This window comes from Hyperoodon ampullatus (assembly GCF_949752795.1).
Source record: "Hyperoodon ampullatus genome assembly, chromosome: 2".
Classification (NCBI taxonomy): Eukaryota; Metazoa; Chordata; class Mammalia; order Artiodactyla; family Ziphiidae; genus Hyperoodon; species Hyperoodon ampullatus.
In genome coordinates this window covers 114,353,262-114,584,782 of record NC_136915.1, presented here as the reverse complement: position 1 = coordinate 114,584,782, position 231,521 = coordinate 114,353,262, and the positions used below count along the sequence as shown (strand labels likewise).

At 39.3% G+C, this 231,521-nt stretch overlaps 3 protein-coding genes across 8 annotated transcripts in view; 1 reads left to right on the top strand and 2 right to left on the bottom strand.

The window, feature by feature from the left end:
- Positions 1–24,529: 24,529 nt before the first annotated feature.
- On the top strand, positions 24,530–210,761 carry ASH1L (ASH1 like histone lysine methyltransferase; the record flags this gene model as incomplete). Of its 2 annotated transcripts, none has more annotated exons than XM_079698474.1 (27): positions 24,530–24,949; positions 58,209–62,772; positions 76,896–76,997; positions 85,968–86,709; positions 98,556–98,735; positions 143,792–143,885; positions 166,171–166,260; positions 167,765–167,810; positions 167,924–168,032; positions 174,714–174,920; positions 175,046–175,192; positions 191,855–191,963; positions 192,392–192,556; positions 192,719–192,813; positions 195,039–195,196; positions 198,920–199,072; positions 201,032–201,086; positions 201,169–201,301; positions 202,350–202,598; positions 203,576–203,662; positions 205,286–205,376; positions 205,857–205,995; positions 206,123–206,295; positions 207,343–207,509; positions 208,723–208,763; positions 209,739–210,040; positions 210,670–210,761. In XM_079698474.1, the coding sequence occupies 27 exons, from the start codon at positions 24,530–24,532 to the stop codon at positions 210,759–210,761; spliced, it is 8,910 nt and encodes a 2,969-aa protein (XP_079554600.1). The 2 variants fall into 2 exon arrangements, with proteins under 2 accessions (XP_079554600.1, XP_079554599.1); XM_079698473.1 differs by having other exon boundaries at positions 143,792–143,886; positions 166,187–166,260.
- A 4,916-nt stretch (positions 210,762–215,677) lies between these two features.
- Positions 215,678–224,161, bottom strand: RUSC1 (RUN and SH3 domain containing 1; the record flags this gene model as incomplete). Of its 5 annotated transcripts, none has more annotated exons than XM_079696366.1 (10): positions 215,678–216,409; positions 217,927–218,055; positions 218,769–219,318; positions 220,000–220,046; positions 220,239–220,344; positions 220,445–220,619; positions 220,738–220,820; positions 220,990–221,088; positions 222,108–222,518; positions 222,796–224,161. In XM_079696366.1, the coding sequence occupies 10 exons, from the start codon at positions 224,159–224,161 to the stop codon at positions 216,241–216,243; spliced, it is 3,135 nt and encodes a 1,044-aa protein (XP_079552492.1). In that variant the 3' UTR covers positions 215,678–216,240. The 5 variants fall into 5 exon arrangements, with proteins under 5 accessions (XP_079552492.1, XP_079552493.1, XP_079552494.1 ...); XM_079696367.1 differs by having other exon boundaries at positions 220,744–220,820; XM_079696368.1 differs by lacking the exon at positions 222,108–222,518 and having other exon boundaries at positions 220,744–220,820.
- A 1,150-nt stretch (positions 224,162–225,311) lies between these two features.
- Positions 225,312–231,521, bottom strand: part of FDPS (farnesyl diphosphate synthase) — a gene marked incomplete at its 5' end in the record, with an annotated part of 8,990 nt that continues 2,780 nt past the window's right edge. Inside the window, 7 exons of the mRNA XM_079696860.1 lie at positions 225,312–225,565; positions 226,069–226,203; positions 226,306–226,383; positions 227,083–227,155; positions 227,249–227,337; positions 227,690–227,812; positions 227,958–228,038. Coding sequence (XP_079552986.1) covers positions 225,365–225,565; positions 226,069–226,203; positions 226,306–226,383; positions 227,083–227,155; positions 227,249–227,337; positions 227,690–227,812; positions 227,958–228,038 — 780 coding nt within the window. The 3' untranslated portion in view covers positions 225,312–225,364. The remainder of the gene's footprint in view (positions 225,566–226,068; positions 226,204–226,305; positions 226,384–227,082; positions 227,156–227,248; positions 227,338–227,689; positions 227,813–227,957; positions 228,039–231,521) is intronic.

Genomic DNA, 231,521 nt, shown 5'->3' with positions numbered 1-231,521 from the left:
TCAGTGTGGAGTTGAAACTAGAAAACCTTCCTAAAAAGCCTATTCAGTTTGGAGGGAATTTAGATCTTCCAGACATTTTACTATGGAAGGATACAAGTGTATTTAAGCATCTAATAGGGTGGCCAGTTTATGGTACAGTGTGCCGCCTTTTGCATTTTCTTTTGGCATTTCCAAGTAAACTGTTTTTGGGATCTGGAATTGTTGATGTTTGTGCCTGTGGATATTGGAACTTTTTGGCTTGGCTGAAGAAATTCTTCCAGAGGCTAATTTTGTACTAAGGATCCCCTCTATGAATATGAGGGAAGAATACTTGAATTAAGCCAACTTAACTATTTCTTGGAAAATGGAATGTTTTTGATTTGCTAGATTAGCAGTTCTTAAAAGTTTTTTTCTGGTCACTTATTCTTCTGAGAATCTGATGAAAAAACCCTCACTGTAGAAAATGAGCATGAGCACAGTTGCACGAATTACGCATACAAATTTCAGAAACTTAAATTGTAGTGAAGTATTGATAGAACCAATTTATATTCAGGTCTCATTTAAAAGCCTTTTTTTTAAAAAAAATAGTTTTGTTTGGGGGTAGAGATGTTGGTACGAGTTTCAGGTGAAAGGTTCTTTGACAGTGTTTGAGCATGCTGACGATAAGGAGAACTTTAAGATCTTTGTTTTTTATTCTTTATTCTTTGCAGATTGATTTCTCCAGTGTTAATACATGATTCTGAATTAGGTGATAAGAGGATATAACACAAATGTTTATAGCTTTATTCTTTTTCATTATAATAATAATTTGTATTCTCAAACTCATCTCTCCAGTTTTGCATTGGGACTGAGGTGTTTTGAAGCTCATTTCCTGGCATTTATCTTAGTTATAACAAACGTTATTGAGTTATTTTTATGCAGGGGACACAAAGATGAATAATATATGGCTTCTTGAAGCTATTCTAATCCTGTTGAAGCTATGAGTTGTGTGATAGTGGGGGCTTTCTAAAGGGCAAGGTGGATTGAAGCATGTTCCTAGAAGTTGAGATTTCATGACTTAGTTGCCACAGAGGTTTTGCTATTATTCTTAGGAAGTTACAAAGTCTTCACATTCTGTATGCAACTTTGTAGCTTAAAAAGTGTGCTTTAATATCATTTGATATTTTGGGATGAAGAAACTGGTTTGAAAAGGAGGCAAATGTTGGTAGCATTCCTGATCTTGTCTTGGATGCATTTCTATAGCGAGTTTATGTAAAAAGGTCTTAATGTCATTTTGGATATGCATGTACCTAGACAACACTTCTGGGATGAAATCCAGTAGCTATTTGACAGACTACCCATGAATCTAGTACTGAAAATTAAAAGTAATTACTGAATTTTTAAAGAAAAGAAATTCAGAAAGGTGTTTTAATAGTACAGATTACAGGATTCAGTAAGATAATGGAGATATCTTAAGAAAAATGGTCTGATTGTCTCTTTATTGTCATGTCCTCTGTGTAAGAATGTCATGTAAATTTGTGAAAAGTTTAATACTTTCTGTAATTTTTAACTTGGGTAGTAGGTTCATGGTTTTGTTTTGTTTTTTTAATAACATGTCATGTGTGTGTAGTGTGTCTATATCTGTGCATATGGATAACATGTATATAGTCTCCTGTAACGTATGAGATACTTCACAATTTTAAAAAACAATGCTTGCAATAATTACAGAAAATACACAGGATCTTTAAGGATCGAGAATAGAAAGTGATTTTCATGAGTTGTATTCTAAAATATGGAGTATAACTTCCCTATGTCTTGCTAAGCACTGTGTCTTTATAGTATTAGCAATACCATTTGAGGCTTTATTCTAAGTCTTCCATGCCTTACAAATAAAGAATTTGGACACATTCAGTCCTGACTAAAATGATCTACCTGCACACAGTGGAAAAGTTTTACCATATGTGTAGGTGGTGCATCTCCATTAAATAATTTCATATTCTTGAGTTATGCATGTTGATCTGAGTCTTTTAAAGGTAACATAACACCTTATATTACCTTATATTATAATCCACTGTGAGGTCTGCTTTGTGCCAGCCTTTCCAGAAGCATGAGATATCTTAACCCTGGCTATCATAAGAGAGGGAAATGAAAGTAGTTTTTGTTTTGAGCTATATTGCTAGTCTTTTTAAAAAAATCATCCTTCTTTAAATTACTTGTAATTTATTTGGTTTATATTCTTTCGTTTGGAGAGGATAGATTTTCATACTTATGATTTGTCGTCTTAGTTAATGATAACTCATTTCATGGCTTAGAAATCACTTTCTTAAAAAAAAAAAAGAAATCACTTTCTTAGTGACTGTCTCATTGCGGGTGTTGATGGCAGTGTGATTTTTTTTTTTTCCCTTCTATTTTTCGGCCACGCCACCCAGCTTGAGGGATCTTAATTCCCCAACCAGGGATTGATCCCGTGCCCCCTGCAGTGGAAGCTCGGTGTCTTAACCACTGGACCATCAGGAAGTCCCAGCAGTGTTATGTTGACACAACATAATAAATTATGGCTTCAAGTAATGATGAAATTTAACTAATAATCTTATTGCTATTTCAGAGTTCTCTTTCCTTCATTGAGCATCTAACTTTTTTATGTTTGAAGAGTATATAGAATTTTATTTTTAGCATTAATAGTTTTTGCTTTCCATAGTTTTTAGTCATTTGCTCTCAGACATATGCAAGTTGATGACAGGAGTGTATACTTTTTTTTTTTTCATTTAATTTTGTTCCTTTTTTTAAGTGTGGAAAATTTCTAACATATACAGAAATGAAAAGAGTGGTATAGAGTTCTCATGTACTTAACATCCAGTTTCAATAGTTACTCACACCCAGTTATCACACTATATCCCACCTACTAGCCTCTCTTCCTCCTCCCTCGCTTTGCTTATTTTGAAGTGAATCTTCCAGATGTTATATTATTTCATCCATAAATTCAGTGTGTATATTCTTTTAACTCTTAAGTGGGGAATTATTTCCCTATAGTTAGGTTTATATAACTTTTTAAATAAACTATCCGATGATAGTTGGAACTACACTACTCATACCAAATACTTCCAATCTGTATTACCTGTCAATAGGAATTCCCTCTGCAAACTAAAAGAAATGAGCTGAGTAGAAATTTACCTCACTGCCTTTAGATGTTTGCATTGAAAAACACAGTTAGTTGCTATGTTTCCTAGAAAAGTTTATCAACTTTTTTCAAACACACGAGTGAGAAATAATGTCTCTTAGTTCTTTCGTTTGTTTTGTTTTTTTAGTCATAGTGACAAGATGCTAAAAACATTTCCTGGCTACTCTTGGTTCCTCTTGATTTTCTAACTGGATCTAGTTACCACAAAGAAATCAGATGATACTGGTGATGTTGAATAGGAGCTGAAATTGGTCTAAAATCAACTAGCTTTTTAAAGAGAATGAAATACACCTTGTTTTGAGTTTTGAAATTCTGTTTGTGGATGTTTGAAAATACGTATCAAAAAAAGCACAAAATACATTTCATTGCTTAAACTGCTAAATATGAACCATATTACAGAGCATGGTTATGATGAGTAGAAATACTGTAGAAAAAGAAAGTAAATATTCCTATTGAGTTATGAAGATGAAACAGAGTATAGAGATTTGAAGTGGTTGCTAGTAAGGTAGAATATAGATGTATATCCTTTCCTTCCAGAAAAGGCTGACAGATGAATGTGAATTCCATCACTAATGAAAGTTTGGTCAACTTATCTTTTGTTATTTCTTTTGTTATAGTCCCACGTAAATAAATCATGAATCTTTGACTTAATCTTCTTGTTTTACATTTTGTTCTATCTTTTCCACACTTGATACCAAATCACTCCTCTCATTCAGTTTTATTTGTCCTAAGACCACAGGTGGACAGTGTGTCAGATTATAAAGGAGCTATATCATGGCTTCTTGGTGTAAATGACATTGAGAATGTGGTAGAGACATTCCTTATGATAAGGTTTCTTAAATTCAGCACTGCTGAAAATGAAAGCCCTAGAGTTTAGATAGTAACATTTAAAGCTTAACAGGGCTTAATGGAAAGAATTTAAAAGATTGTCTTTGAAAGAAAAACTACTAATTCTGACATTTGAGAAAATGAGGGAGTGAATTGATCATGTATAATCATTATGGGTTGAACAATATTATATATATATATATATATATATATATGAGGATACAAAGATTGGAGAATAAGAATCTCAAACAAGTAGAGATTGCATGTATATGATTGATAACTAAATGGTAACACAAGTTGGAAAGTTAAAGTTTAGATGCAGAAGCGTATCAAAGAAAAAAGAGCAGTCACCTTAAAACTGCAATTAGTTAGAGATTTAAGTTAATTATAAAAATAATTCTGAGTGTGTGTTTAAGGGGAAAAAAACCCCTCAAATGTAGAACAAATCAGGGTTTAATTTCTTCTGAACAGTAATTGTTCTGTTTGTTCATTGATTCATTCATCATTTAACCAACTAACATTTTTTCAGTACTTACTCCATTCGCATTTCTGTGCTTAGGTGTTGGGAAAAAATTAGGATTTTTTTTTGATTTGTTTTTTGCCTGAAGCGAGTTGTGACTCTAGTAAGAGGAACATGGTGTTAACAAACTTAATATATGATGTAATACATTTTTCCCAGGTAGAGAGGGGAGAAAGTTATTAAGTCTGTGGGGAGAAAGGAAAGGTTAGGGATGGCTTCTGACCAGTGGGAAGAGACAGGTTTTAAAGGATAAATATGAGTTATTCAGTAAGGTATAGCAAGAGCATTCTAGGTAGAGGAAGATCATCTGCAAGGGTATGAAAGTGAATATAACATAGCAGAATGAGTTCAGGGGACTGTAATTTGAATCACTATAGAACTTTCCACCCACTCCCCTATGATTTCCTGTGTCTTCAGTGCTATATAAGGTTGGCCTTTGTGCTTAGAGATCATCAAAAAAATAAAGATGGAACTATGTTCAGTATACTTTACTTACACAAAATAGTATATTGTTACAGTTAAAGGTAATTTTAACAAAGATTCAAATCAAGAAAATAATTGGTTCTCTTTTAGTTACTCAGAAAATTTTGGCTAGAATACGTTCCTTCAGCATTTTAATTAATCGGGCCTTGTCTACAGTAGTTACCCAGCCAAATAAAATAATATATAATTGCTTTTCTTAATATTGAAAAATCTCCCAGCCTCCACATTGGTATATTTCTCCTCAATTTGTTGCAAATTTCAAATAGTGATTAAGACTGTGGACTCTAAAATCTGACTGAGGGATTTTCCTGGCGGTCCAGTGGTTAAGACTCTGCGCTTCCACTGCAGGGGGCACGGGTTCAATCCCTGGTTAGTGAACTAAGATCCAGCAAGCCACGCAGTGTGGACCAAAAAAAAATCAAATTGAGTAAGCTCAGATTCCAGTTTTGCTACTTACTATGTAACCTTTAGCAAAATACTAAAATACTTATGGTCTTTGGTTTCCTTGACTGTAAAATGATGATAATACTTATAGCAAAGGATTGTTGGAGGATTGTATGAGATAATATGTGTAAGTTCTTAGCATAATTTATGTCATGTAGCAAGTGCATAATACAGATTTGCTGTTATTTCATTTCCTGAAAAGAGAAATTTTTTAAAGAAAGCAAATGACCTCCCTTATATATATTTCCTATAGGAGGTAAGAATATGTAAAATACATTTGTGAAAGTGTGTATAAACAGCTTATTTACATGTATACGTGTTTTTTTCTGATTCTTGGTTTATCTTACTTTCCTCACATGTAAATTCTACTTTTGTTTTTTTCCACTTAACTCCATGTTAGGCGTTTGTGTTTGGCTTCATTTTACTTTCTTACCAAATCAAGGATTTGTCTCCAAAGTGAACAGGAATATATCTCACTGTGTGAATATTTTGGGGTGGAGAACCTTACGTCTTTGAACAGAGTTGGGTTTAGTTATGACAGATCTCTTTTTAAAGCTGATCACGGGACTTCCCTGGTGGCGCAGTGGTTAAGAATTCTCTTTTTAAAGCTGATCACGGGACTTCCCTGGTGGCGCAGTGGTTAAGAATTTGCCTGCCAGTGCAGGGGCCATGGGTTCTCGCCCTGCTCTGGGAAGATCCCAAATGCCACGGAGCAGCTGAGCCCACGTGCCACAACTACTGAGCCTGTGCTCTAGAGCCTGTGAACCACAACTACTGAGCCCGTGTGCCACAACTACTGAAGCCCACACGCCTAGAGCCGGTGCTCTGCAACAAGAGAAGCCACAGCAATAACCACGCGCACTGCAACGAAGACCCAACTCAGCCAAAAATAAATAAATAAATTTATTATTTTTTAAAAAAAGCTGATTAGTATTTCCTTTGATTTATAGGAGCTCAGTGTAGTCTTCTAAAGCAGAACCCATCTCTTTTATTAAACTACCTCATCTGATTGAGAAAAAAGACCAACATGTATTCAGAGTGATTATTATGTGCCAGGCACTAGGATACGGTCACGAACAAAATAAGGTCCTTGGACATTTTCCTTTTCCTTCTCCAGGACAAGATCTTTCAGTATTGATCTAACATATTGCTACCATCATATTACATGTGGTTCAAGCAAAACTCGTTCTTAAGGTATAGTAAATATTTCTTAGGATACGTTATTTTATGCCAGAGCAAATCAATTCTAGGAAAAAATCTCTAACTCTTGAGGAATCTTTATTGTGTGCCTGCGTTTTATCAAGGCAGTCCATTGGGCAGTTAGGCCTTTGGGGTATCAGTGGATTAAGTCCTCTGTTCAGAGTCAGATAAAAACCAGCATTCTGCCTCCTGTGCCTTCCAACAGAAGGCATTCAACAAGTATTGATTGTATACAGTTGGCCCTCCATATCCATGGGTTCTACATTTGCAGATTCAGCTGACCACAGATCAAAAATATTTGGGGGAAAAGAAATTCCAGAAAGTTCCAAAAAGCAAACATGATTTTGCCTCATGCCGTCAACTATATAGCATTTACGTTGTAGTATTTACAACTATTTATGTAGCATACACATTGCATTAGATATTATAAGTAATCTAGAGATGGTTTAAAACAGCAGTCTCCCACCTTTTTGGCACCAGGGGCTGGTTTCATGGAAGATGATTTTTCCGTGGACGGGCTGGGGATGGTTCAGGTGGTAATGTGAGCGATGGGGAGTGGCAGATTAAGCTTTGCTCACTCACCCGCTGCTCATCTCCTGCTGTGCGGCCCGGTTCCTAACAGGCTGCGGACCACTACGGGTCTGCAGCCTGGGGGTTGAGGACACTTGGTTTAAAGTATAGAGGAGGATGTGCTTAGGTTATATGGAAATACTATGCCATTTTGTATAAGGGACTTGAGCATCCCTTGGGTTTTGGTATCTGTAAGGGGTCTTGGAACCAACCACCTGCAGATACTGAGGGAGAACTGTACTTTATGCCAAGTACTGTGCTAAGCCCGGGGGATAGAGCAGTGAATAATGATAGTCAAGAATCACTGCCATCATGGTACTCACTTTCTAGTGAGTGGTAAGATAGATATTGTATACATGGATATGATATCATAGCATTCCAGTGATAAGTGTTCTGTTTTGTTTTTTTTTACTATTTATTTATTTGGCTGTGTCAGGTCTTACTTTCAGCAAGCAGGGTCTTCGTTGTGGCATGCAGGATCTTTTAGTTGTGGCATGTGGGCTTTTAGTTGTGGCATGTGGGATCTAGCTCCCTGACCAGGGATCGAACCCAGGCCCCCTGCGTTGGCAGCACGGAATCTTAACCACTGGACCACCAGGAACGTCCTTCAGTGATACGTGTTGTAAAGGAAATGTAAACAAGGGGCTATTAAGTAGTTAGGGAAGTCCTTTGAGGCAGTAGTATTTGAGCAGAAATCTGAATGATACGAAGGACCCCATGAATCTATCTGGGGCATAAGCATAAGTGCTGAGGCAGTAGTGTGGTGTATTTCAGAAATGGGAAAGAGCTGGAACAGAGTAAACACTGTGGGGAGGAATAATAGAAAATAGGGAGAAGAGGTAGCCAGGGCCTAGATAATGTAGGGACTTTTAAGACTTGACTAAGTGTCTAGGTTTTATTCTGGACTTGATAGGAAGCTATTGGGAGGTTTTGAGCAGGGAAATGACTTGGTCTAATATATACACTTTGGAAGGCAAGGGTAATGCAACCAGAGTGATCAGTTAGTAGGAGGTTGTGATATTTGAGGCAAGAGATGATTATGAGCTGAACCTAAAGTGTTATCAGGGAGATGGATTTGGGGATATATTTTGAAGGTAGTGGGGAGGATAACCTGGATTGGATGTGTGGTCTGAGTAAAAGAGTAAGTCAAGAATGATTCCAGTGATGGCCTTAACATTTGGATGCTATTTACTGAGATGACGAACACTGGGAGAAGCAGGTTGCGGGAATGCAGATATTAAGTTTGGTTTTGGTATACTGACTTTAAATTTTCTATTAAATGTTTCTGGTTGAGATATTGAGTAGGGCAGTTGGATATGTAAGTTTTGAGGTTGGGGCAAATGTAAATTTGGGAGTTGATCAGTGTAGAGATGCTGTTTAGAGCCATGGGACTTCATGAGATTACCTGGATAGTGAATGTAGAGAAGAGATGAAGTTCTTGGACTGAGTTGTGGAGTATTCTTGACACTTAATAAAAATGCCAGGGTCGAAAGAATCTTTTGATAATTTTAGGGATAATACTTTGCTGACTAAGAAAACCTAGCAAGTACCAACTAGTCAAGACATAGAGACAAAAATAAAATGTTGAGGAACAAATTGCTATTCTTTTATCTGTTAAATAGCTCTTTGTGTCGCAGAGCTCAGAACACTCATTTTATGTGAAATTAAGAACCAGAGTGCCTATTTCTACTTGGTTACTCTGAAAAGATGGCCAGAATGGTCATTAGCTTCTTCCTAGATATCCGTTGTGGAGGGCAACATAAGGTAAAACAAATAAATACAAGTTTATAAAGTAATGAATGAGGTGTCAAAAGACATGAAGCTTCTTACTCATTAACATGATAACCATTTCTAGCTTTGAAAATTTACAGAGTAAGAATGAGATCAAGCTGACTCCTAATTTCTTATGTAGCCTATCATTGGGCATTGTTATACCTTCCTTTTATTAAGCTGATTTTTCATCTGTGGACTTAATTAGTCAACATACCTAACCTCCTAGAATACATTTGTAAGATGTAACTAATACTTGTAACTCTTAGGGACTTAATATCGTTTAGGTTGACTTACTGTATTTTGCAGGACATGTTTTTCTGGATGTGGGTAAGGATCTATGTAAATACATTTGAGGTGTCAGAAATTGGAAGGAATAGGAATAACAGACAATAAAAGCAATCACAGTGTATAGGTTTTTTGTTTTGTTTTTGTTTTTGGCTGCATTGGGTCTTCGTTGCTGCGCGTGAGCTTTCTCTACTTGCGGTGAACGGGGGCTACTCTTCGTTGCGGTGCCCGGGCTTCTCATTGCCGTGGCTTCTCGTTGCGGAGCACGGCCTCTGGGCATGCAGGCTCAGTAGTTGTGGCGCATGGTCTTAGCTGCTCCACGGCATGTGGGATCTTCCCAGAGCAGGGCTCGAACCCATGTCCCCTGCATTGGCAGGGGGATTCTTAACCACTGCGCCGCCAGGGAAGTGCCTAGGTTTTTTGTTGTTGTTGATTTAAAAACCTATCAGGAACCCTCTTAGCTAATGCATGAAACATATCCTCTTGTTTGAGCACATGACTTCACACTTGCCGATCCACCTCTCCCATTAGGAAAATGTAGGGCCCATCTGTTGAATTGGCACTGTGCCTGAAAGGCTGGTAGTTTTGGACTTCGTCAGTCCAGGAAAAGGAATTAATTCCAGAACATTGAGAGGAAACTTTTCTAGTAACAACATATTCCCTGGAGTTTTTCTGATCTCTTGTTGCTGTTTTACAGAAATCACCAGAGAATTAAGGATCCATATCATGTATGATTTCTTTTTCCTAAGTCTAAGTCAGAATTATCATTCGTATGTAGTAGAGAGCCTGTTCTCTTCCATGTAAATGGTGTCCTTAAGAAAACATTAACAAAAATTTCCAGATAGTTAGAGGCAGTCTTCTTGAGTAGAATTGAGATGTTTAAGAAAGTAGTATGATTTGGGATTCAGATAAGCCTTGAAAAATATTTCTAGATGAATCTGTTCCACACAAATCTGGAAACTATTTACTGAGACTTATAACTAGGTGATTAAAAATGGCCACCTCCAAGTTTCTTGTTTCATAAGCATCTTAATTATGAATGTTATGGAATGACAGTTGCATTATTTACCTGTTCTTCAACAGGGATTGCATTTAAAAATGGACATAAACTCACATGGGATGGTGGTGGTTAGATGGTGGCTTAAGTAAATCTTTGCTGTACTGTCTGTTATCTGTCCACCTTCTTTTTCTCTTCACCATTTTGATAATGCAATAATTTCTGGAGAATCATTAGTTAAAGCAACATACCAATGTTAGAGTGGCAGACTGGGTATAAGAAAAGTAATTCTCCAGAATCAGTAAAATGGCAGCAAAGTGATAATCATCTATCTGTGACCCACCCTGACTGGCTTCCAGCATACAGTTACCAAGCCTCCCTAGCTATATCCCACACACATCTCTGAAATGCATGCGATTTCTGAATCCAAACCTGACCATGTGCCTTGGCAGGACACACTCTTTAGCACTCTTCAAGATCCTGCCTACATCTTTAGCTTTGTGTCTCACTGGGCTTCCTACCCTTGTGCTTCAGCTGTTTGGAACTGTCATCATTCCCATACACGGTTCGTTTATATCTCCATGACTTTCATGTTCCTCCCAGTGCCTGGCTGCTTAGAGAACACCCACCCAACTTCTGAGACAAAGTTCAAGTTGATGCTATGAAGCCTTACCTGGCCACCTCCCCTCTTTTGGTGAACAATATGCACTCATTTGTCTTTGGCATATACCTAGGAGTGGAATTGCTGGGCCACGGGGTAAGCATATTTTTATCTTTAGTAAATACTGTCAAACGGTTTTCCAAGTTGATTTTATGACTTTATAACTTTATCAGGCTCCACATCTTCCCCAGCTTTTGGTGTTGCCATTCCTTTTAATTTTAGCCGTTTTGGTGGGTAATAGTATTTCATTGGTATTGATTTGCATTTCACTGATGACTGGTGAGTTTAAGCAACTTTTCATGTGTGCGTTGGATGTTTGGACATCCTCTTGTGAAGTACCTGCTCTTAATATATATTCTGAATGCAATTCCTTTCTCAAATATATGCGTTGCAAATATCGTCATCCAATGTATGGCTTCCCTTTTCACTCTCTAGGTGGTGTCTTTTGATGAACAGAAGCTCTCATTTTTCATAAAGTCCCATTTGTCTTTTTTTTTTCCTGATCTAGTTTGAAGAGGCATGTAGTTGTGGGTAGGAGGAAATGGAGAATTACTTATTAATAGGCATAAAGTTTCTGTTAAGATGAATAAGCCCTAGAGATTTATTGTATAGCATCGTATGTATAGTCAACAATAGTGTATTGTACACTTAAAAATTTGGTAGATCTCATGTTAGGTGTTCTTACCACAATAAAACAAAATAATAAAAAGATAAAGAGGTATGCAGTAGGTGGCAGTCTATTGAATGGAAACAAAAAGGAGAGGAATATATTAAGGAAATAGCTAGTCAGTATTAAGATAATGGAGTTAGAAAGTACATCCAAAAGCTATTGGGTTAGTTTTCTCAATTTCATGTATATATGAACAAGACTTGAGAGGTGTGTGCATATGGTACCTATGTATATTTCAAATCTTTTAAAAATATGTTTCTATTGGATTTGTGTTTAATTATAAAACTCACACAAATTCTGTAACAGGTCAAGGAAAAAAATATTTATAAACAAGATTTTTCCCGTTTACTTCCAAACCGTTTCCCCTAAAGTAACCAGTGCTGTCAGTTGATGTATAATCATCCATATTTATTTCTATGTGCATACAAATATATATGTTTTTTCCTACTCTTTACAAATATGAGATCAGGCTTGCATTTTTACTTAAAAATAGCATACATGGCTGTATATTTGTGTGTGAGTATATATATATTTAACTGTTTTTGTGTATGTAGCACATCAAGGACTCCTATAATAAGTATCCTTTTATTGGTGCTTTTATTTTTCTATGATAGAAAAGATTACTTTCCAAAATGATGGTGGCCACTAGTGCCCTCTTTCCCACCTTGCCAGTATTAGTTGTTATCAGTCTTAAATTTCAACCAAAGTGATGAGTGAAAAATATCTTAATTCACACCTCCCTGACTACCAGTGAGGTAGATTATCTTTTTATGTTTCTAATTATTTCTGTCTCTTCTGTAATTGCCTGTGCATATCTCATGTATGTCTTTTCTTACATTCTAGTTTATAGAATAAGTTTGTATGTTAGATATATTAATCCTTTTTCATGTTCATTATATTTTCTCCCCATCTATTGTTTGTCCTTGATTTTGTTTACATCTTACATTACGGTATATAATGCTTTTATGTAATCAAATTGGTCACTTTTTTCCTTTATGGTTTCTAGTCTCCTGATTTGCTTAAGGTTTCTCAACCATAGGCTATAGAAATATTTACCAATACTCTTCAAGTGCTTTTATTTGTACATATAGCTCTTAAATCCATGAGGAAATTATTCAATTTTTAATTAATTAATTAATTAATTAATTAGGCTGCATTGGGTCTTCATTGCTGTGCCTGGGCTTTCTCTAGTTGCAGTGAGTGGGGGCTACTCTTCGCTGCAGTGCACAGGCTTCTAATTGTGGTGGCTTCTCTTGTTGCGGAGCATGGGCTCTAGGTGCACAGCTTCAGTAGTTGTGGCATGCGGGCTCAGTAGTTGTGGCACACGGGCTTAGTTGCTCCGCGGCATGTGGGATCTTCCCAGACCAGGGCTTGAACCCGTGTCCCCTGCATTGGCAGGCGGATTCTTAACCACTGTGCCACCAGGGAAGTCCATGAGAAAATTACTCTTGTGTTTAATGAGGAATGGTTCTAACTTTGTTTTCTCCAAATGGATAACCAGTTAGGTCAACATGCAACAAACATGTATCAAATAAATCAGTTTCTTGCCATATTGAAATCTGTTAATTGAAAAAGGTTTTATCAGGACTGCCACTAGTCTATAATCTGTTTTTATGTAAAGTAGGAAGGGAATCCCTTCCACAAGAAACTTTATTTTGATCTGCCAGAAAAATGTTAAATAGCTTTATTGAGGTATAATTCATGTGCTATACAATTCACTAATTTGAAGCATACAATTCAGTGTTGTTGTTGCTGTTGTTTTTGCGGTACGCGGGCCTCTCACTGTTGTGGCCTCTCCCGTTGCGGAGCACAGGCTCCGGACGCGCAGGCTCAGTGGCCATGGCTCCCGGGCCTAGCCACTCCGCGGCATGTGGGATCTTCCCGGACTGGAGCAAGAACCCGTGTCCCCTGCATCGGCAGGCGGACTCTCAACCACTGTGCCACCAGGGAAGCCCCAATTCAGTGGTTTTTAACATGTTCATATAGTTATGCAGCCATCTCCACTATCTGATATTAGAACATTGCATCTTGGTACCCATAGTCACTCCCCATCCCAGGTATTCCCCTTTTACCCTAGCCTTAGGTAACCACTAGTCTACTTTCTGTATGGGTTTGCTGGGTTTGGACATTTCATACAAACGGAATCTTACAGTGTTGTCTGTTGGAACTGGCTTCCTTCATTTAACATAATATTTTCAAAGTTCATATATGTTGTAGCATGTATCAGTACATCTGGCCCTCCATATCCATGGGTTTCAAATCCGCACATTCAACTAACCATGGATTGAAAATGTTTGGGGGGGGGTTCCCAGGTGGCGCAGTGGTTGAGAATCCACCTGCCAATGCAGGGGACATGGGTTCGAGCCCTGGTCCGGGAAGATCCCTCATGCCGTGGAGCAGCTAAGCCTGTGCGCCACAACTACTGAGCCCACGTGCCACAACTACTGACACCCGTGTGCCTAGAGCCCATGCTCCACAGCAAGGGAAGCCACTGCAACGAGAAGCCCGTGCACCGCAAAGAAGAGTAGCCCTACTCGTTGCAACTAGAGAAAGCCCGTGTGCAGCAACGAAGACCCAACACAGCCATAGATAGATAGATAGACAGATAGATAGAAAGAAAGAATGTTTGGGGGAAAGAATTCTGGAAAGTTCCAAGAAGCAAAATTTGAATTTGCTGCACGCAAATATTTATACAGCATTTACATCGTACTTGCAACTATTTATGTAGCATTTACGTTGTATTAGGAATTAGAAGCAATCTAGAGATGATTTAAATGCATGTAGGTTATACACAAATACTATGCCGTTTTATATAAGGGGCTTCAGTATTTTCGGATTTTGGTATTTGTAGGGGTTCTGGAACCAGTTCTCGGCGGATACTGAGGGATGACTCTACTTCATGCCTTTTCATTGTTGAATAACATTTCATTGTATGGATAATGTTCCTGTGAACATTTGTGTACAAGTTTTTGTGTAGATAAAATTTTTAAAAATCTTTTTATTTAACAAATTTATTTATTTATTTATTTATTTATGGCTGCATTGGGTCTTTGTTGCTGCACGCAGGCTTTCTCTAGTTGCGGCGACTAGGCGCTACGCTTCCTTGCTGTGTGCGGGCTTCTCGTGGTGGCTTCTCTTGTTGCAGAACATGGGCTCTAGGCGCGGTGGACTTCAGTAGTTGTGGCACGCGGGCTCAGTAGTCGTGGCTTGTGGGCTCTAGAGCGCAGGCTCAGTAGTTGTGGCGCACGGGCTTAGTTGCTCCGCGGCATGTGGGATCTTCCCAGACCAGGGCTCGAACCCATGTCGCCTGCATTGGCAGGTGGATTCTTAACCACTGCGCCACCAGGGAAGTCCAAGATAAATGTTTTCATTTCTCTTGGGTATATGCCTAGGAGTGAAATTGCAAGGTTATAGGCTTTTGAGTAACTGCCAGACTGTTTTCCAAAGCAGCTGCACCATTTTACATTCCGGCTCCAATTTTTTCACAGAAAAGTTTTATGAAAAATAAATATAATGTATTTACAATGTAAATGGTACCCTCTTGGAAGTGACTCTTTTGTTTAGTGTATAACCAAGTGGATTGGCCCTGAGTTGACAGCCCTTAATCCCAGTCAAAGTGTAATAATTCACTAATGAGAAAATCTTTCTGACGTTAACTTCTGCTTCCCTCCTGTTGCCATTTTAGAATTCTCTAGGGATAGAGTTCAATGTCCCTACATGTTACTTGCAACCATGGACCCATCCCTCCTTTTTAATTTAATTTTATTTATTAAAAAAGATATTTATTTGTTTGTTTTTTTGTTTGTTTATTTTGGCTGCTCCGGGTCTTAGTTGTGGCATGCATGCGGGATGTAGTTCCCTGACCGGGGATTGAACCTGGGCCTTCTGCATTGGGAGCGAGGACTCTTACCCACTGGACCACCAGGGAAGTCCCCATCCTTCCTTTTTTTTTTTTTTGCGGTACGCAGACCTCTCACTGTTGCGGCCTCTCCCGTTGCGGAGCACAGGCTCCGGACACGCAGGCTCAGCGGCCATGGCTCATGGGCCCAGCCGCTCCGCGGCATGTGGGATCCTCCCGGACCAGGGCATGAACCCGCATCCTCTGCATCGGCAGGTGGACTCTCAACCACTGTGCCACCAGGGAAGCCCCCCATCCTTCCTTTTTTTAAAAAACAATTGAAGTTATATATATTCGATTTGTATTAACTTTGCTTGTCAGGAAGAATTAAGTAAGCTTTGATTAGGTTATCTGTCTGACAGTCGATGAGTATAATTTTTTCCTCAGGATTAGCTTTGGGAATTCTTTCTGTGTATATTTTCCTCTTGTGGCTTACTAGTTATAATTTATGTCTGCTATTTCACTTTCCTGTTCTGAGTTTCTGAAGTAGTTTGTTGGTATAATAAGTATTTCTTTGGTCATGAGACACATTCTTTCCTCCCAGTTTAATGTTTCTGAAATCAGGAAATAATAAAACTGATAATTACATTTAATGTGGTAGTGGTTTATAAAAAAATTTCCCCCTGAAAATGCGGTCATTGATTTATGAAGCCTCTTAGAATCAGTGGCATCTTGGAATTTAAGAAATATATACAATACATAAATATAAAAATAACTAGATTTACTGGTGATTAGTACTTTGAAAGTTAGGAATTGTTGGTGATTGTCCCTGTCTTTTAAATGAAGGGTTGTTCTGTAGCTGAGTAAAAAAGCTTAATTTGTCCAGCTTTTTAAGTGTAGTTTATGTTGTATAAGTCATTTAGGGACATAGTTCAAATTTTTTTGGTATCTTCATGAAGATATTTTAGCTTTTTCTGATTTCAGTGACTTATGTAACATCAGTGATTCAGTGGTTTAATATAAAACATCTTAAACCAGTTAGGAAACTGCTTACTCTTTTACTGGTGATATACATAGAGCTTATTTTTTAAGTTATAAAAACAGTATAAGATTAAATAGTGTTTAAAGACAATTAAAATATCAGTTCTTCAATATTTCATTTTGTCTATTCTCTATATACGTGATTAAAAATATAGTAACGTGAATGTTGGCTTATTCAGTCAATAGATACTTATTGAATGCCTTTTATGGTCCAGGAACTTTACTAAGGATATAGCAGTGTTAAGGCAGATAGGATTCTTATTCTCATGAAACAAATGGTCTAGTGTAAAATATGGATATTAAGCATATAGCTTACTAGTATGATAAGTTTTAAGGGACTTACAGTATGCTATATGACCCCCTAACAGGGAGATCTCCCCTGGTCTAGGGGGTTAGGAAATGTCTCCCTGATAAAGTGACCTTTAAGCTGAGATGGAAAGGATGAGTAGAAGTCATCAAAGAAGCAGGTAGAAAAGAGTACTAGGCAGAGAGAAGTAACTATGTTCTCCTAGAGGGAGGAAGACAGAGACATTTGGGGAACTGAAAAGGACTTAGAACACTTGTATGTCACACATATGTTACTGCTTTTTTGGGGTTTTATTTGCCCCTGCTGGGCTTATAGAAGACTGGGAAATGATGTGGCTAGAGTTAGGTAGGGGCTGATAATAACAAAAAAGTAAACGTAAACACTGGTGTGTGTGTGAAGTACTTTTGTAAGTACTACTCATGTATTAGTTCATTGAACCCTAACAACAGTTTCTATTCGTGGATGAGGGAACAAGGCATAGAGTGCCTTGCCCAAAATTAATATACCAGAACTGGGATCTGAGCCTGTACATTCTGGATCCAGAGTTTGTGTCTTTAACTACTGTACCATACTGAAAATTTAAGTTATAAATTATGATTAGGATAGGGGACTTTTATATCCAAAGGTCAGTATGAAAGCATCCAAAGGTTTTAAGCAGAGAAATGACATAATTAGATTATTTTAAAAATCATCTTTCTGGCTGGAGGAAGGGACTGGAGGAGAGCAAGGTGGATATACAAAGGAGTTAGAAGACCACTACTATATTCTGGGTAAGAATTGTTTTTTTGTACAATTCAATGGCAGTGGAATAGGAACTATGTGTATCAAAAATTATTTACGTGGTTTTCACAGGTTTTGGTGTTAGGTTGAGAAGTCAAGGATGATCCCCACATCTGACTTAATCAACTGGTGGTACTGTGATTACTTAGCTAATATGATATATTCTAAGAAATATTATGGTCATTTATAAGAATTTTAAAGAGCATGAAACCCAGGACAAATTAAAATGCATAATGAGCTATGAGTTTTTTAAAGTTTTATATAGTTAATTTATATCTGGTTTTGAATGTTGAGAAATACAACAACGATTACAGTCTCTAACTATGTTTAATAAAGACCACAAAGGAAAATGAAAATTTATCATAGATGAGTCAAGCTAGATTTTACTTATTTTAAGCTAAAAATCTGCAAACATTGTTTAGTCTGCATTGTGGTAATTTTAGATATGTACTTATCCAAAAAGAAAAAAAAAATGTTATTTTTACGTATTAGGGAAAGTTAATAAGATAAATTACCTTTCTTACCAAGTTAAAACTAAAACTTATAAAACTTTTATTTTGTGTTCATATATTGTCATACTGCCTCCCTCTGTATATATCATGTGCCTATATTTCCATCTGTCTACTTGACCTTTCTACTTAAATGTTTCACAGGCATCTAAAATTAAACACGTTTATTACTGATGTCTTGATCTCCCCTTCTGTGTCATTCTGGAAAACAACTTATAGAATGCTAGCCCCATGAGGGCAGGATTTTTGTGTTTTTTTGCAGTGCTATGTAAGTTTCTGTTACATAATGGGCACTTAGTAAATATTTAAGGAGTGTCTGAATGGTACCACCATACAATTATATGATTGCTCAAGCCTTCATATTTTATTTCCCTCCCCTCCTACTTCTTATTGACAAATCATATCTATTATACCTCTAAAATATCTCTTAATCCATCCATTCTTAAAGAATTTCCAGTGCTACTACCCTAATCTGTCAATCTTATGACTTATTCCAGAATCAACTTTTACTATTTTTCTAATCATTCTTCCACAGCAACCAGAGAAATTTTCTTAAAATGTAAATTGTATCATTACTCTCCTTTTCAGAGCTTCTTTTTGAATTCCATATCTTTCATGTAGGCCAACAAGACCTTCTGCAAGCTATTTTCGTTTAACATTCCATTTTCGTATTGTGCTGTTCTTCATTTGGTTTACCTACTGTTAACCTTTATAGTCTCAGGGAGTTTTTACACCCACTGTTCCCTATTTTTGGATCATTTTCACCTCCACATTTTGCCTGGCTATTCCCTGCTCGTACTGGGTCTCAGCTTATAGTTACATGTTTTTCTAAGATATGTTCCCCATCCCTCCAAGTTTCCTTGATATACTACCTCACATAGTAGTACCTTCACATTTATTAGAAGTTATATATATTTGTATGATCAGTCATTCATTTGTCTCCCCTGCTAAATTTGAAGTTCATGACACCAAGGACTATATTTGTATTACTTATGACTATATCTACAGTGGGTATCACAATCCTCAAAACATATTTAGAGACTGTGAAAATATTTATTGAATGGATGAAGGGATAGATTAAGAATGATGAATCCATAAAGGAAATGGTGGACTGGTTAGAGAGGTAGTTGGAGAGCCAGTAGAATGTGTGATCATAGCAGCCAGGTGAGAGTTTCAAATATCAAATATGCCAAATGTAGCAGAGAGGAGTAATATGATCAGGACTAAAAATGATCTTTGGGAGGCAGAATAACATAGTGTTTAAGAGGAGCCAGGCAGACCTAGACTCTACCTTTTGTTGGCTGTTAACTTGCCTTTTCATCTCTAAAAAGAGAAGAATAATAGTAACTACCTCATATTGATTGTGAGGCTTAAAATGAGATAATCTGTATAAAACTTTTAGCATAGAGCTTTGCACATATTAAGAGCTCAGTAAAACTTTGGTATTTTTATTATTTTTAAATTGCTAATGATAAACCCACTGTAAGGACTCAATATTTGTAGTACTTAGAAAATATATACAGTTGACCCTTGAACAAAACGGGGGTTAGGGGCGCTGACCCTCCAAGCCATCGAAAATCCACATAGTCAGCCCTCTGTATATGCGGTTCCTCCACGTCTGTGGATTCAACCAACTGCAAATCATGTAGTACTGTAGTGTTTACTATTGAAGAAATCTTCATTTAAGTGGACCTGTGCAGTTCAAACCCTTGTTGTTCAAGGGTCAACTGTAATTAGCAATTTTCTAAAAAGTTTGTTCATAGCTAAAATGATCTGGGAAAAAGGGCTTCATGCTGTAGATTAACGTTAGTTTCCCTTGAATTTGGGCTAGACTGTTTTGGATTGTTTCAGTGGTTTGAAAATGTAAATCCCAAAGTTGCACGTCTTGAATTTGGGCTAGACTGTTTTGGATTGTTTCAATGGTTTGAAAATGTAAATCTCAAAGTTGCACGTGAGATGAATGTTGAATTTGCCTCTTTGAGCGTGAATGAAGAAATTCTAGCATTCTTAGTTCTGTGTTTCTCCTTGCAACTGTGTTTTAAATTGAATGTATTATAGTAGGAACCAGAATAAGTTGTGTAACAACATAGCATCCTTGCCCCTGGATGGAAAACCTAGATTGTATAGATACATCTTTCCAAAAGCTGAAAGAATATCATTCACAAAGAACATTGCTTTGAAAATTCAAAAACAACGTCTGGCAGCTGCTGTAGGGACTGCTTTTCAGGCAGTTTACACTTAGCAGATAAAAGCATTCTTTGTTGTGAAGTATCTTCAGAACTTGGATTTATCTTTACTAGAAACACTTAAATTTGGTATGTGGAGTTTGCCAATCATGATTTTCCAGTCTTACTGCCTAAGTGAATTCACAGAATATGCCCTAAGGATACTATTCTTTTTTCTCCTTGATCAAGTTAAGGAAACGTAATATTTCTCTATTCCTACATACATTTCTAGGGTAGTGATCAGTATTTTCAAATTAATTTCCTTTTCAGTTTATTGATACTCTGCTATTATTTAATAATCTGTGTCACTTGGTTTCAGTTTTTTCCATTTTTAAAATGAAGAGAGTCATGCTCTCCAAACCTTTCTCTGGAATGTTTTGAGAGTAAGTGCTGGTAAAAAATGCTTTGAGTTCTTTGGAAGAAATACGGAAATTCTACTTTGTATATTTATAAATATACATTAAGACTTCTGTAATTCTTTCATTATGAAAATCAAAAATTATAGGGAGGGCTTCCCTGGTGGCGCAGTGGTTGAGAGTCCTCCTGCCGATGCAGGGGACACAGGTTCATGCCCCGGTCCGGGAGGATCCCACATGCCGCGGAGCGGCTGGGCCCCTGAGCCATGGCCGCTGAGCCTGCGTGTCCGGAGCCTGTGTTCTGCAACGGAAAAGACCACAACAGTGGGAGGCCCGCGTACCACACACACACAAAAAAATTTATAGGGAAATTAAAAAATGTGTGTACTTGTGAGTAGTGTATGTAAAAGTAGTTGTTTTTGTATAAATTATTATTTGTTTTTATTTCAAAAAGGATTTCTTTTAATAACTAACCAATAAGATATTTGGCAGGTCCATCAGTTCACCATTAGTAACACGAAACCCTGGATGGGCATTTGAATTTAAGAAACAAGAAAGAGGAGGGAAAAAACTGGAAAAGGAACAAATTGAAGCCAATAACATGTAACCCACATAAGGCATGGAGTTAATTTAAATATTTATTGACTACCACCTATGTGCCAGGTACCGTTCTTGATGCTGGAATTGAATCAAATTGACAAAAATCCACTTCCATGTGGACTTTACATTCCAATGGAAGCGTGTAGACAATAAATAAATATATTGTACACCAGATGGTGAAAAGAGCACAGGAGAAATAAAACAGGATAGAGTGTGAGAAGAGGTGGGATGGGTGTTTTTCTATTTTGTAAAGGGAATGCCTCTTCTATAAGTTATATTTAGGCAAAGGCATGATGGAAGTGACAGAGCAAACCATGCAGTGATCTGGGGAAAGGGTGTTCTAGTCAGGTAGAATAATAAGTGCAAAGGCCCTTAGGTAGGAGTATTTTTGTTGAATTTGAAAAACAGAAGGAGAATACCTGTGCCCCTCCCCCCCTTCTTGGAACTAAGTGGGGAGACTGGTAGGAGATGGAAGAGAAGTAGAGTGGATTGTAGGGAATTTAGACCATTGTAAAGACTTTGGCTTTTACTTTGAGTGAGATGGGAAGCCATTGAAAGGGTTTTTGAGCAGAGGAATGACATGATATGATACAGGCTTTAAAAGGATTACCCTGCTGTTGAGTTGAGAAGACTATAAAGAGATACAAAGGCTGAAACAAGGAACCAGTCAGGAGGTTATTGAAATAAATAGTACAGGGCATATATTATCAGTTGGATCTGATTGGTAGCTGTCAAATTAGTGAGAAATAGGTTCCACATATATTTTGAAGGTAAAGACTTTTCTGACCGAGTGGACATATGGGGCATTAGAAAAAGAAAGGAATCACAGATGATTCAAAATTTTTGGTCTAAATATTTCTGGTTGGAGTTTCATTTATTGAGATGAGTAAGCCTGTGGGAAGAACAGATTTGGGGAGCTTGGCGAAGGTGAATTGACTTTGGACATGTTAAGCTGCCTAATTATTAACTATCTAGTCAGTGTGTCAAGTAGGCATTTAAATATATGAATCTGGAGTTCCAGGAGGGGTCTCAGCTGGTCTTTGTCTGGAGATAGAAAATTTTGAATCATCTGTGTTAGATGGCATTTAAATTCAAAAGACTGGATCTGGTCATTTAGGAAGTTAGTGTAGATAGAAAAGGAAAGAGCACGCCCTGGGGGCACTCCAGTGTTTATAGAGTTAGGGGAGAAAAAGAAGAACTGGCAAAGAAGATTCCTTAATCAAACACTTTAGTACTTCTGCACTGAAGTGTATGACTGTTGATAGAAATTGTGGTAATTAAGACCAAAATGGATCCAGATCAGGTCAGGTCACATTTTGTCACTAGAGTGTTAGGAGAAAACTTTTGATTTTCAGAGTTTTGAATTTCAGGATGTGAACACATTGTGGGGAAGATAGGACTTCGTACTTTTAAAAGGAAAGAAAGCACACGGTACAGAAGCAGAAATGAACATGATTTGTTAGGGACAGTAAAGAAAACAGAATTTAAAAAAAATATTTATTTCGCTGTGTGGGGTCTTAGTTGTGGCACGTGGGATCTTTGTTGAGGTATGCGAACTCTTAGTTGCAGCATGTGGGATCTAGTTCCCTGACCAGGGATCAAACCCAGGGCCCCTGCATTGGGGGCTTGGAGTCTTAGCCACTGGAGCACCAGGGAAGTTGAAGAAAACTGAATTGACTAAATCATAGCGGATGTGTGTTGGGAAGTAAGGAAAGATTAGTTTGAGAAGTTAGAGCCAGATTATGAAGAGCCTTGAATGCCATTGTGAAGTGTTAATATATGAAGTGGTAGACAGCAAGAATAATTGTCATATACAGTTGATTTGAAAGTTACTCTTTCAGCTGTTTGTGTGAATGAATAGAATAGGAATACACTTTAGTTTAGTCAGTTGGCCAGTATTTGTTGAGTAACTACTTAAAATGCTGCTAGCGCTGCTAATAAAATCGTCGGCACCTTCTGTTGAGCCTTGCTGTGTGCCAGTCATTGGAGTATGCATTCTACTTACATTTCTTGTAGGAGTTGTAAAAGTTGTATCATATGATCTCTGCCTTTGAAACTCTTATAATCTTGTTGGAAAGGAAAGTCTTAAGACACATAGTTTAAACTATAAAATATTCTACTGCATAAATGGAACTTTCTAAGTGATAGGATGTTCTTTTTTTTCCAGATACTGGTCCTGGATCTTGATTTGGATATATGCTTGAAATAAAGGCTAGTCTGTCAGTCCTCAAGAATAGTGAATTATTTTGTTTTGGTTTTATATTCTCTAGTCACTAGATTATATGCCAATCCTATATGGATTCCTGAGGATCTTTATTTATGAGAAGGGGGTTGCCCTGTGTGGATTATTCAGATTCTCTGTTAAGGTGTACCAACTATTGTAAAATAATAAATCTACGTTCTGGTTTTAAAATAATTTATAGATTTGGGAGATTGAAGCATGACAGCTGACTATTTGCTATTGGGAGAACGTGTGAAAATATATTTCTGGTTTTTAGAGTTTTTATAACAATTGTTCTAAATCATTTATATAATTATTTAATGTTTGTCTTTCTCACTAGAGTATAAGGCTTGTAAATTTAGGAACTGGATCTGTTTTGTTGAATACTGTATTTCCAGGGTGTTGCACAATGCCTGGCACATGATAGGTGTTTAGAAATATTTTTTAATGAATGAATGAGTAAATGAATTCAGAGTGGAATTGTAAACCAGCAATAGAGATAATTCCAGCCTAAGAGTCCTAACCTAAAAAGTCTACCACCTCTTATAAATAGTATTAGAGTGCTGAAACCAGCCCAAAACATGGTTCTTTACCTTCAATGAAATTGATTTTATTTAACTAAAATGTAAGAAATATATTCCTTTGAAACTGAGGAGTGTTAAAATATATGATATTTTTATCTTAGACTGTGTTTGCTTTACTGGCAGTTGCAGAAGCTTGTTGCTTGAGTTAGAACAGTGGATCTTAAACATTGATTTGCACCATACCACTACAGCTTATGATATCTGGAGAATAATAAACTTATTCTGAAATTTAAATTTATTTATAACTAAATGAATTTAAATCCATTTTGAACTGCATTTTGATCCATTTTAACTGATTTTCGGTTCTTCCTGATCTTCTTGTTCTCCTCCCCCCTACCCATTTCTCATGTTAATAATTGCCTCTGTTCTGATAAATTTTTTGTTATGGTCTATCCTGCAGAGAAAGAGATGCTGGTTGCCAGTTTTGGAGATCCCTGTTTTTTATGGAACACAGTTCTGTAAAATTTTCATAAGATTCCCTGGCAATAACATACACTTGTGATGGACCCTAGAAATACTGCTATGTTAGGATTGGGTTCTGATTCCGAAGGATTTTCAAGAAAGAGTCCCTCTGCCATCAGTACTGGTACACTGGTCAGCAAGAGAGAAGTAGAGCTAGAGAACAACACAAAGGAGGAAGAGGACCTTCGCAAGTGGAATCGGGAAAGAACCATCGAAGCAGGGAAAGATAATGGTTTGACTGATGCACAGCAACAGTTTTCAGTGAAAGAAACAAACTTTTCAGAGGGAAATTTAAAATTGAAGATTGGCCTTCAGGCTAAGAGAACTAAAAAACCTCCAAAGAACTTGGAGAACTATGTATGTCGACCTGCCATAAAAACAACCATCAAGCACCCAAGGAAAGCACTTAAAAGTGGGAAGATGACAGATGAAAAGAATGAGCACTGTCCTTCAAAGTGGGTAAGTAGAATTCCCAACAATATGTGATCATTAACAATATTTGGATTTCTCTATTAATTTTTATCGAACCTACGTACATATTTTAGGAATTTTGATTTTAATCTTTTTATGTTATTTCCAAATAGTCTGTTTTGTGAGCCAAAACAGGCTTTGAGGCTTGTCAGAGATGAGAGTGATGGTATAACCATGTATGTACTTGTAAAATTACGGCAAATATTTTAAATGGGGTATATCCAGATTGTTGCTCCTACATGGCCTAGTGGAAAGAATATCGATTGGATTTTTAGTTAGGAAACCTAGAGTTGAATCTTGCCCTCCTGTTTACTAACGATGTGACTATAGACAAATTAATAGAGAAGAAACTGAGGCTTAAAGATGTTAAATGATTACAAAACCACCTACCTTTCAGGATGGTTGTATTCCTGCTGACCTCAAGAATTTTCGAAAGGTGGATTAAAAAATTTTTATCTAGACCTTTTTACTTGAGACAGTGTTAGAGCTTGTCTTGCACAGCTAATTTTTATTTATTTATTTATTTTTATTTATTTATTTTTGTGGTACGCGGGCCTCTCACTGTTGTGGCCTCTCCCGTTGCGGAGCACAGGCTCTGGACGCGCAGGCTCAGCGGCCATGGCTCACGGGCCCAGGCGCTCCGCGGCATGTGGGATCTTCCCAGACTGGGGCACGAACTCGTATCCCCTGCATCGACAGGCGGACTCTCAACCACTGTGCCACCAGGGAAGCCCTGCACAGCTAATTTTTAAAGGGCTTTGAGATGATTGTCTTTAGCAATCTTTCTATAGTATTTTTTTAATAGTGCTAATAATGAGGTTTTGTACTGAAAGGATTTCACCCACAGTACATACTTATTCTTAATATATAAGTAGTTTATATCCCACTTTTATTATTTGTAGCAGAATATAGTTTGTGGTTCCTCAGGAAAGCTATCTGTATACTTACAAAACTGTTGGTAATGGGTTAGGTGTTTATTTTTCCAATAGTTACTTTAGCATAGGATGTTGACTGTATTTCTGCCCTCTAAATTAGTTCTTCATAAATGATGGAAAGAGTATGAATTAGAGTCAGAACCAAATTCACATCCTGGCTTAATAACTGTACATAGGCAATTTGGTTTATCTTAACTGAGCTGTGGTTTCCTCATTTATAACATGGGGCTATTAATGCCTGTATTAAATGGATATATAAAGAATTAAATTTCAGTAGCCAAGACATAACAACCCAAGTACCAATCAACAGGCGATTGGCCTAAGAAGATGTGGTGTGTACGTATGTATGTATGTAGATGTGTGTGTGTGTATATATATGCATATATACATATATGCTTATATATATATACACATACACATACAGGGGACTATTACTCAGCCATAAAAAATAAATATTGCCATTTGCAGCAACATGGATAGACCTAGAGAATATTTTACTTAGTGAAGTAAGTCAGAGAAAGACAAATATTATTTGGTATGACTTATATGTGGAATCTAAAAATAATATAAATGAATCTTTATATATAACAGAAACAGACTCATAGACATAGAAAACAAATTTATGGTTACCAAAGGGGAGAGAGAGGGACAGAGGGACAAATTAGGAGTATGGGATTAACAGATACAAACCACTATACATGAAGCAGATAAGCAATAAGGATTTACTATATAGAGCAGGGAATTATATTCAATATCTTGTAATAACCTATAATGGAATATAATCTGAAAAAAAAAACTGAATCAGTTTGCTGTATACCTGAAATGAACACAATATTGTAAGTCAACTGTACTTCAATTTAAAAAAAGAATTAAATTTATATATAGTAGTTAGCATGTGGTAGATTCTTGTGAATGTTCTTTTTACAGCCTGAGGTATTGCTTTACAAGGGATCTCTGGAAGGGTTTGGTTATCTGTACTTGCTGTTAGCATACGATGGTCTGTGAAGAATTTTGTGTTTGTTTGGATGCGTTTTTACATAGTTCTTACTAGCTTCTCTAAAGGGTTCATGACTCCAAAAAGATTAAGCATCAGTGGCTAAGGGGAGAAAGATGCACTGTTATGAGGCATGTTGGTAGTCTAAGAAAGCTTGGGAGTTTTGTTTTATTTATTTTAAAGCAACCAAAACATTTCCCCCCAATTCTTCAAAAAATAGTTGGGTTTTTGTCTGTGCATTCATTCATTCATTCATTCATTCATTTATGGCTGTGTTGGGTCTTCGTTGCTGTGTGCTGGCTTTCTCTAGTTGTGGTGAGCAAGGGCTACTCTTCTTGCGGTGCATGGGCTTCTCATTGCGGTGGCTTCTCGTTGCGGAGCACGGGCTCTAGGCACGCAGGCTTCAGTAGTTGTGGCTCACGGGCTCAGTTGCTCTGCAGCATGTGGGATCTTCCCAGACCAGGGCTTGAACCCATGTCCCCTGCATTGGCAGGCGGATTCTTAACCACTGCACCACCAGGGAAGTCCATCAGTGCTGCTTTTAAAGCAAATATTAAGCCTTAAATTTCTAGTAAAAACATAGAAATATAGATCATATGTTTTATTTCTTAATCGAACTTTTCTTTCAACAATGTTGAGAGGGCAAAAACAAGACCCTCTAAAAAAATAATTTGCTATCCTGGTTAGTACTAACTCATTGTTAACTGTTGATGTAATTTTTAATGACAAAACTCAAGTTCAGGTTCAAAAGTGAAATTTTCCGTTTCTTGAATTACGTGACAGATTGTTAAATTTATAGTAGTTTACTTATGGATTCTATTATTTATAGTGATTCAAATATGTCATCTATTTTTAAAAAATTTCAATCCACAGTTTAGTAACTGGCATGTTAATAACTAAAGTTTAAAGTTTAGTTTATTCTTTTGAGAAGTATTAGATGCTCTTCATGTCATATAAGTTATAGATTTTAAGGGTCCGATTTTTGTTTTTTTTAATGTATTTTCCCCTAGTTTTATTGCGATATAATTGACATACAGCACTGTTTAAGTTTAAGATGGTTTATTTTTAATTACTTTTGAGATTTATCTTTATTACATTTTGGCAAAACTAAAAAATTTCATAACATTCAGTGTTGGCAAGAATATAGGGGAAACAGCCACTCTCATGCCCTGTTGCTGGGGAGTATATTGATACTGTACTTAAAAAAAAAATTTATTCATTCATTCATTCACTCCACGCCTGGTCTTAGTTGCAGCACGTTGGGTCTTTTTTAGTTGCAGTATGTGGACCTCTTAGTTGTGCCATGCAGACTCTTAGTTGCGCCATGCATGTGGGATCTAGTTCCCCGACAAGGGATCGAACCCGGGGCCCCTGCTTTGGGAGCACGGAGTCTTACCCATTGGACCACCAGGGAAGTCCCGATACCATACTTTTTTTATTTTTTAATTTTTTTATTTGTGGCTGTGTTGGGTCTTCGTTGCTGTGCGCGAGCTTTCTCTAGTTGCAGTGAGCAAGGGCTACTCTTTGTTGCAGTGCATGGGCTTCTCATTGCGGTGGCTTGTCTTTGTTGTGGAGCATGGGCTCTAGGCACGTGGGCTTCAGTAGTTGTGGCTCGTGGGCTCTAGGCCTTAGTTGCTCCGTGGCATGTGGGATCTTCCCAGATCAGGGCTCGAACCCATGTCCCCTGCATTGGCAGGCGGATTCTTAACCACTGCGCCACCAGGGAAGTCCCGGATGCCCTACTTTTTGAGAGTAGTTTGCTTGTATCTGTCATAATTAAAAATGGACAATTCCTTGATTCCGCAGTGTCACTTCTAAGAAACTATCTTACAGAATACTTGCAAGTACATACCAAGATATATGTGTAAGATATTTATTAGAAGTATAGATTCCTGATACGTTCTTATTGGTTCTGACTCAGTATGTCTGGGTATTTTTTTAAATATCTTTATTGAGATATAACTCACATATCATACCATCCACCCATTTAAACTGTACAATTTAGTGGTTTTTGATATATTATATTACTAATTTTTTTAAAAAATAAATAAATTTATTTATTTATTTTTAGCCGTGTTGGGTCTTCGTTTTTGTGCGAGGGCTTTCTCTAGTTGTGGCAAGCGGGGGCCACTTTTCATTGCAGTACGCAGGCCTTTCACTGTTGTGGCCTCTCCCGTTGTGGAACACAGGCTCCGGACGCGCAGGCTCAGCAGCCATGGCTCACAGGCCTAGCCGCTCCGCGGCATGTGGGATCTTCCCGGACCAGGGCTCGAACCTGCATCCCCTGCATTTGCAGGCAGATTCTTAACCACTGTGCCACCAGGGAAGCCCTACATTATTAATTTTTTAAAAATTGTTGTAAAATATATTAATATGGAATTTGCCATTTTGGTCATTTTTAAGTGTCAATTCAGTGTCACTAATTCCATTCACAGTGTTGTGCAACCATCCCCACTATCTGTTTCCAAAACCTTCTCATCACCCCAAACAGAAATTCTGTAACCATTAAACAATAACTCTGTATTGCCCCTCCACTAAGCGTCTGGTAACCTATAATCTACTTTCTGTCTCTATGAAATTGTCTATTCTAGGTACCTCATATAAGTGGAATCATACAATATTTGTCCTTTTGTGTCTGGCTTATTTCACTTAGCATAATGTCTTCAAGTTCATCCATGTTGTAGCATGTACCAGAACTCCTTCCTTTTTAGGGCTGAATAATTTTCCATTGTACGTTTATACCACTTTGTGTTTATCCATTCATCATCTGTGGACACTTGGATTGCTTCCACATTTTGGCTATTGGAAAATACGCTGCAGTGAACATTGGTGTACAGACATCTGTTTGAATTCCTGCATTCTATTCCTTTGGGTAATATACTTAGGAGTAGTATTGCTGGATCCTATAATAAGTCTATATCTTTTTGAGGAACTGCCAAACTGTTTTCCATAGCAGCTATACCATTTCATATTCCCACCAGCAATGCATGGGGGTTTCAGTTACTCCAAATCCTCATTCATCACTGCTTTTTATTTTCTGTGTGTGTGTATGTGTGTATGTATGTGTATTTTAAATAATAGCCATCCTAAAGGGTATGAAGTTGTATCTCACTGTGGTTTTGCTTTGCATTTCCCTGATGACTAATGGTGTTGAGCATCTTTTCTTGAGCTTATTGATTATTTGTATATCTTCCTTGGAGAAATGTCTGTTTAAGTCTTTTGACTGCTTTTGAATTGTGGATTTTTTGTTGTTGTTGCTGAGTTTTCAGGGTTCTAGATATAGTCTAGATATATGAGTTGCTAATATTTTTTTCCCCTTCTGTGGGTTGTCTTTTTCCTCTCTCTTGATAGTGTCCTGATACATAGACGTTTTCAGTTTTGATGAACTCCAATTTGTCTGTTTTTTTTTCTATTGCCCGTGCTTTGGTGTCATACCCAAGATATCACTGCCAAATCTAACATCATGAAGAGTTTCCCCTATGTTGTCTTCTAAGGGTTTTACAGTCCTGGCTCTTACGTTTAGGTCTTTGAGAGATTTTCAGGTATCCCTCTCACCCTGAACTTGCTCTCTGAATTCAGAAACTGATTAAGATAGCAAGAGATACTTTGGACATGGGAAACTTATATAAAAAATTTAGTGTATAAGAGTATGGATATTGGACTAGCAACTATTATTTTGATTAGGTAATACACTCCTATGATTCAGAATTTAAAAGATAAAAAAGGAAACAATGAAACATTGTTACCATCATTACCCTTCTCTCCCCTCAAATCCATTTAGGAGTCTCCTTTTAGGCAATCATCTGACAGCCCCATGCTAACTATGATAACTAGCTAAGCAGGACAACCATTTCTCAACCAAAATGAAGAAAAACTGTTCTGTGTATTGAAATTGTCTTACTTGGAAAATAAATAAGAGCAAGTTGTTTGGAACCAAAATTGGTGCAAAGAAGCTTCCAGGAACAAAACTACAACATCAGTGCCTTTGATATCTCCCAGAAATATATTATATATATATATGTGTGTGTGTATATATATATATATATATATACACACACAAGAAAATGCAAGTAATCCCTCCCCCCCAATTAAAAAATATAAATGGTACTATACTGTACACACAGTTTTGTGTCATTGTTTTTTCCACTTAAATAGTGTGTTAGCGTATTGTGGAGGATTTTCCTGTACGAAACTAAGAGAGCTTCTTTAGCCCTTTGAAATATGGGTGACGAATATTTTTTTTTCCAGTTTGTCATTTGTTTTTAAGCCTTGCTTATTTGTTATTTTTCCATGCAGAAGTCTTTAGTTTTTTACTGAATTTAATTAATAAATCTTTCCTTTTATGGCTTCTAGAATTTGACATATAACTAGAAGGGCCTTCACTCTAAGTTTATAAAAGATCTCCTTATATTTTTTAATAGGAGTTTTTTAATGTTTCATTTTTTTATTACTATTACTTTTGGCCGTGGATCTTAGTTCCCTGGCCAGGGATTGAACCCAGGTCCACAGCAGTGAAAGCTCAAGTTGTAACCACTGGACTGCTAGGGAATTCCCTTATGTTTCATTTTAAATATATAAATATTTGATCCATTTGGAGTTTATCATGATGTGTAATATGAGTTGTGGATCCAAGTTTATCTTTTTCCAAATAGCTGCAAGTTGTCTCAACCCTTTTATTAAGAAGTTTTTTTTAGTCCTCAGATTTGAGACACTACCTTTACCATACACTGAATTTCCATGTGTACTTGAGTCTGGTCTGTTTTCCCACTTTGTGTCATTGGTCTCTATTTGCCAGTATAACAGTTTTAATTATTGTTTTATATCTGGTAGGGTTAATCCTTCCTCATTACTCATATTTAAGAGTGTTCCTTGGATTATTGCCTATTACTTTATAAGCTTTATGTGATTTTTAATAAAAATAGAACTTTTTTCTAGAACTTGTCCAATTGATTATAAAGTTCATATTTTGTTCATCTTTATCTGTGGTTGAACTTGGAACCTAATTGGTTCTCCTTCAGAAGCTCTGAATTTGCTTTGCCAGGAATTAGGGTGTGTTAGTAACACCTTTCCTGGGGGAGAGCCCCATTTTACCCCTAGGCCGTGGATTGGTACGTTTACCCTCTGGGCAACTACGCCTACTTAGATCACCCTTCTTTTTTCTTTTCTTTCGGGTACCCTTGGAGATTTTTCTTACTTCCTAAGAGGCCACAGTGCAACAAACTTGGCATCTTATGCTGGATTTATTTTATTGTAGTAGACGGACCTTTATGCTATTTAGCCTGTCTTATGGCTAGAGTAGAAATCACCTGATTGTTTTATAAGAAATACGTTCATTATTAATTTTAAAATAGATTTTCCTGTCTCATTTTTGTTTTGTCTATGGTGGAAAGGCATATTTTCTTTTAAATTTCCTGTAAAAATTTGGGTTTTGCTGTCTTGCAACTTCATGTTGTGTCTGTGTCATTTCATAAGTTGTCAGAATGGTGTAGTCATTCTTCTACCGCAGTATTTTAGAAAGTGAAAGTAGGGGTGGAAGTCATTATATTTACTTGTATTTATCACACACCAACTTAAAAGGAGAAGAGGCAGTGTTAAAATTTACAGCTGTAATTATAATTTCCCTGCCAAAAGATAGTTTTCTGTTTAGAAAAGAGATGAGTGTGCTGACTTAATAGATTATTTAAGAAACAGTCCTTTGGAGATGTAATTTTGAGTTTCAGTAAAGTGATTTTTATGGAGAATTATTAAAACCGTTAGTGAATCCAAGTATTCTAATTAAGGTCTGTTGGCCTAAGATTTCATTAAATTATAGAACTGATAGATTAATGTAGGTTCTTTAGTAAGAAAATATACAGATAATAACAGTTATCTCTGTTCTTGCTCAGTATGGTTAATTTGCCTAGCAGTCTTTAAATTGTTTCACACAAATTCCAATTGTTTTGAAATGAAATGTTGAGGAAAAAATTGGGTTTGATATTACTTAGGTTTTGGCTTTTCTTTCCTTGGCATATCTGTTAAACAGCAGTAATTTATTAGGCTTTCTACATATAGTAGTTCCTTTAAATTGTGCCCTGTATTAGATTAGCCTGGTTTTAGATAAAATGTATATAATTTTAATTGAGATACAATTCAAATACCATAAAATTCACTCTTTTAAAGTGTACAGTTGAGAGGTTTTTAGTATATTCAGTATATTAGCTATATACAGAGGTGTGCAACGATCACCACTGTCTAATTTCAGAACATTTTCATTACCTTAAATGTGTATTTTTATTTTGTCTATTACACTTTAGAAAACTAATCATAGGACTAATATTTTGTACTTTTCACAAAGGAGGGTCAAATTTTTTTTTTTTTCGCGGTACGCGGGCCTGTCACTGCTGTGGCCTCTCGCGTTGCGGAGCACAGGCTCCGGACGCGCAGGCACAGCGGCCATGGCTCACGGGCCCAGCCGCTCCACGGCATGTGGGATCTTCCCGGACCGGGGCACGAACCCGTGTCCCCTGCATCGGCAGGTGGACTCTCAACCACTGTGCCACCAGGGAAGCCCAGGAGGGTCAAATTTTGTATCACTTAATTTTGAACATAATCTCTTGTCTAGACTCATAACATTCTTTTATTTATTTATTCCTCCATAAAATATTTGAGTGCCTGTCATGTGCAGTAACGAGTGTTTATGGAGTCAGAATTGTTGGGAGAAGGTGATGAGCAGGAGAATATGCATGGAAAGCTTTACAGAGGAACTCATATTTAAAATTAGATGTTGAGATCTTTGTTAGAAATTGCTAGAAAGAGAAGGACTCTGGGGCAAAGTAAATAGTAAAGGGCAAAGGCGGTTTTAGCATGTCTCCTAGATGTTTGTCAGTTGTGCTGTAAAACAGGAATTTGACAGCCCTTTAGTGTAGGTGAGTACTAAGAAAATAATAAAGAATGGAAGACAGGTGGGGAACTTATCACCTCTTTGTATTGCACTCAAAAATTTAAACACTTCACTTTTTGTCTACTTTTTCTTTGTATCAGATCTTTGGTTGAGGTTTTTTCTCTGATCTGACTTACAAAGTAAGTTTTAATCTTAAAATCATAAAGTGTTGCTTTTAATGCTATAAGATCTTATCTATCTATCTATCTATCTATTTATTTATTTATGGCTGAGCTGGGTCTTTGTTGCAGGGCGCGGGCTTTCTCTGGTTGCGGAGAGTGGGGGCTACTCTTCCTTGCGGTGCGCAGGCTTCTCATGGCGGTGACTTCTCTTGTTGCGGAGCACGGGCTGTAGGCGTGCGGGCTCCGGCAGTTGTGGCTCACGGGCTCTAGAGCGCAGGCTCAGTAGCTGTAGCGCACAGGCTTAGTTGCTCTGCGGCATGTGGGATCTTCCTGGACCAGGGCTCAAACCCGTGTCCCTTGCATTGGCAGGTGGATTCTTAACCACTGCACCCAGGGAAGCCCAATGCTATCAGATTTTAAAGCAGAAATTTCATGACCATACCGATTTGTTCGTGGGATTTTTTCTTTGTTTTTAAAGTTTTGTGATCCTGTTTTATATTAGTATTCCTCTTAGAAAGAGGAAATATTTTAAAGTTAAAATTGATTTTTGGGAAAGTTTTTCTGTTTGAGGAATTTAGGATTACTTGTAGTAAGTAGGAACCCTATCATTTATAACTGTAATGTTAAATATTACCAAAGTTATAGTACCTGAATTTTATTTTATAAATCTGTTAATAGTGAACTACCTTGGTCTTCATACAGTAGTGAAAGTCAAGCAGGAATAATATTGGAGCAGATTGGTAGAGCTTTTTGAGGACACAGAACTGCAACAGCAGATGGCATTAGAGATCAGGTTTAAGGATGAGTTGCAGGGATTTAACTGTTAAGGGGGGAAGGGAAGTGAGGTACATTGAGGATTCAGGGTACAGCTGGCAAAGCTCAGAATGACCCTTGGGTGGTGTTGGTCTGTTTAAAGGTATATGTGTATTTTTTTTTTGAAACCCAACTATTTCAAAATCTAGCAGTTAAGAATTCTCTTCCAAGAAGAAAGGGAGGGGCTTCCCTGGTGGCGCAGTGGTTGAGAGTTCGCCTGCTGATGCAGGGGACACAGGTTCCTGCCCCCGTCCGGGAGGATCCCACATGCCGCGAAGCGGCTGGGCCCGTGAGCCATGGCCGCTGAGCTTGCGCGTCTGGAGCCTGTGTTCCGCAACGGGAGAGGCCACAAAAAAAAAGAAGAAGAAGAAGAAAGGGAAACTTTTGTTCTATGCCTGATAACTCCTTCTTCCCTCCCCTAACTAAAAGCTGGAAAAATATGAAGGTGTCCTACAAGATCTATTTAATATAGCCTTTGCTTCTTCATTATAAATAAGTATCACTTTGCACCAGCAAGTGCCTAATGTTAGATGTTAAGAGAGGTATATTTGATTGGGTAAAGACCTACCAGGGAAAGGGGCAATAGTTTGCATATTAACTGTGGCTTCCTTGGAACCCCTTAATATAAATATGAGTTTTTCTCCAAGCTGGATTTATGGTGTTCCTAAAGGCTTTGGTTTCTCCAAAATCTGTTAGCTAAATTGAGGAAATACCGATCAGTAAAAGAAGGTGATGTCTCAAAGCTGTCAGAAATAAGTAATGTTAATGTGAAATAGTGATGAGAACTCACTCTTTAAACAAAATAGGTTTTGAACTGTTAAAATTGGTCTTTTTCTACTCTTTATTTTTTAACAGCCAAGTCCTGATATGCTATGTGTATTTTACCTTCATTTTTGGAAAACATTTCAAAGTCAAGTATACATGCTTACAGTAAAGTTCTGCTAGTGTATTAGGAAGTCAGAGTTTAGGAGGTGCACAAAAGCATTTTGACAAAAATTCACAGATGGTAAATTTATATACTAGAATATTTTAGCTGTTTTTAGCCAAGCTACATAGAATTACTAACATCTGAGTATATATGTGAAGGCAAAAAGACGATCCTAATAACTGCAGTATTCAGTAGTAATATTCACAGTAAAAACAGTGAAACAAGATGGAACCTGCTTCTGAACCCCACCTTTTCATTTTTTTGGCAAAATTGCTGAGTGTGATTATCTTGCAGTTCCTTTTCTAGCCCTTGATTGCATGGGTAGGGAGTTACAGAAGACTGCTGAAGAAATCACAGGTAGATACTGAAAATTACAAGCCAAAGGCAGGGGAGCTTGGTAACTTCTCTTGTTTGGTAATTTTGACTGTTAGGAATTCTCAAACAAGTGGAAATTTTCCTAGGCATACTTGGTGACATTTTTTTCTTCTGTTTCAGCTTCGAAGATAAAGATGAGAAATTAGAAGAATAAATTTAAGGTTACTAAGTTTCTAAATACCAAGCAAGAAGAAAGAAGTTTCAGTATACAGTAGAGAGAGGAAGTAGGAGGAGGGAGTGGAAAGATTTAGCTCAGATGTCACCCAATTCTTTTTTTTTTTTTTTTTTTTTTGCGGTACACGGGCCTCTCACTGTTGCGGCCTCTCCCGTTGCGGAGCACAGGCTCTGGACGCGCAGGCTCAGCGGCCATGGCTCACGGGCCCAGCCGCTCCATGGCATGTGGGATCCTCCCAGACCAGGGCACGAACCCATGTCCCCTGCATCGGCAGGCGGACTCTCAACCACTGCGCCACCAGGGAAGCCCTCACCCAATTCTTTGAAATGTTTCCTGAATCCTCGCAGGCCGAGTTAGTTACTCTAACCTCTGTGCTTCCATTGCATATATTTCTCTGTTTTTAACACATATCACATTATATTATAATTATTAATTTGTCTTTCTTTGACTAGTGAATGCTCCTTAAGTGTCAAGGTGACCTTTTTAGTTTTTGCATTTCATGATCAACACGGAACATGCTTTAAAAATGGTTCAATAAGGGACTTCCTTGGTGGGGCAGTGGTTAAGAAGCCACCTGCCAATGGAGGGGACATCAGTTCAAGCCCTGGTCCGGGAAGATCCCACATGCTGCAGAGCAGCTAAGCTTGTGCACCACAACTACTGAGCCTGTGCGCTCTAGGGCCCACGTGCCACAACTGCTGAGCCCTCATGCTGCAACTACTGAAGCTTGCACGCCTAGAGCCCATGCTCTGCAACCAGAGAAGCCACTGCAATGAGAAGCCTGCGCACCGCAACGAAGAGTAGCCCCCACTTGCCGCAACTAGAGAAAGTCCGCGTGCCACAACGAAGACCCAGCGCAGCCAAAAAAAAAAAAAAAAAAAGTTCAGTGAGATTATGGACTGTGGGTTTATATCTGTAAGCATAAAACAAATACTAGCTGGGCTTCCCTGGTGGCGCAGTGGTTGAGAGTCCGCCTGCCGATGCAGGGGACACGGGTTCGTGCCCCAGTCCGGGAAGATCCCACATGCCGCGGAAAGGCTAGGCCCGTGAGCCATGGCCGCTGAGCCTGCGCGTCCGGAGCCTGTGCTCCGCAACGGGAGAGGCCACAACAGTGAGAGGCCCGCGTACGGCAAAAAAACCAAAAAAAAACAAGTACTACCACCACCACCAAAAATACTGCCCTTAAAATATAGCTTGGGGATAAGAGAATTTGTTTGCCTAGTCCTAAGATGGTGCTTGTACACATAACTTTCATAACTGAACTACTCATAAATATTTTCTCTTCTTTCATTTACTGAAAGTATATGTTAAAACTTTTAGGTCTTTTCAAAACAACCTATAGTTAGTTAATTTTAAGAAGTAAGTATTACTGGTAGTAATGCTATGACTTGTGGCTGTTTCATGAATTTCCTGGTAAGGCACAACTTTGGTTACTACCCTTATAATAGGTCAAACAAAAACTTTCCTTTAGGGCTTCCCTGGTGGCGCAGTGGTTGAGAGTCCGCCTGCCGATGCAGGGAATGTGGGTTCGTGCCCTGGTCCGGGAAGATCCCATGTGCCGCGGAGCGGCTGGGCCCGTGAGCCATGGCCGCTGAGCCTGCGCGTCCGGAGCTTGTGCTCCACCACGGGAGAGGCCACAGCAGTGAGAAGCCCGCGTACAGCAAAAAAAAAAAAAACACCCCAAAAAAACTTTCCTTTAAGTATTTTGTCACAACACAGAGTGGTGAACTAAGTTGTCTATGTTATCTTCATTTAAAAACAACCCCACATTAGGTTCTTAGTTTAAGAAAACATTTTTAGTAGTCAAATACCTTTTGAATGCATTTAGCACATCTTAGTGACTCATCCACTTAAAGGTGATACCAGATTGTTACCAAGCAAGGGCTCTTGTGCCCACCAGAAAGCCAAACTCTGACAGTGGGTGTTTGCAACAGAGTAAGGGTTTATTTGCAGGGCCCCAAGCAAGGAGAATGAGCAGCTCACGGACTTTCTTCTGATTGATTGGTGATAAGGTAACAGGGTGATGTTCCGGAATCCCAGCCTTCTTTTTCCAGCCAGTCTGGGGTCTGTAATGCTTGTGGTCAGCATGTAGTCACCATTTTCCACCTGGGTGGGGCGTCTTAGTTTCTAAAGAACAACTCAGAGATATACACCAGATTGTTATCTGTGTCCCTTCAGGAGGAACTAGGAATCCTGTGACCCTATTGCCCTAATTGTTAACTGCTTGAGCTTACTCTTTGGAACTACTGAAAGCCTAGGAGACTTGTTTTTTCCTACAAACAAGAAACAGGGACACGGAGGTGCTTTTGTACCTAGGAAGGCTCCACAGGGTCCTGCTTGGTTTCAGTACCCCCTTTTCTTTGGTACTCCTCAGTCCTGAGGGAAACAGGGGCGGGACAAGAAAGGGAATAAAGTTTTGGATAGAGAGATTAGTCATAAACTCAGTATGATTGGTTTTAGGGAGACTTTGTCTCCAGATGAGCCCACGTGAAACTGTTTATTCTTACTGCTATCTGGTTTATGTTTACCCAGTGCCTTTTATTTTTTTTAACCAGTTTTCTTTGTGTTTATGCCCCTTAGCTCTTATCAGTGAATTTGAGACTTGCTAAATAGAAGATGGTCACATTCTTCTTACCTGTAACTTTTGAGCTGAGTGCCATCTATGAGTGTAGTCTTATACCAACTTATGAAAAGGTCCAGAGTACAGGTCCACATTATCCCACTGGAAGTCTGTTGTCTTACCTTCATACTGATTGTTTGCTTTGGAAGCTGCTTGAGCTAGAATTATTTTGTAGTAAAGAAGAGAACGGTTGGCATAGAGCCCAGCTTCTGCAGGGCAGAGGCTATTATGCAAATTCTCCCAGATCTTCACATTTCAGTAAAGCCTTCTTTTCTGCCTTTAACACACACAAAACAGACTGCTAAAGGGGCAGCCACGATCTGCCCTAAGCCTTGGAGACAAAAACAAGGAAGGTGCCATTCTTTTCCCAAAATACCATCAATTGTAGAAGCATATGCTTCCATAAATGGAGGGGAAGAGTAGATCCCTTCTATTGCACTGTATGGCTTCTGTTATAAATGTACCAGGAAGATTAAAACTACCATAATTAGTTTCATCAGGTTCAGCCTCAATTCTTGCTTTCATTTTGTAGTAGAAACTTCTCTAATCAGTGCTGCTTCTGGCTGATTGAGCAGTTCACTTTCTTTTAAAGTGTAGCGTGTTAGGGATATGTGCTTGAGTCTGTATTATGGTTTGTTTTAATGGTGTACATAATGAGGTATGGTAAGTGTGAATGTTTCTCATTTCATTGCTCATCTTGCTAATGGAAAAAGTCATTATTGAAACAAATTGATAGAAGGCATAACTTCCTTAGTACCAGAGAATTAAGCCTAAGTATCATCATGTTGACTCACTAATTCACATGCTTCTTTTTATGGTTGTCTGTTCATATCTTTATTTCATTTTAATGACTGTAAATCATTCCAGAGATGCTCACATATAGACTGCTCCATACGTGCACATTGCTAATAAATTCTGAGGTACAGCTGCATAGAAATGAATGAAGAGTTTTGGGGAGACATCAGAATTAAAGGCCCTATATGATGAGATAACAAACCCGGAGCTTTTATGAAACTTCATGAATAGGGACAAAAGGTTGAACATATGATGAAAGAGACGTTTTTTCCTGCCTGACCTCACTTTGTGAGTCTAAACCACTGAAGACATTGTTCTGAATTGCCCCTCTTTCCCAATTAGTAGATAGGGATTTGTGGGGGAGAAATCCTGAGAGAAAGAGTATAGATTAATTTAGATATGTGCTATGGTGGTGATTTTACACTTTAGGAATAAACGAGGTGTAAAGAAGAATCTAAAGACTTTGTTTCCTCTGCTGTTGATACCTAGGACAGATTGGCATCTAATGTTCCTTAAATTATATTCAGTAGCAAGAAGAGCTACTCCATATTATTATTACTATTCTTTTACTATAATATTTTCTGAAGGAATTAAACTTCCTGTAGTAATACGTTCTGGTTGACTCTTGATTGTAATAGGGGCGATATAATAAGAATGAGCTTGATTTTGGGCTTCAGTCCAGAATATAGAGTTCAAGTGCAGCACCTAATTAATGGTTTTGTAATTTAAGAAAAGCCTGTAGTGGTCTGCTTTTGACAAGAAAAATTTTGTGATTTTATATTAAAATACTTGACTTAATTATCTATATGTTAAATTTTCTTTAATAATTTATTTTGGGACTCCTCCCCCAACCCCCATTCTCAGATGTTTTGGTTCTCTCTTTGATTGTATGTCACAAACTGAACCTTTGCACATTTCTTTTTTTTTTTTTTCCTTTGCGGTACGTGGGCCTCTCACTGTTGTGGTCTCTCCCGTTGCGGAGCACAGGCTCAGCGGCCATGGCTCACGGGCCTAGCCGCTCCGCGGCATGGGGGATCTTCCTGGACCGGGGCACAAACCCATGTCCCCTGCATTGGCAGGCAGACTCTCAACCACTGTGCCACCAGGGAAGCCCCTCTCTGCACATTTCTTGAAGATGTTTTCTGAATATTTTCATAAGTAGACTTAAGATTCTTGCCGTACTTATAGTTCTGATTTTTAACATAGTTTTGCAAGTAATTTATGTTCCATACAATCACTTGGGAAAAATTTGTCCATAAGCATTTTTCTTTACATTTTTTAGTGCTTGTCCTAGAGTTTGCAGTATACATTTACAACTAATCTAAGTCCACTTTAAAATAACACTGTATTGCTTCACAGATACCTTATAATAATAAAATAACACAAATTCCTCCCATTCATTCTTTGTCTCTTGTATCATTACTGTCATTCATTTCAGTTATACACAAGGATATACATACACATCATACATTATTGAATATGTTGTTGCTATTAAAATACACTGTTTTCTGTTAGATCAATTAAGAATAAGAAAAGTAGGGAATTCCCTGGTGGTCTAGTCTAGTGGTTAGGACTCTGTACTTCTACTGCAGGGTGCATGGGTTCAACCCCTGGTGGGGGAACTAAGATCCCACATGCCATGCGGTGCAGCCAAAAAAAAAGAGAGAATAAGAAAAAGAAAAGTTCTTATTTTACCTTCACTTTTTCTTCTCCAGTGGTCTTTTTTTCTTTATGTAGATCCAAGTTTCTGACCTATGTCATTTTCCTTTTCTCTAAAGAACTTCTTTTAATACCTTGCAAGACAAGTCTACTGGCAACAAATGCCCTCAATTTTTGTTTGTCAGAGAAAGTCTTTGTTTCTTCTTCACTTGTAAAGGATAATTTCACAGGTTACAGAATTCTAGGTTATTTTTTTTCTTCCAACACTTTAAATATTTCACTTCACTCTCTTCTTGCTTGCATGGTTTCCGAGGAGAAGTTGGATGTAATTCTTAGTTTTGCTCATTTGTAGCTAAGAGGACAGTCTTTAGTCCTATGATTAGGTCTCAGTCTTTTGGTTAGCCTGTACCTCTAGACTGTAAACTTCACAGATACTTCCCGGTGCCCCCTCCCCTCTTAGGTAGGACAGGATAGCTAGAGTGGGCTAGAGTTGGATCATTTCCTCCCCCCAGATCAGTTAGGCTTTGTTAAATCCCAGCAGGCTAGGCTCTGGTTAATAGTTTCTGAGGTTAATAGTTTTTCTAAGGGCAGACCTTGTTACGAACCAAATGGTGTGGCATATTTCAAAGTGGTTCGTTTTCCCCTCCCACAGCGGGAATTAAGAGGGGACTTTTCTCATCTTGTGAACCTCTTAGAGATCCAGGAGATAAAACTCATAAAACTGTGGGGGAATCACAATAACTGAGTCCTCCTGGAGTTTTCAACTCTCAAACTTGTCTATGTTGAGCCTCCAGCAATTTGTCAGAGTTCAGATTTCCCTACCCTAGCACTCACTCATTCCACCAGGGTCTCAGCTCATGGGTTTCTGCTCTGGTAAATGATGATTCTCTGTCAGTCACTGCAGTTTTGGGGGCAGTAGTTTGCCCTGTGACCTCACTTCTATTATGGATATAAATGGTTGATTTTTAAGTTTGTTTAACTTTTCACTTGTTGTTAGGACAGAATGGTAACCTCCAAGCTTCTCCATAAACCTGTAATCAACAAACGTTGCAATAGAATTGTGTATAATTGGTTTACAAGGGGACGGACGAAATTGTGAATTTCCATCTACATCTCAGCTTTCATTGCATGCAGACTAGTTTCAGAATCTTCCACGTAATAGTAGAATGATAGGAGGAACTTTCCAGCACATATCATGTAAAAACGAATATATAAGGCACATCGCTGTTTTAGTGGGTTCCAGTAAACAAACTACTTTGAACAAGTTTTCCTGTGTTGATATTGTTATCTATAGAGTGTAACTTTAAAGCTTTCCTGTGTTCAAGTGCTCTTTTTTAACATGTAATAAGGCTATCCCTTCCTGTTTCATTAATTTAAGTACATGACAAGTTAATTTCAAAATCTCTTAGTATGGCAAGAATGATGAAAATAGCCTACTGTATTTCTGTTTACAGACTAATTCTGTAACTGAAATTCTATGCTATAATTCTCTAAACACACAACTTGAGGACGTGAGCAAAACATCCTATTCTTAATTCCCAAATCATAAGTTAGGAGCTCATAAACTTCACTGTGATTGTTCTGTTATCAGTATCAAATAATAATTTAAATTATTTTTCCTTTTTTTAACTGATTTTCCTATTCTCTACAAATTTTTTTTCAGTCAGATTCATTCTGTTGTTATGGCGTGTGAGTTGCAGATATCTTTCAGCAAACGATCAAAACAATTTTAATTTTATCATCCTTTACTGTGAAGCATGCATGTCTGATGTGTGAGATACAGAAGTAGCATATTTAATTATATCATTAACATTTTGTTCACAGCAGAGTGAGATATTAGGAACAAGTTTTTCAATAAAATGTTTTCTCAGAAGAACTTTGCAACTTGAGCAAATCTCAAAATTTTTTTGTCATCAACTACAGAGGATGATTGGCGGTTTGTAGAAACACTTCAAAAAGCTTATTCAAATTTTATGCCTCATGAATCGTCATCATAAAGACATTTTAAGACATTTAATTTTTTTGTATGGAATGAGAATAACCCTCGTTTTAGATGTTTTGTTCTCCTTTAACATTTTCTTCTTTTTATACTATTTATTATGTCCAGATTAAAGTTGAATTATAATGGATAAAGATGATTTATTTTGGAGTTTCTCTTGTGAAATTTTGAGCCAAATTGACGTTTTGCTTTTATTTAATTTTCACACAATGTGAATAATTCCCAAATAGGAATTTTCTTGAAAGACTCAAGGATGGCTGAGAGTAAAATACTTCACTTAAAGTTTAATACGTTTAATGTTATTTAGCTTAATGTACTAAAATTTTAGGAAGATTAGAATTATGATATAGAGGACTTCCCTGGTGGTCCAGGGGTAAAGAATCTGCCTTCCAGTGCAGGGGACGCGGGTTCGATCCCTGGTCGGGGAACTAAGATCGCACACGCCATGGAGCAGCTAAGCCCTCGCAACCACAACTGCTGAGCTCTCGCACCTCAACGAAAGATCCCACGTGCCTCAATTAAAAGATCCCACGTGCTGCAACTAAGACCTGACACAGATTTTTAAAAAAATAATTAATAAATCATAAAAAATTATGATATAAATGCAGTTCTTATTATTCTGTCTTATATGATTATTTAAATTTTATTAGCATTTATTTACTTATTTAATATATTTATTTATTTTTGGCTGCGTTGGGTATTCGTTGCTGCATGTGAGCTTTCTCTAGTTGTAGCGAGCGGAGGCTACTCTTCGTTGTGGTACGTGGGCTTCTCACTGTGGTGGCTTCTCTTGTTGCAGAGTACGGGCTCTAGGTGCGTGGGATTCAGTAGTTGTGGTTCGCAGGCTCTAGAACGCAGGCTTAGTAGTTGTGGCACACGGGCTTAGTTGCTCCACGGCAGCATTTACTTACTTAATCTTAAGATAATGTTTATACACATCTAGATAACACACTCTTAATGTTTATATTGCCAGTCAGTTTCCTTGTTTATTTAATTATGTGATAGTTTTATTTTAGACCATGAAATTAACAGCTTTTATAATAAGTATTTCAGTACTAGTTATAGTTTTGCAGTAACCCCTGTACCTCAACTTCTTTATTAAATGTTACCACATGATAACCGTAAGGAAATTCTTCACTCCATGTTTCAAATAGAATGCTCACCTGTATTTGAAAGTGAAAATTCAAATAATACCATAAATCTGAGTGGCATGCCTTGTTTGTATTACTAACAATGTAAAACTAATTATAATTGGTAGTAATCTATTCTATCATGTTGATTGTTCACAAGGTTTGTGATGCCAGAAATAACATGGGAATAAGCATTTACTTATTTTTCTGGCCACGCCGCGTGGCCCTTGGCAGTGAAAGCATGGAGTTCTAACCACTGGACCGCCAGTGAATTCCCAGGAATAAGTATTTGGTGGTTTAGCTTTCCTGAGACTGAAGCCAAACTTGGTAAAAAATCTGCCTTCAAGTATTAATTCATAATATCTTTTATTTATTTATTTTTTTGAGATATTGGAGGGTTTTTTTGTTGTTATTTTTTTAAAAACTACATCTCAGTCTTTTCCTTTATATATTTCTTGTTACCTTTCTCCCGGAAAAATTACCCCTACCTAGAGAAGGACTAAAAATTTACCTCCAGTTTATTCTAAGCCTATTCAAGGTGGGCAGCCGGGACTAGGATTCTTCAGGGTCTGTACCCTCAGTGAGCCACCTCTCAAGAAGAACTCACAGTTCGAAATGAAAAAACAAGAAAGTTATCGAGGGACTTCCCCGATGGCACAGTGGTTAAGAATCTGCCTGCCAATGCAGGGGACACAGGTTCGAGCCCTGGTCTGGGAAGATCCCACATGCTGCGGAGCAACTAAGCCTGTGTGCCATAACTACTGAGCCTGCACTCTAGAGCCTGCAAGCCACAACTACTGAGCCTGTGTACCACAACTGCTGAAGCCCACGCACCTAGAGCCAAACCCGTGCTCCGCAACAAGAGAAGTCACTGCAATGGAAAGCCCGCAAACTGCAACGAAGAGTAGCTCCCACTCCTGCAACCAGAGAGAAGGCTGTGCATAGCACCACAGACCCAACATAGCCACACACACACACAAAAAATGTCCAGGCAGATTTTCAAAAAGAAGCCAATGATATATGTATTCTAGGTGTGAAAATTATATTTTCTTGATGAAAAATGCATTTATTGACATTTAAAAACAGTGAATAATTAGTTTAAGCATCCAGTTTAGACACAGCTGTGGAGAGAATAGTGAACTAGAAAATAGCATTGAGAAAATTACCTAGAATGTAGCCGATCCAGAGATGTCAAATATGATAGGAAGAATAAAGAGAAGATAAAGGATGATAATAGGAAGTCCAGTATGTTCTAATGGAGTCCTGAAGAATAATTGAGGAGATGTAATATTTGCCAGGTAATTTTCCAGAATTGATTATTTATGAAGGACAAGTTCTGAAAAGGATTAATAAAGCTATATGTACACTGAGACACATCTTAGTGAGTCTGTAGAGTATCAAAGACAAAAAATCCAAAAAAAAATGAGAATTAGATAAAGGAGTGACAGTTAAGCCAATATTAGGCCTTTAAACATCGATTAAAGTAGGAAATCAATTATATCTTCAAATACTGAGAGGAAATAACTGCCAATTCATAATAGAGCTTCCTCAACATGTTTTAGCAGAATAGGTTGCAGATTTAGTAAGATACTGTTTCCAGATATTTTGCTGGGAATTATAAAAACATAAAGTCACCTTCATGAAAAGGATGAAGGATAAAACAACAATACAAGAGCTTAGGAAACAGGAGAGACCTCTAAAGGCACCCAAGGAGACAAATAGAGGGAAAAAAATCAATTATATAAAAGTAAAATTAGAAGCAACACATGTGAAAACAGTGAGAAAGAAGGAACAAAATGGAAATGACCAAAGTTCAAAAGGATGGGAGAATTGTGATATATATGGGAAAAAAAAAGAAAATACAACATACGCATAATTGATATCTTTAAAGAAGAAGACAGAAATTTTGATTTAGATCAGTCTTAAAGCCATAATGTAAGGGCATTTTTCACAAATAACAGAAAATTCATGGAAACAATTATTGTATTATTAGACTTTATCAGTAAAGTTAAGAATCTGTTTGTGAGCCAGATCAAAGGATGAAATTACTTCATAAGGATAAAATTCAAGATGTTCTCAAACATCAAAATCCAGAACCAGAGAACAGTGGAGCAAAATCCATAATGTCCTCAAATTGGACAGTTCATCTATACCAAAATGATAGTGACAAACATTTCGGAACACTTGAAATCAGGCAATGTTTTTCTCATTCTTCAAGAAACTCTAGAAAACAACCTTTAATCTTTTTATTAGCCACAAAGGAATGGAAAGGCTAAACAAAGGGACTGCTGTTGGTTTGTAAATTAATAAACAATGTGGAAATGAGAGAGAATATGTCATTTAAGTATATGCTGATTTCTTAATTTATTATAGTAGGAGTCAGTGTCATTTGAAGTTGATAAAACTGATACAGTAAAAAACTGATACAGTAAAAAGAATATATCTAATTGGATAATGAGGCAGCCACAGGAAGAATATGGTAATTTAATCACTGCTGATAGTCGAGTCAGCAAATATTGAAGGCTAAGTATATTATAAGTTAGTCTTTTGAACTTCTCTAGAACAGAAATATACATGTTCCAGATTTTTTAATGCAACAAAAAAATAAGCACATTTCACCTAGTTAAAAAAAATGTTTAGGCTATGAAAGGTCAAAATAGCAAAATATGGTATAACTGATTCACTTTGCTATACAGCAGAAACTAACATAACATTGTAAATCAACTATACTGCAATAAAATTTTTTAAAAACGTAACAAAATATGATAGTGTACTATTAGTCTACAAGGGTTGTCCTAACAAAATATCACAGACCAGGTAGTTAAAAACAGGAAACAGAACTCACAGTTCTGGAGTCTTGGGAGTCCAAGATCAGTTTGCCATCAGCATTGGTTTCTGATGAGGGCTCTCTTCCTGGCTTAGAGACAGCCACTTTCTCACTGTTTCCTCCATGGCCAAGTGTAACAAACGAGATACCTGAGCGCTCTCGCTCTTCTTATAAGGACACCATTTTTATTGGAGTAGGGCCCCACTTTTATGACCTCATTTAACCTTAAGTAAAGGCCTCCTTAAAGGCCCTCTCTCCAAATACAGTCACATGGGCATTAGGGCTTCTACATTTGAATTTGGGGTTATGCAGTTCAGTCCATAACAGATGGACACTCACAAAAACTGAACATACGTACAGTAAGCTACCACAAGAAGTAAAAGTAATATTTTCTGATCACAATGCAGAAAAACTAGAAATTAATAAAAAACAGATAGTAAAAACTTGGTCTGGAAATTACCAGATCTCAGAATTTGTAGAAAATAAACAAAATAACTTTTGATTTTCATGGAAAGCTGTATTTAAAGGGAAGATACCTTTAAATATTAATTAAAAGGAAAATAATAAAAATAAATGGAATAAATCATTCAACTCAGTAGTTACCAAGAGAACAAAATAATCCTAAGAAAAGAAGACTGTCTGAGAAACCTGAAGGCAGAAGTGAACTAGAAAACAAAGGCAGTAACTCTCCAAATAGTGGTTCCTTTGCGGGGAAATGAAACATATTTAGCAAGTCTAACCTGGAAATAAAGAAAAATGAGGGAAAACAATATATAAATAAGTAGTGCTAAAGGGCAAATAATTCCAGATAAGTAGAAGTTAAAAGGAAACTATAAGAAATTTGTCTGCTTTTAATTATATGCAACTAAATGTGAAAAGTGAAAATGATTTTTAAAAAAAGATAATTTACTAAATCTGAGTTCAGAAATCAGAAAATTTTAACTGACCAATCACCATAAATATAATAGAGAAGTCCCTCAAAAAGCTACTACTGTTGTCAAAAAATGCTGGTCTTAGATGGCTTTAGTTTAATTCTGTAAAACTTCAGGGAAAGATAATTTCAAAATGATTTAAATGTTTCAGAGCATACGAAAGGAAGGAAAGTGAGTATAAAATTAATCCTAAAAACTTACAAAGATAGCACAAAAAGGGAAACTACAAAATAATCTTGCTTAAGCAAAAATTCAGTTTCTTGTGAATACGGGTAAAGTTCACTTTAGCTTATTTTTAAATACATATACAAGGAGGACTACACACAGTCCCTTTTATATTTGTTGAATTAATTGAAGGTATATTACTCTTATTTAATTATACCACTGCTTAAGAATATACATCGATAATTTTTAGTGATAAAAACTTATCTTTTATAGTAAATAGTCTGTATAGTTCTATAATGACTTCATTTTAGTCTCAAGGTTACAAATAATTCCTTGGAAATTTAAATCTTTAAATGTCAGAGCAAAGTCTTTTGCCTGTCTTACCAAAAAGGCTTAATTAAGCATATCTCAGTTTGGGAAGATTTTATAGAAACAAGTTCATAAATGTTCACTTATCTTTACTGAATGTTGTGATATCTCTGTGCTTGTCTTCTTAAGGCATTCGGTGTCATTAACAACTGACAGCTAAGGCTGACAATCTCTGACTTCAGTTATACTTTCCTGAGTTAAAGAATATGGGCTTAATATTCTCTTTTCCTCATACGTAGGCATAATGATGCAAAATGCTAAGTAAACTACCAGCATACTGTTTCAGCAGCACATTAAAAGAGATATGCATTATAAAGGGACAACACAAGCAATCCTTTTGGAATTGGGTAAAGGGTATACTGGACCTCTGTTTCATATAATTACATGTGAATCTACAATAGAGCTATATACCATTATGAACTGTGTTTTTTCCCCAGGAATCCAAAGGAGTACAATACTAGGAAATGTGTTACTATAATTAATTATACTAATAGTTAAAAAATAAAATAGGTATTTCCTTAATGTGTTAAATAGAAATATGTAAAAATATATAATGTATGTAAAAATATAAATGTATATATGTACACATATATATGGATACACATATGTATAATGCTTAATGAGGGGACACCAGGGCATTCTCATTAGACTGTCAATGAAGAGAATTCCCTTTTTCATCACTGGTATTTAATAATGTTAATGAGATACTAGTTAATAAAATTAGAAAATAGGAATTAGAAAGATAAAAATAGAAAAGGTAAAATTACTGTTACTTGTAAGTGATGTTATATACCTTGAAATCACAAGAGAATCAGTCAAAAAAAATGATAAGAGAATTCAGTGAGGTAATTGACTAATAGAGAAATAAATGAGAAATCAGTAGCCTTCATACGAATAAACAGAAGTTAGAAGAAGAGATTCCATTAGGAAAGAGATGAAATATCTAGGAATAAACTTAAGTATCAGGGTTTAATATTTAAAGGAAGAAAGCTTCAAAACACTAGTGAATTTTGAACAAATAGAAAAGCTTAAAATGTTGAATAAAAAAAATCATAAAGATGTCCATTGTCCCAAAATTTAATTGCACTTTTTTTTATTGTGGTAAAATATACATAACATCAAATTTACCTTTTTTACATGTACAGTTCTGTGAGCACTAAGTACATTCACACACCATCCATCTCCAGAACTTTTTCAGTCTTCCCCAACTGAAATTCTGTTAATTCCTGTTAAATAGTGACTCCCTATTCCCCCCATCCCATAGCCCTTGGTAACAGCCGTTTTAGTTCCTGACTCTTTGAATTTGACTTAATACTCTAGGTATCTCATACAAGTGGTATCATATAGTATTTGTATTTTTGTGACTGTCTTATTTCATTGAGCATAATGTCCTTGAGGTTCATCCTTGTTGTAACGTGTCAAAATTTCCTTACTTTTTAAAGTTGAATAATGTTCCATTGTACGTATATACCACATGTTATCATTCATCTGTCAATGGAGTTGCTTCCACCTTTTGGCTGTTTGTGAGTAATGCTGCTGTGAGCATCAGTGTACAAATATCTGTTCAAGTCCCTCCTTTCACTTCTTCAGGGTGTTTGCAAATTTAACAATCAAAATTAAAGTAATACATACTTTTTGGCACCAGGTACGTTGCTTAGAAAATTTATATGGAAAAATAAACAAGAGTAGTCAAGACACTTCTGAAAAGAACAGTAACATGTAGGAATAAGACTCATCAGATAATTCAAGTTAAAATGGTTAGAGCATTGTGGTATTGGTGCATGGACAAAGAGAAAATTAATGACCCAGAATGGAGTATCTAGCAATAGAACCAAGTATGTACGAGAATTTAGTACATGAGAAGTGTATTTTGTATCAGAGGATGAATGATGAAATGATTTCATGTATATACATACACACATATGTATTAAACTTAAAGGCTGTATGGCTTTTCATTTCTTTTTCACTGCTATATTTCATTTGAGAATAAAAAGATGCCATTATTTTCCACATTAAAAAAAAGAAATTACTTTGATTCCACTTTATTTTCTAGCTCTGCCTCCTTATTTCTCTGTTTCCTTGCTGTTCTTTAGATTTCTCTCTGCCCATTCTCTTTTAAACCCATTCCAATCATGTTATTGTGAGATCTTAGTTCCCCGACCAGGGATTGAACCCAGGTCCCCAGCAGTGGAAGTGTGGAGTCCTAACCACTGGACCGCCAGGGAATTCCCATGTTTTTGCTCTTGTACTTTATAGAAACTGCCTTTGCTTGGTTACCAGTGACCATCCCCACTCCACAATGCTAAATCCAACAAACAAATACATGTTTTCATTTGTTTGAACTGTCAGCAGCAGTTGGCAGTCATCACTCTTGGAAATAACTTTTTTTACTTCATCTCCAAGGTACCACACGTTCACTCACTCTGCCTTTTTTCCCCCCTCTTGTTGCTACCTTCTGGCCTCCTCAGTCTTTTGCTAGTTCTTCATCTTCTTGATCTTTTAATGTTGTAATGCCTCACTGTTAGTCTTTAATCCTCTACTCTTCTGTTTATATTCACCCTGTTGACTTAAAAATATATATATACACAACCTGAGAGTTAATATATACACAGCGTGAGAGTTAAGTTTTATTTGGGGCAAAACAAGGACTGCAGCATTTCAGATAACTGAGAAACTACTGCTCCGAGGAGGTATGGGGAGGGGCCAGGATATATAGGAGTTTTGCAACAAAGAGCAGGTAATTGGGAACGTCAAAAGATTATTGTTAAAACCAGATATCTCAAGTTAAGGAATTTAGCGCTTTTCTATATATGGGAAGATGCAAGAGTCTGGGCTCACTAAAATCATTCCTTTGATATGCACCTGAGCTATGTGGGGCCTGTATTTTCACATCCTGAGTTTCCTCAGGGCTCACCACAGGGAGTGGCTGCAGTCTGAGGGCTGCTAGATGGCAGGTATTCTTTTCAGCCCTGAGTTTCCTCTGGGCTCACCAGCTCACGTTGGAGGGCTGCAGTCATTGGTGACTGTGACATCCTTTGTTTATTGATATGGCAGGAAATACCCCATTTATAAATATTCCATTGATCAACCCTCACCTGGTTATGCGAACCAGGCTCAAGGTTTTAAATATCTATAAGCTGTTGTCTTTCAAATTTGAATCTTCCTGTTCAGACCTCTTTATTTGGATGTTTAGAACACATTTCAGTTTTAACATGTCCAAAACTGAACTCCTCATAGTCATTTTCAACTCTCCTCCAACTACAGTCTTTGTTACCTTTTCAGCACTTCCACTGTTTCTACGTCACTATCATCTCTTGTCTAGAAAACTGTAATAGATTGCTAACAAGACTCCATGCTATTACCCTTAAATCCTTACAGCTTTATGAAGAGAGCAGCTAGAGGGAGGGAATATTTGAAGATGTAAGTGAAATATCACTCTTCTGTTCAAAATCTTTTAGTGCTTTCCCATTTTATTCAGAGTAAAAGCTCAAGCCTTTATAATGGCCTAAATGCCCTCCATGATAATAATAGCTCTTTCTGATCACATATTCTGTTCTCCCTGAGTCAGTTGCTTAAGTCCTGCCACATTAGCATTCTTTATGTTCCTGTAGATAACTTACTTCATGTCCTTGCTCAGATGTTACCTGATCATTGAGGCCTAGTCCAGTCACCTAACTCAATTTTGCAAACTCTCACAGCACTCTCAATTTGCTTTTCTTTTTCCCATAGCAATTAACACCTTCCAACAAGTAATATTTTAAAAGTTTATTGTTTTTCTTTATTGTCTTTCCCACTAAAATGTAAGCTTTGTGAGAGTAGAGATTTTTGTCTTTATTCTTTGTTTTATTTCCAACAGTGAGTGGGCACCCAATAAATACTTGTTGAATGAAGAATTAGGTCACATACCTCCTCTACATAAAACCTTCCAATGGCTTCCCCTCTCTTGGATTAAAAAAAAAAGTCTGTCCCCCTACCTTCTGCCTGACCACTCTTCCCTTGATTACTCTGGCAAACCTGGATTCCTTGAATTTATCAATATGAGGTAAGTTCCTGCCTCAGGGCCTTTGCTCCTGCTGTTTCCTCTTTTTAGTATCGTTCTTTTCTCAGGCAGCTACATAGACTCCTCCTTCACCTCCTTTGGGGTTCTGCACAAATGTAACCTCAATCAGGACTTTCCTGACAACCTGTTTTTTTATTTATTTTATTTTATTTTTGGCTGCGTTGGGTCTTCGTTGCTGTGCACGGGCTTTCTCTAGTTGCGGTGAGCGGAGGTTACTCTTCGTTGCAGTGCGTGGGCTTCTCATTGCGGTGGCTTCTCTTGTTGCAGAGCACAGGCTCTAGGCACACGGGCTTCAGTAGTTCTGGCTTGCGGGCTCTAGAGCGCAGGCTCATTAGTTGTGGTGCACGGGCTCCGCGGCATGTGAGATCTTCCCGGACCAAGGCTCTAACCCGTGTCTCCTGCATTGGCCAGTGGATTCTTAACCACTACGCCACCAGGGAAGGCCCCTAGACCCAAATATGAATAAAAATATGTGAGAAATGTATTTCAAATCAGTGAATGTGAAATGAGAAATGGAAAAACTCTTAGAACAACAGACAAAACCTTTTCAGGTAAAAGCTGCTTCTCTACCCACAGATTATGTTTTAAAAATTCAAAATAGATAAATAATTAAAAGTAAGAATGAGACCTTAAAAACATTCGTTGAAAATGTGGTGAAGATTGTCATCTTTAGGAGGATGTGATCGCTCCAATTATGCTATGAAAACAACTATAAAACTAAAGAGATTATTTTATCTAGTATAATGGTTAAGAGCTTTAGCTATGAAATCAGACTATGTTTAAAGCATATTTTCAATCACTTAATGGTTAAGTGACCTTGACCAGGTAATCTAGTATCTAAGCTATTCCTATTTAAAAAAAAATAAATTTAACGAGGATAATTACATTAACCACATCATATGGTTGTTGTGAGGATCAAATGACAGAATATGTGTGGTACTTAGTACAGTTTTTCATATGTTTCTGAATACATTTAACTTCTTTTTAAGAAAAATAATAGGAAGTAGAAGGACAACCAGTAAATTGGGAGACAAATGTTCAACATGAGAGAAATAAATATTATTTCAAAAATATTAAGGGCTCTTCTAAATAAGAATTGATAAACTCCACAATTCAGAAAAAAGACATGGACCTCAAACAGCTATTACACTGCTGAAAAAAAAATAGAAGGCCTGCAAAATCATGTGACAGGATGTCTTGTTCATAACCAGGCAGTAAGTGAAATGTAAATAGAAATGCCCCAAAAGTGTATCTATAGGTTGTGAAATCTTAAACCCTGACAATGGGAATAAAAAATATTTTCTTCACATTTAGAACATTGACATTCACAAAAAGAAAACTCACATAGCATAATGAGAAAACATTACAAGCTGTATAAGAACACAAACCAACAATAGGGAAAGAGTCAACAGATGAACATAGCCTTCACTACCAAAGAGCTGGAAATATTGAAACCATCTGAAAGATTTTGAAATGGTTAAAATGGGCAAAAAGATAACCATTTGATAAAAACAGGACGATAACAAGTTGATTTGAAAATGAACCAAATAGTAATTAATCCTAGAAATAATGGTGTTTGAAATGAAAACTCAATGAGTTTATTAGAACAGTAAATGAGAGAGCGTATTTTCTGAAGATAACTATAACCAAATCACCCAATTGTCAAGGTTTGGGAACATTAAGATTGACATGAATACGGTTAGTCTGATGTTTAATTTCAAAATTGTCAGATGCAAGGTTGTCAGTTGTTACTGTTTCTGCCATAAGAATATCATTGCCTAAAAATGCAGAATATCAGAAGTCACAAGGTATTATCTTGGGTTACAGAAATGTAGTGTTTATAAACTCTGAATTTTTATAATAAACTTTTTTCCATTAAAAAAGCTTTTCTTGATGCAGAGCTGTCCTACACCTGTAACTATTTATTATATATACCCTTTCTAAAAAAAAACTTTATTTATTTATTTGGCTGCGTCAGGTCTTAGTTGTGGTGTATAGGCTCTTCGTTGTGGCATGTGGGCTCCAGAGCACGCAGGCTCAGTAGTTGCGGTGTGTGCACAGGCTCAGTAGTTGTGGCACATGGACTTAGTTGCGCCACAGCATGTGATATCTTAGTTCCCCAACCAGGGATCGAACCCACGTCCCCCACATTGGAAGGCGGATTCTTACCACTGGACCACCTGGGAAGTCCCTATTGTATATACCCTTTGATCAAGCAATTCCACTTTTAGAAGTTGATCTGAAGGAAACAATTGGGCAAATAGGCAAAGATTTATATAATTGGATGTTCATCATTATATTCCTTACAAGAAGAAATAGCCGAAAACTGGGACTTCCCTGGCTGTTAAGAATCCAGGCTTCCTCCACTGCAGGGGGCACAGGTTCAATCCCGGGTCAGAGAACTGGGATCCTGCATGCCTCACAGCGCTGTTTAAAAAGCAACCAGTTTGAGGTTGATTTTATGAATTTTGAACTATTTTTGAACTATTACGAAACCATTGAATTGATAAGTCTGACTCGATTTATTTGTGTAAAAAGGTGTCTTCCTCGTATTGTTTAAGTGGGCTGTGAAACAGCAAGCATTTTTGGCCCCATTTTTATGAAAGAATGTACATGTATTTGAGTATATGGTGAAGTATCTGAAATGTAAAATTGTTTATTTATGGATGGTAGTGTTTATACCTTCCCTCTTTTCTAATGAGCGTACTTCTATCTTTGTTTTCAAGTTGAAGAAAATTATATGCCTAAAATGATGTTTTGATACAATATCTTTTTCATTGACTAACATAATATACTCTTAAAAATGATACCTCTTACTCCTGGTTCTCATTTTAAGAGGTTCTTAGAAAGGTAAGAGAATAATATTACCAGTACCAATTGTAGCTTTCAACATCTTATTAATATTATCTCATTCACTCAGTTTATTCAGTGTCAGGATTTGGAAGAAAAAAATCTTTGAAACCAATATCAAATTATCTGCGTTTTTTTGTTTTGTTTTTATTTTTTCCTTCTTTAATCATAGACCATTTACTGTGGGATACTAACTATTTTAGGATGATTTTAATTAACCTGAGATATTCATTTCCATCAAAAGTGAAAAACCAGATTTCAGTACAGTCTTTTAAGCAGGTTAAGGGAGCTGGATGTTTCTACTTTTCTTTCAGACAGAATTTTTAAAATAACTTTTATTGAAGTATAACATAAATATAAATGTAACAACTCAGTGAATTTTCACAAACTCAACCACCCCATGTAGCCAGCATTCAGTTTAAGAAATGGAACATTACCAGCACCCACCAAGATCTTGTGCTCCTTTCTCATCACTGCCCCACACCAGGGGTAACCATTTTCCTGACTTTAAATATCATAATTAGTTGTGCCTCTTTGTGAACTTAATATAAATGGAGTTATATAGTACACACTTTTATTCTGTATCCTTTCACTTAGTCTTGTTTGTGAGCATTATCTATGCTATGGTACATAGTCATAGTTTGTTCAGACAGATTTTTAAAGGTAAGTTTTAAAATGGAAGTGTCACAATTTTCAGGTATAAATATATTTTAAAATACTTATAAAGCCTTTCATTTTTAACTTTTGAAAAGTAACTGTAAAAATACAAAATGGGAATATTGTTTCTTTAACAAGATGGGAAGAAAATGTGTTTCTTTAATCGCAAGCTTAATATATGTCAGTTGAATATGAGACTGTCAGAAAAGCCAGTTTCCTCTTGGGCAAAATTGTAAGGGTCCAGTCCAAAAGAAGAGATAGTCCCCTTAATTTTGAGTCAATCAAATATTGGTTGTATTGTGTTTCCTCCCTCATAGGTTACTATTTTCATTAATCTTCTGTTTATTCTTCCATTATTAATATAACCAGATATGTATATATATTCATATTCCTGTCTTCTTACACAGAAGATAGCATATTATAACCACTGTCCAAATTCTTGCTTTTTTCATTTAGTAATACATATTAAAGAGCATTCGAAAGCAATATATTGATATCTTCTCTTTTTTTTTTCCAGTTTTATGGGAGTCCGTTGTACAGATATACTTTGATATATTCAGCCAATCCCCTGTAGATAATCATTTAGACTGTTTTAGGGTTTTGCTACTAAAGTGGTGGTACATTTTTAGCTTTTTGCAGACATTAGATTTTTTGCCAGTGTGTCTTGGGGTAGATCCCCTAAAAGTGGTCAAAGGAATAAATGCATGTGGTATTTTTCTAGTTATTGCCAATTTCTATTTTGTAGGGATTATACCATTTTACACATAAAACTTTTCCATATGCATGAATTTGGTTTTGGGTTTTCTATCCTGGCCCGTTGGATCTTTTGTCTTTTCATGTGCTATACTGTTTTAGTGATAGAGGCTTTAAAAATTAATTTAATATTTGATAGTTATCCCCTTCTTTTTAGATTTTGCTAGGTATTCTTGCTTATATATTTTTCCCAATGAATGTTATAACTTTTCTTATTCCTGAGAGAATCTTGTTGGTATTTTTATTAGGATCACGTTAAATTTATAAATTTGCTTCGGGGAAATTGTCAGCTTCATGTCTTCCTATCCACAAACACAGTATGTCTTTACATTTGTTCAAGTCTTTCATTTGTATTTTATAGTTAAGAAAGACTCTTTATTTCAGTTATACCTCAATTAAAAAAAAAAAAAAAACTTTGCTGAAACGTGAAAAAGAAAAAAATCTTTGTTATCCAAAAAGTAAAACAGACTGTTGTGGGAAATGATAAATTCATTTGTAAAGTATATGATGAGGATTCATACATTAGATAGCAATTTATATTATGACTTAAAAGTTACTTCCAACTCTAAGATTTTATATAAAAACACATTCTAAAGAAAATATGAACATATTTTATTGTCTTTTCTATTCTCACATGAAGAGAGAACTTGACTGCTCATTCAAGATTATAATTAAGGATGTGTTAAAGGAGTAAAAGTTGGTCAGGAATTGTCCTGCATTGGTTTGAAATCATTGAAATTAAATAAGGAGGTAGGCAAAGAACCATTATTTTAAACGAGGACCATGGGTTATTGTAAATAACAATATCTTTTCAAAAACAGTACATTCATATGCTAATGTATATTTAGTCCATGTAAAGAGAAAGTAGACTATTAATTTGCCTTTTTAAAACAATGTCAAAAAATACCATAGGGATATTTCTAAATACTCAATAGTATGTATGTTCATATGGTTGAAAGTCAACAAAGATTACATCTTGATAGCCTCTGATATAGCAGTAGAGGAACTAACATACTGTGACAGTATAACATTAGTTAGGTTTTTTAAAAAAGCGCTATCGCCTATCTTCTATCTGATTTGTCATCATTTAGTTTGTTTGATTGTAATGCTAAACTGAAATGGTATATAAGCTTTACTCTCTCTGAAACCCTTTTCTTGTTCAAATTTTAGGATCCTTCAAAGTTGTACAAGAAATCAGGTGATGCTGCAGCCATTGAATGCCAGTCTGAGGAGAGCATCCATCTTCATTCACAGGGAGAAAACAATCCTTTGTCTAAGAAGCTTTCTCCAGTACACTCAGAAATGACAGATTACATTAATGCAGCATCATCTACTCTTGTTGGTAGCCAGGATCCTGATTTAAAGGACAGGGCATTACTTAATGGAGGAACGAGTGTAACGGAAAAGTTGGCACAGCTCATTGCAACTTGTCCTCCCTCCAAGTCTTCCAAGACAAAACCTAAGAAGTTAGGAACTGGCACTACTGCAGGATTGGTTAACAAGGATTTGATCAGGAAAGCAGGCGTTGGCTCTGTAGCTGGAATAATACATAAGGACTTAATAAAAAAACCAACTATCAGCACAGCGGTTGGATTGGTAACTAAAGATCCTGGGAAAAAGCCAGTGTTTAATGCAACAGTAGGATTGGTCAATAAGGACTCTGTGAAAAAACTAGGAACTGGCACTACAGCAGTATTCATTAATAAAGACTTAGGCAAAAAGCCAGGGAATATCACTACAGTAGGACTGCTGAGCAAAGATTCAGGAAAGAAGCTAGGAATTGGTATTGTTCCAGGTTTAGTGAATAAGGAACCTGGAAAGAAGCTAGGACTTGGCACTGTGGTTGGACTAGTGAATAAAGACTTGGGAAAGAAATTGGGTTCTACTGTTGGCCTAGTGGCCAAGGACTGTGCGAAGAAGATTGTAGCAAATTCAACAATGGGATTAGTTAATAAGGACATTGGAAAGAAACTAGTGAGTTGTCCTATGGCAGGACTGGTCAGTAAAGATGCCATAAACCTTAAAGCGGAAGCACTGCTCCCCACTCAGGAACCACTTAAGGCTTCTTGTAGTACAAACATCAATAGTCATGAAAGTCAGGAACTTTCTGAATCCCTGAAAGACAGTGCCACCAGCAAAACTTTTGAGAAGAATGTTATACGGCAGAGTAAAGAAAGCATATTGGAAAAGTTCTCAGTTCGAAAGGAAATCATTAATTTGGAGAAAGAAATGTTTAATGAAGGAACATGCATTCAGCAAGACAGTTTCTCATCCAGTGAAAGGGGGTCTTATGAAACCTCAAAGCATGAAAAGCAACCTCCTGTATATTGCACTTCTCCGGACTTTCAAATGGGAGTTGCTTCTGATGCATCTACAGCAAAATCCCCTTTTAGTGCAGTAGGAGAAAGCAATCTCCCTTCCCCATCACCTACTGTATCTGTTAATCCTTTAACCAGAAGTCCCCCTGAAACGTCTTCACAGATGGCTCCTAATCCGTTACTTTTAAGTCCTACCACAGAACTAATAGAAGAAATTTCTGAATCTGTCGGAAAGAACCAATTTACTTCTGAAAGTACCCACTTGAACATTGGTCATAGGTCTGTGGGTCATAGCATGAATATTGAATGCAAAGGGATTGATAAAGAGGTAAATGATTCCAAAACTACACATATAGATATTCCAAGAATAAGCTCTTCTCTGGGAAAAAAGCCAAGTTTGACTTCTGAATCCAGTATTCATACAATTACGCCTTCAGTTGTTAACTTCACTAGTTTATTTAGTAACAAGCCCTTTCTAAAACTTGGTGCAGTAACTGCATCTGACAAACACTGCCAAGTTACTGAAAGCCTAAGCACTACTTTGCAGTCCAAACCATTAAAAAAAAGGAAAGGAAGAAAACCTCGGTGGACTAAAGTGGTGGCAAGAAGCACATGCCGGTCCCCAAAAGGGCTAGAATTAGAAAGATCAGAGCTTTTTAAAAATGTTTCTTGTAGTTCACTATCAAATAGTAATTCCGAGCCAGCCAAGTTTATGAAAAACATTGGACCATCTTCATTTGTAGATCATGACTTCCTTAAACGCCGATTACCAAAGTTGAGCAAATCTACAACTCCATCTCTTGCTCTCTTAACTGATAGTGAAAAACCATCTCATAAGTCTTTTGCTACTCACAAACTATCCTCCAGTATGTGTGTGTCTAGTGATCTTTTGTCTGATATTTATAAACCCAAAAGAGGAAGACCTAAATCTAAGGAGATGCCTCAACTGGAAGGTCCACCTAAAAGAACTTTAAAAATTCCTGCTTCTAAAGTTTTTTCTTTGCAGTCTAAGGAAGAACAAGAACCCCCAATTTTACAGCCAGAAATTGAAATTCCTTCCTTCAAACAAAGTCTGTCTGTGTCTCCTTTTCCAAAAAAGAGAGGCAGACCTAAGAGGCAAATGAGGTCACCTGTCAAGATGAAGCCACCTGTACTATCGGTGGCTCCATTTGTTGCCACTGAAAGTCCAAGCAAGCTTGAGTCTGAAAGTGACAACCATAGAAGTAGCAGTGATTTCTTTGAGAGTGAGGATCAACTTCAGGATCCAGATGATCTAGATGACAGTCACAGGCCAACTGTCTGTAGTATGAGTGACCTTGAGATGGAACCAGATAAAAAAATTACAAAGAGAAACAATGGACAGTTAATGAAAACAATTATCCGCAAAATAAATAAAATGAAGACTTTAAAGAGAAAGAAACTGTTGAATCAGATTCTTTCAAGCTCTGTAGAATCAAGTAATAAAGGGAAAGTGCAATCCAAACTCCATAATACAGTGTCAAGTCTTGCCGCCACATTTGGCTCTAAGTTGGGCCAACAGATAAATGTCAGCAAGAAAGGAACCATTTACATAGGAAAGAGGAGGGGTCGAAAACCAAAAACTGTCTTAAATGGCATTCTTTCTGGTAGCCCTACCAGCCTTGCTGTTCTTGAACAAACAGCTCAGCAGGCAGCTGGGTCAGCATTAGGACAGATTCTTCCACCTTTACTGCCTTCATCTGCTAGTAGTTCTGAGATTCTGCCATCACCTATTTGCTCTCAGTCTTCTGGGACTAGTGGAGGTCAGAGCCCTGTAAGTAGTGATGCAGGCTTTGTTGAACCCAGTTCAGTGCCATATTTGCATTTACACTCCAGACAAGGCAGTATGATTCAGACTCTTGCAATGAAGAAGGCCTCAAAGGGGAGGAGGCGGTTATCTCCTCCTACTTTGTTGCCAAATTCTCCTTCTCACTTGAGTGAACTCACATCTCTGAAAGAAGCTACTCCTTCTCCTATTAGTGAGTCTCATAGTGATGAGACCATTCCCAGTGATAGTGGAATTGGAACAGATAATAACAGCACATCAGACAGGGCAGAGAAGTTTTGTGGGCAAAAAAAGAGGAGGCATTCTTTTGAGCATGTTTCTCTGATTCCCCCTGAAACCTCTACAGTCCTAAGCAGTCTTAAAGAAAAACATAAACATAAATGTAAGCGCAGGAATCATGATTACCTCAGCTACGACAAGATGAAAAGGCAAAAACGAAAACGGAAAAAGAAATACCCCCAACTCCGAAATAGACAGGATCCAGACTTTATTGCAGATCTGGAGGAATTAATAAGTCGCCTAAGTGAAATTCGAATCACTCATCGAAGTCATCATTTTATCCCCCGAGACCTTCTGCCAACTATTTTTCGAATCAACTTTAATAGTTTCTATACGCATCCTTCTTTCCCCTTAGACCCTTTGCACTACATTCGAAAACCTGACTTAAAAAAGAAGAGAGGAAGACCCCCTAAGATGAGGGAGGCAATGGCTGAAATGCCTTTTATGCACAGCCTTAGTTTTCCTCTTTCTAGTACTGGATTCTATCCTTCTTATGGCATGCCTTACTCTCCCTCACCCCTTACAGCTGCTCCCATAGGATTAGGTTACTATGGAAGATATCCCCCAACTCTTTATCCACCTCCTCCATCTCCATCTTTTACCACTCCACTTCCACCTCCTTCCTATATGCATGCTGGTCATTTACTTCTCAATCCCACCAAATACCATAAGAAAAAGCATAAGCTACTTCGACAGGAAGCCTTTCTTACAACCAGCAGGACTCCCCTTCTTTCTATGAGTACCTACCCTAGTGTCCCTCCCGAGATGGCCTATGGTTGGATGGTCGAGCACAAACACAGGCACCGTCACAAACACAGAGAACACCGTTCTTCTGAGCAACCACAGGTTTCCATGGACACTGGCTCTTCCAGATCCGTCCTAGAATCTTTGAAGCGCTATCGATTTGGAAAGGATACTGTTGGAGAGCGCTATAAACATAAGGAAAAGCACCGGTGTCATATGTCCTGCCCTCATCTCTCTCCTTCAAAAAGCTTAATAAACAGAGAAGAGCAGTGGGTCCACCGAGAGCCTTCAGAATCTAGTCCATTGGCCTTGGGATTGCAGACACCTTTACAGATTGACTGTTCAGAAAGTTCTCCAAGTTTATCTCTTGGGGGATTCACTCCCAACTCTGATCTGGCCAGCAGTGATGAACATACAAACCTTTTCACAAGTGCAATAGGGAGCTGCAGAGTTTCAAACCCTAACTCCAGTGGCCGAAAGAAATTAACTGACAGCCCTGGACTGTTTTCTGCACAGGACACTTCATTAAATCGGCCTCACAGAAAGGAGCCGCTGCCTTCCAGCGAAAGGGCAGTACAGACCTTGACAGGTAAGAGGGTTATTTTGTTGCCTGTTGTTTGTGTTAGAGAAATGGTGTATTTTGCCTACTGGTTGCCTGATACGTGTACATGAACTTTTAATAGCTCCAGTGTTTTTGTTTTTATAAATGTATTTTGAAATGTTATCTTCCAAGTTTTTATTTTCAGTAGATGTGAGAAGTAAGATAAGGCATGTCTTTGCATTAATTTTGAATTTTGAGAAGAGATATCATTATCAAAACAAATAATACTCAACTTTTTGGAAATCAGGAAAAATGATTTTCTTATGCAAAAAGGCTATTACACGGTTTCTTTAGTGAGAAATGGCTCATAGATATCTGGGTTTTTAAAAAATTATTTATTGAAGTATAGTTGATTTACAATGTTGTGAATATCTGTTAATAGCTATGCAGAATTTTTAATATATACTGATCCAGTTTATAAGTGTTTCTATGTTACAGGAAGAATATGTTGTTAACTCTGTGTGTCTCATAATAAAACTCTAAACAGTCAAAACTATCAACTTTTAGGAATTCCCTGGTGGTCCAGTGGTTAGGACTCTATGCCTTCACTGCTGCAGGCCCAGGTTCAATCCCTGGTTGGGAAACTAAGTTCCCACAAGCCATGTGGTGCAGCCAAAAACAAACAAAATTATCAACTTTGTAAAATTTAACTTAATATTTAGTGGGACTTCATTTTTCAGAGTACCTTTAGGTATCTTCATAAAAGCTGCTTAGGTTGAATAAAATGACATAAAGCAAATTTAGGTAATGCGTTTGTAATGTTTAGAAAGTGTCTTTTAAGAATTGAAAAGAAGATATGGGGCTTCCCTGGTGGCGCAGTGGTTGAGAGTCTGCCTGCCGATGCAGGGGACACGGGTTCGTGCCCCGGTCCGGGAATATCCCACATACCGCGGAGCGGCTAGGCCTGTGAGCCATGGCCGTTGAGCCTGCGCATCCGGAGCCTGTGCTCCGCAACGAGAGAGGCCACAACAGTGAGAGGCCTGCATACTGCAAAAAAAAAAAAAAAAAAAAAAAAAGAATTGAAAAGAAGATAGAAAACAAGAAAAAGGAAGCATTGCCTATTCATATATAAGATATCACTAAGTCAGAAGTTCTTTATCAGAGATCTCAACCCTACGGGTTTGTAAATTAACTCCAGAAAGTCCATAAAGCCTCTGATGTTGTAAGTAAAATTATGTGTATGTATGCTTGTGTGTATTTTTCAGGAGAAAATGCATATATTTTTTCAGATTCTCCAAGTAAACTCTGTAAGCCTCAATATCCCTTCCTATAAAATGGGATTAGTAGGGTTATTATAAACAGTAAATGAGATTATAGTGTTTATTAAAATGATTTGCACATAGTAAGCACAGAAATGTTAATTGATATTATTCCCCCCAAATACTAAAAACTTGTGCATTAGAGGAAATGATAAACCCCTCAAAGAGAAGAGGTTTTTTTTCTGATTTTAATTATTTGTGAACTTTTGAAAAATAAAAGCTATCTTGGTGGAGCTGAGCATTCTTTAGTTTTTAACAATGTAATAAAGAGGGAAAAAATCCTAAACTCTAATTAGGTTCATTCAACAAATTTTTTGACAAAAATTTAATCAACAGCAGTTATTGAATATCTGCTGTCAGCCAGACATTGTACTTTGTGGGCCTTTGTGATATAATAGGGAACAAGGCACACAGGTTCATTGTTCTCATGGATCTTAATACTGAAGGAGATGGGTAATAAAAAAAATTGCACATTAAATGTCATAAAAATTGTGACAAATGGTATATAAATATATATATTTTTTAAAAGTCCAGGGTTCTATGGGAGTATGAAATGGGGGCCTAACTCAGGAAGGCTTCCCTAAGAAAGTGACCCTAGACAGTTACTTGAATGAAGGATGAGCAGTAGTTAGCTAGGTGAACAGAATTCCACTTACTCATTTATTCATTCATTCACTCATTCATTTATTTATTGAATTCCAAAACATCTAGCATTTTTCTAGTCACTGGTATATAGTAGAGAGTAAAGACATGATATCTGGCCTCATTAACTTTCAGCTTGGTGAAGGAAGACAAACTATAGAGTGGTAAGCACATAAATAATGGCATAATTGATAAAAATGCTATCAAATTAATTAATATAGGTGTTAGGGTGCATAACTAACTATATTTAGATAGAGTTATTAGTTATGGCCCAAGGATAAAAAGTTGCAGTTTAAGGATGTGAAACCACCAAGCTTCTCAAGCTGAGGATTGGGTGAAGAGCACTTGAGGATCCTTAACTGGAAAGGAGCTTAGATGTTAGAAAAGTGGGAGAGCGCTCAGAAGGTTCATTGTGGTAGGAGAGGGAATACAAGAGAGAGAACGGTGAGAGAATTGTGGTGAAAGAAAGAAGCCAGACCACATGTTAAAGATTTTGGATTTTATACTAAGCAAAAAGACAGAAGTATTGATTTTAAATTTACATTTTTAAAAGATTGTTCTAGCTCATGTGTGAACATTGAATTGTAGAGGACAAAAATAGCTACAGAGGAACCAATTAGTAGACAATTGCAGTAGTCTAGATAAAACATGATACTTAAGGGTGTTGGCACACTCCTACATGAATATTTGAGAGGTTCATGGTGCAGTGTCCTGATACAGAGAAGACTGGAGGAGGAGAGATTTGGGGAGAGTACAAGTTTGCTTTTTAATATATATAAACCTTGAGATGCCTTTAGAAACTTCAGGTGGTGATGTTGAGCAGACATTTGGGTATCTAGTTCTGGAGCTCAAGAGAGATGTTTGGGCTAGAGATAAGGGCATTTCATTATGAGGTTTTGAAAAACTTTGGTGATGTTATTCACTAAAAATAAAAGGATGTCTGGAAAAGATAGAGTTGGGAACAGGCTCTCAAAACCTATGAAACTTTGTAACCAGAGCACCAAGAAAAACAGTATTTCTAGAAAATACCAGCAGCAGGTAAAAATACATGTTAAATTGTTTAATAAGTAAAGAAATACTACAATAAACATAAGACTCTTTAGGAGAAGATGAAGGTAGCCTGATAGAAACAGATATAAAGAAGGGTTGAAGCTGCTCAGTTGTAGACACAAAGCATATCATAAATATAAAGTGATGCCAGATATAGCTGGTTCTGGTTTATTGTCCTTATTTGTCTCTCATGAAGGTTGGGGGAACCACACAATAAGCACTTGTAGGAAAATCTGTGACCATTTGTAGCCAAGAGGGTGAATGGGCATTCTGAACAGAACTACATTGTTCAATGGTTTACTGCATTTAGTTTGTGTTAGAGTATTCTTTGTTTAGCTGCTAACTTGGTGCTTCAAAACACTAATGTACTCTGAAAAATCATGTATGAACTCCATGTCATTCTCGTATTCTATTTATCAATTGTATGTGAGCTGTTTCACTCTACAGAAACATTCTAACAAAATAGGCTATACATCTATGAATCCTCTGTTTATCTATCTACCTATCGTCGTGAGAGAGATGATATTTCCCTACAGAGAATATAGAGTGAGAAAAGAAAAGAGCCTTGGACAGCTTTGAGGAATTTCAGTATTTAAAGTAGTGATTAAAAACCATCAGCCTTTGGTTTATATATGACCCTTTGTGATGATTTCTACAGTTTGTTTTTTTAATTGCTAAAATTTTAAAATCTGGAGATTTCACATAAACATGCAGAATTCTGCTTTTCTTTGAAAAGAAATCAGAACATCTGACAACAGTTAATCCGTATTTCCTGGATGACATCAAGGTTGGGTCTCAATAGTGGCCGCCCCTCCCCCCTCCCCAAGTCTTTAGTTGGGACATACATTCTTCAGTTTTCCTCAGTCCTCACAGTGTCCTGTTGTGTGTTATATCTGGCCCAGTTCAACTATTTAAGAGATTTATCTGGCTCCAAGGAATATTGAGTCTGAGGCCCCTAATTTAAGAGTTGTGAGAAGGAGCTTATAAGAAGTGGGGGAATTGAGGTGAAGGTAAAGTGAAATGACAGCTTAGGTTGTTGAATGTATCATCTACATGGACATTAACGTCACCCAAGAGGCCATTTATAGGAGTCAGGGTGGAAAGGATGAATCTGAATCTGGTTTCAGGGACCTTGGAGAATGAGATATCAGGGAAAGCTAACATATGCAGAAATGCCTGCTTTATGAATAAGAACCTTTTTTTTTCCCTTCCTTAAAAATATAACATACAAAAACATTAAGACCTCTCTGAAGTCACTGTTCTGACACCGATCCTTTGTCACCAATGAGTTTCCTACAATTTAGATCAATTCTGATGCTAACCACCTGGAGTTAGAGAAGACCCTACAAGTTAAGAGCAAAGTTTTTTGAAGACTGCCCCCACTTAATATGCCAGCTGCAAGTTTCAGTGTCCCCAATCCACCCACACTTCTGCCCAGCCTGCTACAAGTTTAGGGCCTACCACAACCCCTCAGTTTTGATAATTTGGTAGAATGGCTCATAGAACTTACTGAAACCACTATAATTACAATTACAGTTTTATTATAAAGGATACAGATCAGGAATTGAAGAGATGCATAGGGCAATAGCTGGGGCGGGAAAGGGGACACAGAGCTTCCATACCCTCTCTGTGGAATCTGGGTGTGTCATGCTCCCAGCACATCATTGTGTTCACAAACCAAGAAGCTTCACCAGGCCTCTGTGTCCAGAATTTTGATTGGGGCTTTACTATATAGGTGTGATTGATTAAATCATTGGCCATGTGATTGAATTCAATCTCAGGTCCATCTCCACCCTCTGTAGATTGGGCTCACCCAAAGTTTCAACTCTCTAATCATGTGGTTGGTCTCTAGTGACCAGCCTGCATACTGAGGGAATCTTAGGGTTCACCTTAAGTCACCTCTTTGGCATTACAAAGACACTACTATCAGGAAATTTCAAGGTTTTTGAAGTTCTGTGCCAGGAATCAAAGATCAGGTATATTCTTCATTATATCACAAGTCTAATTTAACTTGTTTTGTTAATTGATCTGTACCTTGGAATCTGTCTTCACAGTTACTCTTTTGATAAGTAGGTAGAAATGTGTCTTGATTTTCTAATAGGAATTTTTTTCAGATAGACATGAAAATTGGCTTACCTATCCACATAAAACCAGTTGAGAAAAAGATTTTTAGTTAAGGAAAATAATAAGAAAATAGTGCTAAATCATCTTCTAATTTGGTCACTTTCAAGATCAGAATTTGTTTTGTTTAGGCAAAGCTTTATGAACTTGATTTTTTAATCTTAACTATTATGATGGTAGCTGTCCCTTTAGTTATTTTGTATCTTTTGTTTGCCAGGTACAAGGAATACAAACAAAAGGAGTAAGATATAATTTCTGCCTTCAAGGAATTTATAGTTCAGTGGAGTACATAAACATGTATCCAAATAGTTATTGATAGATAGCTCCTAAAATTGAGATACAATGTGTTTTGGGGAGCAGAGAAGAGAAGGACTCACTTAAAAGGAGCCAGGAAGATGTTTTGAGTTTAGTGTGCAAAGGATAAAGGGTGAAGATATTTCTTATAGAGAAATAAGCTTTTTAGGGTTTTGGAGACATGATACTATACTTAGGTAACTATAAATAGCCTGATATGGGACTAGGAGATGAGGTTGGAAAGATAGTTGGGGGACAGATCATAAAGCCTCTTGTTTATATAGGATACCAAGGAGTTTGGAGTTTACCCTATAGGCAGTGGGAAGTTAAGGGTTTTAAAGCAGAATGATTTGCTAAGATTATATGGATAGCACTATGATAGATGGATTAGAGAAAGATCAGATGGACCAGTTTGGATATTGTCTCAGCAAAATATTTTGGGGGCCTGAACTAAGGTAGTGATAGAGAAAACAATATTCCAAAGAAATAGATTTTTAAAAGAGGTAAAGAAAGAGGGAAGATTTTAGCATGTCTCCAAGATACCTCTCTTGGGCAGTTGGTTGAATGGTGATGTGATTAAGTGAAAGGTGGCGACTGGAGATGGAAAATGGAGTTTCATGCTGTTTAGTAGGATATGTGGATATATGGATCTGTAGCTCAAAAGAGAAATCAAACCTGAAGGTAAAAGTTTTAGATAAGTGGTTGTTTAAGCGAAGGAATTGAGAGAAGGAATGATAATATGTAGGGTAAACACACTGGGTTTCCTAAGAGAGTTTGTAGTCAAGAGTGTCAGGTGCTACAGAGGTCATTTAGATAAGGACTGAAAGTAGACAGTTTGCTTTAGCAGATTACCTTTTGTGATCTAAGAGTGATTTCCACAGTGGCAATTGTTAGATTTCTGGAGGTTAAGGAATGAATGGGAAATAATTAGGAAATGCAGGTGGTTAAAATTCTTAGAGCTTTAAATTTTGTAGCATTTCTGACTGGTTTATTATGTACTCTTTCCTTATAATTTTGTATTCTGTCAAGGAAATAACTGCATCTTCTCGATCGGTAATTGTTTCATTGTCACATAGTTTTCCTTCTTAAAGTATAAAAAGCATAACTAAACTTCATGTTATCTTAAATTGACCTTCTCAGTCTTCAGTTGATAATTTTTCCATACATAACTTGGAGATAGATTCATTATACATAAATTGCTTTTCTGTTAAAATGTCCAAAAAACTATTTAGTATACCATGTACTCCAAAACTGTCAGTTACCTTCGGGACATTATTATCATGAAACAGCTGGCCAGTGGCCAAAGCTGGAACAGTTTAAGCAACAAAATAAATAATGACAGTATTGGATTATAACCTAAAGAATAAGGTAAATATCCATGAGTCCATGCTGATATAAATGATTGATTAAATAAATAAATAGAAGAAAGGGACAAATCATCCTTACAGAAGAATTCCAAATAATGTATGTAGACTATCCTCTTCAAGGAAGTGGAACTTAATTCCCCTTTTCCTGAATATGGGCTGGACTTAGTGACCTAATTCCAAAGAACAGAGTATGGAACGGGAAAAGTACTAACTTTACAGTGAAGAGGCCTAGCAGACAGCACCTTAAACCAAATGAAAGTATAATTTCACCAGTGATGAATCACGATGGTAATATGTACCCTCTGATATAATGTGATTAGTAGGGAACTTCATTCCTGTGGTGTTCTTTCCAAAAACCCATAACCCCAGTGTAATCATAAGAAAACATCAAGAAAAGGGGAGTGGACAGAACATTGTATAAAATACCTAGCCAATGTGGACAGAACATTGTATAAAAAACCTGGCCAGTACTCCTCAAGAGTATCAAAGACATGGAAAAACAAGGAAAGCTTGAGAAACCATCACAGATCAGAGAAAATTAAGGAGACTTGACAACTAAATACAATGTGATATCCAGATTGTAACCTAGAACAGGAAAAGGACATGAGTAGAAAAATTATACTGATGTTAATTTCATAGTTTTGACAATGTACTATAGTTAAATAAGACATTAACATTAAGGAAAGTTGGGTAAGGGGTATATGAGGATTTTTGCTCTGTACTGTCTTTGCAACTTTTCTGTAAATTTAAAATTATTCCAAAACAGTCAGGTTAGTTTTTTTTAAAAAACAGAGTACTAATTGTCAAGTGAAACCAATCTCAAACTGATAACTGATTAAGGAAAAAATAAAAAATATTCTTTACTGTTTGCATTGAGTAGATTTATCATAAGTGTTAGTTGGAATAAAACAGGCATGTTTGATAAATTATGTTGATGTAAATTTGAGGTAGATAGATCAGGGGCACAGGCAGAAATGATAGATATGTTGTCCGGAACAAGGCATTTAACCTTTTCTCTCCTTGTTTCATAGGTGGGGAAATCAAACTGACTTAATCACTTCAGCAGTTTTGGATTAAATCTCATAAAGCTTTAAAAAGAAAACTGGTCTAGTCATTTTATAAGTAATTGTGCATTTTATCATTTTATAAGTGATAGATTATTTTTTAACTTATATACTCTTCTATACTGTTATATACTAACAGTCTAAAATCAGCTTGATGCAAATAAAATTATACTCTTAAATGAGGCCAGGTTTTCTGGTTTCACCCAATTCTGATAACTAATTCTATTTATTTAAGTATCTTTGTTAAATAGACATGTAATAGGACTGGTGAGGAAGAGTTTCTGACCTGGAGTGTCAGATTCTCCATCCCTGCTTTTCAGCATTTTCAATTCATGGCTAGCTGCATGTGCCAGAACCTGCAACCTGATTTCAAAAATGGGGAGAGCAGTCACATGGAGTATTTTGCATTTATAGCTTACAAATTATAGAATGAAAAAAAGTTATATCTATCTATCTATATAAACAGTTATCTTGTCCCCCAAGAATAAATTAGGGCTAAATCTTCTTTTTGTTTGGAAAAAGTTTATTCACTATAGTAGAAGCATAATGGTTGAAGCACAGTATACTGAGTCTTATTTTCTTTTTAACTGAAGAATGTAAGCATTGATCAGAATTCTGATTTCTGACAATTTCTCTAGGGTGGTGTATAAGATACACCCGTAAGTGAAGTGTGACCGTGTGGACATGAAATCAGAAAATTTATTGTGGTGGTTAGTACAGTTCTGGGAATTTCCAGAGGAATTCCATTTCAGCGAATTATCTGATTTGGGCAGTATGAGAAATACCCTGATTGGAAGGAGAAAAACACAGGCTTTTTAGCTTCAAAATCACCAGCACAGTCTCTGAATCATTCTTGTACTGCATTTAATTGGTGAGTCAGATGAAATGTATTGCTTTCAGTAAATATATTTCCCACAATTGGAAACAGCTGTTTTTATCGAGGAACCAGTTTTTATCTCAGCATTCAGCTCATTCAGAAGACGCTTCCAGAGCTCTTATGATCTGTGAACTATAGCAGAGGATTCAACTTAGATCTGGAAACAAAAAAACTTGATCAGAGATTTCCACATAGTTGATGTTTTACGTTCACATTATTTTACTATGGTATCCATTTTAATTATAACCAGTTTTGATTCAGTCACTGTTTAACAAACATTGCCAGTAGTCTTGACTTATAAATAATAAAAGAAGAGGAATTTCTTAAAATTTTGTAACCTGCTTTAGTTTTGGTGGGAAGGAGCAATTTAAATGTTAGAAACTAGTTGTAAATGTGTTATTTTAAAATAAATTTATATCATCTATGAACTGATTAACAGTGTCTTTCCAAGTCTAGCATACTTAATCTGTTTTTCCATAGCTTACCCAAAGATATTTATAGCATTAGAAACATCAGACAATTTGCTCATTCAAACCATTCCCTAGTTCCTTGGGTCTTCAGTGTTGAACTCCCAACAGGGTGTAACCAAAACTCATAACTATATTGTTATTAAAGTTTTAATAGTGGATTTAGACTAAAGAAATGCATGTTTTATCCAACCAGTTGTTGGTTTCATTCACTATGTTCTTTTGCTAATTTACATTTGGGAATTCCTCATTTTTTAGCCTAGGATACTCAGGGCTTCAGTGAAGTAGTTAGGTTGAATCTTTTCCAGTGTTTTCTTTGTGATGCCTTTCACCTCTCCCTCACACTATCATCAGTGGAAATTTTCTCTATTTATGCTGATATCTTTGCCCATATGACTGTCCTCACACCCAGGCATCTGTAAATGTACTATTTCTTTTTTATCTTAGATTTGTGTCAGTTCCTCCTCTATAGACATCAATCAACATCTCTTGTGACAAATCAACTTCAGAAGAGCTTTTTGGTTTCCACCCATTTTTGTGTATAATATAAAGATTTCCAGATTCTTATCCCTTTTAAACCTAGTTATGTTTTTTGTTTTCTCAACTTTCTGACATTCTTATCCATGGTTTCATCTTACAGTTTTGCTCTAAAATTACCATCTTTCCTCCTTTTTGTCTCATTTGACACAAATGTTTCCCTAAAACCTGTCTTTCTCTTTAAAAGCTCATCCAATAAATGGCCAAATAAAAACGCAGAGATCCTACAATCAAAACTACTTCCAAGGCTCCCTCACATTTCCAAGTTTTTTTTTTAAATTCTTAATTCCCTCTTTATTATCGCAATTAATGGTATTCTCTTTTTTCAGTTTCCCTCCTTAGTAGTAGTCTGCCTTCTATTTTACATGAAGGCCTCAACTGAAGAAAAAGAATTTACTTGTGGTAATCACCTTACATTTATGTTAAAGTCCAGTTTTATTTAGGTACTTCTTTTGTGAATTATCTTTAAGTTCTGTTTCCTTCATTTATATGTATAGAGTTTCTAAACATGTTTCTGAAGCTGTCATCTGTGTGATGAGACATTCAGTAGGATTTCTACCAAATATTGAATGGAGGGATTCCCATTAATATTCTCTGTTTATTCTGAAGTACTTAATTATTCAGCTTTAATACTGTACTGAAATGAGAAATGGGAACTCATTTCAATGGGAACCTCTCTGATACTTAGAATTGTATGTCTTCTCTGTGTATATTCTTTGAGGAAGTATCAGATTTTCTTGAATTGGAATACATAGCAAACTTCCTGTCTTATGAGGAGTGGAGAGTCTTCACATATCCCTCCAGGCAGATCTAAAATGACCACTGATGCTGCGGCCATACCACCCTGAACGTGCCCGATCTCGTCTCATCATAAAATGACCACTGATTACACATGAACAAACATTCATCACATGATGGAGACAGTAACAAAGCAGTAACTCCCTTAAGGAATCAACCATGATTTAGAAGAACCAAAGAGCCAAACAGTGGAAGCAGAAAACTACTTTTTCCCCTGGTACAGAGCTGAACAGAGAACTAAACACTTTCTGGTTCTGACTCATCATTTGGGCACATCTTATTTTATTGATATAATCTAGAGCATAATCCCAACCCTGGAGAAGCTATGATGAAGAGTCAGTGAATTAGAAGATTCACTTTAGAGGAGTTTTTTCCAACCTTTGCAGTTACCTACCAGCCTTGGAGGTACCTATCTTAATAGTACTTCTTAATTAGAGGTACTTATTTTACTAGTACTTCTTTATGTTTAAGATAAATGCTTGATATTCTAGATTAGTTCCAGTCCCTGTCCTTTTTTAATTTTTATTTTAATATTGAATGGTTGCCTATGCATGTCAGTGACATGATTAAGTATTTATGGTCTAAAAATTCTATGATAAACCTAAGGAGCCAATTTATGTATAATAGTATAACATTTATGAAAACCTTTTGAATTTTTTATATTACCTCATTTCGGAACTCACAACAACCATGTTAGTTAAGAGTCCTTTATTAAACCAACATTCGAATATGTTTACTTGTATACATTCGAATATGTTTCATAGCAGAGCTAGGAATCAAACTCAGGATACCTTACTCCATAGTTCATGTACCTAACATTACTACACTCAACTCTGCATTGCATTCTGTTTTAGGTTTTGAAGCATAAATATATTGGTCTCTTTTGAAATGGACATGCTAGTTCTCTGGGCAATATCTTGTTCTTCCCCATCCACCCAGTTGCATAATGGCACTTATAAAACAGTATGTTTCTGGTAGTATTAGAGAGTGTTTGCCAATTTCATATGATTTCTGCTATTAGGCCAGTTTTAACATGCTTTTGAACATCTTTAACAGATTATTACCTCTTGCATATGAGTTTATATCATCATTTTCCAGTCTTAAACTTGGTTGCTTTACATCAGTAGTTAATGTTTTTTTTTTTCAGGTATCCTTATCCTCTTACTGTTCCTATAAGCAATGTTTTTAAGTGAAATAAAGGTCTAGATCTGCTGATTATCAAGCCCTAGAGGTCTGTATCTTAGGGATACAACTTTATTCCCCCTTAAATATGGAAAATTGTTAAGAACAACTCCACTCTGTATGAACAGGGAATTCAAACAGACTTTTTGAAATGAAAAAGGAGAACCCTCCTGAATGAAGTTTTATTCCAGTTTCCTATTACATCCTAAGAATAGGCTGCTGGCCTCCATTACTTTCAGGAAATGAAAAATGGCTCAGAAGCTAAGTGAGCTAAGCCATCTCTCTCTCAATTGTTTCAGTTTCTCAGGAATTGCTGTACAAAGCTGCCAATAACGATCTCCGGGGATCTGACCCCCATTCCACCTCCCACTGCCTCCTCTGCAGCTCCAGATGCCACCAAAAGAAGGAGCTTTGAAGAAAGTGCCTGTACCCTCTTTTACCCTGAGGTGGGTGAGGCCAGGCAGGGTGATTTTCAGGATATCCTGATGATCAAAGGTATAGTTGAAGCCTTCATCAAGACTTTCTTGAAGATGACCAAGAAATTTGGGAAACGTTGCCAAATAGCCTAGAAACTGAAGACGGAGCTCAAGAATGGATGGCACAAATGCCACCTGAAGTGTAATACATGATAACATACAAGACCCTAAATAAGCTCCTTGAGGGCAGAAACTATTATACTGTTTTTATGTCTCTCCCTCCCCCCACCTCCACATTGTCTAGCATAGTGCCAAACATATAAACTGTAGTCAATAAATGTTAGTTTATGGCTGAGAGAGAAGACTTTATAAAAAGTGCTCTCCAACCCCTTCTTTCCCTAGTTCTTAATCTAAGATTGTCCATTCGTCAGGAGAGTAATGATAAAGGGAGTTCAGTGATGTCTCAAGCTTCTTGGCCACTGTTGTCTTCTGTCTTGGCTGTGTGTCTGAGTAGGAAATATTTATCTGTTCAGTATATGAATTTTTCAGTATTAATACGTAAAGTTATGTCTTCACTGATGCCTGGGCTTTTACTTCTTAGCTATTTTATTGTGGTATTTAGCTCTTTAATGGAAATCTTATCTGAACCACACTCTAGGGGGATTTATTTTACTGTTGGTTTTAAAAATCCCTTTTGTATCTGTTTTTAAGATTCAACAATAAACAGTCTTGCTTCTTAATTATATCTTACTGTAGTCATCACTGTGTTTCCAAAGTAGGAGGTACTATCACATCAATTTCCCCAAAATCTAATTTGTTACTCTTGAATGGCAACACATAGTCTTATATCTCACCTGATCAACGCTAAAAGAGCCTGCTAAAAGAGTATTTACAGTGATGTGATTTAAGATACTGTGTGATTAAAACAAAGCTCATGGTTTACTATCAAGGGAAATATTAGAAACTTAGCTCCATTGAGTTCTTCTGTCCCCAAGTTGTCCTTCAGTCAGTCCGTCCATTAAGGAGTTAACGCTCATTTAGAGGCAGAACTTTAAAAAATCTCTTCTTCAAGTATTTGATTTATGGTACCTTTTGGGCCTCCAGTTTATACGTAAGGCTTTTTATTTGTAATGTTTTTCAACTTAAGAGCGAACGAACATTTCAGAGTGCTACTAGTTTTTTGACAAACAGGTTGACATTCATTATGTATTCTCAACAGCTGGCTTTTTAGGTTATAAGGAGTCTAATATCAGAGCCAAGTATATTTTATTCAGGAAATAGTCTTTCCTGAACGACATACTTTTCCCTTGAATAAGAGTTGTGTTAAATTATGCTGCATTTGTTTGGGGTTTGGGTAAGAGTATGAGACTTTTTTTTTTTTTTAAGGAAATGGAGTTTCTTTGTCTTCATGAACTTCTATGTATACAACCAAGGAACTTTAAGTAAGCATTAAAGGAGGCTTATTCTATTCCATGTATAAATTAATAACAAATTCTTTCAGAGTGTTCTCTGGATTATATGGAATGTATGGATTTAAGGTTCACCTCTTTTAATTTTCATCTCTGATTCTATTAAATAAAATGCACAGGTTGGACCTGCTTTTCTCACATCAGTTGTTCCTGATTAATTGCATTGTAGGTTTTGTCAGTTTATATGATGAATTTGAGTCAATAATCAAGAACAGATTTGATTAGATTATTGCTAGTGATTTTTATCAATAAATATCTTAATAACATGTTTCATAGTGTAATACATAAAAACTAAATCATATATTTTTTTCATTCTTCCACTAAAACTAGTTTTTCCTCTATTAATATAACAGGAGAAATTATGTATGAGACCTGTGGAATTCTGTCCGCAACATCTAGTGTCATTTGTCCTTCGCTTAATGTCCTCTTATTGTCAGCTTGAAAGTCATATTATTACAGAGAATGGCAGTGGCAACAACTAAAATATTACAGTTCTAACACAGAATGGTTTAACTTTATTTTTAGACTTGGATTTTCCTATGATTTCGGTCTTTTCCTGTCTCTCCAGGTTCCCAGCCAACTTCAGATAAGTCTTCCCAGCGACCATCAGAGAGCACAAACTGTAGCCCTACGCGAAAGAGGTCTTCATCTGAGAGTACTTCTTCGACAGGCAAGTGCTATTTGTTTTAACAGACTTTGAAGATAACTTCCCAACTGTTACTTGTGAACAGACTTAAAATAGATTTTTTTCTTTGGCCGAGCCGGATGGCTTGCGAGATCTCAGTTCCCCGACTAGGGATTAAACCTGGGCCACGGCAGTGAAAATGCCAAATCCTAACCTCTAGACCACCAGGGAGCTCCCTTATAATAGCTTTACATTGTAGATTATAATTTATTAGCTTGCAGTATAATATTTAGAAAAAACAAACAAAAGTGGTCCTGGGATGTGAGAAGAATAATGTATATTGAAACAATAAAATAGTGTTCACCTTTTAACCCTTTCATGTCCAGTTAAGCATACTCTATGAGGTACAGTGATTTTGTTTTTTCTTCCAGTTTTATTGAGATATAATTGACATACAGCACTGTATAAGGTGTACAACATAATGATTTGACTGACTTATATCATGAAATGATTACCACAATAAGTTTACTGAACAACCATCATCTTATATAGATATAAAATAAAAGAAAAAGAAAAACATTTTTTCCTTGTGATGAGAACTCCTAGGATTTACTCTCTTAACAACTGTAGTATATAATATACAGCAGTGTTAATTTTACTTATCATGTTGTACTTAAATCCCTAGTACTCAATTTATCTTATAACTGAAAGTTTGTAGAGGTATAGTGATTTTAATATAGTTCAGAAGGGATAATTCAAAATGAATAGGTACAAGGGTAGGCGCACACAAAAATACAGATTTTGAAAGTCAAATTGAGGTAATGGGGTGTGTAGTGTAATAGGAGAGTGTAGATTAGAGCTATTTAATAAAGACTTAGATATATATAAAATTATTTAGTAAAGTAATAGCTTCCAGTAGCATTTACAAATCTTTGAGATATGTAAAACAATCTGAGGTTGTAAGAAGAACCTCTATTAATATTTATATCTAATCAACTTTTAAAATTTGTAATGTTTACATATTTTAAATATATATAACTTCTTCATACAGTATAACGTATCTGTATACTTTATACTTAGATTTAGGTTGTACTCTCAGTTTTCTTTTTACTGATAGTATGTGTGTTTACCAAAAAAAAAAAATAATAATAACGATATATATCTTCTGCCTTTACCAGGGATTGGAGAGTAGGAAATCATTTTTAATTTATCAGTATTATCAGGAGAAATGGGGAGTGGTAGTTTCATTCCCAGTAGTGGGAGTAATATATGTAAAGGGGAGAATACTGAGTTCAAGAAATTAAATAAAAGAGCCAGTGTGGTTGGAGTAAAGGCAGTGACTGAATATGAGGCTGGAAGGGCAGGTAGGGACCAGTCACATAGAGCCTTATTGATAACACTTAGAAGCCTTTGAAAGTTTTAGCAAGGAAGTCACATATCATTTCTTAGCTTTCTGTCCATGTAGTTTTAATTAGGAGATCACTTATGACTTATGGTCAGAAAATTTAATTTCTTCATCAGTACTCAAGGGCTCACTGTCAAATTGTATCAATATGGTAAATTTGTTTAATTTTTTTTTTAATTTTTTTTTTATTTTGCGGTACGCGGGCCTCTCACTGTTGTGGCCTCTCCCGTTGTGGAGCACAGTCTCCAGACGTGCAGGCTCAACGGCCATGGCTCACGGGCCCAGCCACTCCGCGGCATGTGGGATCTTCCCGGACCTGGGCACGAACCCGTGTCCCCTGCATTGGCAGGTGGACTCTCAACCACTGCGCCAACAGGGAAGCCCCAAATTTGTTTAATTTTTATTTGATGATTATCTTCACCATATTTGAAGCTTTTTATTAGTACCATTGTGCCAAAGGTACAGTGGAATTCAAACAGCAATGGTAGTTTTGTCTCTCATAGTACTTTGTCTTTACACTGACTAATGCAATGACTGACTAATTTTGATGGTGTCAGCCTAGACCAGGGTTCAGCAAACCATAGCCGGTGGACTAAATGTTGTCCAAGGCCTCTTTTTTGTGCAGCCTTCAAGCTAAGAATTGATTTTACATTTTTAAAGGGTTGTTTTTTGTTTCTTTTATTTTAAAGGAAAAGAAAAAATTATATGTGAGAAATTGTGTGTGTCCTCAAAAGCCTAAAATATTTACTATCTCTCTTCTTATAGAAGAAGTTTGCCAACCCCCGAAAAAAATGAGTGAGATTTCAATAAGAGACATATCTATGAAGAAAATCACCAAAATGTTTTACTTTAGTAAACTATTTATTTAGGGTTAATGTATATACAGAGTGCTGGGGATACAAATATGAATAAGATAAGGTTCCTGTCCTCAAGGATTTGGACATATTCACCAATTTAAAAGTGTGTTAAATTCTATAACAGGCCAGTATACAAAATGTTATGACACAGGAACTCAAGCACTAACCAATGACATACTGAAAATGTGACATATATACTACTATAATTTGAGTAGACAAGTGGGACAAGGACATGAAGTTGTAAAAGTAATAATGGACTATATCAGATACGGTGTATTTTTTTATTTGAGGGAATTGAAACTTTATTGTAGATGCAGTTGGGAGCTATTGAAGGATTTTGAACGGGGAAGATTAAAATTATTTCATATATTGTATCAATGAGAATAGGCTAGATTTTGCAGTGCTAAAAAAAAATCCCAAAACTTCAGTGACTGAAAACAACAAAGGCTTATTTTTTATTCATGCTATATGACCATGAAGCGTCTGCTCCATGTTGTCTTCCCTCTAGTATCCTGTCTGATGGAGCAGCCTCTGTCTATCTGGAATGTTGCTTGTCTTATGAAAGAGAGTAAAAGGTCACAGTAAAGCACTAACTAGCTCTTAAAATTTCTGCCCAGAAGTAACATATGTTACTTCACACATTTCAATGCCAAAGCAAGTCACATGGTTAAGTCTTATGTCAAGGAAGTGTGGGAAGTATAATCCTATCAAGGGAGGAGCAGCAAATATTTATGAATAATAATATAGTCTGCCACATAGGCACTTTAGAAAAATGCAGAACATTACAATATGGAGAATGGACTGTGGCAAGAGTAATGCGTGAAGACAGTAGATAATGGCTTCAGGTTTGGATATATTAAATTTGAGCTGTCTTTGGGCTATTGAGGTAGAGATGTTAGATAGCCATTTGGACTGTGTAGTTTATAGTTTATGACACCTATGGTAGAGATACAGATCTAGCAGTATGTAGATAAACTTGAATTTGGCAGTGAATGAGTTTGCCCAGGGAGAAAGTGTAATTTGAAAAGATGACAGAGTTGGAGATTTAAGATACGTTAGATTTGAGAGGGAAGTGGATGAAAAGATGTCAGTGAATGACATAAAATTTTTAAATAGTTTTTTAATTAAAAAAAGTAAAGAGTACATGTCATAGAAGTCTCTTAATGTCAGATGTCATAAAGAGGTCAAGAAAGATTTGGACAGAAAGTGTGAAAATGATTGGGGAAAAGTGGTTTTTGTTTTTTTTGGCTGCGTTGAGTCTTCGTTGCTGCACATGGGCTTTCTCTAGTTGTGGCAAGCAGGGGCTGTTCTTTGTTGTGGAGCATGGGCTTCTCATTGCGGTGGCTTCTCTTCTTGAGGAGCACGGGCTCTAGGCATGCGGGCTTCAGTAGTTGTGGCTCGTGGGCTCTAGAGCGCAGGCTTAGTAGTTGTGGCTCACAGGCTTAGTTGCTCCACAGCATGTGGGATCTTATCGGACCAGGGCTCAAACCCGTATCCCCTGCATTGGCAGGCAGATTCTTAACCACTGCGCCACCAGGGAAGTCCTGGGGAAAAGATTTTTTAAAACAGTTTGCAGATAGAGGTAAAGCTAGAGCAATTTGGAGGCTTGAGATGAGGAAAGGGGACTGTTAGAATTTAGGTAGCATTGGAGTAGATTAGACTTCTTTATTTCCAGCAGTGTGGTAGATTAGATGTGCAGAGGAAACAAACTTCTTGGTACCAAGAACTAAAAATACTAGACAAAATGTGGAAAACATTTGCTGAACTTTGAAATATGTAAATAGAAAACCAGAAACTTTCAGAAAGCTTGATTCAACACAGATAAAGAGCATTAGAGCTACTTGACATCTGCTTGAGTCCTGGTTGTATAGAGCCTGGTTATTGGAACACATCCAGGTATAAGAGACAAAGGACAAAGCCTAGAACTCCAGCAGACAGAAGTTCACATCAGATTTCCCTGCATAGATGTGTAACTCCTTAATGGTGACACCAGTGTAAGAGCAAATAGAAACAAATCTATCATAGAAGCTAGATCCTCGTTTCAGTGTTAGCTTTGGGTGGAGCAGAAAAAAGAGTTTCTGAACACAAGCTCATACTCACCTCCTGTCTCTCATGCAGATTTATATTGCCTGTGAGACAAAGAAAAAAATTAATTAAAATTTGTTATAGGTTGGTCGCGCCCCCAGTTGCCTTGCAGAGCCAAAGGCAAGCTTAATTTCCGTTCAGTATAAAGCTAATTTTTTTTGATCAGTGTATCCTCCATCTTGGTTGACGTAGCATTCTCATTTACTCCAGCAGCCCAGAAATGGCAGCCTTTATTTTGCAATTGAAAGGCAAATAAATCAACCAGAAACTATGTATATTCAGTTTCTCCAACTTAACATGTTAAAAAAAGGCAGACAGCAAAATCTGAGCATTTAACAGTATATCATTACAGTGTCCAGCATCCAATCAAAAATTAATAGACATGCCAAGAAGCAAGAAGGTATGACTTAGTGGAATAAAAATCAGTCAGTGGGAACTGCCACAGAAATAACATGTGATGGAATTAACAGACAAGTACATTAAAACAGCTATCTTTGAGAATTTGAAGGAAAACATGAATATAGCGAATAGTAAAAATGGAAGATATTTATAAAATCTAATGTTAACTTCTTTAGGTGATAAATATCTGCAATGAAAATTTCACTGAATGGGATAACAGCAGATTAGACACTACAGAAGAAAAGATCTTTGTACTTGCAGAAATACTAATAAAATCTATCTAAAATGAAGTGTAGAGGTGGGGAAAAAAGACTGATATAAAATGAATGGAATTTCAGTGACCTGTGATACAGTATCAGCAGGGCCAACATACATAGGATCTGAGTCTTATAAGGAGGAATAAAAAATATTTGAAGAAATAATCCTCAGAACTTTTTCACACTTAATGAAAGTTATCAGCCCATAGATCCATGAAGTCCCACAAATCCCAAGCAGGATACACAAACATACAGAAATCAAGGGACATCATTATCAAATTTCTTAAAACCGGTGGTTAAGAGAAAATCTTAAAATTAACCAGCAAAAGCAAAGAGACAAGAAAACACATAGTATACAGAGGAACTCTGGAACAAATCACAGCAGATGGATTGTCAGAGATGTTGTAAGACAGAAGACAATAAAAATAATGTCTTTAAAATGCTGGAAGGGGAAAAAAAACCTATTAATTTAATATTCTATAACCAGTGAAATACCCTTCGGAAATGAAGGCAAAATAAACATTATCAGAAAAACAAGCTTAAAGAATTGGTTGCCAGCAGGTTTATGGTAGTAGAAATGTTCTTCAAACAGAAAAATCATATTAGGTGGAAACATGGCTCTACCAAAGGAGTGAAGAGTTCCAGAAATTTTTAGTAAATAAATATAAAACACCCTTTTCTTATATTCTTTTGAAGTTCATGTGGAATTATATCAAGATAGCATCATATTCTGGACCATAAAACATCTTAATAAACTTTAAAAGTTTGAAATCATACAGACTGTATTTTAAGAACACAATGGAATTAGAATTCAGTAACACAAGATATCTTGACATTCCCCAAGTAAGTGAAAAGTTAACACACTTCTAAATAGCCCATAAGTCAAAGAGGAAATCACAGACAAAATTAGAAAATCTTTTCAATTGAATAAAACTGAAAACACATAAAAATTTTATGGAGTATAGCTAAGTCTGTGATTTTAACTTTACAAAGTTACGTTATTAAACAAAAAAGGTCTAAGTCCAAACTCTCACCTTTAGGAAGCTAAAGACAGTAGAACAAACGAAACCCAAGTTAGATGGAAGAAAAATGATAAATATAAGAGCAAAAATAAACAGAAAACATTAGAGAAATCAATGAAAGCTTACACTGGTTTATCAAAAAAAATTTTTTAAGAGAACTGTAGCTGAAAGGATTAAGAAAAAAGAAATTGGATTAGCATATCAGGAATGAAAGAGAGGATATCAGTGCAATTGCTACATACCATAACAGGACAATAAGGGAGCATAATGAACAGTTTTATGCCAATAAATTTGATAAAAAAGAGCACATTCTTTGAAAAACACCAGCTACTAAAACTCAAGAATAAATAGCCTAAAGAGCCCTACATCTATTTAAGAAATTCAACTTGCAGTTTAAAACCATTCTACAATGAAAACTCAAAGCCCAAATAGCTTCAATCATGACTATTTAAGGAAAAAATAATACTAAGTATATAAAGACTATTCCAGAAAGTAGGAGCATTTTCCCAACTCATTTTATGAAGGCCAGCATTACCCGGATTCTGAAACCAAGCAGCACATTACCAGAAAACTACACACTATTAAGCATGAATGCAAACGGTACAACATATTATCAGATTGAATCCAGTATGTTGAATGTATAACATACCATGACCACGTGGGTTTATTTCAGGAATGCAAGGTTGGATTAACATTAGAAAATCAATTAGTGTATTTTACGAAATTAACAGTAAGTGAGAAAATCATAACCATCTAACTAGGTAAAGAGAAAACATTTGCCAAAAATCTAACATCCATTTTAAATTTTTTTTAAAAACCTGATTTTTAGAAATAAAAGGCATACAGATAGGAAAGGAAGAAGAAAAAAATATCTGTTTACAGATGATATGATCTATAGAAAAATTCCTAAGAAATCTATCAAAAAAACCACTGAACCAGGCTTCCCTGGTGAGAATTTCACTTTTATTCCTTTGCACTTAAAACATTGTCAGAAAAAGCACTGGACTAGAAATATATGTATTTAAAGTTTAGTTCTTTATTCAATATTTAGCTGTTGAGTCTCTTAACTGGACCTTCATTTTTAAAGAAGTAAGCTCTATTCTTTCTGCTCCTCATCTCAGAGAGTGAGAATTGTTTTTTTGACCCACCACGTATTATTAGGGAAACATGGGCCAACTTTGAATTTATTGTGGGTACTGTAATGTACCTTATTCAGGAAACTATCAACTTGCCTGTGAAAGACCAATGCATATGGTATTGGGCTGGCCAAAAGGTTCGTTTGGTTTTTTCTGCAGGATGGCTCTAGTAGCACTTAGTTGTCTTTAACTTCATTCAAAACAATTTTGTTAGATTGTATGTGACAGTTGTCATATCAGCATACATTAAAAAAAAAGACTTATCAGGACTTCCCTTGTGGCGCAGTAGTTAAGAATCCGCCTGCCAATGCAGGGGACATGGGTTCGATCCCTGGTCCGGGAAGATCCCACATGCCACAGAGCAACGGAACCCATGCGCCACAACTACTGAGCCTGTGTGCCACAACTACTGAAGCCTGTGTGCCTAAAGCCCGTGCTCTGCAGCAAGAGAAGCCACCGTGATAAGAAACCCGCGCACCTCAACGAAGAGTAGCCCCCTCTGGCCGCGACTAGAGAAAGACTGCGTGTAGTAACGAAGACCCAACGTAGCCAAAAATAAATAAATAAATTCTTAAATAAAAAAAGACTTATCAAAATTGGTGAATGTTTGTGTAGCCATTTTAATATTGAAGATGGAAGGAAAAAAGCAACATTTTCGGCATATTATGCTTTATTATTTCAAAAAAGGTAAAAACCCAACTGAACTGCAAAAAAAGATTTGTGCAGTGGTTGGAGAAAGTGCTGTGAGTGATCGAACATGTCAGAAATGGTTTGTGAAGTTTCATGCTGGAGATTTCTCACTGGACGATGCTCCACGGTCGGGTAGACCAGTTGAAGTTGATAGTGATCAAATCGAGACATTAATTGAGAACAGTCAACATTATACCATGTGAGAGATAGCCGCCATACTCAAAATATCTAAATCAAGTATTGAAAATCATTCACATCAGCTTGGTTATGTGAATCGCTGCGATGTTTGGGTTCCACATAAGTTAAGCGAAAAAAAACCTTCTTGACCGTATTTCCACATGCGAATCTCTACTGAACATAACAAAGATGTTCCATTTTCAAAACAAATTGTGACGGGCAATGAAAAGTGGATACTGAACAATAATGTGGAATGGAAGAGATCATGGGGCAAGCGAAATGAACCACCACCAACCACATCTAAGGCCGGTCTTCATCCAAAGAAGGTGATGTTGTATACATGGTGGGATTGGAAGGGAGTCCTCTATTATGAACTCCTTGTGGAAAACAAAACGAGTAATTCCAAAAAATACTTTTCCCAGTTAGACCAGCTGAAAGCAGCAGTTGATGATCCAGAATTAGTCAGCAGAAAACGCATAATCTTCCATCAGGATAACACAAGACCACATGTTTCTTTGATGACCAGGCAAAAACGGTTACAGCTTGTCTGGGAAGTTCTGATTCATCCTCCGTATTCACCAGACATTGCACCTTTGGATTTCCATTTATTTAGGTCTTTACAAAATTCTCTTAATGGAAAAAATTTCTATTCCCTGGAAGACTGTAAAAGGCACCTGGAGCAGTTCTTTGCTCAAAAAGATAAAAAGTTTTGGGAAGATGGAATTATGAAGTTGCCTGAAAAATGGCAGAAGGTAGTGGAACAAAAGGGTGAATACGTTGTTCAATAAAGTTCTTGGTGAAAATGAAAAATGTGTCTTTTATTTTTACTTAAAAACCGAAGGCACTTTTTTGGTCAACCCAATATTATGATATTTAATCTTGCTATGAAAAATAGAGTGGTATTCCTTGTCTTTTATCCTTTGTAAAGTTATTTAAATAACCAGTTGTGTTCAGTTTTTATCATGTGTGATTTGTTGTCTTATTTAGTGAACGGAGTTCCGTCTCGAAGTCCAAGATTGGTTTCTTCTGGGGATGACTGTGTGGATAGTCTGCTGCAGCGGTTGGTACAACATGAGGACCAAGAGCCCCTGGAGAAAAATATTGATGCTGTGATTGCATCTGCCTCTGTGCCACCTTCCTCCAGTCCAGTCCATAGCCACAGCAAGGAGCGAACCCTGGGAAAACCAGACAGCCTTCTAGTGCCTGCAGTCCCCAGTGACTCTTGCAGTAGTAGCATCTCACTCCTTTCTGAAAAGTTGCCCAGCAGTCATTCCCCCCATCATATCAAGAGAAGTGTAGTAGAAGCTATGCAGCGCCAAGCTCGGAAAATGTGCAATTATGACAAAATTTTGGCCACCAAGAAAAACCTAGACCACGTCAATAAAATTTTAAAAGCCAAAAAACTTCAAAGACAGGCCAGGACAGGGAATAACTTCGTGAAACGCAGACCAGGTCGACCTCGGAAATGTCCCCTCCAAGCTGTGGTATCAATGCAAGCATTCCAAGCTGCCCAATTTGTCGGCCCAGAATTAAATGAAGGTGAAGAAGGAACAGCACTGCACCTTGGCCCTGATACAGTTACAGATGTCATTGAAGCTGTCGTTCAGAGTGTAAACCTGAACTCAGAACATAAAAAGGGATTGAAGAGGAAAAGTTGGCTGTTGGAAGAACAGACCAAGAAAAAACAGAAGCCATTCCCAGAAGAAGAAGAACAAGAAAATACTAAAAGGTAATTTCTTGTTTAACATTTTGAGTAGAGGAAACTAGCTTATACACAAATGTAACATATCTGTGCAGCTGAATTGTTCATTTAATCTAACAACCTTTTACTATATAAGACCTGTTCTTTTTTGTTATAAGTGTTCTTACTTATGGCTGTCCAAAATTATAAATAATTAAGAAGCAAGGGGGAATGTAACAATCTAACACAAGGCCCTTACTATACAGATGAGGAAATCAAGACCCAGAGAGATTGTGTGTTTTATCCAGTGTATAAATATGAGTGGAATTATTTTTACTATCACACTATCTTATCTCCTTTGTGCTCTAAAACTTTTCATCCCTATCGTCAAATACATTTTTTAAGTCTTTCTGCATGTTAGATTTTTTCTTAATTAATTAAATAATTAATTTATGGCTGCGTTGGGTCTTTGTTGCTGCGCGTGGGCTTTCTTTAGTTGCAGCGAGCGGGGGCTACTCTTTGTTGCAGTGCGCGGCTTCTCATTGTGGTGGCTTCTTGTTGCAGAGCACGGGCACTAGGCGCTTGGGCTTCTGTAGTTGTGGCTCGCGGGCTCTAGAGCGTAGACTCAGTAATTGTGGTGCACGGGCTTAGTTGCTCCGCGGCATGTGGGATCTTCCCGGACCAGGGCTCGAACCCGTGTCCCCTGCATTGGCAGGCAGATGCTTAATTAGTGCGCTACGAGGGAAGCCCCTAGATTGTTTTTTAATAGTTTCTTTTTTATATTTTTACTTTTCCCCAAAAGGTGTAGGGCAGAGGTCAAAGATCACCCCCCCCACCCCCGAGAAGACCATTTAATCCTTTTGTTATATATCCAACCAGATCCTTTCCCTGAAGGAATATTTGATTTTTGTTTTACTTATTTATTTACTTTTTGGCCTCTCCATGTGGCATATGGGATCTTAGTTCCCTGACCAGGGATAGAACCCGTGTCCCCTGCCGTGGAAGCACGCAGTCTTAACCACTGGACCACCTCTGTTTACAGAAGTTTTTCATAGCTCTCTATGCGTACATCTATGAAAAAATACTTTTTTTGTGGAGAATATATGGGATTTAAATTTCTTTCCTGAGAATACACGCTCATAAATAAATCAGTGAAACTAGAAGTTTACTGATTCAGGAGTTAAAGTCTCTTCACATGATCTCATTTCTTCTCAAATCCTGTTTTCATGGGTAAGACAGTTAATATATTGTGTATCCTTTGATACTTTTCTTATGCATTTACAAATATGTGCATATGCAAAGCTGTTATTTTATATAAGTGGTAACATACATATTATACTTTGTAACAACTTTTCTCTTTATATATCTTGGCGATCTTGTCATTTAGTACATATAGAATTACCTTATTGCATGTTAAGAATATATCATAATTTAATTTTTTCCTTCAAAGGGTTACATATTACCTTTTTACATATAGGTCTTAAATCAGCTGAAATTTACTCTTGTATAAGGTATGAGTTAGTGCTATGTTTATTACCAGTTATTTATCAAGGTTGCAGATTTGTAAGCATTTTTGTTTTATATGTAGTGTCTATAATTTATATTCCCATTGGATTTTTGTGAATTTTTATTTTTGAAAGGGGAAAAAATTTAATTAAGAGATTTAAATTTATTTATTTATTTTTGCGGTACACGGGCCTCTCACTGTTGTGGCCTCTCCCGTTGCGGAGCACAGGCTCCGGATGCGCAGGCTCAGCGGCCATGGCTCACGGGCCCAGCCGCTCCGCGGCATGTGGCATCTTCCCAGACCGGGCCCCGAACCTGTGTCCCCTGCATCGGCAGGCAGACTCTCAGCCACTGCGCCACCAGGGAAGCCCAATTTTTTGAATTTTTAAATGGCGGTCTTACCACTATTAATTGATCATCATTTCCCTACTTGTTTGAAATGATACCTTTATCATATAATAAATTCTTAAATATCTTTGGGTCTTAGAGTCTTCTTTTATATTTTTATATTCTCTTCCCATCAGTCTGTTTTGTTATCAATCTGTTACTTCTGTTTTAATTACTGAGGCTTTTAAAATATCTACAAACAGAATGACTTTTGCTTTCACTATAGTAAGAAAGTGACAATTTGAGACATCTTAACCATTCACTTTAGGAAGGTTCATGTTAAAAATGCGCCTCAGAAGGCTTCCCTGGTGGCGCAGTGGTTGAGAGTCCGCCTGCCGATGCAGGGGACACGGTTCGTGCCCCGGTCCGGGAAGATCCCACATGACGTGGAGCGGCTGGGCCCGTGGGCCATGGCCGCTGAGCCTGTGCGTCCGGAGCCTGTTCTCCGCAGCGGGAGAAGCCACAACAGTGAGAGGCCCGCGTACTGCAAAAAAAAAATGCACCTCAGAGAAAAGGCTTTATTTCAGGTAAGCCCTTCTGTTCCAGCAAGTTCTAGTAGCATTAATCAGCAACATTAAACATTTATTTTCCACAAAATTATATTCTGGAATTTGAGGAGATTATAAAGAGAAAGATACAGTTTCCACCCTCAAGAGATTGTGTAGGTAAGGACATGGCACAGTGAGTTCCCAGAGATAGCAACAGTTTTTCACCTTTCTCAAACTGGAACCTACTGTAGCACTTGTTATATAGCAGGAGTTTGTTAATTTGTTTCTTTATTTTATTTTATTTTTTAAATAAATTTATTTATTTATTTTTGGCTGCATTGGGTCTTCGTTGCTGCGCACTGTCTTTCTCTACTTGCAGCGAGCGGGGACTACTCTTCGATGCAGTGCACGGGCTTCTCAATGAAATGGCTTCTCTTGTTGCGGAGCACGAGCTCCAGGCCTGCAGGCTTCACTAGTTGTGGCACATGGGCTCAGTAGTTTTGGCTCTCAGGCTCTAGAGCATAGCACAGTATTTGTGGCACACGGGCTTAGTTGCTCCGCAGCATGTGAGATCTTCTGGACCAGGGCTCAAACCCATGTCACCTGCATTGGCAGGCAGATTCTTAACCACTGCACCACCAGGGAAGTCCCTCTTCATTTATTTCTAAATTAAGTATTTATTGCAAAATTATTTCATGTGCTGAGGGTAAATACAGTTGTAAGCAAATAAAGAAATATTCCCTATCCTCATGGTTCTTACATTCTAACTATCATGAAGAATTATTTAGGTTTATGAGCTTATATTAGAGGTAATTGACTCAGCTTTTTTTGTGGAAGTAATGACTAAGGTAAAATCTGAAGAACAGACTTCATTTGTTATTTAGAGGAGCAACGCCAGAGCATACATTTTAGACTGGTAAGTATGAAAAGGCATGGCAGGTTCAGGGAAATGAAAGAAACGTTTTGGGGCCAAATCAGGTTAATTAGAGTAGTATGGTGTCAAATGAGTCTAGAGAAAAGGTGGTAGGGACCAGATATTGCAGAGGTCCTTGTACACCATGTTAAAGAGTTTGATCACTATTCATTGGTTAATAACAAACCAGAATGCAAAAGAATATTGTAATGATTATGAGCTGGGTTCTAGATTCAGAAAAACCTGGGTTCAAATCCTGGATCTAAAAGGAAAAAAAAAATTTTTAAACTCATGTAAAAAAAATAAAATTACAATTAAAATATTAAAAATATTTAGAACTGAGTAAATACTGTACTACATATTGAAATTTGTGGGTTGTATCTAAAGAGCTACCTAGAGGGAGATTCATAGCCATTAACGCTTATATTATTTTCAAGAATGCTGAAAATTTATGAATGAAGATATTGCCAAACAAAACTTGTGTCTGCTCGCCGGTACACAGTAAAGCCAAACTAATGATACCAAGTTGTGGTGAGGGAAAGTGCAGCATTTATTACAGGATGCCAAGCAAGGAGTTCAGGACAGGTAGTGCTTAAAAAGCCCAAATTCCCTGATGGGTTTTAGGAGAACATTTTTATCTTTAATTTTTTTTTTTTTTTTTTTTTTTTTTTTTTTTTTTTTTCAGTACACGGGCCTCTCACTGTTGTGGCCTCTCCCGTTGCGGAGCACAGGCTCCAGACGCACAGGCTCAGCGGCCATGGCTCACGGGCCCAGCCGCTCCGCAGCATGTGGGATCCTCCCAGACCGGGGCACAAACCCGTGTCGCCTGCATCGGCAGGCAGACTCCCAACCACTGCGCCACCAGGGAAGCCCTATCTTTAATTTTTAAAATTAATCTTTAGTGGAGTATAGTTCTCTACAATGTTGTGTTAGTTTCTGCTGTACAGCAAAGTGAATCAGCTATATGTATACATATATCCCCTCTTTTTTGGATGTCCTTCCCATTTAGATCACCACAGAGCACTGAGTAGAGCTCCCTGAGCTATATACAGTAGGTTCTCATTAGTTATCTATTTTATACATGATATTGATAGTGTATATATGTCAATCCCAATCTCCCAATTCATCCCACCTCCCTCCTTTCGCTCTTGGCATCCATTCGTTTGTTCTCTACATCTTTGTCTCTATTTCTGCTTTGCAAATAAGATCATCTGTACCGTTTTTCTAGACTCCACATATATGCGTTAATATACGATATTTGTTTTTCTCTTTCTGAGTTACTTCACTCTTTATGACAGTCTCTAGGTCCATCCACTTCTCTACAAATGACCCAGTTTTGTTCCTTTTTATGGCTGAGTAATATTCCATTGTATATATGTACCACATCTTCTTTATCCATTCTTCTGTTGATGGACATTTAGGTTGCTTCCATATCCTGACTATTGTAAATAGTGCTGCAATGAACATTGGGGTGCATGTGTCTTTTTCAATTATGGTTGCTGGGTCATATGGTAGTTCTATATATAGTTTTTTAAGGAACCCACCATACTGTTCTCCATAGGTGGCCGTATCAATTTACATTCCCAGCAGTGCAAGAGGGTTCCCTTTTCTCCACACCCTCTCCAGCATTTATTGTTTGTAGATTTTTTGATGATGGCCATTCTGACTGCTGTGAGGTGATACCTCATTGTAGTTTTGATTTGCATTTCTCTAATAATTAGTGATGTTGAGCATCATTTCATGTGTTTGTTGGCCATCTGTATGTCTTCTTTGGAGAAATGTCTATTTAGGTCTTCTGCTCATTTTTTGATTGGGTTGTTTGTCTTTCTCATAATGAGCTGCATGAGCTGTTTGTATAATTTGGAGGTTAATCTTTTGTCATTTGCTTCATTTGCAAATATTTTCTCCCTTTCTCATGGTTGTCTTTTCGTCTTGTTTATGGCTTCCTTTGCTGTGCAAAAAACTTTTAAGTTTAATTAGGTCCCTTTTATTTTTGTTTTTATTTTCATTACTCTAGGAAGTGGGTCTAAAAAGATCTTACTGTAATTTATGTCAAAGACTGTTCTGCCTATGTTTTCCTCTAAGAGTTTTATAGTGTCTGCCTTACCTTCAGGTCTTTAATCCATTTTGAGTTTATTTTTGTGTATGGTGTTAGGGAGTGTTCTGATTTCATTCTTTTACATGTAGCTGTCCAGTTTTCCCAGCACCACTTATTGAAGAGGCTGTCTTTTCTCCATTGTATATTCTTGCCTCCTTTGTCATAGATTAGGTGACCATAAGTGCATGGATTTATCTCTGGGCTTAGGAGAGCATTTTTAAAGGCCAGGTGAGGGAGGGGTGTCCCAGATATATGATGAGCTCATGCACAAATCTCCGACTGGTTGATGGTGAGGTAACAGGGTGGTGTCACAGAGGTTAAGATTATCAATCCAGTAGGTCTGTGGTGCTTATGATCATTAAGTAAGTAATTTCTTCCATTTGGTTTTAGCATCTGTAAAACAATTTCAGCAGATGTGCATCAGATACTATTATCTAGGTACTTCAGAGAGGAACTAAAGCAGAGGATATAGGGGAGGGATCTGTCCTGGGAAGATCCCGTAGGGTCCTCCTTGGTTACAAAGAGTCCAGTTAAGCAATTCTAAAAACGATGGGACTTCCCTGGTGGCACAGTGGTTAAGAATCCGCCTGCCAATGAAAGGAACACGAGTTTGAGCCTTGGTCTGAGAAGGTTCCACATGCCGGCAGAGCAACGAAGCCTGCGAGCAACAACTACTGAAGCCCGTGCGCCTGGAGCCCGTACTCCACAACAAGAGAAGCCACCGCAATGAGCAGCTTGCACACTGCAACGAAGTGTAATCCTCCCCTTGCCGCAACTAGGGAAAGCCTGTGTGCAGCAACAAAGACCCATTGCAGCCAAAATTTTTAAATAAATTTATTTAAAAAATAGAAGAAATTAGAAAAATGAGAATAAGCCCCAAAATGTAAAGGACAGAGATAAAACATATACATTAAATTAACAAAATAAAGCTAAGGTACGGTAGAGAGAATCACTGAAGACCAAAGTTAGTAATACTAATGATAACGAATAAAATATACAAACTTCTGGTAAGGTTGATCAATAAAGGAAGAGAAAGGGAATAATAAAATTAGGAACTAAAAAGGAAATAAGCTATATATGAGAGATTAAAGTGTGACTACTATAAGAACTTTATGCCCAACAAATTGTAAAACTCAGTTGAAATGTATGTGGTGTATTCCTAGGAAAAATACCTACTCGGAAAGAAATACCCTTTGTGCTTCTGTAATGTAAATTGAATCTACAACATCTTGCTACACGAAAGCACCAGGACCAGGTTTAAAAGAGGGTTCTATCTCTCTTTAAAAAGATCATTTGAGTCTCATTAAAACACTTTAGAGAATATGAAAGGAGTTTGAAGAGGAATACACATACAGAAAGTATATAAATAGAAGTAACCAGTTTTAAAAATTATTTTTAATAAATTTATTTGTTTTGGCAGCATTGGGTCTTCGTTGCTGTGTGCAGCCTTTCTCTCGTGGTGGGTGCGCGGGCTTCTCATTGCGGTGGCTTCTCTTGTTGCGGAGCACAGGCTTAGTTGCTCCACAGCATGTGGGATCTTCCCGGGCCAGGGCTTGAACCCATGTCCCCTGTATTGGCAGGCAGATTCTTAACCACTGTGCCACCACGGAAGCCCTAAAAAAATTTTTTATAGAGTTAACACCCATGTAGATACAGAACAGGTGAACATATAGAACATTGGTAGCATCCCATGTTCTTTCCCAGTCATACACCACTTTCTTGCCAGTAGCTATAATCAATCTCCTGACTTTTACCTTTTTTTATACCATTTAAGTATTCAATGTAGACAATATAGTTTAGTTTATCCTTCCTGAACTTCACTGAAATGGAATTATACAGGACATATGCTTTTGTGCTTCACCTTTTTTGCTCAACATATAAATGTAAAACCATCTCTGTTGTTGCATGTTGCTGTAGTTACCTCTTTTTTGTTATTTTATAATTATCCATTGTATGTAATAGTTTTTCTTTTTTTTAAATTTTTTTGAAGTATAGTTGATTTACGATGTGTTAATTTCTGCTGTACAGCAAAGTGACTCAGTTATATATATATTCTTTTTCATATTCTTTTCTACTTGTGGTTTATCACAGAATATTGAATATAGTTCCCTGTGCTATACAGTAGGACCTTGTTTATCCATCCTATATATACTAGTTTGCACTTGCTAATCCCAAACTCCCAATCCTTTCCTTCTCCACCTCTCCTCCCCCTTGGCAACCACAAGTCTGTTCTCTATGTCTGTGAGTCTGTTTCTGTTTTGTAGATAGGTTCATTTATGTCGTATTTTAGATTCCACATGTAAGTGATATCATATGGTATTTGTCTTTCTCTTTCTGACTTACTTTGATGAGTATGAGAATCTCTAGATCTATCCATGTTGATGCAGAAATAGAGTTTTTTTGTTTTACTGTTGGGTTATTTTCATTTTGACACTATTACCCCAAAATGCTGCTCTTAACATTCCTCTAATGTTCACTGGTGGACATGGACACTAATTCCTCTAGGGATATATACCTAGGAATGGAATCACTGAATGAAACAATGGATTTGCCCCAAGACTTAATTTTAAGCTGTGGTATGTTGAGCTAGCATGGAACTGAATATAGAATTGGATAAGAGAAATGGATCCATACATGCAAGCTTGCTATATGATGGAGGTGACACTACATATCAATAAGGAAATAAAATTATATTCAATACATGGTGCCCCAGAAGTTGATATTGCATAGGAATGGGAATGAAATTGGATTCTGTCTTAATCCATGTATAAAAATCAGTTCCCAGTTGGTTAAATAAATACATAAGTATAAAAAGCAAACCTTCAAACTTTTAAAGGCTAATACAGAAGGAGGAAAACTTTATGACCTTGTTTCTCAGAAAGTCTATAAACAAGATATCAAAAGCAGTAACCATACAGGTAAAGATTGATATACTGCATTATTATTAAAACTAAGAATTTCCGTTTATCAGACATCATCCGAATAAATGTATGAAGACTTGCTACAAACTGGGAGAAGAAATTTATAAGATATAATTTATAGGGCTTCCCTGGTGGCGCAGTGGTTGAGAGTCTGCCTGCTGATGCAGGGGATGTGGGTTTATGCCCCGGTCCGGGAAGATCCCACATGCCACGGAGCGGCTGGGCCCGTGAGCCATGGCTGCTGAGCCTGCACGTCCGGAGCCTGTGCTCCGCAACGGGAGAGGCCACAACAGTGAGAGGCCCGCGTACCGCCAAAAAAAAAAGAAAAAAAGATTTAGTTTATACATTTTTGGTATGTAACCAAAAAGGTATTTCAAAACAACCCAGTATGATCCAGCAATTACCTTTTACATAGCTTAGGAAAACTGCCCAGTGATCACCAGAAAGCATTTTTTGGAAAGGTAGTAGCAAGATTGATTATAATATATAGAAACTGGAAGTATCCCAGATTAATAGGAAAAGGAATAAGTATGTTGTAGTTTTTTGTACAATGGAATATGATATGGTAATAAAAAGTAATGAATTACAACTGACATGTAATGATAATGAATGAGTCTTAGAGACAAGATTAAGTGAAAGAAACAAGACCCTAAAAATGATATACTAACTGATTTTGTTTTTATAAAGCAAAAAAAAGCCACAAAAAATAAACAATGTATTGTGTTAAGGTAGATAAATATATCATAAGCCATATTTTATTTTATTTATTTATTTTTTATTTTTTTGGCTGTGCCACGTGGCTTGCGAGATCTTAGTTCCCTGACCAGGGATTGAACCTGGGCCATGGCAGTAAAAGCACTGAGTCCTAACCACTGGACAGCCAGGGAATTCCCATAAAGCCATATTTTAAAATGCCTTACCTCCTCTTCTTTCTCTTTTCTTTCCTGAAGAATTCAATCTTAAAGCCATTTGGTAGGTATCTGTATGGGATGTGGAAACCATGGTGATCCTGAGCCGGGTGTTGGAGGCTTAATGAGGTGAAGAGTTGGGTTATGGGGCGAGGGCAAGGGAATGTTAGCCCAGCCTACGGTGTCAGAGCCCGAGTGGGATAAGAAGGATGCTCTTGTAATGAGAGTGCACAGTGTGGGGTATTAGGGACCAGCAAGGTTAGGAAGTATCCATCTCAGATCTCCTTAATAGGAATTTAAAAAATTCTATGAGTAGGCATTTGCATTTCCTTTATAAGCCCCCAAGGTGATTCTGATATATATGGTCTGTAGACAGAACTTGGAGAAACATGGCACTTGAAGAGTTTATATATGTAGAATATATACATACACATATAAGCAGGAAAGCAGAAAACATTTTTGATTGTGGGAGGAAGAAACATAAGGTAAGACACAGAAAAAATGAATTTGGCTATAAGGAGAATAGGAAAAAAATAATAAAATATGAAACCAATCCATCCATCTCATAACCAAGTAAGATTTATCCCAGTTATACAAAACTTGTTCAACATTTGAAAATCAGTTAATGTAAATCCATCACGTTAGCAGGCTAAAGAAGAAATATCACATGGTCATATCAGTAAATGCAGAAAATTTTTTGACAAAAATCTAACACATGTTCATGATAAAGAGCTAGCAATCTAGGAATAAAAAGAAACTACCTCAACCTAATAAAAGCTATATGTAAAAAACCCACAGCTGACAACTTCAGTGGTGAAAGACAGAGGTTTTCCACTATTATCAGAAACTAGGAAAGGAAGCCCACTTTTGTCGCTTCAGTTCAATTTTGTATTGAAATTCCTAACCAGAGCAGTTAGGCAAGAAAAAGAAAAGCCTGTGTTTATGGGGTGGAAGACTTAAGATATCAGTACTACCCAAAGTGATCTACAGATTCAGTGCAATCCCTATTAAAATCCCAGTGATGTTTTCTGTGAAATAGAAAAATCCATCTTAAAATTCACGAGGAATCTCAAGGGATTCCAAATAGCCAAAACAATCTTGAAGAAAAGAACAAAATTGGAGGACTCACACTTCTATATTTTTTTCTTTTTATTGTCCTTTTGCACTGGCTACGACCTTTAACTCTGACCTTGAATTTAAGTTATGAGAGCAGACATTTGTTTTTTCATTGATATTAGGGAAACTGTATTCAGTCTCTCACTATTAAGTATGAGGCAAAAAGAAAATCTAGGAAATTCCCTGATACATTATTGCTTAGGTCCCAAGGTACCTAGCCAATCTGTGTGCTTATGTTTATTTTATATATAATTTCATGGGCTTTTAGTTGTACTTAATGGGAGGATAGGTAGAAGTGTCTATTCCATCTTTGCCTGGAACTATATTCACCTTAATTTTTAAAGATGTTTTTGATTGATTTAGAATTCTCTTTTGACAGGCTCCTCCCCTCCCCTTCCTTTTAGCACTTTCAGATGTCTTTTCATTGCCTTCTGGCTTGCATTATTTCAGACATGAAATCTGCATTCATTCTTATTTTTGTACTGCTGAATAGACTGTGTATTTCTTCTCTGGCTCTTTTTATTTTCTTCATCAGTAGTTTTCAGAAAGTTTATTATGATATGCCATACTTGATTTTTTTTTAGTTTATATTGCTTCTGGTTTGTTTAGCTTCTTGGAACTTTGGGTTTATACTTTTTATCAAATTTAGAAAAATTTTGGTCATTGCTCTTTTTTTTCATTTTGAATTTTTTAATATTGTAAATGTCACATTATTGTGTGTATGTTTTTTGTTATTTTCTATATGTTCGATTTTATTTTGGTAGGCAGTTAAGTTACTTGTGGATTGGTTTGGATTCTTTTGAAGATAGTTTTTAAGCTTTATTAGAGCTGGCTTTTATTCCAGAGATAGTTGAGCCCTACAGAAATGGATAATGTTACCCTCTGGGATCTCTGTTGAATGCCCACAGTGTTGGGCAGTGTCTTTCACTCTCCCTAGTGGAATCTGAGTATCTGTTATCACGTGGGAGCTCTAGAAATTGTTTAGGTTATAATACTCTGGTGGTTCTTTGTCCAGCCCTATGGAATTTCACCTTGCACATGCACAAACTTAGTATTTAGCAATGTACTAAAGGAGACCCTTACACAGATTTCTAGAGTTATTTTTCTCCATAGCTTTCTCCACTCCAGTACTCTGCCTCACAAATTCTAACTACCTCAGCCTCTCCATATTCTGATCTCTCTTTTCAACTCATTAAGTTGGCCATTCTCTGCTTTGGTTCTACTCCCTCCACTTCAGTCCTTCTTGTAAAGGCAAAGTGGTTATAGGAATCATCTCTTTCTATTTTATTTCCAATTTTCTCAGGGATCACAGTGCTACAGTCACTGTTGTCCAGTGTCTGATAATTGTTTCATAAACTTACTCCAGGTTTATTGTACTTTGCCATGTTTCTATTAGTTTCTGTCAGGAGGACAAATCTGGTATCTGTTACTCCAGCATGACCAGATGAGGAAGTCCACATGTCTCTTTTTATAATTGCTCTGATGTTTTTTTAAATAGATAATTATTTGTAGGAAAAAAATTTCACCATAAAATTATCTTTAAACTTCTCTTTCTAGCTTTACTGAAGCAGCAGTTGAGATTCCCAGTCCTCCTGAAACCCCAGCCAAACCTCCCGAACCTGAAAGTACCTTGCAGCCTGTGCTTTCTCTCATCCCAAGAGAAAAGAAGGCCCCACGTCCCCCAAAGAAGAAGTATCAGAAAGCAGGGCTGTATTCTGATGTTTACAAAACTACAGAGTAAGTAGTGGTACCTATCAGCTGACATCCTTTAAAGACCTGTCATTCTTCCATGTTTTAAATAATACTTTGACTATCAAAAAAAAACGAAAAACAATACAAATGTAATATACACAAATACAGATCTCATCACAAACACCTCAGTGTTCACTGTACTTATGATATGTTGTTTGGGGCTAATTATTTTCCCTGATCTTTATCTTCTCTCTGCCTTTCTAGATTGTATTTCTGTAGTTTGGATTCTAATGATACCTGTTTTGTTAATTGAAAATAAGAAAAGGGACACTCTGCTTGTATCTAAAATGATCTTGATGGTTTTCTACATTCATTCCTCAGTTGTTAAATGCCGTGTTCCAAACTGTTTGCCAGATGAGTAAAATACTTCTTATTTTTAAGAACTTCATATTCCCTTGGGAAAGTTCAGCTTGATAAGTCCTCTGATGGAAACATTTTAAAACCCCAGAGAGCTATCAACTCACTATATCATTCAGTAAGAAGTAGTTCACAGAGTATAGTTGAGTTAGGTTTTGGACATTCAGCAATAGTTTGCAAGATGGAGAAGGGCATTCCAGTTAGGATAGCATGTACCAAGGCACATACTAGGATGCGAAGACTTTTCACATATTAGAACAACTCAGAAGTTCACTTTTTCTGAAATGTAGTGGTGTTGTGGAAAATAAGCATTGTGTGATAGGGACCGTGGACGTTACTGACTCTTAAGATATTTATCCCACTAAGTCATAGGAAATTTAAAATACTATTTTTAGAAAAGGAAGTGCAAAGTGCAATTTTGTGTTTTAAGGTAACTCTGGCAACAGAGTGGAAAATGAATTGAATGAGAGAGTTACTAATGGCAGAAATTCACATTATCCATCAAAAGGTCATGAGGAATTCTTGAATTTAGGCAAGAAAAGAATGAAATTGAAAGAGGAACAGTTACATTTTAGAGATACATCTGACTTGGTATGGTTAAAGTGATCAACATATAAACCACAACACTTTATTTTGCATTGAAAAGATCTTTCATTAATTTGCCACTGAGGTAGGTATCACATAAACTCTTTGTACTCCATTTCTGCTTCTTGGGTCATGAAAACGTTTTATTAGTTAGGCTTAGTTTCAGCTGCCAATGATAAGAAATCCTCTCAAATAACCAAGACGTTTTAAAGATAAACATTTATTTTCCTTTAATTTAAAAAAAGTTGTGAAGTACACAGTTCAGAGTTAACATGGTATCTTCACAGTGTCTTCAGGGACCTAGACTCCTTTTTTTCTGTTCTTCCATTTCAACACTAAGCTTGCGTTCCTATGGTTACCTTTTGTTCCAACATAACCGCCATAAGGTCTTCATTACAGAGAGGATAAAAGAGAAAAAGGGAGTAAAAAACAAGTATTGTACCTTCTTTGTAAGGAAGCATTATGGAGTGAATGTGTTCCCTGAAATTTCATATATTGAACCCCTAATCCCCAGTGTGATGATATTTGGAGATGGGGCCTTTGGGAACTATTGAATAATTATAGGTTATTTGGGTGGAGCCCTCCTGAATGAGATTAACATCCTTATAAAGGGAGACACAGAGAGAGATGATTTCTCTCTCTACCATGTGAGTATACAACAAGAAAGCAGTATCTGCAAGCCAGGAAGAGGGCTCTCACTTAGAACCCAGCCCTGATCTTGGACTTCCCAGCCTCCAGAACAGTGAGAAGTAAAATTTTGTTACTTAGACCACCAAGTCTATGGTAATTCATTATAGCAGCTAATCTGACTAAGAAAGGAAACTTCAAAACCTCATTTACAGTTACTGACTGAAACATAGTCGTGTAACCATACTTCAGCCACAGGAAAGGCTGAGAAATAATGGTCATTATTCCAGGTGACAATGCCTGAAAAAAATTAGCATTGTCACTACAAATGAGAAAATGAAAATGCATTTTGGGAAGATCTAATACAGTTACGATTTTAAAGGAATGTTTTTGCTGAATAGAAAAGCAGGTATGAAGTTCTCTGCTAAAAACTATATTTCAAGTTTTGGTTTTTGTTTTTGGGTTTTTTTTGGTTATGCCGGGCCTTAGTTGCGGCATGTGGGTTCTTTGTTGCCAATTGCGGGATATTCATTGCGGCATGTGGGATCTAGTTTCCTGACCAGCGATCAAACCCGTGCTCCCTGCATTGGGAGCGTAGAGTCTTAGCCACTGGACCACCAGGGAACTCACTGAAGTTTTACTTCTACTTTTTGACTAATGTACTTCTTCTGGATTAAATTCCTAAAAATGAGAGATTAATAATAAAATCAGACTGTGCCTCAAAAGATCAGTATCATCAACTACATTAGTGTTCTAAAATGTCTCTAGTCAGATAAAAGTCTTTCACTCTGAAAAGGATTTGTTTATGTTAGAACCAGCTCTTCATCTCATAGAAATAAATGAGAAGAAAATGGTTTATTTTGGAATATTTTTTAAAATATAGATCAAATAATACACGTGTGCATTCTTACAAACTGTGAAGCCAATATATTTTTGTGGGCTGGCTGTTTTTTGTTGGTAGCAATTGGGGTGGGGATTGTTTGTTTTGTTTTTTTTTTTTTTTTTGCGTTACGCGGGCTTCTCACTGCTGTGGCCTCTCCCATTGCGGAGCACAGGCTCCTGGATGCGCAGGCTCAGCGGCCATGGCGCACGGACCCAGCCGCTCCGCGGCATGTGGGATCTTCCCAGACCGGGGCACGAACCCGCATCCCCTGCATCGGCAGGCGGACTCTCAACCACTGCGCCACCAGGGAAGCCCATGTTTTTTAAATTAATAAACAATTATTCAGAGCAGTTTTAGGTTCACAACAGAATTTTTGGAAAGTATAGAGACTTTGCATATACCCCCTGTCCTTATGCATGCACAACATCCCCTACTATGGACATCCTGCACCACAGTGGTACCCTTATTACAATCAATGAACCTGTATTGACACAGTATCACCCAAAGTTCATAGTAGGCATTAGGGTTCACTCTTGGTGCTGTGCTTTCTATGGGTTTTGGTAAATGTATAATGACATGTATCTACCACAGTAGAGTCACAGAATAGTTTCATTGACCTAAAAGTCCTCCATGCTAGGGAAATTTGTTTTTTGGATCACAGAATGGTACAAGGACATTACAAGTTTACTCTTTTTTATATAAATCATTATAGGTTTTAAAAAACTGTGAGGGGGGCTTCCCTGGTGGCGCAGTGGTTGAGAGTCCGCCTGCCGATGCAGGGGACACGGGTTCGTGCCCCGGTCCGGGAAGATCCCACATGCCTTGGAGCGGCTGGGCCCGTGAGCCATGGCCACTGAGCCTGCGCGTCCGGAGCCTGTGCTCCGCAATGGGAGAGGCCACAACAGTGAGAGGCCCACATACCGCAAAAAAAAACAAAAACAAAAACTGTGAGGGGAGGGTGTGATTCAGTTAAAATTGGATCAAGATTAGACTCCAGTATCAGTATGGGAAATTAATTAGATGAGGAAATATTAGAAGTTAGAAGACCAGTTAGGAAGCAGGACACTTTTGTGGTTTTCCAAGATAGAAGTCATGTCGTGAGCTGAGGTGATAGCTAAGGTGGCTGGATGTTGGAAAGGGTGGACTCTTGAACATTTTTTACATTAAAATTGAATTAAAGACTGATTGGATGGTAGGGAGTAAAGGATTGGGCTAGAGTCAGTGATGATCCTGATGTTTTGTATTCCTAGGTGTATGATGATGTCATTAATACACCAGATAAAAGTGGTACAGCCAGTACTCCTTGGTTTAAGAAAACCTCTATTACTATGTACATGTATATAGGCACCAAAGAATGTCTTAGTATTATAGTCATCGAACTATTAACCTGTGTATTAGTTTTCTGTGCCTGCTGTAATAAGTTATTTAAGTTGCTTAAAGCAAGTCAAATTTATTTTATAGTCGAAATCGATCTCTCTAGGCTAAAATCAAGGTGTTAGCATAGCTGTGTTCCTTCTGGAGGCTCTAGGGTAGAATTCTTTTTCTTGCCTTTCCAGAATTCCTTGGCTTGGGGCTCCTTCTGTCTTCAGAACCAGCAGTGACAAGTTGAATCCTTACATTGAATCACTTCAACATTGGTTCTGTTTTCACTTTTTTTTTTTCCACTGACTCATTTTTGTTCCTCTTCCATTTATAAGGACCCTTGTGATTAAGTTGGGCCCAGCCAGATAATCCAGAATAATCTCCCTATCTCAAAATCAACAGATTAGAAACCTTAATTTCTTCTATATATTCCCAGCTTCCGGGGATTTTGATTTGGGGAGTGGGTTGCATATTATTGTGCCTGCTATGCCCTTCTAGGTTTTAGGATTTGGAATGGGGTAATGAGGTTTTTACTTCTTATTTTCTATGTGTCTTTATTGTGTGAAGTTATAAAAATGCTATATTACTTTTGGAATTTAAATTTTATCTAATAGGAGTTTTAAAGAATATGAAATATCAAATATAAATTAGGTGAATTGGAGAGTAAACTTTAGAGTATACGTTATGGTGAAGAGCAAAATATCGAAAAATTAACACTACTTTGAAGGGAGCTTTTAGTTCTACGTTTGTGGGGGAGGGTTTCTACATTTAATACTCCTAAAAGTACTGCCACTGTCGTGTAACGTTTTGGACAGATTACTTAGTTTCTCTGGGAGTGGTAAAAATGAAGCTTGATGTATAAAGTGAAGCTGTTGAACTACACAGTTCATATCTTAAGATTATCCTGGCTCTCAGATACTGTGACTTCTAAGTTTTTTAAAATAAGAAACTCTCCTCATATACTTCCTTTGATTTATAGGCTACTTTTGAGCACTAAATCTATTACAGGAAATGGGATAACTAATTTTCAAGCTTACAGAATATTGCTTGTTTGCATGGGAATTATATATGTAAAATATAGATGTATTTATTATATATTATATAACACTATATTATTATTTATATTACACGTATAACACATAATGTTTACACTTAGCTGTCATTTCCTCAAAATAGTATGTATCTTTGGAAATAAAATGAAAGCATGGTGCCATCTTACATTTGATATATTATTTAAATTTTCAGAATGCTTTCATATTAAATCTGTGGGAAATGGTAAAGTAAGGGTTACTATCTACTATTTAAGAAATTGACACAGAAAAGTTAAGGAACTTACTAAGTTTATAAAATTTATCATTGAAAACATTACTGGGGTTTTGAACACTTAGAGGCCTCACCACTCTTGTTTTACCACTGAATCATGCTGCTTGTCAGAAACTGAGGCTCAAAGAGTAGTGGATTAAAATTTATTTGTTATAGATAATCTAGTGGTTAAGGTTGGATTAAACACCAGAATATGGTTAATTTTCCCCTGAAATGCTTTAGGAACATTCTAGGTTCTAAATTCAATTTAAATATAGGAGTGTGGACTGGATGAATGCTGAACCTCACACCATTCCCTGTATGAAGTAGTTTTGAATTTTTGTTAATTAATAAATTCTGTTTTTTAGAGCAGTTTTAGGCAAAATGGAACAGAAAGTTCAGGGATTCCCATATGTCCCTTGTCCCCATCCACACTCAGCCTCCCTCATTTCTGCTAGACCTAACCTTTTATTTGACAGATGAGAAAACTGAAGCTAATAAAAGGTTAAATGACTTGATCAAGTCACACAGACCATTTTTAGCAAAACAAGGTGAAAATTTCAGTTTATCTGCTTTTATCTCAATCACTAAGAAAATGATGAAAATAACTTGAGTGAAGTATTTATTTATTTATTTATTGCAGTATAATTAACATACAAAATTACAGTGGCTTCAGGTGTACAACATAATGATTAGGTATTTGTGAATATTGCAAAATAATCACCACAATAAGTCTAGTTAAACTGTCACTATGCATAGTTACAAAACTTTTTTTCTTGTGATGATAATTTTTGCAATATACTCTATTAACAACTTTCATATATGCAATACAGTATTATTAACTATAGTTACCATGCTGTATACTACATTACCATGACTTACTTCTTTTTTTTTTTTTTTTTAATTTGCGGTTCGCGGGCCTCTCACTGTTGTGGCCTCTCCCGTTGCGGAGCACAGGCTCCGGACGCACAGGCCCAGCGGCCATGGCTCACGGGCCCAGCCGCTCCGCGGCATGTGGGATCTTCCCGGACCGGGGCACGAACCCGTGTCCCCTGCATCGGCAGGTGGACTCCCAACCACTGCGCCACCAGGGAAGCCCCGACTTACTTCTTTTATAACTGGAAGTTTGTAGCTTTTGACTCCATTCACCCATTTTGTACCTCTTGCCTCTGGCGACCACCAGTCTGTTCTCTGTATCTGTGAGCTTGGTTGCCGGTGTGTGGGGGGGAGGGTGTTCATTTGTTTGTCCTTTGCTTTTTGTTTAATATTTACTTATTTATTTTTGGCTGCATTGGGTCTTAGTTGCAACATGAGGCATCTTCGTTGCGTCATGCAGGATCTTTCGTTGCAGCACATGGGCTCTTCATTGCGGCATGCAGGCTTCTCTTTAGTTGTGGTGCGCGGGCTTAGTTACCCTGCGGCATGTGGGATCTTAGTTCCCCAACCAAGGATCAAACCCGCATCCCCTGCATTGGAAGGCGGATTCTTAACCACTGGACCACCAGGGAAGTCCCTCATTTGTTCCACATACAGGCGAGATCATTCCGTATTTGTCTTTCTCTGTCTGACTTACTTCACTTAGCGTAATGCCCTCAAGGTCCGTCTATATTCTCGCAAATGGCAAGATTTCATTCTTTGTATGACTGAATAATAGTCCATTGTGTATTTGTGTATGTGTATTTGTACTTACTTACTTGTACTTACATATATAGCATTTTCTTTATCCATTCATCTCTCAGTGGACACTTAGGTTGTTTGCCTATCTTGGCTATTGTAAATAATGCTGCAGTGAACATGAAGGTGCAGATATCTTTTGAAGGTAGTGTTTTTGTTTTCTTCATATAAATACCCAGAAGTGGAATTGTTAGACCGGATGGTAGTTCTAGTTTTAATTTTGGGGGAACCTCCATACTGCTTTCCATAGTGGCTGTGCCAATTTACATCCCCACCAGCAGTGCACAAGGGTTCCCTTTTCTCCACAGCCTCAACAACACTTGTGATTTCTTGTCTTTTTGATAATAGCCATTCTGACAGGTGTGAGGTGATAGCTCATTGTGGTTCTGATTCGCATTTGCCTGATAATTAGTGATATTGAACATATTTTCATGTACCTGTTGGTCTTCTGTATGTCTTCTTTGGAAAAATGTCTATTTAGAGCATCTGCCCATTTTTTTTTTTTTTTTTTTTTTTTTTTGCGGTACGCAGGCCTCTCACTGTTGTGGCCTCTCCCGTTGCGGAGCACAGGCTCCGGACGCGCAGGCTCAGCGGCCATGGCTCCCGGGCCCAGGCGCTCCGCGGCATGTGGGGTCTTCCCGGACCGGGGCACGAACCCGTGTCCCCTGCATCGGCAGGCGGACTCTCAACCACTGCGCCACCAGGGAAGCCCATCTGCCCATTTTTTAATCAGATTGTTTGGGGTTTTGGCTCTTGAGTTGTATGAGTCCTTTATAAATTTTGGATATTAACCCCTTGTCAGATATAATTTGCAGATATTTTCTCCTGTTAAGTAGGTTTCCTTTTCGTTTTGTTGATGGTTTCCTGTGCTGTGCAGAAGCTTTTTAGTTTGCTTATCTTTGCTTTTGATGCCTTTGCTTTTGGTATCATATCCAAAAAAATCATTGCCAGGACCAATGTCCAGAGTAACATTTTTTAAAACAATTGTAGCTTCATGTTTTACATTTTTTAATTAATTAACTATACTGTGGTTAAATATACATGGCATAAAATTTACTATTTTCATCATTTTAAGTGCACCATTCGGTAGCATTAAGTACATTACCTTGTTGTGCAGACATCACCACTGTCCACCTCCAGAACTTTTTCGTCATCTCAAACTGAATTGTTTTGTTTCTAAAGTATAAATTCTGGTATCGCATCCATGCTACCCAAGTGTGATGATATATGTAAAACCACTGGCATACAATAGGCACTCAAAGTAAATCTTAGTTGTTTCTTCTGCATCTCACTCTCTGAAAGAGTTGTTTCCTGTCTCCTAAAAGATGTTTCCTATCCTCTTTTTTTTAATAAATAGTTTTATTGAGATGTAATTCACATATCATACAGTTAACCTATTTCAAGTGTACAAGTCAATAGTTTTTGGTATATTACATTATTAATTTTTTAAATTGTAAAATACTTATAAAATTTGCCACTTTAGCTGTTTTTAAGGTTACACTTCAGTGGCGTTAATTATATTCACAGTGTTCTACAACATTTACCACTGTCTGTTTCCAAAATTTTTTCATTATCTCAAATAGAAACTCTATAATAATTAAGCAAAAACTCCCCACTCCTTCTAAAACTCTCCACAGCACATAATAATGTCTAATGTACTTTCAGTCTCTATAATTTGCCTCTTCTGGGTACCCCATGTAAATGGAAGCATACACAGTATTTGTGTTTTTTGGTCTGGATTATTTAACATCTCTTTAATTTTCATTCATGTTGTAGCATGTATCAGAACTTCTTTCCTTTTTCTGGATGGGTAATATTCCATTGTATGTACATAACACATTTTGTTCCTCTGTTAACAGGCACTTTGGTTGTTTCTGCCTTTGGGTATTGTGAACAATGCTGCAGTGAACATTGGCATACATTTATGTGTTCAGGTTCCTGTTTTCAGTCCTTTGTGTATAAACTTACGGGTGAAATTGCTAGACCATATGGTAATTCTACATTTAGCTTTTATTTATTTTTTTTTATTTTTTATTTCTTTCATTTATCCCCAGAAGGCCTCAAAAAATTGTAGCAGCAGTCATGCTTTTCCCTCCCCAGATGAATCTTTAGTAAAAGGCAAAAGATTCATTAGATTATGAAGAGAAGCATGAGTATACATGTAGCTTTTAAAAGAACCACCAAACTTTTCCACAGTGGCTGTACCACTGAGTGTTCATTGTACAGTTAGTTACTGATTTGGAATCTTTCTTCTCTTTTAATTTATGTGTTTTCACATAAAAATTTTCCTCTTAGCACTGATTTTACTGCATCACGTAAGTTTTGTTCTGTTTTTGTTTTCATTCATTTCAAAGTATTTTCCAGTTTCCCTTTTGATTTTTTTATTTGACCCATTGGCTGCTTAAGAGTAGAGTATGTTGTTTAATTTCCACACATAAGTGAATTTTTCAGTTTTCCTTCATGTCTAGTTTCATTCCTTTGTGATCAGAAAAGATATTCTGTATGGTTTCAATCCTTTTTAATTTATTGACTTCTTTTGTAGCCTAACATGTGGTCTGTCCTAAAGAATGTTCCATGTGCACTTGAGAAAACTATGTAATCTGCTGTTGTTGGGTAGAGTGTTGCTTCTATTTCTGTTAGATCAGATTGTTTTATAATGTTGTTCTAATACTTATTGATCTTCTGTGTGGTTGTTCTGCCAACTATTATTGTACAACTGTCTATTTCTCTTTTAAATTCTGTCAGTGTTTCCTTCATATATTTTGGGTCCTCTGACGTTTGGTGAATATTATTTTATAATTATAGTTTTATGGTGAATGGGCTTTCTTGTCAATATTTAATGTTTGTCTCTTGTAACAGTTTTTTACTTAAAGTCTCTTTTTCTGATATTAGTATAATCTCTTTATCTCTCTTTTGGTTACTATTTGAGTAGAATATCTTTTTCCATCCTTTCACGTGCATCCAGTTCCCATCTTTGGATCTAAAGTGAATCTCTTGTAGACAGCATGTATGTAGTTAGATCATGTTTTGTATTCATTTTGCTCCTCTCTACCTTTTGACTGGAAAGTCTCATCTATTTACATTTATAGTAATTACTAATAAGAAAGGATTTATGCTTGCCATTTAGTTTTCCATTTGTGTTATAGCTTTTTGTCCCTCATTTCCTCCTTACTGCCTTCTTTTGTACTTAGCTGATCTTCTTGTAGTTAGCTGTTTGATTCCCTTCTCATTCCCTTTTGTGTATATTCTATAGTTGTGGTTACCATGGAGATTACATATAACTTCCTAAAGATATAACTCTAATTTGAATTGATACCAACTTAACTTCAGTCACATACAAAAATGCTATTCCTGTAAAGCTCCATGCCTTCCTTTTATATTATTGATATTACAAATTACATCTTTATTCATTTTGTGCCCTAAAACATACATTTATAATTATTTTTTATGCATTTGTCTTTTTAAAATTTTTTTATTTTTGGCTGCGTTGGGTCTTCATTGCTGTGTGCGGGCTTTCTCTAGTTGTGGCGAGTGGGGGCTATTCTTCGCTGTGGTGCACATACTTCTCATTGCACTGGCTTCTCTTGTTGCAGAGCACAGGCTCTAGGCACATGGGCTTCAGTAGTTGTGGCACGCAGGCTCAGTAGTTGTGGCGCATGGGCTTAGTTGCTCCGCAGCATGTGGGATGTTCCCAGACCGGGAATCGAACCCATGCCCCCTGCAATGGCAGGTGGATTCTTAACCACTGTGCCCAGGGAAGTCACTGCATTTGTCTTTTAAATCCTGTTTTCTGTACTCTTTTCTCTGCAGTCACCCATCATGATTAAACTAAGAGCCTCTTGCCTCTTTTTTTCCTAGAAAAAAATAAAAGTCTTTTTGTTTTGTTCTGTTTTTTGGCCCCAAGGCATGTGGGATTTTAATTCCCCTAGCAGGGATTGAACCCGTGGCCCCTGCAGTGGAAGCGCGGAGTCTTAACCACTGGACCGCCAGGGAAGTCCCAAAAGTGATTTTTTAATATAATAAAAAATAAAGATTGCATTAACAGAGATGATTAAAGAACTTTCCACATGTGATTTGGCTCCTAATGTGGAGTAGAATGTATCAGGCCATCACTGTATATTGTCAGGAATTATAAATCATGATTTATGAAAGTTCAGTGAAAGTTCAGTTTGCCACTTAGAAATGGAGAAGCATTGGGAGGGAATCCATAACCACATTTACATTCCGTTCTATTTTTTATAGAAGCTTGGTTATGTCCAGTCTTACGGCTAAGGAAAATGTGTTTGTATCTGGCAGCAACTCTGTTGCTGTAGCTCCCTCTAGTGATAATAAAGTGGCTTCATTAGCAATTACTATTTCTCACTTGACTGTTCTTTAATACAGGCCTGATGGACTTTTAATAACAAGATTTAATATATTTTAATAAATAACAAGATTTAAGATACCTCAAAAAATTATATCACATTCATACAATGGAATATTATTCAGCCTTAAAAAAGAAGGAATTTGGACACCTCCTACAATATGGATGAACCTTGAAAATATGCTAAGTGAAATGAACCAGTCATAAAAAGACAAATACTGCTTGATTCCACTTATAAGAGGTACCTAGAGTAGTCAAATGCATGGAGAGAGAATGGAGAATGGTGGTTGCCAGGGGCTAGTGGCAGTTATTGTTTAATGGATACAGAGTTTCAGTATTACAAGATGAAGTGTTCTCTAGATGGATGATAGTGATGGTTGTACAACAGTGTGAATGTACTTAATACCACTGAGCTGCACACTTAAGTTTGGTTAAAATGGGACATTTTATGTTATATATATTTTACCAGGAAAACTTTGCAGGAGATCTGTTACCTCAGGTTCTGAGATATCCCTCTATTCTGTTAGAGTAGAAAATGATATAGCCTTCCCTTAGGAAATGTGTGTCTCAAACTGTAAATACTCTCAGAGTTCAAGGAAGAGGTTAGGAAAATACAATTTTGTGATGAAAATTGGGAATTAACATATCTTTTTTTTTTTTTGGTGGTTCGTGGGCCTCTCACTGTTGGGGCCTCTCCCGTTGCGGAGCACAGGCTCGGGACACGCAGGCTCAGCGGCCATGGCTCACGGGCCTAGCCGCTCTGCGGCATGTGGGATCTTCCCGGACCGGGGCACAAACCCGTGTCCTCTGCATCGGCAGGCGGACTCTCAACCACTGCACCACCAGGGAAGCCCAGGAATTAACATATCTTAAAGTGTAGAAATTACAAATGACATCATAATTGCTATAGTAATGATGGTATTATTGTAAACTAGAAATTTGGGAAGTGAAATACTTCTTTAAAATACTTTTTAATTGACATGTAGTCGTGTTTTCTCTGTAAAAACACAGTATTAGCACTTTCCAACCTGAACATATCTTAGAAATTACCTAATTCACCTCCCTTAAGCCCTAGGTCAGTAAGTCTTGCATAAGCATACAATGGGACTACCTTCCCAGATTAAACTGTTTTTGTTTGTTTTTTGTTTCTTTGAAAATACTCAAATCTCTGGCAAAATTAACACCCATATACTGTACCTAAATTTATTGACATTTTGCCACATTTGCTTTAATTCTCTCTATACACACATTTACATTTTTGCAGGGGAAAAAATTTTTGTCCAGTGAAAATTTTGAAAGTAAGTTGCAGACATTCAGCCCTATGCATTTCAGAAGTTATCACCTTAGAACTAGGATACTCTCCTACCTAATCTTAATACCATTATCATATCTAAGAAAATAAGTAGGACTTCCCTGGTGTGCAGTGGTTAGGAATCCGCCTGCCAGGGGACACGGGTTTGAGCCCTGGTTTGGAAAGATCCCACATGCTGTGGGGCAACTAAGCCTGTGCGCCACAACTACTGAGCCTGTGCTCTAGAGCCCATGCTCCGCCACAAGAGAGGCCATAACATCCATTATGATCTTTGACTAAACTGGTGAGTACATTGTTAGTTGCAAACTGGTAATTTTCTAATTCTGTCATTTCTTCAACATTTATTAGCTGATATTTTTCTGGGAAGATGAGCTTTGACTTTTCTTCCCTTTACACACTCAGAATTTTTCTTTTCTTTTGAGTATCATATGGACTCATAAAAATTTTTAATATATCATAATCCAATACCATCATTTTGTGGAGACATGCTCAAATTTCCCAAATTTTAATCACAGAAGACACTTTAAGCTGGGCCCTGTTTCTTTTAGACATAACCTCATTCATCTTTGAGCATTTCCCTGCTTTCTGTCATAGAAAGGTATCATTCACCCTGGTTCTTTTGTTTGTTTTGGTATTTGCTTTTATTTCTTTGCTGCTGTTTATCAGATTTACCTTGTTCTTTCCTTGCCTCAGGTCAGGAATCAGTTATTTCACTCAAGAAGTTTTGGTTTCTTTTTCTTTTTTTTTTTTTTAAGTATTTATTTGGTTACGCCGGGTCTTACTTGCGGCAGGAGGGCTCCTTAGTTGCGGCCCACCAACTCCTTAGTTGTGGCATGCGAACTCTTAGTTGCGGCGTGCATGTGGGATGTAGTTCCCTGACCAAGGATTGAACCCAGGCCCCCTGCATTGGGAGCATGGAGTCTTAACCACTGTGCCACCAGGGAAGTCCCTGGTTTCTTTTAATGAGAATTATTTAGAAATCAGAATCTGGGTACTTGATATGCTGTTCGCTACTAGGTTGTCATTGTTCCTGAGGTGTAGCAATGCTTTTAGGCTCTTTCAGAACGAGGAAATAAATAAGTATATATATGCACACACATACATGTATTAATTTTCTATTACTCTGTAACACATTACCACAATTCTAGCAGCTTAAAACATTACCCATTTATTATCTCACTGATTCCCTGGAATTTTAGGAGTCTAGACATTTCTGCTCTATGTCTCACAAGGCTGGAATCAAGGTAACAGCCAAATCTGTGATCTCATCTGAGACTTGAGGTTCTTATCCATGCTCATATTCATTTTATTGGAGTTGTAGAGCTCAGTGGTATCTTGCTTCTTCTAAGCTACTAAGAAAGAGAGTCTGCTTCTTTAAGTCTCTAAGCTCAAGGAAAGCCTAAGCCTTCAGTGTTTTTCCCACCATTTTTCTATCAGGTTGTTAGCCTTTTTTTTTTCCCTTGATTTTTAAGAGTTCCTTCTATATTAAGGAGATTCGCCCTTTGTGATATAAATTGCAACTATATTTTTTGTTAGTTTGTTATTTGTCTTTTGTGCTTATTGGCTATATGTCTTTTCTTATCCCAGTAGCATACTGCGTTGAATACTGAAATATGATGCCTCTAACTTTGGCTCTTCTGGCTTCTTCCAACTTTGTTTGGCTAATTCTGGGTCCCTTGCTATTTCCATATGAATTTCAGGATCAACTTGTTGATTTCTGCAAAAAAACCAGCTGGGATTTTGGAAAAAAAAATGTAGATTAATTAGAGAGTTTTATATCTTACCAATATTAAGTATTTTGATCCATGAACATGGGATGTCTTTCTAGTTATTCAATTCTTTTAAAATTTCTTTTAACAGTATTTTTTAGTTTTCAGTATATAAGTCTTTTAAGTACTTGTGTTAAACATACTCCTAAGCATTTTATTCTTTTAATGTTATTGTAAATGGAATTTTTAAATTCCATTTTATATGTTTATTGCTAGTGTATAGAAATACACTTGATTTTTGTATATTGATTTTATATCCTGCAAGCCTTGCTGAACTCAATTAATAGTCCTAATAGTATTTTAATGGATTCTGTAGTTTGACTCTGGACTTTGCATATGATGATGATTTTTATCATACAAAGGTCCATATTTTCATGTAGTCAAATTTTTGTTTTGTTTTTGTTTTTGTTTGTATTGTGCCTCTGGATTTTGGATCATTATTAGAAAAGCTTCCCCACACCCAGGTTTTAAAAGAACTAAGAAATTCAGCCTTATTTTCTTCTAGTAATTGTTTAACTTTGATTTTTACATCTAGTTCCCAGATCTATTTGGAATTTTTCTGGTATATAGTATTAGGCTAGGCTGTACTCATTGGCTAAACTGAAGAGAGTTAGTCCTTACTGAGTGCCCACTATGTGCCAGTTGCTGTGTTAAGCACTTTACATATATTATCTCATTTAATCTTATGAAAGACTAGATACTGTTATTGAAGAAGCTAAGCCTTAGAGAGAGTAAGTAATTTGTCCAGTGTTACACAGCTAGTAGGTGACATAGCAAATATTTGTATGTGGGCAATAATTGGCTGCAACACTTACACCTGTTGCCACTTTGTCTCTAACTTAAATACTGTTGGATTGTTAAAAAAAAAATATGACTTGTCTGGAACATTTCATTAATTTCTACTTTAGATGGAATGTTCACTCTAGATAAGCATGTATATTTTACATTACATACTTTATGAGATAAGACATTAGGGCTGATAAAGTTTAGTAATCTGGAAATATAATTTTAACTTCTATTTTATCTAAAAATGTCATGCTCCTCAGAGGTTTTAAATTGTGAGGTAAACTAGTTTCAATTGGAGGGTTAGGGAAATTACATTACATTTTGGCATTACAAAAAAACATGCTTTGGACTTCCCTGGTGGTGCAGTGGTTGGGAGTCCGCCTGCCAATGCGGGGGACACGGGTTCATGCCCCGGTCCGGGAAGATCCCACATGCCGCGGAGCGGCTGGGCCCGTGAGCCATGGCCGCTGAGCCTGCGCGTCCGAAGCCTGTTCTCCGCAACGGGAGAGGCCACAACAGTGAGAGGCCCGCGTACCGCAAAAACAGAAACAAAAACAAAAAAACATACTTTTATATCCTCCCTCTACAAATTTTACATCCCCAGGACAAAAGTTCTGCCATGATGTTCATGAAGGAACATTGAAGGGGTTTATGCTCCTGTTGTCTGTAGGTGGTGTTCAGAATATTTTAACCCTGGTATGGTATGATCTTAATTACCTTTCAATATGATTCTGGGCCATTTCTCCTTATGGATAGTTGATTGTGCTAAGATCATGTAAATTTGTGTTAATCTAAATAAAATTAGTAAAATAAATCCTGTTACAGAAAATAGTGTAGGTTGGTAAAGTGTGTTGAGAGAAATGTTAACATCTTCAGCAAGGTAGTTTATGAAAATAGTATTTTCAGAAGTTTAACTACCAGTGGAATACAGAATAGATTGTCTAAGGAGAAAGAGGCTAGATTCAAGTGATTCTTAAATCCAGTAAGGGTAGTCCATCAAGTTGTGGTTATAGAACTCAAATCCTTACTCCTTCACTTACTAGTTACATGAATTGGGGCATATTACTGAACCTATGTCCTCAGTGTCCTCATCTAAAAAAATGGCATGATGAAAAGTACCTACTTGATAGAGTTTTGTGGGTTAAATGCTTGACATATGTGAAGTAAATAAATATTCAATAAATTTTTTAAATGTCTAACTCCATTGTCACTAAATTTGTGACCTAGGATAAAATTAACCCTTATAAGACTTACTTTCTCTTCAATACAGTAATATGATATCCTCAGGATTTTTATTCCTCTACTCAGATTTTCTTTGAGATATAGTCGTCTCATGGTATCTGTGCGGGATTGCTTCCAGACCCCCACCCCACAGATACCAGAATGCACAGAGGCTCAGTTCCCTTATGTAAAACGGTATAGTGCAGTCTGCCCTGTGTATCTGTGGGTTCTCCATCTGCAAATAGGGAGGGCCAACTGTGCACTTATTTCCTACATTATAGAATCCAAAATTCTTCAATAATATTTAAGACCCACCATGATCTAGTATAACCTGTTTTTCCAGTCTTATCTCCAGTTACACTCCTGAAATATTCATTCCTTTAACTACAGCATCTGATAATTTCCCCCAGTTTCTCCCTCCTCCACTTTACTCTTGGTGCTTGTCCTAGGTGTTTGCTCTAAGTGGTAAAAACGACCTGCCCACTAGCCTTTTACTTGCCAAATGCCATTCATCCTTTCAGACTTTACTCAAGATTTGAAATACTCCCTCATTAAATAAAAGTTGCCTTAATTCTCCTGTAGTTGAGATTAATTTTACTTTTCTTTTCCCTTTTGTAAAGCCTAGTAGCACCTTAAGAGTTTTATCACATTCTAATATTTAAACTAGGCATATATGCATACATGTTTGTTCCTCCACCAGACTGTAAGCTTCTTTTGGCCATGAGTATGCTTTGTTCCTCCCATGTGCCTTGCAACTATCAGTCCATTTTCTTTTTTTTTTTTTTTTTTTTTTTTTTTTTTTTTTTTGCGGTATGTGGGCCTCTCACTGTTGTGGCCTCTCCCGTTGCGGGGCACAGGCTCCGGACACGCAGGCCCAATGGCCATGGCTCATGGGCCAAGCCGCTCCGCGGCATGTGGGATCCTCCCAGACCGGGGCACGAACCCGCGTCCCCTGCATCGGCAGGCGGACTCTCAACCACTGCGCCACCAGGGAAGCCCTATTTTCTATATTATAAAAAAGAAGTAACCAACTGCCTGAATTTCTAAAAAATGTATGACTTAAATTTTCCTTAGAAAAATTTTAAATGCTAAGAGCAGCATCTGCCCTCTTATTTGGTAACAAATATGTGAGGAAATTATTATTTGTCTATCCTTTTCATTTTCACCCAAGAAAGACATTCCAAAATGTAGTAAATGCCAAATTTTTTCTTTAAAAGTTTATTGTGTATGTGTATGAAAAACATTGTTTCTATGATCAACTATTATTACATTATAATTTGTATACTCCCTTGACATTTACCAAGATATTTTACATAGTTTTTATTTGTCATTTATATTTAAGCACATCTAAGTCATAGTCCTAAACTCTTAGAGATTAAAATCACAACAGTCTTTACAAATATGTTCTACTATGTTTTCCAGTAGAACAGTGTTTTAACTCCTCCAATACAGTTTTTCTTACCTTTCAGTATGATTTTTGTCCTATTTTCCCTGTGGTTATTTGGTGCTAAAGAAATTTATTCTTATTTAAACATTAATCTAAATAAGTTTTTACTACCAAAGTAAATTAATTTATTGCAAAAACTTGGTTTAATATTTTCCCAAAGCATATCATATATTTATTATTTATTTTAATGCATGGTGGGTGATAACCTAAAGAAGATTGCAAGATTTTACAGAAGCATTATATACCTTTCACCCAGATTCATCAAATGTTGATTTCTGCCACATTTCATTCTCTGCTTCCCTTTCTGCCTGCTGTCTTTCTCTTACACACACAGAGACATTTTTTTTCTCAGTTTTTTGATAAAAAGTTATAGACATTTTAACCAGTGACTCAGAAATATTTCAGTATGTATTTCCTATGAACCAGGACATTTTCTTCAGGATCTTAACATCACTACAATACTATTATCTAATACACAGTTAATAATCAAATTTCACTAATTGTGTCAATTATGTCCTTTATAACATTTTTTTTCTGCAGTGATTCAGGATCCAATATATAATTACGCATTACATTTAGTTGCCATGTCTCTTTATTCTCCTTTAATTTGGAACACTTCTCCAGCCTTTGTCTTTCATCATATTGACATTTCTTTAAGAGTACAGAGGAGTTGTTTCATAGAAGGTTCTTAAATTTGAGTTTGATGTTTCTTCATGAATCGATTAAGGTTGTCAGGAATACCACAAAAGTAATGTTTTCTTCTCAGTGAATCAAATCAGGAAGCACATGATATCATTGTGTAATTGATGATATTAACTGTGATCATTCAGTCACTGTGATGTCAACCACAGCAGCGTTCAAATATGCAGTATAATGTCATTAACTGTAGTCACCATACTATGTATTACATCTACAGGAATTATTTATTTTATAACTAGAAGTTTGTACTTTTTGACCACCTTAACCATTTCATCCCTCCCCACCCACCCACTTCTGGCAACCATCAAATCTATTCTCGGTGTCAGTGAGTTTGATGTTGTTTTTATTTTGGTCTTTTTTTTTTTAATAGAGTCCACATATAAGTGAGATCATATGGTGTTTGTCTTTCTCTATCTGACTTATTTATTTAGCATCATGCCCTCAAGGTCCATCTGTATTGTCTCAATGACAGGATTTCCTTCTTTTTAATGGCTAATTACTATTCCATTCATCTGTGTGTCTGTTTTTTGTGCCAATACCATACTGTTCTGATTACTTTAGCTTTGTAATACAGTTTGAAATCAGGAAGTGTGATGCCTTCAGCTTTGTTCTTCTTTCTCAAGATTGCTTTGGCTATTCGGGGCCTTCTGTGGCTCCATACAAATTTTAGGATTGTTTATTCTTTTTCTGTGAAAAATGCCATTGGGATTTTTTTTTTATTATTGCGTTGAATCTGTAGATTGCTTTGCACAGTTATGGGTATTTTATAGCAATATTAATTCTTCCAGTCCATGAGCATGAAATATCTTCTCGTTTATTTGTATTTTTTTCTATTTCTTTCAGCAGCATCTTACAGTTTTCACCATACAGGTCTTTTACCTCCTTGGTTAAATTTATTCCTAGGTATTTTATTATTTTCAATGCTGTTACAAATGCAATGGTTTTCTTAATTTCTCTTTATTTATTTGGTTGCGCTGGGTCTTAGTTGCAGCAGGTGGGCTTCTTAGTTGTGGCTCGTGGGCTCGTTAGTTGTGGCTCAGTGGCTCCTTAGTTGCAACACACAGGCTCCTGAGTTGTGGCACACGAACCCTTAGTTGCAGAATGCGTGTGGGATCTAGTTCCATGGCCAGGGATCGACCCCAGGCCCCCTGCATTGGGACTGTGGAGTTCTAACCACTGCACCACCAGGGAAGTCCCTAATTTCTTTTTCTGATAGTTATTAATGTATAGATACACAACTGATTTTTGAATTTTGATTTTACTAAATTTGTATATCAGTTCTAACAGTTTTTTGGTGTAGTCTTTGGGGTTTTCTATGTATCATACCATATCATCTGCAAATAGAGACAGTTTCACTTCTTCCTTTTATATTTGGATGCCTTTTATTTCTTTTTCTTGACTAATTGCTCTGCTTATAACCTCCAGTACTATGTTGAATAAAAACGGTGAGTGTGGGCATTCTTGTCTTGTTCCTGATCTTAGAGTAAAAGCTTTCATTTTTTCATCATTGAGTATGATGTTAGTTGTGGGCTTGTCATAAATGGCCTTTATTATGTTGAGGAACATTCCTTTACCCACTTTGTTGAGCTTTTTTTTTTTTCCTAATTTATTTTTTTATTTTTTATTTTGGCTGCATCGGGTCGTAGCTGCGGCACACAGGATCTTGGGATCTTTCATTGCGGTGCACAGATTTCTTTCTAGTTGTGGCATGTGGGTTTTTCTCTCTGTAGTTGTGGCACACGGGCTCCAGAGCACATGGGCTCTGTAGTTTGCAGCATGTGGTCTCTCTCGTTGAGGTGCACAAGCTCAGCATATGTGGCACGCAGGCTTAGTTGCCCCGTGGCATGTGGGATCTCAGTTCCCTGACCAGGGATTGAACCCATATCCCCTGCATTGGAAGGCGGATTCTTTTTCACTGTACCACCAGGGAAGTCCCCTTGTTGAACATTTTTATCATAAATCGATGTTGAATTTTGTCAAATGGTTTTTCTCCATCTAAAGAGATAATCATGGGATTTTCCTGGTGGTGCAGTGGTTAAGAATCTGCCTGCCAGTGCAGGGGACACAAGTTTGATCCCTGGTCTGGGAAGATCCCACATGCTGTGGAGCAACTAAGCCCATGTGCCACAACTACTGACCCTGCACTCTAGAGCTCACGAGCCACAACTATTGAACCCATGTGCTGCAACTACTGAAACCCACGTGCCTAGAGCCCGTGCTCCACAACAAGAGCAGCCACTACAATAAGAAGCCCGTGCACTGCAACGAAGAGTAGCCCCCACTTGCTGCAACCAGAGAAAGCCCACATGCAGCAACGAAGACCCAACACAGCCAAAAATAAATAAATAAATTGATTGATTTATTTTAAAAAATTAAAAATAAAATAAAAAAATTAAGAGATAATCATATGATTTTTATCCTTTATCTTTTTTTTTTTTTTTTTTTTTTTTTTTTTTTTTTTTTTTTTTTTTTTTGTGGTATGTGGGCCTCTCACTGTTGTGGCCTTTCCCGTTGCGGAGCACAGGCTCCGGATGCGCAGGCTCAGCGGCCATAGCTCACGGGCCCAGCCGCTCCGCGGCACGTGGGATCCTCCCAGACCGGGGTACGAACCCGTGTCCCCTGCATCGGCAGGCGGACTCTCAACCTCTGCGCCACCAGGGAAGCCCTATCCTTTATCTTGTTGTTCTGGTATATTGCATTGATTTTGCAGATGTTAGACCATCCTTGCATCCCTGGAATAAATTCCACTTGATCATAAAGTACAATCCTTGGGCCTCCCTGGTGGCGCAGTGGTTGAGAGTCCGCCTGCCGATGCAGGGGATACGGGTTCGTGCCCCGGTCCGGGAGGATCCCATATGCCGCGGAGCGGCTGGGCCTGTGAGCCATGGCCGCTGAGCCTGCACGTCCGGAGCCTGTGCTCCGCAACGGGAGAGGCCACAACAGTGAGAGGCCCGCGTACCGCAAAAAAAATAAAATAAAATAAAGTACAATCCTTTTAATATATTGTTGAATTTAGTTTGCTAATGTTTTGTTTAGGATTGTTGCATGTGTTTTCATCAAGGTTATTAGCCTGTAATTTTTTTTTTCTTGTAGTGTCCTTATGTTGTTTTGGTATCAGGGTGTTGCTGACCTCATAAAATGCGTCAAGAAGTGTTTCCTTCTCTTCTATTTTTTGGAAGTGTTTGAGAAGGATTTATATTAATCCTTCTTTATTGTTTGGTAGAATTCACCAGTGAAGCCCTCTGTTCCTGGATTTTTGTTGTTGGGAGGTTTTGATTACTGATTCAGTTCTCCTTACTAGTTATCTGACTGCTCAGATTTTCTATTTTTTTCACAATTCAGTTTTGGTAGGTTGTATGTTTCTAGGAATTCATCCATTTCTTCTAGGTTGTCCAGTTTATTGGCATATAATTGTTTGCAGTAGTATCTTATGATCTTTTGTGTTTCTGAGGTATCAGTTATAATGTCTCCTCTTTCATTTCATTTTGTTTATTTGAGTCTTCTCTTTTTCTGGGTAAGTCTAGCTAAAGCTTTGTCTATTTTGTTTATCTTTTCAAAAAAGCAGTTCTTAGTTTCATTGATCTTTTGTCTTTTTAGTCTCTATTTCATTTATTTCCACTCTGATCTTTGTTATTTCTTAACTTCTTTGGCCTTAGTAAGTTCCTTATCTGGTTCCTTGAGTTGTAAAGTTAGGTTGTTTGAGGGTTTTTTTGGTTTCTTAATTTATCGCTATGAACTTCCCTCTTAGAACTGCTTTTGTGGCATCCCATAAGTTTTGGTATGTTGCATTTTCATTTGTTTCAAGATTTGCTTTATATCTCTTTTTCTTCATTGACCCTTTGGTTGTTGAGTAGCATTGTTGTTTAATCTCCACATATTTGTGAATTTTCTAGTTTTCTTCTTAATTAACTTGTACTTTTATACTATTATGGTGGAAAAAATGGTTGATAAGACTTCAGTCTTCTTAAATTTATTAAGATTTTTTTTTGTGACCTAACATATGATCTGTCCTGGAGAATGTTCCTCGTGCACTTGAGAATAATATGTATTTTGTTTCTTTGGGATGGAATATTTTGTATATATCTGTTAAGTCCACCTCAGTGTGTTTAATTAGAAGCCTACCCCTTGAGGCCACAGCGACAAAGATAATAATCTAATAAGCCTCTTTCATAGAAAGACTGGGGATTTCTGTCTGCTGCCTCTTCTCTGTGCCCTGAGGTGGGGGTGGGAGGTAGCTAGTTAAGAACTGTTTCTCTGTTTGTTACAGTGCTATGGGGCCTGTGATCCTAAGCTCCACTGCCCACCAGAGCCAGGTGATCAAGGGATGTCCCCAGGTTGGCAACTGCAAAAACCAGGGCTCCAGACATGTGCACAAGCTCCTTTGTAGGCAATACCATTGATCTGGAGTGAGGCAGAGGGATAATACAAAGACCTGGAGGCTGGTAGGAGCAGAGGCTGGCATCTACCAGCCTCCGCAGTCTTTGGAGAATATCTTAGTCTGCCCCCCTAGATGTGTGTTATGTTAGATACCTGGCCCTCAGGTCAGAGATTTAAGATAATCAAATGGCCTCTTTCACAGAAAGACGGGGTGTGTTTCAGCCACCTCCTTCTGCACTGTGTACTGGGAGGTTAGCAACAGTGAATTCATGCAAGCCCTTTCAGAACTGTTTCTCAGTTTGCTATTATAGTCTTTTGGGTCTCGTGGACACAAGCCCCATTGGCTTTCAGAGCTAGATGTTTTGGGGGCCCATATCTCAGCTGGAGGTCTTAAAAGTTAGAGTACCAGATGTGGGGTTCAAAGCCTTTGCTCCTCAGGGAGAAGCTTGGAGTTGTGAGTGCCCTCCTGATTGTGGATTGCTGTTCCATGGATGAGGTTTGCAGTGAGACTGTGATCTCGGTCTCTCCTAACCATTTCAGTGTGGTTTTTTTCTTGTTAGCCCAATGTGTACGAGTCACTCAGCTACTTTTAGGGTTCTTTCAGAGGAAATTGTTCTGCATGTAACTTGTGGGTTCACAGTGTCTCTGGGAGGAGGTGAGTTCAGGATCTTCCTTCATCTCCATCTTGAACCAGAAGCCTACATACATTGTTTATTTGTTTGTTTGTTTACCATTGAACCTTTGAAATTCCCATTTTTCTCCAGCTCTGTTAGCTGAAAGAGCCTAGAAACAGTGATGTCCCACCAGTCGTGACCACACTTAGTGTGTAGAGTGTGGTTATTTTTATTTATTTATTTTTAAACATTTATTTGTTTATTTATTATTATTATTTTTTTGGCTGTGTTGGTCTTTGTTGCGGTGCGCAGGCTTCCCACTGAGGTGACTTCTCCTGTTGCAGAGCATGGACTCTAGGTGCGCCGGCCTCAGTAGTTGCAGCACACGGTCTCAGTAGTTGTGGCTTGTGGGCTTCAGAGCACAGGCTCAGCAGCTGTGGAGCATGAGCTTACTTGCTCTGCGACGTGTGGGATCTTCCCGAACCAGGGCTCAAACCCGTGTCCCCTGCACTAGCAGGAGGACTCTTAACCACTGCGCCACCAGTGAAGTCCCTAGAGTTTGGTTTTTAAACACCATTTCCCACTGAGAGGAACTAAAGCTCCTTGGAGAAATGGCTGATTCAGGGGTGGGTCAGGGAATGCACAAGATGAGCCTGAAACATCATGTTTATACCAATTTTGTTGCAAGTTAGTTTGGAAAAAATGTTTGACTGAAATGAGAAATAGCTGAATTAACATGTATTCTGATTTTGTGATGTATACCATGCTAAGTTTCTTTTCCTCCTTGAATCCAAGTGAAAGAATTTACAAGAACAATATTTTATTTCTTAAAGATCACCTATAAATCCAGCTACTTTTTTTCTCCCCAACAACTCTGTAACATAGCATTCATTGCCTTTTAGTTCATAGTTCTCATATATGAGTGATTAGTTCATAGTTTTCATATGTCAGTGACTATTAATATGGGTAGCTAAATTTGTGAATAGTATTATGACAAGCATAGCTTTTGATTTTTTAGCTCTCCAGTGTTTATACTTAGGAATTTGCAATAGATTTATCACGTTTAATCTTCGTCCATTTTGTCTTTAATGAAAAGTTTACTCTGCTTGACTTTGTTTTGTGTTTTAATGTTTTAGTAATATTATCTTTAGCTAATGTAACAAAGACTGTAGAATCGTATTCAGAATTTTAGTGGCTGTCTATTCACTGAAAATACAGTGCAGGTTGCTAGGAAGGGCTTTCATTTCCTTTTGGAATTCCAGCTACACTGTGGAAGCTCCCTTTGTTACTAAAGTGACTTAAAACTTTTAAGTGCATGTTCTAATCTGTGAGTTTGTTCCCAAGTTGTTTCTCAGCCATTTACTATGAACAATATCTACCTAATCCATTAGCATTTAGAACTTGTTCTGTGAGTCATTTCTATAATCAACCAACAACAATTACAACAAAACTAAGCTTAATGAAGCTTATCTTTGTTAAAGGAAGACTAGATACAAATATATATATTTATATAATTCCATTAGAAGCTTTGCAAGCAGATCCAGGCTTTAAAAGAAGTATTCTTGTGCAATTACCGTACTCTTTTGATGACTGTGGCTTTGTAGTATAGTCTGAAGTCAGGGAGCCTGATTTCTCTAGCTCCATTATTCTTTCTCAAGATTCCTTTGGCTATTTCTGATCTTTTCTGTTTCCATACAAATTGTAAAATTTTTTGTTCTAATTCTGTGAAAAATGCCATTGGTAATTTGATAGAGATTACATTGAATCTTGTAGATTACTTTGGGTAGTGTAGCCATTTTCACCATACTGAGCCTTCCAATCCAAGAACATGGTCTATCTCTGTATCTGTTTGTGTCATCTTTTATTTCTTTCATCATTATATTGTAGTTTTCTGAGTACAGGTCTTTTGCCTCCTTAGGTAGGTTTATTCCTAGGTATTTCATTCTTCTTCTTTTTTTTTTTAATAAGTTTATTTATTTATTTATTTATTTATTTATTTATTTATTTATTTCTGGCTGTGTTAGGTCTTTGTTTTGCTGCACACCGGCTTTCTCTAGTTGCAGCTAGTGGGGGCTACTCTTCCTTGCGGTGTGTGGGCTTCTCATCACAGTGGCTTCTCTTGTTCTGTGGAGCACAGGCTCTAGGCACGTGGGCTTCAATAGTTGTGGCTTGCAGGCTCAGTAGTGTGGCATGCGGGCTCTAGAATGCAGGCTCAGTAGTTGTGCTACATGGGCTTAGTTGTTCCACAGCATGTGAGATCTTCCTGGACCAGGGCTCGAACCCATGTCCCCTGCGTTGGCAGGCTGATTCTTAACCACTGCGCCACCAGTAAAGTCCCTGTTTTATTCTTTTTGATGCGATGGTAAATGGGATTGTTTCCTTGATTTCTCTTTCTAATCTTTTGTTCTTAGTGTATAGGAATGCAAGAGAAAGCAAGTGATTACACTGTTGGTGGGAATGTAAACTGGTACAGCCACTATGGAGAACGCTATGGAGTTTCCTTTAAAAACTAAAAATACAACTGCCATATGATCCAGCAATCCCACTCCTGGGCACATATCCGGTGAAAACCATAATTCAAAAAAATACATGTGACCAAAAAAAAAAAAAAAAATACATGTGACGAAGAGGAACCAAGATGGCGGAGTAGAAGGACGTGCTCTCACTCCCTCTTGTGAGAACACCAGAATCGCAACTAGCTGCTGGACAGTCATCAACAGGAAGACAGAGGAACTCACCAAAAAAGATACCCCACATCCAAAGACAAAGGAGAAGCCACACTGAGACGGTAGGAGGGGTGCAATCACAGTAAAATCAAATCCCATAACTGCTGGGTGGGTGACTCACAGACTGGAGAACACTTATACCACAGAAGTCCACCCACTGGAGTGAAGGTTCTGAGCCCCACATCAGGCTTCCCAACCTGGGGGCCCAGCAACGGGAGGAGGAATTGCTAGAGAATCAGACTTTGAAGCCTAGTGGGAATTGATTGCAGGACTTCGACAGGACTGGGGGGAACAGAGACTCCACTCTTGGAGGGCACACACAAAGTAGTGTGTGCATCAGGACACAGGAAGGAGCAGTGACCCCAGGGGAGACTGAACCAGACCTACCTGCTAGTGTTGGAGGGTCTCCTGCAGAGGCAGGGGGTGGCTGTGCCTCACCTTGGGGACAAGGGCACTGACAGCAGAAGTTCTGGGAAGTACTTGGCGTGAGCCCTCCCAGAGTCATTAGGCCCACCAAAGAGCCCAGGTAGGCTCCGTGTTGGGTTGCCTCGGGCCAAACGACCAACAGAGAGGGAGCCCAGCCCCACCCATCAGCAGTCAAGCGGATTAAAGTTTTACTGACCTCTGCCCACCAGAGCAACAGTCAACTCTACACACCACCAGTCCCTCCCATCAGGAAACTTACACAAGCCTCTTAGATAGCCTCATCCACCACAGGGCAGACAGCAGAAGCAAGAAGAACTACAGTCCTGCAGCCTGAGGAACAAAAACCACATTCACAGGAAGATAGACAAGATGAAAAAGCAGAGGGCTATGTACCAGTTGAAGGAACAAGATAAAACCCCAGGGCTTCCCTGGTGGCGCAGTGGTTGAGAGTCCGCCTGTCGATGCAGGGGACACGGGCTCGTGCCCCGGTCTGGGAAGATCCCACACGCCATGGAGCGGCTGGGCCCGTGCGCGTCGGAGCCTGTGCTCCGCAACTGGAGAGGCCACAACAGTGAGAGGCCCTCGTACCGCAAAAAAAAAACAAAAAATAGAAGGAATCAATAGCAGAATAACTGAGGCAGAAGAATGGATAAGTGACCTGGAAGACAGAATGGTGGAATTCACTGCAGCACAACAGAATAAAGAAAAAAGAATGAAAAGAAATGAGGACAGCTTAAGAGACCTCTGGGACAACGTTAAACGCAACAACATTCGCATTATAGGGGTCACAGAAGGAGAAGAGAGAGAGAAAGGACCTGAGAAAATATTTGAAGAGATTATAGTCAAAAACTTCCCTAACATGGGAAAGGAAATAGCCACCCAAGTCCAGGAAGCACAGCAAGTCCATATAGGATAAACCCAAGGAGAAACACGCCAAGACACATAGTAATCAAATTGGCAAAAATTAAAGACAAAGAAAAATTATTGAAAGCAGCAAGGGAAAAATGACAAATAACATACAAGGGAACTCCCATAAGGTTAACAGCTGATTTCTCAGCAGAAACTCTACAAGCCAGAAGGGAGTGGCATGATATACTTAAAGTGATGAAAGGGAAGAACCTACAACCAAGATTACTCTACTGGGCAAGGATCTCATTCAGATTCCATGGAGAAATCAAAAGCTTTACAGACAAGCAAAAGCTAAGAGAATTCAGCACCACCAAACCACTTCTACAACAAATGCTAAAGCAACTTCTCTAAGTGGGAAACACAAGAGAAGAAAAGGACCTACAAAGACAAACCCAGAACAATTAAGAAAATGGTCATAGGAACATACATATTGATAATTACCTTAAACATGAATGGATTAAATGCTCCACCCAAAAGACACAGGCTTACTGAATGGATACAAAAACAAGACCCATATTATATGCTGTCTACAAGAGACCCACTTCAGACCTAGGGACACATACAGACTGAAAGTGAGGGGATGGAAAAAGATATTCCATGCAAATGGAAATCAAAAGAAAGCTGGAGTAGCAATACTCATATCAGATAAAATAGACTTTAAAATAAAGAACGTTACAAGAGACAAGGAAGGACACTACATAATGATCAAGGGGTCAATCCAAGAAGATACAACAATTATATATGCACCCAACATAGGAGCACCTCAATACATAAGGCAAGTGCTAACAGCTATAAAAGAGGAAATCAAAAAAAAAATAAAAATAAAAAAATAAAATAAAAGAGGAAATCAACGGTAACACAATAATAGTGGAGACTTTAACACCTCACTTACACCAATGGACAGATCATCCAAAATGAAAATAAGGAAACAGAAGCTTTAAATGACACAATAGACCAGATAGATTTCATTGATATTTATAGGACCTTCCATCCAAAAACAGCAGATTACACTTTCTTCTCAAGTGTGCACGGAACATTCTCCAGGATAGATCACATCTTGGGTCACAAATCAAGCCTCAGTAAATTTAAGAAAATTGAAATCATATCAAGCATCTTTTCTTACCACAACGCTATGAGATTAGAAATGAATTACAGGGGAGAAAAACGTAAAAAACACAAACACATGGAGGCTAAACAATATGCTACTAAATAACCAAGAGATCACTGAAAAAATCAAAGAGGAAATCAAAAAATACCTAGAGACAAATGACAATGAAAGCACAATGATCCAAAACCTATGGGATGCAGCAAGAGCAGTTCTAAGAGGGAAGTTTATAGCTATACAAGCCTACCTCAAGAAACAAGACAAATCTCCAATAAACAGCCTAACCTTACACGTAAAGAAACTAGAGAAAGAAGAACAAACAAAACCCAAAGTTAGCAGAAGGAAAGAAATCATAAAGATCAGAGCAGAAATAAATGAAATAGAAACAAAGAAAACAATTGCAAAGATCAATAAAACTAAAAGCTAGTTCTTTGAGAAGATAAACAAAATTGATAAACCACTGGCCAGACTCATCAAGAAAAAGAGGGAGAGGACTCAAATCAACAAACTTAGAAATGAAAAAGGAGAAGTTACAACAGACACCGCAGAAATACAAAGCATCCTAAGAGACTACTACAAGCAACTCTATGCCACTGAAACGGACAACCTGGAAGAAATGGACAAATTCTTAGAAAGGTATAACCTTCCAAGACTGAACCAGGAAGAAACAGAAAATATGAACAGACCAATTACAAGTAATGAAATTGAAACTGTGATTAAAAATCTTCCAACAAGCAAAAGTCCAGGACCAGATGGCTTCGCAGGTGAATTCTATCAAACATTTAGAGAAGAGCTAACACCCATCCTTGTCAAACTCTTCCAAAAAACTGCAGAGGAAGGAACACTCCCAAACTCATTCTGTGAGGCCACCATCACACTGACCAAAACCAGACAAAGATACTACAAAAAAAGAAAATTACAGACCAATATCACTGATGAATATAGATGCAAAAATCCTCAACAAAATACTAGCAAACAGAATCCAACAACACATTAAAAGGACCATACTCCATGATCAAGTGGGATTTATCCCAGGCATGCAAGGATTCTTCAATATATGCAAATCGATCAGTGTGATACACCATGTTAACAAATTGAGGAATAAAAACCATATGATCATCTCAATAGATGCAGAAAAAGCTTTTGACAAAATTCAACACCGACTTATGATAAAAATTCTCCAGAAAGTGGGCATAGAGGGAACCGACCTCAACATAATAAAGGCCATATATGATAAACCCACAGCAAACGTCATTCTCAATGGTGAAAAACTGAAAGCATTTCCTCTAAGATCAGGAACAAGACAAGGATGTCCACTCTCACCACTATTATTCAACATAGGTTTCGAAGTCCTAGCCACGGCAGTCAGAGAAGAAAAAGAAATAAAAGGAATACAAATTGGAAAAGAAGAAGTAAAACTGTCACTGTTTGCAGATGACATGACACTATACATAGAGAATCCTAAAAATGCCACCAGAAAACTACTAGAGCTAATCAATGAATTTGGTAAAGTTGCAGGATATAAAATTAATGCACAGAACTCTCTTGCATTCCTATACACTAATGATGAAAAATCTGAAAGAGAAATTAAGGAAACACTCCCATTTACCACTGGAACAAAAAGAATAAAATACCTAGGAATAAACCTACCTAGGGAGACAAAAAACCTGTATGCAGAAAACTATAAGACACAGATGAAAGAAATTAAAGATGATACCAACAGATGGAGAGATATACCATGTTCTTGGATTGGAAGAATCAATATTGTGAAAATGACTATACTACCCAAAGCAATCTACAGATTCAGTGGAATCCCTGTCAAATTACCAATGGCTTTTTTTTACAGAAGTAGAAGAAAAAATCTTAAAATTTTATGGAGGCACAAAAGACCCCGAATAGCCAAAGCAGTCTTGAGGGAAAAAAAAACAGAGCTGGAGGAATCAGACTCCCTGACTTCAGACTATAGTATAAAGCTACATTAATCAAGACAATATGGTACTGGCACAAAAGCAGAAACATAGATCAGTGGAACAAGATAGAAGGCCCAGAGAGAGATAAACCCATGCACCTATGGTCAACTAGTCTATGACAGAGGAGGCAAGGATATACAATGTAGAAAAGACAGTCTCTTCAATAAGTGGCTGGGAAAACTGGACAGCTACATGTAAAAGAATGAAATTAGAACATTCCCTAACACCATACACAAAAATAAACTCTAGGTGGATTCGAGACCTAAATTTAAGACCGAACACTATAAAACTCTTAGAGGAAAACGTAAGAAGAACATTCTTTGACATAAATCACAGCAAGATCTTTTTTGATCCACCTCCTAGAGTAATGGAAATAAAAACAAAAATAAACAAATGGGACTTAATGAAACTTAAAAGCTTTTGCACGGCGAAGGAAACAATAAACAGGACAAAAAGACAACCCTCAGAATGGGAGAAAATATTTGCAAATGAATCAACGGACAAAGGATTAATCTCCAAAATATATAAACAGCTCATGCGGCTCAATATTAAAGAAACAAACAACTCAATCCAAAAATGGGCAGAAGACCTAAATAGACATTTCTCCAAAGAAGACATACAAATGGCCAAGAAGCACATGAAAAGCTGCTCAACATCACTAATTGTTAGAGAAATGCAAATCAAAACTACAATGAGGGCTTCCCTGGTGGCGCAGTGGTTGAGAGTCTGCCTGCCGATGCAGGGGAACGGGTTCGTGCCCCGGTCCGGGAAGATCCCACATGCTGCAGGGCAGCTGGGCCCGTGAGCCATGGCCACTGAGCCTGCGCGTCCGGAGCCTGTGCTCCACAACGGGAGAGGCCACAGCAGTGAGAGGCCCGCGTACCGCAAAAAAAAAAAAAAAAAAAAAAAAAACTACAATGAGATATCACCTCACACCGGTTAGAATGGGCATCATTAGAAAATGTACAAACAACAAATGCTGGAGAGGGTGTGGAGGAAAGGGAACCTTCTTGCACTGTTGGTGGGAATGTAACTTGATACAGCCACTACGGAGAACAGTATGGAGGTTCTTTAAAAAACTAAAAATAGAATTACCATATGATCCAGCAATCCCACTACTGGGCATATCCCCAGAGAAAACCATAATTCAAAAAGACACATGCACCCCAATGTTCATTGCAGCACTATTTACAATAGCCAGGGCATGGAAGAAACCTAAATGCCCATCGACAGACGAATGGATAAAGAAGATGTGGTACATTTACACAATGGAATATTACTCAGCCATAGAAAGGAATGAAATTGGGTCATTTGTTGAGACGTGGATGGATCTAGAGACCGTCATACAGAGTGAAGTAAGTCAGAAAGAGAAAAATAAATATTGTATGTTAACACATGTATGTGGAACCTAGAAAAATTGTACAAATGAACTGGTTTCCAGGGCAGAAGTTGAGACACAATGTAGAGAACAAACGTATGGACACCAAGGGGGGAAAGCCGCAGGGGGCGGGGGGCGGTGATGAATTGGGTAATTAGGATTGGCATGTATACACTGATGTGTATAAAATTGATGACTAATAAGAACCTGCTGTATAAAAAAATAAAATAAAATTCAAAAAGTAAAGAAAAAAGATACATGCACCCCAGTGTGCATTGCAGCACTTTTTACAATAGCCAGGACATGGAGCCACCCTCAATGTCCATCAATAGAGGAATGGATAAAGAAGATGTGTCACATATATACAATAAAATATTACTCAGCCATAAAAAAGAATGAAACAGTGCCATTTACAGCAACATGGATGGACCTAGAGATTGTCATACTAAGTGAAGTAAGTTAGAGAAAAACAATATCATATGATATCACTTATATGTGAAATCTAAAAAAAGGCTACAAATGTACTTATCTGCAAAACAGAAATAGAGTTACAGATGTAGAAAATAAACTTATGGCTACAGGGGGGTAAGGGAGGAGGGGGATAAATTGGAAGATTGGGATTGACACATACACACTACTGTATATAAAATAGATAACTAATAAGGACCTACTGTATAGCACAGAGAACTCTACTCAATACTGTGTAATGACCTATATGGGAAAAGAATCTAAAGAAGAGTGGATATATGTATATGTATATAACAGATTCACTTTGCTGTACACCTGAAACTAATGCAACATTGTAAGTCAACTATACCCCAGTAAAAATTTTCAAGTATTCTTCATATGAAAAATGCAATAGGTTTTTCAGTGAAACCCATACATAAGAGTACTAAGTATACAGTTGTCTGTTCTTGGTGGGAAAATCTAGCAGATTTCTCACATGATTATCATATTCACAGAGATCATAACATTGTATCTCCTCAAACATCAGCATTGCAAAAATTAGGGGAATAGCTGTTACAGATTCAATAACTTATCCAAAATGGCTCTTGTGCAAGGTATCAGTTTTACTTTCTCAGTTCCTCTTTGTAGTTAAGTCTCTACTCTAAGGTGGAGATTTTACCACATAAATATTTTTAAATTTTATAGAAATATAAGCATTTGTTTTACACAGTTGTGTTAATTTCTGCTGTACGCAAAGTGACTCAGTTATATATATACCTTTTCATATTCTTTTCCATTATGGTTTATCACAGTGTATTAAATATAGTTCTCTGTGCTATACAGTAGGACCTTGTTGTTTATCCATCCTGTATATACTAGTTTGCATCTGCTAATCCCAAACTCTGAATCCTTCCCTCCCCGACCCCCACCCCCTTTGCAACCACAAGTGTGTTCTGTATGTCTGTGAGTCTGTTTCTGTTACTTAGATATGTTTATTTGTGTTGTATTTTAGATTCCACATATAAGTTATTATCATATGGTATTTGTCTTTTCTCTTTCTGACTTACTCAGTATGATAATCTCTGGTTGCATCCATGTTGCTGCAAATGGCATTATTTCATTCTTTTTTATAGCTGAGTAGTATTCCATTGTGTGTGTAGATAGATACGTAGATAGATAGGTAGATAGATAGATAGATAGTTATACACACACACACCACATCTTCTTTATCCATTCATCTGTCAGTGGACATTTAGGTTGTGGACCTTTAGGTTGTTTCCATGTCGTGGCTATTGTCAGTGATGCTGCTATGAACATAGGGGGTGCACGTATCTTCTTGGATTATAGTTTTGTATGGATATATGCCCAGGAGTAGGATTGCTGGATCATGTGGCAACTCTGTTTTTAGTTTTTTAAGGAACTGCCATACTGTTTTCCGTAATGGCTGCACCAGTTTACCTTCCCACCTACAGTGTAAGAGGGTTCCCTTTTCACCACACCCTCCCCAACATTTATTGTTTGTAGACTTTTTATTTATGGCCATTCTGACTGGTGTGAAGTGGTACCTCATTGTAGTTTTGATTTGCATTTCTCTAATAATTAATGATGATAAGCATCTTTTATCTGCCTATTGGCCATCTGTATGTCTTCTTTGGAAAAATGTCTATTTGGGTCTTCTTTCTGCCCATTTTTCGATTGGGTTGTTTGGTTTTTTGTTACTGCGTTGTGTGAGCTGTTTGTATATTTTGGAAATTCTTGTATCCTGCCACCTTGCTGAATTCATTTACCAGTTTTAGTAGTTTTTGTATGGAGCCTCTAGGGTTTTCTATTTCTTTTTTTAAAATATAAATTTATTTATTTATTTATTTATTTATTTATTTATTTATTGGCTGCGTTGGGTCTTCGTTACTGTGCGCGGGCTTTCTCTAGTTGCGGCAGGCAGTGGCTACTCTTCGTTGCAGTGCATGAGCTTCTCATTGCGGTAGCTTCTCTTGCTGCAGAGCATGGGCTCTAGGCGTGCGGGCTTTAGTAGTTGTGGCATGCGGGCTCAGTAGTTGTGGCTTGCAGGCTGTAGAGCGCAGGCTCAGTAGTTGTGGCACATGGGCTTAGTTGGTCCACAGCATTTGGGATCTTTCTGGATCAGGGCTCAAATCCATGTCCCACGCATTGGCAGGTGGATTCTTAACCACTGCACCACCAGGGAAGTCCTAGGATTTTCTGTATGTAGTATCATGTCATCTGCATCTAAGGACAATTTTACCAATTGGAATACCTTTTATTTCTTTTTCTTGTCTGATTGCTATGGCTAAGACTTCCAATACTATGTTAAGAGAAGTGGTAAGAGTGGGCATCCTTGTCTTGTTACAGATTTTAGTGGGAAGCTTTCAGCTTTTCACTGTTGAGTATTATATTGACTCTGGGATTGTCATAAATAGCTTTTATTATGTTGATATATTCCCTCTGTACCCAGTTTGGTAAGAGTTTTTATCATGAATGGGTGTTGAACTTTATTGAATGCTTTTTCTGCATCTATTGAGTTGATCATGTGGTTTTTATCTTTTCTTTTGTTGATGTGGTGTATCACATTGATTGATTTGAGTATGTTGAACCATTCTTGTGACTCTGGAATGAATCCAACTTCGTCATGGTGTATATCTCTTACCACATATATTTGTTTAGTGATTTCTGATTAAGTATCATTAATTTGATGTAAAATAAGGCCAATTTTATTTACATATATTGATATATACAGTATATTATTAATTAATATACAAAAATATCCTTGTAATATGATTATAGCAACTAGAGCAACATGTTTCTAAGGGTTCAGAATCAGCTACTGGTTGGAAACCTTTATAAAAGTTTTAAGTTACTTTTCTGTCAGAAGTATTTTATTGCCCTTATCAACTCACCTACAAAGATGAGGAACCAAAAGCCTTCCAACTCTCCTCTATCAAATTTCACATGGGAGACCTATAACTGTAGGAAAATCCCATCTTATTTTATTTCAGTTTTTAAATTTTTTAAATTTTTTTTTTTTAATTATTATTATTAGTTTTTTTTGCGGTACGCGGGCCTCTCACTGTTGTGGCCTCTCCCGTTGCGGAGCACAAGCTCCGGACACACAGGCTCAGTGGCCATGGCTCACAGGCCCAGCCGCTCCGCGGCATGTGGGATCTTCCCGGACTGGGGCACGAACCCGTGTCCCCTGCATTAGCAGGCAGACTCTCAACCACTGCGCCACCAGGGAAGCCCCATTTTGTTTTATTTTATTTGGCTGCGCTGGGTCTTCGTTGTGGCGCTCGGACTTGTCTAGTTGTGGCACCCGGGCTGTCTAGTTGCGGCGTGCAGGCTCCAGAGCGCACGGGCTCAGTAGCTGTGGCTCATGGGCTCTCTAGTTGTGGCGCGCAGGCTTAGTTGCCCCGCGGCATGTGGGATCTTTGTTCCCCGACCAAGGATCGGACCCGTGTCTCCTGAATTGGAAGGCAGATTCTTAACCACTGGACCACCAGGGAAGTCCCTGTAGGAAAATCCTCTTACTTTAAAACCCCCTATTTTTCAGTGTTCCCGACCTGCCAAGAGTGACATTTCTTTTTTTTTTTTTTGCGGTACGTGGGCCTCTCACTGCTGTGGCCTCTCCCGTTGCGGAGCACAGGCTCCGGACGTGCAGGCTCCGTGGCCATGGCTCACGGGCCCAGCCGCTCCGCGGCACGCGGGACCCTCCTGGACCGGGGCACGAACCCACGTCCCCTGCATCGGCAGGCGGACTCTCAACCACTGCACCACCAGGGAAGCCCAAGAGTGACATTTCTTACTCCCTTTAAATTATGGGATTCCATAAGCCATAGAATAAATAGCAGGCCAGTTTCCTGAGAGGACTCTATAGGTATCATTTACGCTTATGAAGTATACATCTTGTCCTTATTAGTGATCTTGTCATATAAAATTAAATAAGATTCTTCATGGTTACAAATTTGGTTTATCCAATTATATATCATACTGAACCTACATAATATAACTACATGGTCATAAAAAGTATAGAAACCGTTAGGTAATAGAAAATATATTTGTTGGTCTCTGCCCCCAGTTTCTGATACAGGACTCCTAAAATCCTTATAATTTCCTAAGGGATAGGAAAATTTTGGAGCGTCTCTTGTTCTAATATTTGTCTTTGACTCTATCCCTGACACAGGGCTCCTAAAACCCTTGTAAATTCCTAAGTGATAAGAGCACTATGAGCATCTTTTTTTTCTAAAAGGCATCTCTGGGTGGGCTCCTGAATGGCCCTTGGTCATCAGAAAGTCCAAGCCATGATTAGAAGTTTGGAATTTTCAGCCCCATCCTGCCATCCTCCGGAAAAGGGAGAGGGCCTGGAAGTTTGAGTTAATAATTGATCATGCCTATGTTAGAAAGCCTCTATAAAATCCCAGTAGTAGAGAGTTCAGAGATCTTCCAGGTTGGTGAGCAATTGGAGGTACAAGGAGAGTGACACACCCAGAGAGGTAATGGAAGCTCTACACCTCTTCCTACATACTTTGCCTATGCATCTCTTCCATCTGGATGTTCACCTGTATCCTTTATCATATCCTTTAATAAGCTGGTAAACGTAAGTAAGTGTTTCCCTGAGTTCTGTGACTGGTGACCAGCTATAGCAAATTAATCAGACCTGAGAGAGGGGGTAATGGGGACCTCCAATTTGTAGGACATAAGTTGTGTATAAACTGGGGACTTACTGTTTTCAGTTGACATCTGAGGTAGAGTGGAGGCAGTCTTGTGAGACTGAGCCCTTAACCTGTGGGATCTGACAGTGTCTCCAGGTAGGTAGTGTTAGACTTCATTTAAATTTTAGGACACCTAGCTGGTGTGAAGAGAATTGGTTGACGTCGTGAAAAACTTCCACACATTTTATGACCAGAGGTGTCAGAAGTCAAGTGTTCTGTGTAAAAGTAAGGCGATACACAGGAAAGAAACTCACAGTAGGGAAGAACTGGGTGTTTTGCACATAGGAAGGAAAATGGGTTTTTCGAAATAGGAGCATAAAAAGCAGTTTACATTATATGTACACAGGCATACCTCAGAGACACTGCAGGTTCAATACCAGACCACTGCAATGAAGTGAATATTGCAAGAAAGGGAGTCACACAGAGGTCTTGGTTTCCCAGCACATGTGAAAGATATATTTACACTATACTGTAGTCTATTAAGTGTGCAATAGCATTATGTCTAAAAAAACAATGTACATGCCTTAATTAAAAAATACTTTATTGCCAAAAAGTGCTAACCGTCATCTGAGTCTTCAGCAAGTTGTAATCTTTTTGCTGATAGAGGGCCTCGCCTCGATGCTGATGGCTGCTGACTGATCAGGGTGGTGGTTGCTGAAGGCTGGGGTGGCTGAGGCAGTTTCTAAAGACAAGGCAGCAGTGCAGTTTGCTGTATCTTTGACTCTTCCTTTCATGAATGATTTCTCTGCAGCATGCAGTACTCTTTTTTTTTCTCTCATGCAATGCTCTTTTTTTTTTTTTTCTTCTTTTCGGTACGCGGGCCTCTCACTGTTGTGGCCTCAACCGTTGAGGAGCACAGGCTCCGGACGCGCAGGCTCAGCGGCCATGGCTCACGGGCCCAGCCACTCGGCGGCATGTGGGATCTTCCTGGACCGGGGCACAAACCCATGTCCCCTGCATCGGCAGGCGGACTCTTAACCACTGCGCCACCAGGGAAGCCCCATGCAATGCTCTTTGATAGCATTTTACCCACAGAACTTCTTTCAAAATTGGAGTCAATCCTCTCAAACCCTGTCACTGCCTTAGCAACTAAGTTTATGTAATATTCTAAATCTTTTGTTGCCATTTCAACAAAATCTTCACAGCGTTTTCACCAGGAGTAGATTCCATCTCAAGAAGCCACTTTCTTTGCTCATCCATATGAAGCAGCTCCTCATCCGTGAAAATTTTACCACGAGAGTGCGGCAGTTCAGTCTCACCTTCAGGCTCCCCTTCTATTTCTAGTTCTCTTGCTATTTCCAACACATCTGCAGTTACTTCCTACACTGAAGTCTTGAACCCCTCAAAGTCACCCATGAGGGTTGGAAACGACTTCCAAACTCCTGTTAATGTTGATATTTTGACCTCCTCCTGTGAACCACAAATGTTCTTAATGGCATCTAGAATCTTTTCCAGAAGGTTTTCAATTTCCTTTGCCCAGATCCATCAGAGGCATCATTATCTGTGGCAGCTGTAGCCTTATGAAATGTATTTCTTAAATAATAAGACTTGAATGTGGAAATTACTCCTTGATCCATGGGCTGCAGAGTGGATGCTGTGCTAGCCGGCATGAAAACAACATTAATCTCGTTGTACATCTCCATCAGAGCTCTTGGGTGACCAGGTGCATTGTCAATGAGCAGTAATGTTTTGAAAGGAATCTTTTTTCCTGAGCAGTAGGTCTCAACAGTGGGCTTTGTCAACAGATGTGCTGTCGTCCAGGCTTTGTTGTTCCATTTGAAAGAGCAGAGGCAGAGTAGATTTAGCATAATTCGAAAGGACCCTAGGATTTTTGGAATGGTAAATGAGCATTGGCTTCAACTTAAAGTCACCGGCTGCATTAGCCTCTAACAAGAGAGAGTCAGCCTGTCCTTTGAACCTTTGAGCCAGGCACTGACTTCTCTCTAGCTATGAAGTCCTAGATGGCATCTTCTTCCAGCATAAGGCTGTTTCATCTACACTGAAAATCTGTTGTTTCGTGTAGCCACCTTCATTAATGATCTTAGCTAGATCTTCTGGATAACTTGCTGTAGCTTGTACATCAGCACTCGCTGCTTCACCTTGTACCTCGATGTTAAACCTCATGAACCAACCTCTGCTAGCTTCAAGTTTTTTTTCTGCAACTGCTTCACATCTCTCAGCCTTCATAGAACTGAAGAGAGTTAGGGCCTTGCTCTGGATTAGACTTTGGCTTATGGGAATGTTGTGGCTGGTTTGACCTTCTATCCAGACCACTCAGACTTTCTCCATGTCAGCATTAGGGCTGTTCTACTTTCTTATCACTTGTGTGTTCACTGGAGTAGCACTTTTAATTTCCTTCAAGAACTTTTCCTTTTCATTCACAGCTTGGCTAACTTTGGCGCAAGAGGTCTAGCTTTCAGCCTGTCTCGGCTTAAGGCATTGCCTTCCTCACTAAGCTTAATCATTTCTAGCTTTTGATTGAAAGTGAGAGACGTGCAACTCTTCCTTTCACTGGAACTCTTAGAGACCACTGTAGGGTTATTAGTTGGCCTAATTTCAATATTGCTGTGTCTCAGGGGATAGGGAGGCCTGAGGAAAGGGAGAGAGACGGGGCGTTGGGTGGGGGGGTGGGAGACGGGGGTGGTGGGGATTGGCTAGCTGGTAGAGCAGTCAGAGCACATACAGCATTTATTAAGTTCACCGTCTTATATGGACATGGTTTGAGCCTCCCCAAAACAATTACAAGAGTAACATCAGTGATCACTGATCACAGATCACCATAACAAATATAATAATAATGAAAAAGTTTGAAATATTGTGAGAATTACCAAAATGTGACACAGAGACGTGAAGTGACGGAATGCCCTTGGAAAAATGGCACTGTAGACTTGCTCCAAGCAGGGTTGCCACAAAACTTTCAATTTGTAATAAAAAAAAACACAGTACCTGCAAAGTGCAGTAAAATAAGGTAAGGTGTGACTGTATATATAATATTGTGAACAGTTTTTTAGGTTTGACCAATCAGCATGTATTTTTTTTTAAACAGAAATTTTATTAAGTTCTCCTGTAGGCTTATAATTTATATTAGGAACATTTACAGGATTTTTTTTTCTTAATTTAAGGCTTTGGAACAGTATACCAGTCTAAAAGTATTTAATTCCAGTGTGTACAGCGATCACCTAATAACTTCAGGGTTATATAGAAAGATTAAGAAGAAAGAAAAGGTCTTTATTATATACTCATTAAAATATAATATTTACTACAGTTAAATCAGTTTTATAGTGCTAGGTAATTCTTATTTTGCTGATCTTGAGTTGAACAGTCTGTTTTCACAAAATCGTTTGTTTCCTGGCTAAAAATTTCCTGGAAATTCTAGCTCTGTCCCTTTTTACAGTCTAACAAGTATCTGTTTAAGGTGATGCTATCAGTTATAACGTACAGGGAAATCTGTACCCATAATCTTATTGCCACTAGTATCATTAGTCAAAAATAACTGAGATTATCACTTACTGAGGGTTTTTTGATACTTCTTCCAGCAGTCTTAGTCATAAAGATTTAACCAAAAATTGCTCAGAGAATGAAAACATTATAGAAAGGTAAGACACTGACAATTCTCCATACTCTTCTAATGCATCCAATAAAATACATGTTATGATTGTCACTAACTGACAAGGATTTCAAACCTAGGGGGAAAAAAAGTTCTTGATAAAGAGGATAAAGTTTTTGACAGTTACTGTTCCAATCAAGTATAGGAACATTAGTGTACTTTTCTCCAGTCTTAAAAGTACACAATGGGGGCTTCCCTGGTGGCGCAGTGGTTGGGAGTCCGCTTGCCGATGCAGGAGACGAGGGTTCGAGCCGTGGTCTGGGAGGATTCCCACATGCCGCGGGGCAGCTAGCCCCATGAGCCACAATTAGTGAGCCTGTGCGTCTGGAGCCTGTGCTCCGCAGCAGGAGAGGCCACGATAATGAGAGGCCCGCGCACCGCGATGAGGAGTGGCCCCCACTTGCCGCAACTAGAGAAAGCCCTCGCACAGGAACGAAGAGCCAACACAGCTATAAATAAATAAATAAATAAATAATTTTAAAAAAAAAAAGTACACAATGGGACTTCCTTGGTGACACAGTGGTTAAGAATCCGCCTGCCAGTGCAGGGGACACAGGTTCGAGCCTTGGTCCGATAAGATCCCATATAAGCAACTAAGCAACTAAGAGCAACTAAGCCCGTGTGCCACAACTACTGAGCCTGCGCTCTAGGGCCCGCGAGCCACAAGTACTGAGCCCATGTGCCATAACTACTGAAGCCCATGCACCTAGAGCCCATGCTCCGCAACAGGAGAAGCCACCGCAGTGAGAAGCCTGCGCACCGCACGGAAGAGTAGCCCCTGCTTGCCACAACTAGAGAAAAGCCCATGCACAGCAGCAAAGACCCAGTGCAGCCAAAAATAAATAAAATAAATTAAAAAAATTTAAAAAACAGCATTCACTTTATTAAAAAATTAAAAATATATCAGGGACTTCCCTGGTGATCCAGTGGTTAAGATTCCATACTGCCACTGCAGGGGGCAAAGGTTCTATCCCTGGTCAGGGAAGTTCTGCAAGCCACACAGTGTGGCAAAAAAATAAATAAACAAAAACAAATGTGGGAGTAAGTCCTTGGTGTGACTTACCAGCTGTCTGGAATACTTCTAAGATAGTTTGAGTATAAAAGACATCTTAATAGTTTTATTATTTTGAGTTTTGGGCCTAGATTAGAGTTGACAAGATTTGAAAATAAGATGATAAATGCCTAAAGCCAAGAAATGACTGTAGACAATATTTAAGATAAACATAATAGCATTAATTGCATAATAGCAATTAATGATTATTAGGAACACTAACTTTTTATATTTTTCCTTAAATAATCATATATTTTTCTCCCATATGATGGTGGATTTGCCTGTTTTAATTAGATATCCTCCCATCCAAGTGATAAATTATTAAAACTAATAATCTACCAAAGAGAGAGAAAGTTGGCCACAAATACTGAATTGGTTACATTTATAAATAGAACATTGTGAAAGGCAAACTAACTTCTTTTGACAATAAAGGCAAAAGAGTTTTTTTCATTTACACACTTATACATAGAACTAGTAGTCTCATTTTTGCAACTTCAGCCATAGGCTAGAGTAAACACCTGTCACAGCAACTTTTTTTTTTTTTTTTTTTTTAACTGTCCAGACTACTGTGAGTTACGGCAGTTTTGTATCTGAAATGGCTACTCTTTATTCCTACAGGTATAAAGATTTTCTCCTGTGATTTGAACTGATAGTGGCACACAAATGAATACCACAGAAAATGCCAGGAATGTTCAGAATCTCCAAGACAAACTGACAGAGACAACCACATTCTCTCTCTTAATATACCACTCCTCAGAGCTCACACAGAATGGGGTATTTAAAACAATGAGAGAGCTTTCCATGTTGTTGTAACCAACAGGGAAATAAATGGTTATGTCTAAATTAGAACCAAAGTCAGACTTGGCTAAGACCTAGGAAAACAGTTTCTCACATGATTATCATATCCATAATGATGTCATGCATCTTAGGTATCAGCATTGCAAAATCAAGGATAAACTTGAGTTTTTTAGGGAATCAGTCGGTAATTGATAGGATATATTCAAGGTTTCATTTATTTGAGGGCGTAAAACTATGCAGGTGACCCTGAATTTTTTTGTGATTTTGCTTGTCCACTTCAGGGTGCCAGGTATTTTCTTTTGCGACTACTGCCCCCTATATGCTTGCTTACCCTTTTGGCACCAGGGTAAAATACCAGTTTTGCTTCCATTCCTATGTTAGCTGGATGAAAACTTTTATGTATTTCTTTAAGTAGTTTGGATATGTCTTGAATCTAGTAAGGTGTAGACCAAATTTTCTTTCATGCCGAGTGCTTGGTTCTAGACACAGTTGTTTTCTTGATCTATTTGACTTTGATGATGAAGAAATATAGTTTTTAGTTGGTTAAAAAATGCATCTTTGTGTTCACAATCATTTTGGGGGCCACTTTTTTAAAATGAGAAAAGTGGTCTTTAGATATAAGTAGAACAGTCTAGCATCTTTCCTTTCCTTCTTTGTAACTGTCCCCCAAACTACTTACCACTGGCTTTAAACTTTTACATGACTTAGTTTCTAACTTTACCTGGACTGCTTCAGCCTCCTTTCATTTCTTCTAATTCTCCAATCTCATTTAAACTTTCATCTTATACCAGCTATTTCCTCTGCCTGATCTTCCATTTCCCAGATCCTCTCCTGAGTATCAGTAGCATTTACATTTTAGCTTAATGTCACTTCCTTAGAAAAGCCTTCCCAAATTACTTGCTATTCATCACATTTTAATTATTTGCCTAGCATTTATTATTTTCTGGGTTTTATTTTTTCATTTTCTTAGTTTTTGTTATTTCCTTATTGTATACCTACCCAAGTAAACTGTCTTTTTCCCCACTGTTTCTTAGTACTTGGAACAGGGCCTGGACTTAATGAGTGCTCAGTAATTGTTGAATAAATAAATGAATGATTCACTAGAAAGAACCAGTCTTCAAATAAGAACTAAAGGTTCTATAAATAACTTACTTCTTTGGGTCTCAATTTTCTCATCTGCAAAGTGTGTATTAACATACCTACTTGTTACAAGATATAATAGACTAGACTTGTTTTTTGAAAGGCAGTATGTCATAATTAATGAAAGAAATATATCCACCTTGCTTTATTTACTGGAACTTTAAGCCAAAATAAAATCAGAGTCGACTGAATGAGGCTCTCCTCTTTTTCTCATTTCCTTTTTCCTCCCTTCTTTTTTTCCTTTCCTTTTATGTATCTGTGAAATCTCTTCAGGTTTTAATCTCATAACAAACATTAGGAACACAGACCCAGTAAGATGAATGGAAGAGGTAAAAGCTGATGGGACATGGTGGAATAAAATAAAAAGAATAGTAAATGAATAGGAGTTTAGCAAGAAACTAAGGTTTTCATCTTGAATCTCCTTGCCAGCTACAAAAATTAAAGCAAGTCATTTAGCCTTGTAGAGCATCAGTTTTCAAATCTGTAAACTAGAGTTAACATTTCTTACCTACTTCACGGGATTGACATAAATGATAATATGTGAAAGTACTTTATAAATCATTAACCAAATATAAGGCAGTCCTTATGATCAGATCTGAAATTTAGGTTCCTTCTGCAAAACTGTTGGAGAATGCTAGTGCATTGGAGATGCATTGGAGAATGCATCTTATGTATAATTCCTAAAAGACAATTCCAGAAATTCGGATTTTAAAAATATATGAAAATACGTAGTATCCCTCCCCGCCCCAAAAAACGGGTTTAAGATTTAAGCCACTGTTAAAACAAATACTCGCTTTTTTTCCCCTATTCACAATTTTATTTACAAACCAGATATGTATATAAGTCAACTATTTTTGACATGTAGAACAAGTCACACAAAATAGTTCATGCACATAAACCATTTGTTATTGTTAATTTTCTTTGTCCCTTTTTATGAGAGTCACATGAAATGACTAGTTTGGGATCAGAATTATAGAAAAATAACATACTTTTGTAGCTACACTTTAAAAAAATTATCACTCTAAATTGTGAATTTGGAATTTTGCTACTTTATGAAATCTTATCTATAGCTCAATTGGATTACATAAACATTTTTAAATTAATTAAAGCCCCCCCAGTATTTTTGCATAAATTACTGTGAAGCCAAGTTCATTCCTTATTATATTTATAAAGGTGATTTTTAACTCAAAATAGTATCGCATTCTCTTAAATTGAATATAATTGACCTACAAAACTATGTTAGTTCCAGAGGTACAACATAGTGATTCGATTACAAAATGATCACCACTAAAACAAATTTTCGATAGAGTGATTTTTTTTTTCTATTTTACTACAAAAGGAAATTTCATTGCCTCTCACTGTTTTCCATTCTTTTCTAATCACAGCCCAAAGAGCCGATTGATCCAATTAAAGAAAGAGAAGCTGGAATACACTCCAGGAGAGCATGAATATGGATTATTCCCAGCCCCCATTCATGTCGGTGAGTACTCAGTATACAGAATATATTACTGAGAAGAAATGGTATTTCTTGAGTTTGGGTGAAATGTCTTTGTGTTCTTATTATTTCTACATCTCCAGTGGGGTCAAGTCTTTACCATTTAATTATAGTTACTCTGAAGAATTTTGCAAACCCTTTTGCCGTCTAGGGGTCAAAATGACGTAAATCTTATTCACCGGAGTTTCAATAAACAACACTATATCTGTAACATTTGATTCTCTAAGTAAGTCATCTAGGAAAACCCAACTATTCATTACTTCAGTTTCAAGTGTTTTCTGTGTTCAAAGGGAGATGATTTGTGGATATGTAATAATCAAAGGAAAAGGGCCCACTGCTTTTTCTGATTGTTTATATGCTTGAAAATTTGTGTGTGTGTGTGTGTTTACTGATTTTTTTTTAATCAGTTATACATATACATATGTTCCCATATCCCCTCCCTCTTGCATCTCCCTCCCACCCTCCCTATCCCACCCCTCCAGGCGGTCACAAAGCACCGAGCTGATCTCCCTGTGCTATGCGGCTGCTTCCCACTAGCTATCTACCTTACGTTTGGTAGTGTATATATGTCCATGCCTCTCTTTCGCTTTATGCTTGAAAATTGATGAAGATTTATCTCTCTGTTTATTTTTGGAGAAAATTCAAGTCTCTGCTTAGCATTTTAAAAATAATACCTTCCAGGATCATACTATTGAGCTTATCAGATAAGTAAAGTGTACCTAGAAGGCATCCTGGATTTCCTGGATTGGCCTCATCCAGTCCATCTCCAAGTTCTGTTATTTTCATCCTTGAAATATATCCTACTTCTCTTCAAATTCCATTGCCATTATTCAAGTCCATGACACTTTTTTTTTTTTTTTTTTTTTTTGCGGTACACGGGCCTCTCACTGTTGTGGCCTCTCCCGTTGCGGAGCACAGGCTCCGGACGCGCAGGCTCAGCGACCATGGCTCACGGGCCCAGCCGCTCCGCGGCATGTGGGATCTTACCGGACCGGGGTACGAACCCGTGTCCCGTGCATCGGCAGGCGGACCCTCAACCACTGCGCCACCAGGGAAGCCCCCATGACACTATTATCTTTTGCTCAGGCCATTGCAATAGCCTTCTAACAGATCTGTCCACTTCCATTCTTGCTCCCTTCCAATCTACTCTCCACACAGTAAAAAGGGAAGTGATTTTATAACTTAAACTAAATCGTACTTAAAACCTTTCAGTGGCTCACCATTAAACTATAAACTCCTTACCCCAACTCTTGGGAATGATGTGGTTCCTGACTACCTCATTTTCTGCCTCTGTTGTTTCCCATATTTCCCTTATAATCACTGTATTGTGTGTCATGCTGGCCTTCTTTCAGATTCTAGACCATACCAAACTCTTTCCAACCAAAAGATCATTATGCTTATTATTACCATTGCCTGCAAAGCTCTTCTTCAAACTTCCCATGGTGGATTTCTTCTCATCCTTTGAGGATGAGCTAAATGTCAGTACCAGCTTAAATATTATTTTCTTTAAAATTTTTTTCCTGATTATCCTACAAAAGAGGGTTCCTTCCTCTATATCAAGTCTGTATCACAGCACCCTGTTTACTTCTTTCTGTAATCTATAATTACTATATTTGTTTACTCATTTAGTAATGTCTCCTCCACCAGATTATAAGCTCTAGGAGCACAGGATCATTTGTCTTTCTTATTCTCCTTTGATTTCCCCATGCTTTGTACATAATAGTAGTTTAACAAATATTGGTTATACAATGAAAGAAAAGGAGAAATTAGAATACATAATTGAACATAGGATGAGAATTTTTTTTCCAGGAACAACTTACTTGTATAGTAGATGTTGATCCGGTGCTTTTAGTGTTCTCTTCAACTATGACTCTTGACTCTCTTGACTATGGGGCTTTTCTGTGTGTTATGATTATCTAGTTCCTTTTTTCTCCCCAGAGGGCCCAGCGCCAGCAATGTATTTAAAGCAACAGGGGTAGACAAGTTCTGCAATAAAGATTTGTTTGCTTTAATTTTTCTGTATTGGGTGGCTAGAGAATAGTTTAAGTACAACATAGCATTACAAGGTTTAATTCTCAGCTAGATAACTGTACTATTGCTTACTTAAAAAAGGTAAGAGTAAGTAAGCTCCGTATTCTCTGGGCTTAGTGCCAAAGTTCTTTTGAAAGAGCCTTTTGTTTTTAATAGTGAGGTCATAGCAGTGGAAGAAGATTCTCAGCAGATTTAGCTATTTCCTAGAACGTGCTACTGACAAATAGGCTTTGAAAATAAGAGGTAATTTAAAAAGTTCTGTGTAAAGGAAAACATGACCATTTTGGTCTCACTGGTTTTGCTCTGGATGGGAAATTGGCTAATTCATAACTCAGATTTTGGAAAGAAGCTCTGACTATTCAAGGGGGTGATAGAGTCAGTTAATTCCAAGGAAGATGAGATGAATAAGATAGGCCAATATTTCTGTCACATATCTGGCATGAATAGTGGTTAAGAGGTCCAGAATGGAAATCCCTTAATTTAAATAAAGATTTTCTCTCTCGGGCTTCCCTGGTGGCGCAGTGGTTGAGAGTCCGCCTGCCAATGCAGGGGACGCGGGTTCGTGCCCCGGTCCGGGAAGATCCCACATGCCGTGGAGCGGCTAGGCCCGTGAGCCATGGCTGCTGAGCCTGCGCGTCCGGAGCCTGTGCTCCGCAGCGCGAGAGGCCACAACAGTGAGAGGCCCGCGTACCGCCAAAAAAAAAAAAAGATTTTCTCTCTCTAAATCCCCACTTTAGTCTGTTACTAAGATTAATCTGTACTCAGTGGTCTGCAAATTAAGTAAATAATGGAAAAACCTGTCCAAGTAGTGGGCGTTTTTTCCTGTGAAACAAGACATAAAATCAGGCTGTTACAGGATAAAAAAATTTTTTTCTGGACAGTGCTGTTTTGTTGTTCAGATAATAATTTGTGATTAGGATAGGGAGGGAGGCCAGTCAGCTGTTTCAAACAGTTCATTTCCAGTATCATGTAAACAAAGAGCATGACTTTGAGTCAGCCAGACCTAGGTTCATCTCTGTCTTTGCGATACTAGTTATGTGAATAAAATAGTTATACAGATAAAATAATAATGCATCTTATCATCAATGGAGTCATTCAATAAATGGAAGGTAATACTTATTTTTTTAATTTTTAATGAAATCAGGTTTCTTTATCTTTAGAGAAATGCACTTCAAAAAGATTTACTTCTTATGATAAATACTCATTTATCAAACTGTATATTATACTTTACATTTTTAGTCAATTGATTTTTTACAGCAGTGCCACAACAGTTCAATGAGGAAAGCATGGTCTTTTTAACAGATGGTTACTGTGATAGCTGGATATGGACATACAAAAGGATAAAGTAACTCAAAATGGATCATCAACCTAAATATAAGAGCTAAAATTATAAAACTCTTAGAAGAAAGCATAAGAGTAAATCTTGTGACCTTGGATTAGGTAATAATTTCTTAGGTGTCTGACACCAAAATCATGTACAACAAAAGAAAAAAAGAGACAAATTGAACTTCATCAATATTTAAAACTTTTGTGCTTCAAAGAACACTATCAAGAAGCTGAAACAACCCACAGAAAGGGAGAAGCATTTTCAAATCATATATCAAGTAAGAGACTTGTATCCAGAAGCCCATATATATAAAGAACTGTTATAATTCAATAATAAAAAGACAAACAACAGAATCTTTTCAATGAGTAAATGATTTGAATTGATCTTTCTCCAGAAAAAGATATAGAAATGGTCAATAAGCACATGAAAAGATCCTCAACATCATTAGTCATTAGGGAAATGGAAATCAAAACCATAATGAGATTATCACTTCACACCCACTGGGATGGCTTTAATTAAAGGATTAATGAGGGTGTGAAGAAACTGAAACCCTCATACATCGCTGGTAAGAATGTGAAGTGGTGTAAAACCTCTTTGGGAAACATTTTAGTAGTTCCCAACAAGTTAATCACAGATTTAATATAAGACCTAGCAATACTGCTGCTTAGATACATACCCAAAAGCATTGAAAACATACATCCAAAGGACTTCCCTAGTGGTCCAGTGGTTAGGATTCTGTGCTTCCACTTGGGGCGGGGGGAGGGGGTGTATGATCCCTGGTCAGGGAACTGGAATCCCGCATGCCGTGCGTAAACAAAATGTGATATATCTGCACAATGGAATGTTACTGGGCAATAACAAGAAATTAATACTGAGACATGCGACAACATGGGTGAACCATGAAAACATTATGCTTTGTGAAAGAAGACAGTCACAAAACACCACGTGTTTTATGATTCCATTTATATGAAATGTCCAGAATAGGCAAATACATAGAAACACAAAGTAGATGAATGGTTTCCAGGGACTGGGGGTAGGGGAGAATGTGGAGTGACTGCTAATGGGTACAGGGTTTCTTTTGGGGATGACGAAAATGTTCCCAAATAATGTTAATTATATTAGTCAGAGGTCTCCAAGGAAACAACCAATAAGATATATAGGGAGAAAGGTTTATTTTAAGGACTTGGCTTACACAGTTGTGCAGGCTAGCAAGTCCAAAATCTGCAAGGTAGGCTGGCAGCATGGAGACCCAGGAAAAAGTTGATCTTGCAGCTCAAGGAGTCTGAAGGCAGTCTACTGACAGAATTCACTCTGTGGAGGTCAGTCTTTATTCTTTTGAGGCCTTCAGCTGATAGGATGAATTCTACCCACATTATGGAGAATAATCTGCTTCCCTTGGAATCTTTTGATTTGCATGTTAATCTCATCTAAAAAATACTTAGACAGACACATCTAGAATCATGTTTAACCAAATATCTGGCAACTGTGACCCAGCCAAGTTGACACATAAAATTAACCATCCTGTAGTGATAGCTACACACTCCATATACTAAAACCCACTGAATAGTACATTTTAAAAAGTTGAATTTTATGGTATGTGAATTTTGCCCAAGTAAAGCTGTAATTTTGAAAATGTATATTTATGTTGGTTTGGTCAGGCATATATTTATAAGAATTACAGTGATTATACAATGCAAAAGAAAAATTTTAATGCTTTGAGCTTTATGTTCACAGCTACTTTTAATGTTAATTTAAACACTTTTTTGTAGAGTAGGAGGATAGATTGTTCAATAAAAGAATTTCAAGCATAAAAAACATATAATATTAAGATAAAATTCCCCAGAATAAGTGAAATAGAAATAATGTTCAAGGATAAAAAGAAATGATTTAATTTTCTAAATGTTAAAGAAGGGAGTATTCCTTTTTTAATGAATAGTGATAAGTATTAAATCCCTATGGTATGCAGTTTCATCATTTTTAAATGCTATAACCAAATATTACATCATTTGCAACTGTTTAAACTTTACATTTAAAAATGCATAAGGGAGGGCTTCCCTGGTGATGCAGCGGTTGAGAGTCCGCCTGCCGATGCAGGGGACGCGGGTTCGTGCCCCGGTCCGGGAAGATACCACACGCCGCGGAGCAGCTGGGCCCGTGAGCCATGGCCGCTGAGCCTGCGCGTCCGGAGCCTGTGCTCCGCAACGGGAGAGGCCACAACAGTGAGAGGCCTGTGTACCGCAAAGGAAAAAAAAAAAGAATAAAAATGCATAAGGGGATTCATCATTTTTCAAAAATCTTCTGGGGAGTATGAGAGCTAAAAAAGTGAAGACATAGGCTTTCACGTTTGGCTTCTGGCATCAGTTAGGCCTTGAGTCAAATTCCACCTCCAACAATTACTAGCTGGGTGACCCTGGGCAACTTGACACATCTCAAGGCTTCAAATTCTTTAGTGTAAAATAGAAAGTAGTATGAATATTAAATAAAATAATGCATATAAAATACTTAGCACAGTACCTAACACAGTAATCATTCAATAACTGGTAATTACTGAATTGAAACTGTTTTTGCAGTAGACTATCAAGTCAGCAAGAATCCATTACTTAGTATGTAGGCCCTCCTTCTTTTTACTCTGACAGTTGTTGTGAAATATATTGTGATACCCTTTTCTGCTGAGCTCAGAAAAGAATTCAGAATCCTTCTCAACATAGCTTTTGTCATTTGCCCCTACAGGTCATTCAGACTTAGGCCAAATCTTGACTGCTTTTCCTGATACAGTGGAAAGAACATAGGCTTTATGTGCAGGAAAGAATTAAAATAGCAGACCTAAGACTTCTATTCTTAGGAAGTCCTGCTTACAAGGTTGGCCATTAGCTGACATCTGGAAACTTGAATAGTAAACAGTTCCCTCTATTATAAAACTTTCCCTAGACGGTAAGAGAGTCTTACTGTGCCTACCATGTATAAACTGTATGGTTTCTGCTGAATACTTGGTTTCATTCTAAGAGACTGGAATTTTGGTACATCCTAGGCAGAGGGTACCTAAATGACCAGCCACCAATTAAAACCTTGGGTGCTGAGTTTCTAATGAGCTCTCTTGATAGCCCACATTTTACACGTATTGTCACAGTACATTGCCAAAGATTGCATCTTGCAAGACTCTACTGGGAGAGAACTTTTGTAACTTGTGCCTGGTTCCCTCCAGATTTTGCCCAATGTATTTTTTCTCTTTATGGATTTTGCTTTGTGTCTTTTTGCTATACTAAAGTATAACCATGAGTCTGACTATATGCTGAGTCCTATGAGTCACCAGACCTGAAGGTGGTCTTGGGGACCCTCGACACACCTTGGAATCAAACACAAGAGACTCCTCTTTTCATTTCACACTCTTGTAGCTAGGTGATCTTGAACAAGTTAATTATCTACTCTACATCTCAGCATCTTCACCTATATATTGAGACTGTTTCCAACCTGAGTTGTGAGGATTAAATGATATTTATTTTGAAATAATTAACACAGAGTGGATACCCCCTCCCCTTGGTTTACTATGACCAAGTAAAGTTGTCCCTCTGTATCCGTGGGGTATTGGTTCCAGGAGCCTCTTCAGATATTAAAATCCAAGGATGTTCAAGTCCCTTATATAAAATGGTGTAGTATTTGCATATAACCTACACACATCCTCCTGTAGGCTTTTAATCATCTCTAGATTACTTATAATGCTATGTATATTGTTACCAGCACTGGGCAAATTCAAGTTTTGCTTTTTGGAATTTTTTAAAATTTATTTTTGATCCAAGTTTGGTTGAATCCACATATGCTTACAACCCACAGATATGGAGGACTGACTGTACTCAACGTCAGTGAGAAGAGTAAAGCCATCCCACTTATTTCTAGAAAACTGGTAGATAATAACCAACAGAAATCAGTAAAATATTAAACAGACAATAAGGGAACAAAGGTTTGAAAACGGGAACAAAGGTTTGAAAACAGCAACAAAATTAATAGCTTCTCGCTGCACTGATCAAGACAAAGGAAGAGGTAACACAATTTACCAGTATCCATACTAATGGTCCTACAGTCATTAAGAGGCTAATAATATAAATAACTTTATGCCAGTATGTTTAACAATATATGAAATGGGCAAATTCCTTACAAAATACAATTTATATATGAAATTAAACATCTGAATATCCTATAATTGTTTAAAGAAATTGAGTTCCTTACTAAATCCTTTCACATGAAAAATTCCAGAACTGGGGCTTCCCTGGTGGCGCAGTGGTTAAGAATCCACCTGCCAATGCAGGGTACACAGGTTCGAGCCCTGGTCCAGGAAGATCTCACATGCTGCGGAACAGCTAAGCCTGCGTACCACAACTACTGAGCCTGCACTCTAGAGCCCGTGAGCCACAACACCTGAGTCTGCATGCCACAACTACTGAAGCCCGTGTGCCTAAAGCCCATGCTGTGCAACAGGAGAAGCCACTGCAATGAGAAGCCCGCGCACTGCAAGGAAGAGTAGCCCCCACTCTCCAAACTAGAGAAAGCCAGAGCACAGCAACAAGCACCCAATGCAGCCAAAAAAAAAAAAAAAAAAAATCTGGAACTAAACGGTTTTCCCTTGTGAACTCTTACATATATTTGAGAAACAAATAACACCAGTCTTAACACGAACACTTTGTGAAAGTAGGGGAGAAACAATTCCCAATTCATTTCATAAGCTTAGTGTAACCCTGATAGAAAACATGACAAAGACTTTAGTTGAAAAAAACAACTACAGAACAAAGTTGATTATAAACTCTTAAAACTAGAAAGGAATTTCCTCAGTGTTATATTGAATAAAAAGCAGATCATACTTAATGATAGGATATTGAATGCTTCCTTCTAAAATTGGAAAGAAGGTAAAAATGTTCACTCTATTTACTTCTTTTCAGCATTATTCTGGATGTTCTACCAGTGCAATAAGGCAAAAAGATGAATAAAAGTCATAAAAATCAGGAAGGAAAAAGTAAAACTGTTTCTGTTTGCAAATAACATGATCGTGTATGTAGAAAATCCAAAGAGATGCACTAAAAATTTACTACAACTAGTACCAAAAAAAAATCAGTATATAAAAATCAATTGTATTAAAAAACTAAACATACTCCTGCCATACAATCTAACAACTGAACTCCTTGGTATTTACCCAAAGAAGTTGAAAACTTAAGTCTGTGCAGTAACCTGCACACAGATGTTTAAAGCAGCTTTATTCATAATTGCCAAAACTTGAAAGCAACCAAGATATCTTTCAGTAAGTGAATGGATAAACTGTGGTACATCCAGACAGTGGAATATTATTCAGCACTGAAAAGAAATAGCTATCAAGCCATGAAAAGACATAGAAGAATTTTAAATTCATAGTACTGAATGAAAGAAGCCAATCTGAAAAGGCTGCATACTGTATGATTCCAACTAAATGACATTCTGGAAGGCAAAACTGTGGAGACATTAATAAGATCAGTGATTGCCAGTGGTTTGAGGGAAGGAAGGATGAATCTACAGAGCACAGAGGATTTTTAGGGCAATGAAACTATTCATTATGATACCGTAATGGTGAATACATATCATTATACATTTGTCCAAAGCCATAGAATATGCAATACTAAGATACTAATGTAAACTATGGACTTTGAGTGATAATGATATGTCAGTATATGTTCTTCAGTTGTTAACAAATGTACAACTCTGGTGGAGGATGTTGATAATGGGGTAGGCTATGCATGTTTAGGGGCAGGAGGTACGTATAAAATCCCAAAATCTCATAACATAATACAAAAATGTCTAGGTTTGAATTGAAAATCATATGTCATACCAAGAACCTGAGAGATCTCAAACTGAATTTTAAAAGGCATCAATGTATGCCAACACCAAGATACTAGAATTATCTGACAAAGATTTTACAGCAGTTATCATTTTTAAAAAACACTTCAACAAGCAGTTAGAAACATGCTTAAAACGTAAAAAGAAAGCCTTGGCAAAGAAATGAAAAATAGGAAAAGCATATATAATTTTTAGAATTGAAAGATGCAGTAGCTGAAATTAAAAGCTCGGGGATAGACTCAACAGCAGAATGAAAGATATACAGGAAAGAATCAGTGAACTAGATGATGGAGTGTTACAAGTATTACCCAATCTGAACAAAAGAGTAAATAGACATTTTTTAAAAAAAACAAACAAGAGGGCCTCCCTGGTGGCGCAGTGGTTGAGAGTCCGCCTGCTGATGCAGGGGATACGGGTTCGTGCCCCGGTCTGGGAGGATCCCATATGCCGCGGAGCGGCTGGGCCCGTGAGCCATGGCCGCTGAGCCTGCGCGTCCGGAGCCTGTGCTCCGCAACGGGAGAGGCCACAACAGTGAGAGGCCCGCGTACCGCAAAAAAAAAAAAAAAAAAAAAAAAAAACAAGAGGCTATGGGACCATGACAAAAGAGCTAATATTTATGTTCTTGGTGTCCTGGAAGGAGAAAAGAAAGAAGGTAGAGATAAAAAAAAAAGTACTTGAGTAAATGATGGCTTGAAAACTTCCCAAATTTGGCAGAAGACATAAACCTGATTCAAGAAGATGAGCAAACCCAGAACAGGGTATATATAGTCAAAGAAATCCATGTCGAGACACATGATCAAACTTCAGCATACTAAAGACAAAACAATTTTAAAACAATGAGAGAGAAATGACTCCATATCCATAGGGGCAAAACAAATCAAATGACAGTGGATTTCACGTCTGAATTCATGTAAGTGGCACATTTTTCAAGTACTGAAAGAAGAACTGTCAAACCAGAATCCTATACCCAATGAATATATCCTTCTTTCAGGAATTGAGAGAAGCAAAGGATTCTTAGGTTTGTTGCCGGCAAATCTATCCTATGGGTAAAGGAAGTTCTCTAAACAGAAAGAAATAAAAGAAGGAACCTTGGAACATCAGGAATGCAGAAAGAATACAGTAAGCAAAAATATGGGCATTTACAATAGGCTTTCCTTTTCCTTTTGAGCCTTCTAAGTAATTGTTTAATGGATGAAGCAAAAAATTTTAACACTGTTGTACTTCTTTTTTTAACAGCTTATTGAGGCACACTTCACCCATTTTAAAGCACACAGTGGTTTTGGTATATTACATTATTAACTTTAACTTGAGGTAAAATATACATAACTTAAATTTTGCATTTGACCATTTTTAAGTATAAGGTTCAGTGGCACTAAGTACATTCACGCAGTTGAGCAACCATCACCCCTGTGCATTTCTAGAACTTTTTCATCATCCCAAACTGAAACTCTGTACCCATTAAATAACAATTTCCTATTCTCCCCTTCCACCAGCCTCTGATAACCACTGTTCTTCTTTCTAGCTCTATGATTTGACTATTATAGGTACCTCATATAGGCGAAATCTTACAATATTTGTCCTTTTGTGTCTTCCTGATTTCACTTAACATAATGTCTTTATGTTAACATGAGGTTCTTCCATTTTGCAGCATATATGAGATTTTCATTTCTTTTTAATGGTGGATAGTATTCCTTTGTGTGTGTGTATGTATACATATGCACACATTTTGTTTATCCATTCATCTGTCAATGGACATTTTCTAATGTTTTCACTTTTTTGCAATTGTGAATAATACTGCTATAAACATTGGCTTACAGAATTCTCTGTTGAGGACCCCCGCTTTCAGTTCTTTTATGTGTGTACCCAGAAGTGTAATTGCTTTATCATATGGTACATCTATAGACTATACCATTTTACATTTTACATTTTTACAGCAAATCTTAAGAGTTCGGTTTCTCCACATCCTTGGTAATACATGTCATTTTCTGTTTTTTTCCGTAATAGCCATCCTAACAGGTGTGAAGCAGTATCTTGTTGTGGTTTTGATTTTCATTTTCCTACTGATTAGTGATGTTGAGCATCTCTTTATTTACTTACTGGCCATTTGTATATCTTCTTTACTGAAATGTCTACTCAAGTCCTTGTCTTTTTTTTTTTTTTTTTTAACAGTAGGTCCTTTTTGGTTATCTCTTTTAAATATAGCCGTGTGTACGTGTCAATCCCAAACTCCCAATCTATCCCTCCCCGCCACGCTTCTCCCCTGGTAACCATAAGTTTATTCTCTGAGTTTTTGAGTCTGTTTCTGGTTTGTAAATAAGTTCATTTGTATGTTTTTTCTTTTTTTTAGATTCTGCATGTAAGCAATATCATATGATATTTTTCTTTCTCTGTCTGACTCGCTTCACTTAGTATGATAATCTCCAGGTCCATCCGTGTTGCTGGAAGTGACATTATTTCATTCTTTTTAATGACTAATATTCCATTATATATATGTACCACATCTTCTTTATCCATTCATCTGTCAATGGACATTTAGGTTGCTTTCATGTGTCAGCTATTGTAAACAGTGCTTCAGTGAACATTGGGGTGCATATATCCTTTCAAACCATGTTTTTCTCCAGATATATGCCCAGGAGTGGGATTGCTGGATCATATGGTAGCTCTATTTTTAGTTTTCTTAAGGAACCTCCACACTGTTCTTCATAGTGGCTATACCAATTTACATTCCCACCAACAGTGTGGGAGGGTTCCCTTTTCTCCATGCCCTCTCCAGCATTTATTGTTTGTAGATTTTTTGATGATGGCCATTCTGACCATGTGAGGTGATATCTCATTGTAGTCTTGATTTGCATTTCTCTCAGAATTAGCGATGTTGAGCATCTTTTCATGTGCCTCTTGGCCATCTGTATGTCTTCTTTGGAGAAATGTCTGTTTAGGTCTTCTGCCCATTTTTTGATTGGGTTGTTTGTTTTTTGGATATTGAGCCACATGTGCTCTTTGTAAATTTTGGACACTAATCCCTTGTTGTTCGCATCATTTGTGAATATTTTCTCCCGTTCTGTGGGTTGTCTTTTTGTTTTGTTTGTGATTTCCTTTGCTGTGCAAAAGCTTTTAAGTTTAATTAGGTCCCATTTGTTTATTTTTGTTTTTATTTCCATTACTCTGGGAGATGGATCGAAAAATATATTGCAAGCAACCATACTCCAATAAAAATTAATTTTAAAAAAGAGAAAAACATATTGCTGTGATTTATGTCAAAGAGTATTCTGCCTATGTTTTCCTCTAAGAGTTGTATAGTATCCGGTCTTACATTTAGGTCTTTAATCCATTTTGAGTTAGCTTTTGTGTATGGTGTTAAAGAATGTTCTAATTTCATTTTTTTACATGTAGCTGTCTTGTTTTCCTAGCACCATTTATTGAAAAGACTGTCTTTTCTTCATTGCATTTGCCTCCTTTGTCATAGATTAATTGACCATAGATGTGTGGGGTTATTTCTGGGCCTTCTATCCTATCCCATTGATCTATATTTCTGTTTTTGTGCCAGTACTGTACTGTTTTGATTACTGTAGCTTTATAGTATAGTCTGAAGTCAGGGAGCCTGGTTCCTCCAGCTCCATTTTTCATTTTCAAGATTGCTTTGGCTGGGCTTCCTTGGTGGCGCAGTGGTTAAGAATCCGCCTGCCAATGCAGGGGACTCGGGTTCGAGCCCTGGCTTGGGAACTGCATGTCACGGAACAACTAAGCCCGTGCGCCACAACTACTGAGCCTGCGCTCTAGAGCCTGCGAGCCACAACTACTGGAGCCCGTGCGCCACAACTACTGAAGCCCGCGTGCCTAGAGCCCATGCTCTGCAACAGGAGAAGCCATGGCAAAACCCACACATCGCAATGAAGAGTAGCCCCTGCTTGCTGCAACTAAAGAAAGCCCAAGTGCAGCAACGAAGACCCAATGCAGCCAAAAATAAATAAATTAAAAAAAAAAAGATTGCTATGGTATTCGAGGTCTTTTGTGTCTCCATACAAATTTTAAGATTTTTTTGATCTAGTTCTGTGAAAAAGGCCATTGGTAATTTGATAGGGATTGAATTGAATCTGTAGATTGCCTTTTTTTTTTTTTTTTTGGCTGCACCACACAGCTTGCAAGATCTTAGTTCACCAATCAAGATTGAACCCAGGTCCACAACAGTGAAAATGCCAAGTCCTATCAACTGGACTGCCTGGGAATTCCCAAGTCCTTGTCCATTTTTGAATTGAGTCATTTGGTTTTTGTTCTTGAGCTTAGTTCTTTATATATACTGAATATTAATTCCTTCTTACATACTTGATAAATTGGAGAATATCTTTATTACATGGATAGAGAAAACCACCAACTATATAAACAACAAAGGATAATTTTAATTACATTAACTACCATATTGGAGATAGCAGCTCTAGCAATCTGGGTTGAATGTGGTTGTTTACAATAGCTATGTTAAAATTACAGATTTTTAGGTAAGGTTAAGAATGAGGCAAAGGACAGAGTTTGGTGGAGAGGATTTAATTTTAAGTGAGAAGAATGATACATGAGAATATAAAAGTGTGAGGGAGCTGGTTGTGTTTAAGAAATTGTGTTGGTACAGGCATTTTGGAAAACAGTATGGAGGATCCTCAAAAAATTAAAAATAGGGACCTCCCCAGCAGTCCAGTGGTTAAGAATCCACACTTCCAGGACTTCCCTGGTGGTCCAGTGGTAAAAGAATCCACCTTCCAATGCAGGGGACGCAGGTTCAATCCCTGGTCAGGGAACTAAGATCCCACATGCTGAAGGGCAACTAAGCCCAAGCTCCATGACTACTGAGCCCGCGCGCCTCAACGAGAGAGCCTTCATGCCGCAAACTACAGAGCCCACACACCCTGGAGCCTGCACACCACAACTAGAGAGAAGCCCACGTGCCGCAATGAAAGATCCCGCATGCTGCACCTAAGTCCCAACACAGCCCCCCAAAATAAATAAATAAATAATCCACACTTCCACTGCAGGGGGCACAGGTTCAATCCCTGGTCACGGAACTAAGATCCTGTATGCTGCGCGATGCAGCAAAAAAAAATTAAAATTAAAAATAGAACTACCAGGGACTTCCTGGTGGTTCAGTGGTTAAGACTCCATGCTGCCAATGCAGGGGGCTCGGGTTCGGTCCTGGTCAGGGAACTACATCCCACATGCCGCAACTAAGAGTTCACATGCTGCAACTAAAGATCCTGCATGCCACGCCTAAAAGATCCCACATGCCTCAACAAAGATCCCACGCTGGCAGTGGAGATCCCGAGTGCCGCAACTAAATAAATGCCAGTGCAGCCAAATTAATTAATTAATTAATTTAAAAATAGAACTACCATATAATCCAGCAATTTCACTTCTGGGAATATACCCAAAGGAAATGAAAACACTAACTCGAAAAGATACCTGCACACCCATGTTCACAGCAGCATTATTTATAACAGCCCAGACATGAAAACAACCTAAGTGTCCATCAAGGGATGAATGGATAAAGTAATACAATGGAATATTATTCAGCCATAAAAAATAACAAATGAGGAAATCCTGCAATTTGCAACAACATGGATGGACCTTGAGGGCATTATGCTAAGAGAAATAAGTCAGAAAGAGAAAGACAAATATTGTATGATCTCACTTATATATGGAATCTAAAAACATCTTTGCACACGTGTGTGTGTGTGTGTGTGTGTGTAATAGAAAAGGGGATCAGATTATGTGTGGTTACCAGAGGGATCAGGGGAAGGGGAGTAAGTGGTCAAAAGGTACAAATTGCCAGTTACAAGATAAATAAATACTAGGGACATAATATACAGCATAGCTATAGTTAACACTGCTGTATGATATATATGAAATTGTTAAGAGAGTAAGTAAATTCTAAGTGATCTCATCACAAGAAAAAAAATTTTTCTTTTTTTTTGCTTTCTCTTTTGATTGTATCTATAAGAGATGATGATGCTAAATAAATGTATAGCTGCAATCATTTCACAGTATATGTAACTCAAACCATTATGCTGTACACCTTAAACTTAGATAGTGGTATATCTCAATTATATCTCAGTAAAACTGGAGAAAAATTAATTAGCATAACAAGCCAAAAAAAAAAAAAGGAGAGAAATTGTGCCTAGGAAGAGCAGAATTCAAGAAACTGGGGGAAGGTGGTGATACTGCTTAGTAGGGTTAGAAGAGAACAACTAGTGGAGTACCTCGAAACTTATACCGTAGGGACTTCCCTGGTGGTCCAGTGGCTAAGAATCCAATGCAGGTTCCATTCCTGGCCATGGAACTAAGATCCCGCATGCCATGGGGCAACTGAGCCCGCGAGCCACAACTAGAGAGCCCAGGCACCACAAGTAGAGAGCCTGCATACTGCAACTACAGAGCCCATGTGCTCTGGAGCCCCCGCGCCACAACTAGAGAGAATCCCGCACACGGCTACGAAGAGCCCACGTGCCACAACAAAAGATTCCACATGCCACAACGGAGATCCCGCATGCTGCTGCAACTAAGACCCCAAGCAGCCAAATAAATAAATTTTTTTAAAAAAGTATGCCATGGAATATATATTTTCATTCATTCAGAAAATATTTAATACCTGCTCTTTGATTAGGCAATTTTCTAGATGCTTTGGATACATCAGTAAACAAAATAGGTAGAGATCTGTGCCTCTGTGGAGCTGACATTCTTCCAAAGGGGGGATGGGAATCATAATAAATAATTCTTACCTATTTGTAGAGTGATATTGTAACCCAGTACTCAGATTATATATAAACAAGCTGAACTTTTTCTGAAGGTCAGTCACCTTATTCTTGTTTGGAAAACAAAAAAGGCCACATTTTTGTCAGATTTTAAGATATCTTGGAAAAAGGCAAAGCCATTATTACCTTTCTCCTTTTTATTAAGTACCTCTCTCTCCTTTGGTTTCCTCTTTTGCCTAGCTACCTGATTAACAACGGAGTGCTTTTGTGGAGATGTTCCTCCTCCTATTGTTCATATCCTTTTCATATTAGGATTGATTCTGTAAAAGAAAATCATCATGGACCTTCCTCTTCTAGATTTCAAGGTCAACACAAGTTTCTGTAGCCTCTTGAAATGACTTTCTTGCCCACAGAATCAGTTTTATTTCAAAGGGAAAAGTAAAGGATTTCTCTGCTCCTTTCCTAGTGACCAGTGGCAGGATTTGAGATCTCAAGGCTCCAACACACAATTAAAAAAACTGCAAAAGATATGATTTCATCTAATTTTCAGATGGATAGAAAGTGATTTTTTTCCCCATTTTAACAAGGAGGGGACTTCCCTGGTGGCACAGTGATTGAGAGTCTGCCTGCCAATGCAGGAGACACGGGTTCGTGCCCCGGTCTGGGAAGATCCCACATGCTGCAGAGCGGCTGGGCCCGTGAGCCATGGCTGCTGAGCCTGCGCGTCCGGAGCCTGTGCTCCGCAACAGGAGAGGCCACAACAGTGAGAGGCCCGCGTACCACAAAAAAAAAAAAAGAAAAAGAAAAAAAATGAGGAGGGCTTCCCTGGTGGCGCAGTGGTTGAGAATTTGCCTGCCAATGCAGGAGACACGGGTTCGAGCCCTGGTCTGGGAAGATTCCCACATGCCGTGGAGCAACTGGGCCTATGAGCCACAACTACTGAGCCTGCGCGTCTGGAGCCTGTGCTCCGCAACGGGAGGCCGCGATAGTGAGAAGCCCGTGCACCACGATGAAGAGTGGCCCCCGCTTGCCGCAACTAGAGAAAGCCCTCGCACAGAAACGAAGACCCAACACAACCATAAGTAAATTAATTAATTTTTTTAAAAAGTAAAAATGAGGATTAGCTCAAAGAATAATTTTTCCAAATGAGGAACTCCTGAATAGGTTCCTCTGAGGTATCATCTCCAGCAGGACTTGACAAGGAAATCTCTTTAGGTGAGTCTCACTTATTAAAAATGAATTACCTAGGTCTGGTTTCAGAAATGTTAGAGGAAAGGAAAGACTGACCCATCATTTTTTTCCCCAACTCTTAATATATGGATTAGAGAGGAGAAATACAAATAATGCCAGGAAAAGCAACGTAACATCTGTGGAGACGTTGGTAGGAGAACTCAAGATGCTGGGCATTGGGGAAAAGTGTGTCTTTAAAGTTAGTTGAAGTGGATAATGGATGCTTTCTTTCCTAGAAAGAGAAAGAAAAGTATTCTTTTTAAAAATTCAAAACTTTCTACTCCTTCATTCTTTTACACCCTCTTCTCTACAGAAAACACATTAAGAAAGGAGTTAACCCTTTACATTAAGGGGTTTGTCCTGTTTTCTGAGAAGCAATTTTGACTTCTTTAAAAATTATTTTTATTTTATTGTTGTTAGAAACAGTACATACTCGTAAATATTCCTTTTAATGAAGAAAGATGTGAATTAAAAGATAAAGTTCCCCTTCCCAGAAATATAATAGTTTAGCATATACCCTTTCAAACTTTTTCCTATATACATATAGCCAGTTTTTTCCAACACTTTATTATGAAATTTTTCAGCATACAGAAGTTTGAAAAAACTAAACACAAAATATTCCATTACCTAGATTTTTTCATTAATATTTGACTGATTTATCATATATTTATCCATCTTTTATCCCATCCTATTTTTGGACATGCTGCAAAGTAAATTGTAGGCATTGATATACTTCCCCCATAAATATTTCATCGTATCAGAATCAAGATCTCAGTATTTGCTTATAGGGTTTTTCTTTTGAGGTGAATTTACCATCAGTAAAATGCACAGGGCTTCTCCAGTGGTTCAGTGGTTAAGAATCCACCTGCCAGTGCAGGAGACACAGGTTCGAGCCCTGGTCCAGGAAGATCCCACATGCCACGGAGCAACTAAGCCCGTGCGCCACAACTACTGAGCCTGTGCTCTAGAGCGCGCGAGCCACAACTACAGAAGCCCATGCGCCTAGAGCCCGTGCTCCACAACAAGAAAAGCCACCGCAGTGAGAAGCCCGCACACTGCAACGAAGAGTAGCTCCCGCTCACCACAACTAGAGAAAGCTTGAGCACAGCAATGAAGACCCAATGCAGCATGCATGCATGCATCAATCAATCCATCAATCAGTCTTCTCAGAGTGACATCAATAGCTAGTTGGGTTATATAATTTTTAAAATAGGGCTTCTCTGGTGGCTCAGTCGTTAAGAATCTGCCTGCCCTCTCCAAGACCAGCACCATGGCAAAATGAGGAAACAACTAACAAGTGAAGAGTTTGCACAATGGAAAACCACCCTGACCATCTCTTGAATTTACAGGGATCATAGGTGGAACGTTCCTTTCACTAGCAGCCATATTTGGCTGTTCTATTTCTGCATCACACTCATCCCTCAATAAAGTCAGTGACTGGATCTTCTCCCAAAGTTTCCCCTGCTTTCCATCAGGCATGGGGAAAAAAATCAAGAGACATTAGTATCTGCAACTGAGGAAGTCTTAATCCAATCCAGAAGAAAAGCATCTGTTATGGAAAGAATGAGATATTCAAGGATGTTGGAGACACTGCTCTGAACACATTCTGCACAGCAGTAAAGCAGATTGCCGAGAAAGGAAAAATTCATTTATTTCCAGGAAAAACTTCTCCAATGGTTTGAGAAGAATCTTCTTGTATTCGAGATTCCCTACACTCTGCAAAAAGGCAGTATGTATCAAAAAATCTTTAAAATCTGTGTGCCCTACAACACAGCAATTCTGGAATTTATCCTAACAAGGTAATGAAAACTGGCCCATAGACATTTAACAACAAAGATGTTTATCAAAGTGCTGTTTGTAATAGTGAACTCTGCAAACATTGTACCAAAAAGTAAATTATGGGTACATCTATTTCATGTAACCATTATATATAAGAGAGCATCTGTTAGAATGAAAAGTGCGTTATGATATTTAAGTGGAAAAAGTAAATTACAAAATATAGGTGCAACATGATGACTTAAGAGTCTTTTTTTGTCCTCTGTTATTTGCTTGTTTTCTGTAGCAAACATGTATAATTCTTCTAGTAAGAAAAGTTTTTTAAAATGATGAGAAATTCTGTTCCTAAGATCTCATGGAAGCATAAAAAGAAGTCTACAGTAAAAAATGTATATGAGTAAAAAAAACAAGAATCCGCCTGCCAATGCAGGGAACACGGGTTCGAGCTCTGGTCCGGGAAGATCCCACATGCCGCGGAGCTACTAAGCCCGTGCACCACAACTATTGAACCTGCACTCTAGCGCCCGTGATCCACAACTACTGAAGCCCGCACGCCTAGAGTCTGTGCTCCGCAACAAGAGAAGCCACCACAGTGAGAAGCCTGTGCACCTCAACGAAGAGTGGCCCCCGCTCGCCGCAACCAGAGAAGGGCCCGCGTGCAGCAACGAAGACCCAACGCAGCCTAAAATAAAATAAATATATTTTTAAAATTATAAATCAATCAATCTTCTCAGAGTAACATCAATAGCTAGTTAGGTTATATAATTTTAAAAAAATAAAATGCACAAATCTTAAATGTACTTTTGCTCAGTTTTTTTAAATTTTCATACACCTTTGTAACCCAGACCCTTCTCAAGAACACTATCATCACCCCGGAAAGTTCCCTCATGCCCTTTGCTAGACAGCCCCCACCCTATATAGCTATTTAATGGGGGGTTTTTTAAGTATTTTTAAAAATCAGCCCTTGCTATAATATTATTCTGCAACTTGGAGAATATGTTTTCATATGAGTAAGTATATACCTCATTTCGTTTTAATAGCTGCATATTCATTATTTAAATGTACCAAAGTTTACTTCCTTGTTGATAAACCTTTAAGTTGTCTACACTTTTTAATTACAGACTTTGTAGTTATACATTCAGCTTTGGTTCCCTATCAACAGGTGGACTCCAGTCTTCTACCAGATGTAACCCCAGACAGAAACTTGTTATATTACCCTACCTCCATAAGTTATTTCCCCTTAGATATACCTGTAATCCATGCTGCTATATCATCAGATTTGTCAAATGAATAAACTCATTTGATGTAACAAATCACATATTTATGAAAAATAACCCCCCCCTTTTTTTGAGGGCAAGTTTATTATGCTTTCATTTTAGTTTGGATGTGGTAATAACTTTCCCCCCAAATTTTTTTAATGAGAAATGTGACTTTATTTTACGTTTTTGTGAATCTCCTTAATGTCTGGCTTAAATATAGGACAGCTGCATCTATTTTTGCCTTCTATCTGTTGTGATGTTATTCTGGTTTAAATACATGAAGAAATCTGACCTCAAATAGGTAAAAAGTTGTAAAAGGAAGATTTTAATAATTTCAGATAATTGTAGATATTCTTTGATACTGCAGCAAAATAAATTAATAAATGTAATAGTTCCTTAACACTGCAGTGTTGGAGTATGAAATCAATGGAGTATTAAAATCCATTGGTCTCTCTTGCAATTTAAATGGATTTTTTACCCATGTATGATTTTATCACTTCCTGCATTGGTCATTGAAAAATATTAATTCACTGTATTATATTGCTCTTCCATTTCCTATATGTATCCAAAACAATTCACATTTGTTAATTGCCACTTATTTCATGAGAAAAACTTAAGTATTAAAAAACTGAGAATCTCATGGTAGTTAACGGACAGAAGTTTTCCAAAATTCCAGTGTTCACTCAAACTTAAATTTTGTCATCGGAAACATTTTCAATTGGGTTTCTTGAAGTAACAAGTTCACTTGACTTACTTTCAGTTCCTAGGTTAGAATAACCATTGTCTGTCAGTTCCTTTAAGTAAAAATGGTGTTCCATGAAAAAAGCAACTAGTTCAGCTCACCATTCAAATATTTGCACAAGTGCATTACCTTAAGATAACCATCATACCTCAGTGTGCAGCAGAAGTGCTTTATGCATACTTCCATTGTGTCATGCAGAATAAAGATTTTGGTTTGTGGGTCAAGATTTAATATTTTTACTACTTTATCAAGAGCATTCTTAGGTGATGCTGGCATAGTTCATTTCTACTAGTTTCATTCTAGTACAGTTTTGTGCCACTTGCCTTGATTCATGCTAAAACTGTAGTTTTACCCACCATTCTTCTACTCCATTAGTACAAATGTCAGCACAACAAAAATGCATATAATATCTTAGAGTGTTATTAAAATAGTTCTGACCTCTCGGATCCCTTGGGGTAAGCAGAGCACACTTTGAGAACTGCTGGTCTGGAGACCATGATAGGGCAAAAATCCAGATAACAAGGAAAAGTCTAAGTCCTGCAAGAAATGAGCAGTATAGTCCTTCACGAACAGAAAGATACCGAGTAAAGAAATTGAAAGGACCTCTTTAAGGTAGAAAAGGGCTCTAAAATTGGCTTTAAAAAGTAGTAGTATTTGGGCTTCCCTGGTGGCGCAGTGGTTGAGAGTCCGCCTGCTAATGCAGGGGGCACAGGTTAGTGCCCCGGTCTGGGAAGATCCCACATGCTGCGGAACGGCTGGGCCCATGAGCCATGACCGCTGAGCCTGTGCGTCCGGAGCCTGTGCTCCGCAACGGGAGAGGCCACAACAGTGAGAGGCCCGCGTACTGCAAAAAAAAAAAAAAAAAAGTAGTAGTATTTCAATAGGTAGGAAAAAATGTTAACAGATCATAAATTTGCATGTAAATACTCTTGAGTTATTTAAATTCAGGTTTGCCTATTTTAGAAAACTCTTATACTTCTTTTTATAGTCAACCTTAGATTATGTACATAATGAAGGAGAATAGATGACAGATGCTCTGGTTAATAATTTTAATGATTGAACAATTCTTAGTATTTAGTTTGCCTCATAATGACCTATTTTTGGTAGTAAATTTGCTATGCTAGTTGTTTTATATAAGCTACTGTTAGAACATCATTAGCTTATACCACATGGTGCACAGTGGAAAAAAGTAGCTGAGCTTAAAAATTAGTGATGGAAAATTCATAAAATTAAAAATTAAATCTTTATTTTTTTAGTCAGTGCATATTAAATCTTGTGGCTATTTGACCCATTGTATAAATTAGATATAGAAATTGATAGTATTTTTTTGTTTCAGGAAAATATCTAAGGCAAAAGCGAATTGATTTTCAGCTTCCCTATGACATCCTTTGGCAGTGGAAACATAATCAGGTATGAGCGTATCTTACCATGTTTCATTCATAAGTGGTAAACGGGAAAGGGGGGTGCAGGTCTTTTTCTCTGCCTCCTTGTTATGCTCTCATCTTAGGAAGTATAGAGAAGTGTCCCTGTGAATGTTAGAGACTAAGAAAAATGAATTTGCATCCATATTTAATGTGACCTCTTTGCCTTTACTCATATTTCAAAATAGCATTAAGTTCCTGCTTCCTTAGGAAACCTGTTATTATTCTGGACTTTTATTTTGGTGGCAAAGATTCTGTTGTAAGAATCCTGTTTGATGCAGGTCTCAAGGGAATTTAGATGTACTGCCAGAAGCGCTAAGAAATTTCAGGCTTTATTTTTGTTGGCTCCTTCCCATCAGTTTGGAATTTATTTTTCACATATAAAAGAGAGTCTTCTACCAAAGGAAACAGGGAAAATATTTAACACTCTTGTACTTTTAAAAGATATTTAAATATATTGGGAACTAAAAATGGGAAGGTGCTGTTTTTCTCTCTTGCTTACCTAATTGAAAAGTTTCCCCCAGTTATTTTTATATTAAGCTAAAGCCCCCAGAATCCATATTGAGAACAACCATTGGGAAATCGTCATGCAAATGAGGTAAATAGGCTCCTGAGTTTTGCCACAATTCCACCAAAGTTTGACTTTGGAAAGCCAAAAGCAATGAACATTCCCATCTACATTCTCTTCTCTGGTGGCCTCTCTTGAATTCTAAGAGGATCAGTATGTTAGATATTTGTCTCAGAGAGTTCATAACAATGAAGGAGATAGTGTTTTGAATCTATACCGACTGAAAGATGATGGTGGGATTCTTCTTATAGATTAGTACACTCTAGCTTAAACCAAGTTGCCTTTTTTTGGTGGGGGGGTACTGTCTTCTATGGCAAAACACTGACCGACTGACCTAATACATTTTCTTCCTAATGCATTCTTTATTGCAGTATGAGAGCACCATTATCCTGCCTGCCATCTCCCCTTTGTTCACTAAATTAATTGACTTAATTAAAACATGAAATGTGTTTCCCTACAACACTCACCCTGAAAAAGCCAGGGTTCTCATATTTTTCATTTCATATACCTACGCAGGCCATCTAAACAAGCCCTGTGCAAGTTTTCCAGTCTTTTCATAGCGACAAATACAATCTTAATTTATCCAAATGAAAAGCTTTGATCTGCAGTGTGATTTTCATTTAAGTCTATCTAATAACTTGCTGAAGAAACATCTAACAAAAAATGCATTTTCTTTAAACTACTTGGTATTGCTTCCATTGAATCTAGTTCTCTCTTAAACCCTGATCTAGTAAGTCACCTTTTATTTCAGGGTAGAAAAGTGATCACACCAAGTTTCCCTCAAATTATCCAACCCAGAAAGTCTTGTAAATGTTTCCATATGAGCAGAGTACATGGATAATTTCCTCTATTTTTAGTGATTGATACTGTTTTCTGGCATTTGAAGTTGAATGCTATATCAAGATTTTTCTGTTTTTTCTTCTAGCTATACAAGAAACCAGATGTCCCACTATATAAAAAAATCCGTTCAAGTGAGTAACGTGGGAGCTATTTTTTCTGCCTCCATACAATCAGTGTTCTTAGCCTGGCACTTAAAAAATTATCCTATGTATTCACAAACTATTCTTTGCTGTCTTCTCTCAAGATGTCTACGTTGATGTCAAACCCCTTTCTGGTTATGAGGCTACCACTTGTAACTGTAAGAAACCGGATGATGACACCAAAAAGGGCTGTGTGGATGACTGCCTCAATAGGTACTGTACTAAACTGATTCTGTAAGCACAGGCTTTAAGGTCTGTAAGATACTTCATTTAGGAGAATTCCCTGGCGGTCCAGTGGTTAGGACTCTGTGCTTTCACTGCTGAGGGCCCAGGTTCAATCCCTGGTTGGGGGACTAAGATCCCACAAGCCATGTGGCATGTCCAGAAAAAAAAACTCACTTCATTTAGAGGGAAAGGTTAAATAGGCTCTTTGATTTCCCCTCATGAAGTTGCACAAAGGTAGTATATAAAACCTAATTGTTGAGCTGTCTCAGTCTGCTTGGGCTTCTATAACAAAGTATCATAGACTTAAACAACAGAAATTTATTTCTCACAGTTCTGGAAGCTGTGAAGTCCAAGGGCAAATTGCCAGCAGATTCAGTGTCTGATGAGGACCCACTTCCTAGCTTATAGACAGCTGCCTTCTCCCTGTGTGCTCACATGGCCTCTCCTCAGTGCATGCTCATGGTAGAGAGAGAGAGAGATTTCTCTCTCTCTTCCTCTTCTTAGAAGGGCACCAATTCCATTAGGAGGTTCTCACCCTTCTGACCTAATATAAACCTATTTAACTCCCAAAGACCCTACTTCCAAATACTGTTGCCCTGGAGGCTAGGGCTTCAACTATGAGTTTTGAGGGGACACATTCAGCCCATAACATGGGCTAAATAGAGTAACAGAAAACAATGTGATCTTGAGTCTTATGTCCTCAGGTTTAAATCCTCTTACTACTTAAGAGACCTGAGGAAAGTTCTTTAACCCCTCTAATAAAATTAATACCGTCTTTATGGAGGGGTTTGTGAGGATTATATGAAACAATGTTTACAACTCATTAAGCACAGTTCTAGAAACCTTCGTAGATCTCAGTATATGGTAGCCATAATGAGGGAGTAAAAGTAGGATGATGGCAGTGAAAGAGAAGAAAGATGCCATGATATATTTGGGCGGGGGGGGAAACTAGGTTGATAAACCATTAGCATATAGCAGATATACGCATGATGATTGAGTCAGTGATGCTAATGAGAGATGGTTATGCTATTGTCAGAGATAGAAAGTGTGGAATCTAACTGGTTTGGAGATAAAAATTATGATTTTGATTTGGGACCACCGAGTTTTAAATGACATTGAGATTTCAAAATGGAAATGTCTAATTGAGACAAAGGAGTAGAGATAGAATTTGTTGGTTTTAGTAACATAAGCATATTTATAGCAAAAAAAGAATTAATGAAATTCCCATCAATGCTCCTTGTTCTAGATAGCTTTCCTAGAAAAAGACAGCTGCTTTCCCAGTCTCTATCTCTAGTCAGCTGTCCTGCGGGCTGAGAGAATCAGCGTTTCTGCTTTAGCGTGCCAGTTGGGGAATTCTCCCTTACGTACATCACTGTAAATTCACATCTTGTCATTGTACATACATACAGTTGTACATAGTAGTAATAGCTTGATGTTATAGATAGCTGATTTTTTTCACTCACAAGTATTTTATATATGCACGTTTATGTATCATTGTGATCCAAAAGCTCATCCTTTTTAGGTTAGTATTTCACAGTTTGCCTTCTTCAGTTGTTCGTTATTCAAGTTATTTTTAATGTTTTGCTATTAAAAATGGCACTACTATGAAACTCTTTGTGTAGATTCCTTTTGTTTTTAACCCTTAGAGTGTATTCTCAAAAGAAGAAATACCTGTACAAACTATAAGGACATATATATAATTCTTACTGTATACTATCCAATAGCTGTCTTGAAATATTGAGTTAATTTTTGGTATCACCACCAATATATAAATATATTTATTTCCCCGTAGTCCCACCGCCTTTAGTTATTAACATCTAACTTTATTTCTAGTGCTTTAGTATTTTGTTGGTTTAATATTTTAGAGTATCATATGTCCTTAAAGTTGTTTAAATGTGCATCTCTTTAGATGCTAACATTTCTGCACTTGTTTGTATATTTTATTGTCTATGAAATTAACTATAATATAGCTGCCTCATTGCTTATTTTCTCTCTTTCTCACAATAGTCCAAGGAGGTAGGTGGTAGTTTTACATTGTACAGATGAAGGAACCTAGATTTTGGATGGTAAATTGCTCCACATTACATAAGACAAGTGACAGAGACAGAATTTGAACCCACATGTGTTTGATTCAAAAGTCATGTTCTTTCCAGTGTACCACACTGCTTATTGTATATGTATTGATAGTCTTTTAATCTCTTAAAAATTGAATTTTACCTTTACATAATAACATTGGTTGCCTTATATCATTTAGTATGGGTGTCACATTTATCCTTCCCATTATGTTGTCATTGTTCCAAAAAAACCCAAAACTTACCCCTAAATAAGAAATAGGGCTTCCCTGGTGGTGCAGTGATTGAGTCCGCCTGCCAATGCAGGGGACACGGGTTTGTGCCCCGGTCCGGGAAGATCCCACATGCCACGGAGTGGCTGGGTCCGTGAGCCATGGCCACTGAGCCTGCACGTCTGGAGCCTGTGCTCCGCAACGGGAGAGTCCACAACAGTGAGAGGCCCGCGTATGGCAAAAAAATAAAAATAAAAAAGAAACACTCAGACACAGTGTTGCCAACTTTGTGCCATGAGAACATGAGCACTACATCATCATGCATCTAATGAATGTGATTACTGTATAAATAACTAAGAAAAATTCAAATATGTTATTCAGTGGGTGCTTCCTTATATATTTAAAAGTAACCCTCATAAAGATTCAGTTAAATGGAGCTATCTAAAATGAAGGGTGGCTTTGTCTTACCTGTCTTTGTATTCAGAGTTCTGTAAATATTTAAGGGGGTGGGGGAGTTAAAGGATTGGCAGAATGCACTTTCGCATCCATGCGAGACTCATATGTAGAATTGTACTTACTTGTAAGTAGCCCAGGGAACACTTGATTCAGGACTATATTTTTTTAATTTTTATTTATTTTTGGTTGCATTGGGTCTTCGTTGCTGAGCGCGGATTTTCTCTAGTTGCACCGAGCCGGGACTACGTTGCGGCGCGCGTTCTTCTCATTGCAGTGGCTTCTCTTGTTGCGAAGCACGGGCTCTAGGCTCACGGGCTTCAGTAGTTGTGGCACGTGGGCTCAGTAGTTGTGGCTCGAGGGCTCTAGAGTGCAGGCTCAGTAATTGTGGCGCACGGGCTTAGTTGCTCCACGACATGTGGGATCTTCCCAGACCAGGGAATCGAACCCATGTCCCCTGCATTGGTAGGCGGATTCTTAACCACTGCACCACCAGGGAAGTCCCAGGACTATTTTTAAAACAAATAATGGGGTTTTACAATTACTTCAAATAAAGACTTTAAACACTTGTTCTCCTTTCTTCCAAACAATTTCTAGGAATCACCAACACTGTTTATAAATACTACAGATCTTCCTTGGTGGATATTTGTTTCTGTACACCATCCATATCAAACCCATTGCTGCTCCAGAACATTCCTCTTTCCCTAGAACAGAGTCTTGTCATTCATTTCAAGCTATTTTTTAATGCTGTACCCATTTGCTCATAGCACATACAGAGCCCACTCCTTCAGCTCTCCAAAAGGACAGACATGGTGTGTAACAAAACTGAATACTTAGGGGAAGATAAATGTATATTACCTGGTGAGACTTATGCCACCATTGGTGATTACTTTCGGAGTTCACAGGCCCTAAACTAAACATCAGGGCCCCTGTCTAACTCCCTAGTAGAGTCTATCTATAATACTTCGTCGAGAGCAGTTCACTTCCACTTGCCCACCAATGAGAATCTCTAGGAGCCTTCACCTTTTGCTCTAGAAGAACCCTGGTTCCTCAAATTCTTGCTCCTAAAAAGTCGGGATGGAATGATCCTCTCCCCCGCCTCCAAGGCTTACTCCTTCCTGACCTAGCATGATTCATAGTAGGAAAATTCATTTCATTTAAGTGAAAACACATTTCCATTTACAGGAATGGTCTGACCTCCATAGCTAGTGAAGTCAATCACATTAGTACATTTCTCAATGATTGTTTAATCTTAAATCTTACCATGTAAGAGAAAGAGCAATCAGATGACCTATATTTAGAGGGGGGAAATATTCTCTAATTTTTCAAGGGCATTATGACTACAGGTAACAGCAATTTACATTGCTAAATCGAAGTCTTCCCATCTTAGTTTGCAGCATCTACTTTCAGATTTTGGTAACTTTATAGTTTTGTTTTCCAGACAATGAATAGAAGAAACATGTTTTACTTTTTATACAGTTAAAGGGCTTATCTTGGTCATTTATCAAATGAAACAGAATAGGACTTCCCTGGTGGTTCAGTGGTTAAGAATCGCCTGCCAATGCAGGGGACACAGGTTCGAGCCATGGTCCAGGAAGATCCCACAGTCTGTGGAGCAACTAAGCCTGTGCACCACAACTACTGAGCCTATGCTCTAGAGCCCGGAGCAACCAAGCCTGTGTGCCACAACTACTGAGCCTACGCTCTAGAGCCCATGAGCCACAGTACTGAGCCCATGTGCCACAATTACTGAAGCTCGCGCACCTAGAGCCCATGCTCCACAACAAGAGAAGCCACTGCAATGAGAAGCCCAAGCACCACAACGAAGAGCAGCAGCAAAGACCGAACGCAGCAAAAACTAAATTAATTAATTATTTTTAAAAGCTATGAAAATGAATAAGCCTTCTGAAGAAAAGAGGAGCAATGAATATGCCATGGAAAGTAGAGAGGAGAAAAGGATTCCCGTTTAAGAAAAAGACAGGAATTGTTATTGTAAAGGTGGGATGTCCGTTATCATAAAAGATCAACAAAGCCCAAAATAGGAGGACAGTTCTAGGAGGGGTGTTCGTCAGTATCCGTGCAGCAAAGAAATCAGCAAAACAAAGAATAACTGTGGTGAATTTGACAGTAAGGCAGTGCCTTTACAAGTTAAGCTGATTGTCTTAAATTTTTTAAAATATATTTTTATTCTTCTTTTATTTATTTGTTTGTTTATTTATTATGGCTGTGTTGGGTCCTCATTGCCACACGTGAGCTTTCTCTAGTTGTGGCGAGGGGGGCTACTCTTCATTGCTGTGCACGGGCTTCTCATCGCGGTGGCTTCTCTTGTTGTGGAGCACAGGCTGTAAGCTCACGGGCTTCAGTAGTTGTGGCATGCCGGCTCAGTCGTTGTGGCTCGCAGGCTCTAGAGCACAGGCTCAGTAGTTGTGGCACATGGGCTTAGCTGCTCCACAGCATGTGGGATCTCCCCAGACCAGGGCTCGAACCGGTGTCCCCTGCATTGGCAGGTGGATTCTTAACCACTGAGCCACCAGGGAAGCCCAAGATAATAATATCTTTTTGAAGAATAAATCAAACAACTCTGTAAGTACTTTAAATTTTTATTTATTTATTTACTTATGGCTGTGTTGGGTCTTCGTTTGTGTGCGTGGGCCTTCTCTAGTTGTGGCAAGCAGGAGCCATTCTTCATTGTGGTGCGCTGGCCTCTGTTGCAGAGCACAGGCTCCAGACGCGCAGGCTCAGTAATTGTGGCTCACGGGCCCAGTTGCTCCACGGCATGTCGGATCTTCCCAGACCAGGGCTCGAACCCGTGTACCCTGCATTGGCAGGCAGATTCTCAACCACTGTGCCACCAGGGAAGCCCCTGTAAGCACTTTAAATTGTAAACTGTGGGCTTCCCTGGTGGCACAATGGTTAAGAATCTGCCTGCCAATGCAGGATACATGGGTTCGATCCCTGGTCTGGGAAGATCCCACGTGCCACGGAACAACTAAGCCCACGAGCCACAACTACTGAGCCTGTGTGCCACAACTACTGAAGCTCACTCACCTAGAGCCCATGCTCCGCAACAAGAGAGGCCCACATACCTCAGCGAAGAGTAGCCCCTGCTCACTGCAACTAGAGAAAACCCACTCATAGCAACGAAGACCCAATGCAGCCAAAGATACATAAATAAATGAATAAATAAATTTTTAATCAGAAAAAAAAATCCGCCTGCCAATGCAGGGGACACAGGTCTAGCCCTGGTCCAGGAAGATCCCACATGCACCACAACTACTGAGCCTGTGCTCTAGAGCCCATGAGCCACAACTACTGAGCCCACATGCTACAACTGCTGAAGCCCGTGTGCTTAGAGCCCATGCTCCGCAACAAAGAGAAGCCAATGCAATGAGAAGCCTGCGCACCGCAATGAAAAGTAGCCCCCGCTCGCCACAACTAGAGAAAGCCTGTGCACAGCAACAAACACCCAACACAACCAAAAATAAATATATTAAAAAATAAAATGGTTATGATGATAAATGTTATAGTAAATTTTATGTGTATTTTACCACATTTTAAAAAAATCTGTAAATGGCTATGAGCTACTTCAAAACAATAGTGCAATGTAATCATCAAATTATTAATTCCTCTATGGGTTACAGTTCATATATTCTTAGCCCAGACCTAAATATGATAGTGTTTACCCAGGATGCTGAGTGGACAATTAACTCATTAATTTATAAGAAGCATCAGTGTTTGCAACTTGACTTGGAAATTTTCAGTATTATTTTTGAACTTAGACATTATTACCTTGTTAACTTTGTTAACCAATCTAACCTTATTAAAATAAAAATTAATTTATGGATTCATTTTTTAAATTCCTATGTAAAAAATGGGTTCATGAAGGTTATGTATAGTGTTAACTGACATACAATTATTCCTTTTCTTTCTAGAATGATCTTTGCTGAGTGTTCCCCCAACACTTGCCCCTGTGGTGAGCAGTGCTGTAACCAGAGGATACAGAGGCATGAGTGGGTGCAATGTCTAGAACGATTTCGAGCTGAGGAAAAAGGTTGGGGAATCAGAACCAAAGAACCCCTAAAAGCTGGGCAGTTCATCATTGAATACCTAGGGGAGGTTGTCAGCGAACAGGAGTTCAGGTACAGTGATAAATGATACTCCAGTAAAATGGCAAAGTTAACAGATTAGTATGGAAAATGAAATATTTGAAATTTACTTTCAACTTAATCATTAATTGGCTTTCAATCATTTCTCTCCTCTTTAGGAACAGGATGATTGAGCAGTATCATAATCACAGTGACCACTATTGCCTGAACCTGGATAGTGGGATGGTGATTGACAGTTACCGCATGGGAAATGAGGCCCGATTCATCAACCACAGCTGTGACCCAAATTGTGAAATGCAGAAATGGTAAGAAAGCAGGGGAAGGTGAAGACAAGACTCCAACAGAGCAGAAAGCTTTGAGGACATCCAGAGATTGATCTTTCCACAATTTTAGTCAACAAAGCAGCTCAGGCAATTCCCTATTATACCAGATCCTCCAGGTAGAGAGTAAGCTCGTACTATTTCTCCACACTTCATCGTAACTACTCACTCCCAGAAGAATGTAATATTTATTTGTGTGTGTGTGTGTGTGATAATACCTAATATTTATTGACTGCTTACTATGCACCAGGCACTGTGTTACGTGGTTCTTCTCACATCCATGCATTTAGCATATTTATCACATCCTCACTGGATTTGTCACAATGAGAAATAAAAATAAAAGTAATAGATTAGAATCTAATTGAGAATTAAAAAATGCATCTAAAAAATAGTTCAGAAAAGATAACATGATAGGAAAGGATTCTAAGAAGATGATAGAGTAGGAAGCACAAGGAATCTATCTCCCTTTAGACAATTGCACTAGCAGAATCTGTTTGATAAAACTCTTTTGGACCTCTGGGGTCTGTTGAAGTCTTGTAACGTCCAGGGGAAGTTTTAGATGGTCAGTTGTGGATCATTTCAGTCAATTTGAGGTGTTAGCACAGTAGCAGCTACTCATCCCTACCCACAGCTACATGGCAGGCAGCTGTGCAAGTGTTCCTGAAATACCTTGCATACAGCTTGCAGATGCTAGGGTGGATAAAAAGGACCCTGTTCTCCAAATATTAGGTACCTATGCTCTGATTGCTTCTTATCACAGAGGTGCAAAGAAGCAGGCAGCTACTGTCTACCTCCACCATTGTTGCAAGTCCCTCTCCCTCCAGCTAAAGTGACTCCCAGGAGATTTTAAGGGTGCCCTCTTTTCGCCACCTTCATTTTTTGCTTTTCCCCTTTTGGGACAGAAATTAAAGACTAAGATGTTCAAAAACAACTGCATATATGAGGGGAAATAGACAGTGACTGCCCATATCCAACGAAAGGATTGGAAAAGACATAAGACACTAAGTTTACACCTGAGGCTGATCCTTGGCACAGAGACAACCTACAGCAATCAAAATAACAAAAAACAGCAAACTGGACGGAGAATCTTTAATTTCCCGTTACCACATTATTCGACTCAAATGTCCAGTGTTCAACAAAAAAAATCACAAGGAATACAAAGACACAAGAAAGTATTGTCCATTCAAAGCAAAAAAATAATTCAGTAGAATCTGAACCTAAAACGGACTTAATGGCAGATACATTAGACAAAGACTTTTAAACAGCTGCCCTAATCATGCTCAAAGAACTAAAGGAAACTGTCATGAAAAAAACTTTCTTTCATGAGAAAGTCATGAAAATGATGTTGGAACAAAATGGAAATATCAGTAAAGAGATAGAAAGCCTAAAAAGAAACCAAAAAGGAATTCTGGAGCTGAAAAGTACAGTAATTGAAATGAAAAACTCACTAGATGGATTCAAAGGCAGGTTTGAGCAGGCAGAAGAAAGAAACAGTGAACTTGAAGATGAGGACAATGTAAATTATCAAGCCTGAGGAATAAGAAAAAGATTGAAGAAAAGAGAGCCCTAAGTGACCCGTGGGACACCATCAAGCAGAACAACCATATGCATTGTGGATGTTCCAGACAGAGAAGACAGATACAAAGAGGCAGAGAGAATGTTTAAAGAAATAATGGTTGAAAATTTCCAAAATTTTGTGAAAGATGTGAATATAAATATCCAGGAAGCTTCCCAAACTCCAAGTAAGATGAACTCAAAGAGACACATACCAAGACACGTTATAATCAGACTTTCAGAAGACAAAGAGCAAATCTTGGAAGCAGCACGAGACAAGCAAATCATAACATACAGTAGATCCTCAATAAGAAAGTTTGCAGATTCCTTATCAGAAATTTTGGAGGCCAGAAGACAGTGGGCCGATGTATGCAACGTGCTAAAAGGATTCCTGTATGTGGCAAAACTGTCCTTCAAAAGTGAGGAAGAAATCAAAACATTCCCAAATAAAAGATGAGGGAATTCTTGAGTACTAGACCTACCCTGCAGAAATGCTCAAGGGTCTCCTGCAAGTTGAAGTGAAAGGACACTAGACAGTACTTCATGCCATATGGATAAATAAAAAATCTTAATAAAGGTAAACACGTGGGCAATTATAAAAGCTAGAATTGTTGTTACAGTGGTTTGTAACTGTACTTTTTGTTTTCTACATAATTTAGGAGACTAATGCATTTAAAGGAATTATTTATTTTTTTGTGCACACAGTTATAAAGATTAACTTTGTGATACTGAAAGAGAGCTGTAAAGGAGCAGAGTTTTTATATGTTAATTGAAGTTAAGCTGCTATAAATAAAATTATAGTGTTATAACTTCAGAATGTTCAGTGTAATCCTCATGATAACCACAAATGCAATAGCTACAGACGTGTACAAAAGGAAATTAAGAAGGAATTTAAACACTTCACTCCAAAAAATTAAATACTATAGAAAACAGGAATTCAGGCAATGAGGGACAAAAAGCTATAGGGCATATTGAAAACAAATTGCACAATGACAGAGGAAACTCCCTCCTTATCAATAATTAATTTAAAGGCAAATAGATTAAACTCTCCAGAAGAGAATGGGATTCAACATCATTTATAATAAAAACACTCAGCAAAGTGGGTAAAGGAATGTACCTCAACATAATCAAGGCCATATATGACAAGCCAGCAGGTGGAAGTTTGAAAGCTTTTCCTTTAAGATCAAGAAGAAAACAACGATGCCCACTACTACCACCTCTATTCAACATAATACTGCAAGTCCTACCCAGAGCAGTTAGGCAAGAAAAAATAAATAAAAGGCATCCAGTTGAAAAAGAAGAAGTAAAACTGTCTCTATTTGCAGATGACATAATATTATATATAGAAAACTCTAAAGACTCCACCAAAAAACTTTTAAAACTTATAAATGAATTCAGTAAAGTTGCAGGAGGCAAAATCAAATATAAAAATTAGTTGCAGGGACTCCCCTGGTGGTCCAGTGGCTAAGACTCCATGTTCCCAATGCAGGGGGCCTGGGTTCAGTCCCTGGTTGGGGAACTAGACCCCACATGCCACAACTGAGTTCACATGCTGTGACTAACAATCCTGCATGCCGCAACTAAAGACCCCATATGCTGCCGACTAAAGATCCCACATGCCACAACTAAAGATCTCGCATGCTGCAACTAAAACCCAGCGCAGCCAAATTAAATAAATAAAAATATAAATAAATGAATAGTGAATAAAATAAAATGCATATTTTTTAAAAATAAGTTGCATTTCCATACGCTAATAACTATCAAAAATTTTTTTAAATCCTGTATGCAATAGCATCAAAAAGAATAAAATACCTAGGAATAAATTTAACCAAGGAGGTGAAAGCCCTCTACACTGACAACTGTAAGATACTGATGAGAGAACTTACAGAAGTCACAAATAAATGAAAAAATATTCTGTGCTCATGGATTTGAAGAGTTAATATTGTTTAAATGTCCATACTACCCAAAGCATCCTACAATTTCAGTGCAATAAAAATTAAATTCCAATGGCATTTTTCACAGAAATAGAACACATAATCCTAAAATTTTTGTGGAACCACAGAAGGCCTCAAATAGTCAAAGCAGTCTTGAGAAAGAAGAACAAAGTTGAAGGCATCACACTTCCTGATTTCAAACTATATTACAAAGCTGTAGTAATCTAAACAGTATGATATTGGCAGAAAAACAGATTCATAGATGAATGGAACAGAATAGAGAGCCCAGAAATAAACCCATGCATGTATGGCCAATTTATTATAGAGGAGCCAAGAATATACAATGGGGAAAGGGCAGTCTCTTCAATAAAGGGTGTGGATAAACTGGATAGCCACATGCAAATAACGAAGCTGGACCACTGTCTTTCAACATACACAGAAATCAACTTAAAGACTTGAATGTAAGACCTAAAACCATAAAACTCCTAGAAGAAAACAGAGGGTAAGCTCCTTGACGTCAGTCTTGGCAATGATATTTTTTTGGTTTTAACACCAGGAGGAAGGCACTAAAAGCAGAAATGAACAAGTGAGACTAGTCAAACTAAAATGTTCCTATACAGCAGTGAAAACCATAAACAAAATGAAAAGACAACCTCCAGAATGGGAGAAAATATTTGCAAAACTGATAAGGGGTTAATCTTCAAAGTATATAAGGAAATCATACAAGTCAGTTGCAAAAAAAATTCCAATTAAATATAGGCAGAGAATCTGAATATACGTCTTTTTTTATTCAATATTTATTTATTTATTTGGCTACACCAGGTCTTAGTTGCAGCAGGCAGGATCTTTAGTTGCGGCAGGCAAACTCTTACTTGCAGCATGTGGGATCTAGTTCCCTGACCAGGAATCAAACCTGGGCCCCCTGCATTGGGAATGTGGAGTCTTAGCCACTGGGCCATCAGGAAAGTCCCTGAATATATATCTTTTTAAAGAAGACATACAGGTGGCTAACAGGTACATAAAAAGGTGCTTAATGTCACTAATCATCAGGAAAATGCAGGTCAAAACCACTATCACCTCACACCCATTAGAATGGCTATTATCAAACAGACAAGAAGTAGGAAGTGTTAGGAAGTGAAAAAAAGGGAACCCTTGTGCACTGTTGGTGGGAATGTAAATTGGTGCGGCCACTATCAAAAACTGGAGGTTCCTCGGAAATTTAAAAATAGAACTGCCATACAGTCCAGCAATTCCATTTCTGGGTATTTATCTGAAGGAAGTGAAAACACTAACTCAAAAAGATATCTGTACTCCCATGTTCATTGCATGATTATTTACAGTAGCTAAGACATGGAAACAACCTAAGTATCCATCAGTGGATGAATGGATAAAGCAAATGTGTATATCTACAATGGAATATTATTCAGCCATAAAAATGAAGGAAGTACTGCCATTTGCAACAACATGAATGGGCCTTGAGGGCATTATGCTAAATGAGAGATCAAACAGGAAGACTAGTACCACATGACCTCACTCATGTGCAGAATCTTAAAAAAAACAACAACTGTTAGATACAAATTGGTGGTTGCCAGAGTTAGGGGTTTGGAGGCTTGGAAAAATGGGTGAAGGTGGTCCAAATAAAATAAGACATGAGGATGTAATGTGCAGCATGGTGGCTATAGTTAATAATAATACATTGTATAGTTGAAGCTTGCTAAAGAGTGAATCTTTTTTTTATATATATAAATTTATTTTATTTATTTTTATTTTATTTTATTTTCGGCTGCGTTGGGTCTTCGTTGCTGCGCACGGTCTTTTCTCTGGTTGCGGCGAGCAGGGGCCACTCTTCGTTGCGGTGCGTGGGCTTCTCATTCCGGTGGCTTCTCTTGTTGTGGAGCACGGGCTCTAGGCATGTGGGCTTCAGTAGTTGTGGCCCTCGGGCTCTAGAGCACAGGCTCAGTAGTTGTGGCACACGGGCTTTGTTGCTCCACGGCATGTGGGATCTTCCCGGACCAGGGCTCAAACCCGTGTCCCCTGCATTGGCAGGCAGATTCTTAACCACTGCGCCACCAGGGAAGCCCAAGAGAGTGAATCTTAAAGAGCTCATCACAAGAAAATAATTTGATACCATGTGTGGTGATGAATGTTAACTAGACTCATTGTGGTGATCATTTTGCAATATATACGTATAATGAATCATTATGTTATACCTGAAACTAATATAATATTATATGTCAATTGTACCTCAATTTTTAAAAAAGATTGGCAGAATAGATTAAAAACACATGATTCGGGCTTCCTTGGTGGCGCAGTGGTTGAGAGTCTGCCTGCCAGTGAAGGGGACACGGGTTCGTGCCCCGGTCCGGGAGGATCCCGCATGCCGCGGAGCGGCTGGGCCCGTGAGCCATGGCCGCTGAGCCTGTGCATCCGGAGCCTGTGTTCCGCAATGGGAGAGGCCACAGCAGTGAGAGGCCCGCATACCGCAAAAAAACAAAAAAAAACACATGATCCAACTATATACTGTGTATAAGAGACTCAACTGACATCCAAAGACACAAACAGGTTGAAAGTGAAAGTATGGGAAAAGATATTCCATGTAAATAGTAACCAAAAGAGAGCAGGAATGGCTAAAATAGACTTTAAACCCAAAAAGGTTACAAGAGACAAAGAAGGACATGTGTTTTTTAGAAAGCTTCGGCAAGAAGATACAAAAACTGTAAGCATTTACACACATAATGACAGAACCTCAAAATATATGTAGCAAAAACTGATAGAACTGAAGGGAGAAATAAACAATTCTGCAATAATAATTGGAGACTTCAATACCCCACTCAGTAATGAATACAACAAACAGAAAGATGATAAGTAAGGAACAGAGGACTTAGCACAATAAACCAACTAGATCTAAAAGATATTACAAACTACTCCACCCAACAACAACAGCATTTATATTCTTCTCAAGTGCACATGGGACATTTTCCAGGGTAAACTATATGTTAGGCACAAATTAAGTCTCAGTAGATTTTTTTTCTTTTCTTTTTTTTTTTTTTTGCAGTACGCGGGCCTCTCACTGTTGTGCCCTCTCCCGCTGCGGAGCACAGGCTCTGGACGCGCAGGCTCAGTGGCCATAGCCCACGGGCCCAGCCGCTCCGCGGCATGTGGGATCCTCCGGGACCAGGGCACGAACCCGTGTCCCCTGCATCGGCTGGCGGACTCTCAACCACTGCGCCACCAGGGAAACCCAAGTCTCAATAGATTTTAAAAGCCAGATATAGAAAGTATCTTTTCTGTCCACAATGGATGAAGTTGGAAATCAGTAACATAAAGGAAACTGGAAATTTTATGAAACTGGAAATTCACACACCAGTTAGAAAAGAAATCACAAAGGAAATTAGAAAATACTTAGATATGAATGAAAATGATAACACAACATACCAAAACTTATAGAATGCAGCAGTAGCTAAGTAGGAAATTTATAGCTATAAATGCTTACATTAAAAATCAAGAAAGAGGGCTTCCCTGGTGGCGCAGTGGTTGAGAGTCCGCCTGCCGATGCAGGGGACACGGGTTCGTGCCCCGGTCCGGGAAGATCCCACATGCCGCGGAGCGGCTGGGCCCGTGAGCCATGGCCGCTGAGCCTGTGCGTCCAGAGCCTGTGCTCCGCAACAGGAGAGGCCACAACAGTGAGAGGCCCGCGTACCACAAAAAAAAAAAAAAAAAATCAAGAAAGAGCTCAAATCAGCAACCTAACTTTACAACTTAATGACCTAGAAAAAGAACAAACTACACCTAAAGTTAACAAAAGGAAGGAAATAATATAGAGCAGAGGTAAATGAAATGGAGAATAGAAAAACAATAGAGAAAATCAGTGAAACCAAAAGTTGGTTCTTCAAAAAGATTAGCATAGTCAACAAATGTTGGGACTTCCCTGGTGGTGCAGCGGTTAAGAATCTGCCTGTCAATGCAGGGGACACGGGTTTGAGCCCTGGGCTGGGAAGATCCCACATGCCATGGAGCAGCTAAGCCCATGCACCACAACTACTGAGCCTGTGCTCGAGAGCGCGCAAGCCACAACTACTGAAGCCCGTGCACTGCAATGAAGAGTAGCCCCCATTCGCCGCAACTAGAGAAAGCCCACGCACAGCAACAAAGACCCAACGCAGCCAAAAATTAATTAATTAAAAAAGAAGAGAATCCACCTTACAATGCAGGAGATGCGGGTTGGGGAACTAAGCTCCCATGTGCCACAGCGAAGACCATGTGTGTTGCAACTAAGACCCAACTCAACCAAAAAAATAAAAGAAACAAGAAAGAAAATTTTTTTTAAAAAAAGCTAGATGGACAAAGAAAAAAGCACCCAAATTACTAAACTCAGAAATGAAATGAGGGACTTTCCTGGTGGTGCAGTGGGTAAGACTCCGTGCTCCCAGTGCAGAGGGCCTGGGTTCTATCCCTGGTTGGGGAACTGGATCCCGCATGCTGCAACTGAAAGATCCCACATGCTGCAACTAGGACACAGAGCGGCCAAATAAATAAATAAATGTTTTTTTTTAAAAATGAGATGAAAGTGGGGACATTACTACCAATTCTGCAGAAATGAAAAAGATTATAAGAGAGTACTATGAACAGATGTACACCAAAAAATTGGATAATCTTGTTGAAATGGACAAATTTCTAGAAACACAAAACCTACTAAGACTAAATCATGAAGAAATAAAAAATCTGAATAGACCTATAACTAGTAAGGATATTGAATCAGTAATCAGAAATCTCCCAACAAAGAAAAGCCCTTGACTTGATGGTTTTACTGGTAAATTCTACCAAATTAATACCAACCCATCTCAAACTTTTCCAAAAAATTGAAGAGAAGGAAACACCTCCTTACTCACTGTATGAAGCCAGCATAACCCTGATACCAAAGCTTGGTGAAGACCCTACAAGAAAACTGGATACCAATACCTCTTAGGAACATTGATGCAAAAGTCCTCAACAAAATACTAGCAAACAGAATTCAACAGCATATTAAAAGGATTATGCACAATGACCAGGTGGGATTTAATCCTGGAAGGCAAAGATGGTTCAGCATGTGAAAATTGATCAGTGTGATACACTACATCAATAAAATGAAGGGGAAAAGAAATCACATGGTCATCTCAATTGATGTAGAAAAAGCATTTGACAAAATTCAACACCCTTTTATGATAAATGTACTCAACAAGGGCTTCCCTGGTGGCACAGTGCTTAAGAATCCACCTGCCAGTTCAGGGGACACGGGATCGAGCCCTGGTCCAGGAACATTGCACATGCCACAGAGAAACTGTGTGCCACGACTACTGAGTCTGTGCTCTAGAGCCCACGCGCCACAACTACTGACGCCCGCATGCCTAGGGCTCGTGCTCCACAACAAGAGAAGCCACCACATTGAGAAGCCCACACGCCGCAACGAAGAGTAACCCCCATTCACTGCAACTAGAGAAAGCCAACGCACAGCAACAAAGACCCAACACAGCCAAAAATAAATATAAATGAAATAAATAAAATTTTTTAAAGTACTCAGGAATAGAAGGACTACCTGAACATAATAAAAGCCATATATGAAAACCCACAGCAAACATAATACTCAATGGTGAAAGACTGAAAGCTTTTTCTCTATGATCAGGGAGAAGACAAGGATGCCCACTTTCCTCACTTCTATTCAAAATAATATTGGAAGTTCTAGCCAGAAAAATTAGACAAAGAGATATAAAAGGCATCCAAATTGGAAAAGAAGAATAAAATTTTCTCTATTTGTATATTGTACAGTCTCTTGCAGTTGGGTTTCTGTATACAGTGGGCAATCTGAAAAGGAAATTACAAAACCAGTTCCATTTGCAGTATCATGAAAAAGAATGAAGTACTTAGGAATTAACTTAATGAGTTGAAAGAATTGTACAATGAAAGCTATAAAACATTGCTAAAAGAAATTAAAGATATAAATGAATGGTAACACATCCCATGTTCATAGATTAGAAGATTTAATATTGCTAAAATGTCAGTACTGCCCAAAGTGATCTACAGATTCAATGCAATCCCTATCAGAATCCCAAAGACTTCTTTTTTTTTTTTCAGAAGTAGAAAACCCATCTTAAAATTCATATAGAATCTCAAGGGACCCCCCCCAAATAACCAAAACAATCCTAAAAAAGAACAAAACTGGAGGACTCACACTTTTTTATTTCAAAACTTACTACAAAGTTATAGTAATCAAAGCAGTATGGTATAGGCATAAGACAGACACATAGACCCATGAAACAGAGTAGAGAACCTTGAAATAAACCTTCACATATTTGGTCAAATGATTGTTTTTACAAGTGTGCCAACACCATTCAATGGAAAAGGGATATAGTCTTTTCAGCAAATGGTGCTAGGAAAACTGAATATCCACATGCAAAAGTATGAAGTTGGTCCCTTACCAAACACCGTATACAAAAATTAATTCAAATCAGTCAAGGACCTAAATGTAAGACCAATAAATGTAAGACCTAAATGTAAACCAATAAAAGTTGAAGAAGAAAACATAGAACAGAAGTTTCACAGCAGTGGACTTGGCAGTAATTTCTTGGATACGACACCAAAGGCACAGGTAACCAAAGAAAAAATAGACAAATTGGACTTCATAAAAAATTTTAAATCAAAAGACACTATTCCAGGCTTCCCTTGTGGCGCAGTGGTTAAGAATCCACCTGCCAGTGCAGGAGACACAGTTTCGAGCCCTGGTCCAGGAAGATCCCACATGCCGCGGAGCAGCTAAGCCCGTGCACCACAACTGCTGAGCCTGAGCTCTAGAGCCCACAAGCCACAACTACTGAGCCCGTGTGCCTAGAGCCCATGCTCTGCAACAAGAGAAGCCACCGCAATGAGAAGCCCACGCACCGCAATGAAGAGTAGCCCCCGTTCACCCCAACTAGAGAAAAGCCCGCACGCAACAACGAAGACCCAACACAGCCATAAATAAATAAATAAATTTATTTTTTATAAAAAGAAGACACGATTCCCAGAGTAAAAAGGCAGCCCACAGAATGGGAGAAAATATTTGCAAGTCATATATCTTATAAGGTATTAATATCCAGAATATATAGAGAACCCCTGAAACTCAACAACAAAAGGACAGCCCAATTCAGAATGGACAAAGGACTTGAATATACATTTCTCCAAAGATTGTACAAGTGGCCAATAAGCAAATAAAAAGATGCTCAACATCACTAATCATTAAGGAAATGCAAATCAAAACTATGAGATACCACTTCACACCCTCAGAATGGCTACCGTGAAAATAACAGAAAACAGTAAGTGTTGACGAAGATGTGGAGAAAGAGGAACCCTTTTGCTCTCTTGGGAATCTAAAAATGGTATAGCCACAGTGGAAAAGGGTAAGGAGGTTCCTCAAAAAATTAAAAATAAAATTACCCTATGATCCAGCAATTCAGCTTCTGAGTATATACCCAAAAGAATTGAATGCAGGTTCTCAGAGAGATATTTGCATCCCCATAATTTAATTTTTATTTATTTTTGGCTGGGTCGGTCTTAGTTGCAGCACATGGGATCTTTTGTTGCGGCACGGAGGCTCTTCATTGTGGTGCACAAGCGTCTCTCTAGTTGCGGCACGTGGGCTCCAGAGTGTGTGGCTCTGTAGTTGCAGCACGCAGGCTCTTCAGTTGTGGTGCATGGGCTTAGTTGCCCTGTGACATGTGGGGATCTTAGTTCCCTGACCAGGGATCATACCTGCGTCCCCTGCATTGGAAAGCAGATTCTCAACCACTGGACCACCAGGGAATTCCTTTTTTAAAAATATATATATATATATATTTATTTGTTTGTTTGTTTGTTTGTTTGTTTATTTAGGCTGCTGACCAGGGATCAAACCTGCATCCCCTGCATTGGAAGGCAGATTCTCAACCACTGGACCACCAGGGAACTCCTTTTTTAAAAAGAAATATTTATTTATTTATTTATTTATTTATTTATTTAGGCTACACCGGGTCTTAGTTGCAGCATGTGGGATCTTCGTTGTGGCATATTTAGTTGCAGCATGTGGGATCTTAGTTGCAGCATGCATGTGGGATCTAGTTCCCTGACCAGTGATTGAACCTGCACCCCCTGCATTGGGAGTGCAGAGTCTTACCCACTGGACTACCAGGGTAGTCTCTGCACCCCCATATTTTATTAACATTATTCATAGTAGCTAAAATATGGAGGCAACCCAGGTGTCCATAATAGATGAAGGAATAAGGAAAATGTGGTTTTTACATACAATGGAATTATTATTCAGCCTTTAAAAGGAAGTTTTGCAGTGTGCTACAACATGGATGAACCTTGAGGACATTATGCTAAGTGAAATAATCCAGTCACAAAATGAAATATACTACTGTATGATTCCACTTATATGAGATACTTACGAGTAGTCAAAATCATAGAGACAGTAGAATGGTGGTTGTATGGGGCTGAAGGAAAGAGGGGTTGGGACTTATTGTTTAATAGGTATAGAGTTTCAGTTTTACAAGATGAAAAGAGTTACGGGATTGTATGGTGGAGATAACTACACAACAATGTGGATGTTCCCTTTTTTTTTTTTTTTTTTTTTTGGCCATACTACACATGGCATGTGGGATCTTAGTTTCCCGACCAGGGATTAAACACACACCCCCTGCAATGGACGCGCAGAATCTTTTTTTTTTTTTTTTTTTTTTTTTGCGGTATGTGGGCCTCTCACTGTTGTGGCCTCTCCCGTTGCGGAGCACAGGCTCCGGACACGCAGGCTCAACGGCCATGGCTCACGGGCCAAGCCGCTCCGCGGCATGTGGGATCCCCCCAGACCGGGGCACGAACCCGCGTCCCCTGCATCGGCAGGCGGACTCTCAACCACTGCGCCACCAGGGAAGCCCTGCGCAGAATCTTGACCACTGGCCCACCGGGGAAGTACAATGTGGATGTTCTTAATACCACTAAACTGTACATTTTTTAATGGTTAAGATTATAAACTTTGTTACATGTGTTTTAACATAGTTAAAGAAAAATAGAATAATATGAACAACTTTCTATAAGGATGTCCACTATCACCACTTCTGTTTCACTTCATGAAACATTAGTCACCTAGGAATAGATTTAATGAAAGTTTGTAGACCTCTATACTGAAAACCACCAAACATTATTGGGAAAAAGGACAATTAATGGAGAAATATGCCATATTTATGGGTTAGAAATCTCAATATTTTTGAGATGTCAGATCTTACCAACTTGATCTATAAATTCAAATCCAATCAAAATCCAATTTTTATGGAAATTGACTGGCTGATTCTGAAACATATATCTAATTGCAAAAGACCTAAAAAAGGTAAGATAATCCTGAAGAAAAAATTTAAGGACTTAAACTACCAATTTCAAGACTTACTGTAAAGATACACTAATTAAAACAGTACATACTTGCTTGAGCTAGATTAATAGACAAATGGAATAGAACACAGAGTCCGGGCAAAGACCCATAAATGTACTGTCACCTGATTTTATGACTAAGGTTTCACTGTGAATCAACGAGGAAAGGATGGGGACTTCCCTGGTGGTTCAGTGGTTAAGAACCCGCCTTCCAATGCAGGGGACATGGGTTCGATCCCTGGTCGGGGAACTAAGATCCCGCATGCTGCAAGGGCACCTAAGCCCACGTACCACAGCTGCTGAGCCCGTGCACTCAGGAGCCTGTGCACCACAACTAGAGAACCCACATGCTGCAATTACTGAGCCAGTGCGCCACAACTATTGAGCCCACACACTCTGGAGCCCATGTGCCACAACTAGAGAGAAGCCCGCGTGCTGCAATGAAAGTTCCCACATGCCACAACGAAGATCCCACCTGCTGCAACTAAGACCCGACACAGCCAAATAAATAAATTTTTTTTTAAATGAGGAAAAGGATGGTTTTTAAATAAGTGGTGCTGAGTCAGTACGCTCCTACATCAGTCCACACACACAAATTAATCTAAGATGAATCTTAGACCTGAATATCACCATTGAAACAATCACCTTTCTAGATGGAAAAATGGGAGAATATTTTTTATTGATTTTTTATTGAAGGATAGTTGAATTACCTATACACTGCTGTACAGCAAAGTGACTCAGTTGTACATATATATACATTATTTTTCATATTCTTTTGTTATGGTTTATGACAGGGTATTGAATATAGTTCCCTGTGCTGTACAGTAGGACCTCATTGTTTATCCATTCTATATATACCAGTTTGTATCTCCTAATCCCAAACTCCCAGTCCAACCCTCTTCAATCAGCTCCCTTGCCCCTTGGCAACCATCAGTCTATTCTCTGTGTCCCTGACTCTGTTTCTTAGATAGGTTCATTTGTGTCATATTTTAGATTCCACATATAAGTGATATATGGTATTTGTTTTTATCTTTCTGACTTACTTCACTTAGTATGATAATCTCTAGTTGCATCCACGTTGCTGCAAATGGCATTATTTCATTCTTTTTTATGGCTGAGTAGTATTCCATTGCATATATGTACCACATCTTCTTTATCCATTCATCTGTCAGTGGACATTTAGGTTGTTTCCATGTCTTGGCCATTGTTAATAGTGCTGCTGTGAACATAGGGGTATATATATATCTTTTTCTTTTTTTTTTTTTTTTGGCTGTGTTGGGTCTTCGTTGCGCACAGGCTTTCTCTAGTTGCGGCGAGTGGGGGCTACTCTTCGTTAAGGTGTGCAGGCTTCTCATTGCAGTGGCTTCTCTTGTGGTGGAGCACGGGCTCTAGGTGTGTGGGCTTCAGTAGTTGTGGCTCACGGGCTCTAGAGCAGAGGCTCAGTAGTTGTGGCACACGGGCTTAGTTGCTCCGCAGCATGTGAGGTCTTCCTGGACCAGGGCTTGAACCCGTGTCCCCGAATTGGCAGGCAGATTCTCAACCACTGCGCCACTAGGGAAGTCCTTAATCCCCTGATTTTTAATGCAACTTAATTGCTATATGACTGTGAACAAACTCTGTAATATACAAATACCTCATGTATAAATAGGGATTATAATACCTATCTCATAAGGTTGTTCTGAGAATTAAGGAGATAACCTGTTATGATTGGGACACAGTGGTTAAGACTTTGAAGCCAGCCTGCCTTAATTTGAAACTTGATTCCCCCAGTTGTTAGCTGTGTGACTTTGGGCAAATTTCTTACATTCACTGTTCATCAGCTTCTTCATTTAGAAAATGGGGGTTATAATACTACCTTTTTAAATATAGTTGTTAGGAGGACTAAATAATTTATAACTAATATAACAAGCACTCTGAAAGACAAATATAAGACATGACGCCATAAAACTCCTCAAAGAGAATGTAGGCAAAACATTCTCTGACATAAATTGTAGCAATGTTTTCTTAAGTCAGTCTCTCAAGGCAATAGAAGTAAAAGCAAAAATAAACAAATGGGACCTAATCAGACTTATAAGTTTTTGCACAGCAAAGGAAACCATAAACAAAATGAAAAGATAAACTACAGATTGGGAGAAAATACTTGCAAACGATGCAGCCAACAAGGGCTTTGTTTCCAAAATATACACACAGCTCATACAACTCAGTAACAAAAAAACAACCCAATCAAAAAATGGGCAGGGGCTTCCCTGGTGGCGCAGTGGTTGGGAGTCCGCCTGCCGATGCAGGGGACACGAGTTCGTGCCCCGGTCCGGGAAGATCCCACATGCCGCGGAGCGGCTGGGCCCATGAGCCATGGCCGCTGGGCCTGTGCGTCCGGAGCCTGTGCTCCGCGGCAGGAGAGGCCACAGCAGTGAGAGGCCAGCGTAACGCAAAAAAAAAAAAAAATAATGGGCAGAAGACCTAAATAGACATTTCTCCAAAGAAGACATACAGATGGCCAATAGGCATATGAAAAGATGCTCAATATTGCTAATTATTAGAGAAATGCAAATCAAAACTACAACAAGGTATCACCTCACACCAGTCAGAATGGCCATCATTAAGTCTACCAATAACAAATGCTGGACAGGGTGTGGCGAAAGGGGGACCCTCTTACACTGTTGGTAGGAATGTAAATTGATGCAGCCACTGTGGAAAACGGTATGGAGGTTCCTTAAAAAACTAGATGTGATCCGGCAATCCCACTCCTGGGCATATATCTGGAAAAAACACTAATTCCAAGATGCATGCACCTTAATGTTCATAACAGCATTATTTATAGTAGCCAAGACATGGAAGCCACCTAAGTGTCCATCAAGAAATGAATGGATAAAGAATATGTGGGGTATATATATACACTACTCAGACATAAAAAAGAATGAAATAATGCCATTTACAGCAACATGGATGGTCCTAGAGATTATCATACTAAGTGAAGTAAGTCAGAAAGAGAAAGACAAATACCATATGATATCACTTATATGTGGAATCTAAAATGTACAAATGAACTTATTTACAAAATAGAAACAGACTCACAGACATAGAAAAACTTATGGTTTCCAAAGGGGAAAGGGGGTGGGGGAGGGATAAATTAGGATTTGGGGATTAGCAGATACAAACTACTATATATAAAATAGATAAACAACAAGGTCCTACTGTATAGCACAGGAGACTATATTCAATATCCTGTAATAAACTATAATGGAAAAGAATATTAAAAAAACAAGCACTCAATAAATGTTAGCTGTAATTATATGTTATTATATAAAGCATCTAGAACAAACAGTACATGAATGCTCATTAATAACACAGGTAAAGTAGAACAAAAGAGACCCTCATGTATAGGTTAGAAAGATGGAGATTAGTAGGAACTAGAAGATTTTTATAGGTAGCCCATAGAAAATAATTTTAATTTGTTCAGTAAGTAGACTAAAGCCATGTGTTAGAAGGAATTTGAATACCAAGCAGGAGAAGTTAAGACCTTTGACAACATAAAACATGTTTTCCAGAAAACTGATTTAGGACGGTTAGTCTGTCAGTATTGTATGGGCTAGATAGAAGAAAAGAGAGATTAAAGGTGGAGTGATTGGCCAGGAGACTTGAGTAATTGGATACAGAAACAAAGGCAAATTTGTAATCAGTATACCAACTTTTCTGGGTTTTGGGCATGGTATTATGAATCTCTGCCTTTAACTCATTCCTTTCTCTATAGGTCTGTTAATGGAGTATACCGGATTGGACTATATGCTCTTAAAGATATGCCAGCTGGTACTGAACTCACTTATGATTACAACTTTCATTCCTTCAATGTTGAAAAACAGGTAAGAATGATAAATTCAAAAGAGTGTATGACCTTTGTCACAGTACTCTGTATAACATGGGCCTTCAGTGAACATTACTGATTGTAGCCACTAAGAAGTACATTGGAGAAGACAGTTTTTCACTCTTTACTCCACTTATCTAGGATACATAGGTCACAGTTATTCTTTCAGAACTGTGTAGAAGAGACTGCTCAGTCATCTTTTGTCTCCAGTCAGTTCTTAATGTTTCTGGTGAAGTTTTCCCAAAATTTAATCTTTCCTTTCTACTACAGTAGAAACCCATTTATTTTATTCTCAATCAGTTATGTTCCTCTATATGAAAATTTCTTGACTCAAACTTATTGTTGGGTGTCCAGATGCTCAGGCATTCTATTTGAACTTTTAAATGAGACTGCAGGCTAAAAGCATTATTCTCTTTCCCTTCAAAGCAACTGTGTAAGTGCGGCTTTGAGAAATGTCGAGGAATCATTGGAGGCAAGAGTCAACGTATGAATGGACTCACCAGCAACAAAAGTAGCCAGCCAGTGACCACACATAAAAAGTCTGGACGGTCAAAAGAGAAGAGGAAGTCTAAGCACAAGCTGAAGAAAAGGGTGAATAATAATCTCATGGTTTTCCCCAAATAGCTGCTTAGAGGCAATTATTGAAATAAGGGAAATACCAAAGGGTGGCATCTTTAGAGTTGTTTTAATATTCTTTGAGGTGATTTATGATTTATCTTGTTTTTCCTGCAATCTGGTCCATCTGTTTTTTAGAGAGGCCACCTCTCTGAGGAACCCAGTGAAAACATCAACACTCCAACAAGATTGACCCCCCAATTACAAATGAAGCCAATGTCCAATCGGGAGAGGTAAAAAGGAGATTTGCTTACCTAAACTCTTTAAATTATGTGACTTGCTTGACAATTTAAAAATTATTAAACATCTGTATAGTTGAGACATTTCTTTTGTGCAGGAAGGCTTTAAACAAGGATTCAGGGGTGAACTTGGGTGGGGGGAAAAAGTATTTTTTCCCTAATTTCTAACTGCAATTTAGCATTTCCTTCAAATGTGACTGTAAGCAAAAGAAAAACATGTGTATATGTGTGTGTGTGTATAGTAGTTGCAGTTTCCATGAGTTTGTCACCAATATTTACACTTTCATATCATGTTATAGGTATTACAGATATCTCAAAATATCATTTACATTCACTTCCATCTTAAAATTACTATGGTTGTTAAACCCAGCACTAGATCTTGTCATGTGTTAAAAATTAAGGTTCATCTCTATATCAAAATTTCAGGGTTTTTGTTTAATATTCTGAAAACTGTATATCAGTTCATTCAGTTTCCTTTTAATCCTGTGTACTAAAAGTTACTTAACATTCATTTATATATTTATTTATATATTTATTTATTTATTTATTTTTGGCTGCATTGGGTCTTTGTTGCTGAAAGCAGGCTTTCTTTGGTTGCAGCGAGTGGGAGCTACTCTTTGTTGCAGTGCATGGGCTCTAGGCGCACGGGCTTCAGTAGTTGTGGCACACAGGCTCAGTAGTTGTGGCTCCCGGGCTCTAGAGCACAGGCTCAGTAGTTGTGGCACACAGGCTTAGTTGCTCCACAGCATGTGGGATCTTCCCAGACCAGGGCTCAAACCCGTGTCCCCTGCATTGGCAGGCGGATTCTTAACCACTTCACCACCAGGGAAGTCCCTAAAGTTACTTAAAATTTTAAACACTTTTAATTAACATTGTTCAGAGGAGGGTTATGTGGGCTTCACCAAACTGCCAAAGGAATGAATGCCACAGAAAAGGTTAAGAATCCCTGTTTTGTTGATAAATTAACAGAGCAATAAAAAAAAGGATCTTTAATGGTCATCTTTGCTTTTCCCTATATTGAGATAATATTTGTCCGTGTCAGAGAGAAGTAAATATGTATGTCCTATTTTTCAAATTGTCTTGGGACATTTCCTACATCTTCCCTAACTACACACTCCAATATCTTAGAAAATTCATCCTTATTTATAACTTTCCTAAATTTTAGCCCCTTTCATTCTGTTTCACTTTGAATCATAGAAATTTTAAACTTCAGTAAAACAGAGAAGTCCAGTGGTTCTCTACTTCGGCTCCATAGTGGCTTAGGGAGCTTTTTAAAACTCCTGATGGGGCTTCCCTGGTGGCGCAGTGGTTGAGAGTCTGCCTGCCGATGCAGGGGACACGGGTTTGCCCCGGTCTAGGAAGATCCCACATGCCGTGGAGCGGCTGGGCCCGTGAGCCATGGCCGCTGAGCCTGTGCGTCTGGAGCCTTGCTCCACAACGGGAGAGGCCACAACAGTGAGAGGCCCGTGTACCGCCAAAAAAAAAAAAAAAAAAAAAAAAACCTCCTGATACCCAGGCCACACTCCAAAACACTCACATCAGAATTTTCAGAGGTGGAACCCAGGTATCAGTAGTTTATAAAGCTCCCCAAGTGATCTCAATGTGCAGCCAAAGTCAGGAACTATAAAATTAGTCTAATCTCCATTTACTGAGGCACATAGTTTGAGACTTATTCAAGGTCACATCTGTTTATATGTGCGCTAGGGTGAAAATCAAATTATGGAATCATCAAAACTGTGTAGGGTTAATCAAGTTACATATAACTCATTTAACTTTAGAGATCCATGTAGTGGCACTGTACCTAACATGGTTTGCCCAGTGCATATCCATCTTAAATATCTATGCCTTTATCTGCCACTCCAGTTCTCCTGGTTATAGCTGATCCTAAGCCTATACTTCATCTTGGCAACTTTCTTTAGAATTTGTAAAAATCTTCCGTAAAGCTCTGCCTTCAAGTCAGCCCGCTTCAGTTGCCAAAATTGTTGCAGCTTTTAGGTGGTATTTGTCAGATATTTGTAAATATTACAGAGAAATGTTTTGTGTTATGTGAAATAAATCAAGATTCAAAACTGAATAATGTTTCTCCATATGTAATTCTCTTTATAATAGCTGATTTCACTGATAAGTATTCATTTATGTCATCATAACAGTGGCTTACATAAAGTAGACATTAATAAGTGCTTATTGAATTGATAAATAAAGGAGCTCCTTCCTTACAGAAACTTCGTATTAAAGCATCATGTGTTCTTGGTCCGAAACTGGGAGAAGATTCGGCAGAAACAGGAGGAAGTAAAGCACACCAGTGATAATATTCATTCAGCATCATTATATACCCGTTGGAATGGCATCTGCCGAGATGACGGGAACATTAAGTCTGGTAAGGACTGAGAAACATTCTTGTTAATTCCATAAGGTTGCCTCAAAAGTGATTATTTTTCTTATTTTCAAACGGTCTATTCAAAGATTCTGTTTAGTCTGGACCAAAAAAGTTAAGATCCAAACATACAAGGATCAGTCAGCAATAACCTATCCATCCCAGCTCTTCAACTTCCTTGTCTCTACTCTAAGGAACAGGAAGAAACCCCCTCCCACCAGCCTCCCAAACATCATCTACACCCTGAAAGTTACTAGACATGAGATAGGTAGTGGGTCCTCTGTGTTCCACCAGGGAATTCCCTGCTTCTACTTTTTGAGGGAAAGAAGGAAAGGATAAAAGAAGAACATGAGGGGAATTCCCTGGTGGTCCAGTGGTTAGGACTCGGCACTTGCACTGCCGGGGCCCCGGTTCAATCCCTGGTTGGGGAACTAAGATCCTGCAAGCCGAGAGGTGCGGCAAAAAAAAAGTAGAAGCAGTCTGCATGGCGTATGAGGCAACATGCTGAGTGAGAACTAGATCCATTTAGAAATTTGCCCAGAATCTTATATCTTCTCAGTGATTTGATTGGCATAAATTCTCTGATCTTATATTCCAATTAGTTCAAATCTTCTGATAATAGCAGTAATTATTTCCTGAGTAATTTTTATAGGTCAGGCACTGAGCTAAAACACATTAAAGCGTTATCACATTTGATCTACACAGATTACCTCTTGAGGGAAGTACAGGCATACCTCATTTTATTGCGCTTACTTTATTGCACTTTGCAGATACTGTGTTTTCTACAAATAGAAAGTTTTGTGGCATCCCTGCTAGGAGCAATCTGCCATGCCATTTTTCCAAGGGCATTCTCTCACTTCTTGTCTCTGTGTCACATTTTGGTAATTCTCACAATATTTCAAACTTTTTCATTATTATATTTGTTATGGTGATCTGTGATCAGTGATCACTGATGTTACTCTTGTAATTGTTTTGGGGAGCCTCAAACCATGCCCATATAAGACGGTAAACTTAATAAATGCTGTATGTGCTCTGACTGCTCTACCAGCCAGCCATTCCCTGCCCACCCCGTCTCCCACCCCCCCACCCAACGCCCCGTCTCTCTCCCTTTCCTCAGGCCTCCCTATCCCCTGAGACACAGCAATATTGAAATTAGGCCAACTAATAACCCTACAGTGGCCTCTAAGAGTTCAAGTGAAAGGAAGAGTCGCACGTCTCTCACTTTAAATCAAAAGCTAGAAATGATTAAGCTTAGTGAGGAAGGCAACGCCTTAAGCCGAGACAGGCTGAAAGCTAGACCTCTTGCGCCAAACAGTTAGCCAAGCTGTGAATGAAAAGGAAAAGTTCTTGAAGGAAATTAAAAGTGCTACTCCAGTGAACACACAAGTGATAAGAAAGTAGAACAGCCCTAATGCTGACATGGAGAAAGTCTGAGTGGTCTGGATAGAAGGTCAAACCAGCCACAACATTCCCATAAGCCAAAGTCTAATCCAGAGCAAGGCCCTAACTCTCTTCAGTTCTGTGAAGGCTGAGAGATGTGAAGCAGTTGCAGAAAAAAAACTTGAAGCTAGCAGAGGTTGGTTCATGAGGTTTAACGTCGAAGTACAAGGTGAAGCAGCGAGTGCTGATGTACAAGCTACAGCAAGTTATCCAGAAGACCTAGCTAAGATCATTAATGAAGGTGGCTACACGAAACAACAGATTTTCAGTGTAGATGAAACAGCCTTATACTGGAGGAAGATGCCATCTAGGACTTCATAGCTAGAGAGAAGTCAGTGCCTGGCTCAAAGGTTCAAAGGACAGGCTGACTCTCTTGTTAGAGGCTAATGCAGCCGGTGACTTTAAGTTGAAGCCAATGCTCATTTACCATTCCAAAAATCCTAGGGTCCTTTCGAATTATGCTAAATCTACTCTGCCTCTGCTCTTTCAAATGGAACAACAAAGCCTGGACGACAGCACATCTGTTGACAAAGCCCACTGTTGAGACCTACTGCTCAGGAAAAAAGATTCCTTTCAAAACATTACTGCTCATTGACAGTGCACCTGGTCACCCAAGAGCTCTGATGGAGATGTATGTACAACGAGATTAATGTTGTTTTCATGCCGGCTAGCACAGCATCCACTCTGCAGCCCATGGATCAAGGAGTAATTTCCACATTCAAGTCTTATTATTTAAGAAATACATTTCATAAGGCTACAGCTGCCACAGATAATGATGCCTCTGATGGATCTGGGCAAAGGAAATTGAAAACCTTCTGGAAAAGATTCTAGATGCCATTAAGAACATTTGTGGTTCACAGGAGGAGGTCAAAATATCAACATTAACAGGAGTTTGGAAGTCGTTTCCAACCCTCATGGGTGACTTTGAGGGGTTCAAGACTTCAGTGTAGGAAGTAACTGCAGATGTGTTGGAAATAGCAAGAGAACTAGAAATAGAAGGGGAGCCTGAAGGTGAGACTGAACTGCCGCACTCTCGTGGTAAAATTTTCACGGATGAGGAGCTGCTTCATATGGATGAGCAAAGCAAGTGGCTTCTTGAGATGGAATCTACTCCTGGTGAAGACGCTGTGAAGATTTTGTTGAAATGGCAACAAAAGATTTAGAATATTACATAAACTTAGTTGCTAAGGCAGTGACAGGGTTTGAGAGGATTGACTCCAATTTTGAAAGAAGTTCTGTGGGTAAAATGCTATCAAAGAGCATTGCATGGGGCTTCCCTGGTGGCGCAGTGGTTAAGAGTCCGCCTGCCAATGCAGGGGACATGGGTTTGTGCCCCGGTCCGGGAAGATCCCACATGCCGCCGAGTGGCTGGGCCCGTGAGCCATGGCTGCTGAGCCTGCGCGTCCGGAGCCTGTGCTCCTCAACGGTTGAGGCCACAACAGTGAGAGGCCCGCGTACCGAAAAGAAAAAAAAAAAAAGAGCATTGCATGAGAGAAAAAAAAAAAAGAGTACTGCATGCTGCAGAGAAATCATTCATGAAAGGAAGAGTCAAAGATGCAGCAAACTGCACTGCTGCCTTGTCTTTAGAAACTGCCTCAGCCACCAGCCTTCAGCAACCACCACCCTGATCAGTCAGCAGCCATCAGCATCGAGGCGAGGCCCTCTATCAGCAAAAAGATTACAACTCGCTGAAGACTCAGATGACGGTTAGCACTTTTTGGCAATAAAGTATTTTTTAATTAAGGTATGTACATTGTTTTTTTAGACATAATGCTATTGCACACTTAATAGACTACAGTATAGCGTAAATATATCTTTCACATGTGCTGGGAAACCAAGACCTCCGTGTGACTCCCTTTCTTGCAATATTCCCATTATTGCAGTGTTCTGGAACCAAACCTGCAATATCTCCGAGGTATGCCTGTACTACCACTCTTCCCATTTTACCGTTGAGAAGCTGAGACACAAAATTTAAGTAACTTTCCCAAAATCAGACAGCTAGTAAGCAGTGAGACCAGAATTCAAAAGCAGACAGACTCATTTTGAAACCCAGACTTGCAACTACTCTATAGCATTTGGCCATTAGTAAGTCCCTTTAAATTGCAGGATTTGTCTCTCTGGTAAACTCCAGTGTTTTCTGATTTTTCTTTAAGGAGGAGAGAAACAACTCCATAACCACTAACCTATTTAGTCACTTCAGGGAAAATAACGAAAATCGCAGGAATCCATCACAGAAGAGAAAGAGCTCCTGTTTTCCTGAAACTAATTTTCACTTTATCCTTCCAGACGTCTTCATGACCCAGTTCTCCGCACTGCAGACTGCTCGATCTGTTCGAACAAGACGGTTGGCAGCAGCAGAGGAAAACATTGAAGTAGCTCGGGCAGCCCGCCTAGCCCAGATCTTCAAAGAGATCTGTGATGGCATAATCTCTTATAAAGGTGACCATATTTACCCCAAATTCCTTCTCCTTAGCTTTTTAAAAAATTATATCACTTACCTCACCTGAGATATCCAAGACCAAGAACACATGACAGTTTAGGGCTAGGAATTTAGGTGGTTTACTTAGTTCTTCCTTTGTCAGAGTATAGAATTATAGGACTGATTATTGTCTTCAGGAATTGTTGTCTCTAAATCCCTGGATCTTTAGGTTAATTTTCTGTATTTATTGGAATTTTATCATAGTTAAGTACTATATTTAGACATCACATTTTTTAGCTGTAGGATAGAAAGAAGTAGGTCTTTGTCTTGGATATAATTTTCCTGAATGAGGCAATGAATTAGCAATTTAAGAAAAAAGTATTATGAATGTATGACATCAGTGGTTCTTAACCTTTTTTGATTGACAGATATCTTTGAGAATAAAGTTGTAGACTCTTACCCCAGAAAAATATTATGTACATAATTCTGCATATATTTTGGAAGGTTCACAGGCCCTAACTTCTACATTAAGGAAAAGGATATAAACTTGCAAAAAAATTACTTTCGAAACATTTTCATGCAAACATATTTACCCCACTCCTTTCCTCTCCTAAGACACACCTCTTGGATTTGTATTGGGGGTGAGGGTGGAGAAGGAGAGAATTTTTAATTTTAGGTAGGTAGTTTGGTAATGTATGTGAGTTTTTCTGACCAGGAAATTTATAGATATTTAAAATGAGAGATTTTAACAAAGAATTGCAGCTTTTGCCATCAGCTTTTTTGTCTATTTTATTTTTTTATAATTGAGGTATAGTTAATTTACAATATTATATGTTACAGGTGTACAGTATAGTGATTCACAATTTTTAAGTTATAAATTTTTTGTTATCACAATTTTTATAGTTATTACAGAATATTGTCTATATCCTTGTGTTGTACAGTAATATATCCTTGTTGCTTATTTTATACATAATAGTTTGTACCTCTTAATCTGCCACCCCTATCTTGCCCCTCCCCAGTTCCCTCTCCCTACTGGTAACCACTAATTTGTTCTCCATATCTGTGAGTCTTTTTTGTTGTTGTTATAATCAGCCATCAACTTTTGCTTCCTTCCTTTCCCTAAATTCTGAGGAATTTGGTTTTCTTCCTCTACTATTTATCATCATGTTTTAGTGGGTTTTTTGCCATTTTGTTAACCTAAGGGTGGAAAGAACAAAGGGGAGACCAGCCTGTCCTAATATGTAAAGTTTTGTGACACCTACTCCCTTTACATTCCCTAAAGATCACACTCTGTATTCTCAACCAGCCCCATCTGATCTAGTGTGAAACTGCAGTAGATGTATCTATATGTCACTGCATTCCGGGCATGAAACAATAGGCTTTTTCTCTGTGTGTAGTGAGTTGTTAGAAAGTAAGATAGCAAATGAGAAGCAGCCCCACACCATGAATTCTATTTTCATAATACAGAGCAACTGTTGTAAGAAGATGGATTCCAGAAAATATTTAGAGTACTGAATTATTCATTATCTTGAACTTAATTGAATCCAAACCAACAGAGTAATATTAACTATGGGCAATTAATGAGAACTAGAAAACATTTTTTGGATGAGGTGATCTTTGATGTAATAAATTTTGTTGAGTAGGAATTTGCCCTAAGCACCCTAGCTACTTCAGTAAGTTCCCATCTCTCATTCTTCTTAGAAAGTTTTCATTACCCAACTAACACTGTTTTATATTTCAAGTATATACACTGTATCTTTCATATTCCAGGTAATCCTGAAAGCATCTTCTGATCTCTGCCTTTGACTGCCCACATTTCTGAAAAGTCCTTGCATTTTTCACTGGCCTCAAAAAAAAACTGAGATTTTTTTTTCCTAACTTTAAATTTTAGGGATTCTACTTTTTCAGTTAGGAGTTAATACTTGCCTCCCTTGTTTCTTACAGTCAGACCTTCTACTAAACCTTGCATTCTCTTGCAGATTCTTCCCGACAGTCACTGGCAGCACCACTTTTGAACCTACCCCCAAAGAAAAAGTAAGTTTACATATGTGGGAATCATTTGAGTTTTAGAAAAGTCCTAAGTGTACCAGATTGACACCCTGGCTTTATGTTCCAGGAATGCTGATTATTATGAGAAGATCTCTGATCCCCTAGATCTTTCCACCATAGAGAAGCAGATCCTCATTGGCTATTATAAGACAGTGGAGGCTTTTGATGCTGACATGCTCAAGGTGTTTCGGAATGCTGAGGTATTTTTCACTGACTTCAAACACAGATTAAGAAGTTTGTTCTGAAGAGATCTATTCTAGAAGTTTAAGATTTTTACACTCTTCTAGCAACCTTCATATTTCTGATTAAGAAAGACAACAATTTTTATCAAGTACCCTTAGGATAAGGGTTATAGTTTACTAAATATTGGAAATATAAGAAATGAAGGCAGTGATATGACAAGAATGGAAGGTTAAATCATACTCCCAAAACAATTTCTGTAAAAACCTAATTTAGTGCTGAAACTTTATGTTTATGTAATACAGACATTTTACTACATTTAAGTCATATCTGTATTCTCTTTACTAGAGACAATAAGTATATGTGAAATACACAGAAATATGGATAGGCAAATAAATATATCTTAAGGTTGGAATTGAGGGGTATTACACTAATAGGTTGCAGAATAGGTGAAGCTCATAGGAGAGAAGGTGGTCTTGAACTGATTTAAAGGAGAGGATGGGTATGTTGTGTAGAAGAGAGGATATCATTCAGTGATTTTGAAATACCTTGGAGAGGTGTTTGAAGGACAAAAGAGACTACTAGATGAAGGAGGAGTTGAGACTGAAGACAAGAAATGAGAGAAAAAAAGACAAGTGCGAGAAAAATTATAGCAATTGTGAATTTTAACATGCTTTCTCCTGAAACCTAGCTTTCAAATATAAACTTGTAGCTTTGTCCCTAGTATCTATAAGACAAAGGTAAATGGAGAGATTCTCCACGTTATGCTTGCAGTACTTAATCGTGTTCCATGGCCACTGTGTTTTTTGATCCTAATGGATAATAAGGTCTATGATAGGAGTCGAATAACAGAGCAACAGAGCAAATGGAAAAACTACCATGCAGATTCTAATTTTAATTCATTTTAGTTCAGTTTAAGTAGTTTTCAACTGTCTGGCCCCTATATTTGTTGGTATTAAAAATATGTTAACCAAATGGGAGGGTAAAGAAAATCCTGCTACCTCTTCAGGTATATTTTTAAGCCATATTGAGAAGACAAACATGATTTCTTTAATCTACTTTCTTCAGAAGTATTATGGACGTAAATCGCCGGTTGGAAGAGATGTTTGCCGCCTACGAAAGGCCTATTACAATGCCCGGCACGAGGCATCAGCCCAGATTGATGAGATTGTGGGAGAGACAGCAAGTGAGGCAGACAGCAGTGAGACCTCAGTCTCTGAGAAGGAGAACGGTCATGAGAAGGACGATGATGTTATCCGCTGTATCTGTGGCCTCTACAAGGACGAAGGCCTCATGATCCAGTGTGACAAGTGCATGGTGAGGGTCAGGAGGTGAAGCAGAAGCCTAGTCCTGATGAACATGGTGACTATATTCAAAGCAGCAGCCCCTGCCTCTTTTGGCGTGGCTTGATGGGCTTTTTATAAACTTTAACTTTGCCTTGGTTTCTGTTATCCCTTACTGTTCACCATATTGTCCTTCTCCTTTTTGATATCTCCCCCTTTCATTTTATCCTTCTCTTCTTTTTTCTACCTCCCGTTCTTTTTGCCCACTTTCCACTGCACACTTCTAATGTGATCTGGATCAAGAAGAATGATAATATTTAGGATAGTGCTTTACCTGAAAAACATTAGAGGTACTACACTCTATATAGCATTAATACAGATGGAATGCAATATATGGAGCTCCTGATGAAGGGGTCAAGGCCTGGATTCGAGCCCTAGTATCCCCATTTGATTCATCTGCACTCATTACCTTATGGAAAGTGGAGTTATGAGTAACACATAGGATTGTTGGGAGGATATAATTAGATAAGGATAAGTCAAAACATAACAACTATAAAGCCTTTCACAGTGTCCATATTGTTGATATATATTACTTTGTAAGTAATAGCTTGGTACTGTATTCATTCATCCTCCTGTTCTCTATCCATCTCCTTATTTTGTTTGCCCAGATCTATGTATTATGAACCAATCTGTATACTTATGTTCAGATTAGTCCTCATTCTTTTTTCCCCCTACTTTACCATTATCTCTAATTTTTCACTTACCTCCTTAACATCCTTAGTTCCTATTTTACTTTACCCTGTCCTACCGCTTTTTTTTTTTTTTTTTGCCACAGCTTGCGGTATCTTAGTTCCCTGACCGGCGATTGAACCCAGGCCCTGGCAATGAAAGTGCCGAGTCCTAACCACTGATCCGCCAGGGAACTCCCGCACATTTTTTTATTCTTAGCCCCCAGGACTTCTCTCAGTAAGTCTGACCCCCTACATACACACACACTTTTTTTTTCTACAGGTGTGGCAGCACTGTGACTGCATGGGAGTGAACTCAGATGTGGAGCACTACCTTTGTGAGCAGTGTGACCCGAGGCCCGTGGATAGAGTAAGTTGCCCTCTGATAACACTCTAATCTAAAAGTAGGAGATGTGGCACATGGTATTTTATCTGCCCTTCTCCTAATGCACTGAATTTCCTTTGATAAGTTGTTCAACCTCTCTAGGCCTCAGTTTCTTACACTTTACATTGAGGGTAATAATTCTGCCCTTCCCTTTCCCTTTTTATTGAGACCAAAGGGAGAATACTTAGAAATCTACAGAAGGAATGGTACTATATAAAACCATGGTTTTTATAAACACTACTATCCATGACAGAAGTAACTTATAAAGTTTAGAACTTGTGTACTCTAAATATCACCTATGTTAAGCAGTGTTTAAGTGACAAGAGCACTGGACTTGGAGTCAACAAAGGTTAGTCTTAGGCCCATGTTTTAGGAGAGCTGGTAGGTCGGGTATCTTGCTCAAGTTATTAAATGGGTTTTTGTCTTGGCTCTGCCATATTTATATGTGTGATCTTCTATAAAAGGAGGTATTTAGGCAGTATTTCTTTTTTTTTTTTTAATTTACTTATTTTATTTATTTATTTTTGGCTGCGTTGGGTCTTCATTGCTGCGCGCGGGCTTTCTCTAGTTGCGGCGAGCAGGGGCTTCTATTCCTTGCGTTGCATGGGCTTCTTATTGCAGTGGCTTCTCTTGTTGCGGAGCACGGGCTCTAGGCGCACGGGCTTCAGTAGTTGGGCTCACAGGTTCTACAGCGCAGGCTCAGTAGTTGTGGCGCACGGGCTTAGTTGCTCCATGGCATGTGGGATCTTCCCAAACCAGGGCTTGAACCCGTGTCCCCTGCATTGGCAAGCGGATTCTTTTTTTTTTTTTTTTTTTTTTTTTTTGAGAAGATGTTGGGGGTAGGAGTTTATTAACTTATTTATTTATTTTTTGCTGTGTTGGGTCTTCGTTTCTGTGCGAGGGCTTTCTCTAGTTGTGGCAAGCGGGGGCCACTCTTCATCGCGGTGCGTGGGCCTCTCACTATCGCGGCCTCTCTTGTTGCGGAGCACAGGCTCCAGACGTGCAGGCTCAGTAGTTGTGGCTCACGGGCCTGATTGCTCCGCGGCATCCTCCCAGACCAGGGTGGATCCTCTCAGATCCTCCGTGAGATCCTCCCAGACCAGGGCTCGAACCCGTGTCCCCTGCATTAGCAGGCAGATTCTCAACCACTGCGCCACCAGGGAAGCCCAAGCAGTATTTCTTAACAATGGTGCTGTTGTCAATTTGAGTGGACAGTTCTTCAGTGTTGTGAGGGATACATTGCAGAATTGTTTGCTTTCTTAGCCCTTGGGCACTAAATGCTAGTAGCCTCCTCCAGTCATTGTGACTAAGTCCCCCTTCACACATTTTCAGATGCCCTTTAGATGGCACAAAGCAGCCACACAATTAGTGCTTCATAGAGTACAGTTTGGGATACTTAGCCTGTCAGGTTTGTCCTCTATGTTCACTTTTTCAAGTTTAACAACTCTAGTTGCTGTCATCTTTTTTTAATATCTGTGCTGTATTGAAACGACTAAACAGTAGGTCTTAATTGGTTGGGAATTCTCGGTTTTAGTTCTTTTTCTATTGAATAGAGAGGCTGGATACAATAGTCCCAGCCCTTATCCATCGGCTTTCTGCTCTTACCAGGAGGTACCCATGATCCCTCGGCCCCACTATGCCCAACCTGGCTGTGTCTACTTCATCTGTTTGCTCCGAGATGACTTGCTGCTTCGCCAAGGTATGTACACACAAGCTGACTCTACTTGCCAAAGCTGACCATTCTGAACAGTAGGGGGTATCTGCTGTCTGCATAATAGTGATTGTCACCATATGACCTTTAGCAGCAATAGAATATACCTTTTTTATATCCTCAAGTCCTTAGGCTTACATACATTTACCTCCACCAAATAAAACTAAATTAGAGAGACCAGGGTGTTATAAAGCTAATTTTAATACTGGGAAAGACATATAGGATTCCAAGAGGTGGAGGACTTCCCTCATGTCATTCTCATAGTCTAGAATTGATTGTCATCACCATTAGACTGCTGGTGTAGTTATGTATTTATTGTTTCAGATTTTATTGTTTTAGATTTTAAGTTCTTTCTATGTAGACCTTGGTCAGACTAAGGGATACCTAACAGAATTTATACAGGAATCATTTTAACCTTCTCCTCTGTTCTGTGCCTCTGTGTCTTAACCTTCTCCTGTGCCTTCCTAGGTGACTGTGTATATCTGATGAGGGATAGTCGGCGCACCCCTGATGGCCACCCAGTCCGTCAGTCCTATCGACTATTGTCTCACATTAACCGAGATAAACTTGACATATTCCGCATTGAGAAGCTTTGGAAGAATGAAAAGTATGTGTTGAGGTCCTATCTCTACTCTTTCAGCTGTACCCTACCAGCACAGAGCTGAATATTCACTAGCATCATGCTACTTAACTAAACCTCTCCCTTTTCTTTTTTTCTTTTTTTCTTTTTTTAGAGAGGAACGGTTTGCCTTTGGTCACCATTATTTTCGTCCCCATGAAACCCACCACTCTCCATCCCGTCGGTTCTATCACAATGAACTATTTCGGGTGCCACTTTATGAGATCATTCCCTTGGAGGCTGTAGTGGGGACCTGCTGTGTATTGGATCTGTATACATATTGTAAAGGTAAGTGATGTGGACTACTTAAAAAATGACCTCCTGTCTGCTATTCATTGATCTACAACTGCCCACTCTGTTCATGTAGTCTCTCTCTGATAAAAGGTTATCCAAGGTTAGCTATGAAGCTTCAGAGAGCTATATAATATTCTTTCTTTTACCTAGTGCTTGTTACTTAATAAATGTTAATTCTCTTTTTGTTAATTTATTTTTTTTCATAGTATGTAATTAGCACTCTATTAGTACTTGTGGGAAGATAAGTTACTTCACCCCCCCATTCCAAAATCCTTACGGCCATCATCAACTCTACATTAAACAAACAAACAAAAAAAACCCACAATAGTTTCATAAGGTTTGTGGTTAACAGTGGAATCAGACAATCTAATTTCAAATTCCAGCTCTACCACTTTTTACCCATGTGCCCTTGGGAAAGTTACTCAGCCTACTGAAAATAGGGATTAGTATCTATTTTAGAGAGTTTTGTAAGGATTAAATGAAATAATCTACAAAAGCACTAATCACAGTTTATGGCTCACAGTAAAACTCAGTATGTTAGATATCATCATAAGTAAGTTCAGTTGCCTAGCTCTTTCTCTTAGTATCACAGCAAAATAGTCCAGGAGAATATATATTCCATGCAAAAACTAACTGCTTGAAGCCCCATGATGACTCCTCAGTCCCACACTTTATAAAGTGTTCATTACCAAATGTGCTTCCCTCATTTATACAGTTATTCTTTTCTGATAACTTCCCCAAAATGTGCTGTTTTTCCTTCGAAATGTTCTCTCAAAAATTCCTGCAGCACTCAGTGTACATTTCTAGTTTCTTTCCATCTTATAGAATGCCCTTCAACTCTTAGATTCCCTTTCCCCTTTCTTTGACACTAATGTCTCCTTTCTTCTGAAGTCACCAAATGCTTAGTTGTTCCCCCTCTCAAAACAGCTACCATGTTTCCCTCTTAGGGGTCTCACTGCTCTCCCAGTGGTATGTGAGGGGCAGCTCAGGGTGAGGGAAGGGGAAGTAGGGAGGGTTCTTTAACAGTGTTTGGACTCATAGGGAGACCCAAAGGAGTGAAGGAGCAAGATGTGTACATCTGTGATTATCGGCTTGACAAGTCAGCACACCTGTTTTACAAGATCCACCGGAACCGCTATCCCGTCTGCACCAAACCCTATGCCTTTGATCACTTCCCCAAGAAGCTCACTCCTAAAAGAGATTTTTCAGTAAGTCCCGTTCCTCTCTTCACTGTACGTGTCAGGACAATCTAGTTCATGCATGGAATTCACAGAGTGAGAATTTTCAAGTGGCTCTCTGCTTCTTCATCCTGTTGCCATCCCAAACTGGAAAACTCCCTCTCTATTTGGTATGTTTGAGCAGCAAAAATGCATTTATTCTGCATTTCCTGGCATGGGCTGTGCCTCAGGGAATTGTTGTTATACTTCAGTTAGGTTTTCCTCTTTTTTCTCTCTCACCTCTTTACAGTCTTTGCCCTTGAGCCCCATAGCATAGTTTTTTGTTATGTTTTTCACACCCATAATACTGAGAAACAAAAAGAATATCAGTAACATTGAGAAACCTTTGGTGAAAATAATTCAGTGCTTTTTCTTTTTTACTGGATTTAAAATATAAGACATTATCATTATATAAAATTTGAAAAGTACAGAAGCATTAAGAAGAAAAAATTGTTTATTATCTTACTACACAGAAAATAACCACTGTTAACATTTTCATTTTCAGCCCTTTTCCTATGTGTTATTTTTTCTTTCAAGTTGTGAACATATTCCTTCAGTTATATTGTGCCATTTGTCATCATTTCATAAAGGTTTTGGTTATCCATGTATTTGCTATAATGAAACCCTGGACTAAATTCCTCATCCATGAGTCTTTTTTCAGTGGGCTTGTCGGAATTCAGAGCTGTCATCCTGGAATGCTTAGAAATAGTCTAACCAGAAAGCAAACCTTTATGTTCCTATTTTTCCTAGTATTATTTTTGGATTTCTCTAAATCATATTTATTTTATATTCCTTCTGCCTACCAGCAAGCCCTGCCTCTCATCTAGAATTCTTTGATCTTGCTTACTCAGTCAGCAGCTCACTGATCAGCTTTGAAACCCCAACCTTAACTTCTTAAAAGCTGGGATGGGACAAAAAGAATTTTGAGCCTATCCCTTCTACTATCATTCTAGGCTTACAAAATGCTAAAAACCACTGTGGCCTACAGATTATTAGGACTAAACTTCTGACCTTAACACAGTCACCCAACTTAATAAAGGTTTTAGCCCAATAGCCCAGTTATTTTCTTTCTTTATCTCCTTACCTCCCCACCTCCCCACCTCCCCACCTCCCAACCTCCCTTATCCTGAGTTTGCCCCAGATCATCTGTATCAGCTTTGCCAGCTTCTGCAGTACACTTACCACTTCCATTTCTTCTCTGCAGCCTCATTATGTCCCAGACAACTACAAGAGGAACGGAGGGCGGTGAGTCCCATGGGGGATGTAAGGAGCCTAAGGGATTAACCAATAACTTGAATGGAGCAAGAGAACGACCACCTACCCACTCAGCCCCACACCTAGGATTGGGGAGTCTCTGACAAAGTAGCCCAATACAGTGCCAACAGTAATATAGAAGAACTAGACTTCAGTAGGTGTGGTCTCGTTATGGAGCCTTAGTTGGGGCAGGGAGGGAGATTTGTAAGATTAGAGATAGAGAAGGGGAAGGATTTGGAACAGAACTCCAGACAGATTTGGAAAAGTCCTTTTTAGGTTTCTGCAAGCTTTCCCTGTTACCCCAAGGTGTATCAGCTCTTAGGACTTCTGTCAAGGAACAGAAGTAGCTAGAAGTGCACGGTTTTAACTGAGCAGTTTGGGCTCATAGTTTTTATGTGTGCTATTTTGTACACAAGAGGTGTATTCTTAGAGAAAGCACCGAAGGCTTTTCTTCAGTTTCCTTTTCTTTTGAATGGTAGCGTAACAATCACTTTACCTACATCAATAGCTTACCATAAGGAAATCAACTATATTTCAATATTAGAAAAAGAAAATACCAGACAACAGATGTGAGAAGAAATTTAGGAAAAGTAAAAACTCTATTTAAATGCTCATTTTAGTTGGACTATTGGTATCACAAGGTTGTGCCATACTTCTGTGTACTCATGAAGCAATCAGAACTAGCTATGCATTTTACCAGCTCTGGTCTATTTTGTGGATTCCTGAAGGAAAGAAGAAAAATTGAATTTTGTAAACAGAAATTAAATTTCAGAGAAAGGTAGTGGTTTTTTTTTCAAAAAATAATAAAGTGAAGACCATAGCCAAGTTTCTTACCTCTTGAGCCAAGGCTCTAACAGCTAGACTGCAGGATCTCAAGCCATCTCGAGATCTTTTCCCTTCATTCCCCTTCCATCCCCAAGTGCACTCCTTAGCCTTCCTCTCTAAATTCACATATCTTTCTGGCAGATCATCCTGGAAGTCTGAGCGCTCAAAGCCACCCCTAAAAGACCTGGGCCAGGAGGATGATGCTCTGCCCTTGATTGAAGAGGTTCTGGCCAGTCAGGAGCAAGCAGCCAATGAGATGCCCAGCCTGGAGGAGCCAGAACGGGAGGGGGCCACTGCTGAAGTCAGTGAGGGTGAAAAAAAAACAGAGGAAAGTAGGCAAGAACCTCAAGCAGCTTGTACCCCTGAAGAACGACGGCATAGTCAACGGGAACGACTCAACCAGATCTTGCTCAACCTCCTTGAAAAAATCCCTGGGAAAAATGGTAAGGAGCAACAGGCTCATCTCTAGGGTTTAAGATAAATGGGAAATCAGCAGAGAGGGAATGAAAAAGAGCAACTTCTAATTACTTGCTTAGAATGGAAAATATTCTTTAAAAATGGTACAGTTCTGGGACTTCCCTGGTGGTCCAGTGGGTAAGCCTCCGTGCTCCCAATACAGGGGGCGTTGGTTCAGTCCCTGGTTGGGGAACTAGATCCCACATGGATGCCACAACTAAGACCCGGCACAGCCAAAATAAATAAATTAAAAAACAAAACAGTTCTTGGGAATTCCCTGACGGTCTAGTGGTTAGGGCTCAGCGCTTCCACTGCAGGGTGCCTGGGTTCGATCCCTGGTCAGGGAACTAAAAGCCCACATGCCGCGCAGCGTGGCCAAAAAAATGATACAGTTCTTTCATGGACCCGTGTTTAGTTATATCTTGGGAATGAAACTGGGAGGTGAGAGGATCTCCTCCCTGGAGAACAGCTTATTTCATTTGGGGCTGGAGGAAGGCCTAAATTGCTTATAGGTCAGAAACGGAACCATTGAATTCCTGTGATCTCCTGAGAGCTCAAATCTGGAATAAGGAGTGGGAGGGTAGTATTTGATGAGCCTCCTTGGTTCTGTTTTCAGCCATCGATGTGACCTACTTGCTGGAGGAAGGATCAGGCAGGAAACTTCGAAGGCGTACTTTGTTTATCCCAGAAAACAGCTTTCGGAAGTGAACCTCAAAGAATGAGAACCTCAAGCATCTGGGATCCAGTGGAGCTAACAGTCCTGCCTCCTGTTCTCTGAGTGTAGACAGGGGTGGGAAGGGTCCGTCCAGCAAGGGGAATGGGGCCATGTCATTGACATTAGGTACTTAGTAAACCTTGGAGCCTAGTGGAGAGGAAGAGGAAGGGGATCTGTCTAAACAGTTCAGTTTAACTTGTTTTCCTCTCCATTGCTTCACCCTGAGGGTTAATAATGTAGGGTGGAGGGCAGAGCACATTGAGGATGACCAGAATCTTTTGGTACTTTACAGCACTTGCCCCTCCCCACAGCTTGGGTTTTTCTGTGTCATCCTCTGATCCTGCAGGCACTGCTAAGAAGCTGCTTCCTATACCCAGGTATAACTCAAACTCCAAAGGGATAGGGCCAGGATCCCCACCCCTACCCTGTCTGTTCTCTATAGGCTCCAAGAGCTACCCGAGACGTAAAACAGAAACAGTAGCTGGGCCTTGTTCCAAATCCCTGACTAGGAAAAGTTTCTCTCTCCTCTTTTGCCCAACCAGGTCAAAGTAAAATGTGAGTTGACAACTCAAAGCACTTGTAACTGCTGCCCCCTCCCTACCTCTGCTCCCCCAAATGGAATCATGGAATAGGGAAAGCCCCCATGGGGTCAGAAGGGCACAGTACTTATTGTAACTATTTTTGTTTTAACCTTCATAACCTGCCGAACATATTTCTTTCTAATGAGAAGCCCAGGCCCCCCGCCAGCACACGTGCTGTTTATGCGCTGTGGTTCTTGTGTGTCTGCTGTGCTGTGCGAATGGAGATTCATTTCAAAGAAAAATCATTTTAAAACCTACATAAAAATGAACTCTAACCACCCCCCAACAAAAGTCACTACATAAACTGTTGAGCAGTATTCACCTATCAGAGTATTTGTTGTGAGTGTAGATTATCAATTGAAAACACTACTTCTTGTTTTACTTGTACAGTTTTCAATGTCCATCTCTTAAAGAGACAGTGTATTCTCCCCACCCCTAGTTCCATCTTTCCTCCACCTTCCTGATGACTTCATCTTCAGGAGGGATATCCAGGGTGTCACCTTCCTTCCCATTCTCTTGACCAGAAGTTACCAGATAATACTGTCTTTTTAAAAATAAAATTTAAAAAGCTTTGCTTTGTTGTCTTTTCAGACAGACATATGCATATACGTTTTAGGTGTTCTTATAAGAGAAAAGATGGTTTTTAAATGTGCCAAGTTGTGTGTGTATATATATATGTATGTATATATATATATATATCTGCTGCGTGATTAGTAAGCAATACAATAGTTAAACATTTTCCCATTACTTTTTTCTAATATTGGACCAATGCTCTCCTAATTGTACATTTCCTCTGATGACGACGCTCTGACTTGTTTAGGTAGAAACATTGACCACCTTCCATTCCATTGAATCTTTCTTTTTCTCCTTTCTGTGTCAATCTTGAGGAAAAAAAAAAAAAAAAAACAAAAGAGACAGGGGATGCCAAAGATCCCCTTGAGCAGAGAAAAAGCAGAATAAATATTTTATTAAAGAAAAAAGAGAATTAAGAAAATAGTTTGGAGTATTTTCTTACTGTAGAGAAGCACTGTACATTACTAAGAGACCTGGGTATAAGATACTCACGTGTGGAGCTGGGAAAATCGCATGTCCAAGCCCGTTTGAGTGGTTTCTTTTGGTTTTCATTGCAGGGAGCCGGGTGGGAGGGAGGTGGGAATAGGGGCACTTTGGGGGTCTTCTAGTCAAAGCAGGAAAATGACAAGAAAGAGATTAAAATTCAATATTTCCTTTAATAGTGTTAAACACTAAAATTTTAAAAAAGACGAAAAAAGAAAAAAAAACTTTGTAAAATGCGAGAACAGAAGCAAAAGACACTACGCTCTGTCATTTTATCTTTCTTTTGTTGAAAGACTAAAAACTGAAATGTTTTTTAGACAATCAAATGTTAGGTAAGTGCAAAAACTTGTTTTTTCTTACTGGTGTAGAAATTAATGCCTTTTTTTATTTTTCGGTTGTTTTATAATAACGAATAAAAAGAACCCCCTAGCTGCCAGGCGGGTTTTGGTGTTTGAAATGCGGGGCAAAGCACTACATCACTGCAAATAGATACAGAGTTAGTCTGCATGTCTGTAGGCTGTGTGATTGCGGAAAATATAAATGCTGCTAATATATTTCCTTTTTACAAAAGCATATCTAAATAGATGATTGTTTTGATGTTAATCTTTGTAAATTATGTATTACCAATTTTAACATTGGATGTAATTGCATAAAAAGCTTGCATCTCAATCCTTGAAAGTCTAGTATTAAATGGAAAAAACTTTTCCTAACTACAGAGTGATGAGCTTGCTATTTTTTTCCTCTTTCCTATCCTCCAGTTGTCTTTCAGGATCTTCTCCATCGTGTTTCCAAAGAGATCTGTTTAAAACCACATCATCAGCATCCTGGGCCCCACATGGGCACGCTAACTGCTGTCGACTATCAGATAAAGCCATTTCCTCAATATTACAATCTTTTTGGTCTGGGCCCAGCCTAGCCAATCAATATAATAATCTTCTACACCTCTACCCCTTGTAACACATAGACATCATAAGTTTATGCTACATTTTCTAGGCCACTATGTTAGACCGTTTCCACTGTAAGCAATTTACATGTATTCATTTATTTAGTCTTCACAACAGCCTTTTTGGTTGGTACCAAAACCAAATTTTATAGATGAGGAAACTGAAGCAACAGAGAGGTTAAGTAACTCACCCAAGATCTTGTAGCTAGTTAATCCTCATAATAGCCCTCTGTAGTTACTGTACCCATTTTTGTAGAAGCAAAAACTGAAGCTCTGGAAGGTTAAGTATAACTTGCCAGAGATCACCTAGTAACTAGTGTTGGAGCCAGAACTCCAAAATCTTTATGTTCATCTGCAAATAGGAAAGTGTCAGAAATAGCCAAAGCATGATTCTACTAAGGAAGATAAATCCATTCCTGCCAACAACCGAAAGACCTAACAAAATCTTGCCCCAGACAGGAGTCAGACATTTAGGCTTTGAGTCGGCTAGAATATAGTTGCTCGGAAGCATCAAGACAGTTAGTTGACTGCAAGAGCTCAATCTCCACCCCTACAAGAACTTGGGGTTCGTCCCACTATTACACACTAGTCTATTCATGGCTGCAAAAACAATACATTAGTAGTAAAGTTTTTTTAATCTTTATTTTTTTAACCTTTAATATCCCTTTAATACCTTACAGGTGTTCTATTCTAGATAACATGTAATGATAATAGTACAAAACTAATTTCATATCAATGTTTGTCCTATCTCAAGATGTCCTGCAAGGAGGTCCCCTGTTCTGTTACCTGAGAACCATTAGGCTCCAACTGCCAATATCACCATATCTCACTGATGCTCTGACAGTATTGTTCTAGGACTCCTCCCACTTTTGAGGATTACCCACTATAAAACCGGGCACATAGGGATAGGAGTCAGGAAAAGGAGAGGGCAGGTTGAATCACAGGAAATGAAAGCTCTATATCAGTAAAGGATTTCTGAAACTTTAGAATCATGCCCCCCCACAAAGATTACTCTGTAGATCTCACTTTAAGAAATATTGGTACCAAAGTCACCTTTTATATCTACTTTTATAAATTAAAACTTTATAAAAATAAAACTTCTTTTTGCAGGAGTAATTTGCAATTGAAGAAGCATCATAAACTTGAGTACTCCCGCTCTTAAGAATATAACTGAATTCCCAGAGGCTCTCAGAATCCAGTTTGAAAAACATCACCCTAGAAAACACCTGAAATGCAAACTGAGGTCCAAAACTGAGAGGGCCGCCAAACACAAAAAGCAAAATTAAAGCAAGGAGCAGGGCCTCCCTGGTGGCGCAGTGGTTGAGAGTCCGCCTGCCGATGCAGGGGATACGGGTTCGTGCCCCGGTCCGGGAGGATCCCATATGCCGCGGAGCGGCTGGGCCCGTGAGCCATGGCCGCTGAGCCTGCGCATCCGGAGCCTGTGCTCCGCAACGGGAGAGGCCACAACAGTGAGAGGCCCGCATACCGCAAAAAAAAAAAAAAAAAAGCAAGGAGCAGATGAATAACATAAATTGGCCAGGAATGGGGAGCATTAAATCTTAGAAAATGGCTAAAGTATGAGACATCTGATTCTAACCAACCCTGCCCCTGAGTATTTCCAAAGCTTCAGATCTAAGATTTTTATTTCCTTAAGTCCTTTCTCTTAACACCAGCCCATTGTGCTCTTAACCAAGTTCCCAAAGATGAAGGAAAACTTAAAATTTCTTTCCTCTGTTTCACCTCATAGTTCTCAGCTTCTCCCTAACTTTCCTGTTGCCTGGTTATAATTATAGCTTTCTGTTCGTCTAACGTTTTAGTGATTCTCCTCTAGGCAGTCATTTATAGTGATTTCCAGCCCCATCCTCCAAGCTCTAGAGCATTTAGCTATTCTCATTTCAAAAGCCTGAAATTCATTAACTTCTAACAAAGTAATAGATGTCAAGTTATTATGCTTCCTAAAATTATAGCACCACAGAATGGTGATATTAAATAGAAAAAAATGTGTCCCTTCTTAAAACCTTTAATCTTTCCCATCACCTCAGACAGGAGTCTGATAAGCACAATTTCATGGACTAAGTCTTCCCAACTCTCCCATATCTCCTCAGGCTCCTACCTTTATCAGTCTCACCAAGCAAAGATATCAAGTCTCAGGCTAGAGAGGCACTTCCTGCAAGTCAGGCACCAATCGGGGGCTACTTCACCATTCCTAAGGGAACAGAAAGAACTAGACCTGGGCTAGGAAGGAAGCATCTCCCTTGGGCTCCCCATAACATGGCCTCCCTCCCCTCCCCCCTAGCCTATGTCCTGAAACCGACAGTGACAGACAACGTTCAACTCCCACTCTTTATTGGGACACAGGAAGAAGAAGGCAGACCGACACCACAGGGCCACCCGCCAGGGGTGTCCAGACTTCAGCACCTAGTACAGCATGAGTATATCATAAATACAGGCAACATGGGATGGGTGGAGTGGGGAAAGTTTCCATACACAGGAAGAAGCCTAGAGGCCCTTCTAGTCTTGGAAACTGAGGCATATACTGCACTGGCACAATCTACTTACAGATGAAAAAGATAGAGGGGGGCTAGATTTCCATTTTGCAGATAGGGAGCTATTCCCTACTGCGGATTGGAAAGAGGAAAGAGATTGCATGGAGGGAAATGCCTTTTTATACATTTGGAAGAAGAGCAGATTTCACCTTATAGATGGGTATGGGAGGGAAGGAGGAAAGTTTATTCTACATGTTAGCAGAAATGGATGTGGGAGGAAAGTATCATTTTGCAGACAGGGAAAGTACTTCGGGGATGATCAGTTTACATGGGGGAGTGTTCACAGGCCATTCCATTCCCAGGTGACAGGAGGGAGAGAGGTGCAGGAAAGGAAAAGGTCCTAGGCCTAGAGAACAAGAGAGGTGTACCCCACAGGCACCAGCCCCTCCACTCCATCCTTCCCACAGCGGAGCCAGTCCTCATCCACAGTGGCGATGACATGCAGCACTTCCCCATGCCGGAAGCTCAGCTGGTCAGGTCCTGCAGCATTGTGGTCACAGAGAGCTCGGACTGCCCTGTGAGGAGCCAGAGGGAGATGCTGGGATGAAGTGAGGCAGGGGTGCCCCGCTGTCCCCAGCCTCACCTTCCCACTGTGGTATGTCCCTGTTGGTTCAGCTCAGTAAACATCAGTTGGGCTCTGGAAGAGACATGGGGACCATCTATCAACATGTTGATTCTATTTGGGGCCCCAGCCCTCTCCCGAGCTCCAAACCCCCTCTTTAGCTGCTTATTTGATGCAATTTGCTCTTCTCTGGTGCTTCAAATTCAACATATGCAAACTAAATGACTCATCTTAGCCCTCCAAACCAGTCCCCTTGTGTCCCCTATAGTGGTAAATGGCATCACCTTCCACCCAGTTGCTCCTGGCAAAAAACAGGCTATCTCAGCCTTTACATCCAATCGATCACCAAAACCTGTTTGGTGTTTGTATCTCCCACCACTCCATTTATCTTTCTCTTCAACCCCACTGCCATTGTCCTCATTTAGGCCTCTATACTCTTTCTCTGGACCACTGGCATATGATCTAACTGGTGTGCCTGAATCTTGACAACCCTCTCCAGCTCCATTCTCCAAATAGCAGTCAGAGAGCTGTTTAAGTCTAAAACTTAAAACAAGCAAGCCTATTATCACCAGGCTTAAGACCCTTCAATGGCTCCCACTGCCTTGGAGTGATGTCCAGGTTTCTTAGCTGGCCTACTGAAGCCATCAACCTCCCTAACACCACTTCCAGCATCCTCCACTCCAGCCACAACTAATCATGTACTCATAGTTCCTCACTTACCACACCTGGGCTTCTCCACCTTTGCATCCTGTTCCTTCAGATGCACACCCCACACCATCACTAGGCCTTCTCTGAGTCCCCAGACCTGAGGAAGAAGCCCTGTCTCTATGGCTCCAAAGGACTCAGTCTTCCTTCCTAGAGTCTTTCCCACACAGAGTTGTAAATGCTCGTTTATTCACTGGTATCCCCACTGGAATACAAGCTCCTTGTGGGCAGGGACTCCAACAGGTTTTCCTTTGCATTCCCTCCCCCAGCATAATGCTAAGCACATAGTAAGTACTTGAAAAGTAATTGAATGGAAAATCAAGAAGCCTAATTCAATGGATTGAGAGAACCGAAGCCAGACCCTAAAGTCAACACAGCCCCTCATACCAAATTAGAAGACCCCACTAAAGAGAAGAACAGTGCCCCCATGGACACACGTGTGCGTTCATATACACATACAGTAATAAAAGTTACCACTAACTGGGCACCTTCTGTGTGCCAAATGCTTTTATATAGAATAAAATCACGTTTAGTCTTCATGACAACCATAACAAAAGTATAAATTATCCTCTTTTTACAGAGAAAGAAACTAAGGTTCAGAGAAATTAGTGTCACACCAGTAATAAATAGCAAAGATGCAACGCAAACCAAGCACTGTCTGACTTTACACCCCAAGGCCGTTTACACCACCTCCCATCTACTCTGTGAAAACAGAAAAACACATAGGTATAACACACACACTGCTTTCTCCCCGACCCTCCTTACCTGTGGGTCTGTGCTGTGCTGGGTGCCGAGACCTCAAGTTCCTTAGGAGAAGAGGGAGTCTCGGGAGGTGCCCTCCGCTTCACCAGAGCCAACACACTCACTGTCGGGGACAGCCAGCTGGATGGTCTCCTGGAGGAAAGTGCAGGGTCACAGAGGTCAACTCACCTCCATAAAAAGAACCCAGGTACCCAGGACTTTGGAGGGAGGAAGAGGCTGAGGGACACAACTGTGGTTCAAAAGAGGTCAGGAGTTGGTCACTGCTGACGGCAGAGTGGCAGTTGTGGGACAGTTACCTTTAGGGTGACTAGGGAGGTGACAACGAACGTCTACAACACCAAAAACTACAAAGGGACCTATGGAACCAGCAGGCTTAGATCCAGAGGGTCACTAGAGAGTACCTGAAGCCATTAAAGAGCTACCAATGGTCAAAACCTAGAGCAGGAGTTGGCGAATTTTTTCTTTTTTTCTAAAGGGCCAGAAAGTGTTCTTGGCTTTGAGGGCCAAGAGGCAAAATGGACAATATTATGCAGGTATTTACATAACTGTTAAAACTTAACGACTTAAGAATATAACCATTTTTACTTCAGGGCTGTAAAAAGCCAGACTGTCAACCTCTGACCTAAAGGATCCCTACTGAGTTTCAAATTGGGGTGACTGAGGGAATTCCCTGGCGGTCCAGTGGTTAGGACTCGGCACTTTCACTGCTGGGGCCCGGGTTCTCAATCCCTGGTCCAAGAACTAAGATCCCACAACCTGCGTGGCGCGGTCAAAAAACAAATTGGGGTGACTGAGGGCTCTGAGAGGAGGTCAGAGGTCATGGAGAGGACCAGGGACCCCATTACCTGGACTTTGGGGCTCCACTCTCAGTTTCTGTGAGGCCCCCAGGCACTCCAAACAGTCTCCCCAGCCATACGCCTCTGCCTGGTGCAGCTTCCTCTGAGGGCAGGGACCTCTCCTGTGCGACCTCAGTTGCAGTCCTGTGATGCCTCGATCCCCACCGGGGAAGAGGGAAGCCCTCGGTGCCACCAGAGGCGTAGACCCGGGAAGCCTGGGTCAGCTGCTCCCACCAGCTGCCTTGGGTAGGAGGGCTTGAGGGGGCCGAAAGGCCTGGAGGGGTCTCCCCAGAAGCCCCCCGGAGGCTCTGGGCCAGCCGACCCCCCCAGTGCAGCATGGCTTGCACAGTCTGCTGCAGGGCTGGAGGTGAGCCTGGGGGGTCAGGGGCCTGAGGCAGGCCCAGGGGCAGGTGGTGGTGGTGCTCAAAAAGCAGGTCCAGGTGGAAGGTGAGCACCGACAACGGCTGCAGCAGGAGCAGCAGCTCCGTGGACAAGGAGGGGCAGCCACCCCGGGCCAGGGAGAAGAAGCCGGTGGGCAGGTACAGGAGGGACAGCAGGCCTGGGAAAGAGCAGGCTAACATCAGCCCCCGCTCTGGGCCTAGTCCAGAGCATCAGCCCACCAATCAGCGAACATCCTCCCAGGCCTCTTACTATGCTGGGCACTGGGGCAGAGAGAGGGGGACACGGAGGGGTGCAGAGCTGCCACATCCCCGCCTGTGTGGAACCACGGCCTAGAGAGGGAGACACATGTAGAACGTGTGGTGACAAATATATAATGAAAAGGAGGACTTGAGGGCCATGGGAGCAAAATGGGTGGGCGGGGTGGGGAATAGGGGTGAGTTAGCCTAGTTTGAGGTGGGGGTGGAGCCTTGCTGAAGAAGGACCCAAAGGATGAATGAAAGTGAATGAGGAGGCAGGAGGAGCAGGAAGCCCTATTCTAGGTGGAGGGACAGTGAAAATAGGGCCCTGGGGCAGGAAGAACAGGAAAGGAAGACTGTCACAGGACCAGGGAAAGCCCAGACCTGAAGGCAGCGAGCAGAAGAAGGCAGAGGCCAGATAACCAAGACTTTGGAGGTTACAGTGAGGGTTTGGGTCGTTCCTCCTATGGACAATAAGACTCCTTGAAAGAGTTTTAAGCAAGAGTAGTAAGATCTGGCACCAGGGGGAACCAACAGAAGAGATCCCTTCCCCCACCGGCCCCAGCCTAGCACCCCCATCCTCTCCCATCTGAGCCTCTGACCTGCATCTTCCTGGAGACTGGAAAACCACAGCTCCAACTGCTTAGTGCTGGAGGAGAGAGGAGGGAACAGAAGTTCAAGGAGGTGGAGAACTCCAGCCCCCTGTGGGTGGAGGATGGGAGATGAGATTGGAAGAGGGAAGGCCTTCTCTGGGGATATGGGGCACCCACCAAGTGTCCCACCCATGACACTCCTGCTGTCCCCAGGCCATGGGAGGGATGCCAGAAAGAAGGCCACTCACTTGAGGAGGCCCAGGATGAAGGCGTGGAAGCGGCTACGGCTGCTTCTTAGCAGGGCCAGACGGCTGACCTGGCCATACAGGGTTCCGAGGGAACGGGCGCTGGAGCCTGAGGACACAGGGCGCAGTCAGCCAGGCCCAGTCACTGCCCCAGTCCCTACCCCAGTCCCTACCCCCGCCCACCCAGCCCCCCACTCTCCCCGCTTCACCTGGCTTCACAGACGCCTCCACCACGCTCCAGGGGCTGCTCCGGCGCTGCCCAGTGATGAGGTCTTTCCGGAAAGGCTTCAGCCCGTCGGCCACCAGGGCATGGAGGGCCGGACAAAGGGTGGTCAGCACGAGGTGCCCCACATCTGGGCTCAGACGGCTATCCCCCAACTGGGCCTGGAGGCAGTGCAATGGGCATGGGTCCAGAGATACCTCCAGCCTTCTCCCCACCGATTGCTCCTGCGCCTCAGAGCTACATTCACCTCCTCAACCCCAACGCCCTTCCCACAGGCACCTTCACCTTCTGCACTAAGTTCCGGGCAGCCCCAAAGTGCGAGATGATTTTATCCACTGAAGCGCTGACAGCTATCAGGAGACCTGGGTGGGGGGCAGGGAAGGGAAGAAGCGTCAAAGCCCCCTGTCTCTCCCCAGGCAAACCCCAAGGAACTTGGAGAGCCCGGTTTACACAATTTGACCCTGAGAGAGGAAGGCCTAAGCGAGGGGAAGTTGATTCCCAAGCCAAGGGTCAAAAGTCAGGGTGTCCTACCTTTTTTCTGCTCCTGCAGCTGGCCAGTCCCACTCTGGGCTTCTGCCATCCACAGTCGCTGGTCCCCGGGGACGCCGGTGAACGACCAGGAACTACGGACTGGGGTAAGGGAAAAAGAAGGCAGTGACACTTACCAGGGGTTACCCCAAGGACTCCAGGCTTCCACACGGGTCATCTCCCGTGGGTCTGCAGCATCCCTGCCCTTGAAGTCTTGGGAAAGGGAGCACAGGGCTGGGTGGAGCATAGGGCAACTCGACCCGGGCTCCCAGAGTGAAATCTTGCACATATCTCAGCACTGCCATCCTGCTCCCCACTTCCCGGTTCCTATTTCCCTTCCTCACGGCCCAGCTCCCACCTCTCCTCGATCCCGGAAGTCCCGACGTGGGGCAGCCGCGCTCACCTCCCGCCTGCCAGGCAGGGGCCTGTAAGGCGGGAGATGACAGGGCGAGGGAAGGGAGGGGCAGCCTTGTGCCCGCCGCCCGGGGCCCTTGTCAGGTCTGCAGGGACCCAAGGAGCACGTGGGGAGCCTGGACCAATGGAAAGACAGACAGACGGGAAAGGGAGGAGAGACGGGGGAGAGGAGACCCAAGGATTGGGAGGCTGGAAGGCGCCGGAAAGGGGAAACCGGGGTCCTGCGCCAGCATCTCGGAGGAGGGCTCCCGCTGCAGCCCACGTGGGGCTGGCCCCATGGAGAAGGAGTGACCAGAACCCCTTCGGCCAATGAGCTCAGCGAACTTCACCCTCTACCCTTCCCGAACAAGGTGGGGATCAGCCTCGAACTGCACTGGCCAGGGAATTCCACAGAGGGTGTGACCCAAGGTCCTTACCAATGGACTTGCTGGGACCCCCTTAAACGCATGGAAGCCTGCTAAGCCCGTATCCACTATGCCCGGGCCTCGAGGGAGAGTGGCCGGGCCACGCAGCGGGGAAAGCAGCAACCTTCGCCCAGTACAGGGAGCCAGCAGGGACAGACTCCCCAGTACCAATGAACTTAGAATCCGCCCAGGTTGAAGGGCAGGACCCAGAATCGGTCAGGGCGAGGATGGGTGGGGCTTTGGAGTGGGCGGGGCAGCCCCGCCTGAGGCGTGGCCCGCGGGGCTGGCCCGGGTCCGTCTTACGTAGCCTGGGAGGAGGCGGTGGGCTCCTGGTCCAGCGAGGGGCCTTCGGCGGATGAGGTGGCCATGGCAGCGGGGGGGCGGGTACCTGGCGGAGTGGGGAAGCCGCGGCGGGGAAGGTGCTACTTCTGGGAAAGAGCGGGGACAGCAGCAGTGCCAGCTCAGGGCTGGCCAGGCAAGGCAGGTCCCCCCTAGCCGGAGGCGAATAGGCCCCCACCGGGGACAGGCGGACAGGCAGCAGCTGCTCCTCTGGGGGACTCGGCGCCCCCAGTAGCCGCAGCCTAGCGCCGGGCCAGCCGGCCAGAGGCGCCAGGAGCAGAGACCCAGCTGCGGCCGCGCCCCCACCCTCCAACAGGGGGCGCCCGTCAGCCGAGAACCGGAAAACCAGAGGCCGAGGGAGCGGGAGGGGACCGGCTGCAGGCGGGATTGGCGGGGCAGGTGCGGAGGGGAAGGAGGCCAGCGGGATGGGCAGCCAGGCAAGGAGGGGCGGGAGAAAGAGGGAGCAAAGAGTTAGTCCCGTAACCCAAGGACCCACCCAGTTTCCCTTTCCCGGAGCGCTCCCTGGTAGAAGGGGACGGGAAGGATGGGTGACACAGAATGGAGGGAAGACAGGGCGTCGGGTTGGAAGCTTTGGAGGTGTGGGCGAGGCCAAAGCCCAGCCCTCCTCTCGCTACCTCCAGTGGCCTCTTACCCTCAACGCTGGCCTGCGGGCCTGGCTCCTCCGGCTCCTTTGCGGCTGGGGCCTCCTCACCAGCAGCTGGGCTCCCCGCCCTGCCCTCTTCGGGCTGCCCCTCTGCTATGGGCTGCAGCCCAGGTCGGTTCTTCTTCCTCCGGGGAGGGACGGGTGGAGGTGGGGGCCGGGGCGGGACCAAGGCCCAGCCAGCTGGGGGGTCTCGGGGCGGGACTGGCGGGGGCGGGGCCCGGCTTCGGGACCTGAGTTCCTTGAAGGTGGTGACTTCCCGGGGAGGCGCCGGGGAGCCACCGAGCGACCCCGTGGGGGGCAGCTCGGTGTCTGGCGAGAAGATGATGAGCCAGTCACTGCGGTCTTTCTTGGCCTGCGGCACGAGGGGCAGCCCTGGGCCCCGCTTGCGCTTCTGGGCCAGCTCGTGGAAGGACGTGATTGTCCGGTGGGGCACTGGCTCCTTGCTGACGTCACTTCTCCATCCCCCATCAGTTTTCCCTGCATCTGTTTTGGAGCCCGTATCAGTTATTCCTGTATTGGTCTTCCAACCAGAGTCGAATTTTCCAGGTTCAGTTTTCCAGCTAGAGTTAGTAGTCCCATTGACTTTCCAATCAGAGTTATTGTTCTCAGTGATTTTCCAGCCAGCTTCAGTTTTCACTTTGTCAATTTTCCAAATGGGGTTGATTTTCCAACTGGGTTCGGTTTTCCCAGCATCGATTTTCCCATCATCAGCCTCTAGGAGGTCAGAGGTAGGGAGGTCCTGCTCCTCAGCCTCATCCTCTTCCTCTAGTCCTGGGGAACGCAGGTCCTGGCAGGTGGTCAGGGCATTGCAGTTGGAGTCCAGGCCAGGGCCAGGTGGAGAGGAAGCTTCAGAGCAGGAATCAGGAGAGCAACAAAAGCTGTCTGGGGAGCAGGCGCCTGGACCTGCAGAAGCCAGTGGGGAGCCTTGCTCCAGAGGAATGATGCTGGGCTGAGGGTGGACATCCTCATTGCCAGGGAGGTCCCTGGAGTAGACCGAGATGGGGGACTCATCAGGGCTAAGATCTGAGCAGGAGCTGAGAGAGGAGGAGCAACCCGGGTCCGAGGGAGAGGCAGCCCCCTCTTCGTCCTGTGCTGGGTCCTGCCGGTTTTCTAGGCCTGGCCCATGCTCCTGGCAACATCGGCAGGGAACGGCTGGGCTGTTGGAATTGGCGTCCACCAAGGTCCCGCTGCAGGGGCCCCGGCTCTCCTTGCCCCCAGTGTCCCCTGGGGGAGGGGATGTGCTCAAGGGCCCCTCCCGAAGCTCCGGACGGCGGGACAAGTGCAGGCCCAGAGAGACATGCTGGAGGTGGATGTGGTTGAGGTTGCAGAGTAAAGCCCTCTGAGGGGACAGCATGGTGCCAGCGGCGACGGGATGGTCTCTAGAGAATGAGAAGGAGCAGGCCTCTCACATCCACCTACCTGGCAACCGCAGAGGCAGCCCTAGAAGACAGGGATGGTGAAACCCAGCCAGTGAGGGAGCGGGCCGCGGGAAGGACACGGAGGTGACTGACGGCTGGGGCAGGCCTGGAAAGGCGCCTTGGACAATATTTAAATGAGATGCAAATAGACATCGACTGGCCATTAGTTTCCGCTGCAGTGTTTGCAGGTGGAGTCGAATGTAACCCCCCGGGAATGGGGCGGGGAGGGTCAGAGAATGCGGCTGCGCTCTCGATCTCCTTGGAGGTGCGGGGGCTTGTAAAAGAATGGGGCCCAGAATGGGCTCCGGGTCCTCTCTGCTGCAATCTGGCCCTGCTCCCCAGCCTGCCCCTCACTCCCAGGGGAAGGGGTCAAGGGACGCCCCGCCCAGATGCTCTGAAATTGGGTGGTGGGGAGGCTCGTCTGGCTGGTTGATGCAGGAAAGGGGCGGGCGTGGGGGAAAGGACGGAGCAGCCGTCATCATGTCAACTCCGCCTGGCAGGCAGGCCAGCCGGCACAGACACCGAGCTCCGGGCTCCGGCCTCCAGCCACGGTGCACGTTCACCCTGCTCCGAAGACCAGCGCGTCTATCCATTCTCTCCGCACTTGTCTCTATCATCCAGCTACCACCCCCCCCCCCTTCTCTATTCATTTTTTACCGCTAACCTCTCTTGCCCCACACCGCGTGCCCCAATCCGTCCATCCACACCCACAGGACGAGCCATCCTCACCAGGGTCCTCCTGAAACCGCTCCAGCGTCTGCTCCTTCTCAGCTCGGGTCCCCGCCCGGCCCGCACAGACTGGAGGGGAGGGGAGCTGGGACAACCCGCCGCCAGCGCTGCGCAGCCGCGCCCCTTCACGCATGGGCGTGGCGTGGCTCAGACCCAGCCCCCAGCGCTTGACGTCTCGCCTGTGCCACCCACCCAGGCCCGGCTCAATGGCTTTTGATGCGTCCTAAGCTTTCAGTCCCAAGGGGGTCCTGAAGCCAAGGCCCGAGGTCCTCGCTTCCATGCAACTGCCCCCCACCCTGCCCATTCTAGACAGAGCTGCGCCCCTGGCTGGCACAAGCAGGAACAGAAGAACCACAGGTTAGACGACAATTTATTGAGAGCCTCCCCTCTCCACCTTCACAGTCTCTGAGTCACTTTTTCCGCTTGTAGATCTTGTTTGCTAGCCCCAGGAAGATGGCTGGGGGCAGGGGCGCAGCATACTGCTCAATGAGACCCATAATGCGGCTGTAACTGTGTTCCTCGTACTGCGTGAACACAGCCCGAAGATTCATCTCCTCATATAGCGCCTTTACCCGGGCCACCTTCTCGGCCTCATTCTGCCCATAGTTCTCCTGAAGGATTGGGGGCAGGAAAATGGGCTTATTAATCTCCCCCCAGCACCTCCAGGTCCCCTCTCCTTCCCCCATCCAGAAAATCCAGAACATCTCCAACGCCATTCACTCCATTCCTGCCTCCAGTTTCAAGTGTCTCTTAGTATCTAAGATCTTGAACCTCCCCCTCCCCCTCCCCATCCCAAATGCTCAGATAGTGGCTCAGGCCTCAGTTTCCTCTAGCCCAGGTTTTCTCAACCCTTGGCACATTTGAAATTTGGGGCTGGATAATACTTTGTGTGGAAAGCTACTGTATGCATTGTAAGATGTTTGGCAGCATCTCTGGCCTCTACCCACTAGAGAGACCTGAGGCACGTGCACACACACCAAGTTATGACAACAAAAAAATGTCTCCTGACACTGCCAAACGTCCTCTGGTGGGGGGCAAAATCATCCTCACTGAAGAACCAATTCTCTATCCCCTTTTTCAGCAGCTCAGGGATCCACAGCCCTCTCTCAGGCACCTGCAGGATCTGGCGCTGTTCCGGAGAGGCCCGTTGCAGACACTGAACCACCAGCCAGCTGCACTTGTTGTCCTGGATGTCAGTGCCGATCTTGCCCGTCACACTGGGATCCCCAAAGAGATCAAGGAAATCATCCTGGGTGGGGGCGGGTGCAGAAAAGGAGGAATGAAGAGGCTCCAAGGCAGGGAAGGAGGAAAGGTGGAGCCTTTTCTCTGCCGGTGCCTCATGCCTTCCTACCTGAATCTGAAAGAACTCTCCCATCTCCAGCAGGATCTTCTTGGCATTGGCATGCTCCTTCTCCCCATCAATGCCCGCCTACAGTGAAAAGGGGATTAACAAGCCATACACCAGAGGTGCCTTCATCTTCCTGGCCGCTTCATTCCACAAGGTCTTGCCCCAGTGCAGCCCCCAAATCTCTCCTCTCCTTTCAGACATCCCTGGCTTCCCTGATCTGGGAAGTCCTGACTGATGGTCCAGCCCCTATCCTACTTATTTTAGCTAGGTCTTCCTGTGAGTCATAGCAGAGGTGAGTCCATTCTGGAGGCCCTCAGACTATCTCTTCTCTCACAAGGCTCAGTCCCTGAGTCACTCTGATCCTTCTTCCTAATCTTTTTGCCATTTCCAAATTCTTTCAGGATGAAAAGGAAACTTGGAGAAGGTCAGCATAGACAGTTAATCCCACCAACCCGCCTCCGAATCCAGTCTCCTCCCTCTAAGCCTGAATTATATCCTCCCCACTCCTATCTGTATGCAGATGGAGGATTTATTGTTCCCCCTTGATGGGCCATCCACATTCATATTAACCACTCAGTTAATTTTTACAATAGTCCCATGGGTGGGGATTTTTATCCTCATTTTACAGCTGAGGAAACAGACTCAGAGAGATTAAGTAACTTGCTCAAGATCACACAGCCATTCAGTGGGGGCACCAGATTGTCCAAAGTTGTCTGCCCTGTGGCCTCCTATCCAAAAGCCCACATGCGCAGGGCAGCGAGGGTGGGGAGGCTCACTCACCATATACATAGCAGCAGCTACAGGAAGGTAAAAGGAGTAGAAAGCTGTCTTGTACTTGACAATAGATTTGTACCTGAGTACGGGGAGAAGATAAACTCCTCAGAAGGATAATGCCCCCGCCCCAGCCCTCCCTCACTGTCCAGATATGGTTCCCATTGTCCCTCACCTCTTTTCAGTGAATCTGCCAAGATCTACATTGCCCTGGGGGGCTGTGATGAGGTCCAGGGTCTGTCCGATCTCAGTCTGATAAGAACTCTAAGGAAGAGGAAAATGGCCCATGACCTGGGCTTTCTCCAGGGCTGGAGAACCCTGAAATCTTGGGCCCTACACCCCATACCAGTTGACAACTGGGCAGTCAGAAAGACAGCAGGAGGGAGAGAGGCCCAAGACTCAAGGCCCATCCAGTCACACACACAGTCCCTTACCACTCGGCAGTCACAGAGACACAAAAGCCCCTCTCATCACCACCACCCTCCCCAATTCCCTTCCCCATCCAGGCAAACCGAGGTATCTCCTGTGTCCCGAAACAAGCTAGACGAGAATGTCCTACAGAGGCCAAGGCTACTGTGGGCAGCCTCTGGGCACTGAGCCCTGGTCTGCAGCACACCTGCAGGAAGAGCTCAATCAGGTTCATATAATAGGGCTGCTCCCGGCAGTAGAACTTCAGCAGGCGGTAGACACATGCTTCCAGAAGGAAAGCATCATTGATTGCATCCAAACCTATGCCTGGCTGTCAAGGACACAGAAAAACAAGCAATCAGTCTTTGGCCTAGACTCATACCAAGAACCTGTAACTCTGAACACCTCCATAGTCTCCACGTGACCATCTCTGTGGCCCGTTCCCATGCCCACCGCTACCTTCCCGCCCACTTTACCTTCTGATACCAGCAGATCTGGCCCCGTCGGGTGAGGGATGAATCCATGATGTCGTCTGACACCACGAAGAAGGCTTGGAGCTAGGAGAATGAAAAGTGGAATAAGAGCCCCAGGGCTCCTTATTACTGTTCCTTCTACCAGAAACAGAGCTGCTGCTTTTGAGAATCACTGAGCTGGTAAGGAAGGTCAGGATGAGGAGGCCGAGGACTTTTTTTTTTTTTTTTTTTTGCCACACTATGTGGCATGTGGTATCTTAGTTCACCAACCAGGGACTGAACCCGTGCCCCTGCACTGGGAGCGTGGAATCTTAACCACTGAACCACCAGGGAAGTCCACCAAGGACTTTTCATCTGTGCTGTGGGACTTTGGAAAGTTACATGACTTCTTTGGCTCAGGCTTCCCAACTATAAAAAGGGACAAAAACTCCCTTGTTTTCAAAGTAAGAGACACAACAGATCTCTGGCATCTCCAGACAAGCAGCCCTAGACAATCCCTGGTATCAGGGGGATGATGAAACATCTTCATATACTGTACTCTCTTGCCAAAAACTTCAGTGAATGCTTCAGGTAAGATTTCTTCATGCAATTTGACTTTACATGACTTCTGGAACAAAAAAGCCTGTTCCTGTGTCCTCCCCGGGCACTCTGCTTACCTACTCCAGTGACCAGAAACAAAACCCCACCTCAGGGAGCTCATTTGGGAGCGCAGGTCTAATAGGATGGAACTGAAGTCTGACTTCTGGTAACTTTCACCCATGGGTCTTAAACATCATCAAAGGGCTTACTCTTCTGAGTGCCAGCCTACTTGAAGGTACCCAAACGTGCTGGTTCCCCAAAGGACTGTGAACTCCTTGGAGGCAGGGCAATGTGTTTGTCCCCCTGGCACTCCCAGAGCCCAGCACAGCATGCTCCCAGAGTGGGTGTGTCATAAATGTTTGTCTAAGAAATAAATGAGAGAATGAAGCACGGTAACGTCCCCCAGGATACTTCTTGCAGTCAGGCTACACATTCCGGCTCCTTCAAACAGCTTTTGAAGACATGGGTTTTGTTTTTTCTGGTTTTTTTGGCTGCACCATGCGGCTCGCGGGATCTTAGTTCCCTGACCAGGGACTGAACCTGGGCCCTCAGCAGTGAAAGCACCGAGTCCTAACCACTGGACCACCAGGAATTCCCCAAAGATATAGTTTTTAAACCTTCACCCCACCCTGATCCCTGTATGTGCTCTAGTGGATCTGCATTGCTCAGAGGAAGCGCCCAACACCACCCACCAGCTCATGTGTGGGCAGTGCAGAAAGGGTTATGGCGATCGCTGCTCTTGTTCCAGGCGAAGTCCCTGGGGAAGAGGCATCCATCTGCACCTTGACCTCTGACTTCGCCCTGGAGTGGGACCTGGGTTTTCCACACTGGGGGCACATGTTTTATTTACAATGTGTTTATTTGGAGTGGCATTGTTCCCCTGAAGCCACAGGTCCGCTGCCTCCCCTGAGTGATTACAAGGGCCATCTGGTTTCAACCAGCACCACTCAACCAAGATTGTCTCCAAAGGGCATTCATTCTGTGGCCTCCCTCAATCTTCTCTGCCCCCCAACTGCACTTTCTATTTGTTAGAACTTTAAATCTATAGGGATGGTACCACAGTACTGGGTTGAGTTTTTTTAGTCATCTTCCCAGGTATGTACTATAGTGGGAAGTAACAGGAAATATACCACATTACCTATGTAGCATCCTTACCAAAATGTTTACCCTGATTATTTCCTCATGATATTAATCAGATTGGATTGTGAGATACTCTACCAAATAACTGGCTTGGACTTTAAAAAAAGTCAATTGTGATAGAGGAAGTATTCTAAAGACTGGAGAAGAACTACCAAATGCGATACATTACTCCTGCTTGGATCCTGGATGTTAAAAAAAAAAAAAAGAAAAAAAAACCTATAGTGGACAATTGGGGGGGATTTACAAGTATTTAAATATGGAATATACATTAGATAATATTTTAGTACCAATGTTAAATATCTTGGATGTTGCTATGATCTGGATGTGTCCCCCACCAAAATTCATATGTTGAAATCCTAACCTTCAAAGATGATGGTATTAGAAGGTGGGCCCTTTGGGAGGTGCTTAGGTCATGAGAGTGGAAGCCTCATGAAAGGGATTAGTGCCGTTATGAAAGAGACCCCACAGAGCTCCCTTGTCCCTTCCACCTGAGGACACAGCAAGGAGATGCTGGCTATGAAACAGGAAGAAAGCCCTCAGTCGACCGTGCTGGTGCCTTGATCTTGGACCTCGCAGCCTTCAGAGCTGTGAGAAGATATAAACTTCTGTTGTTTATAAGTTACCCAGCCTGTGGTATTTTGTTGTAGCAGCCCAGACAAAGATGTGATAACAGTATTGTGGTTACATAGGCAAATGTCCTCATTTTTAGGAAGTAAATGCTGAAGTAGAAAAATAAGAGATTGAAGGAGATGAGGTAGAAGTGAAAGGAAGATAGAAGCAGAAATTATAACAAAAATCATCCAAAACAATGGTGGACAGCTCAAATGGAATCCTGGGGAAGTGACAGCAGTACAGCTGCATTTAAGAAAACACGGAGGGGGGACTTCCCTGGTGGCGCAGTGGTTAAGAATCCGCCTGCCAATGCAGGGCACGCAGGTTCGAGCCCTGGTCCAGGAAGATCCCACATGCCACGGAGGAACTAAGCCTGTGTGCCACAACATGAGCCCACGTGCCACAACTACTGAAGCCCTCGCGCCTAGAGCCCGTTCTCTGCAACCAGAGAAGCCACCGCAATGAGAAGCCCCCGCACCGCAACGAACAGCAGCCCCCGCTCGCCGCAACTAGAGAAAGCCCGCGCGCAGCAAGGAAGACCCAACACAGCCAAAAATTAATTCATTAATTAATTTTTTAAAAAAAGAAAACATGGGAGTTCCCTGGTCGTCCAGTGGTTAGGACTCAGGGCTTTCACTGCCAGGGTCCAGGGGTCAATCCGTGGTCAGGGAACTAAGATCCCGCAAGCCTCATGGCACAGCCAAAAGAAAAAGAGAGAAACACCCCCAGGTGCACCCAGTGCGGCTGAGGTTAACAGCAACTGATTCTACCAGGTGAGCTGTTGGCCCCTTGCGCTCTCGCCTCCCTCCGCCCCACAGCTCTGCCCCCTCCTCCTGCCCTTCCCTCCTTGCCCGCCCTCTGTGTTTACGGGCTCCTCGGCCCCTCCCGATCCCTAGAAGGGCACCAGGGGCCCTTCACCAGGGGACCCATCCACAGTGAGGCCATCGTCCTTCTACCTCCTTGGAGGCAAATCCCTATTCTCCAGCCCCATCTCTCTTACAGGCTCCAGATTGGAATTTCCAACACCTGCAGGACAGACAGCTCCGCCTGATCTGCCTGATCTGTTCATACCGAGAATGCGGTGTGGCTGACTCAGCTCGTCACGTCCTCCCTCGGGCCAGCTGCTCCTCTCCGCAGGGCAGAATCACCTGTCCTTCGCCAAGCCCTGAGCGTCTTCCCTCCTGGGCTCACTGGCCCCCTCCTCAGGGCCTGGCACCGCCGCCCCCAGAACCTGAT